General features: G+C 37.2%; 3 protein-coding genes across 4 annotated transcripts; all 3 read right to left on the bottom strand.

Annotated features, from left to right (window-relative positions):
* Positions 1-5,126: 5,126 nt before the first annotated feature.
* Positions 5,127-76,630, bottom strand: LOC148642120 (MORN repeat-containing protein 1-like). 2 transcript variants are annotated; one of them, XM_088617076.1, is made up of 15 exons: positions 76,506-76,630; positions 76,302-76,373; positions 75,841-75,939; positions 75,057-75,167; positions 74,835-74,925; positions 73,929-74,016; positions 65,191-65,287; positions 62,227-62,337; positions 61,185-61,311; positions 60,414-60,607; positions 51,329-51,394; positions 34,108-34,259; positions 32,649-32,737; positions 13,118-13,191; positions 5,127-5,466 (listed from the first exon to the last, which is right to left on the bottom strand). In XM_088617076.1, exons 1-15 carry the CDS (start codon positions 76,576-76,578, stop codon positions 5,318-5,320), a joined length of 1,593 nt encoding a protein of 530 aa, XP_088473202.1. In that variant the 5' UTR covers positions 76,579-76,630; the 3' UTR covers positions 5,127-5,317. The 2 variants fall into 2 exon arrangements, with proteins under 2 accessions (XP_088473202.1, XP_088473203.1); XM_088617077.1 differs by having other exon boundaries at positions 13,118-13,188.
* A 2,593-nt stretch (positions 76,631-79,223) lies between these two features.
* Positions 79,224-91,328, bottom strand: LOC148642119 (putative glutamate receptor). The gene is made up of 11 exons (XM_088616882.1): positions 91,177-91,328; positions 90,179-90,261; positions 87,686-87,702; positions 86,941-86,994; positions 86,351-86,530; positions 85,971-86,197; positions 85,469-85,566; positions 84,137-84,354; positions 83,139-83,358; positions 82,060-82,304; positions 79,224-81,262 (listed from the first exon to the last, which is right to left on the bottom strand). The coding sequence occupies exons 2-11, from the start codon at positions 90,243-90,245 to the stop codon at positions 81,164-81,166; spliced, it is 1,425 nt and encodes a 474-aa protein (XP_088473008.1). The 5' UTR covers positions 90,246-90,261; positions 91,177-91,328; the 3' UTR covers positions 79,224-81,163.
* Positions 91,329-95,030: 3,702 nt separating this feature from the next.
* plch2a (phospholipase C, eta 2a) lies at positions 95,031-169,943 on the bottom strand. The gene is made up of 23 exons (XM_088617548.1): positions 168,904-169,943; positions 159,226-159,372; positions 153,292-153,535; positions 150,921-151,050; positions 140,722-140,892; positions 133,932-134,025; positions 133,438-133,641; positions 132,783-132,903; positions 130,696-130,867; positions 128,138-128,245; positions 122,593-122,751; positions 121,718-121,753; positions 117,825-117,923; positions 117,428-117,528; positions 116,816-116,913; positions 116,296-116,478; positions 115,423-115,530; positions 115,204-115,328; positions 114,339-114,423; positions 113,655-113,801; positions 112,920-112,999; positions 104,351-104,684; positions 95,031-98,575 (listed from the first exon to the last, which is right to left on the bottom strand). The coding sequence occupies exons 1-23, from the start codon at positions 169,109-169,111 to the stop codon at positions 96,864-96,866; spliced, it is 4,866 nt and encodes a 1,621-aa protein (XP_088473674.1). The 5' UTR covers positions 169,112-169,943; the 3' UTR covers positions 95,031-96,863.
* Positions 169,944-243,793: the final 73,850 nt, after the last annotated feature.

The raw sequence follows: 243,793 nt of genomic DNA, 5'->3' as shown, positions 1-243,793 counted from the left end.
ATATCTAGCTAGTGTCTTTTTTTAATTCAAAGGAGCATGCCTTGTTAGAAAGATACTTGTGTAGCAGGTAGGAGTCACAGAATCATGGAGAAAGATGGAATTACTGTTAGTGCTACTAAGATCATTTTCCCATTTACCTTCCATAGATTTCACACACTACCCTTCATCAGCTTCACTTCAAAAGAAGGTGCATACAGAAACACAGGTACCAGAGCCAGCACTCATGTTCAGAACGTTTCACTACACTCATATATTCACATAATCATCCGGCTCTGCTGCTTTGCTTGTATTCAATGCAGGATGATATTCCACAAGCACTGGTGTGTCCCCCAGGCAAGCCTGTCAAAGATCCTTCTGTACTCAACCACTCAAGACAGAATAACAAATCTGTCCCTCATCTCCTGCCTGGCTAGGGGTCTACAGCACCCTAAAGCAGGATGGGATTTCTGACATCTACAAGCTGCAGATTAAACACATGGCCAAGTGCAAGGGTGCTCATGATTTAAAACTGAGCTTATTGAAAATATTTCACTGATGAGCTGCAGAAGAAAATGTAGAAGATAGCTTCACAGATGATCTAATTTATATACTGTATACTTGTCTTTAACAAATTCCTTCACTTTCTGCCAAATATTTTGTACACTGCAGTTGAACATGTATATATTAGGAGGGCTCTCAGTTTACTTTCTTTTGGATTCCTTTTTAGCAGTTCACTCTCAGTAAGGCTGCCCAAATACAACACAATGTAAAATGAAATGTGAGTATCTGCACATCGACAGATCCACCATAAGCCTTGTCTGAGCAGATCTGCTGTGTAAGAACACCGATTTATACACACTGCTGGGTTTGTGGGTGGAAAGGTTCTCTTTTTTTCTGGTGATCCCAGAGACAGTCTCTGAAGTCCTTTGTGGATTAAGGAAAGGCTCACATGGATCTTGAAATAAACAAGTGAGATAAAAGACACAAACATACTGCATGTATAAATGTAGATATAAAAAAGAATACAACAGCAATTCCTGACAATTCCCTGCTGAGTGCATACACTCAAAAGATCAACCTCACAAAAGTAAAAAAATGTTCATGATCATAAAATGTACTCAAAGGAAATAAATGCTTGGGAGAAACAGATATTTTCCTCTCAAGCGATTACCGATATCCTTTAGCTTACTGTGTCTGTTCTTTGACACAGTATACTTTTATTATCATTGAATTTCATAGAATTACTAAGCACTCACACATTAAATGTAATATTTAAGAATTCCTAATAAAAAATTAGGTCAGTACAACTATGAGTAACTTTATCCATGATATTACATATTATATAAATGATGAAAATATATATGCACTGGAATAGAAAAAAGAAAATTAGTAGGATGTACTTAAAGCATGTACATATCTGTCTGAATTTATAATTACAAAGACATATGTAGAGTAAAATGCTGAGGCACCAGTAATTTCAATCCAGGTGAAGAACAAATGTGTCATATTACAAGTTTTCTAATGGGAACTGTTCGATGCAAAAATGCAACAACAATGAGCTTGCTGTATTCATTATAAGGAATCATTCATATGGGAGCACTAAAATATAATTATTAAAATCCTTTGTTTTACAAGCAAAGAGGAGAGTATGTGTTCCATTACCTGGCAATATTTACAGTAACTTTTTCTAACTTCATTAAATTGGCTCTCTTCTTATATAGTGCCTCTGCAGTTTTTTAATGGCAAAGCAAAAACCTGTAAGCACTTTACAATGGGGTATTTGACCCTACAATTACAAGCCTCTGAGGGACCGTACCAATTCATCTATCCTAGGACTTGTTTCTTTTATTAAATTTGCTCCAGTAATTAATAAACTGCAAGTTACTGAGTCCATGGGTGTAATAGGTTTGAAATACCACAGGATAGAGAACTCCTCACTGAAAAGAAAAGGTGTGACACTGCAATTTATCACACAATAGCATCCAGTGTGAAACCTTGGTAAGTATAGGGTAGAGCATTATATGACAACAGTGTATAAAGGGGTAAAGTTCAGAGGAGTGATCAGCTGTATAAAGACTAAGGCAAGCGCAGATCCAGTATGTCTCATGTCTACAGATATTTACAACAACAACGCCAACAAGGAGTCAAGGTGCAGCCTTCTCTCTAGTGTAGCCTCATTCTTCTCATTGTTGAACACCACCGAAAACATAACTAGAAAAGCCATATGGATTCCATTGGATATTCAAGGATTTACAGCTCTTTTACGTACAATCTTCAAATAGACACTGTAAGATTATGTTTATCATGCACAAGTCATGTGGGTATCTTATGTCCAAGCAGAAAACAGTGGGGGGTCTATGCTCAAACAGTATATATTGTATTTGATTATGATGCATCAATTCTAATCTGTTATCCAAAAGCAAATATTTTCATGTGACTTGACATTTTAAATAAGTTAAATCTACTGTATATGTGCATCTGTTTTAAATAGTAAAATGTAACAAATTTCATTAGAAACTATGACGGTCTCTTCTTCCTTAAAAAAACAAATATGTACAGCCATGCAACTTTTTACATGACTATATTGAATTACAATAAATACGCAATATGAAATTGTGCATTAAAAAGCTTGCAATTGTATCTCAGGTGGATGGAGACACGAATAAGGAAATGAGATTTTAAGCCACTGACAAAACTCTTCAAGTACTCACTCTAGATAAGTAAAACCCAATGATTGGAAAAAGAGTAATATAGGGCAATGCATAGAAGGGGCAACAAAACTGAACCAAATAATTATAGATGAATACGTTTTTACTATAATGCAAAGTTTAATGAATACATGAATAATCAATAATAACTCGACCGACATCCCAGCATATTGCAATAGAACTGGCAGTTATTTGTTCCCAATTGTCTCTATTTGCAATAACAATTTCTTAAAAACAGGTGCTGGCCAGCACAGGACTGATGTAGACATGTGCGCTTCCTCATTCCCTTTGTGGTATGCAAGCTTCTATTCCAAAAATCACCCTAATGCCAACGACAGAATCTTAAGGAGGCCAGGAACAGCTCATAATATTTCACCAAGGTCACAGGCCTGTCTGAAGTTAAACAGGTTACTGTTACATACTGTAGCAAAACATTAAACACAGCTCACCTTAAAGTGCCAACTGGGTAACTGTGGGCTGCTGCCGCCGGAGGACGTCTGGTAAAGTGGCTGATGACAGATCATTTTCAGACCAGTGACAACTGGACTTCACAGCCCAACTTTACCACCCCAGCAGCCAAAGGAATTCACAGTCTACCTTACTGTACAGTCCTTGCGCCTCTGCCCTAAGGCATTCATTGATGTTTCCAGGATTTGGAGTAAGTGAAGACGCTACTGCATAACTGACAAGAGGAAACATTGGATTTTTAATGTTATAGCATCAAAAAGAGACATCTGAACTACTGGGGATAGATGCAGGCCCTCTCCATAAGCTCCAGGGTTGGGTGGTTGTGTAAGGTATCTTTGTGTGTGGCTATGTCTTCTTGTTTCTCCTATTTTTGCCTCTAAGGCTTTCTTCTGTTACTAAAACAGCTTTTTTTATGCATGACGGTTTCCCATTCTGTCTCCCACCTTCTGTAAAGGGTGGCATTCTACCCTAAGGTGTTGATTTAGTGGAAAATTTCAAGAGGTTCCTGATGTTTGGGGCGCCAAACAGGAATAGGAGATGTGATATTCAAAGGAGCCTGCTTTGACTTTGAAGAGCAGAGGAATATGAAAACGCTCCAGGCAGAAAAGATGCAGGTGCAGAGCAGGAGCAAAAAAAAAAAAAAAAAAAGGAAGAAGGAAAGAAATATACCTCTGTGTGTGAATGTTGGAGTGTTGTGTTGAATAATTCTGTTCTATAGTGTGCAATCATATTAGAGGCCTGTAAGGATTTCATACCTGTTATTAAAAGCTATTAAGGGAGAATAATAAGTAGAAGACAAAAAAAAGACCTTGGTACTACTGAAATTTGCTTCCCTGCCTATCAGTAATGCCGTGAAGTTGCTAATCAAGAAAATAAGTGAACAGGGGCTCAGCTAGTGAGCATGGCCCAGAGACAGCAGGGATGAGTGTGGGTCATGTCACTATCTGACTGTCACTCCATGTTTCTCCAAGTGGCCAGGGCAGGGTTGAGATAAGTCAGCCAAGACTCTCAGAGAACCAGCGAGAGCAAACAAGGAGACATGGCCACACAAGTTTCCCTACACAACCACACAACCCTAGAGCTCCTACAACTTCAGGGGGCTGCTGTCACCAGGAGAAGTGCCGCCCCTCCAGTCCTCACTGTGGAGCCCGTGACATGCCCAAGGATGAACAGATTGGTGGGAGACGAGGCTGGAGGAGCACGTCTGCCTTTCCTCATTCTCCCCACACAGTGCAGCAGCCGGGACACTGAAACAATCGACAACCCCAAAGCGGAAAAAGAGGGTGAAAGATGACGAAAGTGGAAACTAAGGGGAAAGACTTCAAGACTAACAACAGGCATGTCTTTACTCAAAGGGCAACAGAAGCCTGGAACAAGCTTCCAAGCCATGCTGTTGAAGTCGATACCCTGGCTTCCCTCAAGAAATGGCTGGATGAGGTGAACACTGTAGACAGGCCAAAACGCCACCCATTGTTTTCAGCCTTTTTTATGTTCTCATACTTACTCACTGTCAGACAAGAGAAAAATCCTCATGATTAAACAGGGCAGAAAAGTGGATGTTTAATAAATTGGTAGAAGTGGTTACAAGCTGCAAATAATTTATAAAGTAAGACGCTAGTAAAAATCAATGATAAAGTAGTGGATACACACAGTATATAGTCATTGAGAAGTAAGTTTAAACAATTTTGAAATGGCTTATTCTCCAGGATTTTGGCAGGTGTCGAGGAGCTGAAAGCAGTAACTGACTGCAGTCAATGCAACCCAATACGATGCAGTGAGGAATGATAAATAGGACCCACTGAACTAAAAGAGGAATCATATTTTAATGCTGCACGTTACTTCACATACTGTATAGTGTAACACTTCAAGGTTTACAAGGGCTGACCTTTCAAAAAGCGAGACCTCGATCCCCAAAACCCATGCCAAGTCATTTGATCTGGAAGGTTAAAGAAACTGGAAGGAGAGCAGGAAGACCACAGCAGGGAATTTTATTTGCCTCCTGTGTGGTACACAAATGCTAGCCATGTATACACTATTGAAATGTAACTCTACCAGTTCTCAATTCATTCTAGTAAGAGATAATCCACTCTTGTCTGACTTGTCTTGTCAATCCTGCAAGGCTTCAGAAAGGTCCTGGTGTTGATGGCTGTTGAGATGGGATGTCATTTACTTTTCACCCTCAGGGTTTCCTTCTTGGTTGTCTTGGTCTTGCTTTTTGGAGGAACCACTCTCAGCAGCACAAATGCTGAAGGCAGGGTGCTGTCAAGGAAGGGAGGACTGGTCACTTCCTTGACCATAATGACATATTCACCTAGCAAAGGAGAGTGAATGATGAGATAGCATGAGTATTGGCTTTTCCGGGTTATACACTACAATACACTCCACAAGCCAAGAAATAGAGGTCATTCTACTGTTAATGAGAGAAGGGAATGGCCATTAGAACAGATAATGACATGCATGCAGTACGTAAGGGGCATGATAATGCCATCTTCTTTTAGTGGTGCTTTTAATTAACATCACTTTGCTTTCCAAGTGTTAATTCTTCAATTTTTTCAACACAAGGGCATTTCGAAAACTATTTTAATGAAAAGACATTCTACATATAAACAGCATGCAAATCACTACCAAACACTCTTTTCTGTTTGTAAATACAAATACTAAGATTTTTGTCTTCATCCCACTTCTCAGTTTTAATTAGGTTAAGAAATGGCTTCAGGAAACTATGCAAGCTTTTAAAAATATAAGATGATTTACAAATGAGAGAAGGTTATTTATTCCAGTAGCTAGTAGCTAACTGAGGCAAAGGACCTTATCGTGTTATTTTTTAAAGGAGCTAGGGTATCAGCTTCAACAATACTGGTGAGTCAGTTTTTGGCAGCAGTGTTTCCCAACCTATAGCCTGACCATCTTATCTCAGAAGTTAAGCAAGTGTGGACATGGTCAGTCCTGAGACAGGACAGTTCTAAGGAAGGACCAGTAGGAGGTGCTCTATCTTCTGGACAAGACATTACAAACTAATAAGTAAAGGGACGAAAAGCACTATATACTGTAAATGCTAGGCAATGTACTAAACACTATTAACAAAAGGACAGTCAGTTTACAATCAGTGGAGAAGGACAAAAACTGAAAGAATATATTGACACTAAACAAAAATGTGCTAAGTTCTTGACTTTCTGCAATTCAGAAAAATAGCAAGATCCTAAAATTTAAAGTTATTCACATGTTATGTCAAATACTGAAACTAGTGTTATAAAGTAAAAATATAATAAGCTTTAATCATTTCTTAATCAAAAAAGTTTAAAAAGTAATTGCTCAATCACTGCAACAGTGGCATAATTTTAAAAAATGAAAATATACAGTAATTAGTTGAGATTCCAGTGACAAAAGTAGAAGAAACCACTCCAACATTTATTCCCATTCAAATGCACAATAACACTATTCTCTGGACTTTTTTTTCCAAAACATTTTGTTCCTTTTTTCAGCATGCCCTGAATCTACAGGCTTCATGTGAGGTTCTGCACACTGTGGATGTTTTTGGCAGATGTTAATTATATCGGTTCTGCCCCCCCCCCACATTAAAGATTTTCTGATTGGCATTTAAATTGAGAAGGGATATTGAATTCAATCTACATAAATGAAATATATGAAAAATATCTATGTCAGATCAACATGCAACGTCTTGTGAGTAAGCACATGGAACTAGTACAGAAGGTTTTATTGGTGGCATGTGAGAGCTGCATTAGCAGTTGGAGAGAAGCTTTGGAGCATTTGGAGAAAAGACTTTAAGAGATTAGAGAGAATGGAACCGCTAACCACTGCAAGGAAACTCTGAAATAGTCTTATTCTGCACAAAGGGTATATGTTTCTCAGACTTAATGATGACTGACTGATAAGTTCCAAGGCAGTAAAGGAAAGATTCACAAAAATGCCAGCTGTCAAAAGATGTTGAATGCACAACCACATCTTAAAAATGTACACAACATTGCACTTTTAAAATGCATTTTTAAACTGTTTTTCTCTGAGCTGAGGAGACTTCACTGCACTAGCACACAGCTGAACTAGGCCACACGTGAAGCCTAATGCCTTCCCTATAAAGACACTGCTATTAACCAGCACACATTAGGGAGAAAAGAACCCAAGAAGACAAGTACACGTTAACTGCTGTCCTCCTGGTATGACTGTATTACGATTTTCAGACCTCCCTGGGGATGTCACACACAGATACCTAATGAACAAGATGAGTCAACACTATATTCAGATGGGGGACCTCTGAGGAAAACTAGGTGGCTGTAGCTGGAGGACCAAAAAGTCCCTGTTAATTTGATTGGTGAAGCAATCTCCAACTTCTGCACCCCATCTTGTTTGAACAGTAGAATGGTGCATTATAGGGGCTGTATGTCAAGTTGGTACTGCACTTCAGTAGTGGTTTATGTGGCTCGTCACAGATATATAAAGTACTTTGGGATCCTTTTAACAGAAAAGCTCTAAATAAATACTAGGAATAAGTTTAATTCTTTTTATGTATGCTGAAAAAAAGAAGAAAGAAAACGCAACGTTTCGGCCGTGGAGCCTTCTTCAGGTGTCAACCTGAAGAAGGCTCCACGGCCGAAACGTTGCGTTTTCTTTCTTCTTTTTTTCCAGCATGGAATAAACCTATTACTTGTTCCTTTGCAGCCTACGCATGATGAAGCAGCTACCCACCTGAACTACTATATTTTTATGTATCATAATTATATCATATATAATTTTTAGATTTGGGCTCACTGCGATTCTTAATTTTCCAATATTAGCAATTTTATTTATTCTAACCTCTGCTGTCTTCGCTTTAAGAAATTAAATAAGATCAAGAAGGTTCAACAGATGCACGTGTCAACAGATAAAGGGCAGTTTCTCCACTATTGTTTTTTATTCAGCCTTAATTTGAATTGAGCGATCAGGGACCTATCACACTAAAGGGTCTTCAACAAATCTGTCTAAAACCTCTAACTAATCTTATTGACTGATTCCATTGATTCGCTCGAGTATTGACAGTTTGAAAGCAGTTTACTGTTTACAGGCGATTAGGTATGTGATTGATTGCTGGATGAGAACTGGTGGTCAAGACATAGCAAGGACCTCAACAGGCTTTCCTGATTAGCTTTCCTCGGTGTAAGGATGCCACTAGGTAAAAGTTATAGTTCACAGAATTTCCGGTATTTCCCAGTTAATTTTTTATAGTAGACTAATGCTTAACTGTTTCACATTTGAGCCTAAATACTTCACTATTTATAGTGGATTTTGTAGCTAACTACAGTTAACCACAGAAACTCCAATATTAGGATCCATTCTGAAATTGTATACATTTGTAAGGATGATGTTACCTGTTTTTAATTAAATAAATTAATCGGAACAGAGTATAAAGTCCACTTAAGAGCAAACACATTCAAACACCTGCCGTTTTTAACAAAATCAATTTAAACTACAAAAGCTTTAGTTAAATGAGCACATCTCACTCGGCTAATCATCATAATCAATCTCTTTCATTTTGAAACAAAAAATCTATTTACTGTTATTGTTGGAACATTTAAGTGATGAATGAGTAGTGATGAACGAATTGACAGAAACTATCATTCTTTTTTCAGGTTTAGATAGAAAATCAGATTCTTGTGCATAAAGAATTTAATTACCCCCAGGCAGGTCATAAAAAGAGATAAGAGAACAAAGCAAAACATCACTTTGTTTGCACTTATAAACTGCAAAAGGAGAAGTTCTGTCCAAGCCCTGGATTCTAGAGATGGAGAACTCTAAAGAGTTATTGACTGAATGTAGACCAAAAGGTTATGATCATGTTAGCACACCGATGCATTCTTAGCTGAGAAGAACTGTATTATGCAAACACGTGTGATACAGAAAACATCCCTTTAAGGTCAGAAGCATGTTTTCAGCTCTGAAAAGCTACTATATGCTTTTCTTCTTGTTCACCGAGCTTCTGCTCCTGAAGTACGCGACATATTATTGGCAGCTTTTGAGCGGCACAAAAAAGAGAAAGAAAAGCTGGCATGTGACCTTTGACCCACATTATCTATTTTTAAAGGCCCTTGGATATTGCTCCACTGTGGACACTATTGAAATGTATAGGCTTGGATTGAACAGATTGAAAGTTCTTGTATGGATGGCTGTAATGGGTAGTTTGTACGTGGTTGGACAGAAGAAAAACAATCTTTCTAGTAGTGGAAAACATGTAGAAAAAAGAAGAGCAATCTTGTTGTATTTTAGCAAGTGTGTGGAAAGTATTTCTGTATAATGTTTTAAAGTATGAATGCGAGTTGTAAAACCTATTGAGACTAGGCAATAGGATTTAATTAGTTCAGAAGATTAAAAATCAATTTCTGAATATGGTCAGTATCAACACAGTCCATGGACAGGAATAAAACAAATGGCAAAAAGGCATTTAAAAGTACTACTAGAAAAATGCTGGTCAACACATTCCAGTTATGTTATTTGTTCATTTGCTGTTCAGAGGTTAAACTGTTCACAAATTCACAAAAAACCAATCCAGCACAGTAGTAGTAGTTAAAATAATGACCATAACAGCATAAGACAAATAATGTTCTTTATGAGCACTTTAAAAAAACGTAAGTATAAATAACTGAGAATTCTCAATTCTTAAAAAAAATAATTTAGTACAAAATAATTCTGTACATGAAATATGTTCAATGTTTTTTCAGTGTATTTTTATTTGCCAGTATTCCACATGGAGGCAGAGGGGAAAAGTTCAAGGATTGTAAAGGTGTGTGTGTCTTGTGATGGACTGGCATCTGTCCATTGCTTGCCGGGTTAGGCTCAAGTGCTCTGTGTAATCCTGTACTGGATAAAGCAGTTCAGAAATGGATGGAAGGATACATTTTAAAAGCTGCTGAGAGCACTACAAAATGCATCAAGATTAAAAAACACTGGCATGACATTTTGAAAGTATCTTCAAAACACAAACAAGTGTCTTTGAATTTTGCTTTAAAATGGAACTTCACTGCATTCACATTACACATATAATCTGCATTAATTAGCCAGCACGTTCTCTGCACTGTTTCCATGGTGGGTTCAATCAGAATAAGCTAAAGCAATTATGAAATTGACCAAGTGAAACAACTGATGGTGCTGTTTGATATTTTAAAAATCAATAAAATAGTCGGTAAAGATCAATAAAGTTTGAAACGGCTATGCTCGGATCCATTATTTTCATTTATACTAACTGAAATGAATATACTTTGATAGCTTTATTTGAGAGCTTTTTCAAAGCAATATACATAGTTTAAAAGTGAAATCTACATTGGTATTGGTATTATGTTTTCCACCTGCAATCCATCTTTAAAATAATGGCTTACCAAATGAAAATAAATAATAAATGTGCTTTAACTGCTTAGTGTTATAACTTGCAGAAGCAAAGTAAAAGAACAGAAAAAATATCTAGTTTACAAACTTTGGAATTAGACATGCTTTTTGTGCATGTGAGCAGAAACAAAGAACTTGTTGGCTTAGATCTAGCTGCCATGAAGCTGAAATTTCATAAATTGCATGCATTTAAAACATAGAAGGCTAGGAAGGTTTTGCATAGATTTTCTGATGCAGGGACTACTGTCAGCAATGCAGCTGAGCATGAAAAACAGGCAGCTGTGTGTAATTTAGGCTAACTGCTTTTAGAGTGAAACAAGACCCTCTATGTTGTTTTCCTTTTTTAAAAAGAATGGGTTTCCTGCTTCCTTTTATAACACATATGTTAAGCTGGGAGATCAAACGTTCAAGGTAATCTGAGCCTTTCAGTATTACACTTATTTTTAAATACATGGGTAGACATTAGACAGGCAAAATCTATAAAACATATTTCAGTGACCAAACGCCCCTGTAATTGTGCTATCTGATGTTCTTATTTTCAGAAGGTTTTCATATTCAGGTTGGAAAAACATCTTGGCAAACATTACAGAGATTAGCAGCTCAACAGGTCAAGCAACAGAGGGAAAAAACATTGACGTAAACTAGAGAAGTAAAATTCTACCAATCAGATAAAATGCATCTTACTGTACACATAGAACCACAACTGATGAGACTCCCATGTGCTAAAAATGTTTCATATCATATCCCACCTTTTTTCCTGTTCTCTGGTGTGATATCAGTTGCAATGTAATATGATACTGTACATGTCTGCAACAGAAAACCTGTACCAGGGAAAGATTCCATGATGTTGAGAGTGAGTTACAGCATGGCTGAGAAAGAGTACCTTACAGTAAAAAGACAAGATGGATTCACTCCACTCTTGTATATATTTTTATACACAAGTGCCCTTTCACAAACTTGCTGACTAAGTGCCTGTGCCTGGACCTAAATCTGCAGCTTTCAGAATGGAGACTCAGTGCAATAACCACAGAAATGCTGGGACTTTAATCAAGAGTTCTGGCAATATTTTATCATTCATTAAACTGCAGAGAAATATGACTTTTTGCTGGAATTGTTGAAATATAACTGAATGTTTACAAATGCAAGGGAAAAAATAAATGTATGCTGGTGGTCATCTAATTAACGGTACTTTAAAAGACATTTAGAAAAGGTTTTCCTTTCTTTATACGCCTTGACTGTCAGTAACTATAAATGTATAATGTAAGAAGATAAACATTAAATGATATAGTTATTTAATGTTATTGCACTATTAATGTCTTTTAATTGAAGAATCATCTCCTGCATTGAAGAAAAGGAGACCAATTAGGGGATTTAACAAATAAATATCCACTTTTCTTGTAGCATTCGCTGAAAAAAAAATATTTTGTTTGTTTCTCTTGATGAAATAAGGTACACACACTTTTTTTTTAAAAAAAAAAAGCACTTCATTTTAGCAACCTCTGGCAAACAAACTGGAGCAGGGGATAGTATTTTCACACCTGGCGGGCCACGGAATTATATCAGGGTATCAGCCTGAAGGATGGGGAAAGCAGTGGGTGAGCACTGTGGTTTTTGGCAGAAGGAACATACAACAGCAAGCATCAAAAACAAGAGACAAAAAACAAAAACTAATTGCCTGTGTGTTTTCCTGCCCCTAACCCCCACCCCCCACCACATACACACACTGTGTCTACATTAACTTATTTTTATGCTTTAGTTCCTTTTGTGCACATTGCTTCCGCTAAGATTGAATCCAGCTCCAGGGCACACAAAAACAATCCTGAAATTCATTTTTTTCCTTTAGATGAACAGCCCAATTCATATCAACTTCTTATTTGGAATGTCGGAAAACAATTGTGGTATAACAAGTTAAATGTTATGGTGCTGTGCTACAAAACAAGTTTTTAATTTGTTTTATTTTCTTAAAAAGGCAAAGGAATTAGGAAAACAACACATGGTAAGAGACAGAGAAAAGTCTTAAGCTAGTAACCCAATGTCTAAAACAAGCATTGCAAGGGATAACACCCCACCTGAGAGTGTTTGTGAAAAGATTTAATTGCTGTTGTGAGTTTTCAATTTCATTCACCAGTTTCAGTCAAAGGCATACAGCCACAGACTGATGGATCCTGGTTTCGTATTCATTTCCATGTAGATAGCAGCTGATTTATAAAATCAAGGTCCTTACCAATGCATACAGTACTCTAGTGCCACTATTGTCCTGCTTTGACAATAAATGATAATTAGAAAAATAAATTATCTCATCTGCAATGCAGCTGTATGTTCTCACATGTATTGTGAGAACAAAAAGGCAAATACTAACATTAATCCACAAGGACCACTATGATGGCAGAAATGATACACAGAACCTACAGCACAAAATCATCAAAACACTGATGTCTCCAGCACTGCGTTCTAAAGTAAGCAAAATGATTTCCATCCTAGGGCTTCTTAGGAAAATACATATGATACTGTACATGCCTTCAGACGCCCTGCCTTGTTCTGTGAGCTAGCATTGCTCAAAAACCCTTCTATGTCAGATTGCGATCGGCTCTGACCTGGTCTAACGGTCCTGTTGTCTGCAGCATCTTTCTTCGGGCTAACTCCCAGCCGGCTTCCAACACTGGATCTGCTGGGAAAATTAAAAGCAATTTAGAAATTAGCTTTTCACACTTCACACATTACTGTACAGTTAATGTCTGGCAAAGTACAGGATGATACTCTTTACTTTGTCAGTCTCTGTCTGGATTGCTTGTTCAGAAAACGGTACATGCAAAAAAAGCTCTCTTCTAGAATTATTGACAATTTTTCTTTTTTTCTCAATGCGAGACAGAGAATTTATGTCACTTAGTGAATTCAGGCTCTGACTGGAAACCATGGCCATTATTGGTTTTATCAAGTCGCTACATGACATAGTTTGAAAACATGGCAGGGTGAACCAGCAAATCAATATCAAAGCCGATACCAGTGTCTCCATATTAATCATTGCAGACATGCTACTGTACCGTTCAAGAAGATGTGTTCACTGTTACAGGCATCTTATCTGACACTTAGTTTTCCAGTAAATTTATACTGTCATTAGAAAATTAAGAAAAACAAGTGCCTGTCATTTTTAGCATGATGTGTTTGTCCCTCATGATTTAAATGTTATTGAATAGAGCCAAGTACTAAAACTTTGAGCTATTGTAAGTCATTGATGCCTTTAACTCAGCATTCATGCATACATTACAACACAAAAAGGACATCAGAGATCATGAACATGACCACATAACAGAATTATAGCACTGGGGACTGCTAAAACTCAGGCTACTGAACTATGTAAATATTCCGATTTCTAAAACAGTATAGTAAGTACAAAATCCAATATGTCCTATTTAAAAAAATCCCAGAGGGCCTTGAGATGATTGATTACATAAAATTAAAGGCAAAATGTAAAAAGTTTATTAGTACGTTTAACTATTACTTATTAACAATAAAATCTGATGAATTGGTGAACAATGAAATTGTTTCCTAGAGGCTACAAGGCCTTCTGAGTTAAAATCTTCTCACTAATTAAGCATCTGTATGTTACTATGTTACTTTAAATCACAAGTCTCAAAAAACACCCATGTTAGCACTGTATACAGAATTTACAGCTCTTTAGGCATTAGAATGTGATTCCTCTAAGACAGCATTGCAACTACAATGTTTAGTCTCAGAACTATCTTCCACATAAAATAATTATTGCTGAGGTTAGTTTCTCACTTGCCCTTTCTTTTTAGGGTATCAAATTGTGTACACACTGCATCACAGATTCAAATGGTGCAGCATTTGCTGATTTAAATATACTGTTCTTGCTTATTTCTAAAGTAAATTAATTCAGAAAGTCTATTTAGTTGAAATAAGCTTCCTTAACTAATCACAAAATAACTACTGCTTTCTTCTGTAATGTGAATTAAAAAAATCAGAACATCTCTTATCAATGAAAGCACATACATCAAATGCTAATACACTCCATCAAGTTAAACAACCATATTCCCATTGAAAGAATTACATGTTCTATACAGACTTATAAAACACTGGGTCAGCGATCTATATGTTTTGACTAAGTACAAAAAGGAAAAATCCACCCACTCAATGTGATTTCCAATGGCAGAGACCTCCTAAAGCACTACAGACAATTATGCAATTCATAGATAGGGCTGATCTACAGAAAATGTAACAGCATATTATATAACTGGTCACCTTACATTTCTTAGAGGATTATGACCAAGGTTATATCCAAAGGAGAAATTAGCTCACCCATCAGATTACAACTTTATAAGCCAAAGGACACTTTAAATCACAATTTCTATCTTTTATACACCCATTTATTATTGCAGAGAATCACTTAAAAGTCATGTTTTCCCCTGTCAACTCCCACTGTCTCTAAAGAACTAGAGTACATGTTAAATTAATAGTTTGCTTAGTAGGACCAACAGACTACGCTCCAAATTTGAGAAACAATGCTCTCAAAGTGGTTTTGCAATTAGAAAGCCAGATACTGTACAAGCTATGAAACTATGTGATAATGTATTTTTTTAAACAGCTAGACTCAAGTTTTATTAAGGGGGGAAAAAAAAACAAATATGATTACATCATTATTCTCTCGCCTTTTCCAGAAACACTGATGTTGTATTTATTGCCGTACATTTGAAGGATGAAGTCTGGAACCTGCCAACTTGATATGCTTCCATTTTTTCAGTTAAAATTAAAGCGCCTCTTGAGGTTGTTCCTGCTCAACTCCATTTGCATCTTGGGTAACTGTATGAGTAAAGCTTTTGAAGCAAATTAAATAAAGTCAGTTGAGAAGAGTGGAACTATCCAAAGACTTTCTGCCAAGTTCCAACAGACATTTGGGAACAGCAAGGCTTTCTTACACCCTGGGCCAGATAAAGGTGTTGGCCGTTGAGACAGCCAGGAGAGTGATGTCATTCTAAACGACATTAAAAAGATCTGGTTCTTTCATTTGATAAAGAGAACATTTTCTTTCTGTAGTTAAAGAACGACACAGAGCATAAACTGTCTTGCATCTCCTTAGTGGATTTTCTGTTATTATCGCAAATGCCCATTTAAAAAGACACATTTACACAATGTGTTACACTGTATTCGCAGGTGATTACATCATTACAAAACATTTGGGGATTCTGATGAGTCAGGGCCTGAATAACTTTAACGCTTGAGACCTGAAAGGAAACAACTTTAACAAAAAAATATTATAGTGGTAGTCAAAGTAAATAAATCCCGGGGCCTAAAGATTTAAAATGAAATATATTAAAAAGATTTGATCAAATACAACAAAAATGAGAAAAAAATTAGTGTGATTTTAGATATTATCAAAATGGAAACTTTACAATGAAAGTATCACATATATCGTATCTAAGATTGATCATGATACTGACAGCACTGACACATTGACCTGACTACTTTGGAATATTCAGCCACTTTTGCTCTGAGCTGAAGTGAGCTGGCAAAGCTTGGTCAGTCACAGTTGTCTCCTGTGAGATGGCATTGGAGAACTGCTCCAGCACATGTTCTAGTTCTACATGTTTGGGCTCACTTCAGATAAGAAAGCTTAGTAGGGCAAGAACAAGCATTGTTTTCCCAAAGTCTGACCATGTGTTAAGAAGCACGGTGTGGTCTTAAATTGTCCTGGAAAATCAACACTTCGCTCAAGGACTTTGTCAAGGTTTAACTGAGCAGTAAGACAACCCTCAATTTACACAAAAAGTTAATGGTGATTTCCTCCCTGCAAGCTCCACTATCGCTCAGATTGACTTACACAACACAAAACCACCATTCTCTGTCAGATGTTCAATGACCCACAGAAAGTGGCGATTTCAGCTGTTAGCTTCCAACATATTACCCCTAAATAGCTTCCATAAAAGTGGATCATTTCCATATACACTGCGAGCTACAGTCATGCTGCTGGTGAGTGGCTTATTTCTTCCTGGGATTTCTTATGCTAAAGCCATGGCAATCTGTACATGATTATACAGATGAATCGGATGAATGAGATTGTCCTGGTCAGTTGTGGTGACTGCATGTGGTGACCTTCTGCCTTTCAGGATGTGGCTGGTATTACATACAGACACATTTCTGGCTTTTCTGGACTAGACTGCCAATTGCGGAAGCAGGGCATCTTGTTCTCCAGACAGTTTCTCTTGCTGATAAGAATCATCTTCATTCTTTATTCTTCAAGTACAGCATGAATAATTTTCAGCATGAATTGCTGTCCTTGCATTCATTTAAATCATTACTTTTTGGCAATGTTAATTTGGCTCAAATACCACAGCTGGGTTCTTTATGAAATCACGTCTTCAGTTCAGTATTTTGTTATGATAAGGAATAATACTAAAACAATCAACAAGCCAATCTGCTGACTACTGAAGGTGTAAACATTATTAATGTACCCAATAAGCTTGCTGCTGAAATAGTGGGGGGGGGGCAGAGGGAGCTCCCCCTACTGGTGATTAAAACCTAGAACTTTGTTGGAGACATAGCAGGTGTGGCTGCCCCTTTGTTGACAGCTACATCTACTATGTTTCCAGCCGAAGTAGGAAGTACAGAAAGTCAGGGTCTAAAAACAGAATCACAGTACTTACTCAACACCGAATTACCAACATTTCTTACTGATTTCCATTTATACAATTAACTAGCAATTTATTCTTTAACAAATTGTCATTCTTTTGAGGCAGCTACATTTAGCTTTACTAACTGCACATATGTTTTAAGATATTCTTCATATCAGCCGATGTTAACATGCCACCAAATAACAGTACTCCTTGAAAAAGGAGAAGCTGCAGAAGTCAGGTATGGTAAAAAAGCAAAGGAAAATACCACAAAAATTAACAGTGCCTCTTTTGGCAAGCCTTTTACAAACTTCCATAACTCAACTCTGCAATTAAGCCAACTGATAACGACTGTGATCTTCAGAGTGAGGAGAATTTGGATAATATTATTTACACTCCTAATTGCGCAAAGGTGTTTTATTGTTTTTTGTGGCAGAAAAATGATCACATGCTAGTAACAAGGTAGCCTGTTCGACTTCCATAGGATATACAGCAGGCTGACTCACATTTAAATGCCAGTTGCTAGCTTGGCCATAATGTTCTTGAAATCTTATATAATTGTTTGAATTGATGTGTGCTTATGTTGGAGTGGCAGTGTCTACACTGGTCAACTGAAAGCAAATATTGATGTTGGAGGAACTGCATATGCCTTGTTAAAATAATTGTCCATCATGTCATCTATATATGTGGTTTATTTAAGCTGCAGCTTGTATTCCCAAACAGGCTGTAATATATCGTTTGCAAATTTGGGACCCTCTTACTGGTTTTTGTCTCTATGCTTCTGTGAAGACACTGTCAGTCCAGTTCTACAATCAGCTGCTGGTGTAAAATCTAGACTTGCAATTTTCTAACTGCTTTAAGAAATACAAGGTCACAGGGCAGCTGAAGCCTGAGGCAGGATACATGCTGAACAGGACCCCAGGCCATCGGAGGGTTCACACACACTCATACACCACACCATGGTGATTCTTCCCAGAAGCCAACTAACTTACCAGTAAGCCTTTGGACTGTGGAAAGAAACAGGAGCACCCGCATACAGCATACAGCACCCGAGGAGCTGAACCAAGGCCCCAGTTGTGGGAGGCAGCAATGCTAACGACTACACCATTGTGCGGCACGCATTGCGCATTAGTATATTTAAAAAGCTAATTAAACACAAATTGTAGCATGCAAATGTCTGAACCTGTTTACACTACCGTGTACTATATGCCAAATATATATATATGTATATATATTTTACATCCGCAGGTAAAGTAGCAGGCATGCCCAGAAAAAAAAAATCTGTAAGCTGGCAAGACACCCTAGAAACAGACTTTGTGTGAATTCTCTGGGAAGGTAAAAACAATCACCACTTTATCAACATATAAATAAAAAATATTATCCACCAAAACACGTCTTCCAGAGTGAAAAATGTTGCATTCTCCGTCTTTTGTCTGAAGATGAAAGCTGTGTCAATAGAAGTGCTGTTTTAGTACAGTGATGCAGTGCGGATTAGAGCCTTTTCCAACGTTAAGAGCTCACGAATGGTTGCAGCTCAAACATTAAAATTAATGGGACCTGGACGGTAAAGACTCCTTGGGAAGCCACTTGTCCCTTTAAGAGGGCGATAGGAATTGTTACTTCAACCCAAGACGTCTGACAAGGAAACTTAGGTGTGGAAATTCTTCTTCAGGGGGTTGTGAGGCTGTCTTCCCATAGTGGACAATCATTGAAATCACCATCTTGAGCATAATATATTTTATGACCAATGCAAATCTATCCAAGCAGGCCGAGTAGTCTATATTTAGATGAATACCGATGGGATTCTGCCGAGACCCATAAAATCTGGGCTCATTTTCATATACCTGAATATGATCCATTTTTAGCACCCTGCTTTTAAAATTCAGGCTATGTTTTTACCAGGATTCACTGATGTTTCAAAATGTATTTTCATTTATAGCTGACTTTCTGCACCATGATTCGAGTTCTTGAGGCAAAGACACATTGTAACTAATGTTACAAACAATACGAGGCCCATTTGGTCAATGGTCCTAGTTTCTATCTATTCCATTCTTGAAGGATCCCGAAAAGTAAACTTCCAATAAAGTATCTGGAAATAGTCTGGAAATACTAGACTAACATAATCCAATGTGTGAAGAAAGCCATCCTGGTTTTGGTCTTAAAAGACCCTAAATTTAGTTTCTGCTTATATTGCCCATGTCTTTAACTACTGATCTTAGAGAAGTTGACCTGGTCAAATCCCAGTAGGATTTTGACTGCTTGTATCAAATCCCTATGTATATATACCAAAATACTTCACAGGTTAGTTAAAATGAGTACCTGTACATATCTGTCCATCCATTATCTAGTGGCTTTTCCAATTAAGGGTCAGCAGGGCAGCAGGAGCCTCACCCAGCAAACAACGGGCACATGGCAGGGTATATCCTGGATGGGATGCCATGCACACATTCAGACCTAGGGCCAATTTTCCGAGAGACCAAATAACCTACCAGTCTGTTTTAAGACTTTGGGAGAAAACCAGAGCCCCTGTATATACAGTATCCTGATATGTAATAGTTGTGCTCAGTCACTTAACACTACTGTACATACTGCTAAACATAAAACTACATCAAGGCTGTAATGATTATATTAGTTCAAATGTTAAATGTGATTTTTTAAGTACCCTAAAAAAGCAGGTTAAATATCACTAATATCATTTAAGAAAAGCCAAGTACCAATCTCTGAACTATATATATAGATCCTCAATACGTTCTACTGCAGGTTACCTCATCCACATAAAGAATAGGAAAACAAGCTTGATACTCAATGTTGTTATACAAACTCAATGCAATAGATGGTCATGAGAGATAAACTACAATAAGCAGGAAATGGGTTAACTGAGGTCCAATTCATATGCATAAATTCCCCTCTTGCTTACTTTTCAGTGGTTTTATTTTTACACATTAATACATCCTTGACTTGACAGTGTAAGAAAGGCAGAAAAGGCAAAGCCTGAAAGAGGAAGTCATTGGGTGTTGTAGGTTGTAGAGAGATGCTGAGAAACTGAGCCATATCTTGGGAAAAAGGGAAGGGCTTTATTCTTTAACAAGTTTATGGTGCAATTCGCTTTGTTGCGTAAGATTCGTTACTAAATTTGGGTATTTAAAAAAAGCCCAACAGAAGGAAAGCAACCGATAAACAAACCAAGTGGTGGGAACTGACCTTACAATCCAACTCCTCTCCATACATCAGCTATTTACCAGTTGACCAGCCTTTTCGAAGATTATTTCAACTTTGTGCACTTTCATTTAAAGAGATGTTTCTACAGATTTTAAGCTAGTGGTCATGTCAGTGGATGTTGCTGGCAAACAGAAGTGCATGCACATGGGCTTTTTTTGTACACAGAGCATATGAGACAGGGTCTACTCAACATTGTTAACCTCCTGCACAATGGTTCCCTTGTCACAGGGCTGTCTTTTGCCATTAATTTGCTCCCAGCTACATTCTATAAAGGCTCCATTTTGCTCATTTGTCCATACATAATACTGGTCTACAAATGCACAGATTTCAATTCTGTCGTCTCCCTAAAGGAATCTCTTTTCATGAAACACAGGCACTGTTGGATGCTATTAAGAGACAAGAATGCCGAACAGACTGCAATCTGAACCTGGGCATAGTGGAGTAGTTCTTCCGAATAAGAAGAGCCATTTGAAGAACAATCCTGAGCCCTACTTCTGTAAAATGAAAAAAGAAATAGCGAGGCATTGTGAACCTGCAATTGCACTTGTACTGCTGGAAAGCAAATTTGAAAGATCTGAAAAAACAAGTTACAAAGAATGCCTGGGAGGTACAGTCACCCTGTATCTGCCATCCCTTTTCATTAAATATACAATATGATGGGTATCTTTCAGAGTGTGTTTCTCTGTCTCTCACAACCCCAAGGGAGAACATCCCAGCTTTTGCTGACATGGAGCAGAAAAAGAAAGAAAGAGAAAAAACTACTTTACTGAAATACTGAAGTTCAGAGAACCCATTACAAACAGGATGTGGAGTTGCCTTTTGAGGAACCCCGAAAAGAGGATGTCACTTGGTAAGGTCATGAACAGCTTGGGACTAATGAACTTTGGGAGCACACTTGAACACAAGCTTGGTTAGGAGCGGACTCAGAAAGCCTAAGCTTAGATTTAGCAAATTTACTGTACAATAAAAAAGCCCACAATTATAATAGCTAAGCCGTCTTGCTTTATTATGGCCAGACATTTCTTTAAGAATCAATTGATACATGAGCCAGCTCAATGTTCTATTCTACAGAGTGAAAGTGTGCAAGAGCCCTGGCTCTGCCAAATTTTTAATTTTATTTTTGTCTGGTTTTTGCACCTACTAACTCGTTGGTTTCACCCCGACAATCCTTAACTTGGCACCCAATGGAAGAAAGCTTGGTTTCGCCATAGAGAAAATCACAAACTGATTTATACTGATGGTGTTCAGTAGAAAGACTTTCACAGAAGAAAAGATCTAAAAATATCACAGGAGACTAGGCATGCAAAATTCTCCTACAGTTCGTTACTGGAATCTCCTTTCAGGTAATTATTCACTTTACCACATTAGAGAGACAATTCTAGCAGATATTAATGAAGAGGGTCTTTGCTTATTCTGTGACTTCCAGGCTCTTCTTTCTTTCTGTAGCTGTGCTTCCAACTAATATATGTCTATGGCTTCCCCCAAGGGGACAAGGTTGTTTAGATACCCTATACATAATCTGTTTGACCTCAGGCACAAATGTATTGGCTTTCCATTTTTATGTCTATTTATTACAGACTTCATATAAAACTTTAGTAGCAGAGCACGGGGACATGCATGTTGCAAACTTTCCTCGGTGATATGTTTAGGATACAAATTCTGCCACCCAAAATCCTCATCGCTGAATGATCCACTTCAATTTCCCGTGTGAACTGGATATCACACACATGTCCACATCAGGCTAGGTCTGAGTTCCCTGTGTACACTCTGTCCAGGATACCACTGTCACCATTTTACACATGCATGGGGAGTGTCCAGAAGAGGGTCAGCTTTGGAAACAGGTTGCTTCTTGTTTGCCTTTATTACAAATTGAGAAATTCCATGTGCTGGATGACGATCCGAATTTCTTGCAGGGGAAGAAAATGCCCCTGCTGGCTGGCCTGACTATAGGCACAGAGCTGTTGGAGATGTGTTAGAAGCCTCTTCATTCTCTTCCCTGGCGTCACCGGATTGTGGACTTTTTTGACATTATTTTTACAGATCTTTTGACTCCTAGATCCATGAAGCCAGTGAGTGACTGTGATGACTTACAGTGTACTGAGAACACCTAGTTATAGTGGTTTGACCATTTTTTATGAGGCCTTAGTTAGAAACAATTGGAAGAGTAGCATTGAGCACATTTTGGGAAGGGTGAACGGGTTTTGTTATTTTTTATTTTTGTACTGTTTGGAAAATATTCACAAAAAACAATATATGCATGTTGGACACAGTTAAGAGTTACAGATGAACAAACTTTTATCAGAGAAAAACTAGACATAATATCCGGTTTTGCCAAACTTAATACAAAAAGAGCAACATAACTATATGAAGTTAAAGTGGCCAGACTGTTTTTGCTGTCATGTTGGATTCTATTTTTCTACTTTTTCCCTTCCTTTTTGATTTACTCTGGTTTGGTGCAGTAGACATTTGCAAGAAAAATTGCTCGAGGCAGAAATTATTCCATTCTTAACATTTTAAAACCTTTATGCAAAACCTCTTTAAGGCCTTTTTGTTGTGATGTGTTTTGGAAGGGGTAAGTCTACTTGCAGTGCCATACAATTCTCTCCATATGTTTGGATTATTATTTTTTTTTTTAATTTCTGCATTACGTCAGATGAGAGATATTTGAGCTGAGCCACAGGGATTAAAGATTGAAACCCAGAGAAGCCGAATCACATCCGTCATATCCAGCTGGTTTCAATTCTGACCCCTCGCACCTGCTTTTATTTATTATTTCTGCTGCTGATGGGAACAGGCTCATTTTTCAAACTTCAAACCTATTCAATAGGCAAAAACCGGGAACTTGGAGCTTTTTCGGTTTATTGTTAATGTATTCTCCTCTTGGACTCACTGGGAAGAGGCAAAGAAATGACAAAAAAGGCTGTTTCTCTGCTGCCATTGTGTGTTTTCATTTATTCTCTATGTAGAAGGGATGATGTCCCCATTGATTTATTTCACAGCTATATCTCATTCCAATGAAAGAACTCTCAGTCTCCAAGAGGTTCATTGGAAACTAGGCAGGCTGTAGATCTATCAGTTGATCTAAGAATGAAACTAAATTATTCTTTCTCTTTAAATGCTTTACTTTTCCAGTTTTCAAGGCTTTTTGTGATGCTAGTTAACGGCTTTAATATTAACTCTGCGTTGGCAATATTTGCACATAGACTAAGCCAAGCAAGATATATAACAAAATAAAAAAAAACAGCAACATAGTTTATGCTGGACTGTGCAGCAGCAAATGCATTCTGCATAGATAGGTCTCTGAAATTCCTTCATTCCTTAGAGTACAAGAGGAAATTACAAAAATGTCAACATTGTTAATTTTTACTATGTAATGCCACAGTGATTTTAACTAAACTATATTAAATATTTAATCAACACCTGTTCACCTTAACAGACCCACCCACCTGTATAAGGGTGCTCTGACCTGCTTAGGTTTAGGCGTAATGATTTTTCATGAAAATAATGCTTTGCAAATGTTCAGGAAAGGGCTCCAGGGTAACCCAATCTCTAAAGTCAATGGTGCACAGTGAAGATCTTGCTTTTTAAACTTTGGAGTATGTCATTATGTAATTCTGAGGACTCCTTAACCACAATTTCTTGAATGTTGCTGAGTGTCAGTGAGTTGGAGCACAAAACAGACTTGCTGAGCCCCAGTGAGCTTGCACTGTCATAATTGACAGACCACTTTTATCACCTGCATCAGAAAGGAAAGCACTTGACAATGGGCATGTCTGCAAAAATCATAAACTACTCTTGTTCATCCTATGCTGTAGCAGTGAACCAAGTAATTCTGGGAAGGTGTTAAATAGAGATTAATTCATGGAAGGTTTCATATAAAAGACATTCTGATAGCAGTGAGTCAGATTTTCAACAGGTGAAACTCTATAGCTCATATAGCCACATGTATGAACTGTATATACATTGCATATTCAGGTTTCAACATTTTGTAGAAAAGTAGTGTATTGCAATTTCGTTAAACAAAATTGTTTTGAAGGTTCAGAAACCTCAGACATATTCCTAACCTGCAATTTGTAAAAAAAAAAAGATGTAGGCAACAGTAAACCGAAAACCGATCTACACTGTATTACTCCAACATGCATTAAAACACGAGTTAAAAATATATTATTTGTACAGCATTTTCCCAAATGCATTCTTCTCCACTAGTGTAAGGGGACTGTCATGTAATTCACTTATTCTGAATGAAAAAAGCAGCTCAATTAGTACGGTGTTTGCTGCAGGCTTTAGTTGACTGGGAATTTAACCCCCTGTGACTCAATTTATTTATTTACCTTTGATAATCACTCCCTGGGCACTGTCTTTGTACCTGAGCTTATTCGGAGCTCACTGCAAGCTGTGTTCTCCATTAATATTTATGACATTTACATTCTGAGGTTCAATCATTTGTTATATCCATTACCCCAATGAGGGCGTATTATGAATTCATATAGGACAGCCTTTTGAGAATTACTGTATCGTTTTGTGGAGATACTACCTCATGTTAAAGAAATGTCTTTAGGGAAGTTGATCTCAGGAAAGTTTAGTTAAAAGAAAATGAAATAATAAAAAATACTGCCGGAGGATCCTCAGCTTTAACTGAAGAGGGACATGTTTGACAAAGAAAGATAAATCGGGAAAGATGCAGCTGCAGTTTAGAATGTTTCCCAGATTAAAGCATTTTTAGGTCTCTAAAAGGGGTGCTTGGTAATAAACCTCCTGAGGTCATGTGCGGCAGATCTGGGGACCTGGTTCAAATTAAATTTACAAACAATTTCCAAAATGTGTATATGTTTCTGAGAATAATACTAATTTCTTATGTGGCTTGGATTATATGTAAAATATTCAGCCTTTCTTAGAAATACTTAAAACTGGAGATTGACACTATTTAAAGCTGCTGTGGGATTGAATTCTATTGTAGAGTTTACTGTGAAGGAAAAAAATAGTGTAATATTAAACTAACTGCATGGTTTAAGAAACCTTTAAAATCTTACCTTTAAATACAGGCCCTTCGGTTCGCAGTGCTATTAAAAGTTTCGCCTGACTGCTATCCCAGAGCCCCGTTAGCTAGGCCTGTGAGGTGAGGTTGTCTAGCAGGGTGACACATTGTTGTGGCACCAGTGTCAATCATGGAAATTGCACAGTATGAAATCAGTCCTTTTGTAACCTTTTTTCTTCATTGGTGCTTTTCTATCTTTTGTTTAATGAACAGAGGGGGAAAACGGTTTTCAAATTAATTGGATCAATGATTAAAATGTTGCATCTCACATGGGTGAATTTAAACAATAGTAGCATACAGAAATTACAGGGTATCCAGACTTCATTTGGCACTTGTATAAAAATTCTCATCTGTGTGAGGTCTCTTATTTCAGATGTCTTTTTAACAAGAAATAATGTCAGTCACTGTCTGGATATGAGACAGCAATTGATCGTTATCAGTTTTTGTTTAATCATGGACTTTAAAATAATTTGTTTGAATTTAAACCTTTCAATAAGGTTAAGGGTTATGAGTTTGAAATGAAAATTGGAAGTTGCTCCTCTTTTCGGAAAAGCTGCTGTGTTTATGATCAAGGGTAGTACAAATAGGGAGAGTGTGCTTGGAGCTACCTGATACCCACCTTTAAATGTGAATAAAATGTTCATATTCTGTTTCCACTTTAACAGTTTTTAGACTATACACAAATTAAAGATAAAACTAAAAAAAGCCTGCAGGTATTATGAGTTAAGACAAGTCATGTAAATGACTCAAGGTTTGGGCAAATAAAGTCACTTTGCTTCTCCTCGCAATAATAGATTTTTTTTAAACCTGGTTACCTCTTCCACTCAGCAATAAAACAACACAAAGCCATGTGCTGTATCCACAAAGTTGAGGTTACAGGCATTTCACATGGAATAACTTCTCTGTCAGTTCCAGATGGGTAATCGCCTATGCAGTTACACGCTGTGCTCTACAATTATGGAGGAATGCGCCCAAACACAGTTGCTGCACTAAGTTCCCTGAGGGAAGTAAGTTGCTGAACTCTACATTGATGAAAAGTTGTTGTTTTACATAAAAAATGTTAATCATGTTCTTTCTTCCAGCCAGGATAAGAGTTAATGCATTCCTTCTTTTATATAAATTTAGGCAAGAGGTCTTGTCAAAGAGTCACAGATCTTAGGGTAGTCTTAGACTAAACCATAGAGCACTGCAGCCCATTAGATTACATTAATAACAATTTTCTTCAAAGGTTTATATTTAACTGGCATGCTCCTTTTTCCACCACATTTCAGCTTCAAAATATACATTATGATATGACAAGGTCACAATCTGTAATCCATCCACTTAAGCATCCGGACAAAGTCGGCAACACAAAAACAAGAGGTTTACACAAAAGGGAATAATGGAACATTTTCAAGCCATTACCTCCATAACAGAATAACCCCCACACCATAATAGAAGCCAACTTACTGCCCTGGTTTTGTTTTGCAATTTTTGATGAATGTGAAATGTAAATCACACTCGCATTTCTAGATGTTCTTTAATGAATGTCTGGCGAAACAAACTGAGATTGAAAACTGAAAACAACCTAGTGTGCGTATAATTTACTGCAACACAGCTGAGGTTGTTTAAACTTCCTTCCTATGCTGTTTTTGCTTTCTGTCTGAAAATGACAAAAATTGATAGGTGGAAAATACAAGGATTAAACCTAGTACTTTCCTACAGTCATACTCCACATTGATGTTAACCCATTTTGCACTAGAACTTAGATGTTCATCATTTACTATAATCACCTACACAATATTGACTGCTCATCCTCCAGCTTAGAAAAGACTCTCCTCAGCCTAAAATTACTTTAAATGTTTTCAGTTACTACCGCAAAAGAAAAATGTCTTCTTCTCACAGATCATAGTGTGAACCTTACATTTAGCCAGTCCTTTAACACAGTTATTCGTAGCTGTTTCTGAAGTTCACTCCATGTGGGACAGGTCGAATCCTTTCTAACTTATTTGAACAGAAGTCTTCATTTTCCTGCTGCTTCCAAGGGGGATCTTTTGCATTGTATTTCCATAGGTCAAGCAGGGGTCAAATCTTCCCTATGCACTGTTTTTCTGATGTAATGAAGTCATGTTTTGGAACACATAGCCAATTCTAACTGGGATTTGCAATGTTCATTGATGGAATACAGAGAGTGCATCATTAAGAGCTCAGAGTTATAGTGAGCCAGATGCAAGACTATATCAGTACAGTTCCAGATCACAGGGCTCCTGTTGTAGCCTTCAGCAATTTAAGGATTTCTTTCCAGACTTTCAAAGCTTTAAAATTATCTTCTGTTTGAACACAGATATACTGGACTGGATTCAATTTAATTCTATTTATTTATTTTTAATCTAAAGCAAAGAAATGAGAAGCTGAAATAACATATATTTCTATGGAAGATCAAGCAGATGAGTCTCCTGGAAAGCAAAAATGTGCGTTTGACCTACAAAATACAGCTTATTACAAAGACCATCCCTTTTTATTCAATGTTCTGACTTGAAACTTTGTTCATCTGACTTTAACCTTCAGAAAGATAGTTACACATCAATTAAAATGCCAGAAAATATCCTCATTATTTTTCATTTGGTGAAAGAAAAAAAAAACAACAAATTCACACAATACACAGTATATTTAAGACGTTGTTTTTATACTCCAGTTACTCAAAGCCATTATACATCTGCCTTAGCTTTAGATATCTTCCTTCTTATCTAAAAAAGGCTTTTAAATACACTGACATTTTGTTTAATGCTGCATACACAGTATGTGCCTGTCTATATTCGGCTATGACCATACTTTTGCCAACTGAGTTTTTCTGAATGCTCAGAGGGCAAAGTAATTATGGAACAAAAAATAAAGCCATGCTTTACAGGATCCATGTTGTTTTTAGTATGCATTTTGTTCAAGTGTTTTTAATCTAAATTAATCAGAGTATTTTTTCAGACTTTAAATGCATTTAAAATTCTCCTCCCTGGATTAATTTTGGGCCTTGCAGAATACTTAAAAAAACTGCTGAAGTTCAAAATTCCCAAAAGTAATGCTACTTTTTTCTATACATAAAAATCAAACATAGAAATTAAGAGTGGATAAATTTAACATTGTCTCAAGTGTTAAATGAAGAAATGTGTTTTTCTCAGAATGCCCCAGATTTGAAGTGTTCCTTTCTGGCTTTCCTCCAATAACTAGACTTTTCCCTTTGACAGGGCAAGTGTAAATGACAGGTTTAGGAGTTCAATTTAGATGGTTGTATCAACTATTCAAGCTGGATAAAAAGCCTTGAACACTTCCATCAGCCTGGACCAACAGCTGATTAATTTATTATTCTTCAAGCTCTTAATTAAAATAATTGCGCTGTTAATGAGGTGGGTGGTCGTCAGACAACTGCACAATCACCTCCAGCCGAGTGTTTTATTTCAATCTTTTTTTTCTTTTATTGCCATTTTTAAAAGCATTCTTAAGAAAACTTTTCTCTCTCCTCATTTTCAAGCTCATTGGGTTCTGTCATGTTTGTCACGCATGGAGGCCCATATAATCTCATAGAATCTCCTAAATACCTCAACAGCAAAAACGGGGGAAAGCAACAACATATCTATAAAATGAAGAAGTGACTGAAAGCCATTGAACAAACTGGTGTGATGTTTTATGAAGATGTGTTTGAATGAAGACTGAACAAGTTTTCAGTGTTTGTCTTAAGCAATATAAGTACTGTACACAGGTCACACAGAGGTCAGAGCTTCTTTCAGCATGCTTGTGTCGAAGCCAAGTATGCGAGTATTTTCAAAAACAGCAAAACCCTGCTCATCCAGTCTGTGTTTGAGAATTCATCATGAAAGTGCACTTTTCCTCAAGGCAGAATGTGTTACTACACACAATTGTTTAAGAACACAGACCCAAAATGTGCAGCAACCAGCAATTTTAGGTTTGCCATCTCCATGATTTTAAAAAACATTGAAAACCTGCCTTCATAAGGAAGCTATTTTCTTAGCTGTTAGCATTACCAAGACAGAACATACAAAAGTATGTGTTTATGAATGATCAGAATGCTACAGTGCTCTAGATTGCTCAACATTAAGAGCCAAATGCTTCATTGTGAATTCTCTCCGTTTTTTACAAGGTTTTGTCATCTTCATTTTATTTTAATGAATTTGTTTACACTATAATGAGTTGTCTAAAAGAAATGTTTTTCTCCTGCATGTTTTCAGTTTTATAAAATAGGAGACCATGTGTGTGTTTCACGTACCTATGATATACTGTATACACATGAGAAAGTTGTATAATAGTTTAGATTTAACAATGTGATGTAGATGAATCTATAGGACTGTTTTTTACTGTGCTCTGTGTTAAAATGCAATCTGCCATTTCTGGGACCTTGCTCTTATGCACAAGAATTTGCTGCTGGCACATTCACATAAGCAAACTCATATTTTAATATTTTGCCTCAGAAATGATTCCCGAAAGCCCACACCAGGTAAGGTATGCAGTTGTATCTTTTTATTCAAGGCCCTGCTTCTTAAAGCTTTTATAGTTTTGCCACACTGAAGCAAAAGGACATCAAAGATTTGCCCAAGGTCATGTAAAGAGTTAGTGCTCCAAAGTGGGAATGTGTGTATCCCTTTACGTATCACTGAATGAACGAAAGACAAAATCATGGGCCATTCCATCGATATATATATATAAAGCATGTTTCGTACATAACTTCATTGCTGTCATAGTGTTAGGAGCTCATTCACATGCTCCACTTCAGGAATTCACACACCTACACAGGCATTTTTGCCTGTCTGAAAAGCCTAAGCACTTGTGCCACAATGGGCACTGATTGGCACTGCGCTCAAAGGAGACAGGTGCTGGCACACAGGAAGGAGACTACAAAGAGACCTGACTAGATGAAAACATGTAACTGTCAAATCTCTATGGGAAAACGTGGTGCACATTCCACCTCCACTCACTGTATAATTAAGTTAATAACAAGTGCTCTTATTCCAGGATCTCGGCACTGTTTCCTATCACCACCTGCCCCATTTGAAGCCTGGCACCAGCTGGTTACTTTTTCAGCACTTTGCATATGTGGATACTTGAACAGTGGAAACAGGTTTTGAAATGGCACTGCTGGTTGGAAAACTAAAGCCAAGGTTAATGGGACCGAGACTGCCTGGGATAAACTGTAATAGGAAAATGCACTAATCTCAGAAAAGTAGTGATTAAATACAAGGTGTTGATGGCTCAGCTTGTGGTACAGATGTATCTGTCAAAGAGCCATCAGAACTGTACTTACTATTTAAGGTAGGTCGCTTGATCTTCTAGAAAGCATTCAAGTGCTTGTAATCTTTTTTACTCTTTTTGCATGAGCATTAGAATACAACAGTTGGCTTGATTTAAATGTTAAAAATCAAATACCCCTAAGGAGCTTCCTTCCTTTTAGTGAAAGTAACATGATAAAATTATCATTTTCACCTGTAAAAAAAATCTATGTCAAGTAAAACTACTAACTGACTAATGCACCAGGCCTCCTTATTTCCAGAATGACATACATGAAAAACTTGAGCCAATATGATTTTAACCCCCTAGAGTCAGACTCTTCAGGCTCTCAAGCTGGAGTTTCCAAGGTAACCTCAGCACAACAAATACATTTGTTGTTACATCTTCAGTGTCTGGAATGCTAATGGCTCAATGCCCATTAAAAAAAGAGGAGTTAAACTATTTTTCACAGAGAGATAGAGAGCTAGACAGAATACATATGGTAAAGGTATGCAGAGGGTTAATTCTCTATAGAGTTTGATATACTGTACAGTTTAAAATCTGGTTTAATTTTGATAGTCTGGTGTAATATGCAGTTTTTCTGCTGCCATTTCTGATCATACTACTTCATGAAGAAAAAGACCAAGATTTTTTAAGGTCATCTTAAAGTCCTAAAGTCTTGATTTGTGCATATTTGAATTGCAGATACTGGCAAAGTCCAACTGCAAAGCTGAAATGCAAAGTCCACCATCTGCATTTCAGTTCTACCATGGATTAATTTATTAGAGTTGATCCACAAATTAAATAATTATTACCATTTATTCCGAAAAAATAAATCCGTAGTTTTTTTTTTGTTTTGTTTCACAGCTGGCTGATCAACAACAACGCAAAAAATTAAGCAATAAAGTCTTTTGCAATGGAAATTCTTAACAAGCAAAATAATTATTTGCCCAAACAGAAAAAGTTAAATTCCATCACTCGTTATAAAATGCTTGAGTAGGCCACTAGAGAGCATTCGGGAGCACTACAGCAGTAATCTGGGACAAAAAGAGAAAACTCCTACTGTCCAATTATCTTCCAAACACTGGGTACAGGCAGAATAAACCCCCAGTGGGTTTGCCCCCCTTAATTATGCTGTCTTTGATTGATGTGGGATGTCAGGAGGGGAAGCAATTAACTAGCGATTTGTTAACTGTGAGAGTTTACATTGTTAGAGGTTTCCAAAAAGGAAAACTTGCTTTCTATTCAACTTTCTGGCTATAAAGTAACCTTTTTCTATAGCTTCTCACTTTGCTATGTCCTTTGCAGAACTCCTAAATAGCCTTTCCCTCCCAGCTGTCTGCTCAGAAAAGAGAGACTGACAGAGAAGCAAGCCCCCCTCAAAGCAATATCCTGCTAGTGCTAACACCTGGGACTCTAACTCTGCTAATGCCATGCTGTGTACATCGTACACTACTACCAGTCTTCTGAAGAAATCACTAAGTGCTATTTAATCTAATGTAAAACATAAAATCACATAAAAAAAATCACCAGTAATGTCTTTAAAAACTGTAATGTGCTATTAACACTTTATCGTTTTTTTTTCTATTTCTGCACTAAAATGTGAAGCAGTGTCCAGTAACTGAGATGTTGCACCAATAGGCAAATAAATACATAAGACTAAAATGTCAGACTTTTTTTTTTTGCTTAAAATGTTGCGATGTTTGAATTGAGCATCCCTTTTTGGTTCTGATTGCTTGTATTCAGAGAACACGTTTGAAAACAAATAATGCACTTCAGAAATAAACGGCAAAAAAACAACCAAGGACTTTAATCTGATAAATGAAACCTCAATGTTTCAAGTTCCAGTATGATCTCTGAAGGAGAAGTATAAGGGTCACCCTTTTACACATGCTGTGACATTACACAGGAGGATGGAAGGCACATATTTCAATATCAAATTTGCAGTTCATAAAACAAGTCCCTTTATCTCGGCATAAAAGCCGAGATTCCTACCTGCTGTCAGCATTCTTCTCCTGGGATGATGTCAGTTTCTCTGCTTTTTCTGAAGGCCCTTTGCCAGCTGGCTTCTTCGCTCCTTTTTGCTGAGAGATGAGAAAAATACTCATAGTTAAAAACGAAAAACAAAACTTTTGAATTTCAGATAAAAGAACATGATGGCATGTTCCACAAGCAGTTAACAATATGATCTTATTATCAAGGGCAGAGAAGCACAAGGAAATTGCCAAAAGGAAACAGAGGCTTCACCCTTCATATCCTTGGTTCAAATACTTTATTGCCTTTTCCTTTGCACTTTAAAGCACACAAATACACGTGCAGAACAACAACATAAGAAGGAACATAAACAGCATTCAAATTCAATTACAGTTCACAATGATACACAGTGTTGTGTACTGCAAGTCTGGCTTCTTATTTTCACATGTAAGGCAATATTTGAATGTTTGCTTCATTCTATAAAACAGCTATACTGTAGCTTTCAACGAATAGAAAAACTGCAAAGTTTTAACATAACATTGAAAAACAAATCATACCAACTAATTGGAAGCTTAATTCAGTTTTCAGTTCATACAAAGAAACCTGCATCCATAGCCTGCACAGGTGTACAACGAATTTTATTTTAGAATACAAATGATCCTGTTGTAGGGATCAGTTTCTGCACCAAAAAATATAAAATATTTATTCATTATTGAATTAATCACTATATTTCAGACAAATGGCAGCACAAACTTAAAATGATGAGCTCAAAAGCAAACAACCATCTTTGAGGAACATTCCCTAATACCTCAGATCTTCAATTTTAATGAAAACAACTGCAAAAATAATTCCTTACATTTCCTTAGCGCTTTTCTGGACACTCGACTCAAAGCACTTTACAGGTAACAGGGTAACAGGGACCAATGTGTTGCCCTACCAGGATGATGCGACGGCAGCCCGAGTGCACCAGTACGTACAAATCAGCTACCAGGGGGGAGGAGAACACAGTGATGAAGCCAATTCAGAGATGGGGAGCATTAGGAGGCCATGACAGGAAATGGGAAATTTGGCCATGATGCTGGGGTAACACCCGTAGTCTTCTCGAGAAACACCCTGGGATTTTTAATGACCACAGAGAGTCAGGACCTCGGTTTATGTCTCATCCAAAGGACGGCACCTTTTTACAGTGTAGTTTCCCCGTCTCTATACTGGGGCATTAGGACCCACATAGAACGTGGGGTGAGCTCCCCCTACAGGCCCCTCTAACGCCTCTTCCAGCAGCAACATTAGCTTTCCCAGGAGTCTCCCATCCAGGTACTGGCCAGGCTCACACCTGCTGAGCTTCAGTGGGCTGCCAGGTGTGGGCTGCAGGGTGATATGGCTGTTGGCCTGACTGCAGCCCACAATTGCAGTTAATGCTGGCCTTGTGAATTTCTCTAATCACACAAATCAGTTTTTAATAAAAGTATCTATGTCATACCTTCTCCGTTTCATCCACCAGTAGGAAAGGCTGGTAGTTGGGAGGTGGAGGGGCTAACATGAGATTCTGGAATTTCGCACGTCCCGCTTCAACTCGCTGATTGGCTGGAGGTGGGTGCCAATCTTCTTCTAGCTCTGAAAACCTACGTAAACCTGCAACAATACAAGGAAGGTGACAATAGATAAGATAAGATCACTTCATTAGCCATGTACAATTTCATGCATTAGGAATTTGTCTTTTTGCATAGCCCAACTTACTCTCCATGAGACACACAGACAGGGAGAGAAGCCTGGGTCAGAGCGCAGGGTCAGCCATTTATACGGTGCCCCTGGAGCAGCTGGGGTTAAGGGCCTTGCTCGGGGGCCCAACGGAGTAGGATTCCTCTGCCGGCCGCGAGATTTGAACAGGCAACCTTCCAGCCACAGGCGCAGATCCTTAGCCACAGTGGAACCGCTCCGGCCCACAGTCTCCTCCAATCAAGAGCAGACTGTTCAGATCATCCAGTTGGTTTTGTCAGTAGCTAATTGATCCAAGCTTTTCACAGAGCTAGTGTATCTGCCCCAGCAGCAGGGCAGGGTATTCTTCGTCCATACTCCTACACTTATCTGTATAAAGAAGAGCCTCTTCTTATTTTTTTGCTCTTCCTCGTAGGTTCTGCTTGTGTCTTCTAGTTGGTTCACTTTGACAATGCATTTTTGAACACGCGAATCAGGTCCCATTGTAGTCTTTTTTTGATCAAGACCAAAAAGGTCTAGTCATTTTAGCTCATCATCTCCTTTGACCCCCGATAAGATTTAAACTATATTTTCAAAATTGCCTGGAAGATTAAAATGTTTTTTATACAAACATTTAAGTCTTTCTCTCTTTGTTACCATTACATATTTGTAGATTATATTTCTGTTACCTGCAATATACTGTATATGCCTGCAGATAGCATTATTCAAAAAATCATAAAACTGATAAAAAACCTCCACAAAAAACAGAAGCAATCGCATAACTATTCCACTACTCTCTGATCTGGTAAAATAAACAGGGTAAGGAGAGAAGACACTTTCTTCACATTATGTTTTCAAACCACAGTTATACTGTAGCTCCCTAAGGAAAGGGGCTCCAGATCACTAGCTCACCAGTTTTGCAGATCACTGGATTCACTAACTACACTGAAGAAACAAGTGGTCTCACTCGCACTGGATAGTAGTTAATTTGTCAGTAATAATGCTCAACTCAAATACTGCTTCTAAAAACATGTTATACATAGATTTCTTACTTGCCCTGAGGGCAAACAATCTCCAGCCTGCTCGTTGAACAATGAGCTGGGGTGGGCAGTTTGCCCATAGGGAAAATCAGATTCAAGGCCTTTCTTCAGTTAAGTGGCAAGTCACTCAAATTCACAGTTCACTTGAAGTAGGCACTGCATTCATTAACACAACCAATGATGCTGGTGACCAAGGTATCACTGAGCTTGTAAACATCACAGGATTATGGGATGTCTTGCCTCATTGACCAAGAATTACTGTCACAGTGGAGCGTCTCTTTACACATTACTTTGTTTTTTTTACAGAACAAAAATGAGTTTCCTGTCCAAGATATATTGGTTATATCAAGGGAAGAGGGATCAAAATTTAAAATCCACTTGAAATTATGTCCATTTCAACAGCAGCTCTTCAAGACTGCTTGCTTCTCCGCATCCACCAGGCTCCTATTTGTGTGTCTCCTTGGAAACCCCTGGGTATGACATCTTACAATATGTCACAGTGCAAGGAAGCACTAAGTGCCCTTTCAGGCAGCATGGAGTGCATTCTCCAGCAGAGCAGCCTTTTTACTTAATGCACTCTGAATCGAAAATTGCACCGACTCCAGTTTAGCTCAGCTACAAGAAATTGTTTCTATACTGAACCAAAATTAGCCTTAATGCAGAGCAGACAACTAGAAATGAAATAGGTCATTTAATAGCTTTGCTGCTCTATGGGTGGGACATGCAATCTTATTTGAACAAAAGTCTTTATTTTAAAAGGTCTCAAGATCATTATAGAATTGGCATTTCCCGAAAAAAAAAACCCTTAAATCACAATGAAAGAACAGAAGTATACATTTTACCTGCCTAGCACAATAGAGGATTTTTCAGTTTTATTTATTGAATCTAAGAACCTCCTTCAAGGATACGGAATAAATTGAGCAGCCCAAATAGGGCTCTCTGAGGGATACACTTTGCACTTTTGCTCTGCATACACATTCAGTACAAACAGTAGCTCTTACAGAAAATCATTCTCAGGAATTAATACCTACAGTTTTGCTACTAAAGAAACCACAATGGATAATTATCTCAATAGTTTTACTTCACTTTGAATTATGTCAAGAAGTATGGGTATCAACATTTAAAAGAAGAGTCATTTAAAACATTGATACACCATGCATGATTCTATGAAACCTCCATAGAAGATTCTCAAGGGAGGCTTCTTTGAGTTGTGCACCTTTCTGTAGTTTTTCCAGCTAGAGCTAGGAACTGACTCGAACAAGAACAAAGCCATGCAGCAGTAATACAACAGTATTTCTTAAAGCCCAGAGAAGCGTTGCAACATTAGCTACACGCTAAAGACCTAGTAAATAATGAACGTGCTATCACTGAATCAGCTCTAAAGCCTTTTTTCCTTCACACTGATAAAAGACAGAAGTATATCCACATGGAAAACAAAGATACGACCTGGGAGAAAATGTATGAAACATTAACTAGAGGAAACCTTTATTTATAAAAACTGTAAGCCTCTATTGTGGCAAAGCAAATATTAAAATAGCAGTGAGGTATTTGGGGAAAGCATGCCAAAAAAGCTGGATATAATTTCATTTCAATAATAATCATTTTTCCAAAATAATTACGGAAGATTTAAGTGCCAAGTGGCATTCAAAGCAACAATCAGTATGATTTCCTACATTAACTGCTATTACTAGCCATTACTTGCCCTTCAAATACCCGCTGCTGTTTAGCAGGATTAATCCATTGAGCCTGTTTCTCTCGATTTTGCTAGTCTGTAATTTCCTGTACATCTGGATGCGACACTCCTGCCAAAACGCAGGCTTTCTTCCCTGCAACTTCGGGGGAAGAGAGAAGCGCATCTTTAAGAAGCAAGGCTGGAGAGGAGCAGGAACCAGGGAGAGACCAGTCTCTGTCTCTGACCCCCCGTGTGCGTTTTTTAATTAGAACAATTATAACAAGACCTGCTGGATAAAGGTTAGACTCTTGCCTCAGGGACAAACCAGCAGGTACAACGATCCCCCTAACTGCCACAGAGAGGCAGAGCAATGTGACCTCCCCACATGACAGAAATGTCAGTTAATTATCCTTTTTTTTTTTACAGCCAACTCAATTATAGCCCACTAATCACCTGAAGAGGGTTGCAGGTAAGAAACTGAGGGGGGCGCACATCCATTGCATGGAGGGAGGGAGCTCATCACTACTACCTAAGACATCAGCAATCATCATTAAATCTGCAGATGCAAGACCTAATAATAGGATATAAACAGTTATAGGCATTTTATGAGCTAATCTATGTGAAGTAATATTTTCATCAAATGAAAGTGATTGGTTTTATTGGCCTGGCGGGAGATATAAAATGAGATTTCGAAAGCTTGGTCTATTTCAAAGGTGACCAGCTGCACATCACACCTTTCTTCCCTTTTTGTCCAAAGTTGACCTCAATTAGTCCAAATGAGAACTTCTTAATGAAAGCAGAGGAAGAGCGGGCGGGAGCAGTGGTACTCACCAGAAGAATTTTTCATGCTCCATCCAACATGGCTGCAGCCAGAAGGACAAACACTTAACAGGAAAGAGACACTGACAAAAAGCTAAAGGATCTCCAATGAATGTACTGACACTGATGTCACCATGTTATCACAATACAGAACATCACTGCAGAACAGATCAGTCTGCCATTCTCCTTTTACTGAAAATAAATCGGTCTCGCCCCCTCTGACGCATGTGGCCTTCAAAGTGTACTCTGAATGAGTCTAAAAGTACTAATAATTATTTCACTTATAAATGGATAAGTGAAATAGAATTTTCTAAATTCTATAAAAACTCACATTTTAACTCGCATAAATAAAATCAGTGACCACTGGGCTTTACGTTGTGTTAGAAAAATAGTTACCTAGAGTATTTAGGAAGCATCAATAATTAAATACCTTTAATGTATATACTATATACTGTACTATACTGCATTCTATGAATGTATAGAACCTAACGGACTTGGTGAAAGGTCTTAAGAATATAAGAATAATGTTATACTCCAGTATAAGCGTGTAACTCGCCATAGTACAGCTTTAGGAACATAGCGCTATTTTGGAGTTAATTTGTAGTCTAAGCTTTTACATCTTTTCTTTTCTATTCGAAGAGGAACACATTTAATTCCTAAACATATATGCTGGCTAATTATTTCTGCTTAACATTTTAAAAGTCTAGAAATGTAACCATTCATACTGTGACAAACAAAAATGCAAAGTGCCTCTTCATTACTCGTTTTTTATTTGGGTTGAATTGACTGCATACAAATTCTCTCCTTGACCTAATTCACCATGCCACTGAACTCTCTTTTCAGGCCTCTCTATGACTGATAAATACAGAACTTCTTTAAGAATAGTTCAGTTGTTGATTACAATAATGCATATATTCTGAAAGGCCACATGGGACTATCCAAAACCTTTTCTAATAAACAAGAAAATCACAATTAATTACAGTTGTAGGATTTTTGTCTAACCCATCGAATGATCAGCTGTTTTGAGTTATGGAATCCAACCAATAGTGATTAAGGAAAATACAGATTAAATCAAGCCTAATATAGGCAGATAAGTGAAATTCTGCTTTTATACTAAAGCTTTATAATGTCTGAGGAAGGATTAGTTACATAAGTAATGGATGGCAACATTCATCTCTAGGAAAGAAGTGGACAGAAATGCAGAAATAAATGTTTTCCTTCTGTTTTAAAATATTTCATTGATATTTCAGTTGCTATGGTGGAGCAATAAATATTGGTGTTTCTTTAAAATAGGTGTTTCTTTAAATAGGGAACAACTTCCCTAATGAATAACATCATTGGGTTTGTAAAAGAAAAATTCAAATATAAAACTGAAATTAAGTGTGTCCTTGAGTAACTTATATTTTAACTGAAGTTGACTAAACTATTTCCACAGTTAATCTAAATTCAAATTTTGATATCTATTACAGAGGAGCAATGGCTGTAACCTCTCAGGACCGCAGACATGCTTAAACCGCAAAGCCCTGCAAAAACAGATCTTCAATTAAGACAACCCTCTCCACTAACTCTGACCACTTTCATGTGCCTGAAAAACATGAGTTGTCCTGTAACCAATGGACACAAGTGTTGTTGTTGCCAGAATATTATGAAACTCAATACTTGAGAGCTTAGGATAATACCACACCTATCTATAGATCTTATGTCATGTGTGTTTCCATTCAAAACTCTCCTTGAGGTGGTTGTTTTTTTAAATGGGTGGAAAGTATGTTAGAGGGGGTGTCATTAAAGACATTTATCCAGGAGAACACAGCGTAAGTTGTTGACAGTTTTGAAATAGGATAATCACAGAATAATTATTTAACATGTTTTTAATTTTTGTGGGGGCACAGAACATTGGCCTTTATTATATTGTTCCTGGCTAAAGTTTGGACACAGGCAATCTGCCACATATAAGAAACAAAGAGAGTTCAAATGTATACTAATACACAATCAATTATATATATACACTGATGGAAAAAAGAAACGCAACATTTTCTGGAATGAGAATACTATAGTTAGAGTATAAGTACTTTCACAAAATGTCAATTTTTTTAAGGCCTCTGACCAGCAATACAGATTGTGCAGTGAGGCATTGCAACTTGCCAATCACAAGAAAGCTCGTTAGGTGCACTTTTACTCAACGAGGTTGAGGTGGAACAATGCCTGATCGCATCCTTTAAAAAGCCTTAATTCAAAGCTTAGGTCACTGCAAGAAAAAGGCCACTCTTAGTAAGTTTTACGTGTATTCCATAATGTCTCGAATGTCACCAGAAGCAGGGGAGAGGGCCATTGGCATGCTGCAGGCAGGCATGTTATGTGCCAGCATTGCCAGACACTATGGAGTAAGCAGCTCCACTGTGTCCCAACTGCAGAGAAGGTTTCAGCAGACCGGCAGGACAGATGACCGTCCAAGATCCGGTCACCCTCGAGTGACCACACCAGAGCAGGACCGACGTATCAGACTGGTCCATCTGAGAGATCGTTTCAGGTCTGCCACCCATACCGCTGCTGAAACTGCCGGTAGACATAATGCCTGCATCCGTGACAGGACAGTGAGGCTCCATGCTGCTGGCCTTAGAGCAAGGTGAACTGTCAGAGGCCCTCTGCTCACTGCTCCTAGAAGTCACACCCAACTGGCTTAGGCCAGAGTCACTCTTCAGTCTTTTCCACGCAGGCCGGAGGGCCAGAGTGTGGAAGAGGGGGTGTTGCGTTTCTTTTTTCCCCATCAGTATAACTACTGTATCTATGCATCAAGACATAGAATAGGGGTGTCGTTTTGGCATGGTAAGCAGCTCTGGTGCTTCAAAGCTCTTAGGTCCTGGATTGGAGTCTGACCTGGAGTGCCTCATGTGTGATCTGTTTGCAAGTTGTCCCTGTGGCAGCTTTGAGTTTTCAGGAGGTGCTCCAGTTACCGAACATTGTCCAAAAACCTGTGGCATAGACTCACTGGCATCTCTAAATTCTCCCCTGCGTGTGTGTAAGAGTGAATATTTTCATAGGGATCCTAAAGCAGAATTCTAAACAAATACTCAGAAATGTACAGGTATTGTATGCAACATTTTGGTTATTCGAAGCAGCTTAAAGATTTAGAATTAATATGGTCAAAATCTGTTTGGCAGTTTTGAGCAAACCCGGGACAATACACAGGGCAGATGCAGCAATGCTGCCGTAACGAAGGCTTAACAAAAACCAATATAGCCCGCAAATTGCTGTAGTATTGCACTGATAAATACTATAATCAGAGAATTCAAAATGTACTAAATTAGAGCAAAACAAATACCCAAAAAAAGAAGGAACAAAATGGAAAATTGCATCTCAGTGGCAAGATTAAAGACGAAGACTATTTTTGCATACCGTCTTGCTAACTAAAGACAAAGAAAAAAGGCCTTGTAATAATTTTGACCTATTTTGGTATACAGTATCAGCACAAAAGCTCAGAGTTAAGGTACTTAAATTCATGTCAGACTTTGAACATGCTGTTCATCCACTACTGCTTGAAATTCTTTCCATCTATATAAGCCAGCTCGGATGTGCACTGCAGGGAAGAGCTTTAACTGTTCTTGGTTCCTGTTGAACTTGACTCAGAAGGAGTGGTATAGCTCTGGAACAGCAATTTTCCTTCCTCTCAGTAGACCCATCCTGTATAAATACCACCCCCTGCCTCGCCATCCCTCTGTTACAGCAGGTGCGAGACCTTTGGCAGACTCTCGGCAAGACAGCAGTTCAGGCACCAACTGCACTCTGCTTTGCAAAACTAGGAGGGATAAGGAGGCAATCTCTCTTCAAGGAGTTCATCAAAACACACAGAAGAGTGTCCGTTACTTAGTAAAGTGTTTTTTTTCTGTTCTCTTTTCTTATGGATGCCCGAGTCAAATTAGCACTCGGTACATTGACACTAGGTGAGGTGATTCACCTTGCTGCAGTTCTCGAGTAAGACGGATAAACTGCACAAAAAGATAACTGTAATTCAGTAAACATGATATTTACAGGAAAAGATGTTATCAAAAGAAATGGAAACTTGCATTATAGCAATCTGCCTCTGAGAAATGATCACCTGTTCTTTCTATTTTACCAAAAGAAATAATCTTGACATTTCCCGTGTTCTATATGCATACTCTACAGACAAGATTGTGGTTTTCTTTTTAAAGACTGATATTTTCTGTGCTATCAGATTAACACTGAACTTGAGCAGCAGAAGAAATAAAACAGGGAAACAAAAGGACTGATTGTGCTGCATTCCAAGCACTTTTTTTTTTTTAAAAAAAGAAAAGTCGGAAAGAAGCAAAAAAATAATAATTTCAGATAAGGCCTCCGTCTTAAAACTGAATAAATAAATATATCAAACATCACACGCCTTAATCTTCACATTTGACAGCGTTGGGGGAAGAAAGAAATTTGCTCTGTTTTTATAGCCTGCCGGAGTCATCGACAGTTTAGTTTTGCTAGTTATTCTCCCTGACAAGCAGATCTCTATATGAGATAATGCCTCATGTGAGGCAGACATTAGTTTTTCTTTCTTTTTCTTATAATTGGATTCTGCACTATTCATCATTCATGTACATTTTGTCTAAGAAATTGTCAAGTAACCTTTTTATTAGACAGAAACACTTTAAAGTTCATTACACTGTACAGTATTTGAAATGAATTCAATCTGCATTTGTTTGTTTTCTAAAAGACGTCCACCCCATCAAACCTTATAACAATCCGCGGTTAATTCTGCCTTTTAATTTAGTGAAAAGCTGATGTCAATTAAATGAGATTCAAGAATTGTTTCTACCTATATCAGCAGCTCATCTCTTAACCACCAGCTTTGAGAATGAGAAACCAGTAAATTTCTCTTGAAGGACTTCTGTTGTCATAAAGACCATCTTTGATCTCCTCTACAGAGAATCTTAACGAGCAGAAACAAGGCTCAAAGATGAAAGACCAGAGCAACTTGGAGCAAGACAATATTTACTTAACTAGCAAGAACCCCCGTCTCTGTTTTACTAAAGTTCACAGAAATATGTAATCAGATACGTCATTGTAATTTAAGACTGATTTCCGAGGAACAGAGATTCTAAGACGAGGAGTGAACAGAAACTGTAAACCAAAGGTTAAGCAAAGCATCATTAAATCTGATGCACCCTGCTGTATCAATATTGTTATGAATATGGAAGGTTAACATGCTGATCAGAAGATAAAAGGACTTGACTGTAGAAACTCGGTTTTTTTTTTTAATAAGCTAACTTACCTCCTCTTCAGTTCTGGACAGAGTCATGGGTGCTAAGTAAGATGTAGATCCAATTGTAAAGATCTCCTTATCTTACACTTGGACATCACCTTGAATTTCTGAGGCCAGGCAGGATGCTTCACATGCATTTGATTCTTTGGCAATACTTAGGGGCTTGCCATCCACCAGAGGGTTCTTTCCAGTCATCCATTTACAGTATATATTGTAGTTTCTTAACCGTTAATGTAACATCTCAGAGGATATTTTCCCAAAAAGGCAGCCATAAACAAGGAATGGAAAAAAGTCCCCCACACTGCTGAAACAATAACTAATTGCTAATAAGACCAAGAAGGGCTTCAAATCAAAATGCATTCCTGCCCCATACCAATTTAAATTAAACCCAGCAGTCACAAGTGTTGAAGAAAAAGATATGAAGCTATTCATTAAAGTAAAAAAAAAAAAGATCTATTGCAGCATATCAAAATTATTCTGTAAAAAAAAAAGATTACTTTTTGTTGTGCAAAGAAAAATATGTAAAAAGTCTAAATCTTATTGTGCTCCAATATGCTTTGGAGAGCATAATATACATTTAAAAATTGAAAATGTAAAAAAAAATAGTTCAAACCCCATTAATGGAGTTGCTTAGAATAATGATGGACACTTTTAAAACCTATTAGTCAAGCTGAAAACTTTCAACAATTAAAATATGTTACAGCAAAATGTTAGCAATAAGTCAAGAAAAAAACCTTAAATAATTTGATTTCATACATATTCACAGTATTCAAGCCTGTCAACTCAACATTTGGTGGAAGCACGTTTGACAGTAATTACAGCTCTCTCTTTAGGTAACATTCAACCAATTTTGCAAACTCTCTTGATGCAATTGTTGCCCATTGTTCTAGACCAATGTGCTCAAGCTCTCTCAAGTTGCTTGGGGATCCCTTATGGACAGCAGTTTTCTAGATGTTCCATAAATTCTTCAAATGTATCAAGCTAGGACTTTGATCGGGTCACTTTGGTCTTGTTTTTTAGCTCACTGTCCCGCTGAAAGGTGAATTTTTGTTCTAGTTAAACAGCAGGTGAGAAGCAGCCTTTCCTCTAAGATTTGTCAGCACTTTGCTCCTTTATGTTCCTATCAGTCTTGACAAGCTTCCCAGTCCCTGCTGATGAGAAGCAGAACTAGAACATAATGCTGCCACTACCACATTTGCCAGTGAGATGGTGCTGAATAAATGGTGCACTCTGTTGGGTTTACATCAGATGTACAGTAACACCTTGCATTCAGACCAAATAGTTTTGAATTTGTCTTATTTGACAATCTTTTGGCTGCATGTTTGCAGTATCACTTTGATGCTTTCATGCAAATCCCATTCTGGATTTGAGATGTTTTTTTCAGTTCCCTACAATCCCCCTTTATGGAGTGACCCTTGGACATTTTTTTCCATCCCAGCCAGTGAAATCTGTAACTCAAAGTTGCCGTTAGCCTCATGGAAGCATCCCAAATCAGTTTCTTCCCTGCTTAGCTGCTTGATTTGGATGGTCAGCTTGATCCTGGTCATGTCTGGGTGCCTTCCACCTCTTAATGGACTTCACCATGCAAAGAAGAAATTGAATATTAGGTCTTTGAAAGATTTGATACCCTTCTCTTGACCTGTCCTTTCATACAGCTCTGTCCATCAGTTATTCTTTAAGTTCCTTGTCTTCATATTTGAACCTTTGCTTGAAATGCATGACCTGTGTGAGGGACCTGACACAGACGGGTGTAATCATCTGACATCATGTGAACTACTATTCCTGCACACAGACAGGGCCCTCTCACTAATTGTGTGGCTCAAGGAAATTGGGCACCTAAATTGATTTAGGTTTTGTCAAAGCAAAGGGCTTGAATTCTTATGCAAAAATGACTTTTACTTCTGGTTTGTTTTTTGATTTGAATGTGTGGAGTAGCTTGTGTATATAACAAATACTAATTGCTACTCAAGTGTCACGGGTGCAAGCTTTAAAGCAGCAAAATGTGAAAGCTGTGATGATTTAAATATGTTTGCAAAGCACTGCATTTTTGTCAGGTGACTTTTCAAAGGCGTGATGTCCCAGGAGCAAGGATTAACAAATGAAAAGCATTATTGGAATTTACCACCTAGCCACCTTGACAGAGGTATAACCACCAGGGCTATTGAAAAAGTGTTTGTACTGATACGTTTGCACCTCTACCCAAGCATAAGCACAGTGACAAAAACGGCAAATAAATCCTGGAGTGCCAGGAGATCTTGAACTGCCTGTGCACTTCCCACTTCATTTGCCACAAGGACACACTGGTATTAAATCACATTACTGTTAAAATAGCTGCAGAGGCACAGGAAGGTTTTGCAGAATATAGACCGCAAAGTGCATTAAAAAAGGAGGGGGACACAGCAAATTGCCTTCGGCACCAGCAAAAAACATGGACCATTAATTTTAATATTAAATGTCCCCTACTGGTTTTTAATTTTGTCCTTAGTAATAAAAGAAGGTAAGCGGAGGTTATCACTCCCTTGTTTGCCTAAAAGCCCTTTTTTTCTTTCCCTTTGGATACCCCGCCATTGAGAAATCCAATTACTGCTCAAGGTTTGAAATGCCCCAGCTTGCCTGGCCAGCCTGCTGTATTACCATCTTGAAATGACGTAATCTTGTCTTTGGACAGGGAGGATACACCAAGAGTCTTTTTCAGCAACTCATACTTCAACAGAGAAGCTAAAGGAAATATGCTAAGTTTGGAAGTTTAACATTAAATGCATAACAATTTATTCCCCATATGAAACTTTAGAAAATTGGTTTAAATTCAATTTGTTAAAATTGAAAAAATCTTGTCATGTACTGTATTGATATACTGTACAATCTAGATGATGCCCAAGATTTAGAAAAATCTGAAAAAAAATCTGAAAAAAAAAGTGTAGTATGCTATCACCTTGCAAATTGGAAAATCCATCCATTCATTTTCTAACCACTTCTCCCAATTTAGGGTCAAGGGAGAACTGGAGTCTATCCCAGGCATAAGGCAGGACAGGACTCAGGACAGACTGCCAGTCCCTCACAGGGCACACACACACGTCCCCGAAAGCCAATTAACCTAACAGTATATTTGTGGACTGTGGGAGAAGAGTAGAGCACCTAGAAAAAAAACCCAACACAAACATAGAGAGAGAACATACGCCACACAGATATCACTCTAGGTCTAGACTTGAACCCAGGGTCCCAGAGCTTTGAAGCAGTAATGCTAAACACTGCACCACTATGCCATCAGTGTTGGAGAATAGTTCATCTTAATTACTTATTTTAGAGCACAGAATCAAATTTATGGAACAAGTAAAGGTTTATTCCATTCTGAAAAGAGAAGAAAAGAAACAACATTTCAGCTGTGGAGCCTTCTTCAGGTGTGAGAATAAAATGTATGCCTACTGGACGGATTGGCTTCTTCCCTTTTCATCTCATACTTTCAGCTGAAATTCTAAGCCCACACAATGTTAGTCTAAGGCTGGAAAACTGAAAGTTTTAAGCGGTGTAGTATTTTGAGCATCTACATATCGCTGTTTTTCCTTTTTCTGGGGGCCTGTCAATCAATTCATGTGCGTTCCAACACACATAATGCAGCAGCAGCAGAACTGAACAAAAAGATTAAAAAGCAGCCAAAAACCCCCAGAACAAATCAGCTCCAAAAAAAGCAATTAATTTAAATTCAGGAAAAAGATGCACAATTGGCTAACAAAGGTGAAAAAGAAGGAGTAAAGGAATTTACACACCTAACAAAAGATATCTTTAATTAGATCTATAGTGCTTTTTGATAAGAAAGCAGAGACTAGCAGAAAAAAATATTTATATAAAGAAAAAGTACACAAATTCTCAGTTGTCTAGCTCCCAATAAACCTCATCTCTCCTTTTGCTTATTTCTCCAGGTACATGAGCTGCAGTTCACGATGGCAGGAGCATGAGTGACTGTGGAGGAGGATGGGACTGGCTGTTCCATCTACAGGCTTAGAACAACACAACCTGGCCTACAAAGATGGTCTAATGGCAGCCGGAGCCACCTCCATGAGCTTGGCTCTATTCTTCCATTCCAGCCTGACCGAGAGGGGTCACAGAGTACAGTGTAAGACGTTCATGCAATTTCACAACAACAACAAAAAAAATATTAATAACCAGCTGATGACCTCACTTTCTGCTCTTGTGTCAAGTGTGCCCACTCCAGCTCTTACAACTTTTAGTTTCTGTCATTTTACTGCTGTGGATATTACTGCTGTTGCTGAGTTTGTTAAAATGAGACCAACAACCCGTGTCTGGAACTCCATTCCTATGCCTCTACTCAAATTTAGTTTTCCTACTATTCGTATAAATTGTTGCTAACCTTAACAAGTCCCCGAACTCTGGTCTTGTTTCTGAAGGCTACAAGTTTAAAAAACCCATGGACCTGGACTCTTAAGTAGTTAATCACTACACTCTTGCAAAAAAAATGGAACTGGTTGCTGCATCTCAATTGCAATTTTATATCTAATGAGCTAATTAATGCTCCAATAATGCTGAAAATAATGCTGAAATTTTGCAGGACATGCTTGATTTTTTTTTTGTATTCTGCAAACTTTTGAAGTTGCATTCCAAAATTGTTCAGCTTTATTCCCATAGTATTAGGACATTCCCATTGCCACAAGTAAAGTTTCTCGGTCTGTATGGTAAAGACAGCATTGCTGTACCATGTGCTGATATCCAGGGGATGGCTCATTAAACTGACTTAATGACAATCTGTCTTAAGCTCCCAGAGATGTGGTAGATCTCAATTAACACTGCATCCCTGTCTTCTGGTCTCCTCAAAGAAATCACTCTTAAGCGAAACCTGCAGAAGCTTGTAATTGGTGGATCTTCACAAATGTTAATCATAAGTTTATAGCCTTACTTAGATAAAAGGAAGAGATCAGACAGAGCACACAGGGAAATGGATTGAGGCAGTTCCAGCTGTTTCTTGTAGGATCTCAGTTTTATCTGCAATGGCTTGGTACTGTGTTCCAGACATCCAAAATTGATTTTATGCAAATAAAAATGATTCATTTTCAGTCCTACTTTCTATATATTCATAATTTCCATTCAGGTCCCTATGTCTATCTTTTATTCTTTTTGCTGAAGTTTATTAGATTATTTCAAAAACACCTCTCACAGACAATAGTAAAAAAGTTGCACGTCTCTATATTTGCAAATGGAGAAATTCATTTTCATAGGGAAAGTGAAACCTTCATTGTTTGGTGGGGAAAACGCATGCCTGTATCACCTGAGAATTTCCAGACTTTGGCCTTGGCACTGCCATGTAAAGGGTATCGGTGACCGGATCAAACTGCCATCGTTATGGCCACTGAAGTTAAATTCAGTGGGATTAGGGCAAGAGAATCCTCCAACAAACTACTGCAGGTCATGCTGCTGAAAAAAATAGGAAGCTTTCCGCTTGAAACCAGATGAAAATGACCTTGATTTATTCAGCCTAGGCCAGGTCAGAGCCCCTACCTCGTAAATTCAAGGCCAAAGCCTCCAGATATTTTTGATGATCAATAAAACATAATTGGATTTTCTTCATATTTGACCAGATATATTATAAAACTAGATGGAGAAACTGTAAATTTTACATTTTAAAGTCAGGATATGGCACTTACTGTAAATAAGGCTCTGTTACTACTGCTTACCTCCTATCATGTCTGAACAGTGAACACGTTTTCTCAGGTAGTACAGGGAGAAAGACATAATGAAAACACACTTGAGTCTAAACATGCAAGTTAAACATGATGCTGAAAAAAGGGCTGAAGGAAACAAGAAAAATCCAAGGTTTGGAATTTCAGTGAAAGTGTTCTCTTGTACAAAACAAACAGCATCCTGGTTACTTTAATTGTAACAGCACTTCTACTTCTACAGAGCTTCTACTTAAATATCAATATTCAAGACAGATCCATAAAAATACATTGTTTCAGTTGCTGAATACACCCGCCTTAGCTGATACCTGGCCTCAAATGGAGCCGAATCTTTCCCATAGAAGGGAAAAGGACTTTTCTTACAAGTACATACTGTACAGTACACATCGCAGTCCACAGAAATATTCACAACACAGGGAGCTGCTTACAGATGTACACAAATATTAAAGAACAAAGATATGAGCTACAGTCATCTGTACTTTTTAATACTGATAGTGCATTCTTGGGTTTTAATATGAACTTATGAAATTATTCTGTAAATGGCAGAAATATACTCAGGGCATCACAATCACGTAACATTTGAGTTTTATTAAGTTGTTCTTCAGACCAGCTGCAGTATCGAGTTAAATTTAATTCCAATGAATGTCTTATGCAAGGACAAACCACATTTATGAAATCTAATTCACCAAATATTTTCCTGCTATGCTAACAAGCAAACCAAAGTAATAAATATATATGTTTTAGGAGTGACGGCTGTTTGTTTCTAGTTTGACGATAATTAAGCATACAAGGTGCTCTGGGTCATTAACAATGTCCCTATTCTTTGTTAGGGAACTTAATGAAGTACTCTCTAAGGGCAGGGCTGTGATGCCCGCACTGCAGGGACCCTGTTAAAAGAATAAGGGCAGAGGCAAGGGAAAATTAGCAAGGGTCAATTTTCTCACCTAACTTAACAGGAAAGCAATGAGGCAGGCAGTTAAATTAACAAGGCTGCTTTGTGATCCAACACGATCAGTCTGACCTTCAAATTTCAAACCACTCTTGTAGCATGAAGAGCAATGGATTATCGCCAGTTACTTTCCACTTGACTGAGGGCTTCTCTGAACTTTAGAGCAGCCTGACAATCAGCCAGTGCTGGGAGATAAGAGATGCACACAGCACAAACGTTCAGCCCCCGGGCAAAATACAAGGTAAAGGGTTTGGATGGCCTTTTGATTGTGGTGTGTAGGCCTGTACCAAACTTGGAAAAGTCATGAAAACCACTATACAGTACACTGTACAATTACATTTATTCTAATAAATTCTTACATCTGGGTGCAAATCTCACACAATCATCTCTGTGTTTAACAATATTTTATGTTCCAATATTGATACTGGAAAAAAACAGGATTATAGAAGGATTTATCTTAATGAAGTCAAGACATAAGAGCTGTCTAATAAAACCAACATGTTTCAAGCTGCTTCAAAGATGTATAGGATACACACACACACACACTATACTTATATATAAAACTTATACTCTCATATTAGTTTTTAAAAAAGGAAATGTATTATAGAATCCTTTAAGATATATATTTTTTTAAAAAATATTTTAAATTGCAAAAAAAAAATCACTAAAATAATACTATTCTGGATTCACAGCATAAACATACCAGATACCTCTTTTAAAGCCTCTTTCAATTGTAATGAAACAGCATAGAAGATACACATCATGTCGGACTGCCTCTGACAGGGCTCTCCCTCATTTCTCAGATGCCAGAAGCCTTAGAGAAGGCCCTGACCTTTACATTTGTACCAGCAGGCACTGGCGGTGAAGTGTGCTTTCACATCCGACACTTGCCTCTGAGTTACTGTATTAGCAAATATGTAAAAAAGGGAAATGGTGCATTTTTATGTACAAACATCAATGAATCAAATGCAGTCCAACACACTGAATGTCTAAGGGCAAGAAAGCAAGAGTCCTTGCTTCCTAGACTGTTCTTTGCAAAGAATATTGTATGTCGATTTTGCGAAGGCACGTTCCATGCTTCATGCATACATTAACATCCATAGGATCCTCTGCAGCTGTCATAGAAAGGCAGTACTATGAAACAGCATAGCAGTAACCCATCTCTCTCAAGGATTACTGTACATACTGTATTTGCTCACACTGCCATTTACAACATGCGGTAAAATTAAAAATAATATGGTGCCTGTGAATATTCTGGAACTAATGCACGCACGGAACAGTAAGGAATGAACGTCCTAACTAAGAGTATTACCATAATGTAAAAATACAATTGGTCATGTATATTGCCACACTATGTTCTTTTACCAACTGAGCAAAACCCGTCTTTAAATAGAACCTCAATACTATAGCAAAACCTCCATCTTACTTCAGCAGTTATGTAGCACCGTTCTGGAAATTTAACCGTCACCAAGTTCTCATATCAAATATTATAGCAAAAAACATTAGTATCTTAATTTTCCTTCTTAAAACATGCTTTTAGTAGTGAGAATAAAAACTTGCACTCTTGCAAAATTACCTGAAATTGATTCAGTTATAGCAGTAGCTTCACTCTCTCCAATCTGATCTGAAATATCTGTTTTTCCTAAAAGAAAAGAAAACAGGGAAAAGTGGGTCAGACAATGTCTTAAGAATTTCTTTTAAATGTGACTGAAATATACAACTTGAAATGGATCAATAAAAAAAAAAATCCTAGGGCTCCTTTTAAAAAAGCACAGCATCAAGGCCAACAGTTCTTTACCGATTAGGCTGAAACTTTTTCTTAGAATATTGCAGATTAAGCACCTGGAAACTGAAAGAGAAAGATTCTCTCTTCTCATATATATTTTCATGCACTTGCATACCTCAACATGTTACAGTATGTGAAGGAAGAAAGCATGAGTATTTGCAAGTGTTTGAACAGTTGAATGCACGCTCACAGATTATCTAGTATACTGGAATAAGCATTTATAACTAGATAGTTAATATTTCCAGATTTCTATAACACAGATGCAAAGACGCAGAAAATATATACATTATGATAACAAAGAAAGCTAATTACATACAGATGGTTAAATTAGGAAGAGAGCTCAATGCAGCCTTGTAGATAACTCGGTTAGACCATTTCTGGACTTGTCGACATACTGTAGGATCTGACATCACTACCAACACCCTGCTCAGACAAGACAGAAAATAAGATGACTTAAAGATAGTAAACATAGATTTACTAGTTTAATAGTATACCTTGACATTCTTGTAAATTTTCTATTTTATTGTATCCCTATCAACAACTAATAAAGGTTTAAAATTAGAACCAGTTTTTTTCAGACCCTTGTAAGGGCATTGAAATAAATATTAGATTCATATGGTGCATTTATAGAAATAATATCATAAGCTATTTGTAATTTTTAAATCCTCCACAAATTTAAGATTTTTCACATTTTTAAATAGTAAAACCCAAAAAACATAAAATTTACAATAATTGTAATGATATCTGATTACAAAACTGGAAGATGTTTTAATAAAAGGTAATAAATAACCCTTTTTCAAGTGGGGAATGTAACAGGTTTCAAAAGTGAAAACATTTTATGTTATTATAAAATCAGTGCAAGAAAGCATTTAAGATTTTACTTAAAAGTGAAAGGGGATTCACTACTGATCTTTATCAATTAAAACAAATCTGATTTCTCTAAAAAATTCTGTTTTAAGGGAAGCTGAAATGTATGTCCTGTAACTCACAGAAAAACTCAGCATAGACCATTGGGAGTCAAAAGAACTTACATTGACTGCCAGTTCAACATACTATAACCCATAAATTTAAGCTTAGCCAATTTTAACCAATTGGCTAAGACTGGAAAATGTTTAGCTTGCAGGCAATAAAATACACAAATTGTTTGAGGTTCATGCTGCTTTTCAAGGTACAGTAACATAAATGTCTGAATGGATCAAACCGACAGCATCTCTTTAATCTGCTCCCTTCATCACTACTCATCTTAGATGCTCTTTGGCTGCACTGTATAGGAAAAAAAAGTCAGCAATGACTCACATAAGATGTACCTTTTAAATAGTAAGAGATCAAAGTATACATCCATTTAGATATAACCTTTTAGCCACTGGCAATCTGCTACAAGTGCATGATTCTTTTAGACACTGCTCTATTTTTATGAGTCATTAAATAAATAAGGAATCATATTTGCCATGGTTTAAATCAAGTAGCAAGATTGGCCAGATGCAACACATGTGCTTCTTTGGGTCTTCTACGATTATTAGATATACATTGCACCACAGTCATGGAGGTGAGAGGGTCTCTCAAATGGGAATTTTCCTGGAAATGTGGGATAAAAATTAAGCTTTAAAATCCTCCACTACAAGTGAAAATCTCTTCCTCCAAATACTAGAACAGCTGGGAATGCTTGCCAAATTTAGGGGGTTAAGATCTCACCCTCAAAAGGGAAAAAAAGTTTTGCATTGCTCAAGAACAGGCAGCTGCTACAGTGGATTGAATAACCACAACCAGTATAAGACTGGGTGACAATCAATCCTGAAGTCCATACCTTAGTCAGGGTCTTATGCTACAGGCGCCCAAAATAAGAGCCTTTCCGTTGTAGCTTATCAACATGGGCTTGTTAGCACGCTAACATTTCTAAAGTACAGTAGCTGTATCTCCTCAACACAAGCTAGTCACTCTTCCGATATCTAAGAAAAAAAAAATCGCAGAAAATGCATACTGCACAGAATGCTGAGCTAGAAAGTTAATAAGTTAATATTAACTTAATATAAAGCTAGAAAGTTAATATTTTGAAGCATCTGTCTGGATTTCAACTCATTGGCCATCCTTGTGATTGAAGAGAAAAAAAGGATGTGAACATCAACTATCTGGCTTTTCTAATTGTTAGGTAAACAACCTCAGACTGTCATAATGTTTATATTTTACTATACTAGACCATAGAAACACAATGCTGTTCCATAGGAAGAATTCTTTAAACATTGATAATGGTACTCCTATGACATAGTGTAGCAAATTAATGGGAAACTACAGAAAAATCCACGATCAAACTACAGTAAAAACATTGTACCACTATACATGATCATAAGGATAAAAACCCAACTCTTTTTCATTACTCTATAGTCATACATAGGTGTGAATCCAATCTGAAAACAGGATTTAGGCAAGGATTTTAAACAGGCTTGGATCTTAAATGTAGCAAGAACTGAGCAACTAGAGCCACAACAGTGGAGTTTTGCAGTCATAATGAAGAGATGACAGAAATTTAAAAGAATTACAGCTTACACATCTTATCCTGTTACAAGTAACTCAAAAGCTTCACACCCTGTATTTCCCATTACCTTCCAGTTTAAATTAGCTCCTTTTAGAAAAAAAAATCAAAATGAATAAACTTCTGTTTTGGTGCTAGAAGTAACTAAGTATTTGCACATAAAATCTAGAGATTAATCTAAAAGATCTTCTCAGAAATAAATAAATAAAAACACTGGGAATTTATTTTCCAAAACACCACTACTCCTTCTTACACTGCTATAGATCCAAGCAGCAAGTTGTTCTTGCTCAGTGAACATCTTTCCTTATTTCAAACCAAGTGTCTTAGAATCTTTTCAGCTGCCTCTCCTGTAGTGAAGGGCAAGTCAAGGCAGACTTGCAAAGAAATGTATTTCAAGTTACCTTTGGATTACCCAAAGGTTAAAAATACGAAACGGAGAAAGGGAGTTGGTAGAAAACCAAAACAAAAAGATAACCGAGAAATACAATATATTACACTACTGTTGCATTAAAAAAAAAAATCTTAAAGTAACAGGCTACGTTTGGCATAATTTCCGGAGGCGTGACAACTTGCCCACATAGAATGTGATAGATCTCCTCTAAGTATGCGATCGTTAACTTGGCAGACAACAAGAATGCTGCTGCTTTCATCTTTCTAGGTGAAGTGCTTATTTTTCTTTAATGGAGACCAATATGAAATATTTATCAGACTGCATCCTGTTGAGGTAATCGTTTCAAACATGATAACAGGCTCTGACACGGCAAGGTACTGCAAACTAGCTTGGTGGGGATTCAGGATTAAGTGACTTTAATCTGACAGCAGGTAATTGGTATTTAGATTAGATTGATGATATCGATTACAATTAGATCTGTCCATCTCCCTTATTTAACATGAGCAAGGGCTTACACTGAGTACTTGCATATACGTTTGTCACCAGAACCTGGCATCCATATAGCATACATGTGTGAAGTTATTTTAGCCTTTAAAAAATGATCCTTTCCATAGAAAATCATGTCAGTTGTCTAACACCTTAATTATCACTAATTCAAGAGCATCTTATGCTAGTTTGGTGAGGAAATCTAGGACTGCTTCTAATCATGGTAAACAAAACTACTCGTTTATGATATAGGTTCATTAGAGGTCACAATTGTCTCAATTATTTCTAATATTTTTCTGGAGTGTCCAGAAAAAGCGCTATATAAGTGTAAGCAATTATTATTATTAATAAAATTAACAATATAAATCTGATAATTCTCAAACCGTAAAGTCATTTAAGCATAATACTGTATATCATTTCATGATAATGATTCTTTGAGAAATCATGCACTCCTTTCTAAGATTTCAGAAATAAATACAAAATCTGAAACAGATGCCATCTGATCCATGGCTGCTAAACTGATTTTGAAAAATGTGTATGCATTACATAATATGATATTTCAGTATGTAACTGTTTGTTATATAGAAAATATATTATAAACATAATGGACATGCAAATAACCTCTTTACAACTCCTTTACACAAGCTAAGCATGCTATACGCTGATTCAATCAGCGTGTAATCTGAGTGAGAAAATTGATATTAAGATTGGATCTGAACTACACTCAACCTTTAGTGAATGATTTATGGAACACTTGAGGTCATTTCCACCAATTAGTGTGTAAACAGCAGTTGGTTTAAAGCACTTCCATTCTGTGATTAACACATCAATCAGTAGATCGTATGCATGTTTTGGTTAAGAGTAGTATATACTTTACTGCTTTCACATATGTACTGTAAAATAGTCAAAAAGTATCTTCATCAACATTCTGAAAAAACACTCTTCATGTATGCTGTCTCAGTAGTTAAAAATCATACTTTCCAATAAAAAAAACATCCTCCGCGCGCCCAGACACTCCTATTCCACACCTCACACTGCAAGGAAAATGAAGGCTGCCCACTCGACAGCTTTGTGCAGTGTATGAAACTTCTGCTCAGTTAAGGAATTCTCCAGCGATACGTTAAAATGAAAACTGGTTCTCTCAGAATCTGCAGGATGTTCTGTGAGAGGAAACGCCAGGGGAGAACACAGTCAGTGCTTTCTTAACAGCTTCGGAGTTCTGCAATACCCTTGGCCCTTCTTCCAGACTCTTAAGTCCAAAGCTTCTCCATGTACCTGCTCACCAAACCCTCAGAGGTCTTCCTGATGAGATGGATCTTCAATACACATATATTATTAATTCAGAGATTCTGCCAACAACATCTTTTAATCATATCCTTTCATGATTTATGGATTGCCTATTGGATTTTTGTGTGTTACAAATGGCTTCAGGCAAGAAAAGTCCTTTGTAAACTTGAGCTTTCTTCTCTGGAAGGTCTTCTTTTGACTAAGGGATTGAAATTTAAAAAAAATACTGCTGTGCAGTCATATTTACAAGTGATTTAAGAGACAGATACAGAAGATTATGAATCCTCAAGGTGGTTTACAATAAAAACCTTTGAGACCTGGAGGTATTCCATGTTGTCTGAATCAACCCCACCAATTTTATTTCTTAAATTGGATTGTTGCTCACCCTGGTTCCAATCAGTAACATGCTTTCACCACTCATTTCTACAGGTAACATACTGGTCTAAAAGGGAAAGATCTTGTTAGAATAATGGAGCAAAAATGAAATATTTAAATTAACAAAAGTTTGTGTGCAAAACAACTTTTTCAGTGAAGTCTGAACCCAGACTTTATTAACGAAGCACAGCAACGCAATAAGAAATGAGGCTGTGTTAGAAATGCAATTACTCCAATTCCAGCATCTCACTTCTTAACCAAAACGTTATTTGTGGTATACATGTCATAAGTGGTATACAGTACATGACATCTCTTATTTGACCGCAGTACATTGCATTGGTTATACTACAGACATACTTTTTTTGCGGGTACATATAAGAAAAGGGCAAATGGGTACAGTAGGATGATGCACAGCTGCTCTCCTTGACAATTCTGTGATATTTAAACAATGTGCACTAGAAAATAAAAGACTGCAACAGGCCTAAAAATCAGGAGTGCATGAAGATATGGTCTGACTGGTGCTCAAGGAGCCGTATGAATATAATCTTAGCAATAGTTTTGTTTTAAATGTGTTCAACAAATTCATACTGATCAGTATTTACATTTACTATAGGCAACTAGGTAATCATGACAGTACTCTGGATAGCACAACCATATAAACTATCATTACAGAGTAGACAATCAAATACACACAAAAGTATTAACATCTCGTTTTCAAACTGTTATTTAACAGGTAAGCCTGATAAATATTAACTAAATATCACTGACAAATCTCTTCAAGGTTGATTGTCCATAGATTTACACAAACAAGTAGCAAAAATTTCCAGGTAAATTACAGGTTCCTCCAAATATACTTGGACAGTGAAATCTTAAATTGGAACTCTCATTATTAACTCTAAATAATCGTTAATTATGGGAGAAAAAGAATGAAGGACAATTAAGTCTTTCATTTTTAATAAAGTCAATTCAGGTCTACTGCGAATTAAACAAAATGATAGTGTTGAACCTCTTCATTTTGAAGGAGAAATTGCTGACAGGTGTCCCTTGTTGACCAGGTGTTTATTGTTGGGTAATTAGGCACACAGAGCTGTAAACCTCCTATCAACCTGTCTTGCTTTGACTTCAGTGTTTGGAGTCCATAGTCAAAAGTCTAAACAAAAGTGAAATACTTTCTCATTAAATAAAATTTGGAAGCAGAAAGATAAGAGAAATTCAGATTGGAACCAAAGCACAAAAATTGGAGATACCAAAACTAAACATCTGCAATAGACTAAAGAAGAAACCACAAGAATAATTACCAGTCACAGGGATAACAGAAAACCCCAAACAAATGCCAGGGAAATCATTAAGACCCTTAATGCAGGTGCAGGGGTGAAGGTATCAAAATGCTCAATTCACAGAAGATGGACAAAAGAATGACGCAGGCTGCATCATATGATGTAAACACCTCATCAGCACCAAGAACAGAAAACCCAGGTTAGAATTCGCTTGCAGGCACGAAAACAAGCCAGGTGAGCTTTAGATGGACAGACGAGGCCATGATAATAAACATTTACCACAGTGATGGAAGAGGTAAATGTGTGGTAAAAGGAACTGCAGATGTTCCCAAGACACCACCCCCTCTGTGAAACACTGAACATCTCATCATGGCCTGAGCACGCATGACCCCTTATGGAGCTGTCGGACCAATCCTTATAGAAGAATGAAACAATTTGTCTACTTACAGTATGTTGAACAAAAAGAATTAATGCTTATTGGGTGACACTTTACTATGCAGCATATCAATGACTCAAAACATGTGAGCAATGCAGCCACGGAATTCATCAGGAGAGGAAAGCGAAAAAGCCCCAGACTGGCTAAGTCAATCTCTTGATTTAAATCCAAATAGAGTGTGTACTTTACATGCTAAAAAAGTCAGAACACTTCAGAAACAGGGAATAAACCCCGTGGGACCCAGGGAAGTGGCTGCAGCAAAATATTCCGAGCTTAAGGACATCAGTGGAATGCTGGTTTCATGTAGTAAATCAAACAAAATACTTTTGCGAGCTGAAATTTGTGTAAAATGAATGTGTCCAATTCGTATGGTCATTTAAAATCACTGGGGTGATCACAAAGTATGTTTTTGTTCTAATGTCACCAAATGTAATTACCCCAAAAGATATTTACATTATATATTACTTATTCATCTTAATCTCATGATCACAAGCACAAACTGCTAAACTGTTTTGACAACAACTGTTTTGACTTCGCTGGCCCAATACTTTTGGAGAGCTCTGTATAACAAGTCATAACATAGGTGGTCTAGTGTTGTGCTTGATTAGGCCAGCTCAATACCTAATTTAATCAATTGTCATCTAAGCCCCATTTAAGAACACTAGCAAAAGTCCAAATTAAGCTATTCATAAAAATGATGGTGCTGCAGAAAAGAAAACTGTATCAAATCAAGCAAGGAAATGAGAAAAGCAAGGGTCACTTATGTATGCTGGAGATGTTAAGCTGATGTTTTTTTTAACAACAAACATTCACAGATTCATTTCCTGTGGAGCCTTCAATAATCTTAATCACTCATATCATTCAAAACACTTATGAACATCTCATGGTATCACATTAAGCATGAGAAAAGTGGCTGTATTAGAACATGTTTCATTGCCAAACAAGTATGATTGCAACTTGTTGGGTCAAACTAAGGGCCTTCCTGAATCAATAACTGAGGGAAACAAAGGCCTTGGTGAAAAGATATAAACCAATTAAAAGCAGTGGTGCGAATGTATCATTTGATGATATGACCAAGTTATTCAGTATTTACAATAATGGTACAAATTAACTGGAAAAACTAATGACAACCATGCTATTCAATCCATTCATTTTTTTAAATCATATTTGATTCATTTCTCCCAATGCTGGACTTCTTTTCACTTTTATAAGAGATTCATACCCTTAAAGAACTCTTAATGGAAACATTGTAGCTTGTGACCCACGTTTTGTCACTTTTGATACTGACATTATAACTCAAGGCTATGTAAAAATAAATGCAGAGTTAAACTGGTTAAAATAAAAATCATTATTCACTGTTTGGATATTGGAATGGTGAATTGGGATTGTTTATGTTGTACATTCTAAGAAAAACTAATTCCTTTGTGCTTTCCTTTCCATATTATTCACAAATAAAACATCCTTTTGAAAGTGATTTGCTATTCCTACAGAATGCATAAGACTAACTTTTTTAAAAGCCACATTCCAAAGGTATTGAAAACAATAACCATAAACCAAAGCATGTAGCAGTATGCAACACTTTGCTTTAACATGTTTTAGGTTTAATAACTGGAAAGACCCAGAGTTACAAACTATTTTGAATAAAAATAGATTAGTGGTCAAAATGGACAAACCAAATTGTAAATATTTTCAAGATTTTCAAAATATTTTAGTTCTTGCTATATGTTAAAGACTCTCTTGCTCTTAAACTCAATCTTACTGTGCGTGTTGAAGCACCAACACATTAGCACGTCATTGGAAGATAGGGGTATGTAAAGCACAAATTGCCAATTACATCAACTGTAATTGATATTTGTATATTTTATCAATTAAATTAAACCAAAAAATTAAGAATTTAAAAACAGCCAGTGAGAGCAAACAATATTCTTTTGAAATAACTCTTTTAAAAAGGTGTAACCGGCTCAGCTTTAGAATTTAGCACACACTTAGTTTTCAGTCTGTTGGGTTTGGGATGCTATCAACACAGACAGAAGATAAAAAAAAAAAGTTTAAACAGATGGGCATGACAAATCAGCACTGTGATTATCTGCACTCACCATCCAGGTAGCTAGGGGTACCCCCTCCGAGTGCCACGGTGTCTGATCCACTTCCAGACTGCGATTCCCCCTCAGGGATTGGCGAGTCCGTCTGCACAAATCCGGATTTAGCCACAGCAAGGGGGGCTGAGCCTCTGGAGTCATCGCTTTCAAAGACTCGCTCCATCAAAGGATAGCTAATACACTCAAACCCGCTGTGCATAAGGCAAGGGAAAACTGACATTTCAGTATCTTGAGCAATTCTGATAAGCTCATAGCCAGAAATCTAACCTCCCTTATGTCCCATAATACATAAGCTCACTGCCTCCTGCCACCTATTACTTATTTTTAATAGCAGAATGTGAAGGCTGAACTTCTAAATTAAACTGTGCTCAATCAGTCTATCAAAGCTGCTTATACATAATAAGGGGTAGTATTCCCTTCAGACTAAAGAAACTACACAAGCTGCAGACTAAGATGTATAGTACTCATTGCATACACACCTATTTTCCATTACCCCTTTATAAGGAAACTGAATGACGTTTGTTTGGAGTTGGGGTCATCTTCATTCACTGTTTTGTTTTGGAACTACATAGAACAATACAATCTTTGCCTCAACATGAAAAGGAACTTTTAAAAGTATTTAGGCATTTGAGACCATTTTACATGCAACCATAATTTCAATCAAGATACATGATTATGAAGAAACTTCAAGCTTTTGTCTTAAATCTCAGGTTCAATTAAATTCGTTCGATATCAATATCAAACCAAAAGACTACTCTGCTTACTTACAATGGTGTTAGAACAGGTTTCTCTTCTATGTCTTCAATCAGCTTTAATAGTGTGGTGCAGGAAGAGGTGGGAGGGACTTCCTCTTTGCGAACACCAGCCCAAATCTGCAAAACGCGACCATTCTCACCTTGCAAACAGAGAGGAGGTATAATTAAAGAAAAATAGAGCTCCCTTTTTATTGTAGTACCTAGGTGAATCAGCATTAAACCCTAGATACATTCCAATGTTTTGTCATTGAACTGTACATATAAATTACAAACACATGAAGTTGATTTGAGTTCTTCAGTCACTATGCCTCTAGTGCCTTCTCTTCCCTAAAATACTATGCCTTGTTGAGTTGCAGAATTCATACAGCACAAAACAAAACGTTTCAGAACAAACGGGGGGCATTAATTAAATAACAGGAGTACTACTGTGTGCAGTGCAATTAAGAAAGAATGCAGGATGTTTTCGATCTTTCTGAGACACACAACTGCTTACAAAAGCTACCATATTTAACTACCATGTTAAAAAACTACAGTTAGAAAAATAACATAAAAACAGTATAAAATTGACATGTAATTTAACTTTCCTTGTTGAATTTAAAATTTAGTATGAAGAACTCACAATAATACTGTTGGATACAAGATACTTAAAAAGCCCAGATAACGATTTGCATTTAGACAATTCCTTATAATCCAAAAAACTTCTTTAAAAAGGTTTAAAGACTAATTTAACCAAATAAACTACTGTATTCCCCTAAAATCTGAATGTCATCCTGCAATTTTGCTATTTTAATGAAGTGCAGGTGATAATATAAAGAGCCCATAAATACTTTGCCAAGTTCACATTTGCCCTACACTTCTTCAATCACCTCGCTGTAAACAGAGCAGACAAAATATTTTAAACTTGATTAAGTCCTTGGTTAACGTCCACAATCTTGAAAGCTAAATTTGAGTTAACCTCTGGATTTACTAAACCACTGTACAAGACCGTAAGAACATCCTATTTTGGCAGTTGCATTTTCCCCCATGTGATGCAACGGTTCTGTTCAAGAACTTACCTGTAATGATTTCCCCCACTTCATTTTGAAGTTGTACTTCAAGAGTAAAAGGTGATCTCTGGAACACTTCAAGCATATCTCCTCCTTCAATTACAATCTTAGATGCACCACCTGCAGCATATTAAAAGTGTTGAACAAGCATGATTCACTCGCTGTACCAATTATACCAGATGCATTTTAAGAGAAGAGCAAAAAAGTGTTTAAAATATGCTTTCAACCAGTTCTAACGTACTGATGAAATGCAATGCATGGAAAGTGGAATTGAATTCCACTGTGCCAATTTAAAATTGAGGAAATCTTATTGCTTTCCTGGGTGTTGCGCTGAGAATGAAGACATACTGTAGTATACAAGTGCACTGCAATCCTTGAATCTGTCGCTAACAAGTAGAATTCCGGACCATTAAACGTCTTAACTACATTTTAAATTAAAATTAATTAATTTTAAAAAAAAGGTTAAATCAACAATCTGGCCGATAAGAATGCCTCATGACTGCTGCATTCCGAAGAGGCAGATCTTACAAACTGATTCCCATCTAACTCTGAATAAATTGTGACAAAATAAATGTAGACCATGGCTCAACACTTCAAAGATAACTAAAGATTATATAATTTATTAGAATTACCATTTGTCATTCCCCTTCACTCAGATCAAATAGTGCAAAGATGCAGATAGTAATCTTGACAGATGAAATCAAAAGCCAGTGCATTACAACACCACATTTCCCTACTTCCCAAGCCCAAAACACAGAATAATCTTAATGGCAGTTATAACAGTTAAACTGATGGATGAGTGGCCTCTTTTAAACGGATTATTTCATGGCTTTTCCCAGCATATTATAATCACTGCATATATATTCTTAAATTTAATTTCAGCTGCTGTTAATCTCTACCCTGATACATTTGCATCTTTATAATCTCTTCACAAAAGAAATACAAAAGACTTGTGGCAAAAACTACCAATTATGTTACAGACAGTTTAATATTGGTGTACTATATATTCCAATGTGGCCTTCTGGGCTGAACCAAAATGCTTCATTTTTAGTATTAATGGCTGGGGAAAGACTCTTATTCTTCAAAGTTTAAAACGTGTAGACTATTAGGGCAATATCAGGGTTTAGGACTATATAGTTTTACATTTATCATCAATTACATGTAATAGTAAACGTATTCTTGCAACAGTTAAATCTCTTGTATTTCTTAATGTACCAAGGAAGCACTTAACATTTACACAGTGCTAATTCTGTTTTCAATAGTAACCTATGACTTCCAGCATTATTATGCAATAAATATATTTATGTTTTTCTGAAAAGGAAATAACTTTATCTGTAAAAAGTTCATGCCTTTCCTGTAATGAATAATTTGGTAGAATTATCAGTGTAACACATACAGACTACACAGTCAGGGCTTGCAAATTAAACTACGAAACCTTGTATCTTACTATGCATGTAAGCGATTAGATTTATCCGTTTGCTTTCTGGACTGCTTAGGAATGTAGTTTCTATCAAACATGTGAAACTGTACCCTAACAGAATAATCTGCAAACTTTAGTAATATATTTGGCACACCCTTATATGTACATGAATTTAACACTGTTAGAAATAGTTAACAGAACTGAACATGAAGAAAAAAAAAACAGGACTGTCTCAAGAAACAAGAGCTTAACTCCCAAACATCCACACAAATTAAGAAAGGAAATAAAAATACCCAACAGCTCACAGTTAACAAGTACTATTTGCTATATACATACAATATAAATGGATGCTTCATTCACAGGAAGTCTAAATCAACGTCAGGTCTAGTTGAAGAACATTGCTGAAGATTGAAAAGGCTTGTTGAAAATGATCATATCCTGTCTGTGTAAATTCCCTGTAGCAGTCCCATTAGAATGCAGTCACACCTTCAGTCATCCATAACAGACCGAAGGGGTCCAGTTCAGTGACGAGATGAACCCGAGTGTCCAAAGACATGGGAGCCATGGAGACAAACTAAGGGACAGGCTGCTAACATTTTAAATCAAAACAGGACCACAGAACTCTATATTCAGTTACTCTTGATTTCATTTCAGTCTTCGTAATCTCTGCAGAGACATTCACGCAGCCCTGAACAAATACTAGAAACCTGTAAAAAGAGTGCTATCTTCGAAATCAGGAAAAAAATAATTTGTGGTTATATTTAATGACACACCTTTTAAGAGGCTAAAGTGAATTAAGGATAGTCATTTCATTGTTTTTGTACTGATTAAAATAGAAAGGAGAAATTAAGACTTTTAAAGAAAATCAAAGCAAAAAAAAAAGAAAAAAGCAGAAACTACTTTCCACCAAAAGAAAAAGTACAATACAGTCAATACTCTGTAATGTAAAACTAGAGCAGATGTATTATTGTAGGATGATATCTTTTTTTATTGCAACCTATAATCACAGATGTCAAGCCCCACACCTCATTTATTGTATTAACCAAATTAGAATTATGCCTGTGCACAGATTAACTATTGCATCAAACAAAACAACATTCACTGATTATACAGGTAAGGATTAAAGCCTTAATTATGTTGCATTGGAGAAAATACTCAAGTAGATTTAGATTTTCTACAAAAAGGAGGTAAAGAAACTCAAAATTACACTAAAATATAGGCTTCGGAAAAGGAATTAAGTCATTATGGCTATACAGTCAGGTCATACAAAAAGAGCATTAATGTTAATAAACATTACAAAAACAGTAGTCAACTGTCTATAATAGTAGCCACAGGTGCTAGCTTTCTTTCTGCTCAATTTAACTGTTCCTACAGATGTGAACTATTGCATTCTCAGCTGTTGCTATGACGATAAGTTCCATGTATGGAGCAAATGAAAGGCTGTTAAGAAATATCAGGGCCAGCAGACAGGCAATATCAATTAAGAGAGACTCAGCAGGGTGGGACCCCTGTCTCTTGCTGCTAATAAGTCTTTAGAATCAAACGGTACTCACCAGCAGGCTGCCCACTTGTCCACAAGCCTTCATAGATGACACCAGAGCAGTGAATCATTGTCCCCTGACCATTAAAAAGATTGTTTCTCCATTGTCCCTGGAAAGAATTCAAGACCACAGTTACTGGCTGAGAAAAATGTTAAGGAGATAGTTAGTTTTTTTCCCTATTTTTAGTATATACAGTTGCAATATGATAATGGAGTAGATCATCATAATGCACTTCATTATTTATTAGAAATGATAAATGCTTGTAAAGGTCTTGGCATTGCCAATTTTGACCTTCAGTTATGAAGGCTAATTGTACAAAACAACATTCTGGTAAAATCACCCAGCTCAGAAGCATTTATCAGATTACACTGGGGTTTTCAGCAGCAGTAAAACATTATGCAGCTCTAGTTCTTCTTTCAAGGTTTTAAATCAAAGGGGAGAAGGGAAACAGACTCAGTCCTTATGCACTTGTTTTCTATTTTGTTTCAGATTTGGCATTCTCCTACAGAAGAAATGGCTCCTAAATTAGAAGAGTATGCCTCCTCTCCATTTATTCTTCAGGTGGCGAGCAGGAATTTTAGTTAGTGGTTATCTAGTCTCAAAAACATTTTTGAAGAAAACTTTCATCACCATCAGCTTTAACAAGTCAAGCCAATTCAAGTCAAATTTATTTATACAGTGTATAGTGTTCTTCCTGGTGAAGCATCTTTGAGCATGCACAGACAAAAACATAAAACACTGCATATACTGTAGGGGGAAAAAAAATCTACAGCGAGTAAAAGCATGTTCAAATAGAAAGGTTTTCTACTCTGACTTAAAAACTCAGCATTTTAGTCAAATATCAAATAGGATGGGGAACTTAATAGCAAAAAGCTGTAGATCCATCTGATTTCAGGCAGCCTTTCTGTTTCAACCAGAGTCAGCATTTGTACAGTAGATCTCAAAGATCATACCAGAACACATGGAGTATGTACCATTGCTCCAAGAAACATAGAATATCGTGATCATGGAGAACTTTGTAGGGTATGAAAGAAATGTAATTTACAGCTAACAATACTCTCTGAACAACAGAGGACTAAATACAAAACCTTGAGGAAGATGAAGCTGCAAAAACTATGTTGAAACTTTTCTAGCCAATGTCCACTACAAACTGGATCAAAAAGTTGGATGTCTTAAGAATATGACAAAGTTGTTGCAACATTAGATCAAAAAGCACTACAATGGAGAGTTATATAGAGTTTACAATATTAGCAATAAAAGGACCAAGAGGCAGAATGTGCTTTTACATGAGAGTCAGGAATGTCAGGATCTACCTGAAGTACAACATAGCTTCAAAGATTACTTTATCAATATCATTCTGAGAAAACTATTTGAAAACAACCCCAATTGGACTACGTGCAAAATAAACTGAAGCAGAAAGAGAAACTAGAATAAGAGAGATTCTGAAACATATTGGAAGTCCTCGAATAAAAACACTTAAATTGAAAGGAGTTTCGGATTTGATGTTTTTTTTAACCAGTAGCAGGTCATTCTTGACTTTTTAAACTTAGTTGGAAAAAATAAGCAGCCTTAACTTTTACAAGAGTGTTCTTGGATTAGATGGAAGTTCAAGATATGCAAATCATTTCAGAGCCCAGCTGATCTCCATCACTGGTCCAATTTATAGTCTTTACATTAGCGAGCTTTGGAGTCACTGACAAAGCATGGAAGACATTGTCTTGTTAAATTATAACATACCTGTCCTGGAGCTTCTGTAATCTACCAAGAATAACATTGTAATAGTCAACAGCCTACTTAGCAGATGAAAATGAACCTTCAATGAGCACTGTAGCACCACCCATATTCATACAATTATCTGGGTATAGCAAATGGCAAGAGTGAAAAAAAAATTAAAAGCGATTTTATGAACATAGGACAGTAATCGCAATTAAAGTATCTGAAATTTAGGTTTCGACATGCACAATCAAAGCTTAAAGTAATCATACTGACAACATCACAAGGATTTTTTTCCATCAATACATTTGGGTATCCAAACATGTCTTCTGACCTGAAAACAGCTCATCAATAACATTCAATAAAGATTCCTCTTGGTCAAGATCAATAAAGAAATGCATAATATCTCAACAGCCCTCAGTTATTCTGCTAACTCAATGTCTCAATTAGTGGAGAGAAAAGAGAAGAAAAACAGATTAGGAACCCAGAGAGTGGGATCAAATGACAGCTGCTTTTCGAACCCAAAAAAGTAAATTCTTTTCACTCAAATAATTTTTTTGATCACAATTTTTTTTTGATTATCTAACATTAATTGGAAGAAAACTTATTAGAATTTTTCTTAAAACAGACCCCTTTCCATTTGTGATTTAGTGCACATAATTCATGACTTTCAGAATGTGTAGTTATAAGGCAGCACAACAAAGGGCTGTGATGCCATCGCTTTGAAATGCGAATCTAGAAGTCAGACACATTTAGCTGGATCAATGCAGAGGCTTTGCTTGCATATCCACGGGGTCCCAGACTTGAAGCCCTCAACCAATACTTCAAAGATGTGACAGGGACAATTTGAATTTCTAATCCTGATCACATCAGCAAGCCTAGTGCTAGGAGGAATGGGCACAATCTGCTTTTGAAAACTAGGCCATCACTTGGGGAGAAGATACTGGAGGAGGGGGGGCACATTCAAATGATTTAAAAAATGGCACAGACCTAGGAAAAGTATACAACTAGACAGTTTTAAAGTATTTATAGCAGCTCAGGAAATCACCACTAATAACAGAAACTGTGAATCTGAAAACTAAATAGAAAATAACATTGGATGGGCTAGAGATCATACATTCAAATAAATTTGATCAAACCTTGTCAAAGTGTAATTGAATTACACAATTTCTGTACATCTGCATACACAAACACATGCATCCCCTTCAAGACACAGCTTTCCTGAACCCTAAAGAAAAATGGTATTGATAAGATCAGGTATGGCAACAACTCTGTTTTTTCTTTTTTGCATCGTGTACTCTGAATGGGATCATTAAGGATTGCTGCAATTCTAAGCCACATCTCCAAATTCTCGTGGTTTAATACACACCCTTCTAATAAGGGTTTGATGGATTTTAAGATGGATGGAAGGGGGGATCATTTTATTTATGTCTTCAAACTGTAGTAGTGAACAAAGACCAGTGGGTGCCTTGCTTTTAGAGGCCAGTCATTCTCCACCAGGCTTCAAGTTCACTGAACTCAAGGGCAATGTGAAGTGATGTTACTGCTGTACAGAACCTGCTCTGCAGTTAAAGTGAAAAGACACTGCAGTCAAATCTGTACCTCTTTTTGGACAGCATAGGAGAGGAAAAAAAAACCTTTGACTCAATAAAAGGTAAACCCTTCTGCTGTCAAAACGATAAGGGACTTGCATGCAATGGAAGACAGGTCTTGTTATAGACACTGACGCCGCAGGCAGACAACATCAATCACTGCAGGAACACAGAGCGGTCACTCGTCTCGTCTTGCTAATAATGTCTACTGCTGTTTAAATACTCTGCATCACGACACCGTGGGGCTGAGGTGGGGCTGCTATTAGGCAATTATTAAATGTCTCAAGGCTGCTATATAATTTTATATTAATCTAAATAAAATATAAAATTATATTGCAGGAAAGCAATCAGTCGCTCTCACAATCTTCTGACAGGAGATCATTTGTAATAAGATTTCATCTTTCATTCTAGCTGAGTGAGATTAATGCACTATATATATTTAAATACAAACGTGCTGGGTATACAAAAAGAATGACTTTACATAATGGCTTATAAAATTATGTGTGCTAATACATCCCGTTATACTCAACACTCAAACTATAAAGATATCGGAAAGAAGACCAATATCGAAAAATCTTGTAACTCCTTCCATTAATAAAATGGAGATTTTTGGAAAAAAGGCAACAGTTCAAAACTAACATTTGACTGATATGAACCTTGAAATACTAGAGACTAAACCAATTACAATGCATACTGTAAGTACAACCCCAATATTCATCTTGCTTCAAAACTAGGCTTTGCCATTTATCAGTCAGTTTGAAATTGGTAAAAAATCCATCATTGCATTTAAAGATTAAAGAAAATTGATGATAAAACAAATTCCATTAACAAGTCTTCTGGGGGTAATGCCAGCATTTAACAGCATTCCTATTTTACAAATATCATTGTAAAATAAATTACAAATCAGTACATTTGTGAGATTCTATAACATTACAGGCTCATCCTAACCCAAAGCTTTGGAAAGTATAGTAAGATTTAGATAACTGAATGCCAAGAATATACTTGTTTTCAGGTTACACACATGGTAAACATAAACCTATAGAATCTAAGCTCTAATTCAAACATCTTGCTCTCTACCCATGTTGCAAACGAACATTGCTCCGACATTAATAGTCCACCGACATACAGAAAAGTCACAACTTGTAACTTACAGCACATACTGTACAATTATATGCGGATATCAATTCCATTTGCTGTTCACAGATGCTTGTGTATCTAGAGGATCATTCAGGAGTCTTCTCAAGTTGGGAAACTCATCTACTGTATCACTTTGATACAGGAGTTTTTTGCATCCTGAATGGTGCTTCATTTTGGCAGTTTATTTCATCTGCCAGGCACTGAGTGTGAACTCTTGAAGCTGTCTAACCTAAGTCATTAGCCAGGTCTGCTGCCGTCTTAGGCAATGAACAATCCTTCCATAAGCATTGTGCATTCAACCACCCTTCTGCCCCTAGCACAACACACAGAGGACAGCACCTGGTCACCTACCACTTTACAATCTGGAATAATGGGAGATGTCTCATGCTGTGTCAATACCACTAATGTGAACAGGATAGGTCTCTCCTACTGAACAGACCACCCTGTCATATTTTGCCAGGGCTGTATATAAATTGATTAGAAATAATATTCAAGAGGAATGTATAAAACCAACAGCATACATTAATGATTTTGTAATATTCTACCCTTCCTTGATATGACAAAGGATGGCTGGTATTTTCAAATTCAAGTCTCAGACAGTGCAACTGCAAAATACCTTTTTTGCTAGACAAACACTTAAGAGGAAATGACAAAAGCAAAACCACTATACTTTTAAAACTCCAGTAAGGTAAAAATGGAAGTTCTTGTTTTTAATCCCTTGTAGTATGGCTCACATACTAAACCCAATGCTTCCTGCACTCAGCCAAGGACACATTGATTTAGTTCTCCAATCCTTCTGCATAGTGCAAACCTCAGGTAGGGCTGTACAGTACGATAGGTATTCTCTGCTGAAAAGGGGAAGCTGGTAGTTCAGTCAATCAATACATGCCTACACTGGGCTGCTCTCCAGCACTCAGAAACCATGAATTCACACCTCACTGCCGATGCAGAATCAATGTGTCAGGGCTCTGCATACCAAGTATGCACAGGAATAGAAGGGCTGGCCTTGCACAGTTAAGAAATGAACGAACCTCTGCATGAAGGAGGGGAATCCATCCTTTTTATTTGTACTTCGCATTGCTCATTCAGTGCTGTATAACATATCTGAACTAAAACTCTTATCCTCCTTGAAGTAAGTACAGTATGTCCTTTCCTTTTTACCCTTATTACAGATCAAGAAAGGTATACTGTAGCTTTGAAACAGAAGTACTGTATGATAGGATTGACATTGAGAGTTTAACTTCTATTTTGACCTGTGGTGCTAATGGTCTCAAGGAAAAATGAGAGAAATTGTTAAAATAAATGTGTTTTTTGCTACATAAGCTACAAATGGCTTGAATACATATTTTAAATCAGGAACTTTGTAAAAAAAAAGATTTGTAAAAGCACTGTAGCAAAACTCTTGTTTTGCAACCACATTTTGTGCATTTGATTTGTGGGATACAGTGATATCTACAAGAATGCTTTATTACCAAGAGCGTCTTCACACTCTGGCAGCATTTAATAGAGGAATATAGCTTTATTAGCAAGTGATTTCAATCGAGTATCACTTATGTAATTAAGATGGTGCTACTAAGTATTGAATTTTCAATTAAGAAACTTAATTGTCACAGGGCATATGGGTCACTTCCTCTTACAACTCATACAAAGACATCAGTAAATTAAAGACTTTCCACAGATGTCAGCAAATCTAGTGTAGCACACTTTCTCCTGAAAATTTTATACAGTAACCAAAAATATTCATTGGGCTAAAACTTTACTTTAGTTTTTAACAATTTCGATTTCAGTATTTGTTTTTATATTAGAACCATCGCACTACACACATTCCATATACAGTATGCCTTCACAATGAACTGAGATAAGACAATGTCTTTAGTGCAGTGGTGACAATTAACTGAAAAGCAGTTTTTAACCAAACTATTGCTATGGATCTTTATGTACTGTTCTGAGGTCCTCAAAACAGAGATCACACTGCTGCTGCAAGGGATATGGAGGACCAGGAGGTGGTGCTTTCTTCTAGAACACAATTTCCAAACCAATGCCCCTAATGACCGGAGATACCATGCTGTACTTGGTGCTATTCTTCAGATGAAATACAGTACCATACCAAGGTCCTGACTACTTTCTCATTAAAGATCTCACACGACTGTCAGAAAGAGAAGGGTGTTAAGCCTGGTGTCCAACCCAAAGCCCACTCTGGGCTTGTACAATCTAGCATTCCTACAGTTTCCCTTTCATTTGACTGGTCAATTCTCTTCATCGTGCAGTGAGGCTGCTGAATGTCTCAGATAAGTGCCACACTCCTGAGGAATTATTTAGAAAAGCAGCACTTTAAATATGCACTGATGATACTGATGGTTTTTTGTATGCTAAAATATTTATGACATACTGCCCTTTTCCAGAGATATTTAAAACCATACTGACTATTAAGTACAGCTTTCATTAATAAACTTTAGAGATGCATCACAGCTACCGTGCGACACATTTATGGTTAAGGCTGCACTGTGCAGCGCAGGTTGAAGCTTAGAATGTTGCTCAGCTTACCCTTCTACACCTACTGTACATAGAAAATCAGTCTTTGGAAGAAAAAGAAGGAATGCCAAACCCCTAATCTGTGTGAAGGGACTAAAGTATCTAAAGTACAAGATGGAATAATGCATTGCTTTCAATTAAAAAGCAGTTATAAATGTATGCCTGTTAAAAATGGAAAAATGAAATTAGGTATTTTCTCCACACCAAAGCAGATACAGTAAGACAAGTTCAAAGGCCTTGATAGAGTTACCTATCTGACTGAAAAACAGATTCTTATTTTTTAACCAGAAGCTCCCAGTTAACAGTCCGCAGTACACTACACGAAAAAGCAAACTCCACAGTTTTACTTTGGATGCAGTCAACCACAATGTAACAGTGACATCCAGTGGTAGACCACTGTGTTGAATAACTGATGAATCTGGGAAAAGATTCACTTTTGCTGTTAGATGCTGGCATTGGTTAATAATAATAATAATAATAATGTATTCTAAGTAGAGCTTTAAATTGCATGACAATATAAAAGAGCAAATTTACTAAGCTACTTAATTTCAGAATAAAGTGCTGAACAGGGGTTTCAACAGCTAATAGAAATGCCTTTATTTGTACATTCTCAGACTGCTTTAAATGAACTTTTAAACAGGAATTTCACATCAAAACAAGCTTGAGACACTCAATGAATCAGTTTAAACACCTCCATTTTTCTACAGCTTACTTATAAATCCTTAAAAACCTAACATTGTTACTTGTTGTTGCTATTTTGCAAGTCACTTCAGAACAGGGTAAGCTTGTTGCCTGAATAAATAAGACTCATAAGAATACCTAGATTTCAAACTTCAGTGAAGATTATATAGGAAGCTTGTGTAATTCTTTCCATTGAGAATTATAGGAAATTTAAGCTTCACAACTGGGATTTTGTTATGCTGAAAGTTAAAGAAAAGAAACAGATGTTTCGGCTGTGGAGACTTCTTCAGGTGTGTAGAAGGCTCCACTGCTGAATCATATTTCTTTTCTTTGTCTTTTAACATGAAACCTGTTCCTTGCATTTTAAAAAACAGCCAATAAAAATTAAATGTTTTATAAAGCATTTTGTAAACCCACTTTGACTGCACTATTCTTAAACAGATGGAAACTATGCCACACCCTGTAAAACAAACAAGACAGACCTGAGGCACGTTAAAGACATACTGACCAAAGGCCTTAGTCAATTACCTGAACATAATGATGGATCAACGAGATGTATTTATTTTTTCCAAAACACTTGTGCATCATCAGCTAATCACATCTTAGACCTAAATAGAGAACTGACAACATTTAATGTCAACCACAGAGTGGAGAAAACTTGTCATGAATAAATTAACTTCACAAATGCTATTTCTACTTTTTAGAAATTAATAGAGATATTTAAATAAAAATGAAAGATGCCATCATATATTCACTCACTTTGGAATTGGTAATCAAGACTCATTGACTACAACTCCTGTACACCAAGTGAAGAACAAGGAGGATCCATCAGCATACTCCACAACACATGGTCCAAGATTCACAACACCCTACAGGAGAGGTAGCCTCTCTTGGAGGAGTCGCATATCTCCAACACACCTGCAAGACTGTGTGAGCCCTGTTCATCACAGGACCCACTATATCACCAAATGCCCAGAAGTCCCTTGCTGACGAACACCCACCCTAACCCAACTGCACTCCGCAAATTTGCACCACCAGCCAGAGTGCAGGTGGCTAGAAAAAAAATAAACTGGTCAATAAAATATATTCAAATACCTCATAGATTGATCCATCTGCAAAGTGCATCACTCCATGACCTTGTCTTTGGTCAAGTATCCAGTCTCCTTCATACTGATCCCCATTTCTGCAAAGCACAAAATATACAAATCTTACTTTAGGATGCCACAGCACAGATGTTTCTTTTTTATTTTATTCATCATCACCAGAGCTTACAGTATATCAGACACTACACATTAAATAAAACTAAACTAAGCAGTAACCTGCAGTTTATCCCCTGTCTTATGCTTTTCATTCTTTAATCTAAAAAAGTGGAACATTAGTATTTTGCAACACCCACTCAAAAAACAACATAAAAAAACAAATCATGTCATTATGGAAGCTTATTAACAACAAGGTACAATACTCATATTTTCCCCTAAGTGTAAAACAAATTCACAGTTAACAATAACACGACACAAGTGAACCATTTGCACGATTATGGGAAAACCGGTAATACCGAAGAAAATACACAAGCAAGGAATAGGGTAACAAATGAGAACAAGCAAGGTAAAACAAAAAGGAAACGACGAGTAATAAGCGCGGCCACAGCAATACAAGCACAAGCAAAAACAACAAAAAAAGCCACAGCTAACAAAACAAGCGAAAGGTCAAGCAATAAGCGATAAGTTGAGCCAGAGCTAAGGGAGTCGAAACTTCTTCAGGTATTTAAACTTGAGGTCTGGTTGCTGATTGGCCGGGAGTTGACTGATGATGTCACAACTACAGTGACGGCATAGTGATGGACCAATGGGGGGCGCTACCTGAAGTGAAAGTGAAAGGAAAGTTACCTGAAGGAAGTGGGAAAAAAAACACGGACACACACGGGGACGTAACATTCTGTATATACAGTACCAAAGCTTCCACATCGCATCCAAACACATTTACATTTTTTAGCAGTTTTACCTGTAAGTCATTTGTCCTTCCCCGTGTTTCTTATTTTTGTGAAAAGAACCTTCATAGATTTGACCTTCCTTGTCTACAAGAAACCCATGTCCTATACAGTAGAATAAAAGAAATACATACAGATAAGCATTATTCTTTTTTATTCTTGCTCCGGATTCAGAAATAAATGGGAAAAGTCAATGTTATATCTACAGTGAATCTGATATTTCTAATTAAATATACCTTCTCTTAATCCAAAGGAAAACTCCCCTTCAAACCTTTCACCAGTGCCATACTGCATCACCCCATACCCATGCAGCTCTCCGGAGTTAAACTGTCCTGAGTAGGTATTACCTAATGGAAAAAAATAAAGTTACACAGACCAAAACACATTCTAATTAAATGAACCCTTAATGATTCTGTCTGTAACAGTTTGTAAGTGCAATGCTCATGCAGTAGCATATAAATTAAAAAGTGCAGATTTACCCATTTTATGTATAATGTAATGTATACGTTTTAAACTTATTTAAGTTGTGATTTTCACAGGTTAAATTCCCTATGCGATCTGTATCACTAGTACTCCTAGGCAAGTAAAATGATCTGCACCTGTAAAAAAAAAAAAGGTTTTTACTAAGACACGTGTGCGCTTGTTTTTTTTTTTTAATATGCCAAAACATGCAGCAATCTCATACTGAAATATTGCCGTTACATCACCTCACTATAGATATAACCAGCTTGAGTTCTATTTCCAACGGCATTGACAAGCTGAATGCATATCCAGTTAAGTCACACAATGATTTCTATAAGATGTCGTTTGAAAGCCAATACAACAAGAAGCGTTAAAGCATTTGGAGGCTCAGAGAGGCTCAAAAGGGCAACGCAAACGGCGATATCATTTATTAGATATCTGAATATGGGCAAGAATTGAAGCACCTCCCTCTGTAGAGCTTCCCCTGATTGAATTATTTCTTAATAATAATACCTAGTTTGTTTAAAAAAACATCTGCAAGCAAAGTGTAAAACTCACCTGAGCAAGCCCAATATCTCAACCCATTCCCTTCTATTTCTCCATTGACAAACTCGCCCTCGTAATAACTTCCATCTTTCATCACCAGTTTTCCATGACCTGCAACAATTAAACTTTGCGTGAAGCGCGTCTAGTGAAACAAATCGTCAACTCACGCACTCAGCTGGTGCGTTATCTGCGTTTCATTCCCCAAACAGCTTTCACGTCTATTAAATGGAAATCAACATTACTCGTTCAACAATTTAAATAATTTCGTATATCATAAAACCACAAGGATAACCTACATTAGTACACATTGGTCATCCTAGCACTGGATGCTGATCTTCCTTCTGCAATATATCTTGACATGAAAGTTCAGTTTTGGATAGTTTACATAGGATTGTATTCCTTGGAAACAGCAACAGTAAGATGGTGCGTAGTGGGATGGAGTAAAATAAGAAAACAATCAAACAAACACATACCATGTTTTTTCCCCAATTTCCATTGTCCCTCGTAACGAAAGAAACTGTTCGGGTAAACGTACAAACCGTATCCTAAGAACAAGAAGACAAAGTACAAAATTCAAACCCGCAGCCCATGACCAATATTTTAACTTTATTATGAAACCATGGACTTTTAACTAAGCATCATAAACTACAAGGATCACGCAAAGTTTTAATACGCACCGTCTCGAAGGAGGCTTTTCACTTCTCCAACGTAGTACTGGGAGTTTCTCTGCTGTTTCTGGGAGGCAGCCATCTTCCTCTCTGCACAGAGTCCTTAGCAACGGAAAGGGGGGCGGTGGGGGAGTCAGGTGAGCTAACCAGGTGTTCTGATTTCACTTTCCTGGCTGAATGCGATTTGCAATTAATTTCAACCCTGTTTCAAATTCTTAGTTTCAGAACTGCACTCGTCCAAGTGCGCTCCCGACATGTAATCAATTGCACCTCTGAAGTATGAAGTATGGTATTTTTTTAAACGGAGTGCAGAAGTACGTATACTGTAAGTCTAAACGAGCAAATTAGATCAATTAAAGGGATTCATTAGCACTAATGAATAACAGCTCAGTTGGAATGACAACACGCCCAAATCAAGAGCGGTAGTGCAGTGTGCACGTACGGTGTTGAGGAATTGTTACCTTGTTTTCTACATAACTAAAATATCACATTTTAAAATTAGAAATACATACGACATTATTTTTAGAATCCCTATTCTTTGTTAGCCTAAGACGTATGTCTAGCTTAAGAACAAAGTGTCAACTATAATTCAGCCCCATCTCACTCATCTGGTTACTTGTGGCTAATTGATCTGATCAGCCAAGTGCTTTTCAAAATAAATCAGGGAATCAGCTTCCTCGACATGGCTGAGTAGCCCATTCCAGACTCCCTCAATCCTTTGTGTAAAAAAGTGTCTGACGTTCTGTATTTTAAATGCATTTAATCTTAGATTACACTTGAGTACTGTTGTTTGTTTCACTGTTAATTTTGAAATGAATTGTCTGTCAATCCCTTTGAGGATTTTGAATACTTAAATTAAATCTCCTTGAGGTTTTCTCATTTCAAGACTGAGAAGAATCAGTTATTTTAATCTGAGAGTAACGTAATCTTTTAAGGCTCAGAATATATCCTGTTGCTCTTCTCTGAATTAGTTCCAGGAAACGAGATCTTTTTTGTGACATGACCAAAACTGTATAAAATATTCATATTTAGGTCTAACTAGCGCATTCTAAAACTTTTCACTACAGTAGATATCTTAATATTTCATTTGCATCCAAACGTAGTCTCTTCAAACTTGATGCTTCTCACTTTATATTAATAGTTTGTTTTTGTTATATTTATGAAACGTCCAGTACAGGTCTATATTAAATGTCAGCTGTCAGGTATTTATTCTGTCTTTCTGAAGTTACTTTACTGATAATTCTCTGCAAACTTCAGTAGTTCTGATTCTGGATCACAATGTAGATCAATGCTTTAAATTATTAAGAAGTAGTACCTCCAAGAGGAGGCCATATGGCCCATCTACCAATGAAGAAACTAACCTGTTTTTCCTACTGACTTTAAGTAGTCCTACTATTCTGTTTTCCCCTTTGTCTCTGTATATAGTGTATATGTATATATGGATTTATGGTTGGGACTGAAGACTTTTTTTAGATCTTCTTCTACGTTCATGAAAATGCACTGCTTTCAGTTCATTCATTATCAGAAACCCACCTGGTTATGGTTGTATAAACATGAAACCTCCAGAAGCATCAGGTCATTATTGTAATTATTACTATTATAGGGTGGTGGGTGAAATCTTTAGACCACTAAGCTACTAGAAAACAGTCACGTCTGACCCATTGGTCTTCTGCTGCCTGTAACTTTATGTTCTCATAGAAAATGTATTTATATTTGTAATGACATCTACAATAATTAACAGAGATCCACCTCTTTATGACTTATACAACAAATTGAAAAAAGTTATGAATAAATATTGATTTTGATTTACAGTCCAGATTTCATCATTCATCATGCCATGTGTTTAACGCGTTAATCATTAAAATGTCTGATACATTTTCGTTTTACTCCTCTACATTCTTCAGTTTGAAGACAGAGGGTGGAGACCAGTCATCTCCCACTGCCCATCTGGTGGCTGAATCTGTTAAAAGGTTCCACATAATGGAAAAGGGAAACAAAATCAGATAGGTGATTACATCAGCTCCCCTTAAATCCTAGGAATTGTTTCTATGGTAACCCTCTGGGCCTCAACAGTTCTAGCCCTTTGTAACACCTGTTACATAACTAATTTTGTAAAATAAAAGTTCACACAAGCAGTGATTTAGCAGCAGTTCTTTCTGCTACCCGCCAAGTCTTGCTCAACTGGTGTGAGACTTCCCCCAATTAAATCCAGGATGTCAAGATTCATCAATCTGGCATCTTGCTCACTCAATACAAGTAGACAGATTCACAATCCATTCAAGTTAAAGCTTTGCAGGAAACTCTGCATTTCACTTTTTGATGTTAAGACGTTAATATTGTTGGACTGCTGAATTTGCCATCTTCAAGCCAGGGTTTCAGATTTTTGATTATGCTGGTGTTCCTTCATCATTAGTTTTTTTGAATCCAAGTTTTCTTTATTGTAAAATTCCTTAGGTGTCTTTTCCCAAAGGCCGTAAGAGTTTGCAGCCTTACTAAGTATATGAAGGTCAAGATGCGTTCCTTTGATATAAGTTAGTTCTGTTATAATAGATTTAAAACTACTTGCTTTAATGTAAAATTTCAAATGAATCTAACACCCAGTGCAAATGGGGTAAGGAAAATGATTTATTACCATTTGAAATAGAAAATGAACAACTTACATACTGTATACACACATTTTGGTCTCAGGCCAGGAGTCTTCTAATTATGTCAATAAACACAAATATGTCTGTTAGATCTTGTCTTTATTTAAGAAGCATAAAAATTAAGAGAACAAGTACTGTTGAATTTACTTAAAAGAAAGAATCCTTTACTTCTTCTTTTTAAATGCCTAACAACAAGTGATGGGTGTACATTTCATTGCTAATTCTATTTTTATTTCTAAAGTAACATTACTGTATATATATTCTGTACATTAAGTGAGATTAATACAACAATATGAAGCAAGGACGTCAGAGTGTATTTCTTTAAAAATGATGTACTCATACTAGCACATAATTGTTTTGATTATCAAAAACTGACATTTAAGAACTATTTCCTGGATATAAGTTTTAAAACGTGAAAGTAATGCCTCTGATAATTTTCAGCCACAGTTGTAATTGAACACTACAGCTTTATAACGAGACACTACAATAATAAGGGAGGAGAAACAAACTTAAGAAAACTACTACAGTGTATAGAGCGTTCAACAATGCAGTGTGCTTTTAAGCCTGATACCCTTTCTGACTGGCACATGAATATAACATAAGAAAGAATGTCAAATCTTTAACTACACAAAGGAGACTACATACACATTTCACATACAGTAAATATTAAGGCTATGTCTAAGGAATATTTGATGGCCATGTCATGATTCCTATCACCTAATTCATAGTAATTGCAATATAACAAGTAGCAGTTAAAACATTCAAAAGCAGACCCAGTTCCGAATGCTGGTCCACATAATTAGAATATTTCCAACACAGATTATTTTATATTGTATATTATCCCCTTTTACAATATTATTCCAATGATAACAGCCAAATTCTTTATTAACAACTTTCTTTAATTGGTGTTTTTTTCTAAATTTTCTTTACTAGCCAGTTAATTGCTTCCAAACTTTTCTAACAATACCAAAAGGAGATTTTACATACTGTACTGAATGTAGCCACAACAGCAAAAATAAAAATAATTTCTAGTAAGGCACTTAATGATTAAGAGTCTGAACAAAAGAAAGATCTGCCTGTTTCCTGGCAGTCTGAGATGACACAGCAAGTCAGAATGTGTCTGTGGAACCTGGCAGTAGAGGCATCAGGGATTATATTAACAGTCAGGTGGGGCAGGGAATTTAATAAACTCTTTTGTACTATTAGAAAAGAATAGTTATTTCCTGTATAGATAGCAAAAATCAATTTAAGTTGCAAATCTCAATCACCAAAAACAACTACAACAGAAAATAAGGTTCCAGCTATCCCACAAGGAATATTTCCATGACCTTTCTACAAAAATTCAACAAGGGAAACATCTGTCACAACCAACTTTCATTTTCCATAGTTTAACCACTGGAGTTAAATTTATTGTTGTGAATCTTCCAGACCTGGAAATGAATAAATATTTCCCAGGACTTTTAGGATGTGTGGGAACCTGAGAAGGCTCATAATTTTCCATTTTCGGAGCTAATCTGAACTGATTTCAGATGGTTTGTTTTTCTGGGGGGGTCTTCATACAAATGGTACATGAAACAGTTTACCAATCAGAAACAGAGACTGTATATCCTGCTTGAGTGGAGGAAGGTACCGTGACCTGTGACTCACCATATGTAACTAAGAAGTGGAGGCTTAGAGTGGGTATGAAAAATACAGAACACTTGATCCAACAACCCAAAGATATTTGTTTTGACAATACATTGACTAAGCTATAGTAAATATAAAGTATATTGTATGCATGGCAATTACAAAGAGAAGACTATATGTCTACATATTTGAACATTTCACAGTGGAAAAGGCTTTTTTTTCCCAATGGTGGCAAAAGTTATCATTCCTGTAGCATAGTCTAGAAGACAGACCAGCAAAATAAAGAGGAGAACTTGACAGCCAGTATTTCTGCCACTGTTAGTTATCCTGCCTACCAGATGTTAATTGTGGTGTGATGTGAAATAAAAGAAAGTACGAAATCAACCATGGAGCTTTCTATGCTTTGCTCTTCTCTGAGGGTTCCTGGGTTTTCTTCACAGTGCTGCTTCGGAAGCGCTGACTCAGTTCATCAGAGAAAACAGAGCAGCATGCTTTCTGCAAAAAAAAAAGGAAAAGGAGATCTGTGGCCTATGAACAACACAGAGTGACATCTCCTTCCCATTTCCTAAGGCACTGGGAAATTATAGAAAATAAGAGCTCAGCTGATAACCCCTCAGTTTCATCGAGGTTAGACAAGATGCAATTTTAACTGACATTTGCACATCTTACTCCTTTATCCAATATGCTTGACTCAATAATTGTCTTGTATTTTTCCACCTATAATTGGGATCTTTTCATTTCAACTCATTAAGCTTACATTTTTCACAGTGGATGTACAGTTTGCAATACAAATAAACTGAATAATAAGGCAACAGCTTTTTGAAATCATTTTCTCTATGGCATTTCATCTTGCCCAGTCAAAGTGCTGTTTAAAAGACAGATCCCATTAAAATGCAGGCCTTCCCAAATGCAAACCATGCTACAATAAACATGTTTTTAATCAAACTGAAACTGTTAATTTCGTAAATGAAGAGAGGGTTTCAAAAACTGTAGTGCTATAAAAATGAAGCAGTGCAGTGCATGTCAATGAAGCAACAAAACTTTACTCTTTAGCAGTATATAAGCCCAAAAAATAATAACTCCCTTTCACTGAAATACTGATGACCCAGATATTTATTAAGCCAAATATCCAAAATATACATATAGAAAGATACAAAAAAAGCTAAAAGCATGTTATATTTATTAGCTTAGATGTCTAAAATCAGTCTGGCTTTTCTCAAAAAGAACCAGTGAAATGACAGTAGCTAGCTTCTGAAATACCATTTGTGCGGGAGAGTGCAGGTTAAACTTACTCTCTGCTGCTCCGCACTCATCTTGGACTTGAAAGCCAGCTCCAGCACAGCCAGGAAGACCCCCAGAGCCAGCCCCACAGCCAGAACCATGAAGATGCCCCCCAGGCTGTGAGGCTTGAGTGGCGAGCCCTTGACGTCCCCTTGCAGGCAGGTATTGGCCCACCACTTGTTCCGCAGGTAGTCTAGGTCCCCTGATTCACTCATCTCCAGAATGGCCACACTCAGGTTCTTCACCAAGGGAGAGCCTTCAAATAATTATAGAAATTAATCTCCTTATAATAGGTTTACTGTGATTATAAGACATTCTATAAACTAATAACCATCTATAATAATACTTGTTTAGAATGTATTGTGCAAGAAGAACAATCAGTAATGATATTGAACCATGATGTAGAATAGCTCTTTTGTTCAGCAATGATAGTGCTTTATGACACTGGTGTAACAGTCAGATATCATTATTGTATAATGCATTGTATATTCGTTGTAATTCAGTAATGATCATATAAACTGTGCTGTACAGTAGTAATTATTCTGTAATAATGGTGGACTGTTATAATTAAACATTACATTTTGTACTGATGTTTAATACTTCCATGTTACTAATATAAAAATAAAATATATCGTATTGTATTTGTACTGAGCTTGAACTACTGTACGTTTCCTATTACCTACAGTATCTTCTGTTATGCGTGTATTTATTAGGGAAAATTATTTTCCATCCTGTTTCTGAAGTCCCACACAAAAGCTACCGAACCTCTAAATTTGGGAATAACATCCTGATAATTAAAGAAAACATTTTGATGATAAGTATTATTACTGTATAAACATATATCTTATAGAAATACATTTTCAGAATAAAATGGAGCTTATTCTGTAGATGTACACACATAATAAATGGGGCACTGGATGAAAGAAGAAAAGAGACTGATTTCAGCTGCTGTTACCAGTCTTTACACAGGATTTATTTATGGTTTATCTTTTTTTCTCTACACTTTTATCATTTTATTAATGTTACCATTAACACAGCTTGGTCTGCTGTACCGGGAATAAAGCTGATGAAAAAGAAGGATTTTGCTCACCCAGAGAAGTTGCAATGCTGTAGCCTCTCATCCCAACCACTTCAGGCACTCTCAAGAGGTTGCAATATCGGGCTACAGCTAGGTCTAAAGACACAGACTCTCCAATGAAAGCGTAGGTCCCTTCCTGGGCCCTGCGAATCCCTTCATCCATTGAGCTCACAAAACTCTGCCTCCTCTCCATGTGCTCATAGATCATGCGGTAGGTGGGGTTCTTGGAGTTCTTAACATATTAAAAAGCAAGAAACACATTTATCACTGTGTAGCATCAACACATGGGAAATCTAAAGTGCAGCAATGAAAAAAAAAAGTTTAACATTCCTCATATTATTCAAAGATGATTAAGAAAATGACTGTAAAATGTTCCTGCGTTAAGACTGCATGAAAGGAGCAATGTGATGATCAGTTCTTCATGTTTAGATCTGCAAATACAGTATGTCTAATGCAGCTGAAGTCCATTGGTGCAATTTATAAGGACATACAGTTGTAGCTTCGTGAACAGTTATGGCTTCTGACTCCTAACCGGAGAGCTGTGAATTCACGTCCACACTGTAGACTATAGGCATACTGTATAATCTAAGGCATGATGATTAGAACTACCAAACCGAACCCCCAGCGTTTGATTGTCTTGGGGTGCCTCTCTGCCTGGAATTTGAATGATCTTCACATACTTGAGTGCATTGTTGCTGAATACCCCAGCTTCCTCCTACTCTCAAAAGAAAGCCATGCAACCTGGGGTTGATTTTGATTGGCTTCTGTAATTGTCCCTTTCCAAAGGGGTTTCTAGGGAATTCAAGGGCACCATCCTTGGAGGTTGTTCCCTGTAAGACTCGTATTATTCATGTGACAGTGGTGAAAAGGGCAAAATGAGCATGACGAGCTAAAGGCATCTTTACGTTTGTGCCCTTTATGATGCCTAATAGTACCTGTCAGAAAAGGTTAATTACACGTGGCAGAACCGCAGGCCATGAACAAAGCACTTCCACATAGAATTTATTCACCTTGAAGAAGGCGAGGGTGGAGGAAGTTCGCAGTGTTCCGTACTCAATAACATCCTGCTTGGCCAGGTCCTCGAAGCTCTCGATGGAGAACTGAGTGGTGTCTGAGCCCAGCATGGAGCTGAAGTTGGCAATGTAAGAAGCCAGGAGCACTACTGTGAACAGCCACCAGATGGTGCTGATAACTCGCACAGACAAGGCTTTTGGCTGTGGCCCTGCACCTGATAACCAAAAAAGAAATAATGCCTTTAAATTTCTAAAAAACAAACACTTGACGCACAACTTCTAAAATGTACTGTGCAAGATAACTTAAAATACACTTCTGAGCAATTTTTATAGTTTCACGCTTCTTCATTCTATTTTTATAGGTTGATTTTTAAAATATCCACACATCAGTAACACTTGAGAAAACACATTTTTAATTGCACATTGTACAATAATTCATTGTGAATTATACTGACAGACATAAAAGCAGAATGTTTCCCCTCTGTCAATATACATGTGTACAGTAAATTAAATAAATATTTCTTAATGTTTTATCTAAGCTCACCACAAAATGTGCTAACACTATCTTTTCCTGTTTCATTTCCAGGTGAAATTCAGTTGTATACCTCTGTCTTAAAGTCTTGGGTAAAGGAAAAGGTTCCTTTAGAGAAGCAGAAATAATGAGCCAAAAACTTAAGGTGAAAAGATAGTTAAAAGAAAAGTATATTATAGCCCTTAGGAGGCTCTTTCATCTCTCGCAGTACAGGTAGAAAGGTATCAGCAGTTTTCAGTGTGTACTGTATATACAGTATATGGAAAGATAACATCATGTAACTTACCTTATATGTCATAAACCTATACCAATTTTATATCTTCTTGTCAGTTGCTAAGCTACCACCCTGAGGTGAACCTGGAGTGACCTTTTTAATTTGAGATTAAAGGGCACCAACTTACTTCCTCTTAAAACAGCTCACATACTGCACACAGCCAAAAGCTCAATCTGTCTGACATATCTTCTTCATTTAGCACGAGTGAAGAAAACAAGACAAGCTTTTGCAAAACCACGTCACGACTACTTCTGCTAATGCACACACAGTGTAAGTTTATGAATCGATCTCTATTATTATGATGCTCATGCATATATGTAGATTTCCACTCCTTCAGCCTCACAAGGAATTCTTGACCATGAAGAAGACGAAAACAAATTCTCCACCCCCTTTTGTTTTCTGAATGAATTCGCTATAACATGTTTGCCTTGTCTTGCACTGTTCCCCACTGAGCTGACTCCCATTGGAAATGTCAGAATCTGCTCTTACATGCACCCTGAGCACACAAGGCATTCATGGGTACCTTGTAGGGTCAGGGCTCCAGCGGTGTACCAGAGGCTGTGGAGGAGTGTGAAGTGATTGTCTTCACTCTGGGGCTCGCTCCACTCACAGGGGCTCATCCTGAATGACAGCACAGCCAACAGAGAAATGTTACAAGGCCATGGAGGACAACCTCACAGCACGACTAGCTTTGCTGTGTCTCCTTTCACTTTGTTTGCACCCTACACCCTCCTTGCACCTTAGATGTACGTTTATTTTATTCGATTGTACGGTACATTCAGAAATCGAACTCAAAGCAGCAAAAGAAAAGTTGTAAAGCAGGGCTCAGAAACAGTGAATGACAGGTGTGAAAACCACAGCTGTCTGAACAAGGAGAGAAAAGGTTACCCAGGCAGATGAAATGGAATGTCTCCGACGGGTACCAACAGGCATGCAAGGTTTTTGCAAGTACAACTGTGGAGAAGATCTGTAGAGAATATTAAAAAAGAGGCACATTTGCATTTTCACATGGTTGACTGTAGTACCTGGCCACAATGCAGAGGCAGAATGCCGTCACTAAGTAAGCAATTAATATCCCAATCCAGGTCTCCTTGGAGAAAGGGTTGAGGAACTCGAAGAAGTTCGCCTCTGAGGTGACCAGATCCTTGCGCAGGATGATTCCGATGCCAGTTTGCATGAAAGGCTTGGTCATCTCGATAGCCTTCTCCCTGACTGCGGTGACAGTTAGAGGAGCCACAGCCAGATCTGCCTCCTGGAAGAACAGGGAAGAACTTGACAACGGCCAGCTTTAGCCCTCAAAGCTTTTCTAAAACTTTTTTTTTTTGGTCACTTTTCTGCCCTTGAAAAGTGTCTCAGAAAACCAGCCTCTTGGCCGCACGGAGGGTCGAGTCAGTCCGATGCTCACCCCTCGGACGACTTCCCCAACCATTCCATTCCAGCGGCCCTCCGCATCCTGACGTCCATAGAATCCGTCCTTGACAAGATTAATGTTGTATCTGAAGTCCAGTTTCTTGGCGATCTCATTCAAAAGGTCTATGCAGAAGCCTTCAAATTCGGTGCCTTTCTCCATTGTGTATGGCTCTTGCTGTAGAAGAAATGCACAGCAGAAAAGCGTATTAAGCCATGGCAATCCTGTTTTTTCACAAATGAAATGTTTTGTTGTTTTTTTTTACTCACAGACCCTTGGAAATGAATTAATTTACAGCACTATAAAATGTTATTGTTCAAGCTACTGATCAGAATGTCTTTTTTAAATTTGCCTCAACGATGAAACCCCATCATTTGTCACTGTCATTTTTAAAAAGGTAAATCAACAGGCGAAAACTGAAATTTAAGCAGTATGAACTGAATTTTTATGCGAGACTCATATTGGCACAAGAGATGTTGAAAAGTCACATTCATTAAAATAGGCCAATTAACAAACACTTTTCCCTGAAAGATTCTTCCATTACTACCGTTTCTTAACTGTTTAGTAAGTATTCTCTCATGAACTACCTTTATAGTGGTGACTGTTAATGCCTTCACTTCTCGTCTCATTCTGCTCTTATCCTGGAAGAGGGAAAAAAACAGAACAGGATTTTAGTCTGTAGAATTTGCTTTTACCCATACTGAAACACATATTTCAGTTATCAACAGATTTTTAAAATATTTATACAGCAAATCTGTATTTGTAATCTCATTTGGTTGTACTGGTATGTCCAGTAATTCACCAGCCATCATATCTGATGACTGTTGTGTCTTTGACCCAGTAATTTCTGTGAGAATGTTTAAATTCCCCTTGTGAATGATCTCCATGTTTCTGTTTAAGTTATTGATCTTGTATTTCTCTGTGTCATTAAATGCTACCTTGTCCTTCCCTGTTTTATCATGGCAAAAGCACACTGAGACATAAAAAGCAAAGTCAAATGACAAATTAGGAATCTGCAAAATTACCTGATAATTTTTTAAATAGAAACTCATAAACGGGTACCTGAAAGACATCTCCTGATGATGTAGGAACATTGTAATTTAAACTTCAATTTAAATAGCACTACCGTATATTAAACACACCAATGAAAATGTGTGTATATGTTTGCTTTGGGTATTATAAGACATAATTGCCGTCCCAGTTTAGTGTCTGTTGACGTAATGTATCATATTACATTTAAAAATCTCTTCTTGTAACCAACAGTCAATTTTTTTTGTTACACAAGAAATCCTAAAAAGTACATGTGTTCCAGAAACAAAGCGCTTACTATACCTTCAAGTCAGAAGACCCTGAAAAGGAGAAAACAAAATTAATACCCATACTTTGATAATGGAGAAGTTTAACAAATAAAACAAATGAATTGGTGACCTTTTCTAAACACAGAGAAAATGTAATGTTTGATTAGCATAAAATGTTATTGGATGCAGAATGACTCACTTTTAAATTCCTCAGTAGAATCTCTACTAATGGATTAAGCATGTATTTAATTGTTTAATAAATTGGAGGCATCTTACAATATTTAAGGGTGCGAGGTTTCATGGTAGTTTTGGCACAGTGTTCATCTCAACAAGCCTTCAGAGAAGAACAAAATCAGTAGACGTGCTAGACACTGTGATTGAATGGGCTATTTTCATGTCACTTGTGTCAATATCAACTTTTTTCAGAAAGGAAAGAGAAAAGATCTCTCAAAAGAGCTTTTAATTGGAAATGAGACTTGACAAGCCTTTTCAAACCACAAGTGAATTGTGAATTGTGGTGATTGTCCATAGTTGAAGAGATAAAGATTTATCTTTGATCCTTGCTGATTAAAATTCCATTAAAAAAATAATAATAATGATTAAATATCCTTTCAGTCACAATTCACAAGAAGAATCCACAGTTTTACGTGTAAAGATATTAGTCAAAGTCCTGTGGATTTTGTATTAAAATTTTAAATCACAATGCATTCACGGACTGCTCTTGACTTTTATTCACCTGGAATTAAACCTGATGAGTCCTTCCAGTGTTGTTCTATTTCCAAAAGAAGTGTCTAAAGACCTCTTTCAAGGTTGCATATATAGTGGTTTTCTTATGTGTATTTGTGCTGTCACTTTCTAAAGTGATTCATTTGGTTTGCTTTCCATAGAAAGGGAAATGGTTAAATCAGACCAAAGGTGTAGGTGAAGAGTAATGCACAAAAATAAATTGTAAACAAAGAAGAAAAGCACTTACAGACTTCAAAAGCCCATTATTCCCACACACACACACACACACAATTCAGTCTCCAGCCTCTCGAGCTTTATAAATGGTTTGTTTAAAGTTATTATCTGTTTTTAATGCATAATTTCCTCTAACTGTGTTGTGGCTTTGTAAAGGCTATTATTGTGCCTTTTATTTTCCTTGTGGGGGTTGCTAATTCCTTACTTTACCAGGCACAGACAAAGACACTCTTGTACTTCGGCATTTTTTTCCCCCTGAAGCCCCTCTCTCCTCGGCCAAAACACTTCTTAGTGCTGTACAAAAGGCTCACAAGGAAGTCGTGAGGGTCAAACAAGGGCCTGCATTGACATCCTTGCGCTCCTCCCGCTGCGGTACTTAAGAGGGGGCCAGCCAGCGATGTGTTCCGGCGCCCCCGAGGACTGGCCTTGCCAAGACGGAGCCCGTTTGGCTCGGCCGGTGCAGCTCCTCCGGCACCGACATTTGTTCGTTACCACAAAGTGTGACCAATGCCATTGGCCATGTCAATTCAGCATGTCAGAAAGACAGGCCAGAGAGCAGACACAGTCACAGGGGTCTGTCAGTATCATGGAGAGCTGCTGACATGCATCATTGCCTCCTTTTCAAAATATGACAGATTACAAGCCTTAAAAGCCCTATCATTCTTTTTTTTTCTCTCGAACATTGGCCGCTAGTTAGGCAGCAAAGATGGATTTGATTTATTACTATCTTTGTTTTTTTTAATGTCTCTTTTGAGTTCACAGCGAAATGCTGTGTGCCAAACAGGATGCTGTTTGATTCTCTGATGCTATGCCCAGCGGAAATTCCTCAGTGTAAACCCAAACAGCTTTCTCCATCAGCAACAAGCTGAAGATGTCTGGCCTCTCCATTTTAATCTGAATATCATAGACAGGATATGAGCGAGTGAATGAGCCAAAATAAAAACACTACTGTATTGTTTCAAACAATAAAATACAGTGATCTGATGCACTCCAATTTTCTAACTCATTAAAATGCACCCAGCTTAATTTAGCTTGAGAAAAATGTATTACAAATAGACAAGTATTATTAACTTATTTAAGCAATGCCTTTATTGCAACATTTTATATTGTAACTTAGATTTATACCCACTTTTTGACTTGGGCATTTTACTGGAACAATATGAGAGAAGTATAGCACATTACTCAAGGGTACAACAGCAGTGCCCACTTAGGATATGAACTACTACAGCACCAATTTCTTAGACTGGTGATCACAATCATAAAGGTAGCCAGGGGCATCTGTGCAGGGTAGCTAAAAAGTACAGGGATTGGCAGCCAAAAATTATGCAGTGACAGACATTTTCAACAGCTCCTTAAAGCAAATCAGAAATAATGCTAAATGTCTCTTCTTCCTGTCCTTTGAAATAATTTCCTTTTTTATTTAGCCTGTAAGCCATCACTAGCGCCCAAACAGCAGCACCAGCGAGAGATGTTCAAGACTATTAAGGATTTTAAAGAATACATTTCACAAATTTCAGCACATAACTTCATTGATTGCTGCTCATGATGCCTGTTCTAGAAGGCTTACCTGCAAAGCAGAATTCAACTAGAAGCAGGACAGTAGAGTACAGGAACAGCATTGTAGCCCCCTTCATTGTAATCAATCTGGACCTAAAAAACAGTGCGTTAATAGGAGTGGCCTTAGTAAAATTAATTCAAAAGTGACTAGGAATGTAATTAGATCTTTAAAAAAATCTGAGGTCTTCATTACAGTTAGAGGTAGACATTTCAGGTGTCTGCTACAGAATATTAATCATTTTGACCATGACATATTCATCAGTACAAGTCAATGATTACAGTAACAGCATATTTGCAACTAGCAAAAGTACTAATACTCTTAACAAATAATTCCACTAGCAATTATTTTAATGACAATGTTATTTTGACATTTTCACTATACTGTATGGTAATTTATAGTTATACACATTTTCAGCTTTTTCAGCTTTCTACTACCAATGTAACAGTAGCTTACAGTCTGTTTCAAAAAGTACTGTCACTGAAAGACTACAAGATACCGCTTGCAATCACATTACCAATTTGAATCAGTACCAATTTGAATTTTCAGTGCATGTCACTTTCACATTTATAATACATTTATGTTGCATTAATTTCACCTGAGATATAAAACAAGAACTTGACTTGTCAAAAATCACCATTAATAATTTCTTATAGATATACTAATACAGACAACCTCATGGTTGACGTTTTCTAGATGGTTTAACATACAGTAGATGCCAATTAATCATTTAGATTGTTGAGGTTTTCAGAAAGAGTACTTTATCCATATTACTCCTACTGTATCAAGTGGTGGTGCAAATACAGTATAACATGGTACAATTACAATACAATAATTCGTACTGAGCAATTCCAAATTATGGGCAAAAGGATGCTAAACAGTAATACCGAGGTGAAAAGCACAATTCAATTACTTCTCATTGTTAATATAAATCCATACACTGTTTACAGTATATCAAGTACAGTTAATGTGAGGCAGACTCAATCCCACTGAAAACAAGCATTTCTTACCTTAACTATTGTCTGTGCCTTGAACAGTAAGTGTTCAAGTGAAGGATTAGAGTGAGGTTTAAATGATGTATCAAGACCCCCCTGAGAAAGTGGGGTGTCCAATGGAATTTGTGGGTGGAGAGACTACAGTTGGGACGCAGAGTGCAGGGAGAACCTTCTGTTTGGCTTTAAGTCTTTACTGGGATGGGGGAGCAGGAGGGGAACAGAATTCAAGTTTCAGTCAATTTCACACAGAAAAAAACTTTTCTTTCCTCTCCCTTCAATGTGCCTCCTCTGCTCAGGTCAGTTATGTAACACAGCTGCAACACAGAACGAATATACTGAGAATTTAGTTTTTGGAGTGCATCTCATCTTAAATAACTTCCAATACTTCTCAGTCTGTCAGGATGGGCATTTGTCTCTTTCCTCATACATACTGAACGTGCACAGAAACTGCCTATCAAAACACCTGCTGATTTAAGAAAAAAGTCTGCTGCAGAACAAAGCATTTCATTTATTCATTCAAAATTTAATTTATTTTCAAATAAATGTACAGTAACTGCATTTGCTATTTTACACATTTAGAATAATCATTCACCTAGAATTGCAGGAAAGTCACAATTCTAATGTCTTTATTTCCTAATACTGCACTGTTTTGTTTTTCACAATATTCTCTTCCTATCGCCATAAAAAATAAGATTGTAAACAAGAGACAGCCATTTAGCCCACACACTTACTGCATCTCTAATATAATACTGTCCTTTTCCAGGATGGTCAAGATGACCATTTTCTAGATAGTATTCTCCCTAGAAAATGTCTTGAGCAAAGTGTTTGAAATTCCTGTTCTTTTCTGCTGTAAACCAGTTCAAAGACAGAAAAGCATTGCCTTGCCTATAAAGACTACTGTGATATTTTCCACAGAACAGGAGTGATCTGACTGTTTGCCACTTTACTAGGCTTTGGAGCATACTAATGCATAATTAATCAACATTGTGAAATAATCTTTTTTGGAAAAAAGCTAGAAAAAATAAACTGTCATACTCTTATCACAAGACTTTTGTAGATGGCTTGCAACTATGTAAACCTTGGCAAAAAAAGTTATAAAGTGAACAACAGTTCAACACATTAAAGTACTATTGCATCTAGCCTTGGGACACATTTCTGCATTCACAAACTTGGAAGCTATAGAAGAGCTATGATAAAGACACTAATGCTGTAGTTGAGCTGTTCATGTCTAGCCCAGTTTAAAAAACAAGAAACATTTTTCAATATATTAATTAGAAGTTAGAGGGGAAAACAAAAACCAAATTAGAGAAATCTCAAAACAAGTAAAAGAACAAAAAGGTTCCTGACATTTGGGAAAAAGAAGGATCTTTGGCCAGTTATCAACACTGAAAGAGAAAACGCTTGTGCTTTGCAAGCAAATGCATATTTGTCCCGCTTCCCTTAGATGCTTATACTTGTTACAGGGATAAATGATGTTACATAGAAGATGCCACATTAATAAATGACAGCCACCTCTGGGAAACTCATATAGTCTAAGAGTGAGCCATTAGATTTGCCTTCAGCAGTTTTCTTCCCTTTGCAATACGTGATTGTTCAGTGCACAACAAGCTGATGTTTATTGTTTCTGACAGCCAGTCGTTAATAGGATACATAAGCAACCATCAATGAAGCTTTTGTCTTACTTGTAAAGCATGTTGCTTTTGGCAAATACATTCCACAACAACAAAAAAGGAAATTTAAATCATGAACCAGACAAGATTAAACAGGATTTCAGTCTCTATGGGTTCAGAAATAAATGTTTTTTTCAAAAACTCCTTTTTTAAAAAGCCAGGGCAGATTTATGGGAATTATAACAGTCAGAAATGCAACACAAATGTTTCTGACACCCGCCTCACCTTTGTTCCTGTGAAACGTTCAGGCAGGGCTTTAAGAAAATTTTCCATCAAGAAAATAATTGCACAAAAAGTTTATTTTTAATCTCCAGTGTTTCTTTGGTTCATTTTACACTTTTTAATTTGTCCACATGCCCAGACGTCCTTATCAAAGACACCAGGGGGTTTTCAACCCAAGTGACAACAACATTCCCTCAACTCACTGCATTCAATAGACTTCAAGTTGAGATTTGAGAGTGGAACTACATTTGCTAAATACAGATTTGAAGTAAGTTGGAGTGCTGCTGGAATTCTAATGAAGACATCTTTTGTGGGAGTGACAACAGGGGACAATTTCTGTCACTTGGCAAACTGCATAAATCTAAGGAAAGTTTGTGGTGCCACAGCGAGATCTAAAAGCCGAGATCATGCCGGTGGCTGTTGTCGTGGCAACCACAGCCTGAGTTCAACATCAGCCTTTGTCAACCTGTCACTTGGGATGGGGGGAGTTGGGTGAATAATTTTGAGTGTTCTAAAATTTATATTCACCCTTCTGCAATTAAGACTTGTTTAAAAGTTTTTTTTAACTACATACAGATGTGTTTGAGATGGGCCCAGTATTCCAAGAGCCAGCTCTATAAAATAAACACAGTGACAGCTGACGTTACCATACATAATCCACAGTGCCAGAAAATATATTCAATTACACTACACAAGCTAACTGTGTATTGTATGCAGTGTGAAACTAATCAAAATGTATTTAAATACAACAGAACTACATAATTCACAGCGTAAAAAATGATTCAACTATAGAAAATTGATCAAATAGCAATGTGCTCAATGTGCTGAAAACTTAGCAGTTTTAACAATTGTTTTCACACATTCTATACTTACCCCATTCAGAATTACAAACTGTTCCTTTACGTCTTGCCTCACAGCAACATCTCCTGTACTGCCCAGGCACAACGAGGATGGGGTGACGGACCTCTCCAGATCGCTCATCCATCAAGTCAATCTTTGATCTGCAAGCTCTATAGTGGCCCATGAAGTATTTGGCACTGAGAAGTGATGCCTTGTAGGAAATTCTGTTCACAGTGGGCACCTACTGTCCACACGCACTCTTCTATTGGTCAGGCTACTGTGGACAGTAGCTTCCATAGTGGTCAAGTAATATTGCAACCAAAAGAAAAGTATTTTAATGTCCAGTGCTGTTATTGAAGCAATTCAATGAAAAAGAACATATTAAACTGCATGCAGTATCCTTTTCAAAAAGCACACGCGGTACTTATCTACAGTATACAGAGTCAAGATAGGGCTATATTTGTGACAGTTTTTCAATTTCTATTTTCAACTAGATGATCCATCAAATCTCACAAGACATGGTAATACTAAATTGCTGCATTAGAAAAACAAAAAAAAATAAAACACCGGTTTAATTAAAAAGAAAATACAACTTTTTAAACAACTTTTCACAGAACTGTTTTTAAAATCCCTACAAAGTTCTGCGCTGTTCTAGTTTTCTCAAAGGGCAGGACAGCGTGTGCAAAAGGTCTTGAAGCCTTGAATTAAGGGTTAACAGAGGCATGTGGTCTCCAAGCTTGTATGCATTTGGTTGTCTTTCAGTTTAAAAAATAATTTTTCTGAAACAATTCAATGCAAAATTAGGTCGGAAAGTTAAGCACACATCTCAGAAGCCTCCTAAACTAGGTCAAACACAGATGTCACACTACTAAGAAGCTGTGACAGGAAATATGCCAGCAGGAGAATGAACTGCCTCGAAACAAAAGAGGGAAATGTTCTAGACTTCACCACTAGTCCTAAAAGAGTACTATGTTGTAAAACTGTGGATATAGAAAAACAAGATATTGGATGCTATCAAATGAAACTGAATCCTATCAAGAACATTCGCATATATAACCCAGCTCCAAATGAACCTTTCAAGAACGGGACAGCCTTTTTTTTTTTACGCGGACTAGTTGAGGAACACCTTCAAGCATATTTGTAAAGATTAAATATTTTATTTAGTGTTGATTTACATTAAGTGAATAAAAGTTCAGATATACAGGGTTTTTTGCATGTCATGTCTGTAAATATTTTATACAATATATGAAATGGGTTTTAAAAGTAAATGTACACCTATTTTAAAATACATAAATGACAAAAGAAAATTACTCATACCTAAAACATGTATCATCAAAAAAGTAAAAAAACAATGAAAAATGCAGTAATTTATTTATATGATCTCTAATTACATATGCTAAAGTTTAAATATTTTTTTCTAAAATTTCATACAGAAAACTGACATGGCAGTGCAAAACAGTACAAGTTAAGAAAGGTGCTTTACAGCATCTCATCAACATATAAAATACCATCTAAAATGACTCATTAAAATATCAGATGCAGAACTGATTGGCATATTCCACTCAACAAAACACTGAAAAGGTTTTTCATTTCCCCAACTAATTAAAAACATTGCAAGAAAACCTTTTCAAAATGAGATGATAGTGCATTTGTACCATGCAATGGGATTCGTACCGATTCTTGGGCAGTTCCATGGGTAATACAATGTTGGACAATACACAATCTTCCACTGTAGTTTTAACATCACAGAGGACTAATGAAAGGTTGTGAGCTGACATTTGTACATTGCACAACAACAGGTTGTACAGAACAATTCTCCATGTAATAGCTCGCTATAACCGAGAATGGGACAGATATTACATACAAGAATTGTATAACAGGATCTGAAAAAATGTATCAATTTATACAATTTATCCCATCGCAAGATGCATTTTTGCTGGGTTTTACAGTTCTAGTACAATCAAGTCTTTTAAAAATCCCCCCATTTACAGTATTGTTGTCAGTTGTCACATAAGAAACAATGACTCTAACAATCTGCTTAACTATGCGTTGCATTTTGTCTACTTGTAACCAGTGAATTGAAATCTAGTTTTAAAAAAGAAAAAAGAAATAAATGGACTACAAAGTTACGGCACCTTTATAAGAACTAGTCTAACGCTAAGTCTGTCATGACTCTTACATCTGGAATTCACCGCTGTAGAAGGGAGATTCAGGTAGGCTGGTTTTGAGGTCTTTTGAGCTCTTGTAACAGAGCTTTTATCGCCTTCCAGTGTAGTAGTACATACATCTAGAACAGCATGTGCAATGTATTTCTTACAGTAAAAACATAAATGCTTTTGAAAACAAAGTATAAGAAACTTTTATAGGGCCTTCCAGGCTTTGTGTCTTTCTGTCATAGTGGATAGGGTGAAAGCACAACATACATACCCGTCTCTGTAGTAGATGCAATGTATCCAAGCTTAAAAAGCAGACATCCGACAAGGTGAGAACTCACTATTTAAAGTGCCCTTAAAGCTATTTAACTATTATTTTAAGTCTTACAATTTGAAATATTTTAGTGATTTTTGTGCTGACCTAAGTGATATATTTGGACTACATTACTTTATGGTCCCTTTTACTACTCTCATACCTATGGATTAGGAATGATGCTATCAATCAAATTCAAAACAACAATTTGATCATTGGTAAAAGAAGACGTCATCTCCCGTGATGGTAAATCTTTCAGTTTAGATGACTAGATAATTGAAAGCACCTCTCAAGTCAGGTCACGGGACTAGATATGACATATTCAGTGCATGAAGAAAGAAACAAACATAATGCATTGAAGAACATCGGTTTTACACGTACAAAATCTTGCAGTATCAATTCCTTTAAAAATATGTCACAAAAAAAAACACCTTTGCTTATACTTTTTCGACACACATTACTGGACTCAGTTCAAGCATGGTTCAAACAGTTCAGCCTTCTTTTTCAAAGCTTCAGCATGAAGAATACCTCCGTGTCAGGTGCCTGGGGATTTGGGTCTTGAGGAACAGGGGGGAGCTGGCTGAGAAGGTCCAAGTTGGCACACAGGCTCCTGGCCACAGAGCAGGCTCCCTCCGGGTTCCCTCGCTCTTCGATGGGACTGCTGTTCTGCTGGGTCAGGCTCTGCAGCCTCTGCCTCTCCTGTGCCTGCTTGGCTCTGTTGGCGATGTAGCGCACCCTGCTCTGGCTCCTGGAGGAGGACCTCCGCAGCAGGCAGACCTCCTCCCCCTTCTCATCCTCTGCCAGTGCCGATGAGGCAAAGTCTCCGGCGGTGAGCGGCTCCACGGCGGTCAGCCTCTTGAGCTGTTCCGTCAGGTCGTCCGGGGTTTTCTGGGGCGGTTTGCGCTGACCCCTCATGGGCCGGGTGATGAAGCTCCGACTGATGCTCCTGTACTTGCTGTCAAAGTTGCAGGCAATGTCATCTGAGGTCAGGTCCCCCAGGCTCTTGGACTTGGAGCTGCTGTCCACATCCTTGACAACAGGCGCAGGGGACTTCCTAGCAGCCGAAGCTGACTGCTTGAGGCCCTCCATGTAAAGCCTGCTCCAGGTGTGCCTCCTCTGCATTGGCCTGCCAGGGTTGCGAAGCTCCTTCCCCAAGGGTCTGGGCTGTAGCTCATCTTTCATTTCACTCATGTCCTCAGTTCGCAAGTTAGGATTGGACTTACTTTTACTAACCCTTGAAATCTCACACCCCGTAGCGGCAGAACATGGCCAGTTGACCGTATTAGTCATGAATACTTCCTCAGAATCCTCCCGGGAGCCACTTAGGTTTGTTAAACTCTTCCGGGCCAAGTTTGGCAAGGATAGGTCAATGACGGTGTCAGTGGAGGATATGCTAGACGATGAGGACACGCTGTCCCTGTGGTTGCGGTTATCGAGCTTGCTCCACAGCCTATCGTTCATGGTGACATCAGTATAGACCTCGGGAACAGGTGACTGCTCACTCCCAGAAAGAGCTGCCCGAACATGCCCTTCACTTTTCGTTCTGCGCACCAGTGTACGCTGCCTAACCTGCAGAGTCTGAGGTTGTTCTGTGCTAAGAAACGCCTTCCCAGCCTGTGCTCTCTGAGAGCTGTTGCCTGAGGAGACAGTGTTATTCATGAAAGAAATCTGCTGATGTGTTTGGTTTAGCTCAGTCTTAAATTCATTTCCATCTTTACCTGCTGCTATAGTTTTACAAACACCTGTTCCATTATCTTGAGGTGGACCATTCAATTGTACAGGGGAATTACACAAATGGGACTTCATTCCAGTCTCTTCAGCAATAGTTAATGGAATGTTTTTAATTTTTTCTTCAACCCATTTCACATCATTGCTTACTTTCTCGATTCCAGGATCAGGGGTAACAGCAGAAGTCTTTTCTGAATTAGTTGTACTCTTGACACCTTCCTTTTCTGGGGTTAGACAGGTATTTCCCTCTTGAAGTAGCAGAGAGGGGGTTACAGGTTGTATTGCTGAATGACACAAAGAAGCAGGAGCTTTAGGAGGGTTCATCTGTGAGACAGTGGCCTCCATGACTGAGTGGGACGAGGTGGAGATGGAAGCAGGACTAGAAATGAAGATGTGATTTTTCTCCTCTGAGAAGGACGTCTCTTCAGCAATGGTTTCCAGGGTGTACATTGGAGAGACGGGTATGTGCAATGAACTGGTGAGGCTATCTGCAGGGAAAACAAAGGTTAAAATAAGTTAAATTAAAATGGAAATCCCTACTGTATACTGATTATACAGGCAGTACAGTGGGCAATATTTCATTTCCAGTCCTGCTGAGCAAAACTTATAAACAGTTACACTAAACAGAGTATCATACAATGGTGGATAGCACTTTTATTAAAATGCAATATCATTGAAACAAGCAATTAATAACACTGATTCACTGTTAAATGGATATTTAAAACTTGAAAATTATTTTGAACACCGTAACCTGAAAACAAGAAAACAGTTTGAGGAAAACAAAACTGTCTAAATATGATCATGGATTTACGGTATAAGACAAACAGATGAAATCTTTTCCATACTGTCACAGCACAGATGCAATGAAATTCAGGCAAAACACAGACCTTGACACACCATAAGATCACTACAAACCATATTTCATACCCATGCTGTTCACACATGGCATGCTTGAATAGCTTCTGTCTTATGTGAAACTTAATGAATTAAAATGTAATGAATGAGTCCCTCACCATATTTTTATAGACAAAAATAATCCAAATACGAAATAACTCCCTTGGTAGTACAACAAATTAAACCTTCTGCGCAATTCAATTTTTAACTGTTAACCTTCAAAGCCAAAAATTATATACATGTTAATGAATCAAAGCTGGCTTCCAAAACTGTGCTGAGTTTCGTGGATGGACGATAATCTATAGTATCTGGTCCAGAAAGGAACACCAACATTTTTTCTCTCATAAGAGATGACTCCGCAACATCTGTAAGTAACTGTAACTTACCCTGCGACTATAAATTGTCATAAATTAAAAACGTATCCTGACAGATATTAAATAGAAGAAAATATTCATGCCCCCATATGCTTACCATTCCTTTAACACCAAGACAATGTGACACATTAAATATTTGTTTTTATTGTCACCCCAAGATACCTTGTGAGTTGTGGGAATTTATAAAAGAAAATGGAAGCAAAGTGGCTGAAGGGTGTATTTCACTTCTCTTAGAAAAAAGTTTATCAAAGAGAAAAGTCAAGTATAAAATGAAAACATTTGAAATTACTACTTTTTTTTCCCCCACTTTGCATTCTTCTGTGGTTTTCCAGAAAAAAAAATAATCGACTGAGTGTTTGCTTTGGATTTGATTTTTTAAAGGGTAATATGATGAAAGAAGAAGAAGAGAGACGCAAGCAGGCCATGCATAGAAAAAAAACAGAACAGAGGAAACAGATTCAAAATTTCTTTACCTTGCTCTTGGTCATCCTTTCAATTCTGCACTAGAGACAGAGCGCATGTGAATTGGACAGAACAAAAGGGAGACAGTTTAGCAACACAAGGAGGAAGAAGAGGAATAGGCTCACGGGAGACTGGCTTCCACAAACCTCACAATTCTGAATTTAATTTTGTCTGTTTTCAACAGCTTTGGTCAATTTTTGGTCTCGGGATGGAAGGAGAAGATTTTTTTTTCCCCAGTTGTTTCGGGAACTCATGGCTTTGAACAGAAGAACAGGCAAATACAAGCCATCTGCCACTCTAAGTCTTATCTTTCAATTAGCCAGCTTTTCAAGTTAAATTGTGGCTAACAAAACAGCTTACTATGACAAGTAAACTCCTGACACTAAAGAGAATATACTGTAGAAAGCACCACCTATGGTGTGAAAACTGCCACATTGTGTGGATTTTACAGACAAAAATGCTCATCTTTGTAAAATTGCATCAATCTGCCCAAACCTTTCTTTAAAAAGAGCCTGCCGTGCACAGGAAAATCAGTAAAACTCCCCTTAAATTATAAGGTTTAAAATCTTTTAAATGATTATCAGTACAATCCTGCTCATTGAACACAAACAGAACCCATGTATGTTATGCACCTGGAGAATTGGTAAGCATTCCTTAAGAGTAAACCACAGAGATTGCTCACGGCCTCAGAGACCAATCGTTAATACAGATGGAGTGGTTCTCCAAGCAGCTGCAAACCCCCATTCCAGTTCCCTGAGTAGTAAGTGCAGCATTGGCCTTGAAAGTACAGTCACAAGATCTCTTACTGCACAGTTTTGGCTGTATTCCCTTTCATAAATATTTGGTCTATTCAAGCTTTATTAATCCCATCTGTCCATACTTTGAAGGAAGCACAATACTGCTGGCAACATTTCAAAAACAATTGCTATAAATAAAAAGTAGTGTGTGTTTAACACTCCTGTATTGCAGATATTAACAACATGCCATTGATGATAATTCAGAGTTTGGTAAAGAATGTTTTATGTACCCACAAACTATACTGGTATACTGTAGATACTGTTTCACCCAATGTTGAGATCATTTTGAGATCAAGGAAATCAACTCTGTGATCATACTGATAGAGGAAGGGTACCTTGTGTTGTGTGCAGTAGCACTGTACAAACCTAGTTTTAGAACTACTTTTCAAGATTAAAGACCACAAATAATATGAGAAGGTCTTCTAACAATGGATGAATATTTTTTTTAATTGGAATTGCATATAAAAATATTCTAACTCATTCTCATGTGCATAAATAATATGATTGCCTGGTTTTTATTGCACTTAGACACTGTAAATGACAAGACCTTTGCTTGCCAATGTTGAAATTTGCTGGCAGGAAGGTTCTGAAAATGCTTCCAGTACAGTGGCTGTTGTTCTACAGCTTTTAAGAAAGAATATATTTTCCTCTCCTGAAAATAAGCATGATTAATGAAAAATATGCAATGCAAGCTGCTGGGATTCCAACCCAGAATCCAACAGTTTTTCTACTGTAGGTAAGTGTAACTTTCGTACACCTCTACACCTGGGAGAAGTGTTAAACCAATCCAGGTAAAGTTTAAGTAGACTGATGTATCACCTCTCCACAGCCTTAACATGCTGATAATTTAATGAGACATAGATAATCTAGTGGATTCCAAATCTAAAGAAGAGAATTGGGATTGAAATCATCGAAATAATGCAGGATCATAAAAGACATGAAAAAGAAACAAGAACATGACTAACAGACAAAATAATACACTGGAAAATGAAGAGACCCTTTCTGGTCCTCCTTGTGAAAAAAAAAAAAGTTAATATTGATAGTCAGCTGCACATTTTGTTCCAGTTTGACTGTTCATGTTTCTTGAACATTTCACTTGGCTTGTCTGGCCAATTAAGTGTAGTCAGAAGATCTCCCACTATAGTGTTTGGCTGCTTTCCCTTCCATAAACATTTGGTTCATCCAATAACTCACAACCCCTTGGTCTTTAATAATAATTTTAAACCATCTAAAAACCTATGGGGACCGTTTCAAGAGCAATCATTGCAAATCAGCAGATGTGAGCCCTCAGAGATGCTGGATATACATCACTGATGGCATTCCATTTGGCTGTGCATACTTAAACTTTAAGCAAAACCTTCAACTTTCAAGAGTTCAGCTTATTCCTCCCACACCCAGTCAGCTTCATAATGACCAAGCCAGGGTGTCTTGTGATCTGATTACCACAATGTTGTACATTTTGTGTACTGATTACCCTCTTGTTTTACATTTTGGACACTTCCAAATTCAAATTCTCCCACCAGGATGCAGAACATCTGTCACAGTATGCTTGCAGTTTTCTCATTGTCTTACCATGCATTTAGTTTGTATTATGTTTGGAATATGCTTTACCAGTGTTTTTATGCAATATTATATTTCTATTGTGATTTTACCATGGTAAACAGCATTGCCTCTATTAATACCCATGAGATGGGAAAGTGATGAAACCTTAGCCAGAATATTTTGTGCCACCCAATGGGGTGAGTGAAGATGACATAGCGATACTTTCAATCAAAGATCATAATTAACATGATCAACTAACAAGAATCAAGGAAGATCTGAGCAGAATGATTAACTTTACCCACATTGTACATGGTATGCTTTAACTAGACTTGTTCAGAAGTGCTCTTTACAGTAAATGCCTTATATACAGTAGAGTCTTCTATCTCTGGTTTATTAGCTTTGTGCAAATTGACAAAAATATATTTTTTAACTGAATGTTCTGCTTTTATGTTATGTTATGTGCTCACCAACAATAGTTCACTGCTGTGCTTCTGAAGATCTAATTCAAATTCTCAAGGCATGACTTGGGCTTAATTCGGTGCACATTTATGATTCTTTAAAAGAAAACCAAATCAAAGCTTGTTCCTACTTGGCGTTCTAATATAATAAAGACAACTAAAATATAAGGATAAGCTAGTAGTTTTTAAGATAGGAAAAGTATTTCTTACAGCACATTATGAATGGACCTTTATAGTAACTTACCTACAATTCCATCTGATTTATTTAAAACAGTAAAATGTTTGTTGTCCAAAAAAAGATAAAATTAATTGAAGAAACTGATCTGACAGAGTGGTCCAATACCCATAATGGCATGTGACTTATCAAATCTTACATTCAGAGGTAAATGCATTTCTGAACCCATTTTTCATTGTTGCATATTGTGTTTTACTCTTAAAACCTCAGGTTTACTGCTTTTCTCAGGATTTGTAAGATTTGCATTTATCTTTAAATATATTTTGTGAGAAGGTAAAAGTCAACACTTGAACTAAGATTTCATTTTTTGATTCGTCTTTTGCAGTTTGTAACAGCAATTTGTTTCTGCATTAAAACTACAATGCATTTTACAACACACGAAAAATGGGAGAAGAAAATGAAAAATCTAAATGTGGCAATAGGCTATTCTAGAAAGTGTCTAATCTCAAACAAAAATGAGAGAAAAAAAATACTGTGAAAGAAATCCCAATGCACCCAACTACAGTACACTATCAGTCCAGACACACTAGTACTACTGTGGAATTGTAAGCAAGAGCACTACAGCTGGGTTAACATGATGGTGTCTGAGATGATGAGCAAAGTATCATTAAACTGCATCAGAAGTTGATGCTTAAAGTCACATGGGAAGCTGTGGACCATGGCAGAGCCATTAAAAACATGTCTTGATCTTCCGACACCACCACGCAAACACGATGAACTTTGCACAGGGCATCTAAGGGTAGCAGGGAGACTGCAGGGAATGGCTAAGGCATCAGTCAGGTCTTACCAGTGAAGAATATGGGAGATTTACTGCGAATTTCCTCCATTTTTTGAACAAAGAGAGCATTCATCTCGCGTTGCAGCGTGCCCACTGCCCTGCGTCTGTTGTCAAGCTTGCGGATGGGCACCTCAGGACTGCTCAGACTGTCCAGGCTGCTCGAGTCGGTATCAGAGAGGCTGTGGCCATTTGAGGCTGCCTTCACCAGGTTGACGGTACTGCCATAGTTGGGCTGAGGTGGGCACTGCCAGCGCAGCTTGGCCTTGCTTTCCAGTGCACGCCCTGCAGGGGAGGTGGCCCTCCTTCTGGGCACGCTGCAGGAGCGGGCATTCCTGGCGGAGGCATCAGTGGAGTGGGGGTAGCCATGGACCTCCAGGGCTTGCCTAGCGTCAGGCCTGGGCTTGGGCCTAGCCTGAGGTTGTGTTCTCACAGGCGTCTGTCTCTCTCTCTCTATGGGGGGCTCTTCCCTCCTCGCCTCTGCTGACTGAGACTTAAACTTCTTCTCCATGCTGGGGCTCTCCTTCGAGCCAATCACACATTTTATGCAGTTGGTAGCCATACCAACCCTCCCAGAGCCATTCATGGCCACCCGGGCAAAGACGCCCTGCTTTTTGTCCAGAGGGTCTTGAACGCGGACCCTGTTCGCCCGACGGAGTGGCTCGCTCAGTGCCCCCCTGTGGCGAGGCAAGTCTTTGCCCCTGCCCTCCTGAGAAGAAGCCTTACCTTTGACGCCCTCAGGATGTAGCTCCCCGTTGGTACCGTCCTGTGGGCCTGGTCCAGCTGAGATTGCCTCCTGGTCCACCCGAGGCTGAGAGGCGTCTTCCGACTCCCTGTCTTCGCTGGCACCCTCTGAGCTATAATCTTTGGTGTCGATGGAGATCTCCGGAAAGCCCTTCTTTATTTTCTGCTGGCCCTTGGTGGGGGCACTGGCCGTCCTGCGCAAGAGGTGGGCGCCGAACGTGTGCTTACGACTGAGCTGTGCAGCAGCATGGCTGTCGAGGGAAGCTTGCTTTGGGTTTCTGTGAAACAGCCCTTTTATGCCAATGGCTGGTCTGGCCTAAAAATAGGGGAAAAACAACTGTTACAATACAATAATATTACAATCCTCAGATATTTTCTATCTCCAAGACTTGCCAAGTATGCTACATTTTAACAGCAGAAGCAAATGCACGCGTAGGAAGAATAAGGTGAGATATTGCACCCATTTTGTCCACTGAATATCCCAACTTTACTCCCACGTTTCCTGCATTTTCTCCAATGGGCAACAAATATCCTTAAACGCAAGTGTGAAGAAGGATAGAAGAACCTCACATGACATTCATACTTGCTGGCTGGTTTTTCTTGACTTTGATTACAAGACTGTACTGTACAACACCATGCAAACACCTCAACCAGCAAACTGTGGGAAAAGCGAATACATTAAAGGAGCAGGGGGATGAAAGAAGAGGGGAAACCATTTTCTATTATTTGAGTCAATCAGTGTTGACGTCTTAATAGAAATTAATATTTCCAGACCTCTACGATTATTTAACATTGCGACTTGAAGGCTGGAATACCCAAACACGAACTTACAAGATTTGCAGGTTTTGTAATACATATGGAAATATTACCTGATAGCTATGTCTAGCTTCTCCATGATTAAATATACAGTAGTGCTGAAGTATTTAATACATATCCCTTTCAACTTATTCTCATGTAGCCATATTAGTTTGTAGGGAAAGGTTTAATACAATGCTGATACTGAATGATACCGAGGGATTTGTACTACAGACGCCTGAGAGCTACAGTTAAGATCTTTGTGTACAGCCTACATTGAAGCCGAGACAAAAGCTAACTATTCTGCTTTTCTCCAATGATATAGTATCCCTGGGATTCTGAAATGATTGTGCTGAACTTTATCCAACTAGGCCCAGAATGACCTGTTTCTCTTTCTTCTGCATTCTGGATCAACTCGCATCACAAGACTATCGTGTAATTTTGCTGCTGTCCAGTTACAGCACCACAGAAACCTAAGCTCAGCGTGGTGGACAGTGATATTCTGAGGGTTAATATGCAATATGATGAGGAAGTTTGGATCAAAGGCCTGTCAAACATTCTCCTAAGATTCACACCAGTTGAAGTACAGTATCAATTGTATGGGATAATACGGTATTTCAATGTCAGTATGCTTGACTATAATGCTATAATGATTCAGTAAGCATACTTGAGCACTATATTAAAATAAAGCTTCCTTAACTACTCTCACTAAGTCTGCATATGAAGATACTTTATTTTGAAAGATTTCAGCTAGAATTTCTAATAATGTTTGAATTTGTTCTCATATCCTAAGTGACACAACAAAACTAAGTGTGGTTAAGATTAAACAAAGCAATATATGACTTCCACACGTACATATTCTTGAATGAGGACTCTTGAACTGTGTACTGTATCTGCTACCCAGACCACAGTGCTTTCCAACCTCAGAGCTGGGTTTCTTCTTGGTTTTGTTCAACCCTAGTTCTTAGACACAGCCTGATTAATTCAACTTTCTATTGGGTATTTTTATTCAATATCAACCATTGACAAAATTCTGAGTTTCCAAACTTCCTTCATTCGGATGAGAATTTTTTTTAATTTGGCTAACAGGTAACCAACCGGACCTCTGCAGCAGGATAACGCAATGCTTGTTGTTTTGGGAGTATCTGATACAGTGTCATTCCCTTTTGCATCTGTTCATCATAGACTGATCCCATGTTAAGAGGTGCTTAGACAGAAACAAGGGAGCAAATGCTTAATAAACAAGCTGAGAAGAGACTGCATAAAGATTGAAACTAGGACAGCACCACCAGAATGGAAACCAGCAGACACAGGGGATCTACAGGTGAATGGTTCCCAAACCAAGCCCTAGAGTAAGTTGAAGAGTGGCTGTTTTTATGAAACTGAGCTGTCCGTTTCAAAGTAATTTTTCTTTTAATGAATCCTGTTACATGTTACACTCCACAATTTTAACTGTACATTTGAGGAATGTAATACTATATTTCAAATTACATATGGGTTTTATAAATAGTTATTTTTGGACATTCCCCTTAGTGGTATAGTGCAGTTTCTCAAACCAGATATAACAAGCTTATCTCTTCAATGAAGATCCCATTGAAGTGTTGAATCAAGCATGGAAAAATCAAATATCTCTGGACATTAAAAGTTCATGTAAAAAATACAAAAGGAGTAGCAAATTCTGTTACATTTGTCACGTTGCACTGATATTTGACAAAAAATATTTTAAAACAGTGCTTCTTAGGAAATATTATTTCATTTGGGAAAAGATCTAACCTAAATGAGAGAAGAGGTTTAGTGATTTTGAACTTGGCAAGGTGAAATAATGACTGTAACATAGGTTTTTATGATTGCTCCGTACTTCTGGAGTTACTAAAAGAAACAATAATCAACTGAACAGTTCAGAAATAACTTATACATTTCTGATATGTAAAAATAACTTATTTTTTATCACCTGAGACTAGCAGCCTGTATTTCAGTGTGCACATTAAGTAAAACTATAGTTAGCGCAGCTTTGCTGGTGATTCAAGAATGTTATCCAAGAAACTCTATGGCAATTCTGTTGAACTTCCAGCTAGTTCAGGCTGGACATATGTTTTGCTTTGTAGACTTTTTACATTCTGGCACACGTCTCAGATCACAAGACTGGTTTATGTAACAAAGTTGCTCTTCTCTGGCACCCTTTGAGAAAGAGCAGTGCTGGATGATAAAACATGATCTGCACACATGTTGCATCAAACAACATGAAGTTTGTTTGGTCTATGGGGTGGGTGGCATCCGTTTTATTGACATGTTTTCAAATGCTTCATCACTTGACTGTTACCTATAATATTGTGTAACTGTTGACATGCTTTATGATCAAGATCAAGAAATTGCAGTTAGCACTGACTGCTAGCTTGATAAGAGAGAAACATTATCTAGGCAGTCCTTTCAAAAAACAAAACAGCTATAAAATAGAGGAGACATACCACTTTATTTAATCAGTATACCGTGTTTGGCAAACATCGCAATGATGACGAAGACCTGAGAACTAGCACAAATGGATTGTGAAAGATCTATGAATGTAGTGGATGGTGACTATATACCAATGAAAAAATGACAAGACGGTACACTCTTACCAGAGTAGAACAATTTTGCATGCAAAGATGGCTTTTCATTACAACCACCTGATGGCGCAAAGTATAAAAAAGTAAAAAAAGAAAGAAAAATAGCAGTGTGTTCTTAGTGGAGTTTATGTAGATGAATCAGTTATGTATATAAAACCAGTGATAAAGCAAACATAACAAAACAATATTTTATAACAAACACAAACAGTATTGGAAGTCAACTGATTAAGGGGCCAAATAAAACAAGGAAAAAATGGCCCCCAAAAGTCACTGGTTATCAAACAAAAATGCATGGTAGGAGTTTGTACAACTCTTGTTTGCAAAAGCTCAAACAGATGTCAAGAGAAGAAAATTCTGCCTCAAAATTCTAAAATAGCAGTGAGATCCAATGCTAAAAGTCTTTAATCTTTGCCTGAATAATTTTTCAAGGTGTTTTTATTCTAATTTTGTATTTAGCATTATGCAGTTACTCTTAATAAACTCTATGTGGAATTTTTGCCCATAGAGGTCATATTCTAACCATTCAACAAACATTTTTGTTGCCCAGTAAAAGCGTCTGGTGATGAGTCCTGTGAATGTGACTGAGAGAACTCCACAGGACTGAAGATGGACAAGCAGACTGAGAACGCAGTGAAGTACAATGTCTCACACATTTTTACATCTTTGAGGTGATTCACGATGCAACATTCAAGGTTGAATTCCACAATAACATGCCACAGGGTGATTTTATTTACAAGGCTATACTAACACAATTTGCATTGGGGATTTTGTTGTTGCTTTGGCTTTGATTATAGTATAAAACTGTAAGGAAGAGCTTTCAGACCAAAAACAAAACTTGAGCCACATTAATCCCAGGAAATGCACCAGTAGCTAATTAACTAACATCCTGTTTTTTACCTCCATCTGTCAGTCTCAACATTGTTCATTTAAGAACTGAAAGTCTTAAATTCTAAACAATTATTCACTGTCCTCATACTTAATTATTCAGTTTGCTACGCAGACCAATAATACCAAAATGTTCCAATTAATATATCATTCTGAAGGACTTAAAATCACCCTGTGTCAATTATTAAAACAATGCAGAAGTAGATCCAAGTGGGGATGCCCAGAAACAGGTAAGACACCTTCAGCTGCTCATTATCAAACTGTACTGTATATGAAGCTGGGAATATAATAACTCACAATTTGTCTGTTAAAACCCCTTTCTTTTGGAAATTGTTTGTTTTTATTGGCAGAACTAAAGCAAAACCTCTAATGCATACTGTAAGGCTATATTGCTTTTGTCAAAAACTTTTGTATGATTAAACAGAAACAGTTTGCCTGTGTGTGCTTTCTTGGATTCAAATCATTTTGTTCCAAAACATCAATGGAAAAGACAATCATATTGAAAAGTTGACAATCCCTTCTAGGAGTCTGTCCTTGTTATTGGAGTAATAACATATTTGAGAAATAACATTTATGTAAGCATTACTAGGTACTGCCTTGCACTTAGTGTTATTGTATAAGGATCAGAACTAATATTAAGATCTTGTATTTGTCCTGTGTCATGACCATGGACAGACATTATCATCTCTGTGAGAAGGTTATGAAAAGGTTCCTCAAAATAAATAATTTATCTTACAATATTTAATTTTCTTTGTAACCCTTACAAACAGTCCTTACCTGATATTACAAAATTTAGAAAGGGTTATTGTGAGTTACCATACTCCTACTTGAAAGCTATGTATATAAAACTGGTGGGAAACAAAATACAATATGTAAACTGCATATTATTCAGCACATACTGCATGATGAAATTTAGACCTTCTATTGGATGGCCAGCAGTAAGCTTGTAATGACTTTGAAAAGATTGTTAGGTTTTCTGGGCTCTTAACTTCCCAGAGATTCTCAGCAGTAAAGTGTTATCTGAAACAAGCATAGATGTCTTACTATATATCTGAAGAAGTTTATCCTTTTAGTACCATGATCTTAATTAGAAATGTATTGCTAGCTATTTACAATACTGCTCCTTGAATTTGGTCTAGCTGATCTCACTGATAATACAGGCTAGCACAAACAATTTGGAGCAGTTTCATTATAAATGTCTTTCTTTGCAATCTATTTTTCAGAATCACCTGCTGTGGATAGTCAAAACAAAGTACTGACAAAGTTAAAAAAAACAAACCCTGCAAACTGCACCAAACATCACTGAGAATCTCTTCAAGTTAAGTTTAAAAGATCAGAATGAGTGCTGCCTTGCTGTGAAAGCCCTTCCTTGTTCAATGACACTGGATCTACTTTTAGAGATGGGGAGGCTCTCAGGTGCAGCTCTTATGGCTATGAAGCAACTCATGTATCTTATGAGCTGACATCTTGAATACTAATGGGTCATGTCAAGGCTGGTCTCTGGAGTGGGACTGTGGGCATGCAAGGTGCGGTTTGGTTCTCACTACACCTGTCCTGAGAGACATGTGGGGCACCTTCAAGGATCCTAACATTTGTCTGCTTCTAAAAGTAGTGATAGGATAAAGAGAGGGTCCACTGAAATCACAAACAGACAGAGGGGAGAGAGAGATAAGAGAGAGACAGAAGAGAAAGAGAAAAAACATAACTGTACAGACAACTGCAGCAATAGAGTAGAAGATGATCAGGCACAGACTGGAAAGGAGAAAAATACAGCAAGAGCATCCTACGCAGACTTTGTAATGTGTTACAGTGTGAAAAAGACAACGGCATTTTGTACAAAGACACTCACAACTACCACCTCGGCAAAGTCAAAAATGGGCGACAAAAAACCCGAATGAAGATAATGCCACTACTTGTGCTATCAACTGCCATATTTTCAGTTAATCTTATCCTTACTAACCCAAAAAATTAGAAGCGCTCACTATTATAAAAGACAAAATAAAGCAGCATTAAAGGGATGTTTCTCAAAGCAATCTGTAAGAAACTGCTGCCAAAGGAATCTTTGCAATCTAACTTGGTCTCATTAGCATTTAGCAGACGGTATTTGTTATGAGATGCTGCCAGCAGATGCTCGCATTTAATAAAGGTAACTTCATTTCCATTTTGTTCAGGGAGAAAAGCGCAAAAACAAACATCCTGGAGAACAACAGTCTGCCTTCAATTCAGGTTTATAATATGAGAAGCTGTGTTCTTTAGTACCTCAAATACTAAGATCTTCCTCATAATCCATCATTTTTTAAAACAATGCTCGATTTAAAATTTGAAACACAGCCTTCACACCCTCTGCCAGGAATACAAAATGAAGTGAGCAATAATGAAGAAAACCTTTTTAATCAAGTACTTCTTTCTGCCCCTGTGTTGGGCTTTATTCATGTGCCTGTAAACTCACGGGGACTCTAAACAGCATGATCAGAACACTTGTACCAGGCATTCCAAACAATCATTGCATCCTCAATTCCCCTAGATGTGCAGCTTGAGGAAAAACGAGCTAAGTTATAGATGCAAATCACTCTTTTAAGTATGACTTTGCATGTACACCAAACCTTTTTGCTATTTAGAGAATATACTATTCATAGACCTTTGGATTATAATGTTGAATGCCACCCTCAAGCAATTACTTAAATATTGAAAAAATACTTATAGGTTAAAACTGCAAGACCGTTACAATCAAGCAGAGAATAGCACCATTTAAAGCGCGGTTTATATTGGAATTAAAACTTTATACTGAATTTTAATTAGGACACAATGGGTCTTATTGCTGCAACATATCCTTGACCCATTTATTGTCTTTGCAGTTATAAAAGGTGTTTTGGACTTGAGCCAAATGATGTAATGTATAAAAAAAGCATTTTGATACCTTAGGCTACTATTTGTATATGTTGACAAGCATTTATAAATTACATTTAAAAACTGCAATGCTGTTTTTATCCACACTGTGCTCAGCTACAGCACAGGCATCCTGGCTTCCACACTTGAGTCAACAGGAGTATCCAATTTGCTTAATACTACTATATTTAATTAAGTTATTTAGACTTAACCTCTTATATAGCCTGCAAAGCCATTTTGTTTTTTATCATACAGAGCTCTAAAATAATTTAAATTATTGTTTTAATGTTTTTGGATCTCACTGCTGTCTGAAACACAGCTTATTCTTCAACTTCGATCTGATTGAATGTGCTACCATGTATAAACCAGCAAGATAGATTCATTTTCCTAAGAGGAAAGGTAACAGTGGTGTCAGGCAGAGAAGACACTCTCCACCTGATATTCAGAGTTTTTCTACCTACCATTAAACAGATGCTTGGCAAATAAAACAACCTACTTTGAAAAGGATTTTATACATCCAAGTATGCATGAAGTTTACATCAGTAGATGATCATTTCTACTTAAGTGTCTAATTATACATTAACCCCATCTCCCTAACCAGCTTTGAGCAGATACTGTATAGGCACTATCCTTTGAGACTCCCTTCCCATTGTGACACACAGTACAAACAGCAGGACTGGTGTCCACCTTAGGAAAGACCTCATTGATAATCACACCCATCTTTGTTAGCCAGTCACTATGGGACACAGATGTGCAGCAACTTGAGAATTTCCCCAATACAATAGAGCAGCCAAACATGATCATATGAGGACAGTTATACCTTCTGTCACATTAGTGGCTTCTTACTATCCTCATGGTATCATACTAGGCTTATGATTTTATTTTTTTATTTCTATTATTACAATGACAAGTTGAAAGTTTTAATACATTTATAAACAGTTTCTAAGAACTATCAGAATGACTGTGAATGAATTCAGTACAATCTTTTAGAAACTATCATTTAACTAAAACATTTTCTACTAGAAAGCGGATTAGCGTAACAAATACCCAAACATCAGATGCAAAATCTAAACATACAATTTTCTAATCTAAACAGAAAAATTGTCATTTATTGTAACAGACAAGCATAAATAACTGAAATGTTCATTGAATTATCTTGGTCATCGTCAAAGCTGAAAGAAAAAAACCATTCAATATGAATGGTCAAATTAAACTTGGTAGAGATATCTAATACACTTCATCAATACCATATACTGTATATTCTCACCTCTTGAAATATTTTATTAAGAAATGTATATGGTTACAAATCTCAAAGTAAAATCTGCGATAAGTGACAGTGATGTGCAGTTGTGCTGAGCTCCCAAACTTCATTGTGTACCTACCTTACCAGTGATGTCATTCACAGCTACATGAACAAAGATGGAAGCCTCTTCCATACCTTCTAAATAAACATGCCGGTAACCTGAAAGCACAGATGGATGTTTAGCATTTAAGGGTGTTATTTAAATATATTCAGTGAAATAATACAGAATAATAACCTTTATTTCACATTCACAGTGTGAAACAGCAAATCATCTCAAGATAATTTACAACAAGGCAGACAAAACAGACGGGTCTACACAAAAAATATAGGGATTTAAAAAAAAAACCTAGAGTATGGAAATAATTTTAAAGACCAGTAGCGCTGCCGACTCAGATTAGCAAACCCAAAATTAAAATTAGGTAGGCCAGTATTAATGATAATTATGATCTACATTAACAACCACAATAAGTAAGCTGATTATCTTGGCAAGCTGTAACCTATTGTGGAAGCATGTGTGTGATACACTGTCTGGGTACACTGCTATATCATGATGGTAGATAGGACATGAACATAATGATAAAGTGATCTTGACCCAGTATTTCAAAACATCTACAGTTATTGAACAGTTCTTTCTTATTACTTCAGGGGATACTGTATGTCTTCCTTAAAGGTTTTTCTTTTCCTTTATTCATTCTGCCAGTAAGAACAACAATTTCGTCTTTATGAATTGAAGCCTCAACATGTTAAAGACACAATTGTTTTGCCGAAGTTGAACTGCAGGAACGTTTGCACAGACTAATAGCAGCCAATGCACCTGGCATGATGCTGTTAAAAGCTATTGTCCTTTGCCCAATGAAGTCTCTGCCAATTGGGTCATGATCCCACACCAGGAAGCGAACCAGAGCTATTTCAGGCATGTGAAGAGTGAATACCAAAGTCTCTTCCCACATGGGGTTAAAACCTGTTGTGGAAAAAGAGATAAAAGCAGGGTATTTTTTATTGCAATAAAAAAACATTTACAATTGTGATTGTTAAATTTAAATCAATATCTTTAGACAAACACGGATACAGTACATCATTATCAACAGTAAGAAACAGGGGTCACAAGTTTAAGCTACAGGGCAGTGCATTTAAAGCTATTTATTTTACATTAAAAGTTGTGAGAAGCTGGAACAAGCTTCCGAGCCACACTCCTGAAGCTGATTATCTGGCTTCTTCCAAGACACAGTTGTACGATATCCTTGGATCAATAAATTACAAAAAAAAACATATGAGCAAGAGATTGCCCCAACTGCTCCTATTTTGTAACCATTCTTATATTCCTACATGACTAAATCCCTGCCATGAAAACAAGGCTAATGGAAGCCTACCAGCTAGATGGAATGAGCCAAGAAATTATGAGTTTTTACATTTAAGGCCTACTGCTTTTAATGAAATGGCCCAGCCTTTGTAGATTTTTACCTGTGTTGCTAGGTAACAAAACCAACCTGAGACTCACCATTATCATCCACCACTCTTGTCTGCTCCTTACAGCAGTCAGCAGGTAATCCTATTATCTCGACCTCCACAAAGGGGTCGATAATCTGCAACACAGGCATCACACAGTGACTAGAAGTGACATGACAGCATCACCAGCAGTGGGAACAAACTTTAAATGTACAAAATCTTTACAATTCAATGAAAAATCAAATGTGACAAAACAAAGTTGGTCTTTTTTTAGGTCTATGGTGTCATGAACAAAGCCCTGCTGAAAAAGAAATGAGCAAGAAAAATGTTGGGATACACTCTTAGAAGTTTCATTGCAAAATGGTGGGTTGGTGGTTCATGATCTGGCTGCTGATGGTGCTGTTACACTTTGTGCGAGGTACAGTACTTCACTGCAGATCCTCCAGTTTTATAAGTGGGGACCTGCATTGTTGGGGGTTAGTCCTTAGGATGGACCAGTCTGGGCACGGCGTCACATCTTGTTTGCCATCAAACTCTGGCTTTGATATGGAAAATACCTTACAGTAAACATGTTGTACCACTGTGTACTGTTTACTTTAGTACTGAAAAGCAGCTGTTCGGCTTTTGCGGCTGTTATAAATAAATATTTTGCTTGTGAATGTTTGATATGTTTTATGTGTCTAAGTCACAAAGATTAGCTAAATTCCAGGGGGATATGAAGCCTGATTAATAACTAAGTTATTCCAGATTTAACAAACTTGGCTTCACACTGTAAAAAAAAAAAACCTCACTGGTAATAATAAATTGGTAACACATGTGTTTACTGCTGCCATGATTTGCCAATACATCAGCTGGTAATCATATTTTTCATAGATTCAAGAGTATTTACTATCTACTTTTGATTTCCGGGTAATTACCTCTCCCCTGTCTCCTAGCATGGAGTCCTTAGGCTTGGGAAGCTGTTGTCCACTGATTACCCTCAGAACCAGCTGTTTCTTCATCAGACCTGGCAGAGGGTCCTCTAGCATTGGGTTAAAGGCACCTATGGGGTGAAGAAAAATAGTAGTGTACCAATACAGCCAGTACAACATATTCAACTGCCTTGATGGGAACACAATGCAAAGAGCTCATCTCACCTTCACACATGCACTTGGGCTTCAATATGTACCCACAATTCCCATTGCTGTAAAACTTGGCCCGATTCAGTTGTAATACGCGTCCCTCCGACTGGTAGTTGAGGGCAACTGTGCAGACAAATCAATACAACAATGTATAAAATGAAATTACACCTATTTTCTACATAAAGATCCCCCGAAATAAGGTCTAAAGGAATGCCGTATTTATCAGCCACACTGAAGTAAAGGTTTAGTGCTAGGGCAAATGGCAGCCATTGAGTGACAAACTCTAATGACAGTGCATGATGAAAGGTTAGAGAGGTCCCACTGTAATCTATGGCTATATATTAGGTTGGTGACCACACATGAACAGCACTGCCTCCCCTGCTCCAAAAGCAAATCACTTTCTCTTCTCACTTTCGAGAGCAGAATTATTTGCCATTTCTCAAAACACAATAAAAATGAGGGTAAGGCCTGAGTTAACACTTAACTTACCTTATTGAACCTAGTTATCAGTAATAGGGGATTCTGTCTCCCGGTTCTATATGATCATATTTTAACACTTTATATGCAGCTTTATTGCTAACAATTCCAAAAACATACCAACACAACCAGGTCTCTGACCAGCAAAATCACCCTGGAACTCTACTGCAGGCCTGTTGTCTCAAAATGTATTAAATGATATGGAAAGCTGCACCTGATTCAAATGCAAGGCAAAAGTACACAAATAATTGACAATTCATTTAAATAAATTATTTAAGAATCGTTTAAACTATTTAATAATAACAAGACACTTATGTAGCAGTGTCACTTTTGGACACGGTTGGATTTAATAGCGGGTTCGCCCAAAGTTAAGAAGCAGCAGAAGGGCAATGTGAGGCAGCAGATCCCTACCCAGGTGGCACCCCGCGTTCCAGAAGGGCTGGGGGTTGTAGTTGCTGGAGTCGACGCGGTAGGAGGAGGGGTAGATGCGGGAGAGCTGCCGCTGGTTGAAGTGGATGAAATGGGCTGGTTTCTGCTGCATAATCTGGTGGGCCTTGGTCTCGCTGAGGGAGGAGACCTGCCAGCTGGACGTCACTGGGGAAAAAAGAAGAGAGATGAGCTGTGCCACCACTGCACAGGAAATGAGAGCTACTGCAAACACGACAGTGTTAAAAGCAGCAGAGTTTCTTATTACACTTCTGGTGAACCCTGGTAACAGACCTACACCACGTGCACGGTCATCGGTCTTGTGGACTGAAGAAGTTTTTCTTTCATTTTAGAAACTTAGAGAAATTGGCAGGACTCTACTAAAAATTTACTTTTACATTTATGATGGCGCTGTAAAGAAATTGCACTGACAAACTGAAAATCCCTAGTTCTAAATGTGCCCACAGTATTTTGTACAATACTGGCCAGCATGTTTCTCCCTCACCCTGAGTCTCGATGTCCTGGAGGCCAACAGACTTGGTGTATTTCACGAGGTCAGAGAGAGCACGGGAGAGCTTCATTGTCTTCTTCTGACGAGTTATCCTGATGAGAAGGAGGCCAGGATGAGGTTATTGCTTAGAGATAAAATTAAAATTTACTGTTAAGGTGCGTTCAACCTTCCCAGTGCTAGGACTTCACCCTGAAGTTTAGATTTTTAGACTTAAAAGTAGGAGTAGAATGCTAAGAGCACTTACTGTACATGCAGTTGTATAAAAAAAAAAAACTTAAGACGAAGGCTTGAGAAAAAAATCCACTAACCTCACAGGGAAACGATATGCCTGGATGCCTGTTTGTTCAGTTACTGTAACTGTGGAACAGGCATTATTATTTAAAAGCCTAAAAGCATTTGGATCTTGTTTAATAGTTTAACTATTACTTTTCTTTGGCAGGTACATTTGGATACTCGCTGTTAGACAGCTATTGTAAGTAGGACAAGAACATTCAGGGGAAGACACTCAACAGGCAGACAAAGCAGACAAAGAGTGAGCTTGATGGTTATCTGCAAGTCAGCATGATGAGATCCCTCAAGGGTGAGTGCAGTATGATCCCCCTGTACCTGCTGTAGTGCACAGCCCCCCGGGACACACTGCTGGAGCTCTCCTGCTCATCGTCGTCGTCCTCAAAGCTAGATGACTTTTTCAGCTTTGCAGTTTTTTTCTTCAAAGAAAGAAACAACAGTCCTAAGTCCTTTCCTCCACAAAGTTCAGGGCTTGCTGGGTTTCTAAAGGCAGAACATTGTCCAAAAAGTTAAACATCAAGCACAGCATGTTCTTTTTTGAGATGCACAGCAGTCAAAAATCTTGGCGAAAAAATCCCTTTCAAACGGGGCTGCTAGGAAGTGTGGAGAGCAAAAGGCTTAGATTCACAAAATCTCCTCAGTTCAACCTGCAGATGGAGGATTAGTCACACACAGCTGTAAGTGTCAGTGTCTGGCGATAAGCAGAAGGGCTCACCTTGCGTTTGGAGAAGCTGCCCATAAAGGACCGGCTTTGGCGCTTATTGGTGCTGAGGCTGCTGTCTTCTCCAGGCTCTGCTCCATCCTCGCCTTTGCCCTGTGAGACAAGTCAGAGTGAGGGGCTCTGATCTGCACTGAGCCAGATCTGGCAAAACAGCCACAGTCTGCTGTCACTTCAAGCAGCTCACAGCAGACTCCCTTCAAAGAAAGGAAGTCTTTACAAATCCAAACCCATAGCAAATACCGAGCAGCAGCCTGCCTGCAGTTGAAAAAGCAAAGTACACGTTAACTGAAAATAAAATAAGATCCTTTTTGACGCAGCGCATTACAGATTTCTTCTATCAATATACAAGCGAAATTATAAACATTAAGAAAAAAGCATAGATTTTTAGTATGTGGTAGAAACCCCTAACCTAATTTACAAAATCTGACCAAACTCTTACAGTAAATGAAAACCTCAGATTATTGCACAGGAATATGTTTGGACACTAGAGGGTAGCAAACCCTTTAGCAACTGCTACTCAAGGGATAAAAACATTGTAGTGAGGCTTCAGTTGCATTCTAAGCTTCAGATTCGCAAAGTGCTTACAGTATATTGTTTTTTTAACATCAGCCATCAGGTTAACTCTATTTCTTGTTGCCCATTCCATGCGATAAAAACTTGAAGTCAGTTAAGAGCGATGATGGTGTGGATGCAAGATATTGTTTCTATATGGTGGCTTAAGACAGAGAACTCGAGTAGTAAAGAGCTACCTCTTACTGTCAGTGTTACCTTTTACCCAGGGGAAAATCAATTATCAAAACTACATACAGTATAAGGCTTGGAAGGAAATACAACATACTTTTTGTTTACTGCAGTTGCTTTCTTATTTGACCCCAATTGTACACATGAAAGCCTTCAAGCCACTGTCTCTTGATACAGGGTTTAAGAACTGGACACATTTAAATCTTAAATATGTTCATCAACTTTTTGAAAATAACATGAAAATAAGACATTTGAGCAACTGAGATCTGAACTCCTTTTACACAAGATGGATTTCTGTAGATGCCTACAAATAAGACATATTTTCAAACACCCAAATTGGGCGAAATTAAAGGAACCTCTCTTAATTGAGAAATATTTCAAAACATGGAAAACCAATATCCAGTATATACTCAGCTTTAACTGAAATGACAAGTCAATACTAAACATATCAAGGAAAATGGAATGGGAATTGCACCAAGAGATTAGTGATGATTGTTGGTCTGAGATAGCCAGATAGCCATTATGGCTGAAATTAATCTTAGTGCCACTAGCAATTGTTGTACACAAGAATGTTTTCGAAATATTTGTAACTTGTTTTTGTTGATGGGCTTGCGAATGGAAAGGAAAAATAATAAAAATTACGTTGCAAAAAAAAATCAATTCAGAGGAAACTCTATGCCCTCTGTTACAGCTTTTGGTGTCGTCCTTTCTCAAATTCAAAGAAAAGTACATTTCAGCACACAAACCACCGTGAGGTCAGAGTACCATGCTACCTGTGTGGTGGTGAATTTAGGTTAAGCCCATAGCTGCATGAACATCACCATTTTAACTTGGGACATTAAAAAGAGCAAAAATGCTCTGAAATAAATGTGACCAAGCATCAATGAGCAGGAATTACTGTAACTGAAGTACACACCAGCAGGGAGGGAACTAAGTGCATTCAGCCAGCTTCTTCAGGACACAGACTAGCAGTGGTTATTCCTCAAGCCTATCTCATCCATTAGGAACCAATACTATAAGCACAGAGGCACCATATTTATATCCATCATCTTTTTCTCCTAAGCGGAGTGTAAAATAGACCATCGACGCACTGTGACACCTCATTCTTCTCCATTATTTCTGCCACAAAAGGGTGGCTGAGAGAGCCACCTTCCTAGCATTTTAATGAGCCAACAAAATTGCCTACCAATTTACTACTACATTTGTCGCATTAAGTGGCTTTAAAATGGGCCATTGTAAAGCGATAAGAAAACAATACATCCAGGAGGACAATTCAGTGCAAGAGGATCTGAACTTAGTTGTTCAGATTAATCACTTTAAATGTCACAATTAATTATCTAGATACAACCACTAATGAGATACTTGCGTGTATGAGGCGCAATGTATATCTGACCCTTCCTATATCAGCATGCTGGAGTTGTACTGTGCTTTAATACAAGGTATTAAGACAGCAGACAAACCACCACCACTGAACAGAATTCCTTCTTTACAATAAAATGCACATTCAACATTTACAGTTTATCTTACCCCCTTCCATTTGTGTTGAGAGACAGTTTAAGAATTATAAAATGTATGACTAATGGCAAACACGATAGTTAAACCATTGGAAAACTCGGTACAAAAAAATAGCCAAAACAGAAGTAATATAATCGGAGAGATTGTGCTACACAAAAAATCCAGGAAAACGTTTTTTACACTATTAACATCATTTCCAAAAGTATATCATGGTTCAGTACTACACAACTGCAATATGAGCAACTGATCGTCTTTATTATGAGATTTCTGAAGGTCCATTGTAGCCCATGATGTCCTGCATAAATACTGTACCAAGAGATCTCTAATGGCTAGGAATCAAGGTTGCAGTCTGGTTTGCAAGAAAGTGATATTGATATTAATTTGAAAAGAGCTTAACAGAAATAATTACTACAAATAAATACTTATCCCTTACATTTGAAATTGTCATCATTATTTTTCCTTCTAAATTACCAATGAGCAAAGGGCCAAAAGGAAAGAGTGTGATAACCTAATTTTAACGGTTCATTACCAGACTTGTAAAAGGCTGCTCATGCCTCGCTGCACTTTAAGCAGACTCAGTCCCTTCAATCACTACAGCAAATGCAAAATGATGCCAAATATTTGTCCTTATTACAGGGAAAAGCCAGAAGATTGACACCATCAGTGGAGGCTAAATTAGACTGAAAATGAAGCCCATCTGCAATTAATGACATTCCGAGTCAAGTCTGGGTGTGAAAAGGATGGAGAAGTGTGCTTGGTGTTAACGCACCACACTCACTGCAAAAGCAGAATAAAAAAGGAAAAGGGAAGTAAAAAAAAAAAACAAGCCCAGGAGGCAGAATGTAGGAGCATGAGAAACATGATACCGAAAACTTCTGAAAGGAATTAGAGATGATCAGTGCACTTATCATTCCTCACAGAAAATCATCTGCAAGTCAATATCAACATGAAACTGGCCCAACTATGCAAACTTTGCTGCATGTCTGTCCATCTACCTTCCAAAAGGCACGAATGAAACTATATTAAACCTTTACGTTTTTTACATCACTGCAGCAAAAGAACAAATGAGCTAAAAAAAGGTAAAGAATCTTTTTTCACAATGCAGCTTAAACAGCACTTTTATATACATCTCGGGGGAGCTTTTTGCTTTGGTATATGCTTATTAATAAAATGCACACATCGGGGCATGATTCAATCAAGTTCTTTTCCTAATGGGGCGTTGTACCGAATACATTCAAATACAAAAAACCTCCTTAAACTCATCTGTTGGAATTTACTTTAAAAATGGTTTTATAGATGTGTACTTGATGAATGGAAATGTGATTTGTTGCGTAGCAAATAAAGTTTATCCTTCGGTCAATACCGGTTGGACCAGTACTTGAAAGGTAAGTGCAAATTAGAGACATTTTTGCAGAAACAGGAAAATGATTGAAAATGCAATGCAATGCACTGACTGACAAACAACCCTAATTAGATGGAACAGAATGAGGCGAGACAACTAATGCAGCACTCTGTATGCCTGTGCATAACAAGCAATAAGAAATTAGCAAGTTAGGTTACAGCCTGTAATGGCAGTGACGTGCTGTAATAAATGCTCCCTGCTGTGAAGATGATAAAGAATCACCACTCACCAGGTGCTTGTCTCCTGGAATTGGACTGCTTTTTTGCTAAAAGAGGAAGAAGGGATATTTTATTTAATTTCTCAAAGAAGCCGCAGCTGTAGAACTGAGAGGCGAGCGAAAACAAGCAGATTGGCCAAGCAGAAAAATGCAAAAAGGGCCCATTCAAGCATTCAAAGCAATATGGTTTTACGTCACAACCCATGATAGTCATGCACTTTCAAAAACTAAGAATCTCACTTCACGTCACTCCAAAATTCCAATCGGGCATGTATTTACAGCTTTAAAGTGTTGGTTGAATGTTTGCTTTAACCAAAGTGTTACAGATGTCAGAAACATCTGAAAATACAGCCAAGAGAATCCAGCACTGTGAGGAGGAGAATCCATTGCAGAAGTTAAAAAGTACCTAGAGTGAAAGTATGGATTATCAAGAGTGGAACTAGAAAGAAGCAGACTCTGAAACCAACAAACCCCAGATGCTAGCACTAGGGACCAAGCATTCCCCTCTTCATTCAAGTGATACAATGTGGTCTCTCCTGGTGCTCAACTAAAATGCCGCAGATGTTTCATGCTTTCACTCCCATGAAAATTTAATGTGGCAGATGACTGGGAAAGAGAGAATAACTCAGGGGTGTGTAAAAGCCCCCTGCAAGTGCAAATACAAGGAAAACACTACAAGCAGATGCAAAGAGCAGCAGCACAAAAAAATTAAATTCCAGAACAGGCAAATAAAAAAAGATTTTTACAACACCTGCACTACAAAATTTGCTCAAGTACTGGAATGCTATCTTAATTCAGAGATGGCAGCAGGCATGATTTAAATGCACAGAGAAAAAAAAAAAGATGCGAAAAGCAAGACAGCTTGCAAAAAAAAAAAGAACAAGTACCTTTTTCAGGGAAGGTTTTTCACTAAGCTTTCCCGAAGGTGGCAGAGCTGCAATGGTGAAGCTGTCTGGATCTTCGCAATCCCGAATTTTTGACTCTTTCATCAGGGAGTCGAGCTTCTTTTTTGCCACATTCTCCACCTGTTTTCTGTTTACAGATGTCTGGGTGCAGAGACATGAGTGTGAGAAGGAAAACAACCTTTGCCAGCGAGCCAGCCAAGAAAGACGATATGAAAAATTTGAACATGCAAAAATCAAAAGGCTGGAAAAAATCCGAACAGGTACTGCATGGAAGAAAAGAAGTGTGAAGAATGACTGTGCTGGATATCTGCTTTTCATGAGGATGAGGAAAAACAACTCAACCCTCTTGTTCCATGTACATGAGCATGCAGCACAGGACACGAGAGAAAAATTTATATTGGCAAATAAGGAAAACCTTATTATGTTGGCAGAAAATAAATGCCCCGTATTTCAATGTGCATTAAATGGTTATAATTATTTGAATGACTACATCCTTTCATGCGGTCCTGTTACTGCACTGTCTACAACACACACACACACACAAAACAGCTTACTGGTATGGTGTACAAGGCCTTCAAAATAATTGAAAAACATGATATAGCACGTACAGTAATACTTATTGTGTTTTGATATCAACATGCTAAAATGTACAGAACTAAGACAATGGGATGTTTGCAAGCAAAACTGATCAAGGGCTGGATTTTGTTTCTCAAAAGCAGGACATAAAAATGCAAGTCTAAAGAGGGCCTCTGCATTTAGATCAAGCAAATCTGCATTGAGCAGATAATCCTGCATAAAGCACCAACACTTGAAATGCTTATTTGCACGTGGACATGGGGTTCCAAATTTGCGTGTTCTCTTCTGGAAGATCTGGTTAGGATTTCTTCAGAATCCTTTGCTATTGTTTAAGAAACTATAATATAATTACAAAATTATATTGCCATTAAAAATACATTTGTATCTCATAGTAAAGCTGAGATTCAGTATGCAAATGATTCAATATGCTGTAGATGCAGAATTGTTTGGTTAGCTTTCAAAATTGCAAAAGAACAGGTGATTTAAATAATTACTTTAACTCCACTTGCAACATTTGTAAATGAATAGTAGTTTTAAAAAGCATTTAGTCATGTACAATTCAAAATTGTGTATTGTCTTTATTTTCAAACACAAAAGGTCCAGCCATGTGATGAGTCAAAAGGAAAAGGTTTTCAAGGAGCTGCATGTCTTATCTCCATTATAAACATGACAAAGCAGTAAACCAATAACCTGATGGTGGTTAAATTGATCACTGGGCTTTTATGGAAAAGGTTGAAGACTCCCCACTTTTCTTTTAGAGCAGTTACAAAACTAATCCAGCAGGTGGCGCTGTCATTCCAGACAACTGGCTATATTTGCATTTATTAGTCAAGCGGATTAGGCAAATAGACTAAATAGTTATGGAAACAAGGTCAGGCTTAGGTTTTGCAAGATGTAAATCTGTTTTAAGAAGGAAGGAGCTCTTGGAATAATCATTCATAAGTCTTGTTTCCTAGTCTCATCACCTTTCAAAGAGCTTTATTCCTTCCTGAAAACAACAATTGAATGTACCTCATTATAAAGGACAGGCTGCTGAGAGGGTTGATTTATGGAAGGTGGGAAAACACTTTGTTCCCACAAAACAGTCTAGAAAGGGCTGCAAAAGGTAATGAAAGTCACTTCATAAACATTATAAAAAATGTACCAGTTTGTAAATAAAATAGAATTAAAAGTGAAAGCCCTGTTCCATCTGGCAAAAACTGAACTGATATGAATGTGGAGTACACCAAAAGTTAAATATAATAGTAGGGTCAGCAGTTCTTTAGGAATCTCAATTGAAACTCAAAGTCTATGGCTTCTGTTATAGACTTCTGTTAGTTATAAACTAACTTTTATAAAATAATTGTTAAATTGGACCTAGAAATACCAAGAATAAAAGGAGTAGTCAGTACTGACATACATCTCACTACCCTCTTTGCTTTGTCATTGTACCAACTTGTTCCATAAAGAATTAACAGCACACTTATGGGATTTACAGGGGCTTTGATTTAAAACAATCCCACCTTCCACACTCACTGTTCAGCAACTGCATATAAAAATCAAGTGGGATCTTTACCTTCAGAATTCCCTGGGGCTTTGTCTGTAGAGCCAATTGCATTTGAAGTGGTACTGGACAGTATGTAGGTGCACTGCTTCATAGCACACAGATCTGAATGTGTGAGCAGTGAGCAACAAAACAGCCATTTCATTTATAACACCACTAGCCACATCCAAAGTAATGTCCTTGAATAAAGCCTATTTATCAATCTCTTGTGAGAGGGTAATTTTTTTTGCTGCATTTTTAACATGCATCTCAATACTACCTTTGAACTTTGTTGAGGGCTTAATGCATTATGGATTTGCTTTCTATGGGTGTTACTAATACAAGTCCTTAGTATAATCTTGTTTATACAGTACCTTCCACTTCATATTAAGCATGCAACATTGGACAGAGAGAAAGAATGAGTAAGAACAAGTACATAAGAGCACAGAGTCTGTCATTGAAATAAATGCATGGCTGTGTAGAATACAAACCCTTCAAGGAAATGACAGCTTTGACACATTTGAAGATGACAGAAACAGAAGTACCGCAGCAGTTCAGTGTTAAACAAGACACTTAACAAAACATCTGGTAAAACAGTACAGTTCAGTTATATCTTGAATGCATGCTTCTGAGAGGACGTCAAAACTAGGAGAAGAAAATCTCAATGCTTGGTTGAATTTCTGCAAACATTTTCAAAGTGCCAACTACAAAAAGACAAAAGACCCATTTTCTTGTCTCTCAGTTTGTTGACATAAATATGTAAGCCCAAACTACACTCTTCAATAAGCAATAAATAACACCACATCAAATTCATTTTTTTCAGGCCACTAAAGGCAACACTAGAACTTCACCTACAGTATATTTTAAAGTGTTTTCCATTTTCATTAAAACTCCTGTCTGCTTCAAATCAATGCTCTCTGGAAGTATGGGAGCAACAAACAAAGGGAATTAAAATAAGGGAAAATATTACAATTTTCTTTGGAAGAATAAACTGGAAGGCTGTTTAGTGAAAGTTATTACTGAGCTCCCCCCACAACGGTCTCTGGCCTTACAAAACAAAGTACTGTAGGTGAAGACTTCAGAGAAGCAGCATTTCTTTATAGTAAATTGATTCATGTGCTTATACAGTATATTCCCAAACATGGTACAGCTGGAAACTAATTATAAGATACGTATATTTAACTGTTGCTTTTCCTGTCTCGAGAGCTATCTCCTGAGAGACTTCCTGACTCTGAGATTCAATTAAATTTAATGTAATTTAAATTAAATCCTAGTATAGCGAGGGAAGAAGGGATGAAGACATTGTCATGAATTCCAGTTCAATCTTAAATTCTCACAAGCAAGGAAGCAAGAATGTCCCCTTTCATCATCTAAAATGTAATTAGCATTACTGCTCATTTAAATGTGTTAAAGAACATTTTTTGCTTGCATATTTTGTCACAATACATTCCCCTCACATGGACGTTCTAAGAAATACTGATTTTTTTAAACCAAATTTGGATATATTAAGATTTCCTGCAAGCCAGAAAGTACTGTACAGTACAGTGAGGTTATCAATGCTCATCAGTGAGGTAATCTCATCAATCTATAAAAAGGCCCAATAGGCCACATCTGATTCTTGATCAATACAGAGCTTCCCTCTGCTCTTCTAAAAATGATCATATTTTTCTGGGGAAGAGATTCATTTCAGAGAAAATGCCAAAGTGAAAAATGATCCAAAGGAAGTTCAGCAAAAATAAAAGCTTTCATTTCCCCCCCCCAGAAAACTCAGGGAAAAGGGCATTTTTATAAGCAACTGATGTCTTCATTTCCTTTTTGATCCCACTACTGATGGCAACGAGTATGAGGAAATCTATCCTTTTCAGCCTGTGGAAGGATTGCTTTCTGAAAGGATCACCTTTGAAAATAAAATCATGTAATACTGTACAGTCAAGATTGATGTTGCCTCTCTGTATCTCTCTTAAAACTGCAAGGGGAAAAACAAATGGTGTCTTTAATGATGCCAGAGGTTAAAATCCCATTACTGAGTACGGAGTCTACTGAACCTGGACATTCAACATATTGACATATATGCACAAACAGGCAGGCTTAAGGTGAATGGGGCAGCTGTCACGATCACAACATTTCTGTGAAAGCACTGCCCTCACATCAGAACAAAGACAAAAATGCAATTCTGTACTGTTTCAGACACCAACACCTACTTCCCTCCATGCAAGTTTAACCAAAGCAAATAGACAAATAATTCAGCATGGATAACAACGACAGCTTGGCCTAAATTGAAATACTGAAATAATGAAATATTCAATAGCCTACATCAGAGCATGAGAAAAATCCCTTCTAATTCTTACAGTATGTACCGATGTGGACGCTTCAAGAAAAAAAATAAAGGATGATCTGAAATGATACCCAATGGCCCAATAATAATCAAAGAATGAACACTTCATAAATTCTACCCAATGGAGTGAAGAGAAACAATATTGAAAGTGTATATATAAATATATGAATACCTAGGAGAGAACTGAAACACTTTTTAATGACAGCAATGATAGCTATACAGGTTTGAGAATCAACACAATGTGTACCTCCAGTAAAACTATCAGAACACAAAATATAAGATCATTAGTTTGAAGATAAAATCCATCAGTATATAACTATTATGACAAAATTGTCACAATCTGCTCAAAACCAGGTAATAGTAGTTCCAGGTGGCAAATTACCCCACTCTGGTGACTTGCTGAAACATAGAATACTTTCTTGCTCATCTGAATTTCATCTATTAAACTGATTGGTGACACATGCTAATTATAATGAAACCTTGTTAGGGAACTAATGAAGGAAATTAATGATATTGGCAGCTTTTATTGATATGGGCATGCACCTGTTTACAAAGCAAAAAAGCTCTACACAAGTTTGAATAAATCTTGCATTCTCCACATTAGTCCTAGAGAGCCTCAGTCCAGTAAAATCTTATTGCATACAGGTTAAGGCCACACATTATTGATCAGTTAAGCAAGTAATTTGCTCAATTCAGAAATTAAGAATTCTAGCCATTGATGGCTGCAGAGTTGTCTAACTCTTCCAAAAGATCTCTAAATGTCTTAATTTAAAAAACATTACTCATTTAACTGATCACAAATCTTTTTACATACTGCATTTAGAAATTGATGATTTAATTGCTACCAATAAAACCTGCAGGATAGGGGCTCTCCAGGAGCAGAGGGAGATACACAATAGCTGAGTGAATTCCCGATCACAGTATTTCAGCCCTCTTCACATGTCATTTGGATGTCTGTGATTTAGGTGTGTTTCAAACAAAGAAGTAACATCAGATGACACAGCCAGTCAAACTACATGGTAAGGCAATGAAGTTAATTTTTTTTGTAATTCTGTCATCTCCTAGTCTGAAGAATATAGACAGCCTCAACTTACATCTCCATTCATCAGTTTACAGTCATCCTCAATCTCATCTGCGCTGTCTTCATCCGATACATCGCCTTCCTCTGCGTTCTCATCGATGTTAGGTGGGAGTTTCTTCCCCTGAGAGGTCAAATACACTTCACATCAGCATTCTTCCAGAAACGTGTATTTACACCAATTTATTTTAAATGCAGCAAACCCTCTGAAAAAATCACAATTTTACAAACCTATTGTTTTCTTGAAGCCAACATTGAACTTACCTTTAATGAATGTTCTTACTGTTTTGATAAAGCTTTCCAGGTATATAAATTATACTCCAATGTTGAAAATAAAGGTCACACTGTCAGATGTATAATGGATATTGCACAAAACCTGCTCCTTTGGGTGCAAGATAAACTTCAATGTTTTTTCATGCATTTAACTAGCGTATTTGTGTGAAGTCAAATTATCCCATTTAATTGGCCAATCAGTCATATCTTTGGGAAGGTAAGCCATTATGTATACTGCGCTAAGATAAAAAACATTAAATCACAGAAAAACACCTGAAACGACCACGAACATTCCAACCTGGACTTAAAAAATACAGATGACAATTACAGTACCTAGTGCTCAAGCATAGTATTGATTTATTATATTCCTGGAAGTAGAGAAATAATGGAGCACAGGCTCATTAGGGAAATTTCAGGCTCAGGTACAGTTTAACATGATGACTGACATGAACATAATCGAATACCAGCTCATAACTTGTCAGGGGGAAAAAAAAAAAAGAAAGCAAACCCAATTCCAAAACCAGAACAGGTTGATGAGATTCCAATGTAATTGATCAATTTCAAAAATGACGTGGATCAATTCTGCAGTCTGACAAGGGACGTCTTATTTTGTCACCTTAGTTATAAATCACAGCCTTATAAAATGATGTTTTTCCACTTTGCCACAATCATCTTCAATCACTTTGTCAGCTGCTGTGAAACCCAAATGATATGTTAGAGTCTTCTGACCTCAGTAAAGGGTCTGCCAAGTGTCATAGCATAGTAGCAAGAATTTTCAAAATCTGTGCTACTTATGAAGGCATATACAGTAGGAGGCTGCAGCACCATACTAAGATATACAACTATTCTAACCACAAACCTCCTGCCGTTAGTTTGTACTAACCAATATTCTAAATAAAGTTAATTTAGGGATTATTTAAGGAGCAATGAGGCTGTTCTAATTCACAAGCAGGCATGCTGTATTTTGTAAATGGGACTTATTTTAGTCTAATGTTGTAAAATAATTTTCGAGGTACAGTAGATGTGCAAGTAAATATTCAAAAATGTAAGGCACTTTGGATAAACTCCTTAACCAATTACATTTATAGTTCTAGAACAGAAGATTTTGTTTCAAAATGAAAATCTGAGTGACATCTGAAACCCAAGTGTGCAAAAATCCAAGCAGAGATCTTCAAGCTAATGGAATAAGTGACATCTTAAAGCAGTTCAGAGTTGCAGACATGACAACTTTAATTAAACTTCACATTTTCCTAGCAGGTTTCATGATTTTGTTTTCTATCTTATGACTGGGCAGTGCTGTGGCATATATACAGTATTTTCAGTTTAAAAAGCCTGCCAGATATTTCACACCTTGTGGCTCTGATTAGCAGAAGTGAATGAAATGATTCATACCAGCCTTCCATCTATCAAGAGACAAGGTTCTGTTTTAATGTATTTCATTGCACTGCTATGACAGATTCTTTGCAAGGTGAATATCTGAAAAAGGTCAAATCTGAAAAAGTTCCTTTAGTCTCTCGATTTGCCACAGAAAAAACACCGCTTCCTATTTTACTGAGAATATGGTTACCAATCAGTTAATTACCAATTAGTGTTTTCAAATTCAATCCATACTTTTTTGTATTTAAATTTTACAGCATATATATACTTCAGAGCATCACTTAAAATGTTAAACTAACATTCTCTTGGAATTATTCTTCCTTGGAATAAGCTATAACCTCTACAATGGCAAAAAGAGTTGCTACTGTACAATATAGTTTGGTCATATTAAAAGTTCTACATCATAAATTGTTGAGGATTTGTATTCAACCTGACCATCAATCTTTATAAGGCAAAGTTTTTCCGTTATTAACTGCTCCGAATATTTAAGAGTGATGCAACTGCAGATGAGTCACATGCTTTGAAAAAGTATGTACCAAAATTCAGTGCTACTACATGCTCTCCTGCTGTGACTATGGCATACAATACCAGTGCTGCAACACATGTGAATGCTTAGGGATGCATGCAGCTCACAGAGTTCATGGTTAGTTCCTTGCTCACTGACCTATAACATGTACAGAACAATTTATCAAAACTACCCACTGCCCTACTTAAAATACACAGCTGAACACTGCCCCCTCTGGGAACAACGGTGTGTTGGTCCTCTTTTAGAACACCCTGTCTGTTCACTTCAGGTGGTGCTACTTTGCCCTACTTACATATATTGTCAAACCAGCAAGCATCAACACCAAAGCAAGATTGAATCTAATCAGCATTTCTTTTTTGTCATTTATGCTCTGGACACAGTCTTCTAAACAGTATTACCTTGACTAGAATTTTTCCTTTCAGGGTCTCGGGGGAAGGCAGAAGTCCAGACTCATCCATGCTGACTGAGGACAGATCCAGTTTTTCTCCCAAAACTTCAATTAAATACTGGGCCATCTTCTTCTGTTGAGGTACACTGCAATGGTTCTCTATAGACAGGATGACTGGGTATCTAGGAGAGGAAGATTTTTTATTAATATGTAAAAGCTTCCAGAAGCTGAAATGCATTTTTAAGTAAAAACTGACCTCAAGAGTAACTTTGACCAGTATAAGGAACGTAAGAAATTCAGCCTAACTGGGTGTTATCTCCTGCACTCCTAATATTACCAGATCTGTCATGTTTTAACGCTTTACAGTACATGTTAACGCCCTGAAACGTTATGATGAGGAAATAACAGCTTTACAATGGGCTAGGGTCATCCATAATCAAACTACACCAAATGTGTAAAGAAAATCAGATGTTGCACACACTAACTCCTGTACTGCATGGACAGAACAAAGGGCATCTAATTCACATTAGCTGCTTTGTAAAGGATGTGGCCGTAGAAAATACACAATGTGTATTCTTTATGTTGTACACCAGTGGGCTGGTGATGTGTCCCAGGCAGGAATATGTGTTAACTATGTTAACAGAGCTCCATCTTCACTTAGACAGCACTGAGCAACTTGACAGACTCATTATGAAGTCACTGGGTACATAATGCTTTGAGGGGAGATGCTTAAACCCTCTTAATAAGACTACTATTAAGCAGGAAACCTGATGATTTCTTCACAGCTTTACTGTATATAGATTTGTTTGATTCATAAGATTATTTCTGACTCACCTAAAATTACTCTGTAAAAGACAGCAATGCGTTAAGAATATAATTTAGCCCTCAAAATTTGATCCACTCACATTATGCTGTATATCTTACTTTTCAAATCTGCAACTAGCCAAATTCAGTTTAAAAAGCTGAGCTAGAAAGCACTGTACCTGCTCAATCCCCAGTCATTCTAACACTACAATACTGTAGGTTGCAATCTGAAAAAATGCATGTAGTCTTGGTGCCTTATATTAAATGCATATTGGCATTTGTGTGAAAGATTTATTTTGCACTTGAGTTACTTTTATCCATAACAGCTACAAAAATAAAAATCAATATTGTTCTAACCAACATTTTCATAGATTCTGTACTTAGTTCTCTGAATGGATAATCCGTTTTCTTCCAGGAGTTTCACTCTAATGAAAATTTTCATTATTGAAAAATATAAGGTCTTCTGGAAACAAAAAATAAATCCCCAGAGAGCAAGACAAGCTAAAATTATATAAAGTAAAACAAAAAGCTCGTAGACCAAAAATCCCTAAAACCAAAAAGGTCATAGCTTGAATCACCAATGTCTTTCCTTCATCTAATTCACATAATAGAATACATTTTTCAAAGATGAATATCTTGAAAAACATTATTATATGGCAATATCCAGTTGGATACTGAGTGAAGTACTCCTTTCAAATAGGAATGTTACTGCTTTTCATGAGCAAGTCCACACATGAGAAGAAGTTTCAATTCAAGAGTTCTAGAAAAAATAACTGATTTTTAAAAACCGCAAACACTGGTACCGAGATGAGAGAGAGAGAGGTTTCCAGCAGCTCTTGACATGCAGGCAGTGTAAACAGAGTACAGACAGAGGATCAGGATCACTCAGGAAAGATACCGACCCAGGACCCATTCTTCAGGTGCTTGACCTACCCTGCTATTTCACTGCATAACTCTAGGGAAGGAAGATGAATCCATATAACCGAACTACAAAATGGCAGGCTACAGAAAGCTTCCAATAACACTGCTCATTAACTGTGAAAAGCAAATGCACTTGTTTGGGATGTGGGCATTACAGATTCAGTTCACTAGGGTACAAGACATAAAGCAATGTTAATCAAATTTCATCTACATATCTTATAAGGGAAACGGAACATTTCCAGAAATTAGGAAAATACATTTTTGTCTCTCCCTGTACTGTATGTATTATACTCAGGGAATAATATCCATATTACAAAATGGCTATGGCAGAATTCACACGGGTATTTAAAAGATGTCCAGAGACATACTCACGGGTTTTTTACAAAAGCATATTTGTTGATGGTTTCAATGACGTCTTTGAAAAGGATTTTTGAAGTTAAGGTGTAGCCATGGTGGACAATCGGTTCACCATCCTGGCCATCCCAACAGTCCACTTTAAGAAGAACAGGAGAAGAGTTTAAAATGCATTTACTCCTTGAAAGAAGAAAAAAATCTCTACATTACCAAAAAAAGTCACATTTTTAACATGCAGAACTAATCACAAGACAAATGCTCCTGAGGTAGACCTCAGTTCAAAGCATTCCTGAGCACTTTGTGACTTTCTGAAGACTTTCAAAAAGTAAAACAGTCCAGGGAAATGGGTACTTGTGAGGAACCCTTTCCAGGATGGGGCTGAAGGAAACTTGTCCTGAGGCCACTGCTCAATGAATTTCAATAAATACTGGAGGTTATACGAGTATGCTATTTTGAAGTTCCTCCTCCATTACAGTTGACGATTCTTAGGTCATGTGGAGGTTCCTGAATCCTTAGTGGAGAACATTCAGCCACACTGATCATGCCTTTTTGAAAAAGCACAATATCGGCACGCTTCCACATTCTGGAGAAACAAGTGTCCTGGGAAAAGAAATCCATGGAGGGAAATTTTGAGGTGGAGAAGAATTTTCACCCCAAAAAGATCTCGGCTCACCTTCCACACAGCGGCAGCCAGCCTGGAGGACCCAGGCGTACATGTCAACCCTCGACTGAGACATGAGCTGGTCTCCCATCAGGTACGTGTTGTGAGAGGAGGCAATGAAATAGTTGCACAGGGACTGGGTCATGTCCTGATTCACCTCGTAATGGTCTGGGTTGAAGATATCCCCAGCAGGGCTGCGCATATAGTTGGTAAACCCTGGAAAGGCAAAAAAAAAAGTAACAAACAAATCAATAAAAGCTGACATTAATCAATCAGTGCTGTCTAACTTGAGTGGAGTTATACTGTATTTCTAGGGATATACAGTAAGTGTGGCAGAATTGGCTTCTTCACTACTCAATCAGGAAAAGTAACTGGACTTTTACTACAGAGTGTAAAGTAAAATGGAATACAAATACGATGGTTAAGTTATCCCTCCAAGGCATATTATAACAAACTGATTAAACAGGAGCTGGATTTGGGAAGTTCTGGGAACTGCAGCTTCTTACCATCAATCCCCAGGACTCCTTGACTCTGGTTCTCAGGACAAGGTTCAAACTTGTTCACAATCTCCAGGCAGTGTTCTTTTGTTACACTGGTCATCTATGGAAAAGTTTAAAAAAAAAACACGTCAAAACTGAATATTCACACTTGCTAACCGCAATGTATTACATTAAAAAAAACAGAATTCTAACAGATAAGAATTAAAAAACACAAAAAACAGCACATAATAAAGCTAAGCTTGAGACTAAGTGTTCTCCCACACAATGTCTGCACTGCAATCTGATTTTCCACCCCAACAGCTGGCGTTTTTAAACAGCCGATTGGTCGATCAGATGCCTATCCTTGTCAATCAATGTCACATCTTTTAAGAGTCACATGGTGCCAGATGCTTAGCTTCACTCTCAATCTATTTTTTCACAATAGGTCAATCACTGGCATTGCTACGCCTAAAAGGGAACTTTGCTTAAGTAGCTTGGTGGGCTTATCTCTTCCACAACTGGCAGCAATACTTTTTGATCAGGCATGAAAAAAAACAAAGAAAGAATATATTTTAGTGCCTCCGCTGTTTACTTTCTGCAGCTCTAATTCTGGATTAAACTGTAACTTTAAAAATCAGTCCTACGTTAAATTTTTAACAGCAAGCAGATGACGATAAGCAAAAAAAACACAACCTTATTATGGTACGTGTATATTTTTAAAATATATACAGGTATAGCTCCTTTCCCCTTCAATGGCAGTTAGAGAAAAGGAAGGATTTCCAAGGATTTATTTTCAGATGATGTCACAGATGAAAAACTACTCAACAAATTACAAACCAAGTTGCAGATTGTGGCTTCGTTTTGTGAAGAAGCTTGAAGCCACTGGCAAAACAAAACCATCCACAAAATATCAGGTTTGTAATTTGCAACTGTCAGGTGTGGTCAATGTCTTGGGTCACGCTGAGCCAAAGTTTCATTTGGCTTTCCAAAGGAACACTAAACGGATTATATCCTTTCCTATTAGAATGCATGTAGTGAAATATGCTGCAGATTGTTTTTAATGCCATGCACATTACGGACCTTTATGTATAATTGTTTCATATTATACCAAAGGCAAAATTGTCATCTGGATTGTCTTGCACACTGTAGGATATTTTATTTAATTTGCATTTTGTAAAAATCAATGCTTTAGATTAAAAAAGAGAAAACACATACTTTAAAAGTAACAAGCTCTTAGGAAAGTTTTACAAAGGGCACAGCTGTTAATTGCTAATTTTGAAAAAGCAATGAAATAACCCTCAGAAATAACACATTTTGCATTAAGATGTTATAAAATAACCTCATTTGATAACCCTAACAAAACAGGGTTTAATGATGATAAAAGATATCCCAGCTAGTCCCTGACAAGTTTTAAATTGAATTTACTTATATTAACATTAAAGGGAATCTTAATTAGAAGCATAGTGTGCGATTCAGAAAGCCAACAAACAATATCCATGTGCCCCGTTTAACACAGTTATACAGAACCTTACAGGTAGGGTGACAGTAACAGTATTCCATTGAGTACAGAGAGCTTACAATTTACACAGCATACTGTATAACAACAATCAGAATAATTCAGAATCAGTTTCAAAGTCTGATTCTAACATGAAAAAGACAGGTGTAGTTTCCAGTGCCTAAAGTAATAAACCGTACCTTTTAATGGCAAGATATTATAATCAGTATTGGTCAAAGTGGTAAAATATCACTATATATAAAAGGTATTTTTAACTCCTTCAGTCTCTCTCTATTTTTTTTTTAATCTGAACATTTTAAAAAGTTCAAAATGTTCATTTGTCTTTTCTTTTCACTCCTCAATCATGTGGGATTGATTTAAAAAATCCATAATTGCAAATGAGAAAGCAGTTTTAAAATCTACTTTCAAAGTTTTCAAAGAGGAAGAAGGAAGTATCAAACAATGATGCTTCTCATTATTTTGGCTGGTCCTCAGAGCATGAAAACCACCACTAATGATCTTCCTTTTGTAACTTTGTTTTCTTCAAATGCTTGCCATCCTCTATAAAAGTTAACAAACGGCAGAACTAGAAACAGCCCACTGAATGCATTTTTAGCAATTTGGTAAACTAATGACCCATGTGCAGCCCAACAGGACTTTCATACTAACATTACAATATACAATTTTGTGTTTATAGAGGAATCACTAAAACTCGGCTATTTTGTTTACGCTGCCACAATAGCCTTTATATTGATGCAATGTGACAACGCTAATTGAAATGGTCTTTGAGGCTTAAGCAGTAGCACTTAGCCTTTGGTATAAAGCAATTCTTAAGTCTCAGGGAATCACTCCAGTGGTAAATCAGTGACAGGCCTGTAATACATCCTGTTTTATTATGCCCTAAAGAATCTAAACTAAATGGGAAATTCATCACCTTCTAGCCTCACTAGACAGTGGCAAATTTAAACAATGAGCATATTAGGTCATTTAATATGGCAGGAGTATTCTAAACGTTTCAATATGGGATGCGTGCATTATGATGTGATAAATGATCACATTTGGTTGTCAGGACACCAATACATTCTACCTATTGTTTTGGATTTTATCCTAAAATTAATGTAAAACATCTACCAATCTAAAAAGTGCTATGTGTAGCAATGTTGTAATGGCCCTATTCCTTGTACCACATTAAAAAGCTGCATGCATAAGCTTCCTTATAGTTGTGGCTCAGCAATTCTAAACCACATTAGGATAAAGAGCTTAGCTTCCTCTGGAATGTAAAGTTTTATTCTTTAAACCTTCTGATGTACACATATATATATAACTGGCAAGAGGAACATATTAAACACATTAAACATCACTGAATTGAGCCAAGCAGCTATGACAAGATAACACAATTGGGAAATTAAAACAATTAGGCAAACAAAAATAGTTATGTGAATACTGTATGTGCACATCTTACAAAGTGTATAAAAAGGCAAAGGTTTAAAATCCTTAATTTCAAGGAGAAATAAAAAACATTAACCAAGCCAATGGAATTATATTCACTATACCTTGAATTAACAGCCAGTGAGAACCGTGTCGAACAAAATTAAGATGAAATGTGCAGTGATATACCTGAAAATTCCCAGTGCAACAGAGGTAATTATAGTTTTAGTCACAGGCTGCCATGTGATGCAACTCCGATGTGCAGTCACCACAGAAACAGAGTCAAGGTGAGGGAAAAGAATTCTAACGAGCCACATGCACAAAATGGTGTACAAAACAGGGGCAGTGCGTTAGCTCTGCGGCTCAGGATCTGCGCCTTTAGCTGGAAGGTTATCGGTTCATATCCCGTGGCTGGCAGAGGAATCCTGAGCAAGGCCCTTAACCCCAGGTGCTCCAGGTTGGCTGACCCTGCACTCTGACCCCATGCTTCTCTACCTGTCTGTGCATCTCATGGAGAGCAAGTTGGGGTATGTGAAAAGACAAATTCCTAATACAAGAAATTGCATATGGCCGATAAATTGATCTTATCTTATCTAAATGACAGAAGCCTAAGTACTACTGCAATGTACCTCTTTCAATGACATTGGACTGAGCTGAGCTGCTCTGAAAAAGTGGCCTAAAGAATGGCTATATAAAGAACAAATGTACATCTTAAGAGTAACTTCTAAGCATGCTTGAAAATGCATACATATCCATATAGTACTGATACCTTCTAGAGTACTGTATGTCTAATAATGTGCACATACACATAAGATTACATATATTTTTATATTTGTACAAGGCTTCAATTAAAAACACAGGACATTTCAGACAAAATAATTTTTTCAGCTGTAAGCAGTGAAAGCAGTAAGCTTTTTGCTGTTAAAAAAGATGCGAAAATAGGTAGACTTTCCTACTCAATTGCACCCAAATGCACAGCTGTTTCTGTAAGACAAGGGAACTGTTTTGTGCCTCTATTTTTCAGCAAACCTCTCTCTAAGCCAAGACTCAAGAAGATATGCACATGAATGCTGTTAATCATAGGAGATGATACTGTTGGCTAAAAAGGGGGTTTCCTATCCTTCCAGTTTAGGATTTCAAATGCATGTTATTGAGAGAGGAATGACAGCCAGATCTAAAATTCTACAGGCAATAAGAGAGTGCATGCATCTTAATCCACCCTCAAGCTCCTTTCCTATCATTCTATTGGTGTTGCAGTCACTTTTCTTAACTGTTATCTTCTGCAGTACTGTAAGTGAAGTCTCAGGGAGACTGCATGTAAATGTTCTGTTAGAAAAGGGTGCCCCACCCTTCTCAGGTCTAAGAGATGACTAGCTTCTCTGGGATTCCTGTCCAAAAATGACATCTGAAGGATCTTCTGCATAGCTGTTTAAAACTAGCATAAACACCTTGACACGTATTTGTCAGTTTTTACACCTGTTAAAACACTTGTTACCTGACTAAGTTCCTGTCTCTCGCACTCAGAGTTAGAAAATATCAATACATAACCCACAACAACATTTGGGAATCAAAACCAGTATAACAAGGGGATTTTGATTTTACAGATTAGCGAAATTCTTTTCAAAATGTAAATTCAAGGTGGAGGGGATTTCAATCCAGTTTTCCCATAAGGGCTTTTAGAGTCTTCGAAATTTAATAACTTCCTTTGTATTACACAGTAAAACAAGTTATTTATAAGTCTTCAATAGTACCAGCCTTGCTACACTATGTGCAGAGTTTCAAGTTTCCTAGCAGGCCCAGAGGGTGTGATGTATCTCCAGTACTGCAATTGCCTGTCAGTCACAATGCTACACAGTGGCAGACAGAGAAAGCTACACCTGGTTTTTAGGATTCAGTGAGAGACTGGTCCCCACCTCATGGCTCCAATCTCCCTGAACCATGTCATCATCTTTATTTAAACTCTCATGTCCTTTTTTTATTATAACTCAAGACACTACTCTGGATAGTTCACCTTTCTGAAGACAGAAATAAGAGCAATTTTCTGTCTTAAGAGCAGGTGCTTTATTCCAAGTTACAAGAAGGTGTGCTTTATGAAAGGTTCTTTTGAGAGCTCTGCAACTCAGATTCTAGTTAAGACCCTTGACTGATCAGTTAAAGAAAATCAGTTTTGTAATACTTTACAAAATATAAATATAAATAGAATAATAAATAATTCTGAAATGAAGGGTTGAAGGGCGTCACCCATGAAATGTTAGCCACTGGAAGTTGTTTTAGGAGTTAAAATATACACACCAGAGGTCACAAGTGGAAACAACGTGGAAGTGCACTTAAATCTGAGAACAGAAGACATGTCTTTACCCAGTGGGTTGTAGGAGTATGGAACAAATAACCCAACAATCTTGTCCAAGCTGATTGTGAGAAGAAGCTGGATGAGATCCTCGGATAGATTAGATACCAACTACTGAAAGGGACAGATGGGCTGAATGTCCTCCACTTGTTTGTTCCTTTCTTATGCTCTAATATATTAGTATCTTCTGCAGGAGCTGGCAGCATTTGATGATAAGTATCACAATACATGACGTGATTACTAAGTGTGCCTGATACCCAGAAACAAAACTCACAGGAATTCTAGAGAGATGAACAGTGTTTAATTTAGGGGTAATAGCTTTTGAAAATTACCCTCAGCATCTTTTTAAACACTGATTACAGCAATATTCCTGTCACGTTTGTTTCTCTAGACACATCTGAGGTAAATATAAACATGTTGACTGAACGAAATTCAATATTTCAGTGTTAAACTCATGAAGTGGCAATTCAAACCAAACCAGATATGCTGATGCGGTTAAATACTGGCAGCGATGTGTGTGAGAAGTTTATTTTAATAAGGCTAAGCTTAAATAATGCAAATTCCCTTTACCTACACAGATTAAAGAAAACTATATGGACTGGCAGGGAAAACAAGATTTTTTCACATATCCACAGACTGCTTTTTCTAGTGGTTTCATAGACCCCAATCAGTAGTAATTTCAGATGACTGAATGTTAGTTCCAACAAACAAAGTATGGAAGACACCCCGATAGACATTATTGATATAGGCAATACAGTCTTATTTTAACCTTTATACATACATTGCTTTAAATGAATGACTTTTTGAAAGTTTCAAGCAGAAATTACAGCCATGAAATAATTAAGAGCTTTTTGTCTATGTAATAATGATAGCCTAAAATTTAAACCTGCCAATTCAAAATTACTCAGCAATTCAGCTTTCTCAATGTTTCTCCATATCAACCTGCTCATGTATGTTTATATACGTAAATAACATTTATAATATATATTAGAAATGTATGAAAAATAGGATTTATATATAAACAGATTATTTTGCAGTTTCGTGAAATGCAAAGCTCCAGGTTTATAACTAGGTGGGTTTTCAAAAGAAACGGCATTCCTCGCTTTCCATGGTCTTATTCTTTCAGATCAAGGCAGGGGAACCTGATCAACATGGACTTGAGCATATAATCATAATCTGATTTAGGATATGCCCCTAGCCAACTCTGTAGAAAAAGTCATCACATATTCTGCTCTTAAACTACAGAGCCACTCTGCCAAAGTCAACAAGGTAACAAAAGCCCTGCTAAGTAAACTACAAGAAGCTTTTTTAAATGCACACTCTAATATATAGTACATTGTAATGATGAATATGCTTAAACATGTCATTGTTAATAACAACACAACTTTTAACAAGAATTTTAAAGATTTTTAACAATCCTGAGAGAACTGTACTAGTAAAACACTATGTACTGGATGTCAATTGACAGTTTGTTTCTAACTCCTTCATTGTATAGAAACTTTCCTCCAGACTTGTGCCACAGCATTAGATCCTGTGGAAGTACTGACCTTTTGCTCAATCTCCAGGAAGCGGATCAGATCATCTGTGTCCAGGTGGTCCTTGTGGTTGCTGTAGGTGAGCATGAGCAGGTAGAGGTCCCTCCGTGTGGACATCATCTTGTAAAAAGCACAGAACTCCTCAAATCCCAGCGTGCCCTGGTTATCATCTGTATCTGCCTCCTAGAGAAAGTAATAATAATACTTAATATTAAATTCCTTACGTTTATATATCACTTTTCTGAACACTCCACTCAAAGTACTTTACAGGTAATTGTCACTCCCCTCTACCACCACCAATGTGCTGCCCCATCTGGATGATGCGATGGCAGCCATAGTGTGCCAGTACACTTACCACCCACCAGCTATCAGTGAGGAGGTGAACAGAATGATGAAGCTTCATTTAAATGAAGCTTCAGTGGGTTGCCAATTGTGAGTTAAAGGTTGACATAGCTGCTGGCAAAGTGGGAAAAGATGTAATGGACAACCTCAACAAATACAAAATGAAATGCAGGATATTTCCAGAACACTTTACACCTGCTAAACAGCTTGGACAAATCTAAGATGAACCTAAGATCTGAAAATGAAATAAAGGGTATCTGAATGCTTTAAAAAGAAAAAAAAGAAAGGCATGCTTTAAAAGTTTCCCTTACCAAAAAGGGTACTATTCTCATTTAGGATGGAAGGCCAAAAAAGTTAGGAAATTTGCTCAGAACTGGTTTTGCAAATTGGTGAATCTTTTACCAGGCTTGAAAAATCAGGGCCCATGCTCAGAAAGCACCCGAGACATTTCAGGAAGAGTATCTTCAAAGATGTTAGAAATTGGCGTGTGTTTTATTAATGAGGAACAAGTAGAGGATAATTCAATAATTGCAAAGCAGAAATAAAGAAGAAAAGTCATATTGGAAGAAGAAAAAAAGATGCCATAATATTATTTTGAACTTTAAGAAATGGATTAACCTCTACTTGCCCTTTTGTAGATTGGACCTTGACATACAGTAGCTCCCCACTCTTAACAGCTGTACTGGTAATTTAAATATGTCAGATTTTTACGAAACTCAGACGCATACTGTAGCAGGAGGTTCATCAGGAAGCTCAATATGTTATAACCATGAGTTACCCTAAGGATGTTCCCTTAACCTTTATAATGAGACAATGACAGAACTGATAAAAACATCATGACCTCAGTGTTGTTACACCTGTAGGATTAAGTATAAAAAGTAATGAAAATCAATTTATTTTCAGCACTTTCCTGACCTACTGATGCGATCACTGCCAGAGCAAATATTGCTCCAACTACTGCTATTTCCTGAGGCTGACAGTATCAAACTCACACCTTGTATTATAAATATTTGAAGAACACAGTTTGTTACATCAATCTACACTTTGCTTTCCCGGTTGAACAGTGTTTGACATTTTCAGTGTAATGCTCTGACAGGAATTGGTAGCTTTATCTATTGTGTTTTTGTGGCAAAAACAATGGTCTAATGGCTCCCTAGAGTACAGTATATGCAGTTCCTTTACTCAGGAAAGGTTACGCAAACATCACATCAAACGAGGATGTGTAAACTTTGACATTCAGTACATTCAACTTATTTCTCTAAAAATATCAGAATAGACCCTCAAATAAACTTATCTAGGCTTCCATAAAGTTCTAAACTGAATACAAAAAAATAAAAATGTTTGATTGCAATCTGTTGTAATCTGGACAGACTGAAAGCAAGAGTTAAGAGCTTATGTCCTGATTAACCCTTTAAAAGTCAACAGATCCATAGCAAGATCATATTTGAAACCCTGGAGAACACTGCTGCTTTTTGAGATCAATGTTCTTGTATAGGAAAACAAATACAAGGATAAAATGGCTGCAATAAAAAAGCACTGTATTGCTTTTCAGTATTGCACAGTACACAATGTTTGTGTAACCTTAGCACGATCACAAAGTTATTTTCCCTGCTCTTTGGAAAAAACGCCGTGGGACACAAACATTTGCCAGAAATAGAAACCAAATCTACTATCACCTGATGGATGGAAACTAAAGGAGAAATGTGCACCTGATCTCTATAGTAACAGCTCAGACTCAACACCTGAGAAATTTACACACTGGCCAGAGACCCCTGAAACCATTCACAGTTACAAATCCGCCGTGTGATAAGACTCACCCATACAGTATTCCTTTCAACTTAATGATGACAGCAGATCTCTGCCTGCACACATTAAATTAATTTGCTGCAATGTACTGTATCTTCATTACTTTCTTGAGATCCAGATGCACTGAAGAGATGACACATTAGTAGCAGCCAGAAAACCCTCTGAACCAGTGGAAAACGGATTTTGAAACTGACTAAACCCCACTCCATTGCGGACTAACATGGAAAATTTTTGATATTATACAGAATTCATTGTAAATTTAACTTTTATTTGTGACTGACAAAGTGCTGCAACTTAAAAAAAGAAACCTGCTCTGTAATTTCAGGAACACAAAACGCTATGAAGGGGATCACCCCTGTGGCCTAGTCAATGAAGAACTCATTTTCTTACCACTTGTGATTTTCTTTGTTCCCCAATATTGACACCGACCTACGTCTAGAACAAACGGGCAACACATGAAACGTGCTCATAAAGCGATTGAAAATGATTGAAAACTATTTGGATATACAGTAGAAGGATGGATTCAACTGTTGTAATTCAGTTTTCTCTTATTCTAATATATTCAGCAAGGCAAAATTGTCATCCGATGAGCAACCCCAACTAAGAAACCCCTGGTTGAATTCTGTACATTGACACGGTGCAACAGAACTGATGTGTTTTTGGAATATAATGCAATCCATTTCCTGACAGAGAAAAAGGAAAGGCAGATTTATCCATACACTGTCTGACATTTTTATAGCTTTCTAAATAATTAAAATATTAAATCATAAAAAATAAAACTGCTTTTAGGCCTTCAAAATGCATAGCCACAGTTAAGGAAACTATTCCTGCATTTTTGTCATCATTTAAAACCAGGATAAAGATTACAAGCTTGATAATGTGGCTATTAAACTTATAAATATTAGAAAACGGAGAGCTTTGAACGCTAAAAAGAACACTGCAACTCTACATTGTAGATCTATACTTCATATCTTCGTTCCCGTCAAATCACAACTGCCAGAAATCATTTGGAGGTTCTGACTTTAATTATGACTGCTACAGCACAGACCACAAATAACCCACAAATTGCTCAGTGAACTGGAAGGAAGTGGCTTTGCTGTATAATGCTACATCACTCATCCAGAACTGTGAGACTGAAAACAATCAGAAACATTCCTGAACTCAGAATGCTTGACACTTTGAAATGGGGCTTTGGTAATATACTGAATGCTATTTACCTGGTGAAAAGTTACAGGTGATGGTGGGATATTCAGTTTAGGGAAGACACTAACTTTACAGATCACTAACCCACAACAGTATTCCTTAATGTGCTAGGAGTTACTGACACAAAATGCATTTCTCTCCCATTTACGAGTTTCAAAGATTCAGGCGATACCATGGTAAAACAGAAGGCTGTTCATCATGCCTGACGCATCTAGAGGTCACTCGGGACATTTAAAATGTTCTGCCTCAAGAAAGACAAAAATCTGATGGAGCAGAAATTCAGATTCTCACCACAATAAAACTTAGAAACTGGAAGACAATAATAGAGAGAAAAGGTTTAAATGACTAGACAATGCAAAACTACTGTATACAAGTAGATTTTAAGTCCATTTCGAAAAGTAGGAATGAATAAAAAAAAACATTCTGGCTGTGGAGCCTTCTTCAGTTCACTCTTGAAAGAAATGTATTATTATAAGGCTTCAGAGTGCAAGGCATATTCTTATTATTGATAGAATATTTTGTCTTCCCTTTGAAGTGCAATATTTACCTCAGTTTATTCTTACCTCTTTTAGCTACTGTAATACTACTGTTAGTATTACATACAACTGAAGATTAAATGACTTTGAAGATCAGTGAAGATGAAATGTCACTGCAATCCACATGATAACAGATTTCAGCACAAACCTGGTTATGGTCAAAATTAAGTGTTGTTATAGGAGGCCAAAAGGCCTTTGCAAGGCTCATATCAGACATTGTTTCGATCCATACATTTCACTAAACAGGCCTTGTTTTTCTGGGGGGGAGGAAGGGGGAGGCCATTACAGGCAATCTTAAAATTCCATTCATTGTAAAATTGAAACAAAATGGTGGAAGCAAGTAAATTACAAGCAATAGGAATTGGTTTTGTGTGTCATGAAGATGGAAATTGGTAAAGGTGAGTTTGTGCAGTACTGTGAATTGGAGGAAGTCTCTGCTAAGAGGACAGTGATGAAGCTAAGGTTCTTTAAAGGAGAAATTAAGAGCATTGAGAGGCTTACGAAGCTAAAGCCCCCAAGCCCAAGGCCCCCAAACGATTCGACACAAAAACATCCTGGACTTCACTCACTGAGACAGGACTGAGCAACAGTGGAAGCAGTGGCTTCTGTGGACTGTATTACCAAAGGATTATTACAACTGGAGCAAAGTGCTTACCGTGTATTAAAAGTACGGCCATCTGGAACAAATTAGACCATATGTGCTCCCACATTAATTCTGAGCAAACTTAATGACAAGCAGCCAGTGGTGTTTAAAGACACAAGCTACAGAGGCAAGGGAAAACAGAGAGATGACACCTGTCTGGGGGAGAAGATGGGAGAAGCAAAGCACAGCACATATTGTGATATCTGACAAACTTCAAAGGCCCCTCTGCTCCTCCTGTTTCTCAGCAAAATGCATGAGCAGGCACTAGCCAGCAGTCATGCAGAAAACTGTCTAAAGGTATTTCATACTGCTAAGAATGGACTTGACAAGCCTTCCTCTACTTTAGTCATCTATTTTTTTTAATAAATAAGAATTGGAAAAAAATATTCATGCACATAAAAATATAATTTTAAAATTCATATTAAAATAATTAAAACATTTACAAGATAATTTACAAGTGTCTTTTCCTAAGGGGTTTTCCAGATTTTCAGCTTTTTGTTCCCCTTGCAAATCTAGCAGCATGCCATCCCATCAAAATGGGATGGAATGCCCAGCTCAACCTTACAAAAGCCCTGAATGTTTCGGTCACTTGTTTCTGCAACAGTCACTTCTACCCAAGTGCTGCTTGAAAGACAGTTTTCCCTTTCTTTGAGAATGTTTTTAATATTGAACATCAGTGCTCTGAAATGATACTCAAGCCTTGCTGTTGAATTGAAAGCAAAACAAACCCAAGCTGAGGAAAACTGTGCAGAGCAGATCGTGTGCATTATGCTGCGAACACTGATTCTGACAGACCCCCTGTAGTGAGGAATTTAATAGGGGACCAAGCAAAAAAAAAAAGAGAAAGTCTCAGTTTATTGTTTCATCCAAGTCAAATTAACATCCCAGAACATCTCTCCCCTGAGGTCACGCCAAAGCTGCACACAATATGATTATATTCAATTTACTTTGTATTAGGATGTGTGCAGAGGAGTACTGTTGCAATATTTAGCAGTGACGAATTACTGTATTTTTTTACTGTAAGTAGAAGAAGGGCACAGGAGTAAGGCACAATACACTCCATTTAGGGAAATACTGTAGGTATTATTTCTGCCCTAAAACACAGCCATGCCATCAAAAACTGTCTATATTTTGTTGGAATCCGAACCCTAACCCTAGCTAAGGGTTTGGCTAGGTTAGGGTTAGGGCTCAGGGATTTGTCAAACACCTTTCACAATCTTACACTCAACTGATAGGAAAATTTGCTTCTCTGAATCAAGGTAAAAGTCTGAAAAGACAAAACAACCTTGCCAAAACCAAACAAATGTATCAAGAATGGTCAAATTAATTTTTGTCAGGTATTCTATCATTGGAAATTTTGTGTTGAATGGAGTGCTGAATGAGTATGGGTTCAGGCTTAAGTGGTGTGAGAGTCAGAAACACCTAAAACATGTTGGTTTTATTTGTTAATATGCCTGTGCAGTCAATGCCGATTGTGAAGTGAAGTCAGTTTCTGTCAAACTATTGCTTGTAGAGCAATTTAGACAACATTCTCTTTTGGGGAAAAGCACTGTATACAGTATAGTCATATACAGTATGTGAGAAAAAAATGATTAGAAAACATTGAAAGAACTGTTTTCATGCATTATTCTGCAAAGTGCGAAGGGAAAGCAAATACAGCAGGCTCCATCTGAAATACCCGATTACAGTGCATAATACAAGGTATTATTGCTGTATTGAATTATACTGAACATTCGATTATAAATATTTCTTCGCAGCCTGTTCTTCAAGAAAACACCACACGCTAAACAATCTTCAAAGACGGAATGAACGGATGAAAAGAAAAGCTTATTTTGACATCTTTTCCGCATTAGCTGAACACTACTTTGTGACGTTCTTTCTTACAAGTACAGTATTCTGTTATCTTGCCACAGGCTGTGGGTCTCTGCTCTCGGCCACTGGTCAGGGTGCCAGCCTGCAAAAGCAACACCTGTGTGAAGACTTTTCGGCAGCAGCGGGAGCAGTACGACTCATTGCTGGGAAGGCTTGGGAGGTTGGAGACACTCCTAAAGATGCAGAAGCTGGAGACAGTATGTTCCGCCAGTCAAACGCTAGACCTTCATCTCCAGAAACGTTCCTCTCCCCACTCAGCAGGTTGCTGCATCTGGCGGAATGTGTATCTCCACAGAGCCCTCTGCCCCTTGCACACGGGCCCAGGACACTCCATCCTGGCCTCTCTGCTCACCTCCACCCAGGAATTGGCTGGTGCCGTCCCCGCTGTCTATCTCCCCTCAGGAAGCACCATCTACACAGCAGAATTCACAGATGCCACTGCAACATACAGTTCTCAACTACAAAGATTACTCAACTACTGTACACTGCTGAAAGAGAGATAATAAAATCAGTATTCCTCTCCCTGCTCTTTTCTCTATACTATAACTTGAGCTGAGCTTAACAAACATGCAACAAAAGCACCACATATTAAACTTTCAAAAGCCTTTAGTTTGAATTCCTTGGGAGAAACCCACAAATTGTGAGAAACTACTAAAGTGGCAGCCGAGCTACAGTGCAGCATTTCCAGATCTTTCTTACATCTCTGAAACCTTCTAGCAGCTCTTTTCTCTGCTTTAACCACCCATCCTCCTTCATGCTACACTGTCAACCCCAATCAGAAGAAGAGTTTGCTAACGGCTGCCCACAGTCTTTACTGAACAGCACAACTCCTCAAGCACAGCAGCCACTGGGATCTCATACAGAAGCGATTAATAAACCTCAATTATACGCTGCATGCAGTTTGACGAATGACAAGATAGAAAGGTAAATGTAAAGTTCTTATCAACCTACACACACATTTGAGCAATGAATGCTCTTGTGAAAACCATGGCTGGAAAACAGCATGTTCGTTTCAGAAATCATTGTGGGATCTTTATTAGATTACCACTGAAGTGTCAAAGAGTCTGCATGCATCAAGCACTAGTAGCTTCCTTTACAGCATTTTATAAAATTGTTTTAAAGCTGTGTTGTCCTTTCCCAGGACTTAGACATTTGGGTTCTGGTTCTTTTTTTGCAATATTTAAATAAAAAAATCCAATCATACTTTCAGATCTGTCTGTCTTTCCTTTTAGAGAGTGAAAATGGGTGGGTTGATGTTCAGCTACATAGGATTTCAAGTTAAAATCCCTGATATAATGCTAAGCGCTTGTTTGAGACTTGGTGTCTTCAGTGGGGAAAGGGGGAGAGTTAACAAGAGTGAAAGATTATTTGTGAGGTAAGGGTCTGCACATGATAGGTTTGAGCCTGAGATGTGTCACTGGCTCCCTCCAGCTCAACTGGCAGAGTGGAATTAGAACTTGGATTAGTCAGGCAGGGCAGACTTGGAGGTTGCAGTGTGTAAAAAGATGAATGGCTTGATGGGTGGGTCAGAAGTGCTTGTCTGCACTTCCTCATTCTTCCTTTGTGGGTACAGGAATTGAGCTGAGATGCAGCCATTCTAATTTTCTATCTACAAACTGTATAAAAGTTTAATTCTGAAATTCAAGGTCATTTTCCATTTTATAATCTCTAATTTGGAATTACCAAGTATCAATATAGGGATTCTCATGCTAGCACAGAAATCCTATGGACTGTGCATGCCTTGATCTGAAACTGAGCCCATTTAGCAAGTCCAAATTTGGCAACTATAGAGTTAATGGACTAGAGGATTAATCTGGCACCAACAGATATAATGCAAGGTCACAGGTGCCCAACCAGGTACTAGGGGTCTCAGATATACAGCAATCTGGTTTACCTAAGACAGTTGAAAAGATTTTTGCCTTCACATTTGACTGACCCTATAACACACCATTTTTGACTGTCACGTTCTCTCTAGGAATGAATTTGTTTTCTTCTCTTATTACAGAACATTGCTCCAGTGGATTGTGGATTTTACTGCACAAATGTCAGGGTTTAGACTAAAGATGTTCAATGCATCCTTCATCAGCCAATTGTTTGTATTTAGTCTTCAGTGTAAAGCCATTCTGCCAATGTCCAGCCTTGTGATTGATAAGAGGAAAACACAGAGAAACTGTAATGCCCGACTAATGCCTATAAACCAATAATTTCAAAATACCACCCTTTATCTGTAACATTTTGCATTTTTGCATCTACGATATTATATTGGATCACATCTGTAAAATGCTAGAGCTCACATACTCAGCTCAAAATTAATTTAGGCTGTCTGTGTACTCAAGAATGTTGTCGTCTCTCTGCAATCTCCTCTGTCTCATTCTGTTTGTTTATCTAAAAGGCATTTCCAAATCAGGACAGCATTTGGTTCTTCAATGGGTCTCAGATGGATTCATTTGCCCAGAACATTTTGTGTATCTACACTCTTAGCAAATCAAGTTCTGGACAAGAAAATAAGGGAGCTTGTTTTTAATCTAATGCTATCAAAGCACTTAAAATGCTAGGTTTGATTTGAAGCATTTTTCTGAAAAACACCCAGTGGTCACAGGTGATTTTATATACTAGTTCAGGAGCTATTACGCTCAGAGTTTCATTTATTAACTTGCTTGCTCAAGTCACAGCTGGGGTTAGACTTTCAGGAGAAGATACTGAGTCTACAAACAACACTTTTACTTTTCTTTGGAGGTGCACTGAGCTGCAACACTGAAGACACGTCTTCACTTTTATTCCAGGCCATGTATTTTTAATGCATTTTGGCGTTTACTGCTCTTAGAGAAATGAACATTCAATGTATTACTGGGGCTCTCCAATAGTCAAACTTAAAAATTCCCTTTTTACCCAGCATTGCTTGGCCTGCTGGAGTTTGACAGTACAGAGGCAAGAATCAGACGGGAATTCATAAAGAAGTATAGCTATAAATAACCAGATCAGAAGCAAACACCACAGCACATCGTTCTTTGCTAAGTGTAGCGCTAGTCTTCTGATGCACATAAAATCGTATTTAAGACCCAGAATTTGGTCTTGAATGGCTCTTATTAAGGCCTGCTGTCTGAAAAATCTTAGCATCCACACGTGAATTAAACACATCCTGCTCAACTTTAACAAGCAACTCCTGTCTCTAACAACCCTCCAATAACAATGTTTTCAGCCTACTAGATGGGAAAAATGATTTATTCTCTTGCCTTCATCAACTTTGATTGTTGGTATAATATATTTATAAATACTGCTACTGCTTGTCTGTTGCAATCATTTATAGGTTTACAGGTCTTTACAGGTCTGTTGCTCTTCAGCTCACTGCAGCTCAAAACACTCCTTCATCCTCACACAAGCTACATTTACAAGTACAAACAGAATGCAGGGTAAAATACTGTTGTAAGTAAACAATGTACTGCAGAACAACACCACCGGAATACACTGCAACACTAATATCAAATTTGATATACAGGTTCTGTAGAAGTGTAATAACAGCCATCCCCTTTGCAACAAAAGTTAATTAACCTGGAGTCTGCACCACTATTTGCTGGGATGAGTCAAATATATTACTGACAAACAGGTATACTCTCATGTAAAAGCACAGAAGTAATAATGCTCTTCTAAGGAATTATACCACTATTCTTGTCTAACACTGTTTATTGGTGGAGTTATTGCAAGCTTGCTGTGAACAAACTAAAACATGTCACAATAGAAGGTTTAATGACCTTGTTTTCAAAAGAACTATCACATTTTACAGATTAGCAAGAAATTTATGTTTCCCTTACCTTAAACATCTGCTTTACTTTCTGTCTGGGAAGGTTGACGTTCAGCTTGTGAATGAGTTGCAGAACTTCACTTATGCTTAAACTGCCATCACCGTTTTTATCTGCTTCAGTGAATGTCTGCTTCAGCCACGTTGCATTAAAAGTTAAGGATAACTCACATAAAGGCCCACGGTGAAACTTCAAATCCTATATATGCTGTAACACATCCCTAAATGGTCTAAGAAATTAAGCTATAATTGATATTGGGACATGTCCTAACCTTTGTATCCCCCCACCCCTTGGTGGTTATGCCCATTTTCATGAAACCTTGTTCTCCGTGTGAAATTCATCTGTAAAAGAGGCCTCATGCTGTAGGAAGAACAGTTTTACAGTTTGCTGAAGATAGTAAGGAGCACATTAGAAGTAATTGGATGAAAAATGAATAATAGGCCTTGCATACCAAATGAGATGTTAGCTGGGAGCACAGACGTGTTTATACAGAAAATGAAAGTCTAAGTTAAATTAACTTCAGACCTCAGGCATGAGTTAATGTGCATCCTGATAGAATTCCTCTACTGTCAAGAATGAAAATTACTGAAAGGAGCGACTCTAAAAAGTGACACACTGACACAATTGACCAAGGAAGGTGGGCTAAAAATCTGATCAAATTAATCTCTTGGAGCATTTAGCAGAGATGCCTTTCCGGTTTAAAGTAATTAAAAACTTCAACTTATTCAATACTGCCTCGAAGGCAGCAATAAATAACACCTAAAATATAAAACCTGGTTTCTTAAAACAAAGGCTCTGTTAAGCAGGCTACAGAACAGATGGTAAAGGAATTCAGAAGCCTAACAGTCAGGACCTCCAGGCTGAATTTAAATAAAAGTAATGTTTGAATTAAAGCATGCAGCAAGAGGCTTACACCCAATGCTTCTCTATAGTTCTCTCTGGGCTGTGAACAATAATATCAATCTTACAGCTAGCCAACAATGGAATAACAAATCCAACTGGAAACAATTTAATTTAGGAAGCGTCTGAGCTTTGCCACACATTTTGAAAGGTACAGTAAAACATAACTTGATACTTGCAGAAGAATGCTGGCTCTTAGAAAGTGAACTGTAATAATAAACATGGATTAATTAATGCTGTTTAAGTGGAATATTTTCTTGATCAATGCATATTATCTACAAAATTATTAAAAACCTCCCTTTTGTGGTATTAAAAAATATTAAATAACATATTAAATAAAAATACTATGAAACAAAACAGACAAACCTTACAAAGCCATAAAGAGCAAAGTAGAGAAATTAATTCTACTATTAATATTCTACAAATCTATTTCTACTTAATGAAATAATGTGTTTCATGCCCTTTGACAAAACTATCATGCCCTGCAGAAGACAATGAAGCTCTGGGCTTTCCTATGATAATACATTTTCTATGATGTAAATTTTCAGAAAGCTGCTCTTTATTCATAAGTACTGACCCAATGGAAATGAGAGCAACTGTGTTTTGCCCATAAGGGTCATGGTGAAGTCTGAAATCCTGCAGGCAGTTGGAATATTTATGCCTGCCACTGTACGAGGACTATGAAATATACATTCGTCTGACAATTCAAAATGTAACTCAGAGATCTTTGCTTCCGTATCTCAGTGAACCTCTGATCTCAAAGGAACTAGCTTCTCAGAGTAGAGCTTGCCTCTAACTCCCTTCCTCTTCAATCCTGACAACCTTTCATCTCCTTTGCCTTCTTCAGATACGAGGCATCTGTGCCTTCCACAGCTGCCAGTCAGCCCCTTATACCATCATCTCTCTCTGTACATAATTGCTCTTGATTACCCTGCTCAATGAAGGAGTCAGTTCAGTGCCGCTTGAGAAACGAAGGAAAAAAAAAGCCAAATGATAATCAAGTCTTTGTAAAATCGTCAAAAACCTACCCCACACAAAATGAAGTCTCAAAGCATTGTTCATTGGAGCAGTAGCACTTAATATGAGAAGTTCCAAACATCCACTGACTTCACATTTCAAAACAAAGTGCTTCTTAATCTTGTACTTTAGCCTAGATCAATCCCCTGGTACAGCTTCTACTGTTAATTCATGAAATACTTAATTCAAGACTGATAAGTTCATTCTTTTTCTGAAGTACAGACCTTTGTCAAGGCACAATGTTTCTTTTTCTACATTTTTGCTGGTCTAGTTCAGACAAGAGCTTTATTCAAAGACCTTGACACTTCAAGACTCTAGGACCTGCTTAGAAATGTATTTTTTTCCTAAAACGGCAGATGCTATATTTATCCTTGCATCCCTGCAGACTCTCTGAAGAAATGATGAAAATCACAGCCATGTGCCTGCCTGCCTAAACCTTTGACAGCTGCAGCAAAAGAAAGGATATTGGTCACGTGTCCGCTGTCTCTTTGCCAGGCTGTCCTCATCACTGATGCCAGCCAGGAGGTATTTAAGGCCGGTAATCCAGGTCCGTGCCTCCTCAGCATTCGTAGACACCAGGTCAAGAGATTCCATGTGGTCCCCATAGTAAATACTGAAACAGCAGTTTGGATCAAAACTGCCATCCGCGTAGCGCTGAAAGATTTCAGACTGTTTCCCTTCACACACCTCCCGCATTGAATCTATGGAAACTGAGGGCAGAAAGAAAAGAAGAAGAGGCAAAATGAGCAGGTATGTAACAGCAGATATAACATTCAGTTCAGCAGAGGTCACAACACTGGCCTCATAATGTTATTTTGATTACACCAGGGAAGCTAAAAGATGCCATGCATTTTGGATATTTTGGCATTCTGTATGGGAGGATTAGTATAGTTTTGTAAGCATGATTCTTTGTAGTAAATCACATGATAGCATGCATTTTTGCCTTGATCTTTCAGCAATCATTTGACCATAAAACAATAATGGTATTAACCAAATTATACAGTAGGTGGCTATTTTTTTTCCAGCACTTAATTTATCAGCTTTTGAGCCCATTAGACTCAATGGAAACCCATGAAAGAAGACCAGGTTACAGTCAATTAATTGTTAATGAATTTTCTTTCCCCACCACATGTGAACTCAGATTAGCAAGATCCCCTCTTGAGCTTTCAAGCTAAGAATGATGGGCTCTCTTTTTTCGTTAGCCTCTATTAAATTCAAGTAAGAATACGTTAAGTGAGAGAAGAAACACAAGCCATTGCTTTATTTTTTCCTAATAAATTCAGTTTTAATGTTTTGACTATTCTATAAAAAGAGGGGGGAAATAAACCAATTTCATATATTCTGTCACGTAGATGGAGGATGACTAACCATTCTAGTAGTCTGCACATTGTCACTGCTGGGGTCGTCGGGATTATTTTACTTAAAAGTAATATACAGTTTGATAATTGTAATTTAAAATGAAATGAATCATTTCATGGGAAATAAACAGGTTAACCAGATATGTCATTCAAGAGGAGCAGGAGCAGGCTCGAGTGATGTTTGGGCTTTTGGACTGTGGGCTGGAGAATAGCGAGATCTAATCCCAGGGAAGAGATCTCGAGCAAAATAGTTCACTCAAACTGCTCTATAAAATAATAATAACAATTAATAATTGCTTACACTTATATAGCGCTTTTCTGGACACTCCACTCAAAGCGCTTTACAGGTAATGGGGACTCCCCTCCACCACCACCAACGTGCAGCCCCACCTGGATGATGCGACGGCAGCCATAGTGTGCCAGAACGCTCACCACACATCAGCTCTCAGTGGGGAGGAGAGCAGAGTAATGTAGCCAATTCATAGAGGGGGATTATTAGGAGGCCATGATTGATAAAGGCCAATTGGAAATTTGGCCAGGACACTGGGGTTACACCCCTACTCTTTTCGAGAAACGCCCTGGGATTTTTAATGACCACAGAGAGTCAAAAATGGTGTGTTATAGGGTCAGTCAAATGTGAAGGCAAAAATCTTTTCAACTGTCTTAGGTAAACCAGATTGCTGTATATCTGAGACCCCTAGTACCTGGTTGGGCACCTGTGACCTTGCAGTATAGTGTCCCCGTCACTACACTGGGGCATTAGGACCCACATGGACCGCAGGGTGAGCGCCCCCTGCTGGCCCCACTAACACCTCTTCCAGCAGCAACCTTAGTTTTTCCCCGGAGGTCTCCATCCAGGTACTGACCAGGCTCACACCTGCTTAGCTTCAGTGGGTTGCCAGTTGTGAGTTACAGGTGATATGGCTGTATATAGCCCTATGAATAGCCCCCATAGCCCTTCTCTATGAATGGACAATCTACAGATCTACACTGTTAATGAGAATTTGTTCTAAATTGACACAGCAGATTGAATAATACATTAAAGCATTAATTAAAAAACACAAATATACAGGAGAAACCAAATATTTGGTCTATGTATTAGGCAGCAGATGCCTCAATGCAATCATTTTAAAATTTGCACAGAAAGCAGGATTATAAATATCAAGTCATGATGCAGACACCTTAAAGAAATCAAACCAGTTTTTAAGATTTTAAGATTTAAGATTTAAGGCACTAATTAATACCTATTCTGAGAGCACATGGGCAATTAACTTCAAGATTAAATCTGCTGATTATCACGCATGAGGGTACAAAACAAAATGAAGGACATTTAGGATGTTTTCACACATTTCAGCTAAATGTTGCTGTTCAAATAGAAAAGGAAAACAGTGGCACCAGATATAGCCAGGTAGCAGTAGAACTTTTCAGACCTCTGAAAGTATACCTCTATCAACATGAAAAAAAAATCTAATGTTGTTTAATTATGTTGTTGCCACTAGCAGAGAGTTGGGTACGTGTTCTGCTGTGCAGAAGCCTATGGTACCTCAGTGAATTGCTCCAGCATCCCACATACACATAAGCAATCTTTGAAAACAATAACAGAGAAATCTGAACTTAATACACATGATTAAATGGTGACAGTCACTTATAATCTTGTAGCATTTTAAGATTTTATTGCAGCTGTAATTAAAAACTGAACAAAATGACTGAAATCTACCTCACTAAGGAGAGGGATATCTATTAAAACTTTTTTTAATATAAGGAAATTTGAATAAAAATTACCACCGGGATTCCCAAATGGTATTAAGCATCTTTTCGAAACAAAAATGTAATCAGCATATTTAACACGTTACAGGTAAACACAGTTAATCTCAGACAACACAATATGCTTGTATTGAATTCAACTATAGGTCAAGGCATTACACACTACAGTGACAAATACCATAAGGACACTGCAAGATCGCAGTTGACAGTCACCATTTACTTCACCAATTTCCTTATGGCCATTTTATAAAGATTACTTTTATACACAATAGTCAAAATCACTAAAGTGTAATTTCAACATTTCTATCCATCAGCAGCTATATCACCTTGAAATGCACAGTACACTGTATAACTTAATATTGTCCTTGACTACCTGCACAACCTCTCAGAGAAAGTGTGGATTCCATATTGGCCTAAACAATCTTCAGCTCATGGAAGACAAACATCCTCAACCATGAAGTATAACCAATGAGTGAATTTTTAAAGCCTCTTTAAAGAAAAAATGTGTTCACTTGTCAAGAGAGCCACTTGATTACAGAGCTCTACTGCAGTTTTATTTCTTAAAATGATCTTCTGTGAAGGTGTTAATCCATTACAATTATGCAATAGATTGCATTCTACCCATTCAATTCTGTATGTTACAGCATCTTCCCAAGTACTGCTCAGACGGACACTAATGCTAGGTTCAATCCAAGGCTGAGCATAAGGGAGAAGTGAAAAGAGGAGACTGTGCTGTGACTCCATTATGAACATTCAATGACCTTGAATCTCTGCCCCCGACTGACGAAACCAGTTAATCCCAGATCAGTCATTTTCATTTATCTTCAAAATACTCAGAATCCTTCCAGTTTAGTCTGGTTTACAATTTCTGTTTTTTTTTCTAGAGATTGTACTAGAAGTATTGAAGTATCCAAATGTCTAATTTGTTGAATTTTCCAGATGTTTACCAAAACAATGGTGTCGCATAAGTCCAAAAACCTCTTCAGTAACTGATATCAGAAGATTTCAAAGTTTTAGGAAGTCAAAATCATAATTAAGACTTTTTAAAAGTGTTCACTTTCAGTGATGTGCACTACACAAGATTTTAATTGAATTGTTGCTATTCCTCATAAAAACAGCAGGCCCAATATTTAAAAAAATGATTTTTACTATACACAACGGTGTTCTTAAGTACTAGGGTAAATTAGAAACTAGTATCACAAGATAAAATGGAATAAAGCATGAATTGATGAATTCTAAAGCATTTTAGAATTTTTTTTGATAGTGAAACATGCCTTTTGGGAGTGTAGACATCTTTTGGGAGGTTAGACACATTGATTACTGAAATGACTTTCAAGGCAAACTTTACTACTTAACCCTAATGAACAGTGTCCTTAATTTTAATGTCAACTAAATAGTTGACATTATAGTATTTTTTTGTATGTGGGAGGTGTTACATTTTATCAGATTTTTCATTTAATTAAAAAGGATGCCTCTAATTTATCCTCAAAGCCTATATTCTAAGAATGTTTTTTTAGTTTTAAGTGATACATGTCTTTGCAGTTTTACCCGATTAGTTATTGACAATCTACCATACGTTTATTGAACCTTTCTTACAAATAATCTAAGGCCTCAAACACTCACAGACTATCCACACAGTTGTGGTACAATGGCAGAGATAGCTGCACAACATAGTTCTTTTTGCAACAAACATCAAGTTACTAATTCATGTTAGAATTAGCACACAGTGTGTGTATCATATCTGCACTATAGGAAATACAGTAGGTGCTCTGTGAGTCGTTTAAGAGTTTCATTTGATGAGAAAGATCAAAATATGCATGCTAAATTTTATCCAGAGCTTTAGATACTACTAAGGCATTCCTATTAACCATTTGGTCAGAAGTCAACCCAAATGTTTCACTCTTCCATCGCAGTAGTTCAGATCATCACTGCTGCATTTCACAGTAATCACTAAAGGAAAAACTGTATCTTTGCTGGTTTTACAAAAAAAGGACATAGCTGTGCTTCACGGAGATAATCCACCACTGATAACCAAAATCGATTTTGCTCTTCAAAATGAAAAATAAAAACACAGCATCAATATCTTTAGCACACAAACCTCAAGATTGGCCTACATTCATTTGTTTGTTTAGCGATAGAGTGTATTCACTCTGTTAATGAAAAGTGTTTATAACAAGCAAAGCAAGTGCAATTTATAAATATAGTTTTCTGAGCTAACTGCCGTGTTTGCACTCATTTGGCTTAAATTAGTACTAAGAGAAGAAATAATTCTTAGAATCTAAGTATCGGAAGGAAAATACATTTGTATTCATATTTTTATTGATTGCTTACATATTCCAATTTTTTTCAACTTTTGCAGCTCCTTACAAAACAGCATCTACTAAGGATGATAATGATGATTAAAGTAAAATCATCATCATTAGTAATTATTTTTTCCCAGCAGGTATATCACCCTGCAACCCCACAACTGGCAACCTAATGAAGCTCAGCAGGTGTGAGCTTGGCCAGGACCTGGATGGGAGACCTCCTGGGAAAAACTACTGGAAAAGGTGTTGGTGGGACCAGGAGTGAGAGCTCCCCCTGCAGCCTGTGTGGGTCCAAAGGCCCACGTATAGGCATCCTTCAGATGAGAAGTAAATCTGAGGTACTGACACTCTAGTTATTAAAGTTCCCAGGGTGTTTCTCGAAAAAAGAGTGGGAGTGTTACCCCGGCAGCCTGGCCAAATTTCCCATTGGCCTTTTCGAATCATGACCTCCTAATAATCCCATCTATGAATTTGCTTCATCACTCTGGTCTCCTCCCCACTTATAGCTAGGGTGTGGTGAGTGCACTGGCGCACTCTGGCTGCCGTTGCATCATCCAGCTGGGGCTGCACATCGGTGCTGGAGGGGAGTCCCCATTATCTGTAAAGTGCATTGAGTGGAATGTCCAGAAAAGCAGGAACTATTATTAAAGAATTGATTCAAATTTTGCATGATTTTCAGCATCTTCTTTTCTTCTCAAAATCGCACCGCTCTTGCTGCAACTTTAATGTGGTCAAAGGATACTTTACAGAACAATGGGCATCCTGAGATTTCAGTCTATCCAGAACAGCACCGCAGTAATTATGTACGCCTAATCGGGAAATATCATCAGGTATTAAAGTACAGGACAGGTTTGCTTTCTTCTCAGTAGTCACCAGCAGGAATTGCAGCAGGCCTGCAGTGCTCACCGTCTGGCTTCAGAAAACTCTAAGATCTGAAAGAAAGCATTTCCAGGGAGATGTGCAGTGACTTACTTTTGGCTTTTTCATTCTTCCTGGAAGGCCGCCAACGGATGCAGGATTTGTGCTCATCCAGGTAGTAGAACCGCACCAGTCCCTTGGAGCTTCCTCGTAGCTTCACCATCTGAGTCCCAGTCTGCATGGAGCTCATGCATCTCTCCACTGTCAATGGGCAAGAGGAGGAAGAAGCATGAGCAGATGCTATCCACATGCTCCAATCAATCAATCAGAAAACCTGGAGGAAGCTGGACAGAATCATTAGCCAGACAATGCCAAAAGCAGATGCTGCAACACCAACTGTTTGCTCAGGTTCTCCAGAGATGCTGCACTGGGATATTTTGCAACCAGTTATTGTATAATATTAACCAAACATGCTTCCACGTCCTCTACTTGTGAATAAGTGGTGTGCCCTGCTACCCGGCATTAGCAATCTGTTCAGAAAGAAATGGTCAAATCTCCATAGACACACTCTACAGGTCTTATCAGTGCCAGTGCTCCAATCTAAACTGAATATGTTCAAATGTGGATTCTTGCCACTATAACAAATGGCTCTGACTACTACCCAAGTTTTAAGACTGTGCTTTGAAACTGAAGTGGTGAATCACAATAAAAAGTTCTGGAGATCCTGAAAAACTGTGGTGAGGTTTTACAAAGAAACACACTTCAAGTTTTGCGGGTATCGGATTTAATGAAAGAAAAACAAATATTGTTTTGAAAACACCAGATGACTTTTCTCCATTCATAATATTTTCTAATATCTCTAAGACAGATCAGCAATAGACAGTATTTACATAGTACACTGAAAATAGAGGGGCAATTCTACTGGAAATGTCAGCACATGCATTCAAGCATAAAATCTCTGACCCAAAAGTGAAGGGATGGACTGAAAACAGTGTGAGCACATTCCCCAAGGTCACTGCTGGGGCGCAAAGTGGCAGGCCGATGGATCCACCGGTGAACAGTGATTCCCGAGATTGCTTCCAGCAAGGCCTTAGGTCTGCATCCGTCACTCGAGATTATCAACTGGTGATTAACACAGTCCCGCGCTCTCATAGTTTAGATGTGCATTTCTACTAATGTTGTGTTGGACTCCACTCATTAACCAATGATTGATTATAAATACTTGAAAGTGTAGACTCCTGAGGGGAATGGCAATACTGGAGCAGAATTAGGCAGTTTAGCCTTGGCCTACGCCATTAGCTGACTATAACCACAAATCCCCAGGAGGTGACAGAGTCGCCTGGGAGCTACTATACCACAACTAGGTGGTGTGGAGTCAGCAAGTGTGACCTCGGTCTGCCAGACAATGGCCACCCCTAATCCCCCTGTTAGTGGGAATCCGCTTTTACAGACACTGTGGGACTTAAACAGTGAAAGCAGGCAAGTACACATTTCTAAAGGAAGGCGTGCAGCTATACTAGGGTCACAGTGGTGAGCTGTAGTGAAGAACAATTACATAATTAAAGTAATAAGCTAAGCAGAGATGAGATTATGGTTCACAGCCATTGCATCAAGGGCACTTACAAGTATTCGAAGAAACAAATCCTCCGTACAGCACTGTAACAGACTTGGTTCCAGCATGACAGCTGTTATTAGTCATTGACTTGGTGCACATGTAAGCAGTGGTGTTTGGGAGCAAAAGAGACTAGCAAACATCAGCTTCTCTTACTACGCCTACAGGTTCCAGGAATCAAAGTGTGGAAAATTTCTACACAAACAGGCTTCTGGTAAAAGATCAGTCTATGAAAAAGGACAGTAACAACAGCTTTGTTTCAGTAAATGCCCCAGATAAAATAAACAACCTGTTCACAGTACGCAAAGATAATTATAGTAGATCAAGAAGCACAGAATGATTAAGTACCCTTTTCTGTGCTACCTTCACATTTATAACCAGCGCATTGCATAACCCAGCTGTTGCAGTGAAAATTAAGTGTTTTAGTCTACAAGGGGCTACAGCCTGTTGAGCTGAGATGACTTCATAAATCCAGTGTTAAGATCTCACTGCCTGGAAGAGCTTGCGATGCAGTCAAAGAACAGATTCCTGAGCTTAGCACCAATTGTGTCATCACTGTAAAACATTTTAAATTAGAGCACAATGTTGGACCGATAGTACCGCAGCAATAGGATCTGCAAACTGGAACGTAATTAAGGTATTACTTTAATTGCATTTAGGCAGATCCAGCCAATCTAGACCAAAGCAACATCTCATGATGCTACAGTAGGTATTTTTGTGGAATTTGTTATAAGCTGGAACTTCTTTGTTCTAAAACATAGACATCATAGCACAAGGAAGTCATTTCTAACAAAAGAATTTTCACACTGCCCTGGGTTGAACCACAGTAAAGGACTCAGCCTTCCAAAGCAAAGCAGTATTTATTTCACTCTGTGTATAACTATCACAGCTGTTCAGCTCAGTCAATACAATAAGCAACCCCGTGCCCAGTGGCTCTTTCCCTGCCATTCTGCATCATATAACATTGCCAGTAGTCTATAAATAATTGAATGGTGGATTTCTTGTATACAAACTACACTGAAATTAAACTGCTTCTGTTTTTGTAGTTCAAAATCCATGTAGGGGCATGAAAATTTAATAACAGCAGCTCATTAGAAACTTCACGTGGTCTCTCAACAAAGGCAAACATCTGCTACATAGTGCAACACAGGTCTTCAGCGCAGCCACACACAACTAGCAGAGCGAGAGTTAAGCCATAATTTCTTCCATTTTTAATTGATGATGAGATTAGCTGGAGTGCTCAGAGGCCACCAGCACAGTAAGAGTTAAATTGGTTGCACACAGATAAGAAACTAAGGAGTTTTGTACCGGAGCTTCGACAGAGCAGATGAGTTGCATTTGCAATTACATTTGCTGATGGCGTGAATCGTGATATAACGAGAATGTACACTTATTCACAAAAGCAGAGTGAAACAATGCTTTATTCTGTCTTTAATTATCTATATCCTGGAGGCTGAAAGGGTATTAAATGCTTAATCCATAGAGCCTCACAACCATCTCACTCTAGATGTGCCCCAAATGAACTACAGATAGCTTGAGAGGGATGGAGAGGGGTGAATGCACTGACATTACATAAACAGCAGATCAGTGCAAAGTTACTATTATGCAATAATGTGCATTAACAATCTGATGTTATGGATGCGTCTCGCAGCAGCATGAGAGCTCACAGCTAAAAGGCATACTGTAATGTGCATTGCACTGAGACCAAAATTGCAGGTGTTGCGTTTTTGATTGTGGAGTCAGAATCTTTTCCATTGCAGCAAAATTGCCTAAAATGCAGGAGACCTGCCAACACTACCAGACTTAAGATTTGCATCTTTCAAGATGATCAGACTGCAAGAACAAGATTTTAGTATTTTTTAAAAGGGCAGCAGCTGTAATATTGATTGCCAATGATTTTTAGAGATTTTTAATTAGCTCAAGGCATCTAGAGGGACAAACGTGGTCAATAGAATTGTATTCTTCATCAACCGTGTAACAACAACTCTAATGAAATTTGCAATGAGCTTTATTTAGAAACGACCAGAAAAGAAACTCTGAAGACAAAAACAAACATCTATATTCCGCCATCTAAATGTCCCGCCTACAGAACAACAGTTAAGCTCAATGAAATGTTTCCTTCTGAAGAAGGCTGTTTATCCTCCCCTGTGTGTTCAGGAGAGATGGCAAATGCGAACCACAATAAACAGAAACAGTTCATCTGCATAGTATCATAGCCTCTGGGCCTACGTCATTGATGAGTGAATACACACGGCACACACAAATCTAAAACTCATTAGTCACTTCAGAATCGCCGATACATCTCTGTTCTGCATGATTCACATCACTACTTTAGAAAGGATGGGAATATTTTAAACAGTCATCTACAATGAAACATGGAGCCAGAAATGTAGGTCAGATCCACTTGGGTGTACATTTCAAATGAACAGTCTTCTTACACAAATCAAAAGGCACTCTGAAGGCTTTCTTTGAAGGCACTTTAATGTTAAAATTCTGCTGTAATAATAATGGTTGAAATAGCTGAGGTATAGAGATTAAAAACAAGTCTCTCAAAGACAGTCTACTGCTGAAACCCTAATAACTTTACAACAGCTGGCATTACAAATCCTGATTAATGACGGTCTTGGCTTGCAATAGCGAAGGCAGAATTACAAATATCAGAGATTAGTACTAATAAGGGTGAACGAAACAAGCCTTGCAAATAAAACCCAAAAAGGAGAATTAGATTATTTGTATACATGTAGAATATTGCAGAAACATGCAAATGAAAGCAAGTCGTTGTTCTATGACGAGCAGATAGTAAAAAGAAAATTTACAACTGAAAACTAACCCACCACCCACTGATCATTTTTATCCCAGTTCTTCCTTCCCACTGGAGATTATCTACATTAAAGATGTTGCAGATCAGTCCTTGTTAGCAAAAGTTATTATTAATTACGTGGTTGACACATTTATTCAAAGCAACTTACAGAGATTATAAGGACCTTTTTTTAAAAGTTTGGTATTTATTTTTGCAGCATGGTAAAAGAGCTTGATCGAGGGTGCAATAGCCATCACGCCAGCTGATATCTGAGCCCTCAACTATTCAATTTAAATTCCATAGACCCAACCTCTACTCCACACTGTCAAAAGGTTCAAAACCTACTGGCATTATTTCTAATGAGTTTTACCAGAAATAGAAATTATTTTATCATATTAATAATTAATATTCATGTTTCCTAAATGAGATGATAGTGGGCATTTCAGTTTTCGTTTTTAAGTATAACAGTTCCTTATCCCAGGTAGATTTACACATTCGTTGTCAGCTAAGGTTATATAAAGGAAAACTAGTCCCATTTTTCCCAGATTCTTCTATACTTAATATGAAATTTTACTTTAATATGTCCATAATCTAAAACAAAAGGGCATTTGTCACTATACGAAATTGTCATGCTGTAAAGCTCTGATGGTAACTGGAAATAAGGCATACAATTAGTACAGATCAATGTTTGAGAATTTAGGATTGTACAATTGAAAGCATTCCTAAAAAAATCTAAAGTCTGCAGAGATACAACTCTTCCTCCTATCTACAGTATCTGGATAACTATGGCCTTGCTATCTGTAAAACAGAAAAAGTAAAAAAAATACAAAAAGATCTTGAAAAGACTGCTGTGCAACTTTTCAAAAGATGTGGCATAAAAAACATACTGTACACACAAAAAGATGCCGTTTGTCAAAACAGCAATTGGTTTAACAGGATTTTACAGGAAGGAAGAAAAGTTCACATTTAATTGCCTGAGGGTCTGCGTACAAACAGAAACTGATCTGAAAAAAAATGAAATTGCAGCAGTTCTTGCATTTGTATGCAGTACACACATCCCGAAACTCCACTTCCAGAGGTCTGCTTACCAAAAAACATATACAGTTTTAAGTTGAACGATAGGTTATGGTGCCCCAGAGCGATTTGAAAAGCAATTCCATGGATAGTCTATACAATTCAATGTCTAGCCAATCTACCATCTAAATGTATCATTACATACTTCACACTCCTGTCTCATTAGGTTAGCAACACCAGTATAAAAGCCCTACTTTGATTTCTATTCCAGTGATAGTCGCTCCTGGTCCACAAGGGCCACAGTCCACCAACAGTCCACAGTTGGTAACTTATTGTTATCAGTGACTGTAATGACCTGGAAAGGGTGGCGATAGAGATCAACGAATCAAACAGTCAATTCAAAGTCTTCTGTTAGAATCAAAACCAGAAGAATTGGGCACTTGGGGATCAAGAATTATTTACAGTGTTCTAATCTGTTCACAAAACCTGTGTGACAAGAAAACTCTTTCACCAGTGAAATGTTAAAGTAGGTTCTGCAAGGAATTCTGTATTGTCTGCAGTAGAACTGGATAGGCAGCACAGATTATATTGAGCCATAATGCATTTTAATATGGGGTAATTATTATACCACCACAACAATTTGCACTGGTGTGCCGAATTACAGGGTTTAAAGCTCCTTAACACTGACTGTGCAAGCCAACTATCAACACAAGCTAAAGATTCTTGTTCCCATTGTATTTTAGCCTTTCTTGCAGAGTTGCCAACTGTTTATTGCATTACAGATGTGAATTATGAATAATAGTTGCATCAATTAATGATGTCCAGTGGGAGAAACACAACAGCAAGAGAGAACAGCTGTTCTTGCAACTGCTATAGCAAGACTGCAATGCATAAAGCTGCATAAAGTTTTTTCAGTATTAGAAAAAGATACTGAAGTAGCCCTTAATGTACCGATTCTTTCAGAAAAACAAGAGCTTCAAAGTAACAGTCACATACAAGATTGTTAAATCTTAGTGTGACATTTAACCTCAACCCTTTATCAGAGCTTTAATCTCTGAATTCCGGGAAGGAAAAAAAAGTGTCTTGTCTGAATAAGTAACATGAAATAAAAATGCTTTTACCACAACTGCAATAACTGATTCAGTAGAAATTATTCTCATTACTGCATCGTCACTGGCCTGAGAATGTGGTTTGTTTTCTGAGGCATATAGCTTGGTACATCATTTTCCCACATAATTACAGCTTCTTGTCAAAATAAGTTTAAAGTGTGAGGCACATAACCACTGTTAATTACTACCTTATTCTCAGGGCAGCGAGAATCTATGGAGTGTAACGGAGGTTTTTTTTAAAAAACTAGATCATATATGACCAAAGAGATTGCCCTAGTTTAATCCATGTGTAAGGTCAGTTTACTTCATTTTCTCACATAAGAACACTAATTCCCCCTCCATTTCTTCCTGCCTGCCAAAAAAAAACCTCCCTGATTTGACAAGACCAGAACCATGAAGGCTAGGCTTTGAAAGAATTTAATAAACTGGTTACCAGCCTCAAAGCCGCAATGCACAGGGGACTAACACTTCCATCCACTGCATTGTGTAGAGCCACAGGGAGCCTGACAAGCACTTGTCCATGGAGAGCTCTTCTCCTCTCCGTCAACTCTTTATTGGGTCTAGGCTAGTTTCCATGGCAACGGGGGTCAGGGTTAAAGTAACGCAAAAAAACGATCCCATATATTTTCTAGGAAGCCAGGAATAGCATGTTACACACCTCAGCACTACTTGTAATTCCTGTGCTTGTTTAAACCACTTCCCAAATGCTTCAAAACCCTGCTGGAGTGCCATGAGACAAAATACCCTCTTTTCAACGGCACAATGCCACAAAAAGACACGGTAATAATTACAATGCTTATTTATTAGGAATACAATGGGGAGCAATTTCACTCACAGCTGTGGAACTGTTAAGTGTCTATTTCCTTCTTACAGTTCATGTTGTATCATTCAGGGGATTATTTTATAAACACTCACGGCAGAAATCCTACTTCCAACCTGGCACGCAGCAGGGCACAAAGCTGTCCTTCTTACAGACCCACAACACAGGATAAATATCTTCAATACATCCACTCAAAACCAGCAGGACAAGGCTTTCCAATCCACGTGCTATGCGTTCAAAAATTGAAAGGCAGAAAAAAATAATGAAAGCCAGAACAATTACAAATTAAATGAAGGGGTGCACTTGGAAATCTGTTTATGTAAAATTGCATATACCGTATCTAAATCTGGAAATACATAAAAAAGGAATCTGCATTGCTGAAATAAGACTAACTGCTGTCAAATAAATTACACAGAACAGCTATGAAAGTAACTGTAAATTACTCCTTCAATTTAAACAGTTGGCTTTCCTGTGACAGATAATGAAAGCAGCTGATGGGAGCTTTTCTTGCTAATGCAGAGGATAACTTGTGTGATTATTACATGAACCTATTTTCTGGATTTGGATTAAACATATTTACTGTGCATACGACACATCTGAACTTCAATTAAAAACTCCTCGTGAAGCAAAAAGTTGAAAGTGCACCTGACAACTGCTGGATCGGACTCGTACACCTACTGACGTGTAGATAAGCTGGTTGGACAAGATGAAAAGCAGTTACGGGAACACAAACAGGCAGCAGTTTCTAGGAGGGCAGAAAGATGGGTGTCATTCACAGCAAAAATCAGAAGACAGAGAAACTACATTCCAGTGTAAAACGGATATTTCCTTGTTGATAAAAACACACCCACATGGACGCTGTGAAGCTTTATTTAAGGGAAGAAGGACACAGCTCCTAAAGTGAAATTCCTATGAAATCTAGGCCACCTTAACATGCGAGACAGAACTATTTTGCTGGTCTGTTTAAGCTCAAGGGATTGTGCGGTGTCCCATATGGTGAGCTTCCTCTCACAGGTGTCATTATCTCCTCTGTATTTTACTAGCTCGCGTAAAACTTTAGACCCAATTATGGGGCAGATGTAGCAGTTGTCCTGTGAATTATAAAATTCGATGGCATGACTAGAACTGAATCTATCTACAATGACTTTTTTCACCATGATATAGCAAACAGGTTCATGTCCTGCAGGTTGTTCAATACTGTACTAAGTCATTTTGTCATTTGTGTTAATGCCTGGAAAAAGAAACAAAGGTAAAGAGCTTATATTCCAATCAACTACAGGGAAAAAAAACTTCTGCTGTTTACAGGAAGGATTTGCCTAAACCACCTATCAAAGGCGTTTATTGCTTTTACTGATCGCATAACTATTTTCTACAGCTAAATGAAATCCTGCAAATTTATCAAAACAATGTTTTGGGATGTCCCAAGCAAAATTTTGACAGAATCTGAGACGTGATTTTTTTGGTGTGAAAATAATCTGTTAGATTATATAGCCAGACATCGTTATACAAAGAAATGGAACCGCTTTCTCACTGGTTTACTGCAAGAATGTAAAAGATGTTGCTTACAATAGAAATGTTAGAAAATAAATTATTTATATTGTAAACAATTTCAAAATGACAATATTCTTAAAAGCATCTGCAATTCAGATGAAAAGATGTGCTACACAGGGAAAGAAATAGATGGCAAATGTTTCAGATTGCAATGCTTTCTCTAGGAAATCCTTGTAGATACAGTAAGTGCACTGAATGGATAACCAGTTAAATCTGCACCTCTGCCATGAACTATAAAGCACTAAAAATATCATTTATGGTATAATCAGTATACTGTAATATGAAGATTACTTTTTTACAAAAAAGCCACATGGCCAAGAAATACAACATCCAGGAATTGTTCACACTCAATTTATATTGAATTACAATAAAATATCTCCTCTCAAGAAATACAGAAGCATAAAAGATAACTTCACCCCATAACAGCAGAGTAGTGCAATAGCAGAGTCATTTAAACTGATTGCTGTGCTGTCTGCAGGGCTTTTTGTGGTCTTTATGGCTTTAACTGAATCAACATCATCATATACTGTATAGATTGATTCCAGAGCAGTGTAAGGTATATAGTAGTCCTGAAAATACATGATTAAGGAAAGCTCTTTATTCTTACTTTAATCAATTACTACTTAAAAAATACAGTTTTCTACTGACTGGCAAACTGCTCTAGGCAGTTCATCGGCTTGACCTGAGAAACTCATGCTGTTCCTGCAATGGCGATATTGTTTTTCGTTACTAACATAGCCAAGTTAAAAAAAAAGTCAGATCCTGTTACTTTTTGGGGGAGCTCTGTACTAAGCTTTTTTCCTATTCTACCAGAGACGTGAGATATTTAGATGATCAAATCAGTGATAAACAAGACTTGCTCTGTGTCATCCTCCTTCAAGCTTACCGATCTGTCCCATTCTCCATTTGGGTGACGCGACAATGCTGCCGCCAATCCAGAAAAATTCTTCCGCTAGCCGGGAGACAGAGGTCTTCTGCCACGGTTTTGGGGATGACATCATTGCGGGAGACAACGGCCTGGCAGAAGAAGAGGCTCTCGCAGCTGACGAAGCTGCAGGCACAGCAGCTGGAGGCGCCATCACGATGGTGCTCATTTTTCAGCAAATTGTGCTTGGTGCAAAGGGTGAAGAACACCAGCAAGAGGTCCCAAGTCCCCCCTGAACAATAACTGGCTAGAACAGGAAAAGTTATCAGCCCCTTTCTGCAGCCATAAATACTTCACTCGGTGAAGAAGGTCACTGAATGGATCTTACCAAGAAAACAAGCTAAATACAAAAAAATCTTCAAGCTTGCCTTTCTCTGAGACGCGATGAAATTAGAGTTCAGAGTGTGATATGGTTTTGGCAGTCTTTAAGAACTGTCAAGCATGAAGCAGTACTTCTAGATATATTTGATCAGTCTCCCGAATTTAACGGGTTCTTCCCATAATAGTGCAAAGATTTAAAAATAATATGTGGAGCATTCCCTTTTCACAGTGACAGATTAAAAAAAAAGGTTAAAGACAGAGTTCAGTCCTGCCTCCTCAACAAAACACTATCAAGGTCCAATTGAATCGTCCACATTAGAGTCAACAGTTGGTCCATTGTCTTGGAATGCAGTGGAAAAAGTCATAAAGAGTTAGCTGACTCAATCCGCCGTTTTGCTGTGCAATATGACAAAATTCTTACGCACAGAAAAAGCATATGCCTTACTTCATGCAGCTTAGTGCTTTCCTTTGTTTTCCTTCCTCCTCCAAGGTTTTCCTGTGGAATCTTAAATGAACGTTTTCACAGCAGCGTCGTGCACCCTTGCGTTGATCGGAGGAGAGGGGAAAAAAAAGATGCAAACAACCAACAGTGTAACACATGTCAGTCGGAAATCCTAAATCCTTCTCAATCTGTAATCCACAGCTGAAGCTACTGCCCTATTCAGGCAAAAGGATTTAGGTCTTGCGTATGACCATTGTAAAAACGGGGGAAGAGAGAGAGAGAGAGAAAGAGAGAGATGCGTCAAATCTCATCTTATTTTAAATATTTCAGGGTCCAATTAAACAGTCTTCTTCATCTCTGTAGTGGCTCCAAAGGGAGTAGCTGTGAATATGGATGCCTACAATTCTCACTGGTCCCCCTGTCTGCAAATATATACACATAGAGATGTGAAGGGCTTTTTCTTCTTCTCTTGCCTCTCCTTGCCAAGCAACGGCATGCGATAATTGGCGCTCAGGTATAACCCCGCATTACTTGAAGTGACACAGACCTCCCGTGTGACTCGATCAACAGAAAAACGCTTTCCAACTTTATTTCCTAAGCTTAAGCTGCCCTTCTTGCTTTAACAAGTGCGCTCATCTCTGTGTTGCCAGAGCAGACACAACACATACTACTGTAACTGTGAGACAAGAACCTACGGTGTATCCGAGATACAAAACACAGGATCTGGCACTGCTTGCAAGCGTGGGAGGATGAAAGCCATTTACAGTGCATAAAAAAATCCCGGCAAATCAAATAGGAACGCAAGGCACTTGTTACATAGAACAAGAGCTCTCCCTAAGTGTACTTCAGTTATGACATGAAATTAAGGGTTGATAAGATAATGAAGATTACTAACACAGTTGTGAAAACCATACGAATGCTGGACAATGATAATACATGGCTAGAATTGCACAGAACAAACAGTGATGCTGTTAAACAAAGTTCAGTAAAGCTCAATCATGAAAATAACTTTAATGTTCACTTTCTAATCTGTCTTTTCTACTTATCTTCTCCAGGGAATGATCTCCACTTCTGCCCTTCAAAATCACACCAGCTAAACAAAGCTTTCAATCCACTGCTCATGGTTAAAAAGACTTGAAACAGTTTACATGGCAGTTTCCCTGTCCAGTTAATGTAACAAAACAGCTGAGGTCTTACTTGACAATACTGGCTGAAGATGGATTTGTTAGGTGCAGTATGTTCACCCTTTTTCAAAAGCAAGTCTGTCTTATCCTTTTCACAACTGGTTTTTATAAGCTGCATCTTCATGTGAAAATCGTATATAATAAAATCACCAATAAGCCTCTCCAAATTTCTCAGTGTAATAATTTGAAATTGATAATGTTTTGTTTATTGGCAACTGTGATCAATTCCAATCTAATTTTTTAAACCCCAAGTCAACGAACTAGACTATCACTAATGCTATCTGCTGTAAGTGAATTGCAAAAAAGGAAAACAGCAGCACAAATAAGGTGAAAGAAAATATTTGGGATTAACTGGAACTATGAGCAGATCTACAACAACACAGGAAAAATGGATAATAACGCAGAGCAGAACAGGAATAGTGACTTTGACCATTGGAATTTTGTTTTTAGTTGCAATTAAAATTTTGGACTGATTTTGCTCAGTTGCTATGAAACAATGCAAAATAACATAACATTATGCAAATTGCTAGCAAAAAGCTATATGCATGTGATAACGCTCCATCAGCTTAACACTCTCACAATGATCACTGCTGCACATGGAGTGCGATTTGGTTTGAAAAGCTCTCCCTCATTCTCTTCACCAGAATCACTGTAGAAAAAAGCAAGCTGATGTATCCTCATTTAGTGCCGAGGCACTAATGATACTATTTAAAGCAGTTTTTACACCTTAAGTGCTGCAATAACTCCCACAGCCATATACTGTCTTCCTGCACATTGCAGATAATCTCTAGAAAATGAGTGCTGAAAATGTAGGGAAATTAATGCAATTACCTACATACTGAATATACATCTTTGCAACATGAATAAGTCAATAGGCTATGATTTATTCATTGTTACACTCTTACGACGTCAATTAGGTTACTTATCTCTATGTATGGAATAAATTACAGTCTCAGCAGGCCAGATTACGATTTTCACTCAGACAGTTAAAGATCATAGTTTAGCTGTCTACCTCGTGTGTCCTGCAACCAAAACCCTCTGAGCATTACAAAGGAAGCACAAGACGGCTTAGAAACTAAGAAAAAAAATGCAAGGACTAAGAAACCAATCGAGACAATTGAGGTTTAAGAACGGCATCTACGCAGGATCTCTTTATTGTTTTAACCTTGTAAGAGATTTGGACTCAGTGCCATAGTGCCTAGAAAATGCAATCAAACCGAAACATTACAAAACAAAAGTAGAGAAGATTTATCTAAATTGTAATGGTTGTTAATGAAAAGATATGAAGAAGGAGTGACTTACTCATTCCTCCAATTGCATGATCTGTACTTCTTCCTGTATCTATCTTCCTGTATTTTCTCCAGAGTAATCCTGAGTCTAAGCTTTGCCATTGTGGGAAATTGTATTTAGATATAAATCTCTTCTCTCTTGGGGATGAGAGAACGGGTGCAAAGAATTAGCAATATGATATAGCAGATGATATGAAGATGAAGCCAAGTAAGTAGTTCCTAGCCGCTAACTAGGAACTAGGGGTGTAACCCCGGTGTCCTGGCCAAATTTCCAATTGGCCCTTACTAATCATGGCCTCCTAATAATCCCCCTCTATGAATTGGCTACATTACTCTGCTCTCCTCCCCACTGATAGCTGATGTGTGGTGAGCGTTCTGGCGCACTATGGCTGCCGTCGCATCATCCAGGTGGATGCTGCACATTGGTGGTGGTGGAGGGGAGTCCCCATTACCTGTAAAGCGCTTTGAGTGGAGTGTCCAGAAAAGCGCTATATAAGTGTAAGCAATTATTATTATTATTATTATTAACTACATGTTATAAATATACAGTACAAGTGGGCTTGAATTACTGCTGAACCATGAAGGCCAATCAGTCTATTAAGGTAATGGCACCATAGCTGGTCACCATTTTTCTGCCACTTTTTCTCCCACTTTAGAGCAAACGTCTGTAGTGAAATCTATTTTAACCCAACCACTTTGACCCATGCCCTTCCATGGAGGAAAGATTTTAAAAAAGCAGGGGCATTTAAAATGAGTGATCATCAAAAATAGCTACACCAAAACAGAAACAAGAAAAGGGCGCCAGACTATTTTTTTTTAGCAACATGTGTACAGTAATGCAATACATTCTGCCCCAAAAAAACATCTTTGGTGACAGTGAAAATGCAATATTAAGCCTTAATTAGTCTTCAGGAAAGCAACCTTTAAAATTTTTTTCTACTTTGAATTTTTCTATTATTTAAAATTGTGATTGCCAGTTATTTTCAGTCAAACCCTATCTTGGCATTACTTTTTACATGGTGTTGCAGCCTGGAGGCCTGTTCCAATAATGAAAGGAAGAGGACCTGCAGATGTGCTCTTCAAACCTACAGTATAAGCCTGTCAGACCCATTCACCCCTAGAGACTCTATGAACTTCACAGCACAGGAAGGCGAATGCTGACTGTCGAAGCAGCAGAGTGTATCTCAGTGATGTAACTGTAAGCTTGCCGGTACCCTGCAAGTCACAAGAGTTGACGATCTGATAAAAGCGGAGAGAATCCTGACAGATTAATATCAACCATATCCCAGCAGCGTTCTTCCAGCTGTACGCTGCCACATAGAAAATCCTGCCCATGGTCAGCAAATGTCATGACCCAGGCACATAGCAGCAAAACGTGTCTCATCATGTCTAATTGCATTTTAAACCTAAAACATCACACAGAATTTTGCTGTTTCCTTTGAGTTCTGTCCTCATTTATCCCAATCTGTGTGGTGGGTCAAAATTCTCTCGGCACTGTTAACTTGGTGTAATTCTTCTTGTCAGGCTTTCAAGTGTGCTTAAATTCACCACAGTCATTCAAGTGTGCACTGATAGTAATCACACATTGCCGTTAAAGAGCAGCTCCCAGCAGTCTCACCTTCAGGTGCATTGATGTAAGAGGATTCTGAGGACAAACAGGGTCTCCATCTTCTCTCTCTTGTGGGCCCCACTTCAGGAGGTCACTCTCAGCAAGGACCCCCTCTTGCAGCATAAAATTGTTATAAATAAAGCTACCATTAAAGTACCAAAAGCACAACTGTAGAAGTAAGCTACAACAGAAGCTGCTGTACTGTCACAGCAAACTGAATGAGCATATATTAATGATAAGAGTATTTATGGGACTCTCAACTATACTAGAGTACTATGCAATAAGCCTCCACTCCCAGCCCTCTTTTTCCCAGCATTCCACATTTTATCTATTTCCCATCTTGCAAACAGCCAATCCAGGGAATCCATGTTCCTTTCACTGTTCGCAACACTGAACTCCTCCCGTAACCCTCAAAAATGTGTTTTGTTCTTTTTCCATCTCTTCAAAAATGTGAAGAGACTGTTATTCTACAAAAGCCGCCAGGCAACCTGAGAAGGATGTGGAAAAGAAAACAAGAATGTTTTAAAAGCACCTTATGAAAAACTTGAAGTAGGAAACTTGCCTAAAAACAATGCTCAAATTCTCTCATTATGTATAAGCACTCATTCAATTCCGCTGATGAAAAGAATCTGACCTGGAAAATGACACTGTGCATGATGATAAATATTTAACAAGCAAACAAACAGCTGTATTGAAAGTTTGTGTGGGGTATTAGCAAACTACAAAGTACATAAATCATTCTCTGCAAAGAAAAGATTATCTAAAATATCTCCTCACTCAACATAAATAAGACTCGCAAAAGCAACCAAGGCAACTAATCACTGCTAACACTCTGATTAAGTATCAAAAACCGATAATGATTCTTTCCTCTCTCTAAAAAGTGAACTGAAATGACTCAATGTCTCACCTAAGTACAGATGTCATTTAGAATAACAATATTAACATACATTATACCTCTATGATAACCCAAAGTACAGTAAATGCATGAAGATAGCATAGCTTAACCATAAGACATCTGCAAAAACACCAAATATGAAGTTTAAGCATTCAAAAGAGTTAATACAGAGACATTTTCTGATGCTGGGGTTATATTTCCTTTGCCACACAGTAAAATACTGCTTTTAATGTATGTCTAAGGAACAACATTCTAGAAAAATGCATAGTGTTTGTATCCAAAGTCTAGTTAACTTTAAATTCCAATAAGCACTTCTTTTCTAAATTGTTCTTCCAATAGTCAGTAAATTGCTAGTATGATAAGTCCCCATTCAAACACACACAATCCGCATACCACGATTGCACATTATGCAAGATATTGCTCATTCATTACTTTAAACGATGATTGATCTACTGATACTGGTAATAGGATCCAATCTATTGAGACCAGTCATTGGTTTAATAAGCCTGATTTTAATCATAATTCCTTCATTCCCTGCTTACATTAATGACTAGAAAGACCGAATGTTTTGTGAACAGCCTGTTCCTGACTTGCCACCTAAGGAATTGTTATTTCCAGCTCTCAGGCAATTAAAACAGAAGCCTTAAAGTAGCACCCTCTTCCAGCCATTCTCAATCAATGACAGCAGTTTTAGGATTGGAGTTGTCTACATCCAAAGCTCTGAAATACAGGTCAGTGCTGGTAAAAAAAGCAAGAGAAATGCCGAAGAATAAAAAAGGCGGCACTAAAACACGAAAATGCATTTTACTAAGAATGTAGCACTGTTTGCACTGTTGCTGCCAAGAAAAAGGTCAGACTCATAGGACTGGGATCTGTATTCTTATCTAGATCTACTGTAACTCAAGCAAACATTCACTGCCTCATTCTTCCAATCACTGACATGCTGGGATCTCTCTGCCAAACTGATGCACATTGCCCAACAAAGCTCCCTCAGGTTTGCTTTTGTATACTTCCCTAAATACAGTACCAATCAAAGCTACTGTTTTTTTCTTCCGGAAGCACCTGAGCTTCTGAGATCCTTAAACTCTCTTTGCTTGTGACCCAAGGCTATATGCAGCTACTATCAGTCCACCAACTGCGGGTTTAAGTCCCAAGTATTTCATTGTACCCTTGAGCCAGGTACTTCACAATTACTCCAGTTTACCCAGATGTATAAATAGGTACGAAAGCCTGAGCCAAACAAATTAATATTGGTAAAATTACCATTTAAAAAACTACAGCCTCTCCATTAAAGGGCTTCACAATGTAAAGACCTTATTGAGGAAATCGTAGTTGTATATTTAAAAAATAATAAAACCAGAAAAGTGAAACAAAATAATGTATGCACATATCTTTTAGAAAAGACCTGCTGTTCTCATTATTCCATTAATTGTGTCTCTTGGTGAGTAATTTTGGTTTTCAAGTCCGAGCTCCAATCAGCTAATTAAAAGCCTTCTTACTTTGTAGCTATTTAAACATATGGAAAGTTTTTCTGAGGCATCTTTCCAGTACAGCACATCAAAACTACTTACATAAAATATCTGAATGATGTCCTGTGAAGCTCAATTCTTGAAATATATCCAAAAGTAACAACACGTTTCTTAGGCTTTCCACAATGGAAAATTCAGAAGTTTAACCCAACTGAGAGGTGTTACAGGATGACTGTACAGTTTTTTTTAACCTAAATTGTGGTCCTGTGAAGCATTTTGCTAAAATTAAATTATTTGGGGTGTTTTTGACAGCTTCAGAGTACTGTACAAATACACATTGTTTCTACCTAGGAGCTGTGTAAGCTAGCCAGCCTCAGACACAAGCCAGCAGGCTAGACACTGTGCATGCATACAGGGTAAAAAGTAAAAACCTAACAAATTCTAAATGTGAAAGACTATGATATTCTGTCTCCAAATTAGAGTCAGTAGAGCCAAAATTCTTTAATGGCTGCTACATTGCCATCCAATTACTGAGCACATCAGGCAGGATGATACCCTGAACAAACAACATGGAGAAAATACTGAAGAGTTTTGGAAGTATAAATCACAGAAGCATCATACACATAAAAAGCTTTGTGCCAGGAACACAAATTGCTGAGGAACAGTAAACTCTACTCCTATTAACTCATTCACTCAGCACATAATGAAAGCTGATTTTAGCATGTGTCTGAAAATTGCGAAGTGGAGACTAAAACCGTCATTAGTTTACACTACAGATTAATTTCATAGCAGAGATTAGGCCAGCAACAAGGACATGAATAGCTGGTTTCCTGTAAGGCTACATTTTGTACAACGCTACGGTTAATTATTCCACTTGCGTAAAAATGAGCAGAAAACCGTGTGTGAAATCTATAGAGAGACATAAAGCTAAATTAGGATGCAAAGTTATGAGTTGCTTCACTGCCAGTTTTATCCACTGACAGTTCTCATTTTCTTATTAAAAGGCTGTGTTTATTGTTTCTGGTACATGGCAAAAAATTGTTGCTTTTGTCAGAAATAATAACACTGGGCTACTAAACATCAGACTTTTTCTTTCTGGTGTTCATTTTGGCGACGCAGGTAATGTTTGTGGCAATGCGGTGTTGCAACCTGGAGTATTTCAGGACTATTTTACCTTGTTTCTTGTATAGTCGTCTTCTGGAAATGGCCAACCTCTTTCTCCAGACAAGATTTGACAGCCATATTTTGCATTGTTCGTAGCTTGGTAACGCGTCTGCACAAACACAGTCCTTTTCGCTGAGAGCATTGATCATTACCATCTAGTTTTACTTGCAGTTAAGCCATCGCTGTACAAAGATACATTTGCTGTGATTCCACCATTCAAATGGGACAAACAATAGCAAAAACGATGCACTGCGCTCTTCCCTCTACTAAGACTATACTCAGACGCTGACTTATCTCTGGTGTGACTGGAATTTGGACAAGATCACCAATGTTCCTTACTGAAGGCGAGGTTTCTTTTGCACTTGAAATATAGCTTACTTAGTACATAAGTTTCTATGGACTATATAACTGGTTTCAGCTGAATTGCTCCATTCCAATAATGACGTCGTTCTACTAAATGCGGAAAACGCACTCTTGGTAACTGCATGAATCACGCTAAGCTTTACTTAAGGTTCTCGCCACAAATTTACCTAAAATAAAAAATGTTTCAAAACAAAGCATCTGTCCAAACATTACCGCTGATACTTGAAACTACCATGTAATTTCATGCTCTTTTTCTAAGACTTAAATTACGTTTTTAGCCCATCCAATTCCTTAAACAGAAAAACGCCGAACAGCCTCTTCCTCTACACCTTTCAAAAGGTAAGTGACGACATGGGTAGGTGAACTAACGTCACGGCGAGACCTGTATGGCGTGTTAGAAGCAACATCCTTTTTTTTTTTATTTAACTTTTGAGGTTGACTCAATTGTGAAGCCCTGTCAGCATCAAAATAACATCTGGATGTCTGTCAAACTGTAAGTTTAAACAAGAAACAACTCAAAATTCTGGTTTAAAGCCCTTAATATAAGTGAAATCTGTCTATATTAACTATACATTACCAAATATCCTTGAAACAATTTCACAGCATTCAATATGTTAAAGTCTATCAAAATTCAACGTTTAATAAAGGAGCACAAACCACTCAAAAAAAACTATCAGTAAATTCTGAAATGAGTTACAGAGTACTTTGTGTTGAATTTAAATGAAAATGTATGTACACCATTTAATTAAATTGTTCCTAAAATTCCCTGCAGAATACAATGTCTTGGTAATTACAGTAACATCTATTTCCAGTCGTTGCAGATAGATGGTTTAGTAATAAGGCCTACTGTATAGATTTTGCTTGTATGGCCACTCAAAGATAGCAAAAACAATTGTGCTAATACTCCAGAGGTCAAATTAGTTTACAATTTGTATGAATGAGCCTCATGTAATTAAATTAGAGGAAATGTTTAACTAAAAAAGTACATGGGTAATGGATGAAAGTACATCTTATCCGATTTAGCAACCAGCTGCTTTAATGTTAAAATGCAGCATTTTGATTTTGTGGGAGAAATTGGATGATGTAATTGTTTAACATGTATATGTCTATCAGACAATGTATCAGTCATGGAAAAAAAAGAGCCTACTCTAGAATTTTTCGCCTGAGTACTTTTGAGGAAAGTGAAGATTGAGTGAGGGCAAATTTAGATTCGGGATTCTGTAATCATTGCTGAATCTTGGATCATACATGGCTGAATTTTGTCAAAACAAATTCAGAGTTAGAATTCTCCTGCTTAGAAGCAGAACAGTGGCTAGAAAGTCTGTTCTGTTCTATTTTAAACTGTCAGTGATTGTATTGTGATGAACAGTCTTGTGCAGGAAGCAGACAGTAGAAAGCAGAATCTCAGGAGACCACAGCACCAAGAAATAGACAGATCAGCATTAGTGCAGAAAGGCTATATGCAGGTATATTGTCTACATATCTACAAAACGTAGAAGCTACTTATGAAAAGGGCTTGGATGTTTATTCTGACACTTAATTCTCCTCTTCTAAACAGTGTGGTGAAGCAATAATAAGGCAAAAAATAATAAGGCATGTTAGGATATATAGTCGAAAGCATGAATTGAAAGTAAGAAGCTCTGAATTCACCAGCTAAAACTGAGACTCAAAAAATTACTTTTAACTTCAGAACTCTTTTTTTTCCAGTGATAAAAAATCTTTAGGTTTTTTTGGTGTCCAGTCTCCTTAATGTACTGTATGATTCATTCTTTATCAATGCACAAGCAGGCAAGCTTTCACACAAATATTATAAACATTTCTATAAACAGTCAAAGCACCGCTCTGACCTCTGCAAAGCAAATGATCTCTCTTTAAAACTGGCGACAGTTTCCCGCTGAACCCAATGAATAATCAAATAAAACATCCAGAGAAGCCAAGACTTTTAAAGTGTTTTTTTTTCTATAAATATAGAGGTGCCATTATCTTTAACTTCTATAAGGGAGGAAATATTTTGAGCAATATTGTTGGTAACTTACAATGACCTCGTCAAGCTTTATTTCAGCTTACAGGCACCTGGGCAGAGAGTTTTCAGGTATATATCTCTTCCTCAGGGAATATGTGTTACCACTCTGCTCTAAACAAATCTCTTTCAACTGCTGAGAGCTTGAAGGCTGTGTTCTTCCCCCCCACTCATCAACTTGATTCAAGAGGAGCCCACTGTTTTCAGATCAGGAGCCTCCATGGGCCATACACATTACAAACTGAGGTGCTTTCATCCTTTCCTCTTAGCATCTAATCACTACCAACCCATAATGTACCACCTGGTGCTTTGGTGGAAACAGTACGGAATTTCAAAAGCTATACTTCAAGGGTAGGAAACTCCAGTCCTCAAGAGCCAGCCTCCTGTGGTTTGCATTTTGCCTCTAATTGCTTAATTGAACTAATGATGTGTCTAAGAAATTGAATCACCTGAGGTTTAGGCCTTAATCAGTTGCAAAGGTTGATGAGAATGTAACTTAAAAGTACAGGATCACAGATCTCAAGAACTGGGGTTGCCTATCCTTGCTACTGTATATTGTTGCCATTGCACACCATTTTATTTTTGAAGAAATCTGTTTATTGCTATGGGATTAGTTGTGTTTGTTTCAGCTGAGGACTTTTTGTGTTTGTTTGGTAATCAAAACACCCATGCAACCAAAGCAAGGAGATGCAGAGAGACATACAGAATGATAGATATTCTGATTTTCTTTTTTAGGGGGGACGTGGTGGGAACACAGATTGTTTTAGTATGAAGCTCCACTAATGGTAATTGATGCCTCCCTTGTGATAAAAATGCATTTCCAATGCTCTCCGTCAGCCACAAACATAGGCTTTTGACAGGAGTCACCAGTGCCTTCACCCCAGTGTGGTCCGCAGGGTTAGTACACAGCACAGAGCCACTCCATCAGAACCTGTCGCCAGCATCAAACTGGCCCCAGAGCCAAGGTTCAGCCTGGGGAGGCCAGTAGCTTAGTTGATGGGCTTCATGTATGAGAACCCCCCCCTCCTGGCCCCCACAGTGTCACTGAGCAGAGTTACTAGAAAAACAGGCATTTTTATTCCATTTCCACAATTCCCAGCCAGTAGGTATAAGAAGAAAAATTATATTTCAAGCCAGGGGGAAGGAGGGGATTGTATTGCAATATGCTCTTACTGGTTCCCTGATACATTCAACATCCTGAGAGTCCTCAGGCATCAAACCATGTACTCAAATGCCTTTAAAGAGGAAATCGTCACATCTTGGTGACATCTGCATTAAAAAATAAATCCATTTGCTTGTTAAATTTTGCACTGTTTTGAAGGATAGTATTAGAAACAAACCTGGCTGAAAAGCAGAAAATAAAAATGAACATTTTCAGCCATAATTGTCAATCCAAGAGTGATATTTTTAGTTTGGTAAACTAAAACATGAGTAGCTCCTATAACAACAATTGTCTTTATTTTTATGACATTTGCCATTCTTAGAATTGTACAAATAAATTGTCAGTCTTTGTGATTTGTGCTTTGCATGTAGAAAAAACATTTCACATTTAGAAACTTATTTTTAAGGGAACAATCTCAGAATTATATATGCAGTCTGACATTTATTGAAAGTGTCTTACTGGAATCTGCAATTCTGTGTAATCAACTTCTTGGCAGAAATAACCTGAGGACTAAAAGGCAATAGTCTTACGACTGATCTATAATTCCACCTATTATTGTAAACAGAAACTCAAACAGAAAATGCATTTAAAAATACAGTTAGCATTCAATAATGTGGATACTGTGCTAGTTTCCAAGGAGTTTTAGCGACACTGTTTCATGTCATATGCATAAATCAAACCTACAGAAACAATATGGTGTTCTTGTAAAGTTGCACATTGATGAATCAGTAATGATCTCCTACTGCTCTATCAACTCTGCTGTTGGCATAGATACTTGAGAGGTTTATAACACCGCACTACAAGGGTGCAAAAGCATTTCAAAACAACGCTGCAGAATAACAAAGGACGCAGAGAAGTATATCCAGTTTCAAGCAAATTTCTTAGAACCTCCTCAAGGAATTGACTGAATCTACTTTTCAGCTGCTTGAATGAGATCATATAGGAATGATCATGTTTTCCTTATTCATTTTGAGAATTTTCAATCTTATTTCTCTGAAAATTTAACTTACTAAATGATCAAATTGATGAGTAAAATACCCTAGTCTCCGATGTTGAACTCCAGCGAGTAAGAAATTGGTCCTGGTGTTCCCACAGACCTGCAGGGAGAATCAAAACTTTCCCCTGGGCAGACACTTATTGACTCATTAACCAATAAGTAGAAATATCAGTAATTAGAAAAGTGCCGACTCCTTCTAAAAAAAGAAGTGGTTATTTGAATCACTTTGAAGGATAGAAAAAGGAGTCTGTAGATCGTGCTCAATGTACTGTTATTTCAGTGAGGTTATGTTTCAGCACCAAGGACAGCACAGTGTAGCATTGCTATCTACCTCCCTTCACAAAGTACACAAACACAGAGACTTCACAAAATGGGCTTCTATACTGTCACCACTTCTTAGAGGTAACTGCCAAACACATTCAGAGAATATGCAATGTTATAGTTTTCAGCTGTTCACCATAGTTCATAGGGCACAGTCTTGTCCCACAAGAGTGAAGTAATAACTACAGTACCTGTGCAACCACGATCAGTTTCAACTTGTGTTCTTTCTCAGTTGCAGAAAATGTTTTTTTTGCAATCAACCAACCTTTAATTCAACACTAGTTTATTTTACAAAATATTTTATCATATTTTAAACAGACATGAAGGGAAATGTTTACACACGTTTGGTATCTCTTAAATTACAATGTAACCTAAAGTGGTTAATTCTCTTCCCATTCTGAAAATAATCAGCTAAATACATCTCAGAATAAGCTGCAGGTTCTAAAATACAATTTTAATACACTAGTTATATATGGTTACCTGTTAGGAATTTTGGAAGGCATTCACATCAACAGCTAGGAATGAACCTTGTCAAATACTGCATATCTGTAACACTGCAATTCACTTTTTTGGAATCCTCTAGCCAATACATATAAGAGATTCACAGTGTACAATTGACTGCTTTGTGCCACATGGAGTTGAAAAGAAATGAGTAGAACAGGATTCAACCATTAAGTCAATAAGACCTTTGCACACCAAACAAAGCCCTCCTACTCAGCTGGAAAATCTTTTTTCCTGTATTTGCCTATTTGTACAGCTGCCATAAATATTTATCTTTGCATTGACTGTCAGTGGTTAAAAGCTGAGTGGTGATCGGCAGTTTGCATACATCTTGAAATTAATTAGTCCTGTCAGAGTGCTCCAACAGTTGGAGTGTTGGAATGAGAATGTTCAGCCATTACAGTACCTGTCAATTTTACCCAAGAGACTCCAAGCTTGCTTCAAGACCCTGTCCCTTGAGACAGATCTTTAACTCACAAACTGGTTCCAGCTTACAATACACTGTAAACCATACAGATATTAAAAAGCACTTACTCTGGCAAAATAAATGCCTTGTAATCAATTTAAATATACAGTAAATACTAAATTTACACTTTAAGCATTGTGATTGAAATAATAACAAATAATATATACCTGTTTCGGAGATGCTTAAGATTCTCCCACACCTCTAACACTGAATAGGTTTTGGTGTAACATATATTGGCTTTTGCCTCAGCAGATGGTAGTGCAATTTTATTCCAGAGAGCATTCAAATTGTCAGCTTACAGTAATTCCAGATGAAGTGACTCTCCAGTATTATGTAACCAATCTGCAAATGGGACTAAAAAATTAAAGGTAGGGTATACAGTACACAAACAAATAATAATTTGAAGATTTTACATGAGACAAAATGTACACATTTTTGAATTTTCTTTTATATGTAGAAGAATCATTGTATTATGTTGGTACTTTTTTGCTTTAAACATACAGTATATTTGCTTCCTTTTTAATAAATTACAGTGAAGCGTTCTTAAGCATATCACATAGTCTTATCAAAGAATGCAATGCACAGCTGACTCAAGAACCATTGAAATACCTCAGGTAATACCTCTCTTGAATTTTGACCTTTGTGGATTTCTAGAGTGTGGAAAGATGTCCTTCAGGAATAATGCCTTTATCCTACTGTATTTGAATAACATCCCCTGCAGAAGAAAACACTTCATCTGCTAAAGCTGGATTCTAAACAAAGTCCAAACAACACATAATAAGGTATTTTAATAACTTTTCACATTGGATGTGCAAGCATAAAACATAGACTGTGTTCTGTTTAGCACACAAGAAATAGCAAAGATGAAGTACAGGTAACTGCATGCTAAATCTTTCTGTGTGCTTAAATATGAGGTTTGCTGATAGTGGTTTCACATTCCCTGTGTGATTCCCTGGTTTTCAGTCATATTTGAGGTTTATTTATAATTAGGCTATTTGGAATAAACAGTCATGACACCACTCCAAGTATTACTCAGTAGCTAAGTAGATGTGGGAGTCAAATTGTGCATGCAGCATGCCTTACAAGTTAAATACTACACAACACTTCACTTCAGAGCCAACATGCATGCAGAGATTTCCATGGTTTTCCGTGTTGGAGAATGCCAAGACAAACAGAGGCTGTAAAATTAATTAAAAGCTAGAAAAGGAGGAGTTAAAGTGTATAATCGACAAGGGTGGTCCATTTCAGATGTGGGAGAAATTGCAACAAGAGGCTTTCTCTTCACTTTGTCAACCCTCACTCTAAAGCTCCTAGCATTTGCTAGCTATCTCAGATAGCACTACTCGCAATGACAGAGACACAAGGCAGCATATGAATGAATACACAATTACACTGTGCAAGGACAGCACCTTGGTATATGAAGATTCCAGAAGTCAGATTACATTTGGAACAAGAGTCAGTTGCTTACAGGACTAGATTTCATCAGAGATGTGCACACCTGATCCCAGACAAAGTCAATAATGATTGATGTTGGTTTCCGGTCTTTAGTCTTTAGCCTAGGGATCACAGTCCCATTAGCAAACTGTATGAAAGTACAGGAAAATTGCCTGAACAGTCTTTATCGTCCCCTTGTGTCTTACTCTTAATAAGCCTTTATTTGAGCTGAAGTCAACATAAATAACAAAAGACATTATAATGTCTCTTTCCTTGAGGACACGAATGTGGGAAGAGGTCAAAGAAAGGCCACCTTCAAATTTCCAGTGTTTTAAGGTCACAGCAAGGATATGGTAAAGTCATAAAGACAGGGTGGGTAACAGACGTCTTGTTTTCAGTATCAGTCTGCCCTGTTTCATTCTTAAACAGCTGTTGTGGAGATTTGTATTTGGCTTAATTTATAAAAGAAATTGCAATGTTTAATTTACACATGATGGACATAAATTATGCACATACATCTCATATGGTAATGTCTCAAGTGAGTGTGAATGTCACAAAAGTCAGTTGTTTCATACTGAATGCACAGTGCAAAGAGCTTATTAAGCTGTTGTTTTTAAAGATGTCTTTGTAAGATGTTTATGATACAATGTCATGTTTCATCCTGTAGGTGTAATAAAAAGGACAAAGCTAAACAGCTTTAGAGAGTTTCGTTCTGCTCCCCAGAACACCATGGAAAATGAAGAGTTAAAAGAAATGTGCACTGCCTTATCTCTTGGATGCATTAGATCTGGCCTCTCCTACTCTGAGGACATATGTAAAGCTAATGACTTATGACCAATTGAATCAGTGAACCAATTTCAGAGCCATTCGGTACTGCAGGCAATAAATAGTTTTTCCTCTATCAGACTGTCTATTAATTCAATCTAACACATCACTGAGCTCCATTGCAGTTGAATAGGTTCCTGACCTCCACACCAGGCTTCAGTGAATTAAAATTACTGATCTATGAGTTACATTTCTCTCTTTGTGGGTTTCATCTCATGATTAAACAAAGTAGAGACTGACTGGGTGGGACACAATGGCTCTGTAATGTATAAATTGTTTATTCGGCTGCACCACCCATACTGCAAGAAATACATTGCGCATTGTTCCGGAGTGATACAGGGAGTTAATATGGCAAGAACATTTTTTTGTTTATGCCCTCGATTATTTGAAGCATAATTTTGCAATTAAAGGTTATATATTGTATAATGTGGTACATTGTTCCATAATTTAAAAACAACTCCAATCCAGTCTTCTGTCATGCCTATTTTCTCCTCCAATGAAACTAAGTGGTAGATATTACTAAGAATAACAGAGACCAGCTTAGACCATATCCATCCTTATTCACCTCTGATTTTCCCAGTAGGAGTCAGTGAGGTCTCAGGAACCCTGCACATAATAAAACAAGGTGTTTGCTGATGTCAGTATAGGGTCAGCAGGGGTCCCATCTTAGAAAATCCATCCACTGTATTCAGAAATGTCAATCTGCAATGTCCTGGATGCCAGGATCTGCTTTTTGACCACATAATTGAATGGGTTAATGTGGCCATAAAAAGAGGTAACTAATTCACATCGTTGTGTAACAATGTAACATGGGACATGTAGAATGAAAATGGGTGCAGGACTCAACAAAAGCAGTTTTGCTTCAGAACAGAACCGAACAGAAATTTCCTACTGTGAAACTTAATTTATACATTCTGACAGGTCCAGTCTAAAGTCAATCATGGCACTGTATTGCAGATTTTGGAAGATATGCAGTGACTTAGTCCTCATTATTTGTTTTTAATGAAGTACTTTTGGATTTTCTCATAATGGTTCAAGATCATATTTGCAACATTTACAAAATCTTTTGGATTTGTAAAAAGATTCAAAGTATCCCTGATTTCTTTACTTTAGCCCTTATCCCTTTTCTCCCCAGACTACTAATTTGGATTAAGGACTGGAGGAAAGTCCTCTGTCCAAATGACATTAGAGAAGGATTAGAGAATGAAAGAGACTCAGTTGTTCTGAATCTCAGAAAAGTAAAAGCATGATGGAATGCAGATCCCATGCCTTCAGCTGACCGTATATGGTCTTTCATTGATTGCACTGCTTTATCATCTAGAAAAATAACCATGCATTTTATTTCATGCACCTAGTAGAATGGGGTTATTAAATATCCTAAAAAAGAGCAAACAGAAAACGGTACACACAATATCCGGCTGTTTCTCAGTGGCTATTTGAGAAAGAGTTGAATAATTTGTGTACTGTTTTCTGTCTCATCTTGCAAACAATCCACATTAGAGCCCACTTTGCCTGATTACATCTACACATGCACAGTATCTGTGAATAGTACCCTTGAGTTACAGCATGACAGTGACCTGCTGGAAGGTACTGAGAACTCCCGCAGGCCCATGTGTGAGCAAGATTTCTTACTGGCAGATGGCACTAAGGCAAAGAGGATATGGAGTCTTACTGTACATTGCCCCAGGGGGAATCCATTTTAATATATTCCTCCAGAACTGTTTCCAAATAAACAGCTCTAGTACATGAAAAGAGCAGGAAACCTTATCCTAGAAACTATTTTAATTGCAAATTGAGAAGTGATATATTAATATAGAAATTGCACTTTTTTTCATTTCTATCAGAAATATTTTTTGTGAGCTTTTCACTTGATTATAGATTCAGCCGAGCAATTCATGACAGAAACATTCAAATTTAGATATGCACTGCAGCACAGACATCGGGAAGCATACTCGGAATATGTAATTACAGAGTGTCTGTCATTACAGGTGATGATTAACCACTATGAAAACATCTTTATCAACTTAGAACGCGTGTGTGTGGTAGGGTTCTCTAGCTTACCCTTTCTGAAGAATGGCTTAGGTACAGTATCTTGCAAAAGTGTTCTCCACTTCCAATGATGTCCTATTGTGTGGATGGTTACATGGTTCAATTAAAACTTTTAACCAAAAATACTCAAACTAAACACTTTTATGGGTAAAAGCAGTTAAATGTCAGCAACTACTGCAAAGCCATTACAACGCCTTCCTGTCATGAAACAGCTAGATAAGATTCTTGGACCACTAATTAGGTCCACTATTTGTAACTATTCTTATATTTTTAAATATGTTGATTGCGTAATATTCAAAAGTTTTAAGTCTGATCATTCAGGTTTGGATTCCATTCTATTGACGGTGATGTTTCCATCGGATTTACATATGTTAAATGTTGCAGTGCAGTTTTAAAATACTTGTATCAGCTTTAAATCTCAAGTGGATGTAAGTTATTTCTTCAACCAGGCCTACTATTCAATTCCATTCCTACTGTTCTTGTTACTCTTCACAAAAGTGCTTTATTGTCACAATGTCTTAATATCTTGTTCTATTACAACAAAAGGTTACCTGTTTGATGTGAACACTCTAGGGTTGCAAGGAAAGAGAGGGAGTGGTCTTTCTCAGTGAAGCACAGTGGGGCTGGTTGTGGGTCAGGTGTCAGAAAGGAACCTGAAAGCTCGTCACAGATACTTGCTGTCTTCACAAATGAAGAACAGAAGAAAAGCAGTGGCTGTCTGACCTTCTGTATTCTTTCAACTGCCTTTTTCCCATCATCTGTCTTACCCAGAACTGCCAAAGCAGCCTCCAGGAGCAGCTTCTGCTACCTAGCCTGGTCTTCCCACCATTTCTGTTTAATATGTTTAGGATTGGAAAAGGCGACCAAGGTTAAGAATCTCAGATTCATTATAAGACACTGAATGTTGGAAATCAAAGCTTAACAAAAATCTAGCCTTAGGATACATCTTACCTTAAGGCTTATTGTAATACTTTTGCCTTTGTTTACTGCAGTATCTTTGTCCCACTTTGTTCACTTTGTCCTCTTCTGCATTTTCATAATATATCTTCTGAATAACAAGGTACCACTAAGTAAGGACACAAGGATGAAAGTCCAACTTTAAACTCTTTTGTCCATTGTTCTGCATATACTATTTTAATTTTAACATTAAAATAGTTAAAAGGAGTGAACAGTCCCAAGTCCCTTAATGAGCCCATGCTGGCATATCAGACAACCATTGCTCGAGGAAGAGTTTGCTTCCATGACATGTCCAAGACAGAAGATATAAACAACAGGAATTATATTGCAATTGAACACAACATTTTATCAGACATATGTTTCTAAAACTACTGGATATAGAAATTCTGACATTGGTATGAATAAAAATAATTATAATATTAATACTACAAATAATATCAAACAGATAGTGAGTGATGGTACCAGCTATAAAAAAAACACTTGTGAAAACATTTCCAGAAGTTTCTAGAAGTCTCACTGCCTTTATCGTTGTTACTGTACATACAAGTCATTGTAAGACACAATGTTTTAGCAAGAGGTTGGGTTTGTGTTCAGATGTAAAGTTTACACTCCTTTAACTCTTAATACATTTAGACTGAGTATGTTTTTAATGTTACTGTGGTATGTTTTATACACATTTATTAATTTTAGAAAATCACAATAACGGTAAGATTGAAGATTGCAGCAGCATTGTGCTGTCATTATAATAGTGGTCAAGGCAATATTGACAATACTGACAGCATCCTCTGGGGTTTATAGATTGCCACAACATTTCTATACTTTCAGCAGGGGTTGAATGGTTAGAATGACAGAACCTGAAAGAAAAATAGATTCCAAGTAAATAAATATTTCAAATTGGCAAATGCATTTAATCATCAGGATCTTCTCTCTATTGTCCTTTTCTATCCATGTACTGGACAACATCACAGTGCCTTCCTAGTTATAGTCCTCAAAGAAGGAAAACATACAATTAGCCATCATCGTCATAATACAAAGCTTTGTTGTCATCTGTGAGAAGTACTTTTTCCTGTCCCCAAAACTCCCAAAACCAGTGAACAAGCATATAAATAAATGTGTTCTAAAAAAAAAAATCTAAATTGTAACTATGTTGTGCAAATGCAAATAAAGCTGGCAGAAGTATAAAATGCCAGGCTACATTATCCTCAACCCACCCCACCCTATCATATGCCAAAAAGTTGGCCTAGGGCAGATCGTTATGGCAGTTTTAGAATTCCAGCAGAGGCTGTCATGTGACTCACAGCGAGCACTGAGGGAGACAGAAAAAGTCAATCTAGCCCTTAATCACGTTCGACAGTGAAGCTGGGAGTCTGCAAGGTTTATTAATAGCTCATTTCACAGTTTGCACCACTAACTCTTAGCCTTTGCATTAATAAACCAGGCCCGACAGGCTCTGTCAGTGGCTGTGTCTAGCCACTCCTGGTGTGGGACATTCTTATCACTCACTGCCATTTAGCCACAAAGGAATGAGTGATCGAAAGACAAGGCCAGAAACAGGAGACATATGATCCCATTGGAGAACCGAACCACACTCACCTGTCCCCCCTGAGCAATCACTGCTTTCAACAGTGGGATGAAACTTCCTTGGAGAGCAGCCAAGCTAAGCTCATACCCAGCAAAGCATGAGAAGATTAATCACACGCACACTCTGTTAACAATGATAAATGGCAGATATTGCAAAATTTGGTACTCAGATATATTACCACAGTAAAAACATAAGCTGTGGTGAAACTGTTACAAGACACACATTTATCATCATAACATAATTGAGGTGCAGACCAGTGAGGAAGAGATTTTTTATTGAAAAATATATTTACTCATATATATGCATATGCTGTAAGTTTGTTCTCCAAGGATAAAAATTATACCAAAAAACAAAAATAGAAATGCAGGCAGCATTTTTAAATCAGCTCTACCATACCCAGTTCCACATTGACAGTGATGTCAAAACAGAGGAATGTATAACATTGAGGCTGTTCTGTGTTGACAGATAGGCAGAGATATCCAAATTAAAAAACAAAAAAGGGTCACAATGATGATATATTTTATATTTCTGGTATGATTAATGTTTCTATTTTTACATATTCTACATTATCATGGTTTAACAGTAATCTGAAGGAGAGTATAATAACTGGATGGTTTTGATTGTACTGACTGCGCCACAGTGACCTGTGTTGATTGTATTGATCATGTTTCCTGTACTTTTCAGTAAGTCAATGGCAGCTTGAATTATACAGCACAGACCCCTCCCAAAAACACCGTCAAATCTCCAAGCTCAAGTATTAGTTATTGTGCTAATCTAAATGTTTAATCCCAAGAAATCAAGAAGCAAACGTGTTTGCCATTGAATACTGCAGCTTTAAGAAGACAGCACAGTAGTCTAATTCTCCATAAGGTCTTCTAGATAATCTGTACCCGCAGTTTTTTTTCCCTGGGAATTCGTATGTCAGCCTGTTCCGTCTGCTCAGATATAAGAAGAGTGAAGACTCAGCTGGATCTTAATCACCTTGTGTGTCTTATCTGCACAACAGAGGAAGGGATGCTGGAGTTGTGAGCTTAAAAATATCAGCTAGGCTAAGCTGTCTGTAGGCTGACAATAGTTTAAAGCAATGTTTTCCACTATTGATTCTAAATCAGATGGCTTTATTCCGTATTCCTTAAGTGTGGAAATGAACAAGGAAGGCCATGCCTGATCTAATTTCACTACATTTTTATCCCACCTTCAGAGCCTTCTGTGAGCAATCAACTCTACTATAATTGTTTCTAATTATTATAACAAAGGTAAAGCTTAGACTTCAGAATAGCATTGTGTGTTCATTTTATCTCACTATTTCACTATTTGTACAATTAAGTACATTATGTGGTATGCAAAGGAACAAGTAATAGGTTTATTCCATGCTGAAAAAAAAAAGAAAGAGAACACAACGTTTCGGCCGTGGAGCCTTCTTCAGGTGTGTCACTTGTTCCTTTGCAGCCTACGCATGCTGACGCAGCTACCCACCTGAACTACTACCGCCATTATGTGGTACAGTATGTTGTGTTTTATTCATTTCCAAAGATACTTTGCTCCTTGTTCTCCTCCCTTTCTGAAACCATTCCTTCCTCTTAAAACAACACATCATTAAATCTTTGCCAACTAGTCAGACAGATCTGAGGCCTAAATGCAAGCTCAGAAACCTGGCCTTTTCAACGCCAGGCTGGATTGTAACTTCTTAACCTGGTAGACGTTCCTTTAGCTGTCCCCTGTGATGGCCCTGATGCAGCTGTCAGGAGGCAGCATGGAAAGCAAAGACATTTAATTATTTCATACCTGTGAACCAATTTCTGCACAAAAAATGAGCTATTTCAGCTCCTGTTCATCTTACCTCCATTTGGCCTGTTTTTTATTTTCAAAGCATATGAGAACAAATGGAGAGAAGAATCCATGTTACAAGGGTAAACATACCATTTTTACAAGTCCATTAATTCACTGATTTAACTTTGATTTATCTGGACACTACGAAGAATCTAATTATAGTTTCAATATTCCTTTTGCTCCGTGTTTACAAAAGGACTATGTTTACAAATATAATGTTTACAAAGAATAACGTTTGTGCTTGCCTATTTAGTCCTTACTGCACTTTGTATATATTCTTGTGCTACTCAAGCATGATATTGTGTTTTGCGGTTTCCTCTTTAATGACTGTGATATGGGTGTGTTTTATATTTTTGTTCATGAATACCTATGGAACTGCCACTTCAGATTGTTATGAGAATATGCTCAAAAGTCCTCTTCATGAAGTAACATTTTCTTGGTTTTAATTTTACAGGTAACCTTTTGTTTCAGCATGAGCTATTAATATTTTAGCATGTAGTGCCAAGAGAGGACAGCCGGAATCCAATAACCTTGAGCACATCTCTTCTCCACCTGACTACAAATTATAGCCTGAAGACACTACAGCAAGGGGCCATTCTTCAAAGTGTTTGTCTGATCCAAAAACAGAATGCAGCAATCGAGAAGAAGGTTTAATTTTGTGGAATTTAGTCGCCTTCAGCCACACTGTTATCTATCTTCTCAGAACATGTAGTTTAACTTTCTATTCTATACATAAAGACAATTCTTTAAAGTGAAATTTGGAGATTCGACATGTATCAGTACTAAAAAAATGAGAGGTGCTATTTGTTTAATCGCAGTGCATTTCGCCACATGCGCTGAGTAATAACAATGATTATAATAACCATCATCTTCTACCGCAAACACATGCACTTCTAAAAGCTCCAGTTCCAGAGCCCACTGATTTCTGCATGCAGACAGCCCTGCCCTTTCTTGAGAAAAATTGATTTCTTGTCTGCCACATCGAACAGAATGGTCTACCCACCTCAGGGGTCTCATTCACCTGAACCAGACACTTTTCTTTTGACACCCCCAGTTTTTAGAGACATAAACTTTTTTTCCACTGGCTAGTTTCTTTGCAGGATCCCTGAGATCACCTGCTCAAAGCAAAAGCATTAGTCACACTGTACACTCCAAAGCAAATCACACACATTGGCTACATAACATGCTTGTTACGGCAAATTCACCGTGTACCCTACAGGTCCAGTGCTTTATACAATGTGCTTATCAGGGGATTTGTGATGGTTCCTTTGAAATATTTTAAAATACATCCTCCCACAAGTCAGAATTGTGGAAACTTTCATATCAAATAGATTGACACAGACAATTGGCGTGTTTTCCTTATTTCTTACAACAGGTTAAAACTGAGTTTAAAGTGGAATGGAAATGACTGTATGAACTTACAATATCTGAGGAAGTGCTGTGTGGACCGTACTGAGAAGTAACACAAGACCAAAAATATTACCAAAAAATAACAGTTAATCAATTTTAATTCTGGCCATTGCCTAGAATCTCTGTTTTTAAAAAGGTTAAGTTGTTAAGTTCTGCAAGTCACTAATCATCTTTTGCTTTTGAAATCTGGTATGATTCTTTTAAGATTCATGGGATGCCTTCTGCAACATTCAGTAGGATTCCAAGATTCGGCAGTCCAGGTGAAAGCAACTTTCTACTGCTGTGTTAAAATATCAATAAAGTTCCAAAGAAAATGGTTGTAGGATCCCTCTTTACACTTAACAATTTGTTTTTTAATAGTTTGAATCTTCTGTTAAGATGGGAATTGATGTTGACTTACCCGAGATAAAAGCATCCCCCAAACTTCACCCAACAGGCTGAAAGACTGCATTTTGTATCAAAAACACAGATTCTTGTTTTCCAGCTCCGACATGACGTTTTCAGGGTGTCAAGTTAAATATTAGTTCAGAATCTAATAATTCAGTTTCTTTTCAATTACTTTCTACTGTTGTTTAACTTCTTAGAAAGTTTAGGCTAAGATGCAATAGCTGTCACACATCAGAAAATCTCAGGTTTAAAGAAAGTCACTAGGCACAAACACTTGATACTGGATGTTCTTTTGCTGCATTTCAAAACACATCTAAGTAGGGAATCTCAAAAGGAAATTGTTACGCAGATGGAGGGAAATGTGTAAAAGATTGTTACGCTTTACACCAATTATATTGTGTAAATGGGAAAGATACATTTTTTTAAAAAAGCACTCATTAAAATTGCTGCTGACTTCTATTTACAATTGTCCATCTTGTTAAAAAAGAAAAGCCAGTGTTTCCATGGTGCTAATTATTACAATTATTTTATTGTAAAAAAAAATCCTAAATTTGGCTCACCCTCCAAAGGGTGCAAAACATGACCCGAGACGTTTGTAAATGCTAACAGATCCTGACATATGTCCACAAATGGTGGAGCAGAGGCCAAACAGGTATAGCATTAAAACATTGTGATATCTTAAACCAAAAGAATTATTGATCATTTTCACCTTTTATAATTGCCTTGCTAATCCCAAAATAAAGGAAGCACAGATGGAACTGCAAAGTACCGAGAAAGGAAGCTTGATTGCTCGTGTGCTCTCAGGTGAAAGGATGATTTTACAGTGCTTAGGACAGGGATTTGTTTTGGCACTACTGCTGCAATTCTTTAATCTACTACAAAGCAAATAGATCGATAGAGAGATGTGAAATCTCCCTTTTGTGTTCATTTCTACTGTATTTAAAACCTGAATAAGAAATTATTATTGTTGCACATTATAAGTTATCCTTTGTATAATACAGTCAATTCAATTCATTCAGGGTTAATTGTGTTTCACACAGCATCTAACCTAAGAGTTCATCCCTATAAAACACCGCAGGCAATGGGGGCAAGGCAGGATATACCAGTCATTCACAGGGCTAAGAGGTGTACAATGAAATAAATTGTATGTACAATGCGTTCTTGCAGAGCTATCCAATGTTTACAGTGATTTCTCTCTGTTTTGCTAATATTTTAAGCTGCCAATATATTACCATGCCTCAACAATATATTGCAAATGGTTTATCAATCTGAAATCTAACCAATGCAACCAATGCAACAAAAACACTTTGGAGATTGACATCCCCTTTTAATTCAAATTAAATTGATTGCACCATTTGTGGAGAATCAAACAGGGATTTCAGCTGACCGTATGTATTATTGTTCACTGAAACCAAAGTTCAACATTCCTAATGGATTTCAGAATGTTACATGTATAATTCAAAGAAATTTCTCCCATGCTGATAAAGCACCTAAAATTGGCATAAAAAATTTATCTGGTACCACACTTCTTTGGAAAGCACGCACGTTGTTCATTTAAAACAGCATTTGCTACACTGCATTTTTCAGGCCTCAGACACATCTTTCTGGTATTTGCTCTGTGTCCTCTTGGCTTTCAGCATTTTCTGTAATCACAACAGTGTCAGACACAAATTCTCATTATAACTTCCCAGTTCTGAATTAAACATCCATCCATCTACTTTCTAACTGCTTCTTCCATTTCAGGGTCATGGGGGAGTCTGTCCAGGCAAGCAATGAGCACAAGATAGAGTACACTCTGGTCAGAATGCAAACACAGACACGCACACACTCACACTTGGGCCAATTTTCCCAGATACCAATTAACCTACCAGTATGTTTCTGGGCTATGGGAGGAAACCAGAGATGAATTAAACATTATAAATGGAAATTATATGAAGAGACTAGTATCTGAGGGACCTGCAGAAGGACAAGCACATTGCTCTAGCCTATACCTAATGTATTCCTGGACTATTAAAGGTTAGAACGACCCAAACTAAACTTCCCTTTGGCAAGAGTTATCCTTGCTTTCTTTTGTACTGCAGTGCCTCTCTTGCAATTATCCTCAGCAAGGCTAAAATACCAGTATCATTAGGCTGCAAAACTATATTAATTCACCTTCCATGACAGGTTTTGTACAGAATAATAAGATCATGCTATAGTAACCAGGACTCTAAGGGACGGGTGAGAGGAAACACACTATTCCTAATGGAGATATCACAAACAAGCCCTGGCACCCACAGAGAATTGTACCTGTAGTAAATATTTTTCTCCTCGTAAAAAAAAAAGTCTTGCATAGCTTTATATGCAGTATATATACAGTATATATGTGTACTTGTGTGTATTAGACATATAAAGATCTTACAGGAGTGTACTGATTTAGAAGGGAATGTTGCAATTGGCTATTTCACTTATCATAACACAAAAGAACAAAGACCAGAAGCAAGAAGGCCAGAGCAGTATGAAAAGATTCTATTGTTGGGAAGAGAGTTCATGTTAATGCTCTGGGGGAATAAAAAGATGTTTCTCGTGTAAAGAGCCCATCTTGAATGTACTTTAACCTAGCTGAGTTTTCAAGGAACTTTAACCTAAACAACCTCATTTTCTCCTCATCTTCCTGATCCTCATTCTGATCCTTATCCTTAAATCAACTCAGTGCACAGGAAGGTATTTTATATAACTGAATCACGAAGACAATCTTTAAGAATGTCAGTATTCTTCCAGTTATTTTTAACTCCATCTTTTTTTTTATTTAGCAGCCTGAGATGCTCAAAAAATCCAGTTTAGTTCTGCAAAACAAGCAAAACAAGCATCTCATGAAATAGTAGAAAACCACATTACTGAATTATTGCAGTTTATTACAGATCAGTGACTGATCACTAAAAAACAAGAAGTTAATTCATTGACCTTTATGGGTCACAAGGGATAAAAGAATCATTCAAAGAAATCAGATTAAAGTTCTAGGAAGGTCTACAGATAACGACCAAAAAGTCTAATAAACAAAATAACTCTCTTCCTCAAAGATAAGAACAAAAAGAGATTAACTTTCATTTCCTTCCAATTTTATGCTTCATTGTAAAGGATATAAAGACACATTTTCCTTACCTTTCTCTGCGCTGAGAGATCTAATATTACTCAAATCTTCCATATCCCAACAGAGCTGCCTCAGACCACCAAACAAAACCTAGCCTGAGAGAAATTGGTTTCTGGGACTGTCATGGGATCCGTTTTTCAACCAAAATGAGAGTGAGATTGCCTGCTCCTGGCGTTTCATCTTTGAGATCTCCGAGCTGTGGTAGTACCTGCGCTGCCTTCCTTGGCCAGCTCCACACTTTTAGACACCAGCGCAGTGCCAGCCTGCAGCTGCTCCCAGGTAGCAGCCAGCAAAGGAAAGTGCTCTGAATATAATCAGCCGCTCAAACATACAGCTACACAGGACCACCTGGGATAATGGGTTTTTAAAGGAACAGGGAGGATCGCATGGAAAGAGCTGCAGCTGTGACTTACAATGCAGTGCAGCATCAGTACATATGTATAATTTAAAAATCATAGTGCTCATCAGATAAACATCTTTTGGAGGCCATGTACAGGAGGAACTGGAGCATGGCACTCCACACGGAGGAGGGAAGGAGAGGTGCAGACAGTGGTAGCCTCTTCAAGCTAAAGTGGAAAACAACTTTAATGTTGAAACAAAGAGGAGAAATGGGACAGTTAAACATTGCTAATTTGTCACCTGATTCAATGTAAAGAGTTAATGGGAAAAATAGATATATTCCCTAAATAGGTGAATCATTTAGCACCGACAAAAAACAAAGGAATTTGTTCAAGCAGTGACATTGTTATTTAGAGAATTAAAATGCTATTTGTTGGTATAGTAGTTTGCCCAGGGAGCTTATGGTGTTCTAGGTCTGCACAAATATTTCTGCACAGAAATGAATATTCTCAGGTGAAAAGTATTTAGCTACCTTTGGAAACCTCCCTTTGCCTTTAGACAGCAAAACATGAAAATTATTAGCCAGTACTAATTAGAAAAAAATATTTTTATTTCCCATAATTTAATTTACTGGTATATATAGAAATACACTGCTACAGTATGCTTTGTTATTTCAATACTTCCTAATTGGAATACATAATAATAAAGAAAAGACCATACTAAAAGACAAATCAATTGGTGGTCTCACTTGGGTTTTTGGAAAGGTGTCTGCCTGTCCTGTACTGAGCAAAGGTTTGCAGTAAGAAATACACAAAGAGGGTAAAAGCAAGTACTGTACAGTACATGACTTGGATTCATTAAATTTAATTGATAAACCAAATATTTTTGTCAACAATAGTTTTTCGATCCATCTAATTTTTCAGTAAATCCTAATTGCTCATGTCCTTTCACAAGGCTCTCTGTTCAGTGCTTTGCTGGTCAAGCAGAAAGGTAAATGCTAGCTGTGCACTGCAAGAAAGCAGACAACGGAGACCATCAGAAGTGAAGATACAGGAATGACTAGCGTATGAAAAACTATTATACACCTGAATTGAAGGGATAACAGTAATTGGATTTTGGTATATTAAATCTGAAGCTGGAGTGTCACAGCACACAATGCTGAGTCGTCTTAGCTTTCTTTTCAGAAAAGTAAGAGGAGTGTATCCTTGCATTTTAGGCTCTGGGGAAATCTGTGAATTATATTACTATGCCATAAGGCGCACCACCTGCATGGTGTCATTTATCACAGGAGAATCTTCATTTTGGACACTTTGCCCTGGGCCCAGTTCTGGACCTGGGGTCTTATTTACGTGAAGTTTGTTTGTTCAGCCTGTGTTCACGTGGGTTTCCTCCAGGTATTTCAGTTTTCTCCACGAATCCAGAAGCATATTCGTAGGTTAATAGGCTTGTGAGAAAATTGGCCCTGGTGTGAGTGTTTGCATATCTGTGTCTGTGTCTGTCTACCCTGTGATAGGCTGGCATACCATCCAGGGTGTACCTTGCCTTGTGTCCCTTGCTTACCAGGATAGGACCTGGCTTCCCTGCAACCCTGAATTGGAAAAGGTGGTTAGAAAATGGATGGATGTTTTGGGGTTTGTATTTAGAGCAACAAAATGACAATGGGAACTAGGCAACGAAATCATCTCACAAGCACCTAAAGTTTGTTGTTTTCAGAGACTCTCGTACTCTAACAATAAGGAAAAAATTCTCCCAAGATATTCCTGTTTCTTCATACGCTCTGATGTAATCTCTGTCTCTATCTTATAGCTGTTAAAACGTCAATACCAAAATTACTATAATAAAAATTTTATTTATTATATTTATGATTAGCTTGCAAGAAGGAGGGAACATTTAATTTCACTGCATGATAAGATAAATTGAATATTCATTTTCCTATCATTAATAGAAATGACTGGTGAGACCCCCTGTGATACAGTTTAAATGTTATGTCATTAACATCTTATAATTATTAGATTTTGATTATTGTATATTTTCAGTGTGTGACTACTGACAGTGCTACGAAAGACAACTTTATAGACTACTCCTGTTATTGAATAAAAACTCAGTATGAATAAATCAGTATAGAAAAGACAGCTGTCATTACATAGTTGTAAGCATAATGCTGTATATTATAGACCGTTATTAATATTAATTTTTAATCCTTTCACAAATGTATAGACCAATATCACTACTAAATTAGGACTACAAGGCAATATGCTTTCTTATTATTGGAATAGTACTACACTTGAGCACAACAGAGCTGACTATCAATATAGTAGAATCAATTTAGTATCAATATATCACAAATATATTTACTGAATAACATAATACAGAAGATTATATTTTATTACATGTATTTCCATGGATTATATTGGTTTAGAGAAGACAGGTCTTGCGTAGCTAACTTGGTCTTGCTTCAGAACTGAGAGTTCTTTGAACAAGCAACAACAGTAGTAGATAAACACAGAGCTATAATAAAATAAAAGTAAGAGTATTTAAGCATCTGTGAGCAGCCTTTCTGGAAAGGTTAATTACCACTAACAACCACAAGGAGGACCTCACAAACTTACAAACTTGCAGGCTTGAGGAGAGAACAGTTTACAACACACTACTGTCAACATTGTTCTGTAAAGAAAGACTAAGAATACAGTAGTGCTCAAAATAGATGTGTAGAATAAAAAAAACATAAATTCTGGGGGTTATCTGACATCCGTTAAAGATTTCCTTTGCCAAATACATCTGCAAACGTAACAGCTGTATTCGAGTCCTTGCCTGCACTATGGATGTCAGGCCAAATCCATTATATAACAGGCACTAGAAACAGCTGTCAGCTTGCTTTGTACTCTGCCTCGTTAAGTGAGTATGTAGTAATGTGGCAAATCACATTTCACATTTATGGTTTTCATTTGACTAATCCAGTTAATAGTAAACTAAAAAGTGAAATTTAATTAAAGGTGTACAACCTGCCCCCATAGAAAATGAGTTTATTCCTGTTACGCCTTCCGCCTATAGTAGTCGGTGAACTAAAGGTATCTAAATATAGCTTTAGAATATTCTAACAGTGTAAATAAACATTGCTTGATGTAATTAGAGTCCAAATATAATTAAAAATTCTACCACTTCTGAATCCAAGATGCATTTCTGATATGTTTCAAAAATCATAAATACCATTATAATAATCTAAGCGACTACAGCTTTTGTGTCAGGAAATAACAGTATAGGCAATGTAGCTAAGGGTATATACAGCCTGCAGCAACAGCAGACATTTGTCAAATGTGTCTGAAGGTTAAAATTTGAATATTTGGCACAAGTGAAAAAGGTACTCACAATGGCTTGGAATCAGAGTAGCCTAGATTGACCCAGTTAAGATGTGAAATCTCTTTAACTGGAGCCTTTCCCATCTGAGCTGAATTGGCCTATAGAGTTAACAGGAGTTGGGGCATCAACAGAAACTGCATCTGTAATTAGCAGCCTTTATATACTAGGGATCCATGTTTGACTTTTTCTCAGGGTGAATAAGTTTTTTTTTTTTAATAATTAATTTTATTTTACAGTAATCCTTTCTGGGAAAATATGGTCACTGGACTGTTCTCAATGCATATTCTTAAAAATAGTTTTTTAAAAAGGAGATTATCTTTTAAGCTTTACTTTAAGTGGAAGTACAAAAGCAGGCTTTGTAAGGGATGTAATATTTAATCTGTATTATATAAGATTTATTTATCTAACTTTAGAAGATACAATTAAAAAACTCTTATTAAATAATTTTTAGTGCTCACATTACAGCTTTAGGCTTTTAGAACTTGCTGCTTTCGTTATTCTAAAAACATTAATGCTTAGTAAACAGTTCATCAGTATTTTACTACTGCTAATTTAATGTAAGTGTCACAATATTTTTCCATGCTTTAGACACAGTTTGTACACCCATGCTACAGTCTGCTGGTAATTGGCTTAGGGAACAAAAACTCACTTTCACATCACAGATATTATCAATAGTGAAAAGAGACAAAGACATTGTATTTTTTATCTTGTTTGCAAATAGACACAAAACAGATTGCAATGGTTGCAAGAATCTTGTTCTTAAACGTTTTTATGCTTATTAACAGCATGAATATAATAATTTGAGTTGTTTCTCCAATTTCAATTTTATTGAAAACTCTGCAAACTAAAAAACTACAAGTGTAATTTGTACTTAAATATATACATGTAAATGTATACAACATTTATTAGGTTCAAACTCAATTAGAATCAGGGTTTTAACTCATAAAATGCTAACTAGTGTGGCTGAATATAAACAAGACCTCCTGGTGAACTTATGAATGTTGTAACTAATAATGAAAATCTTTGTTGAGGACCTTTAATTTAATACAGATCTCAGTGTGTCCACTATAGGTCCTTCATTCTTACAACTTCCACAACCATTAAATAAATCAGAAAATGTGCTGTCATTGGACCTGAGTCATGCTGACTGTATTTGACAACAACGTATGAGATAGTAAGAGAGTTCCTGGTCCTGTCTGATTAACCAGGCTGCCTATTCAGATGTTAAAAATCTTGAAAGCATCCATTTAGAAGGAAGACAGAGGTAACTGTGTGATCCCTGGAAAAGAGAATATATAGAACACAGCACTGAGTGCAGTACATGAGCTCAAAAACGTAACCAGACTGTAAGCAATACTGACAGTTTGCATGCATTTGAGAAAAAGAATGACAAGAATGTGAAAAAACAGCAATATACAGTTTATAGACAAATACAAGATATTAGGAGTATAAACTTCAGGTGAACATGTATGTTAAGTACATGCAATCACAATGGATATGAATATAAATCACAATGGATCACAATGGATTATCACAATGGATTATCACAATGGATATGAATATAAATTAGCTTTCATCCAGTTGTGGTGATAATGGGAGATTAAACTGTCACAGCATTGAGACTTGATGAGTATTAATTAATATTCATGCACATATTTCATTCAGATAAATATTGATTAACTTTATCTTATACCCTAGATACAACAAAGAGCCATAAGGGTTTGATTATACAGTATACCTATATCTCTTTTGGCTTTAATTTCAAGAAAACATTCCTGCTCATCCTAGACCAGGGGGTTCCCCTCAATGTGACCCAAGAGCCCCTGAGCCCCTGGAGGTTAATAGATTGAGCCCTCCCATATTAAGATCATTAGGGATGTCTTCAGACACAGCTGCTTCCTTAGTGTCTTCATCTCACACCTCATCAGGTCTGTAACCTGTGCCCCAGCAGTAAATTGAAAAGGCCGTCCCTTTGCAAACACTGTAGGAGCTTTCTGAAAGAACCTATAGCACGATAAATTACCCTTTTTTCCCAAACTGTGCCAATGAATTGACCTTTTCATATTCTACGGCCTCCTGAAAAGGAATTTGGTTAGTGTGAAGCCAACTGCACACAAAAGAGTGAATAAGGAGACATGCTCCTTTCTTCTCACTTGTTTTTAGCAGGGCTAGAGCACCACTGCCAAAGATCAATAACATTCTCAAGGAATTAAAAAAGGGCCTGTCAATCTCCAAACACTTTTTAAAAAATACTCAAGTTTTATTCTTTTGCTCTGTTCCGTAACTGGGATTGAGTGTGTTTTTCAAAAGTCTGTGACTTGTGAATTGGTAGGCAATATCCACCAGCTTCCCCTCTATGTCCACTCAGATTCCTGATGCCATCTCTCACATCTGTTTTCATCAGCACAAGCCGCAGTTTTTTTTATCCTGGTAGAGTTTTTTCTCCAAAATCCTTCTGTGAACAATTCAATTTCTCTTGGAAGTATTATCTCATCCAGCTCTTTCAGCCTCCTTCCACAAAAAGCACATTTCAATCAACTCTTAGAAATGAGAGAACTGCTGTTTCTTATTAAAAAAAATCTGCAGTACTGATTTTCACTATTTGTGGCCTACTTAAAATAAAAAACAGCGTGGACTTAAATCCTGAGGAACCAAATAAAACATTCTTTGTTGTGCAAAAAAAAAATTCTAATCTATTCTATGCTATTTATTCCACTGTTTTCCTTGCAGATGGCTGATAAACTCATGCATTTCAAGTTCAACTATTGAGACATCCTCTGCACTGCCAACAATCACCTTTCAACTCTTCTGACTCCAGCTGAAGAAATCTGAAAACTCTGGGAAAATGCCAACAAACAGATGTGATCTAATGAAGACACAAAATATAAAGACACAGCTGCTTGATCAAATTTCCCACAGTCAAGGAGAGAAATTAATTTCTGAAACAGTTCCATGTTTACTGTAACTTTCTAAATAATCAGGCTTTCGGTACAAAGTTTTAGAGCTTGACGTATTGCTTCAAAAAACGTATAAGAGAAGAGCTGAATGAAAGAAACAAGGTGGCTTTTGTTCCTGGTGGTATAGGTTTCTATTCCCTTGGGAGCTCTAAAAGAAAACCTTCTAGTCAAACAATGTAAAATACTATGCTCTCGTGCTTGTGTTGCTATGAAGAAATAAGGCTTGTACTCTCGTCTGAAAAAAAGAACACACACTTAAAATTAGTGCCATGAAAGACTTTTTCATGCACTTAAATGCTCTTACTCTCATTACAATCCCTCCCCTAATAGTGAAAGCAGGTAGCAGATTTCTCATTGAGGAGTGCACATTCCATTTTTCCAAAACTTGTTGTCCTCATTTCTTACATGGTGAAATCAGTTAGAGAGTTCTCATTGTGTTGGTGCTGTGTAAGCTAAACCTCTGATCGTTCCCAGATCACAGGCTCCTTTGATTCAGGACTCACTGTTGCAGTCTAACATTTAAATGAACTCTCTGATTCCCCACAAGCCACAGATGCCCTTTGCTCTCAGTGATAAAGCTGTAATCTATGGACATTCCCTCCAGGAGCATCATACCATCCTGAGATTACAGATGACACCACAATTTCCATTCTCAAGCTTTCTATCCTCAGTTGGAAGCTTGGCCTTTTATAATTCAAGTACACTGACTGGACACCTTTTCTTTTAATCGTGACATTTTATCATTTCTCAACATACATTCTACTGCGAAACTTACTGAAAGCTGTGGCTCATTTAAGTAACAGATACATAATGTGTTTGGATACAGATACACATATTATATTAACTGTATAAGTATACTCACTAAGATTGATTGATGGATTCATTGATCCATCTATCTATCTAGAATGGATAGATTTTTTTAATTAGGTAGAATATTGTAATATAGTAGTCCTTGGAGTCAAAGGATCTCACTCAAAGCATTATAATATTACATAAGCAAGAAACAGAAAAAAGGAGAACACCTTTATTTGAAAAATTCATTCATGTGGTTGGCGACTGTCAGTCATGGAAAGAAGACTGACAACTCATCCCAATGAACTCAGACAAAATCCCCCCAAACTCCACCAAGCAGGATTACCAATATTCCAGAATTCATCTGATCCTGGCTGGAAAGTATTCCTGGAATGTACACATCCTAATGAAAATCAAATAAATGGCAGAGAGATTTAATACAACAGGGGACATGAAGTGCAATACCAGATTTTTGTATATTACAAAACATGGTATTTTCTATAAGCAGTATCTGTGATGCTCAAAGTTTGATCTACAAGGAAAAATATTTTTGGTAAAGAAGTGAAATACAAATTAATTGGAGATACCATTTTGTGTTCACTGTTTTGAAACACTTATAGGACATCCAAAAAAGCACTTAACATTGCAGTAAGGATTGTCATAGGCTGGAGGTTTAGGATGAGGGATAATGTTTGTTCTCCAATATTTTATTTTTGAATCTTCGATATCTTTCGATTATGAATCCTTATTAGTGAACAAAAACAGATCAATGACAAACTCACAAACAGATAAATGAACGTTTCTGTGCAAAGGATGTTTCACTGTCTTTTGTCTCTTAGATATTCTCATCCAACAAAATTCTGCACTGAAGTCAGATATGAGTTCATAGGCTACTTTCAATGTGCAGCACCCTCTAGTGAAGATCTATTATTACTCTTAATAGGTTTTCAGATAGATAATAGCTTTATGATAAGCAGGCTTAAGAAATGTTGTTGAGGTTTTTATATACAGCACGTACTAAGAGAACACAACAGAATCTCAAAAAGGATCACAATAACAGCTAACGAAAAACCTTTTTAACATAGGTGCTTTGGCTTTCTACTCAACTATGTATTATTATGAGTGTATTGTTATTTTTATGAGTGTATTGTGAGTTTAATCACTTTAAATTACTTCAGATTTATCAGTGGTGCACTGTAGGGATAGGTCAGTGTTTTATGTACAGTATTCTATCAAATTGTATTCAGTATATTTACAATACATTAAATATCTATGACAAAGAAGGCACAAGAACAATTTTCATTGACTGTGTGGATCAACTGAATTGGTGAAAAAAGTGAAAAGATCCAGTAAGCATCTATATAGTATATACTGTATATATTTCTCATAGGATCATGTTTTGGGGCTGAAAAACCATCATTCATAATTTAACGGACATTGAGTAATTCAATAATGGACCCCTACACCGTTATTAGTCTGTTAAACTGAGGGTTTATTGCATATATATTTTGCATGCATTTAAAAAGCGGAATTTATGGCTTCTACAATTGTGGGGCTAAACTAATGATTCTGATAATAAGACAAGTTTATTTATCACGCTATGTATGATTTTTAACTTTTAGGTACTTAAGATGTACATAGGATTTGGAATGCATAGAGCTGTTTGTATCTCTTTTTGATTTCATGCTCAGGGTGCATTGTTAATATAAAAAGCTATCACTAGTATGATCGTTGTGTAGGAGACAAACAATATTCTGTGAATTTTCTTCCCCACTAAGTGCTATATATATATAAAATCCTAATATTGTGCAGTGCCGCAGTAAAAAACCCAGCTAGGACTGAAAATAACAGCAGAAAAGTATTACAAGAAAAAACAAGAACAAAAACAGTGTTGCAATTTTTGGGCACAGGCATTTGAAGTTACCATTCTGCTCCTGTAATATAATCATTTTGCATGAAGACAACTATTCATCAATGCTTTAATGTTTTGTTCCTGGACAAGATGTTCTCAGTTTAGTAGTTCTTAAAGTCCAGATCCTGGATTTGTACCCCAGAGAAGGTTGATGGGACTTCAGTGTATTACATATTCTACCCCTACAGATTTAGAACTACAAGATGTGAGCAAAGCACAAGAAGTGCTGTGATATATTTCTCCCTTAAGTTGTTATAAAAATAATTGAGACATGTGGAGTACACAACAGAGAGAATAAAAGATACAGAAGGATATTAAAAGATGCTACTGAAAGCAGAGTAGTCTCTACAATAAGAAAAGAGCTATCACTGCATATCTTTAATGCACTCTTGTCTCTTGTGAGTTAATTTACTTTGCTCTACCTGCCCAAGATAGAGCACCAATTTTACCACTGAGAAATTGACCTAAATCTTTAAATATTTCCAATCTAAATGCATGGCTTTTTTTTGTCAAAATCATGTATGTTGTTTTTTAAAAAGGAAAGTGGAGCTGACAAAAGATAATTCATATGGTTTATCTGCAATGTGTACCAGTACTGGAGGAATGAGACCATCCATTGTTTTCACACTGTGGACAGTGCTGGCATCAGATGATGTCAGCACTGTAAGCTCACAGTTTCCCACTTAAGCCACAAGAGTCATTGTTGAGCTGCAACTCGGGGATAACCTGTTTGACTCACTCCAGCAGCACTCGGTCAGTTGGGAACAGTTGCCTGGGATAAGTTGATCTCAGGCACTTATTGCTTAATCCACATGTAAATACAGTACATGATCTCGGGACTGTACAGTTAAACTTGTGAGATATCACATATTGACACTCCATGCTGCTGTTTCTAGGAGCCTCTTACATGATTTATAATCATCATTCAATTGTACAATAATTGCAGAAAGCTTAAAAATTTAAATGGCATGTTTTTTCTTCCTACTTTCTATCATAGAATTAAACTTCACTTGTTCCTTTGCAGCCAACACAGCTGATCAGCTCATCAATCCTCTTTAAATAGAGTAATGTTTCTCTTAGACAATCAAATCCATCTCGCAAAAATGCTGAAGACACTCTGCCATGTATTCTAATACAGAAGACAAGAATGTTTGTGATATGAAATTAAAGTCTTTACCCACAAGTTAATAAAGATGCATTCGTTCGCTAGTAAAGGGTCATTTATTCCTGGTAAGGTTTGTGGCACCCTGCTGCTCATTGTATGCACATACCATTAAATTCAATTCACTTAGCCTGCATGCTTTTGGAAGAGAGAAGAAAACCAGGACACCCTGAGAAAATCCACATCAATGCAGGAAGTTCATGCAATAGTCACACATAGGATAATTGATCTGGAGATCAAGCCTAGAATTCAATAAATGCAATGCAACTCTGCCCTCTAAGACATAAAGATCATTTTAATTTCAGATTAAATTTAATGTATTAAGGCAGTAGTTTTATCTAAAGCAATATTTAAATTACATTTGTACCTTTTTATATGGATGTGAGTCTTGCTAAAGGAATCCGAGTGAAACTGTTGTTTGCCATCGAGATCTTGCTTGCACTCACATGGTTTTTAAAGCGCAGAACCCTAACTGCTTCTCCACTAGTGATGTATTTATTGCCTACTGGTTATACAACTATCTGTCCATGCCAGAGTGTTGAATTTCACAATAGGTTGTTGAACAGAGGACAAATCTGTTTCAAGGCACATTTGAAAGAGTGCATCACAAGTTAAATAAGGCAAATTTCACAATTAGTCATGAATACATTGAATTTCACCAACAGTGTTTCAAATTAAAAAGCCAAAATGTGTCCATTTTCTATTCCTTCTCTTCTTCAGCTCACACGTAACACCTTTTGTATCTCTGAGATTTCTATCATGTCAGCTTTCGAGAACAAAGAGGCCATAATGACAGATGATGAGCTGTTCTGACTGTTTGGGGTTTATGAACAGAAATCCAATCTTATCAAACGAGATCCTATTTCAGGTTTAACTATGTACAAAGCAAAAAATAAAATAATACTAACGCTCCAGCTGTTATGAGCGCTGAAATACAGAATCAAGCAGGGGTCAATAATGTAAGAGGTCTGGAACATTTTTCAGTCTCTGATTTTTAGTAATACCTTTAGGTCTGTTGTTCGGTGAAGCATGAGATTCACTTTCTCTCTCTCGCTAGCCACCCTTGGACATAGCTTGAGTAGGATCTATGACTATAAGCAACTTACAGCAAGATTTTCCTATTGGCAGTCTAGTCAGGGAGCGATCTGTGACTACACTGGACAGCATTCCTCCTCTGCAACTGAATAAGAAAGCAACTACAGTAAGAGCAAATCAAGAATAAGAAGGACCATTTAAAGAGCCTCACCACCACCCTATTGGGCTGCTTCCCTAACTTTTTGACCAATTGTCAAAATTAACCAAAATGTTTCTAATATCAGAGAGGAAAAATATACATTGCCACATTTAGGGAGGCCTTGTACCATTGCTATTTTTGGTTGACGTAACATTGAAACATTTGTTTTGTTTATCATTACACATACTGTATGCAAGGGAAAAAAGGAGGTCAAATGGTCCTGTGAGGTTTAATTCTATTTAGAATGCTGCTTCCCATAGCAGAACATCATGTGGAAATATATACATATCCCTGCTAAATAAAAGCTGGGTAGATGTATTTCACTACTACTACTACAATAATTTATAGGAACAGATACTGTACATGGAATAACACATTTGCTTAATATAGATTTTTGGGGCATATTCAACAGAAGCCTAGAGGCTTACATGCCTACAGAAAGCTAAAAGGCATCACAATTTTTCATGCATATAAATATGAATGTAATGTACCTCCGTGTATTTTCACTTTTCCAGAGAAACCTGCATGTATTACAACATGGCCATACATGAAAAATAATCACATTTTCAATGTTATGTTGATATGTGTTGAAATCACATAAACTATGGCATTTTAGGATAAGAAACTGTTAAAATGTACTTCAAACTAGAGCTTTATTGTTATTTTTAAAACACATTGCATTGACAAATTAATTTCGACAAGGTATATTTCACCTTTTCACAGACTTAAGTAAAATGCCAAAACAGATTTTCAGGGAGGTGTTTAAAAAAGTCTTTGTTTCCTTACTTTTAAGCACTTTGGGAAGCTTTGTAAAGGTGCTTTATAAAACTATTATTATTATTATTAATAATAATAATAATAATAATAATAATAATAATAATAATATTTCGCTTCACCTTCCCTTGTCACCTTTCGAAACCCCGGAGCTCCAGCGTGGCTCCAGCTGTGTGCTGGACCGGCAGGGAAGCAGTGGTGAGAGGCTAATTGCAGCTGGCCGGGACAGAGCTGTCACCCTCCATTCACATACTGAGTGTCAGCGTATGGTAATTGGCTCCCATTGGAGAGAGCCAGAGACAGTTTTCTTTGCCAGGACCAGATGTGCCTGATACAATGAACAAAGTACCGCAGCACAGCAGAAGGTTGTCTCAAGGTTTAGAGTATTTTACAATAGTTACTGATTAATGGAAACATTGCTGTGTGATACAAAGCAAAAAGCACTCATTAAAGTGACAAATGAAAGAGATTAGGAGAAAAGGGATACTGAAGTCTTTTCTATTGGGCTCTGTATAGTGCAAAGATAACCTATCTTGAGCATAAAGAAAAAGTTAGCTGCACCTTTCATTAATAATGTAGTAGGCTCTGCTTTATTGTGCAGCTAACTTGAATCAGAAAGAGAGATGCCTTCAAGGTGAAAAACAGCCAAAATGTATGAATTGCACTGAAGCATAATCTGCATATATACGGCGACAGCTCTGGAAATAACCTTAGAATATGGCAGGAATACGCTCAAAAGAGTCATGTGTACAGTATGCTACTATAAAAAAGACTTCTGGAACAAAAATACAAATACAAAGCTTTTGATGGCTCAGTTCCCCCTACAGGTTAATATATTTGCTATTGAGTTAAAGAGTCTTTCGGTATACCTGTGAAAGACCAGCTTTGATTGAATTATTCCAACAAGACTTTACAACAAGAACTAATTCTATTATATGAACTGTCTTGAAAACATAGTAAGATGTCTTCCATCATTGTCATCAGCCACAACAATCTGCTATCTTGCCAATTCATCACCCTTTCTTTATCTTTTGCCAAATTTGTATTTTCCACCATATTAAGTTTTTATTATCCCTGACAGTCCAAAAGAGAATGATGAATATAAGCCTGCAAATAGTCACATTTTTCACATGAGAGTGTGTTATCAGAAAAAAACTTCATAGCATTTTCTCTTTTTTTTCTCTTAGGAGCTCCCACATTAATCAGTGTCTAAGCCAGGGCATCGAATGAACTTCATATGTGCAGGGAGATGTTGGGTTTTCCAATTTGAACCACGGTCAGATTGTTCTACTCAAATATATTTTATTAACACAGCAATGTGATTTATGCAATCACTGAGCTAAAATCTTTAAATAACAAGTAGAAAAACATCACCTGAAAATTACCTCTCCTTAGCAGATATTCAGATGATAACTGGAAATAATCACTTTAATGTGACTGAGATGAAGTCAGGCTTTCAATTCAAACTCAAACATTTGGCATCAGATACAAACAGTACCTGAATAATTTACTATTAAACAATAAAAGGACTCTCCTCTTTCCTTTGGGATCCTGTAAGTTAACACTACACCCTGGAGTTCATCACTGGAAATATTGCATGTAAGAGGTAGACATACAGTATTTTATACACAGGAACAAGTAAAGGTTTTTTCCATGCTGAAAAGAAAAGAGACCTAATGTTTCAGGTGTTTATATTGTTAGGCCACATTTGGAATGAAAGACAATGGAGAGAATTGAACTGCCCTCAGTACATTTCATTCACAGTTCAACCAGAGCCATGGGTCTGAACATATATCCTTAACATACTGTATATCCCAAATCCTGAAAGTCAGTTTATTCCAACATCTTGGCTATGTGGGAGATACTGAACCTTTGTGTGTCTTTTATGTATTAACTTAAGGTTAAAAACCTTAAATTACAGCTTGATTCAATCCCACATTATTCTAAACAATCATGTTAACAGCTATTAGTTCAAAACACTTGATAGCAGTTACCCATTTATGTCTTTTTAAATTTTAAAATCTTGTGAAGCAGCAGTTTCTGATGCTTAGGTTTCAAGAAAAGAAACGGCAAACTGTTAAAACCAACAATATTTTACTCTTTAACGTGATTGGCTTTGTTCACTTCCACAGAGTGAAAAGGCTCTCCTGGGGCAAAAGCACTTTACCTTTCAAAATGATGAACAATACCTTTGCCTCAAGTCTGAAATGAGAGGGAATGTAAGTATATGAGAGTATGTTTTCCACACCTTCTAACTGCAAGAATACCACTAGACTTGCCCTAGGAAGTTTAACCATAATAAATGTGCACAGTAATTGTATGGTTTGCACATTTTGAGCATGCTCATACTGGATTATGCCTGGATATTTTATGGTTTAACTGTGCCATTACTATGCTTTACCAGCTTTTTCTATATTTTTCCACATTTTTAACACACACTCCTTTAAAAAGAGTTGATCATACCCTTATATTTATCTCAAAGCATTCTGTTTTGTCTTATAAACCAGCTTTAAACCACTGTCAGTTATTTCTGAAGTAGTCCCATTGCATATTGCAGAACATCATTTCTAATTGACTTTTATACCTGTCTTTGCAAAGCCTCATGTAGCCAAAGAAACAAATGTTGTAGTGTATTTCATTTAGCTTGTCTTTACACAAACAATGTTTAAAAAACAGAGGTCCTTCAAAGGAGTGTTAGATTTCAATCACCCCAGTTGCAATTCCCTTTATGTCAGTTTTGTTTAAATGATTTTACATTTTACCTGCTACTGATGTTAGTTAAAAACAGGCTGAACATTGCGTGCACCCACAGCATGGCAGAATGCATTAAGCTTTTAATGGCGGGGGGCATGGTGGCACAGTGACCAGTATTGCTGCCTCACGGTGCTGGAGCCCTGGGTTCAATTCCATCAAGTTCACATGGTTTTGCTTCGGGTGCTGATTTCTTCATACAGTCCAAAGACATGCTGGTGGATTAACTGGTGTCTTGGAAAATTGGCCTTGGAGTGTTTGTTTCTGTGAGCCCTGTAATGGACAGGTATCAGCCACTCAGGGTGTACCCTACCTTGAGCCCATTGCTTGTGGACTAGTCTCTGGCTTCACCATGACCCTGTATTGATTGAAGAGATTAGAAAATGGATGGATGGCTTTTACGCACTTGAACCTCATATTGGCTTACAAATAATTAATTTTCTCACCATGATTCTAATTTTTAATTCTTGTATGGACTTCCATTTTTCTTCAGTATTTAATAACAGCAGCATTATTTGATATGTGGTATTGCTGTCTGAGTTCAGCATTTGAACTTTAAACGTGCTTCTTTTTAATGTCATTTTTGTCTATTAAATCCATTCTGGTTCAACTTGAATTAGAAAGAGATGAAACCAATATTTCAAAGCTAAATTGAAAAATGCATACGATATGAAGGAATGTCATTCTTTTTTTTCTTTTGTTAATCAGTTTTGTCAGAATCGGTCTATACTAGAGGACGAAACTTTGACAATATGATGGTAAAAAAGGATTTTTGTCAGGTTTCTGTGTTAATTTCTTGTTAGTTTAGGAATTCAGAATGAAAAATATAGTAAATGCAAAATATTAGAATGGAAAAAAAATCTGACTTTTAATGAAAAGCAAAAGATAATTGCATTTGTATCATGTTATATAATATATTCCCTGAAGTAATTTTTTCCAAGCATTGCACATGAATAAAATTAACCCAATATTCAAATGCAAAAGAATGTACACAATGATAAGCCCTTGCATCTGGGAGCAGAAAAATTCAAATCATATTCCTGTGTAAATAATGAACAAAAGTAATACAAAAATGAGTGAAATAAAACCTTCTTATTAGCATACATTATTTTTAACAGAAAATAATAATTAGCTTGACTAACATTTAGCAGGAACACAGTGTATAATGTGAAATCTGCCCTAGATTTTATGAATGAGATATCGTAAAATTTATGGACTGTGCAAGATGGACTTAGATCATACTTCACTGGGGAACAAATTATATTTTCAGTACCTGGCTGCTGTTTATTAGATGTATTTGAAATTCAGCACAATGAAGTTTACTTTGCCAGTTCCATGTTCCAGGCGTTGTTCATTAACACGAGAAAATGATTTATGTGTTCTGTATTTTCCAAAAATAGTCATTAGAGTGAACACCAGAGAAGCAGATATACGACTCCCATTCAAAGGTGTCATATTTGCACTTTTACTTTAAGGTTTTGACCAACATCATTGATTTGTAACAAAAAGGAAATAGAAATTAAAAATCTTAAAGGGTGTTAAAAAAGGAGAAATGCATATTGGAATAACTGATTTTGAAAAAAGTTTAAAAAGTTAAATGTAACAACTGAGTCACACAGATTTACTGTATTTACAGTGAAATCTAATTTTAAGTTATGTCTAATTTTGTACTTATACTTTAGAACCCTTTACCCAGAAATACATTAATTTGCAAATGTTATCATACAGTATATGAAACTTAATTTACACCCTGGGAAGGTACTGAGATAACAGTAGCAGACAGAGGTTGGTTGGTACTGTAGTTGGCATATCCATATTTCAAAGTAAAACATTTAAGGTTACATGAAGATTTGGTACATTCCTTTCTCAATCTTTGCTTATTTTCTTTAGAGCATTGCAGAGCTTTCTGTTTGGCTATGCTGTGGGTGAAAATCCTAAAGGAAGCAATCCATTGAAGAAGATTAAGACTTGTTAGCAGTCCCATTGTAAATACCTACTGAGAGTTGTGCTTATCACCTGATAGGCACTTAATAGCTTACTCTGTGCAGAGTAAGGTGTTTTGTGGATGTAGTTTACAAAAAAGCCTTTTGGCACAACAAAGTGTGAATGTCTGCAATGTCTTTGCAGTTTAAATCAGGATTACAGCTTTACAGCTGAATAAGTATGTGACATGATGAAGGGTGAACCATACTGTATGTGTTATAAATTGTTCTGCTTTGCTGGAGCTACATCTGTTAATTTGCTTGTACATCATCAGACAATTTGTATGGATTGATTGTTTGCATTTTAAGACATATCAATAAAAATTAAGAGATATCTATTATTGGAAGAGAGATCTCTCATGTACAATAATGTTCAAAGGGGCAGATCACAGCTTAGAATGAGGTAACAGATATTTTTATTCTTCTACATGGGGACCAGCAGGTCGGATTTTCATTTGTTTAAACTGTGGATTGTGGGATTAAATCCCAGGTAGGAAATTCTTGTTGTTCCTTGGAAGAAAGCACCTCCCCCCAGATGTTCCTTAGGGCAGTCTGTTGTGTAAATGGGTATTCTCAGGAGTATTGCTGCAGATGACAACTAGCTCTCTGTTCACTTGTTTAAATGAAAAAAAAAACATTCTTATGAAAGTTTTGATAAGAGAGGAATGCACTTTTCAAACGCCATTATGTTTAATGGAAGATAATGAAGAAATAAAGATATATAATATATGAGGCAACACACATAACTAACTATTGTCATCTTTAATGAAGCTCTCAATAGCAGCAGTGCAGAAAGCACTGATCTTCTGTGTAATAAGGAGCTTGTAAATTATAGGTATATATATATACCCAGGTTGTTGTTGCTGCAATAGCTAAGGATTATTGATGACATATGTCTCAAGCTTTATTTTAATAATTGATGGGGTTTCGTTTGTTGTGTGAAACACTATGTTTTTGGGAGCCAATGCAATTACAGGATTGTTTTCCACAAACTCCATATGAAATGTTTTTGTCTATGCAGCTGAATTCTTGATAAAGATCCCATTAATCTTAGACATTAAGTGCAATAAAGCTGCTGGAAGTTTACTATTAAGACTTTGTATTGGTTGTCAGCCCCCTCCAGTCCTGGAATTTAATCTTAATGTGCCTAATTATAAATTAACAAGCAGTAATAATGATAATACAATCAGTATATGAAGGACAGCATTTAAACTGGAAAGTTTTCAGACTGTTTTGTTTCCATTGTTTTTTTTTCAAATTAAATTAAAAATAAATGAATAATTAAAAGAAATAAAAAGAAATTTCTGTTAATTAAGAAATTAAAAATAGTAACAAAACGCTTCTTCTTTGAAGTTTCAGTTCTGACATTAGTACTGAGTTCATTTGGCTTTTTTTCTGATTTCTTTGACAGAAATTATTTTTAACTAATTTTTATTTTTTGTTTTTATTGAACCTGGGTGTAAACTGTTAAAAAAGCACATTATTATTTTTATTATTGTTGTTGTTGTTGTTGTTGTTGTTGTTGTTGTTGTTGTTAGGTGGCATAGACAGATGGACTGACACACAATTGATGAATAGCCAGATAATTCATCAAACCGTTGTGAAAAAGACATGAGCCTAAACTGAGGCAAATCCTCATTAGATTCTAATCCTCTCCCCAGGACCGTGGGGCTTGCTCTGCTTTAGTTGGAACGAGAAGGTGGGAAAAGAGTGATGATCAAAACCAAATTACATAGGATCAAGATCTGGAAAATCCCAACAAAACTCTTTTCAGGAACAGAAATCACTGAGGTGCATTTCACATGCCACAGCTTTGGGCTGCTGAAACCCCAGCACAACACTCTTTTTTTCAACGTCATCCTTCATTTCACTAGACAACTCAACTGAGAACAATTTCTCATTAGCAGCGCACCCATTTATACAGCAGAGCATTTGGAGCTATCAGGGTGACAAACCTTGATCAACGGTCCAACAGCAGAGCCTCGCTGGTTGGGAGTACAGAGCCCTTAATATTGCTGTGCACTTTCTAAATATACCTTTTGATTTCATTCCAACATTACTGCCAACCAAAATAATGTTCCAAACTATTCAGATTTGGAATAAGATTGGACAAATGTTTTAATTATCTATCAGTGTGACCTTAGAGTGAGAGCATCTTTGTATAATCATATTTACTTTAGCTAGCCATACTTAATGGAAAGTGGGAGGTGCTGTTCTTTTTGAGAATGCAAAGCACATCATTTTTAGATTTTAAGGAAAGGAATATCTCGCTCTTTCAGACAACAGACTCATCTTTGACTGGTCTCTCAAGATTTGTATTCTACTGAAGGGTCATCAAAATAAATTCCAAAGCACAACCAAAGTTGGAATTTTACTTTCATGACGTACCTCATATGTTAAAATATTTGCTTTGACTATTTTCAACAACTAATAGACAAATTCCAAAGCATTGAAAGGCTGTAAATTGTATCTGTTGTCATAGGTCTAGAAAAAAAGGTAATGGGCTTTCTAATATCTTTTAAAAATTGGCATAAATTAATCTAACCTCTATTATTCTGTGTATGTTCTGTATTGTGCAAAACACATTGCAAAAATATTTTTCTTCTATGTAACAGTCAGACACAACCTGAGGTGAAAGCATTTTGAAGAGTTCACAAATTCTAATTATCTTGTGTAATTTCATGTTTTACTGGCCCTACTGAAGCAAAGAGAATGAATAAAAAAAGCTAATGTTCACAGTTTGGTATTGTTTAGGTGAATAGCTATGAGAAATGGTATTTTTCTGTAACCTTTTTTTTTCCTGTAACCTTGGAATCGTATTGCAGATGCAGCCTTGATCGCAAAGCTGTTCCAGAATTCAGGAACAGGCTACAGGAAAACTACAACAGCAGAGGAAAATTAAAGCTTATTGGTCTGTCCTTCAAATTACTCTCGGTAGTAACTGAAGAATGTACAAAGAGAGCAATGGAGTGTATTTGTTTTCACAAAAAATAGGAGCCTAACAGCTAAAGGCAAGGACAGGAAACATTTTTGAAGACATGACTTTTCTCTACACAAGGATTAGTGGGGTATCTACAACAGGTTTCCCAGGAAGCTGGTTGAGGCCCTAATATCTGTGTTCATTAAGGAATGACTGGATGTACTTTTAGATTCACTTACCTACAAAACTACCAAGTGACCGAGAAGGGCCACATGCAAATATGGAGACATCTAAACTGAACCTGAGAGAGAATGAGGAGTGGTGGTAGTGGTAGTCAGGTGCAGAGGTTCTTGGTTTAATCTGACCCTGATTAAATTGTGATTAAATTTTATCGTTACATATCTGGGCTCAGATCTGATTAAGTCACATGTTGCTGTTAAATAATGACCATATTCATCTTACAAGTTATACAGGCCTTGATAAACAAGAATGTACAAAACTGAGCCTCAAGAAAAATCCCTTTGAAATCATAGTCAAAACTTTTTAGGAGAATGTATTCTGTCTTTCCAAAATACCAGTGCTGTTTTTGGAATTCACATTAACATTACAAACTTGTTATAGGGAATTTTTAAATAAATGTAAGAGGCATCTCTTAGACTTATATTGAAGTGGTACTTCAGGAGCACAGATACCCAGGCTATGAATTCGCCAATGAAACAAGCACATCTCTTATAATTTATTGGAATTTTTAATGCTGCACTTTAAATACTTAATTTACTAGTGTCAGACCTTTTGTCCTCAACATAGTCATCTATTCTCTGTTGAGAAGCAGTTGTTCCGCTTAAAATAGACAAGACAACAGTGTAAACGTTAACCAGGAGGAATTTTTAGTCTCACTGATGTTTTTTGTGATTTCTGCAAGGACATTTCTCCAAATGCAATTAACAAGTTCTATAATTACAAGTCAGACTCTGTGTAAGTTGAGCTCAGGGTCTGTCTTTTAGTCTGCCTATTTCCAAGTCTTTGATTACAGCAGACGACTGTGACCACTTCAACTCAAGTACGACCTCCTAGTTGAGAGATTTCTAATTATACATCTTAACCCCAATAATTAGAAAGGAGAAACATATTGCAGATCTTTACAGCTATTTGGCTATTCACAAGTGGGAGGAGGTGGTACATCCACACAGGTTTCTTCAGGCTATATGCTTCACATAGGTTCATACTAGCTTAGAGTATGACAGGACTCTTTCCAGGCAGACAATGAGCAAAACATTTAAAAAATGGACTGAGAGATAGAAGTATAATGAAGAAAGGCAAGAAAAATAACTACTCTCCTACTAAGAGAACTACTAAGTCTAATTTAATGCCAGTATAGTTGAAATGTCTTTACAGAATTGCTTAGGAGTATAAGCACACCTCAAGGAGGCTATTATACAATAGGAAATAGATCTATATAAAACTAAATACTTTAGAAATGTACCTTCCATTCCAGAACTCTTATAAACAAACATCGAAGGTGTTGTGCAGAATTAAAGCTATTCATCACATTGAAAGTATCTATATAGAAGACTTTAGTCTTAATTTATTGATCTGCAGAGGGAAACAATAATTTTTACAAAGATTTGGAAATTTAGGTATTCTGTGTGTATTGTGGCTGTTTTTGTACTTTACATGATCTGCTGACTCATTGATGTATTCTTTCTATACAACAGTAAACAAATGGTGGCAGCTTGCATATTTTTGTGATATCAACATCAAAGGCAGCTGAAAAAAAGAATGAAGAAAGCAATGCATATTTCCTGTTTTTTATTCAAGGTAATTCCTTCTTGCTATTATCTGTTGTTGGATGCAATGTGCACACTGTCTGCCTTGGATAGAACTAAGTGATCCTGTATGTCCTTTTGTAGAAAAGTGTGTTATTTACATATTCAATGACAAAAAATGCATAATTCTCCACCAAGAAGGAGCTTCACTGCGTAGACAGTGGAACTAGTACAATAAATGAGAAAATAAAAGAGCATATTCAAATTATAATGGTGTTTTAAAAACATACACATAAGAATATTTCACAAAGCATTGAAGCAAAATATAAATCTGTTGAACAAGTTTTGAAGTTTTCTTATTTAGGCAAGACTACTTAGAATGGCCTTAGGAAAAAAATGAATTGCAATAGGCATAAAATCCATGAACATAGCAAAAGCAATCTATTTTGTAATACATCTTAGGACTCTGGTATGATTTATCATAACTGTGACATTTGCAGTTATTACCACAGAAAAATAACTTTCCTGAGCCATTGATGACCTTGGCTTTTCTATACATTATTGTTTGAATATTTTATTTCTGAAAGAACTTGCTGGATTACTCGGTTTGGTTCTTTATCTTCTCTCTGTCCGGTTATGTTTAGATTAAATATTTAAGTATTTCTAGTCTTCAACTTCCTAGTTTGTTAACCTTTTTAGGAAATTCGCAAACAAGCAGGCACTGTTGACTTCTTCCATTTTCATTCAGTCCAGGTACAGTAGGTGCTACTTCAGCATAATCAGGCACATGACCCCTTCTTTAAACATAACTCTGCAACTGTCTGCTTCAGCTATACTCCTGCGTGGGTCCCCTGTTCCTCTGTATCACAAACACGGCTATCTGCCCAGATTCCACTGGGACTAATATGGCGTTTTTGTAGACTGAAACAAGAAACAAAGGTCAGACTAAAGAAATTTTGACCATGGCCTGCATGAAAACAGCACTTCCTAAATCAAAGTAAAAGCAAATCTGCTGTGAACTTCAGTGTTTGCATTTCCGATCTGGTTAAAGGTATCAGCTTAGCGCACTAGAGGCAGTTTTAAATTATTTACAAAATGAGGCGAGCACGTTGAACTGAAATGAACTGATATTCCTAACGTGTCCTCGGGTATTCTTTGCCTTTTTCACTGGCTGTTACTGCAGCAGAAAGCAACAAAACAAAGTCTCCAAGCACACTGCAGCTTTGTGCCATCATTTAACCTACAGTGGTTTGCCACCTTTCTGAGCACACTGACAGTTGAATAATGTAGGTTCAGTGTTTAACAGACTTCCCTTTACAGGCCTAACTTTCTTTGAAAGCCCTGGGCACTTAATACCCCCTCCATCACCCCCCTGAATGGTCTTTCTCTGGTTTGAATCCCTTCTTTATGCTTGTTGTTACAACAAAGCATTGTGTATCTTAGCTCTAATTAGACTGTGCAAACAAAGGCCCTTGCAGTTCATTAGCAGGAGAGCTGACTCTGGTGTTGTAGGCAATTACTGGAACAGAAGTGAAATCATTGCAGCAAATCAAAAGGTATTATTAAACTGGGCTGAAATAAAGAGAGCACATTAGAGAAAAGATCCATCAAAACACATGACAGAAGTGCAGTGCAAAGCGAACGGGTAATCAGACTCTCTTCGCTACATAGACACACTGTAGTTGTAAGGAATGAACAAATCTGTTCTGTCTGGTGTTCTGCTACTCTTCTACTACTGTAATTAATGGACATTTCACTCTGTTTGCCTTTGCTGGGGGAAACAAAATCCTCACCTACAGTTCCTTTCTCTCTATACATCTGGTACACATAACTGCAGTCATGTTCACCATTGTGTATTAAGCTAGTACTGGAATAGAATAATTGGTATTTACAATGCTGAAAGAAAGCATTTGTAGATTAGGAGCATTTTCATTTTAATTCGGAAACCAGAAGGAGTTACCTACTGTTTTTTTATTTCTCTAATGCTGATATAGATGAGACATTTAAGCCTTTATAGAGCTAAAAGATGATGTTGTGCATTCCTATTAGCAATTAAATTTTCTACTTATCGACAGGTGACAACCTATAACTAAAAATAAAAAAGCACAGGTGCATCAGAGCATTCCTATGAACATTTCCAAGAATAAGAATTTAATAGCTTACTAGTTTATAGGATGCACAGGAAACGCCACCTTACAGTGCATCCAGTGATACATTTCTTAAACAATTTGTAATAATCCTGATAAATTGCTGTTTGTATAAGTTTCTGCTGCTAATTAATCATCGCTTGAGCTGAATTATGTTCTGAATTCATCATTAGGAATTGTAAGATATCCGTTTACATTCCTGTTATCATGCAATTGCACTCCAATTAATGACACTTATTTGACTCAGCAACCATTACAAATGTGTGATGAATGCGCCTCCAGGCATGCATGATCCATAGTTATCAAGGGCTTAAAAAAACTTTGAGTGGAAGCAGCAAAATATTAGCGGCATCGTACTGCAGGCTTTAAATAGAGAAAACAACTGAATTACAGATCTTTCAGATGTTTTCGGTCCTTACTAAAGATGAGGCCCATGCAGCCACTCCAATTTAGTGCTACTCTTCACTGAGCATTCCATTCTGTTCAGGGATGTATATACTGCAGAACTAGATGGAAGAATAGAACATAGACCTCTCCTCCTATTAACTTCACTGGGTTTAATAAAATTGCCTAGGGAATATCACTCCAGCCCTATACTCATACGTGCAACTCCTGATCCTGCTAAATAAAAGAAACCACTGTCCTTAAAAAAACAAAGGGCAGTTTTAACTTGAGTGAAATGTCAGTTTCAGTACTGGCAGGAGTGAGTGCCAAGACTTCTTAAAAGTGCATTTGTATCAAAGAAACAAATGACCATTAAAATAGAAAAAAAACTCATGTTTCCATGGATTAAAGTGTCACTGGGAATATGGGAGCAAATATGTCCAATCTCCTCCTGACAGGGATCTGATACCAGAATATAACAGCAACCAACATTGAACATTTCCACCTGCTGCCACTGGGATTCAACCCAATATATTTTCCAACTCAAAATTATTTGCCAATATATTTATATTTTCAATGCTACATGGTCTTCATTGCAGGCTAACAGCTCTAAGCACAGGCTATGTTAAGACTTGGAAATGTGTGGCTACAAAGGCTTTTACAGTGTGGCTTTTGCACTGGAGGGTGGGATTAAAAACCAAAACTCTTTGGCCAGGAACCAAAATCTCTAACCATTATATTAAAAGGGCTAGTTAACACCTTTGAGAAACATTGAACTGACTCAGCTAAAGAGGTAGTTTAAAAGCACAACATTGCATTATGCACTTAGGAGTGTGTGTTTTAATGGATGATAGATTGACTTTATTTAAGGCATGTACTCTCTAGACAATCATCATGACACACATTTTTATGTTGACTAACTGGACAACAGTAAAGTTGGGAAAAGATAATTGGGGTTTCAATTATATTATACTAATAACAAAAACATGTTTATGCATTTATTTCAAATACATGAGAAGAATAACATAAATCACAAAATAATATTTTTTCCCAAGAAGAGTATTTACTAGTGCTTCTGTTTACTGTTGCAATAGTACTGCTGCAATGCTGCATTTACTGTTGTTTTTTCTCACACTATCTTGGAATGTTAATGTCAAGTTTCTTTTTATCTCGTATATTAAAATGTCAATGACTGAGTCTCAAAGTAAGACACATGTAAAATATTGATTTAAAGCTCTAACAGTATTATAGTACTAAATGAAAATCTAGAAATGTCAAAAGGCTCACTTTTCCTAGGAACAGTAGAAAGGTCACACAGATACTGAATCTGATCAACATACACATGCAGGTGGAAACAATTCTTATATTGTCTTCCATAACAAATGTGTAAAATTAATCTGAGATGATTCCAGTTCTGCAAGTTCCAGCTGAACATTTGAGAATAATGATAATGTTTTTATAGGATATTAAAATCCACTACTTATGTATTTCTTTAAATGAAAATCTGTGTGTGGTATGATAGCCATAGCATGTGTGTTACAACACACTCAGCTATGTGTTGTGCTGTTTCTGATTACAAATTAAAAATAAGGTTGAGATTTGTCTCATTCCATTTCAAGCAATGAAATAGTAAAGGTTGCTATTATCTGCGTGTAGAATTAACAGAGAATCAACTGCTAATATTGCATTCCTGATATTTATAATGCGCCAATCACGGGACAGTTTTCTATGCAGATGTCTAACATATTTCACCATTAGGCGTTGCAGCCTCATGTGATTGATATAAAGTCATATGTAGCCACATTTAACAACCTTTACTGGGGATCATTCTCACAAAGTATCAAATTTAAGAATGCTCTTCTGTATGTACAATGATGTGCTGCAGCTTAATGCGAGGTGTGCCACATGAAATAATTAATTCCCATTATTCTGTGAGAAGGATCTGCTCTGTGTTTATGTATAAGAATGCAAATCTGAACCAGAACCAGCCTATCTCTCCCTAAAGGGAATCTCACCACCTCCAAACACATTAGAAATCAGTGCATATGAGACTGTATAAGAAACTCCACTTCCTGTGTTTTGACTCTCTAAACAGTTCAACACAGAAAGATTGATAATTTGATCATTTCCAACCCACTAGATAGTCACTTGACATCCACTTAATATTTCACACATAATGAGCACTTTTTTTTAGTTATAGTAGGTATAACTGCTTGCTCTTTTTTGTCTCTAATGATATTTATTTTTTATAAAACTGACTACTAGCAGCGGTTATGAATCTAAGTGTATCAATCAAATCTGAAAGCATTTTCTCATTCAGGCTTAGACTTCATGTAAAACGTTATATTGCTGCTTCTTAATGAAGTGTGAAAGACCCTCCTTGCAGCTGGTTTATCCTAAACAGGATCCAGTTATGAAGAGTGGTTTTAAAATTATGGGTAACAGAACCAAAATCACTCCACACCATGTGTCTTCCTGCTGTGCTTGGATCAGATGAATGCACCCGTTTCTGATCTTGGAGGTACTTAAGCCAGACTTCCTAAACCTACCATCAGATCTGAAAAAACCCACCCCACAGCATTTAATAGCACAATTTTAATGAATACATTAGCTACCAGCGCTCAGCAGGACTGGAGCTGCTTGGCACAAGCTGACAACGGGAAATTCAAAAGCTTTCAGAAACAGCTTTCGTCTTCATTAACAGCGTATAACAGCCTGCTGCTTTCTGAAAATATACCAGGTGGCGGTCATTCAGTACAGGTTATTTCCTTTCAATAGTGAGGATAACAGGCAGAAGAGGCCTTGCCCACCTGATTGATTAGAACCATAAATGTTCTGCCTCCGTTTTCTGTGAGTGACTTGAGCTCAAGCTCACAGTGGTTTAAAGTGGTTCAAAAATATATGAACGCCACAAAAAAAAAGGGGATAATTAGATCTGACAAGGGCAGTTTTAGAATTTTTTCAGGAGTGTGAAATTAACCTTATTTTTTCTAAAATATTCTATAGAATCATGTTTCACTCAGGTTAACTTCACTTGGGCCTGTGTGCTCAAATCAGACTTCTCTGTCAATTACACTCCTTTTCCAAACTGCAGGACTGCCTGTACTTCTGGAGGCTTATCAATGGCTATAAAAGCTTTTCCCTCCAAGAACATTGAATCCTAATAGTCTGCAATGATTCATTAAATGTACCACACATTGAGCTGGGAAGGAAAAGGTGTATTCTGACCAGAAATCAATACTGGGCTGGATTATACCAGCAAACCCATTGTCCTTTGAGACAACACTATTTTTTCCCATTTAAAGTCTTTTTCTCTCATATTGTTAGCCTTACAGTGTGTCTTTAATCTGTCAATTTTAACCAGAAGAAACCACTCGTTTTAAGATTATTATACTTAATTGGTTTCAATTGGTTTAAAACAGGAAGTATAATGGGGTCTCTGTTTGTCCTGAAGATGTCCTATAGCCCTTGCTCAGAAATAAAATTATTAGACTTTTCTTAGTTATTAACATGCCGTGTGATTCCTTGACTTAGAAAAAAGGGAGGAAAAAGTTCAATTCTTTAAACAACTTGCAAGTGAAAGCACTGTGGGTTGAGTCCTGTTATTAGCTGCTTTAAAATTGATTTCACAGCAAGAACAGGCTGGTGTTCCTAAAAAGAAATAAGAAAGTAAACTAATGTGATATGTCATTGAGATCTCCTGCTTATACGGTTGGGATCACACCTCACCTGGAAGTATATGCTCCATTTCAGAGCTGGTTTAAAAGACACCATGAAATCAACAAAGAGACAGTCTCACATTCCTCTCTGATTCAGATTTTCAAGGCTTTTTTTGCAGTAACTTTAGCAGTGTGTAGCCAATATGTCACATCATGCCGGGTTCAGCAAATCACAATAACTTTTTATTTGAGCCACATTGCACCCATGTGAGGATCATAAAAGTACCAAACTGTATAATATTTACAACTGACATGTGGCAATTTGAGTTATATTTTTAATAATCACCATTCACCATGCTATGCATTATATACCAATACAATCTTACCCTTAGGACAATAGTGACAAGACGTATACACACATTTCTTTTTTATCACAGTGATAATACTGGAAATAATTCTAATACTTTTAACTATATCTGAGTCAGTTTATATATGAAACAAGAATTCAAACATTAACAGCATGGTGAACAAAGGAAGCGATCTGTGACAGTTTCTAATAATTAAATGTATAGATGGCAATTTGCATAAGTACTGAAAAAGAGAAAAGAGCATGGGGCCTCTCATTTTGGCATATTAAACATCTGGCAAGCAGGTTTATGCAGATGATGAGTGTATTTTCCATTGGAGTTGAGTAATACAAGGAAATGCAAGAAAAGACACAACCTCTTAGAGGTCTAAAATAACAATATCCTCTTAGTGTTGGCAGACACTTTCATGTATGATGTATGTAAAAAAAGAGAGAACTAGATGAATGATTTAATGTCAGTGTTCTAAAAACTGAACTTATCCATCACTGCAATGAGCGTAGCCACTAAACTATAGAAGACTCACACATGTCTTCACAGCCTTATCTCAATACTCCATTGCCATACTAACATTTTGAGCAGCATAGAATGCTCCATAGTGTACAGCTATAGGTTTGCTTCCATTTAAATATATATTCACTAATGCTTGGGGGTGAATTCATGATTAACTTTATTATTAATTGTTAACTATGTTGTGAGAAGAAACATAACACTGATTGATGAGCCCATCGGTTCAAGAAGACGACAGCCCTCTAATTAATACTCTATTGGTCCAGAGCTTCCTGCTTATTCTAGACGTCTGGCACAATAATTCCATCAATCTGATGCTGATGTGGAATCTCTCTCTTCATCTCTCATCTGGTTTGTCCCTGCACAGCACATAACAATAAGTGAATCAATACCAGTAATTGGAAAGGATGAAAATTAATGTAGGCTTAACCATAAAAGAGCCATGTTTCTATTAATTCTTTTTCTATACCTCTTTACTGCTAGAATGCTGGCATAATTTCAGTACAGTCATCGTAATTAAAAATGTCCAGTATTGCAATTGCACATATTTTTTCATTTTATATTACTATTTTCATAGGCACTTGCCGTCTTTGAGCAACACTTTATATTTGTCATCTTGTCTCAAATGAATCAATTGTGTAAATTTGTATGACCTTTTTCTTTCTTTCACTTTCTTCTGGCTGTTGTTTTTTTTTGTCTTGCTACATTATGAAAGAACATGCTACTGCTTGTTTTTACCACACAAAGCCTCGGTGCAGGAAAGATTAGAGTCTATCTACAACAGTCTGAAGATTATAGATTATCATCTGCAATAACAGCTACTGCTTTTTTGCGATTAGAGACAGAGGAAAACAAGTACATGCAGTCTATTATAATCCAGTTATGGTGTTGTTCGGGTTCACTGGAGATATCAGGGGGGCTTTTCTTCCAATGATTCATTTCTCTCTCCTTAAACTGCATTTTTACATCATCTGTTGGGCTTGTGGAGGGGGAGGTTAAAGTTGGAATAGGTGACAATGGATTTCGATGGGTTTCAGGAAATAATATCAGAGGCAGATAAGCTGTAGCATAAACCAGAGATGATAACTGGAGAGATGCAGGGCACTTACTATATATCTGTACAACACTGCACAAAAACAGCGAAGACTTACATATCTTACCAAATTTACAAGAATAGATTAAGAATTACATAATTGACAAATAATGCATAATCTATTCTATTCTATTCTATTCTATTCTGAGAATGTAAGGTAAATCTGGTTTTCATATTCAATTTTTTGGGGTAAAAAAGCACAATGTTTTTTCTTTACCAGTTGGTGCATACAGCGTGTATCCCTTGGGTATCAGCAAAAAAGGCACCCGTGAGGCACTTAGGCTTAAAATTGTTTTGTGTGTTACTGTGAACTGCTAGACAGCATGTTGTGAGTAGGTATGAGGAAGCTCTTAAAATTATATACTACATCATGTGTTAAAGTTACAATACCAGAAAAGCCTAACAAAAAAGTTTAAATATTCTCTGGCCACTTAATTGAACTGGCTACTTAATTTGTTATGTACAGATAAACAAGGAACGTTGAGGCAGGGACTGATTCATATATATAATTAAAAGAATTGGACAAGATGTTCTGAATTATTATTTCCTCTGGGGGTCTGATTCTACACAATCGCTTTCTGAGGTGTCATCACTCCTCATACTGTATCCCCAGGTAATACTTTTTACAGCTAACATCTGAAGCCTCATAGCTGTACTGAAAAAAATACTCATTTTAAGTACAATAAGTAAAAAATATGAACTCTTAACATAATGCAAAGCAGATTTTATGTTCCATGTTTAATATGGTTCCCTGATCATTCATACGACAAAAAAACACTTAATTTTGAAACAACTGAACTAACATTTTAATTCCTAAAATATTGAGATGGAACAGCTATTCATGAAGGTGTCCCTTTTAATCTTTTCCACTCGATGTGCATATACCTAGAGGCAAACATAATTAGTGAAAACAGTAACATCTGTTATCTGTCAAGGTTACATCTTATGGTCCATTTGAATTGCATAATAGATTCAATGGGTAGTAGGGCACAATTGTACAGATGCTTTTTTCAATACAGAATTCGCCTATGAAGAAAAGGATAAAGAAACAGACAGCCTGGAAACTGCGCTGAACATTGACTTCGAATCCAGGGCAGAATGGTAGCACAGTGTTTGGCATTGCTGCCTCATAGCTCTAGGGCCCTGGGTTCAATTATGGACCCAGGGTGCTGTCTGTGTGGAGTTTGTAGGTTCTCCCCTTGTTCGTGCTCCGGTTTTCTCCCATAGTCAAAAGACATGAGTGGTTACAAATGGGATGAGTGTGTACCTGTTCCACACATGGAAGTGCCATATAAAAAGAAATACAATCTTTTCAGACTGAGATAACAGCTTACATGTACTGAATACAACAAATTTGTTTTTAGAAATCTACGTCAACAAAGGGTCTCCTTCTCACATAAAAGGTCAGCTGGAACTTTGTATAGATTTCAAAAGTCTACCCTTGACTTTTAAGTCAATGAAGTAAGTTTCTTACTTTCTTGACCTCCAGGCTACACCCTTGACAATTTCCACACTCTCGCGCTGGTCCCCTCAACCAGACTATGTTCTGTGTTGACAGAACTTTCCTCTTGTATGCATCTACGTTTTGGAACATTCTTCGGTTCAGGAATCCTGAGTTTTTGTCTATTTTTGGATCTTACTTATAAACTGACATTGTTATATAATTTATTATGTATACTGTCCATTGTATATTGGTGTGTTTTGTTTGCTTCTAACTATTTCCGTCATTACTATTATTATTTCTCATTTCCAAGGCAAGGGATAAAAATTGAATTTTTATTGATTTATCCATTCAGTAATTCTTTGCACACGTACTTTAGCTTTAGGGTTTAGTTTATGCAGCAGTTTAATTCAAATCTGTTGTCATTATAATTCTAATTATAATAGAAGATTCTAATTAAGTGCAAATGTCACCGGACAGCAACAGAATTCAAATTGATAAACAATACAGGTATATGCAGAGGACAGTTTGGTTCCAAGTGTTAAAGCTCAAATCAGCGTAAGAAACTAGTGAAGGATTTACTCACACAGGAAAATCAACAGGCCATTGATACCACATGTTTACTGCTTTTTTAAATCTTCTGAAGAATGAATTAGTGATTCACCAGAAAGGTGCTGGCTTATTCACTTATTTCTCCTTCTGATGTAGCAGGCATTGGCAGTGTGACCCACATGAAAACAAAACTTTGGCCTGCTTGCTAATGGCAAAGAGCAGGTAGATGGTAGATTGGCAGAAACCTGCGACAAGCAGTAGGTTACCATCAGGTGCCAGGCTGGTACTGGTACAGTCAGAGGGTGATTGTAAGTTATGATGAAATAGGCAACTACATTAAGAAAAACAAAACCTTAAATTTCAGATTGATTCTGAAATACTGTGAGTACTGTGTTGTGTCCTGCAAATGCATGTATTTCATTATGTATATACTCTACTAGTGGATATAGTGGTATACTGGTATAGTGGGTACTGGAGGCATCTCAACTGCATGTAATCCTTTTGTTTGTATAATGTTTTGCATATTCTCGTTGGACAGCTACACTTCAAGTTGGCAAATGTCAGTTTTGAAGCTGGGATTGCAACAAGTCATTTACACCGTGTCTCTGCCACCTTTAATACCATCGCCACACTCTGACTCCCCGTCACAGAACCAGACTGACATCTTTTTGGAATGATGACAGCCAGCTAAGAGGGAGAGGGAGGCGGAGGTAGGCGCTCTTTGAACTGCAGAAAGATCCCGGTTAGGAAGTGTTGATTAAAAATGTCACAGCTTGGAAGAGGCCCTGAGGGGCTTGCTATTTAAACCTGTTAACTGAATTCAGTATCAACAAAACACAGCATCACTCATGGTGCATGAAGGTCATGAACCCAGAGTGTCAAGTAATAAAAGCATAGTCAAGCAGGTTAATTGTCTGGTTTTTAACATAGGAACAACTTAAAATATGAATTCAGCCATATTTTGATTGCTTTCCAAAACACTGTTGTCCAAGACCTACTAATCATTAACAATCCTTCCATTTCACTCACTACTATCTTGTTCAGATTTTTTTATTGATACAATGTCATCCCCTTCAACTTTCCTGTCCCTGGAAGACTAGTTTCTTCTTGTCTGAGGGATGAAATAGTGATAAAATGAATTCAGATAGCACTGGTTATGAAACCTTCTGCCTCCGATAAATCAACCATGATTAGCAAATATTGTTTTACTGCATAGAACTATTTTCTTTCATATTGAATAACTTTTCACTTATCTATTCCTTATAGAAAGAAATGTTCTCACCAGGTTTATTGCTTAAGTACTTAAAAAAAGTTTAGCTTTAATGTAAGCTTGGAAATGGAAATTGAATATTAGCTAATGTATTTCTTAGAAACTCCATGAAATGTCGCGTGAGATGAACTGAAAGCAGTTTTCTAAATGCTCCCAACATAAACAATTATTTACTTATAGTTTTGCTTCCTGCGGACATACATACAATCATCTGTAAAAAAAATAATAATATAAGCCATAAATAATAAGCCAGTGACTGGCTTTATATAACATAACCCATCCATTTTCTAACTGCTTCATCCAATTAAGGGTTGCGGGACAGCCCGGCAAGCAATGTGGGCAGGACTGGATACTCTGGACAGTGCACCAGTTCATTACAGGGCACACACTCGCACCAGTGCCAATTCACCTGCTATTATGCCACTGGGCTATGGCAGGAAACCAGAGTACCTGGGGGAAACCCACACAAACTTGGAGAGAACACTCCAAGCAGATTGTACCCCAGGTACTGTGTTACTCTGTATTGTATTATAAATTTGGATTTGCGGGTTTTCTCCAACTACTCCAGTTGGTTCCTGCTATCAACAAACATGCTGTCTATTTCAGCATTAAACTGCCAACCTGTATACAGTATGTGAGTCCCATGCCATGCAATGAACTGGCATCCTGTCCGGGGTGTATTTTATCTTGTGCCCATTTTCTGCCAGGTTAGACTTTTGCTCAATCTGACACTGTATTGGACTAATAGTTATGTGGTTATTCAAAATGGGTGTAGTAATGTATCACTGAGCTGCATACGATTGAAATACTTAAACAAAATTACTTGAATCAGAAAAGAAATAAAAATAATAGATGTTTTCTGCTTTAGCCACAGATCTATCTAGTTATTTTTTTATTAAAAGGCACTGGCTCACTTTTGTGAGTTATAATTAACACAGATGTCTGGCTGTCGAAGAAGAGGAAGGCTTTTCTTCAAAGAAGAGTTAAAAAGGCCATTACAAAACACCAGTTCTGAATATAACTGTCAGCTGGGCATTCTAGGATGTCTTCCACAAGTAGTGGCAATTGATTTGTTCCTGTGAGTGAACAGCAGAAGCCACACAATCTGAGTGTGTGTCTCGCGGGTCTCTGTAACTGCTGTTACCAAGGGACTGGCAGCAGGCCATGAAACTTTAGAGAGTAGATGGTAGCTGCAGTCTAACAGCTTTGAGGCAAAACTCAAGTGAGCACAAATTTCTTTAAACAGCAGTCTTTAGACAGAGCAACTTTAAACAGCAGTCCTTCAAGAGAACTTTCACAGTACAGGTGCAGGTGAAGTTCTTTCCAGCTAAAATCAGAGCTGAGTGCCCTGGATGTCGTCCAAGTCAAGTCACAACCCGACTGTGCTTGGGATCCCGAAGACAGTGGGATACTTTTGGCAGATTGCTGCCAGGTTAAGAGTGGGTATTGGTTGGTCGGTGTCATCTTGATTTTCAGGATAACAGCAACTGGGGGCAAGAAAGGGAGGCACATGTAGACCAGTGTGTTAAAAGGTGAATGGCTCCAACAGATGGGTGTACCAGAGGAGCATGTCTGCAGGTCCTCATTCTCTATGTCTGATGCAGGAGTCACTCCTACAAGCTGGGTTTTAAACAAATGACAAATCCATATTGGGTGTATAATGGGGTATATAATGAAAAATAATTGGCCTTTCTAATTGTCTTTAATGACATAAACCAGAGAGGCTTATCATCATGATATCAAGGTGTGTTTTAGAGGACACATTTTAACGCAAATTCATCACCTGTTAAAGAAAAGGATTCATTAACACTCAGTTAATGAAAGGACACAAAATACACTTCATCACTTTTGAGTGAATGTCATTTGGATCTACACAGATTGAGTAAATTGAAAAGGAATAAAACATAAGAGCATGATGAAGGATACAGATGAGGAGAGCTCATTCAGACCTCATATTCCTCATTTAAATTCATCTAGCCTATTAGCCCCGGAATCTTATTTTGCAAAATTACGCAAAGAATTGGCGTTGGACTACTCCTATTCCGACACCAGCTACATCTTTCCATCTTAAATGCATTTCCTCCTCATTTGCACTTGTGTCCCTGAATTTTTTGATTTATTGATCAAACACATTTTAATAAATCAAGAACAAAATATTACGAAAGAAGTGTGAGAAATGATAAGAATACAAAACACAAAGCTGTTCAAATTATGATGGGCGGCCAAGACAAGTTAAGTTGTACTAGCAGCATATATCAACTCTTGCCACCAAATGCTCACTGTTCTCCTTCACGCACAATGTCTTTCTCAGCTGTTCAAAAAGAAGCCCTCTAGTCATAACCCTATTTGCATATAAATAAATACATCATAAATACATATGATGAATCTTATAATCAAATCAATAGACCATAGCATGTGATAATTAGCTATAGATTATCTTTTCCAACTTTTTATCCAGAGAGCAGTGAGGAAATTAACACTAAAAGGGTGCGTTTGATAGCATGTGGAAAGTATGAGTACGGATTCTAGAAAGTGAGCCTACTCATCGATCAGTATATGATGGAGGAGCCAAGCGGCGAAGCGACTGCTGAAGCAAAGTCAGGAATGGAAAATGTATTTGAAAAGCTAATTCACTGCAAATGTAAGTTCAGATATGCAGGAAATAACTGTCAGTGTAAACTGCTAAACCATGTCAACTGCCAACCATTAAGACTGGAAACAGTGATGTACCACCTAAAAATAAACTCATCTCTTATCGCTAAGATGGAAGATGAAGTTTAATAACATGGTGTGTATCCACTTGGGGAGAGAGAATCGTTGAGTGATTGATAGGAGGTCAATAAAGAAGATTGAAATCTGTAATGACATTGGGTGAAGAAAAAATAAAATATCAGAAGCAAATCTTCCAAGTCTCAGACAAGATGATAGCTGCGCTGGAAATTTTCAGACCAGAACTAATTTGATGCATTTGACTCCCAGTAAATTGCCTCTTCTCCAATTTCTCTCCCCAATATCGGTTTCTAAAACTGTTTGCTCCGATCTGTAACTGTTTATTCAAGTCCCCATCTTTTGCATTACAAACCAATAAGTACTTTTCTAACAGCAAAAAAATGCTTTCCATTCAGAGTAATACATGGAAGAAGTTTTAATGACTTTCATGAAAGAAGAATTTAAAAAATGAAATTAAGTCATTCGTGATTTTTTCACACACTGATTCTTCTAGCATCGTATGACATATGATTTTTTCTAAGAACGGGCACATTTTTGCAGGAGAAACAAATGTGATCCTTTTCCCATCAGCAGATAACCCTCATAAATAGTTTTGGTGTTAGTATTTTGTTACATGGTATACATTAGCATCCTCCTGAATGTCATTATTGTCTGCCTTTTATTATGAATGACACCATATCCTCAGGGATATTTGTTTAAAGCTTCTCCTTTGAACTCGCTGTCTGAATGTTCATCTTCCTGAAACATTTGATGATTTGTTTACAGTGGCAATATGCTGCACAACTGGTACACATTTGATCAAAATGGTTGCCGTTGTTGGAAGTCTTTTTCAAAGAGGGATGTAACATTCAAAGTGGCAGGACACAGTGTTCCTGGGATTCCACCCAAGTCCCAAAGCCTTCGATCTGGCAGTGCCACGTGCTTGTTGCTACAAATGTCACTGTAAACGTGGGCCACTGGCTTAAGAGGTAATGGTGACCTGATCAGATGGTTGTTTCAGAAGCCTCCTTAATGTAGCATCATCAAAGTGTGTTTTGACATTTCAGTCCTGAGATGCAACTGACCTTTCATCTCTGACAAACAGGTTAAATCCAGTACAAGGGGAAGGGAAAAAGGGGGAAAAAAGCTCTCCGACATGACAGAAGCAAAAAAGGTCAGAGTTAGACACTATTGGATTGGACACTCTTTCACAGAGTATTAGCACTGAGATGAGGGAAACGGGCAAGTGCCCCACTTGAAAAAGTATCAGAGGACTGAGCAGTGGGACAAAGAAATGGAGAAGTCTACTGAAATGACGGGGAAGATTAATTGAATCCCTAATACAAGCTTATACCTACAGTGATATACAGAAAGCTAAAGGTTTATTCATTCGCACTCAAAGGAAAAAAAAACATTATGCTGAACTGTAATCTCTCTATAGAAAGCACATTTACAGCTACACTATATTAGCATATACATTGATGTTACATACTGTTAATAATGTCCTTCCTTCAAAACCAATAAGAATTGCTTGCTTTCTGCAAAAAAATCATTCTTTCATACCATTTATTCTTAAAGGTTAATCTGCAAGATTCTGAATCACACTCATCATTCTGCTTTTGCCATGCTTATGTTAGTAGGTACCTGGTACCTGGCAAAATGCATATTTTATCATATGTGGGGTAAAGCTATCAGGGCTTTTGAATCATAACAATGAAGATAATAAAACTTGAATTGCATGGGTAGGAAGGTAAATATATGAGTAAGTGTAGATTATGTACAGCAGTTTAAAATTACTAATATTTTTTGTTTTTTATTTAGGGTAAGTTGCCCTTGCCCAGGCTTCGTTGGGAATTACTTGAACTCTTTCAAGGACACGGCTGGAAAATGGGAAACCTCAGTCAAAAGATTCTAATGTATAAAGAGATTGAGTATTTACTTGTCTATTTTTTCAAATCAGCATATCTACCTCACATGCTTCAATCCAGAAACCTGCCTGTGTTGACTGCTGACTTTCTGCAGTCCCTTGATGAAACACGTGCCAGCATATTTTTTTTTATACTTCCAATCAGGATCCATGTGTTTGCTTTGGTTCGTCTGCATCTTCCACTGAGCCAGTGCCTGTGGATATTTGCAATACAGATGCCATAGAAATGTAAATTGTACGGCATTTATATTGTCTAGAAAGAACTTTGGAGGAGTAATTTGAAGGGGAGGCATCAAGGGGAATGGAATATCCTTGAGGGAAATGAAAAATGAAAAATGCTATTAGGATACAAAAAATTTAAATAACTTTAGTGCATGGTGGATATAGCGTATATGTGAATATGGAACACTGGCAGGTGCCCTGCGATAGCTTACTCACAAATTCGGTGCCTTCTGAAAAACACTTCTAGATTCAAAGATTTAATCACACAGGGCAAAGAGGAAAAACAGACTGAACTTTGAAATGAGGACACCGAGGCACAGATGTCTAAATTTGGTCTTAGGAAAACTGCCGGGAATCCCACCAGCTAGAGCCCAAGACAGACTAGAAATGCACAGTTGTGCTGAGACACCGCGCTGTTAAAAAGTTAGGAGCCTTAACTAAAATGGAAAGCCTTGGACTGGAGTGGTTTGTTTACTGCTGTTGCCTGGGAGTGCATGCGGATAGAGAATGTTGTCTGGGGTTGCAGGTCTCTGAGGTAAAGATCTAGCAGAGAACTGTAACGAGAAGAAACAGCTACTGCAGCAGGAGAGCAAAGCAGCTTGGGGTCATCGTTTTTACTGCCCACATTTAATAAGGACTTAAAATATTGAATAGGCAGCTGCGTGGCTAAATCTGCACAGCCATCCAGACCACTGCATGTCTTGAACGCTAAGCACACGAGCAAATCCTTGATTAAAAAAAGAAACACTGTATGATCAAGTAAGAAAAGCTATGCAATACAAAAAAAGCCCAGTTCTGTGTATGCCTCATAGATATAAAATGTTTTAAAAGTTTTATTAAGATATGTGATGGCAAATGAACAGCACTGACTTTACTACTGTTACTATATCACAGTTACAGGTGCCCCTACATTAATTCAAGCAAGTGTTATTACACTGGTGTTTGACTATCAGATGTTTTTTCTGATCCCATGACAGAATATGCCCTACACTTTCAAAACAATCCATGCTCTGCAAGCAGGAAATAGTGCATACATTAATATTGCAAGACATAAAGGATACATTAAAATAGAAAGCTTTGTTTCCAGAACAATTGTCCAAGATCAATAATAGGAAATATAATATACTCTACACATGTGTAAGACAAGTCAGGAATGTTTTCTATAACCCAATGTGTTGCCAACAGGTTTCACTAAAAATGATTACCTTCACAAGAGATAATTTCTTAGTTGCTTAATTTACTTCACACAGCGTTCAATTTGTTTGAAGGAAATCAAAATGCAAAGCTGTATTTCAGGACTGTCATCCAGGATTTCAAACATATCTTTCTCCTAATGTACCATAGAACCATGTCCAATGAATGATTTATAAAACAACAGTAATGCTTTTAAAGTGGAATTAATTGAAATTAGACTATTATTCTCTGCATAGGATAATTTGTATTGTCAGTATTTACTCATTTTAAACCTCCAAACCAGTTCCCAATGTCTGGGCTTATTATTTAACAAATTGATTACAGACTGACTGGTTACAGAGTTAATGACAGTGCTTTGAGCAATTGATTAGTTGAAGTGGGACAAGCTCTGTGAATTTTGCAGCATATAGAGAAGTTTTGCCACAATGAACTAATCCTAATGAAAATCGCCCAGAGACAACCGTTCTGGTAGAGCAATGACCAGCTACTGTATACTAAAAATATACTATACCGTTATTTTAATCACACCTACAATACAATAATGTTAAACTACTGTGGCTCTACTGTAAAGTCAAATAATCATTAGGATCTCAACAAAAACATTTAGCCTACATACTTCAGATTGCCTGCAGACACTTTTCCCTTAATTTATCATTTGTCCCAAAAACAATGGAGACTGAAAATAAATGTAAAGGTAAAGTGTTCTGTGCAAATTGATGAATTCTGAAAAGTTCTGTCCCATTTTACATTTTATCTGATGGTCTAAAATGTGTTTAGAAATGATAATAATTCAAAACCCCATTCAGCTACAAGGTTCTCTCTCCCCCTAGGGAGGATAGATGTATAGTGGTAAGATAGGAAATAAATGATATTTTAGTATAATTATTGAAAATAATGGTTGCATACATTTCACAAAGAAAACAGAATCCATGAGAGAGCACATGTTTTTGTTTTTTTAAAAGAATTTCAAAAGTCATTTTGCTTTAAAACAACTACATAGAATACAAATACCACTACCTTGAAAATTGCAAGAATGCTGTCAAGTTGTCAATGAACTAAGGACACATTGTTCATAAAAAAAGTACATTCATTTTCCATAACATGCTTTTGGAATGAGGATAAACTTAATTTTATACACCACCAAAGGGCTAACTGCCCCAGACGTCGGCTCTTTCCATAAACATCTGCTTTCCTGAAATAATCATACAAGACTAAATGATGCAATAAAAGTTAATGATGACTGATTCATTTCTGCGGGAGTTAAGAAATACGAGATTAATGAGTTTAATTACTCCACCACATTTTTTGGTTTTATATCTATAAATGCTTTAATGTATCCTGTTCTGCATTGCTATCAACACTTGTTACTGTGAAGTGTTCCTCTCAAACATTTCACACAATTGTCTCCTCATGAGCTGAAAGGAGATGGAAATATGATTGTTATGATCGTATAGACCATTTACGTATCAGCAGGAGTTACACAAGTAAAACTAGAAAGAATGGCGATGAACTAATAGAAGTAGGAGCATGTATAAAAGGTTTTCACTAATCCTCAAAATTCCTATAATTATAGGCTTATATATAATTATGAAATTAAAATGAACCCCCACGCAGATACATATGAAAGATAACGTTGCTCTGGTCCTAGGAGGCCACCTTCTGTACTATTCTTCATTTTTTTCACAGTCTAATTGATTTCAGTTGCTTTTTGAAGCTTATTTTTAAAATTGGTTCAAGCTCCTAAAAAGCTAATTGGGATCTGTAATTGGTATCAGTCCTGTACTTCTGAGGTTCATAACTCCCCCGATTCAGGTGTGTTACTGGAAATGTAACCAACTGAATGTCTGGAGCAGGAAAAAAAAACGCTCATTTTGGGTATACCTGATACATTGTCATTCCCACTTGTGTCTGACTTGTATCTGTTCATCACAAATTGAACACCAACTTGCCAAGAGACTGTTTAAAGCACTGTGCGCTGAAGGTACTACAACATCATACATTTGAAGAGGGATATTTTTAAAACAAAAAAGGACCAGTCACTGAAACAACTAGCTTAGCAAGCACATCAATTAAATGTTTCAATTAGCTCAGGTGCCTTAAGAGCTCAGCTGGCTGGAAAACCAGCAGGACAGATGTCCTTCTGGGGTGGAGGTTACAAACCCCAGCTTAAAATATATACATGTTTTAAGTTACTAATATGCAAATGTTCAGTTTTCATTTAGTTAGAAAGCCATGCCATGGACATATTATGCTGCATACGACACACTGTGTAAGTTCAAGTGTAATCATCACCAATCTTCCACCCCGCCGCCTGTTTTGTGAGCCCATCCTGGCAAGCAACAAGAGCAAGGCAGGACACATCTTGGGTAGGACACCAGTCCATTGCAGGGCACACACACACTCAAACCAGGGCCAATGTTCCCAAAAGAAAATTAAGAACACATATGTTCTGCCTTTTTTGAAAGACTCCCAGAGGTACATGGTATTCATTTAAGTTAAGGAAGGAGTGTGTATTAATATCATTAGTTACAGAAAAATCATATTCATTTTCTCCCAAATTGAATTGAAATCTCAAAGGAGTGGTAAATGACAGCCATATAGACAGGCAGATTGATGGCTAGGTATTCAGATGCTCAATATAGAAGCTCATTTAGTCCCTTCAATGCTCTGTATATAAATCATTGAATACATGTTTTGAAGCAATTATGAATGGCCTTCGAAAATTCCATTAAATTTGCCTTAATAATATTTTTTTCTTTTGGAAGATGCATGGTAAGTAAAAGGCAGAAGATTTTAAAATACTTTATAATTTATGCGTTTTTCATCATTTTCTAACTTACTGACATTGGTAGAGATAAAAAAAGAAATATTAGACCTGGAAAATACACCTTTTTTAAAAAATCAATAAAAAATGAATTTTGAAGTAATCTTAAAAATGAGTAAGTGTAAGTGATCTTTTGTGCCTATACTGACACCCCTAGTAATTTAACCCGAAAGCTGTGTTCGTTTCTGTCTTCCCTTTCAGTAAGGCTCTTTCATGTAAAGCAGGAGTACTGTACATGTGGTTAAGTGGACTACTGTATGTGCTTGCTGCAGTAACAGCGTCAGCTTCAAGAGGAAAAAGCAAATGTGATTACCATCTGACTAGAGAAATACCAATCTAAATTATTAACAATCAACAAAAACCTAGTTCAACTTTCATCAGTGTGTATTCCAGTCTTCATTAGATTCAAACCTTGCGAAATTATTAATTGACAGACACAGACAGAGAGTGAAAGCTTGGATTTGTATTACTACATCAGCTCAGTTTCGATACTGCAGGCCCTTTTATAAGTCCTATTAGAATTTTGGCAGCATTCTCCTCAGGCCTCATCCAATATAGCAAACACATTTGGCTGGTCTAAAGTACCTAGAGAACAGCTCATTGTAGCTCAAGAGACTGATCCCAGACAAGACTTCCAAATGATTCATCCTGTCTCTTTTTGCAGTTACTTCAATATGCAAAACACTTAATTACACCAGCATAGCAAATTCTGCGGATCCACAATTATATAAATGTACAGTATATAATGCAGCGCTATATGTGCTTTATGAGAATTGATCACACCATTACAGTTTTAGAGCAGAACCCTGAAGCTATCTGACTTAGACTGTTTTTGAAGATAAGCAACATATCAGTGCCAAGCTGTAGCAATTTATGGTGTGTAATTATACTTGACTAATTGAAACGTTAAAAACAGAATTTGTTGGTATTTAAGTATGGTTAATTTAAGTAAAAAATATCAGTGCTTAATTAATAAAGGAATCAGCATGCAGGTGCATATGATAAAAAAATATTTTTCTGGGTATAATTCAAGCTTCACCAGATGGAGAAAACACAAAAGCTGGATCCAAGCTGTTGGCAAATGTACATTTGAACAGCGCAATATTTTTTGATAAAAGTAAAAGGGTAATGTGAAAGTACATTTAACATCATCTATAAAATATTAATGTATCAATAAATCTTTAGTCATTATTCTGCCCATTGTACATTCTGCAGATTAGACTTTAGCAATGAGCAAAGAGAATTGTGAAATTTGTCATTATTATTGCGCAAACTCAAGTTGGTCCAACTGTGTGTGTCTTTAAGTTATCTGCATTCTTACCCTAGGCTGAAGTAGCGACAACTGTGTATTAATTTCTCTTCTCTGGGTATCCCTTTGGCACAGTAGCTCTTTTGCTTCCTACCAGCTGCCTGTACCTGCAGGTTCTATTTTCTTTCCATATATGATTAGTAGCCTTGAGCTTTATCCTTACATTAACACCCAAGAAAGAAAAAAATGCATCTGCGAAATTGAATCTCTGACAATGATTAGTTTATTCTGCAATATAATATTAATTATGCATTCATTTGTATGGCATAATCTGGTTTCATTTTACCTCAAATAAAAAAAAGGTTAGTATTGTTACTATATTATTTTTTTCTATGAATTACTCAATACTACAATCTCAACATATTTCCACTGAAAAATGTAATTCTGCCACATAACTACTTTAAACGATGTAGAGAAGATTTTTTTAGTGTTATGTTAGACCAAGAATTCTGGGCATACAGCTGCTATTATAACGTCTTACAATTTGAGACTGTAGTGTAATTATGATACATTTTAATCTACAAAATATTCAATATCTTACACAGGGGACTGTGCTTTTTCTGCAGATGAGCATTGCTGGTATTCTCCTTACAACCCATGACTAATAATAACTAATAACAAACCAAGAGCTTAAAAAATAATCGTTTCACTTTTATGTAACAAATTCAAAGGAAACAGACAACTAGAAAGTGCATTTTAGTCTGCCGTTTGCTAGCTTTATAAGTTAATGTCCTTGAAAAAGAATGCCAAATGAATTTCACAAATAAAAAGAAACTGAAAAATCATAAATGGCTGCACAATGCTCCTCCATGTCTCATTGCTTTTATTTCAGAAAAGCCAAGGGTTAATGGAGTGATCTTTAGGCACTCTACCATAAGCCTCTTGCAGAATTCTCTGCTTAATTTGATTAGACCATCAAAATGTACTGCACAGTTACTTTTGCAGTAGGAGCTGTCCATTTGCGGTAGTGCTGAAACCAGAGACGCCATGCTAAGATGTTTAACACAGCTTTTTGCCGGGAGCAGTAGTATTACTGTAATATAAAACACATGTAAATCATAACATAATCCAAAACATCATTGTCTTGACATGTACATGACAAGGTATACAACAACTGCTGCTCATACACAGACGTCTCACAATGGCTAGTTGACAGCAGTAATTTCTTGGAAAAATGTGTAAGTTTTGGAAACTGTTTTAGAATCGGGCTTTCAGTATTAACTTTTGGACATTCCAGTTTCCATGTGTCCCCACCAGCCAAACCAAAACATATTCAGGATTTAGTTTAAGTGCATTAATGTACATTGGAGAGTGAATGAGGAATAGGGGAAGGTTGTGATTTGTGAAATAGCTTTGTATATGGGAATACAGCCAAAGAAAGCACAGAAATAGCTACGTTTATTAGATTTGACCTCGTTTGCAGCTAAGATTCTAATAGTTCCTTTAACACTCTATCCACAGATGTTGAAAATAAATTAACATAAGCACCATTTATCTTCACAAAACAAACTACAAACATAAAGCATGATTCTCAGTCTAAGGAATTTTATAATAGTACAATTCATAATGAACTCTTTTATAATTTTATAATCTGCATCTACTATGTAGGAGTCAACAGTCACTTTAAACTGCAGACTAATGCTGATGCTCCACAGAAAGGATAAGCAATGCTTAAAGCCGATATGCACTTCAAATTTACATTTGCACATCAGAGAAACACATTTTAAAAATATGAATGTACTAGAAGTATAATATATATATATATTTCTATACTGTATATATATCATATAAATGTCCTGTACTAGAAGTTTAAACTGATACTTGTAAGTTTAATTTGTGGTGTACTGTACATATGACACTATATTGCATTTATTCCTTTAAATTGCCTTTACTGATAAACTGTAAATTCTTCATACAATTAAACTGCAGTCTTTGAGATTACCAAGTATTTCAAGCACTACATAAAGGCTGTTGGCACATTTGTATCGTTTGTTTCCTCTCATTGAGGCTTTTTGAATAGTGTGGAGCAATTGGCAATTAGTGAACAATGCAACCCACCTTCAATTTGCCATAATACATAAACATTTCTAAAAATGTGTTTGTTTTGCTAATAACAGATTTCTCTTTGTAGTCCAATATCATACTTCTTAATTTATTCCTGGGGCTTTTTAGAAGCTCTGTTGTTCTGGACACCCATGTAACTGCCACCTTTCTACTTAATAATAGCAGTACCATTTGAACCATTGTGAAGGTGATTAGATAGCAGTATTAATTTCTTTATAATATGAAGCGAGATTTGCTTTTCAGTTTTTCCATTTTGTTTTTATGGGAGATGATTCAATACTGTCACAGAGATGATTCAATCCTGTTATATTTTACACGCTTAGCATTGCTGTTTATTATATTATCTGTCCAGCGTCACTGCTCACAAATGTATTTTGTAAATCTTAAAAGTTAAGGCATCATAACTTCAGAATGTTTATTTAAATGCTCGGGACCAAACAATTTCTGTATATTAATGTTACTCCCTAACCCAGTTCCGCAAAAGTTTATTAATTTTAGCCCCCATCTACATCAATTGTGAGCCATCAGTGCATGTCATTGATAATTAAAAAATATTTCAGCACTTACACATTCCTTTTCCATTAATACAAACACATAGAACAGGGGTTACTGCTTCTTAAATTCACAAAGCAAATTACAAGTGAATCATCAGAACATGGAATCAGTTAAGCATCAACTGAAGAGGGAGAAGACTATCAGCTTTTCCTTGCATGTTTAAGGCGACCCCCTTCATATCCAGCACTTGAAAAAGTGTATATAAGTGCTGCATTTATTGATTGATTCTACCAACAAAGAATGCATGGTGTTCAACAGAAACAGTACTCTGAGTTAAGTTCTCCACAGGAAATTATACTCAATATTCCAATGGGATCAATCCAGCATGAAAAAGCAGTCCTGAGCTGTCTAAAACAAAAGGGCATTTCTATTTACTGTACAAATGCTCTAGATGTAAAGTAGCTTCAGAACAAGTTATCCATGCACAGCTATTCCTGGCTGTGGTTTGAAAGTCACCTTAAAAAGTACAAATCCCAAAGTGCTTAATGGTTTCAAAAGATCTGCATGTCATTTTTTACTTAGAATTAAAGTCAGCTTCCCTGCACATTCCTGTCATGTGCTGTATCTCCGATGTTTGACTATGACTTACTAACTCAAGTAATAAGGCATGCACTATGAAAAAACGGTGACAACAATGGCACTGTAGTTGTGTTTAAAATAGCAAGGTAGTGTTGGAAAAAAAAGCAAACTTGCAATGTGAGCACAGGAACAGAAGAATGCGTTGCAATGCAGAAAAAGAAATGTAAAACCCAAACATAAGACATAACATACTGTGCATCTGTGGTACACCTCCCAGCTCCATGCTTCCAAGAGGTGCAGCTTCAACAGAGTAAGTGCAGGCGCAGCAGAGTAGCTCCTGTTATCAGTGAGGGA

This window comes from Lepisosteus platostomus, chromosome 23, assembly GCF_059453375.1.
Source record: "Lepisosteus platostomus isolate fLepPlt1 chromosome 23, fLepPlt1.hap1, whole genome shotgun sequence".
In the NCBI taxonomy this organism is placed as follows: Eukaryota; Metazoa; Chordata; class Actinopteri; order Semionotiformes; family Lepisosteidae; genus Lepisosteus; species Lepisosteus platostomus.
Note: the sequence above shows the minus strand (reverse complement) of the source record. Positions and strands in the feature narration are given on the sequence as shown.

Bases quoted from the DNA above. Each gene is read 5' to 3' on its own strand.
- plch2a (XM_088617548.1), bottom strand. From the start codon at position 169,111: ATGAGCACCATCGTGATGGCGCCTCCAGCTGCTGTGCCTGCAGCTTCG. The intron at 133,642-133,931 runs GTAAGAAGCTGC...TTGCCTTTCCAG, and splicing joins AGGAGTCCTGGGGATTGATG to GGTTTACCAACTATATGCGC. The intron at 132,904-133,437 runs GTGAGCCGAGAT...TTCTTCTTAAAG, and splicing joins TGGCTGCCGCTGTGTGGAAG to TGGACTGTTGGGATGGCCAG.
- LOC148642119 (XM_088616882.1), bottom strand. From the start codon at position 90,245: ATGAAGGGGGCTACAATGCTGTTCCTGTACTCTACTGTCCTGCTTCTA. The intron at 83,359-84,136 runs GTGAATAAATTC...TAATATGTTAAG, and splicing joins CCACCCTCGCCTTCTTCAAG to AACTCCAAGAACCCCACCTA. The intron at 81,263-82,059 runs GTAAGTTTAACC...TTTTTTTTGCAG, and splicing joins TGAGTGCGGAGCAGCAGAGA to AAAGCATGCTGCTCTGTTTT.
- LOC148642120 (XM_088617076.1), bottom strand. From the start codon at position 76,578: ATGGCTGCCTCCCAGAAACAGCAGAGAAACTCCCAGTACTACGTTGGA. The intron at 61,312-62,226 runs GTAAGTTCTTGA...TCTGTTTGCAAG, and splicing joins AGTGGGGGAAATCATTACAG to GTGAGAATGGTCGCGTTTTG. The intron at 51,395-60,413 runs GTGAGTGCAGAT...CTTTTCTTTTAG, and splicing joins TACCCCTAGCTACCTGGATG to GAAAAACAGATATTTCAGAT.